This window comes from Diorhabda carinulata, chromosome 3 (genome assembly GCF_026250575.1).
Source record: "Diorhabda carinulata isolate Delta chromosome 3, icDioCari1.1, whole genome shotgun sequence".
In the NCBI taxonomy this organism is placed as follows: Eukaryota; Metazoa; Arthropoda; class Insecta; order Coleoptera; family Chrysomelidae; genus Diorhabda; species Diorhabda carinulata.
In genome coordinates this window covers 30017057-30305414 of record NC_079462.1, presented here as the reverse complement: position 1 = coordinate 30305414, position 288358 = coordinate 30017057, and the positions used below count along the sequence as shown (strand labels likewise).

The 288358-nt window shown below is 31.7% G+C and overlaps 8 protein-coding genes and 1 long non-coding RNA gene across 20 annotated transcripts in view; 4 read left to right on the top strand and 5 right to left on the bottom strand.

The window, feature by feature from the left end:
- Positions 1–42190, top strand: part of LOC130891734 (myelin transcription factor 1) — a 51159-nt gene extending 8969 nt beyond the window's left edge. The window contains exons 2-19 of one of the 2 annotated variants that reach the window (XM_057796642.1): positions 1541–2646; positions 15354–15426; positions 16923–16963; positions 19757–19957; positions 21839–22121; positions 22209–22370; positions 22896–23132; positions 23901–24110; positions 24405–24585; positions 25845–25996; positions 26076–26212; positions 27637–27874; positions 29378–29515; positions 29946–30140; positions 30256–30318; positions 32018–32286; positions 32568–32722; positions 36210–42190. In XM_057796642.1, coding sequence (XP_057652625.1) covers positions 1541–2646; positions 15354–15426; positions 16923–16963; positions 19757–19957; positions 21839–22121; positions 22209–22370; positions 22896–23132; positions 23901–24110; positions 24405–24585; positions 25845–25996; positions 26076–26212; positions 27637–27874; positions 29378–29515; positions 29946–30140; positions 30256–30318; positions 32018–32286; positions 32568–32722; positions 36210–36497 — 4129 coding nt within the window. In that variant the 3' untranslated portion in view covers positions 36498–42190. The remainder of the gene's footprint in view (positions 1–1540; positions 2647–15353; positions 15427–16922; positions 16964–19756; positions 19958–21838; positions 22122–22208; positions 22371–22895; positions 23133–23900; positions 24111–24404; positions 24586–25844; positions 25997–26075; positions 26213–27636; positions 27875–29377; positions 29516–29945; positions 30141–30255; positions 30319–32017; positions 32287–32567; positions 32723–36209) is intronic. The other variant, XM_057796643.1, reaches the window with a different exon arrangement.
- Positions 42191–42673: 483 nt separating this feature from the next.
- LOC130891742 (quinone oxidoreductase-like protein 2 homolog) lies at positions 42674–47103 on the top strand. 2 transcript variants are annotated; one of them, XM_057796660.1, is made up of 5 exons: positions 42683–43093; positions 43147–43350; positions 43432–43607; positions 44847–45164; positions 45714–46326. In XM_057796660.1, exons 1-4 carry the CDS (start codon positions 42725–42727, stop codon positions 45130–45132), a joined length of 1035 nt encoding a protein of 344 aa, XP_057652643.1. In that variant the 5' UTR covers positions 42683–42724; the 3' UTR covers positions 45133–45164; positions 45714–46326. The 2 variants fall into 2 exon arrangements, with proteins under 2 accessions (XP_057652644.1, XP_057652643.1); XM_057796661.1 differs by having other exon boundaries at positions 42674–43093; positions 44847–47103.
- LOC130891741 (pancreatic triacylglycerol lipase-like) lies at positions 46281–92097 on the bottom strand. 5 transcript variants are annotated; one of them, XM_057796657.1, is made up of 15 exons: positions 91587–91873; positions 87886–88308; positions 60192–60348; positions 57561–57730; positions 56866–57113; positions 55598–55752; positions 54576–54686; positions 50561–50713; positions 49983–50120; positions 49837–49924; positions 49672–49783; positions 49365–49465; positions 49101–49307; positions 48238–48568; positions 46281–47275 (listed from the first exon to the last, which is right to left on the bottom strand). In XM_057796657.1, exons 5-15 carry the CDS (start codon positions 56990–56992, stop codon positions 47149–47151), a joined length of 1650 nt encoding a protein of 549 aa, XP_057652640.1. In that variant the 5' UTR covers positions 56993–57113; positions 57561–57730; positions 60192–60348; positions 87886–88308; positions 91587–91873; the 3' UTR covers positions 46281–47148. The 5 variants fall into 5 exon arrangements, with proteins under 5 accessions (XP_057652640.1, XP_057652642.1, XP_057652639.1 ...); XM_057796659.1 differs by lacking the exons at positions 57561–57730; positions 87886–88308 and having other exon boundaries at positions 91587–92097; XM_057796656.1 differs by lacking the exons at positions 57561–57730; positions 87886–88308; positions 91587–91873 and adding an exon at positions 75695–77268.
- Positions 92098–92127: 30 nt separating this feature from the next.
- On the top strand, positions 92128–113050 carry LOC130891737 (uncharacterized). 2 transcript variants are annotated; one of them, XM_057796646.1, is made up of 12 exons: positions 92139–92860; positions 93646–94129; positions 94196–94397; positions 95370–95474; positions 96588–96676; positions 99278–99544; positions 106721–106926; positions 107089–107157; positions 107885–108104; positions 109879–110029; positions 110242–110526; positions 110659–113044. In XM_057796646.1, exons 1-12 carry the CDS (start codon positions 92328–92330, stop codon positions 110829–110831), a joined length of 2784 nt encoding a protein of 927 aa, XP_057652629.1. In that variant the 5' UTR covers positions 92139–92327; the 3' UTR covers positions 110832–113044. The 2 variants fall into 2 exon arrangements, with proteins under 2 accessions (XP_057652630.1, XP_057652629.1); XM_057796647.1 differs by lacking the exon at positions 107089–107157 and having other exon boundaries at positions 92128–92860; positions 110659–113050.
- Positions 99843–105743, bottom strand: LOC130891738 (DNA ligase 4). Of its 3 annotated transcripts, none has more exons than XM_057796649.1 (5): positions 105596–105742; positions 104839–105549; positions 103161–103606; positions 102010–102670; positions 99843–100493 (listed from the first exon to the last, which is right to left on the bottom strand). In XM_057796649.1, exons 2-5 carry the CDS (start codon positions 105497–105499, stop codon positions 99892–99894), a joined length of 2370 nt encoding a protein of 789 aa, XP_057652632.1. In that variant the 5' UTR covers positions 105500–105549; positions 105596–105742; the 3' UTR covers positions 99843–99891. The 3 variants fall into 3 exon arrangements, with proteins under 3 accessions (XP_057652632.1, XP_057652633.1, XP_057652631.1); XM_057796650.1 differs by having other exon boundaries at positions 105611–105742; XM_057796648.1 differs by having other exon boundaries at positions 104839–105743.
- Positions 113051–114888: 1838 nt separating the features above from the next.
- LOC130891739 (uncharacterized) lies at positions 114889–121253 on the bottom strand. 2 transcript variants are annotated; one of them, XM_057796651.1, is made up of 6 exons: positions 120921–121253; positions 119728–119928; positions 117433–117855; positions 116646–116879; positions 116169–116522; positions 114889–115514 (listed from the first exon to the last, which is right to left on the bottom strand). In XM_057796651.1, exons 1-6 carry the CDS (start codon positions 121030–121032, stop codon positions 114973–114975), a joined length of 1866 nt encoding a protein of 621 aa, XP_057652634.1. In that variant the 5' UTR covers positions 121033–121253; the 3' UTR covers positions 114889–114972. The 2 variants fall into 2 exon arrangements, with proteins under 2 accessions (XP_057652634.1, XP_057652636.1); XM_057796653.1 differs by having other exon boundaries at positions 119728–119919; positions 120921–121168.
- Positions 121254–121409: 156 nt separating this feature from the next.
- Positions 121410–123482, bottom strand: LOC130891745 (uncharacterized). The gene is made up of 2 exons (XR_009058947.1): positions 123410–123482; positions 121410–121628 (listed from the first exon to the last, which is right to left on the bottom strand). It is a non-coding gene; the product is annotated as an uncharacterized LOC130891745 (long non-coding RNA).
- Positions 123483–123569: 87 nt separating this feature from the next.
- LOC130891743 (protein sneaky) lies at positions 123570–130244 on the top strand. Its single transcript, XM_057796662.1, has 6 exons — positions 123570–123918; positions 124362–124682; positions 124797–125051; positions 126393–126983; positions 129415–129709; positions 129856–130244. The coding sequence occupies exons 1-6, from the start codon at positions 123570–123572 to the stop codon at positions 130190–130192; spliced, it is 2148 nt and encodes a 715-aa protein (XP_057652645.1). The 3' UTR covers positions 130193–130244.
- Positions 130245–131776: 1532 nt separating this feature from the next.
- On the bottom strand, positions 131777–287444 carry LOC130891736 (protein tincar). Of its 2 annotated transcripts, XM_057796644.1 has the most exons (13): positions 287189–287444; positions 234448–234738; positions 226806–226924; positions 219222–219435; positions 201494–201751; positions 199375–199565; positions 195878–196056; positions 189537–189831; positions 163939–164178; positions 163253–163383; positions 150719–150866; positions 148060–148200; positions 131777–147293 (listed from the first exon to the last, which is right to left on the bottom strand). In XM_057796644.1, the coding sequence occupies exons 2-13, from the start codon at positions 234695–234697 to the stop codon at positions 146607–146609; spliced, it is 2853 nt and encodes a 950-aa protein (XP_057652627.1). In that variant the 5' UTR covers positions 234698–234738; positions 287189–287444; the 3' UTR covers positions 131777–146606. The 2 variants fall into 2 exon arrangements, with proteins under 2 accessions (XP_057652627.1, XP_057652628.1); XM_057796645.1 differs by lacking the exon at positions 148060–148200 and having other exon boundaries at positions 287189–287414.
- Between the last annotated feature and the right edge of the window lie 914 nt (positions 287445–288358).

Genomic DNA, 288358 nt, shown 5'->3' with positions numbered 1-288358 from the left:
AGTTATATGAAGAAAAATATATATTATTCTGAAAATTGAGACGTAAAAAGATCATATTCTGTAAACTTGTGTCAGAATTTATTTTACTAGAAAATAGGATTGTTGTGAATACCTTTTCAATAAAGATTGTTAATTCAATCGCTTGAAATCAATAGAGTTCAATATGTAATTGGCGCAGCCGTAGTAGGATTCGTGCAGTCGCGAATTTTACGCATACAACACAGAAGCACGAATATCTACGTTTTCTTCAAGGGATAGGAACTTCAGATTGCTGAAGACTTAAGAAATTAGAAAATTCAAGAAAGGAGGATATGAATTTGAAGAAAGGAGGGGAGCTACAGAACAGGATCTGAGAAATTCCTTCGTTATTTTTCATTCTTAGGGATGGAGGAGTTGCATGAAGAAAAATCTAGATTATTCTAAAAATTAAAACGCAAAAAAGCATATTTTGTGAACATGTGTCAAATTAATAGAGTTCATTCATTTGTGAAATTGTAATTTGTGTTTTTGTGTTAATAAAGTTTTTAAAAATAAATTTTCGAAAGTTAAATATATAATTAAACTATCATTATATATGATTAAAATCAAAAGAATTTTCCGTATTTTTTACGTCTAGTGTCAATTTAAACTTTTTCTGATGATGGGAAGGATATTTCCCGAAAGCTTGAAATTATAATTTAATAGAGTTCTCATTTCCAAAACTCCATTTTTATGGTTTAAATCGTATTTTCATGAAATCTCTTAGGACTAATAACATTTCAAGTTAAATACTTGATTTGACATGTTCTATTCTTTGAAAATATCAAAATTATGTCGACGAACGTCTATGTTTTCGTTCTTTGCTACCCACCAGGCATACTCCTCACATCGTACGACGGGGTAGCTGGATTCGAATTTTTCTGTTCGGGTTCCGGCAGAGTTATAACAAACGGGGGTGAACATATTAGGGTTGCACAAAACAACGCACTCAGAAATCAGGAGGGAGAAATATTAATACTGTCTCTTAAAATATGCGGGGAATACGAAAATCCAATGAATATAATCGTGTTTTCCGAAAGGGTTGCCATACCTGAGAGCTTCGGATAAATAAAATTAAATCTAAATAAAAGAAGAGTGACTCGACACTTTTTTCGAATAGGGTTTTGGAAGTCCCTCGACCGGAAATGGAATTACTTTACACCCTAGAGACTTTTCAAAATTAAGTGCCAAGGAAATATTATTTTTAATTCAACATTATCAAAAAAAATATAAATTTGCGTTGAGATACGTTGAGTTATAGATTGATATAATCAATTTTATATTCTGTGATCGCGTACCAGAAGTTTTTTGCCACTGTTCTATTTGGATAGATAGATACGTTTCCCTTTGTAAAGTATTTTCATCTTTCTTTGAAAATATACGAATAATACAAAATCATATTTCAAATTTTCTTTTTTCTTATACGTATATAAAAATATCATTATTTCAATCGATTGGTCCTTCAAAACTGTACATTCTAAATTTGTAACTTGTTACAATGAATTTTTTCTTTTTATTTTAGGTCCAATCGTCCGTTCGGCTTACCACAACTGAAAAAAAGAAAAATTGAAACGTCCAGCATGGCGACAGTGGCAAAAAGCTTTACAAAAACTCTAGAATCTTTAGAAGATAAACGACGAAAAAAATGTGAAGATACAAAATCGCTAGTTCTTCCCCAGAAAAAACGTGTTTTACCCCCCACAAGCTCTCCAAATAGAGTGAAAAAGAGCCCTAAACTGGAAGAAGGTGCAGCAGAAGAAACTTTAATAAGAGAAACCGAAGCTGCTTTAAAAAATTTATCAGGTAGTTGGCCAGGACCTAGAGGCGGTTATCCCCAACAGGAAGATACACCAGCTTTCGAAAATCTTTTCGATGAGAAAAAAGCTAATGTGAAAATGTCTCCTGCTTCAACATCTAATAGCAGTAGCGATAATGCTTGCTCTTTAAAAGACGTGATAACATTGAGAGAACAACACGAACATGAAGATACTTCTGACGAAAAATCTTGCAGTACCAACGGCAAAAGTAGCTCAAAATCAAGTGATAGTAAATCGAAGGGAAGCGGCAAAATGAATTATTCCTCTCCAGATTTCAACGAACTAGTTGATGATTCTTCGAACGAGCTGGAAATAGATATGTCTGAAGCTGCGGCAGAAAAAAACGAATTTAATGAAAAAGATGATCAAACTAGGAAAAAAGAGCCATCTAAATATCCCTCCACTAGCTCATCTTTCCATACCTTTTCTCGTTCCTCGCCATTTTCTTCAACATCTGCCTTCAGACCACCTCAGTCAAAGAATCCTCCGCTCGGTCCATTTCCCGCCGAAGCTACATTCGTAGGTTATCCCGACGGTGCATCAACCGAAGGAAAAAAGAGCATTATCCCGTTGAAACCTACAGAAAGTCAAGCAGAACTACAGAAGAGTCCAGAAGGAGTTAATAAACAGTACACCATACTCCAACCTGCTGGAGTTGGATCAAGAGCGGCTACCACATTACAAGAAGTTGCCAGAGAAGGAGTTCATAATGTAGCAGTAGTTGGTGGAACAAGCAATAACGAAGTTGGAGGAAAGATATCAGCTACTACGGTTGCACCAGGTACATTGTCACCCAACAGTATCGGTAGAGGTGAGTATCAAGTGGAAGTTAAATTAATTTAAAGCAAGAATTTATTATGATCAATATAATTATTTGAATTAGATTTGATATGGAGAAATATAAGCGAAATTCTAAAAACTATCAGGTATTTAGTACTTGAATGTGAAGAACTGAATTTATATTCAAAAATAAGTGATTATTAAAATCAATCAGATGCTTATAATATTATCCGTTCACCAATAAATATTTCTAATGATTTAATATACACTGTTTTTCGTGCTTTTAGAACTTTTGTTTGTTTGGTCTTAGAAACTCAACTTTCCACGTACTTTATTAAAAATAAGGATTGAGAACTAGAGATCTCGGTGGCCATTCAGTAACACTTGTTAAATCTATTGATATGCTTGAAAATGCGGCCATAAGATTCCCACGAATAAGTCTTGCGCATCATCTTGTTGTAACAGGGCTAGGGAATAAATTAAATGATTACACCACCATTAATTGTTCCAATTCCAAATGTCGTACTCCATTTTGATTTGTCAATCTTGGTTCTATGAGTGATTTCCTAATCTAAATACAATTTTGGGATTCAGATCATCATTCAACATTAACATAATATTCTTTTTGTCTAGTTGATCCATAATGACAAACTGCAGTCTTGGATCAGAATTAGATATCAGAAAGAAAATTTCACGTTTTTAAAGATAGGATTTTTCAAACAGATAGTATTGCATTCATTTTGTTTTCTTCATTAAGGACATTTTATCGATGATTATTTGTTTTTTATGCGTACTGGATTCCATAAATCATTTTTTTATATATAAGTATGAAGACAAAACAATTTCCAGTTTTATTTTTCTTGAAATTGATTGGGAAAAACAAGCTCTTAATCTTTTTAATATATTCGAATTTACATATGAATTTACAAAATTTACACAGAGTGGCAATGGAAGATTTTTATTACGGATTGAATTCGACGTTTCTATCCCAATAATTTTCTAATTATTCCTTATTTTAACAATCATACCGTATAGGGTGGATTTGTTTTTAAATACGTAAATGCTAAGTATATAACACGGATATAAATTTGTACTCTGTTGTCTCTGAGTGTAAAACCACTTAAACCAAAAACCTACCGACTATTTCCCTCTTTGTAATTCAACAATTATCTTAAACAATTATTGTTTGTAAGTATCCCAGAACTAAAAATGGCAAGTATGAATTCAAAGGAAATCTTTGCTTCTTTGTAATAAATGTAATTGTTGTGGGGATAACTATGTATATTCTCTTTATTCATAAACAAATTTCCACCAGTCTTCTGTATTTCTAGCTTCTTTCATAGTTGATATTTTTTTCTCTTAAAAATTCCTTCCCGTTTCCTCTTTTCCATGTCCAAAGCATTGTTGTCTATTCTACCAATATGTCTTAATCATCTAAGCTATTTTCCAATTGTTTTGATTACAAGTCCTATATTCTTATAGTTTCGTATTCAATCCTCTATGGTGGCATCTCTGACCGCGTAAGCACTTCACTTCTGTTGCTTTAATTTTGCTTTTCAATGAGTTTGTAAGTACCCAGCTTCAAATACCATGTATAAAGACTGGTTCCTTCATATACATTCATTTTGCTTTACTTCTTACTTCTTTTCTCTCCAGAAAGATCCATTCACCTCTGCTTCTTGATTTCTTTCGCTCTATATATAAATATTTTGAAATCTTCGTTATTCCAGCTGCTTCCAATTACAAATTCATATAATTAGATCAATAGAAATGTGGAATTGTACCTCTTAGAAGATATGAATGTCAAATCAAATTAAAATAAATTCTAGTGATGTGCTACTGGTTGCATTATAATTTTCTAAATGTACATCAATAACATATTTTACATGTTCATTAATCAAATAAAACAAATAAATTATTGTTTTCACATTAAATGTCAATAATTTTACTATTTGTAGCAAGTGAATCACCGTACCACAAAACTTAACCCTTTCTCATCATATTTACTACACCTCGCTACTTCTTAACTCCCCAACAAACTTTCTAATTGCGGTCTGTAATCCACCTAGCACGTAGCTGTCACATGGCGCCATCTTAAAGACGTTTTCGGTATTATAGGTTTACTTGAAACAAGTTATAAGCCCCATTGACGTGACTAGCTTCTATACGATGTCCTTATTTCTATTCGTTTTCCACTTACCTCACCCTCACAACAACCCTTTTTTCTTTGTTAATGATTACCGCGCTCGATACATACATTCTTGAATTTTAATTATTTTGAGGGAAAATGTTTATTATTTCATTTATCTCTTTAAACTGAAATTAAAATTATTCATAGTTCACAATCAATGCCAGATGTACCAAAAAGAATGGTAGTAAATTATTTTTTACTTTAAATTGAATTAAAAGCCCGCCAAGACACATGCAGTGCATATCGAACAAATACATTTTCCATATTGAGTAAGCGGGGTTACCCTTTCTGTATCTCTAATCACCCCTAATATGTTCTTTGGCGAATGTTAATGTTTGCAAGGCAATATGTGAGGGTGGTTTAGGAATTTGGCAGGGGTTGTTACCGTGTATTTCTTCGTACGGAACCGCCGAGAGAAGCACTTGAGGAGCTGAAGAGGTGACACTTGAAGAGGAGTAAGCTGTAGAGCCGTTGACATGATAAATGAATTTATGAGCTATTTTATATTGAATTATTTGGAATTATGAATTATTATATAAATTACTTTTGGTATATATCTAATTATAAGCGTGGGACTGTATTAACAAAAAAATTTTTCTCACATTCTAGACATTGGTTTGAAACGTAAAGTAGAATTTGAATAGCAAAAATATGTTTATAATAATAATAGTAGTAACTGTTTACAAGTAGTATGGAGGATTCAAAAGTAGTGAATTGGGAACAAGGAACAATCAGGATATCAAAAAAAGTTCCAATGTTATTTCTGAGTTTCACAAAAGGATACTGGAGTATTATGTATACGAAGAAAGATACTTGAGAAATGGGTCAACAACAACATCCATCTTACTCACCAGATTTAGGATTGTATGACTTCTGGCTCTTCTTAAAAATTTTTTAACATTGGAAAGGCAACAATACAGTAAATGAAAATCATTGACGAACCTCAGTCAAGAGCAGTACTTTGAATTTGTTTCAGTTAGTTTTTAATAAAATTATCCTTATCAAACTCGTATTCTAATTGCAACGAAATGGCCGAAGTCTTTGGCTTAATATCTTTCAAATACCTCAACTTATCTTTAACATTTTTAATTTTCATTTTCTTTTTACATTATTTTCTTTGCTTCGTTGTTTCTTTGTTTGTACTCAAGTACCTCAAATCTTTTTTCAAACTTGGGTCTTTAACGAGAATTATTATGATATTATCTTTTGTTCTAAAAATATTTTTAATTGAATAATGATACACAAATATACCAGAAAGCCTTAAAACAATACATTTTTAAAAAGCTACAACATTTTATATAATTTTGGCCTCATATGTATGACATTTGTGTAGAAAATGAAAAATTTCATAAATTTTTGATTCCTAAAAATGCTTCACAGAAGTGAAAAAAACCACTTTAGTAACTATAATTAATTGAAGTCAACACTATAATTTCCATATAAAAATTAATATTTTTTGAACAAATAAATACTTTTGACAATTAATATACGTTATATAATTTTATTTAGACACCTTTTTTACGAAATTCAATATATTGTCTTTTGACTACGAAAAATGATATAGTAAAAAATAGTACTTAGTTAAATAAACCATCTCACAACTTTGTGAAAACTATTTATCAAGCAAAAAAATAATCAATTATATAACTTGGTTTCAATAATCTAACTAGTGTACTCGATGAATGTCAAACTATTAAGAACACAGTAATCGTGTACAAGCTACTTTAAATATTAAATCTTATCGTATACAAAAGCTTTAATTAATCAGAAAAATAGATATTTAAGGTCGTTTAAAGTCACATCAATATAAAATGAAAGTAAGTAATTTGATACGTCAACTATGAGGTTGGTTGCTATTAGGAGTGGTCAGTGTACAACTTGTTTTAAGTACTGAATCTCATCTTATACAATAGAATCTTTAAATTCTGGTAAACAATGGATATTCACGGTCTTTCACAGTCACATTAATATGAGATGAAACTTAGATAATCCAAGACGATAATGTAGGGTGAAATAAGGGACACTTTGTATCACTTAACTATATGATTAACAGATCTTAATGGCTCCTATCAGGAGTGGTAGGATAATTAGCTTATAATGAAGCTTTTTCATGTTTGTTCAATTGTCAAAAATTCTATCACGTTTTGATGTTAATTCGAATATTCTCGGGTCGTTATTAAGTTTGAATTTAGTTTATAGTGAACAACAATCTTTGCTACGCTCTAGCACAATCAACTTCAAGGGTACTGATACCTCCGAAGGAAGGATTTATTGGCTAGAAAAGTTGACAAGAATCAATAACGAACAATCCTATGAATTTTCCTATAGAATGCAAAATTTAATGATACAGAAACAAATTTTCTAACAATGTAAAAAGCGAATTCAATTCGTTTAATTGATTTGAGAAAAAAATTCTCAAAAATCTATTTTTTAGGGTATTATTCCGTTTTTCTCAAATATATGTACGACATTCTACTATATATACTCAATTTTATAGTACTATTTTGTTATAATTTGTTATAAAGCTCTGATGTAATTTTTATGTTATGGATTGCCTGGTTTTGCCTCCATATATTTCACGCAATTCCATAATTAACAGAAAATCTGAACTAAAAACTTTTTATACTTTGACATTAATTTGAGCACGGGACTTTCTGTCAACCGTCAAACTGGATCGGTAGAAGCATCCACATTAACAAGAAATTATAATAACGGACGGTATTCGGTCTATTTGCCTCGAATATCGGTAATAATGTTGATGTTTGCCAGAATTAATGTACGAAAAGGGAATTAACTAACGACGTTTATAGGCCAATACTTGAACAGAAGAACAGATAATAATAAAGTGATTTGTGATGAATCTGTAGGTTCAGTCAAATACAGGTGATTGTAATGACTAACTTTGAAACGTGTCTTTTCTGTTTTAAATTGTCATACCTTATAATTAATATCTACCTAACATTGTTTAGGATATAGAGATAGATTCATTATCTCGACTCTTTTTTCGTCTAAGTATTGTAGTGAGCTGTGAATCCATCCAAAATATTCGACTCAATTCGCTTAAACCGCAAGCATAAGACCTGGGGAGTATTCATTCGAATGCGCTTTTGGTCCAAAATGAGCAAATGCGGTACCCAATGCGCAAATGCGGTACCCAATGCGCAAATAGCTCACGTATACATATTTATTCAGTCAGTATATGGAAAATGATTCTTTTCTTTTGTATATATCGAAACTTGAATAGCTAGTTGTCCAGTACTATTTGGTGAACTTCTTCGATTAGAGTGCCTAATGTTTGCCCAACCAGAACGATCATTGTCAGTCAAGCTGATGTAACCACGTATGAATTCATATGCTCAAAATATACGGTCGAAAATCTCTTTCATTTGCCCAGGCAAATATTTGTAGTATGTTCGATACTCAATTTATTCCATTTTAGATATTTGATTAGCTCAAAATTGTGTCACAAGATATCGTACCCACTCTCAAAAAAACAACGAAGCCAAGAAGAAGGAGAAGAAAATAGTTTTAAATGTAAAATTAGAATATCGATATGAGATAAATGTATTATAATAAAACTGTATATTTATTTTAAATATCACATTAATTTAATACAACTTGAGGCTAAAGCTGATCAGACACAATATTTATAACCTTCGAATATCGCTCGACAGTTCTACGAAATGTTAACGCGCGACTTTCTCCCCTACGCCCTTTAATACGTTCGATATTATTATAGAAGACGATGATTAGTCATATCTGAGGGAGTGAAACCGTATGCCAACTCGCAACAATCCCGAAAAGGATAGTACCTTAATATGGATGTAAATATTTCCGTCTTGAATGGAATATTTATTTACTTTCGATATTCAGCTAATTGAAGGGATAATTGTTGACAAGAATAGCCACGCGCAGTGTATATTTGAAGAAAAATATGAATCAGTGAGGTTACTGTCGCCAATTTCAAGACAGTCCTCAGATCACGTCAAAAATCACCTCCACATGTCCCCATATGATCACTTATACACAACCTGCAGTGGTCGTAAAGCTGTTAAATTCTAATACTATTACGTTACATTCTTTTTATCATCTTGTACTAGTAACTCTGTATTTGATCATTAGAGAAGCCAGTGTGATGAAGCTACATCTTGTTGAAATCTTCCAATCCTTTAAAAATGCGGACATTTCAGCTTTTTATTTGAGGAAACCTTGAAGGTTTCCCTAACATTATAATCTGATCATCACCACGATCAATGGATGATTCTATCCTAAATTGGTATGAATGACTTAAGGGCTAAGAGTCCCATTCAGTAGAAGCCGCTTGAATTATAGTACAATTATTACAATTAACACTAAAATGTAAGATTTCACACTTTGCTCTGCTTTTACACTAAGCATTTAGATAACTAACTCAAACGACTTCTTCAATCTTCTCTCTAGGTTATGTTGTCTCGACTCTCACGTGTTTTGAGAACCGCCGCTGGTGATTCTTGTCAAATTTAGTGCTTACATACCTAACTTCATTCCAGCTTCATTAAGAAATAAGAAAACAAACCGGAAACAAAGGTCATTCTATAAACTTGAGCTTCGACACAGATCCTATTTTGAGGAGGGTCATTTTATTCATTTTTTGAGGAAAAATTTTTCATGAATAAATGAACAGTTGTACAAATTTAGATAAAAACTTTTGAGGGGGAAATATAACATTCCGTAACCTTGAGAGTTAACCTCAACTATCACAACATTTTGTTATTTGAGTGCAACTAGTATTGTTTGGAGTTAATTGTAATGAAGTCCTTGGTAAAAAATGGAATTGAACCTTGAACAAATAAATTTTGAAGCGATGAGAGAGCTTCTAGAGCAGGGTTCGGCAAACTGCGGCAATTTGGATGTGAAGCTACAGCTCTTCACTTCCATACTCAAATATTGATTTTACCATAAAAAAATTCAAGAATCGTTCTCAATCTATCAACGAGGATTGGGCATTGATTCTATCTATTCTATAACACGCGTCAAGAATTAATTTATACCTGCTTTTGAAAAACTATTTCGTGATTTCAGGAAACAAACCAGAAATCTTGAAAACGATCAAAGATTTGGCATCATTCGCTTAAACAGTACAATAAAGAATAACTAAAATACGAGTATCTTCAAATGTAGGATATTTGCAGGTGAAAGATATTCAAGTTTCTTCTGCATTATCACTTGCTAGATGAGTCATGCGACATAAAAGACAGGGCATAATTTGCTATGTTTGTCAGATATATGTCTTCCCAAGGTCCAAAAGCAGAAATTCTAAGATTGTTACCGCTCGGTGCAAAATGCCTTGAAGACAATGGGAATAATCGTTTCAATAGCAACTGATGGAGCTAGAAGTATGACAGCAAAAAATTAATGGGCAACAACGATTCTTCAGAGCAGAATAACCCACGAAATTCTAAAGTTTCACTGCACCAAGAAGCCTTTTCTTAAGGTTATGAGTTTGATAATCAAAATTGTTAATAGCATCTTGTCAAAGGCACTCTTCCATCACCAGATTAAAGAATTATTAAACGAAATGGAGACTTAGTATTTCGATCTCTTTCTTCATAACAAAGTACAAAGGCTTATCTCCAAAGGTACGGTGTTGAAACGTTTTGCTTTGTGCTTGAATGATATACATTCCTCAATTAATCAACCTGATTTAAAGAACAACAAATGGTTGCAAAAATTTGGATTTATCGTGGATATCACAGCGAAATTGAATGAACTAAATCTAAAATTGCTAGGGAAGGGAAACCCAGACGATGTTTTTTTTTTGCGAAAGATATTCACAACAGTGAATTACTTCATTTTCAATTTTTAAAGCAATATCGCAATAAAATCAGTGCAACTGTTGATACAAATTACTTCAGCACACAAAACTAAATATTAATTTGCTAATAGATTTTAGCAATTCAAAACCACTCTAGAATTCATACACAAATAGTAACTAAATCTACATTGAACCACTTGGAATTGAAACTGTATCTCTAGAAATACAATTGATCAATATCAAAAGTAAAGCTTTGTGGAGTAAAAATTTACAGAGCTGAAATGCAAGAGTATATACCAAACGCAACAAAAGTGGACAACTCTGAAAGAAATGTCGCGAGTTGAGGCTCTTATATTCAACCAGATTGCTAATTACAAACGCTTCGTATCTTATTTGAACAAACAAACCACGTTATATAGTGCTTTGTATAACAAAAACTTCATATAATAATAATACAATTAATTCAAACATGGTAATGTTCCGAGTTGAAGTTTCATAATGTATATAAGTAAAAACTAGTTTTGAGAAAATATATGTTGACGTAGGTGTATACATTCTCACGCTGTTTTCGCAATAACAATTCGAAATCAGCAATATTTTCACGAAATCGACCTGTTACCGTTCCATGTTCCAGTAAAAAACTCCTCCACCAACTCTATTTACATCATCCGTACATTTTTTCTCACACCTCCTACTTTCGCTCCTCCTTGGTATCGAATCTCCTCCAAAGTGGGAGTAATCCAAAGAACTCTCAAAAAGAAAAAAAATTACCTACTCGCGGCGCCTCCTGACCAAGTAAAAGCGTCGGCGTCGATTTGTAGAATATGCGATGCGACGCAGGTGCGGTGACCGACGCCGGGCTGCCACTCTCCGATGCGGCTACTTTTTTCCGAAAAAAGATTTTTCTTCTGAGTCTCCACCCGACGATACGGATAGGCTAATCGACCATTTGGGCGGAGTTTCAGAGTTGCGCAAAACTCTTTTTGAAAGTTGAAAGTTGTGGGTAGAGATGAAGAGAATACAAAAAAAAAGCAACTACTTTTTATGATGTGTCATGAGTATATGCCTGGTTTGGCGATTACTAATGAAGCTGAGGAATATGGGACGTGTGCCCGTACGTCATACATTTGTCACACAAGTTATTTGATATACTCGATGTTTTTGAATTTACAGCTCAGTCCTCTAGTTTATTAACACTAACAGAAGTAATATTTCATGCTCTTTATTTTTGTTTATATTGTGTATAAGGGTCCAATCTAGTAAAATAGAAAATTATCAATTTCATCATATGGAAGAGATAAAATTATATCATACATACTTTTTAATAAAAAATACTTTAAAGTACAAAACAGTTAGATAAAAGTCCAATACATAATCTGCTAATTAATGTTATTAACTCTAATAGATTTTTCTTATTAGAATTGCAATACATCTAAACCTACTACTACTGTAGCCACTCAAATCCAAGTTGATTTTTGCCCTCGCCAGCAAATTACCTCCATAATTTTCTATTCCCAACTATGTCTACTTCTCCACCAAGTCTCCTTACATCTTCACCCACTTGGTTATATCAACTTGCTCTTGATTTTCCCAGTGGGCACCTCACTTCTGGTCCTTCAGGTTGACCTCTTCACACTCTTCTTATTGTTGTCTCTTCATCCTTTCTTCTTACATGGCCTAGCCACCTAATTCTTCTACTTCTTATCACAGCTATAATATCTGGTCGTCTGTACCGATCTCCGAGTTCTCTACATCTCAACCTAAGCAAACCTAACTCTGTGGTAATACCAAATCATTAAGAGTTTCGTTGAATTTGAATTGAATCTTCAAAGTAAATTAGCAATAAACCTTCAATAATTCTCATGTCATATCAATGCATTATTATTCTTTATAACTTATTATCAATTTACATTTAATACGAGGGTAGTTTGAAAATTTTCTGTCGTAACAAAGAAACAAGACATTGCCGTCTTTCTTCCCAAAATATGCATTAATCTCTCTACTGCAAGTGGAAATTTGAGGTTATGAAACAGGAAAGGTTATCTGATGATTAGATCTGGTATTCTTTAGTTGTATTAACATTGACAATTCTGTAAGATTCCGCTGAAATTTCGCACAGCAAAGGTTTACTCAAAATTCTAGTTTCTGTATGAAAATTCGAGATCCAGATTATTTGTTAGTTGATACCCTATTGACGTTCACTTAGAATACTCAAATCTTCTTCTTTTTCGTGTACCATCTGTATGGTTGGCTTTCCTCATAGCTATTTTGACTTTGTCAGTTTGACCCTAAATTGATTGACGACTATTATCGCAGGTTCCTAAGTCAAGATATTCTTCTCCCAATAGATTTTTTTCCTACAATTTTTCTCTGAATTATGAGCTGTAGGATCATATATTTTAGACCTCTTACGATGTGGTCTTGCTCGAACTTAGATTTTTTCAGTTTTAAAAACTAATATTTCTAAAAATTAAATACCAGTAGTGGTAAGAAAGCGTGGACAATAACTCAGTTTTCTAAGTTATTGCATAATCAATTTTAAAATAATAAAACAATGCTGCAACACAAATTGGAAACTAAAATCTTATCAGATAACTTTTTCAAAAGATACTAGGCTCCTTAAACAAATTTTCTCAATAACAATTTTCGATATTATGAAAAATTGAAGTACTTTTGAGTGAGCCATTTTATTACATACCTCGTATCTGATTCAAATATTTTTAATGACTGCAATCATCATGTAAAACTTTTTGTGAAAAATAACTTTTTATCAAAATATTAATAATAGAAAAGTCATATGCCAGGTTCTTAAGTGTCATTGCACTGTAAACTACCACTACTTAAAAAAATAAATGTTTCTAGGGTATGAAAAACAATAATGTATTGATATGACATGAAATATATTGAAGGTTTATTGCTAATTTACTTGAAAGAATTAGTTCAAACGAACAGGCTCCATCTTTGCGGCCCCAGGACACTAATACATTTTTGTACCGCATTTTTTCCACTACTGCTATTTTATTTTTAGTAATATTAGATTTTAAAATTGAAAAAATCGAAGTTCGTGCTCGACCACATCCTGAGAGGTCCAAAATATATGATCCTACCGCTCATAATTCAGGGAAAAAATGTAGGAAAAAAATCTTTTCAGAGAAGAAAAATATCTTGGCTTAGGAACCTGCGATAATAGTCGTCAATCAATTTAGGGTCAAACTATCAAAGTTAAAACAGCTATGAGGATAACCAACCTCCAAAATAAAGATGTTACTCGAATAAGAAAATTTGAGCATTCTAAGTAAATAGAGTATAAACTAACAAAATAATCTGGATCTCGAATTTTCATCCAGAAACTAGAATTTTGAGTCAACCTTTGCTGAGCGATATTTCAGCGGAATCTCACAGAATTGTCAATGTGAATACAACAAAGAATACCAGATCTAGTTATCAGAGAAACTTTCCTGTTTCATAACCTAAAAGTTTTACTTACAGTACAGAGATTTTCATCAAACAATGATTAATGCCTATTTTGAGAAGAAAGACGGCAATATCTTGTTTCTTTGTTACGACAGAAAATTTTCTAAAATTATCTAAATGGTATCTAAGGTATAAATAACTTATCTTATTTTTGAATAAAGAAAATTCTGCTTACGAAAAGCATCTAATTTCCGAAGAATAACATAACGAAATTTATTTTGGAAACACCACTACATGGGTTAATATTGAACAACTTTTCTACCTCAACAAAACTTAAATTTTAGATGCTAAATCAGTCATATAATTTAACATTAATAAAGTGATGATTAATAATTAACAATCAAATCACAATTGTCTCAACCCATTTTTTCTTTCAATTCAACAAAATCATCAATTTTTCAAATATTATTTTGTTTATTTATTCTTTGATGTCTGTTATTGTTAATATATATCTTCAATTGTTTCTTATTGTCAATTAATCAGACCATTAGACAAGCATATAACTGATATTTCATTCGTTACAGTCAGAAATTTTGTTATTCAGATAATTGCTATAGAAACATTCATTTGTTGTAATCGATACTTATGTTAGTACTTCATTGTAACACCACAGTGTATTTGAAAGTGAGTACCAAACTTTAAAAAACTATTAAAATATTAAACTGGCACGAAAAGGTTTAGATTAAACAAATCTAGTGTTTTTGTGAGACTTAAACGGAGAATGTTGGTTTTGTTTATGAATCGTTTATATCACTAATTCATCAAGGAAGAGAACTTTGTCCGGGATTGACGGCACTTTGCTGTCTAACCTAATAAAACAACTGCGTATGTAAAGTAAAAAGGAAGATGTTGTTGAGTACCAGCTCCATCCAGGACACAGTAACAAAGTCTTGAATAGATTTGTACTTATCTACGTATCAATTTCTGTGCTTAAAAATTACATTTGAACATCGTAAATTTATTTAAATAAATTCTTCTCGATTACCTCCTTTTCTATCGATGTCTCCATTCCATCACAATAAAAAGAAACATTTAAAATCTTGAAGCACCTATCAATAAAATGAAATGCAAATAACTTTCATCCAATATATCCAATCCGACAAATTTTTCGAAATCCCCTCGTAAAGTTGATCCCAGAAAAACTGCTATATATCTCATTCTATTTCTATAGGTTACCGATTCTCTTTCTCCGTTTATCTCTTTCAGTCATGGACTAAACGATTTTGCAAAAGTTTTCGTTAACGTTCAAACTTTTTAACGATTTTCTCGCTTGTTTCAGAGGGAAGCAAATGCCCCACCCCGGGTTGTACAGGTCAAGGACACGTCACGGGATTGTATTCACATCACAGGAGGTAAGTGACACCACAAATGAAATTAAAAAAAAATCCTCATAGATTAAAACATATGATAATCCAGAATTACAATCCGAAGTAATAGAGCTTTACAATCAAAAAATTTTTTCAAAATATAAACGAAGCAGTCGATCCGTCTTTCGATAGTCAACTTATCTTCCTCAGAGACAGAAGGTACTATCGAGACACAAATCTGACAGTATCTTATTGCATTTTGTCTTTGAGCTTTGATTACGCGTTGGTCACGCATGATACAAACAGTGGTACAAAATCGTGGATGCAGAATGCCAGGACATAATGGGGCACAAAGTATTATCAAATAAGGCAAAAAAACTGGAAACCGTCAAGAAAAGTAAATAGTGCTTACCGATGACGTTCACAAAAGTTTGACGAAGACTTAGAGTTCGGTAGTAGTAAAGACAATTTGCCTCCAATCATCAGTAAAATAGGCTTGAGGTGCAAAATAAAAAATAACCCATTTAGCGACATAGAGTATTGAGGACAATATTTGTTGGGGAAAGTCGATCTACATGGACAAAACTAGCATCTATTCCTTTGACACTTATTAAAAAAACCAGGACTGATAACATGAAGATAAAAGTAGGTTCTCTCTTATTTTTAAATCGAAAAGATATTTATGACTGTATGAATTTTTCCACGACAAAAAATTGCTTCAGACCAGACTCAACCAAAATTTACCACCGAATATTGTTCCCGTTGCTGATATAGATTAAAAAATAAAAGAATGATTTCGATCCAAAATTATTTCATCTTCAGATGATATACATAAAGTAGATTTTTATTATATTTCTAAGATGTTCGAGGCTTCGAAGATGACAACATTTTAGAACAACATGTACATAATTCTTTTGTGAAGCTGGAAAACCTCACGACTGAAATTTGAGAAATGTGTGGATTGAACTTTCTAAGAAGATTTCCAATGATCAAAAATTCGGACTGCAATACCAGACTGTTAATAAGATTAAAAATGACTATTCCACTGGTCCAAGGCAAATACTTTGAAAGGGGTAATATTTTGTTTACAACAATTCATACAAAATTGTTGCCCATCAACCTCACAACTGAAGGGAGAATTTAAGAAACGTTGGAATGAACTTATTGAGAAGATTTCAAATGACTAAGTATCCCAACTCGGTTTTTTTGCTCTTTCTTTTTCTCGATACTATAATGTATCTTAGGACGACGAAATTTCAAGACTATAGAGAACATGCAAAAGACAACCATAGCAGACTGTTAATAAGATTGAGAATGACTACTCCACTGACCCAAGGGAGCTTCTTTAAAGGAATTAATATTTTTTTCTACAAAAATTGTCAATTATAGAATTAGCTTCAATAATATTCTCGCACTCATTGTTAACTAACAAAGCTATAGGCTAGTAGAATTGGACTTCATAACTTTGGCTTCGATAATTCTGGATTAACTCTGCAAATAATAACGACCGCTATTTATTAACATTACATTTTCGAATATAGTCTTTCTGGATGTCCAAGGAAGGACAAAGTTACACCAGAAAGTAAGTAAAATTATCGTGACAAAAGAAAGGTATAATTAATGTACTTCTAGAAACTTTGAACAGAGTTATTATTATCAAATAGGTTATAAATAAAAATTAGCATAAATTCAATTATTGCTAATGATGGTACAAAAGTATCCGTTGTGAAAAAAGTGAAGCTGCATGTTAATAGACGTTTTATTATAGTACTAAGAGAATAATTTTTACTCAATTAGTCGATATTCAGGAAATGAGTCGCTGCATCAACATTAAAATTGTATACTTAGTAATATCCCCAACATTCCTAGATTTAGACAAACTATATCATATTTCGTGATAGTGTAGTTTCTTTGTGGTTATATTATTATTATACTATTAGTATATAGAAGGACGAGTTCGTGAAATTTACGTAACAGCAACATGATCAAAATAATCACCACTTTCATCAAAGCATTCATAAGTCTGCATATCTCAAAATTTTGACACTAGTCATCTTTTGGAATGTTCTCAAAATTCACGAATTGCTTCATTTCTCTCGCTTTCCGTCGTTAAGCATCGATCACGTAAATATTTCTTCAGATCAAAGAATAACCAGAAATCACACGTAGCCAAATGAGGTGTATGCAGTGGACTGTTATATTATTTTCACGTGAAAATTCAACTGTCTATTATACAAAGTATTACTATTAATTTCCGTGATGCAACATCAACCTGCGGATATTAACTGTCTCTAGAACTTAAGGTAAAATTTTGTGATGTATCAGTTTGCTGTAACTATAATTGTTCAATTAATTTCCCTCATATAACTTTCTTAATACACCTTCGCTTTTGTCGCCATTGTATATATACATATCGGTTTACAACATTCTACGACGTCTTCTGATCTCTAACCGTCATCTGTCTTCATCCTGTCATAAGTCTTTTATTAGTTCTCTCTCCTGCATTTCCTTATCTATGCCTTCTCTCCAGATTCTTCGTGGTCTTCCTCTTCTTCTTTTCCCTTGTGATGTCCGCTTTAGGATCCATTTTCTTCGTACATTATCATACCAGATTAGTTTTTTAGTTTTGATATGTGTCTGACTCTTATTACCTCTCTTATTTTGTCATTTCTTATCCTGTTTTTACCTGGTGCTCTTCCCCAGAAGTTCATTGTTTCGTTGTTGTTGATGTTGGTAAACGACTCTAGTAGGAATACCACAAAATGGTTTGGATTTTCATCACCTGTTACTATTTTAGAAAGAATACTTTGCCTAACTTTATTACAGTCCAGTAATTGAGGACAGCACGTGTCTGATCACCAAGCGTTATCCGTCATTTTAAATTAAAGAACTTTCTTCACCAAATTACGTAGCGCCTGTTTAAAATGTGTGTGATTTGGTGTGAACATAATAGACAAAGCGTATGCTTCAGCTACTCTAGTTTAATAGCATTTCAAAATATACAAAATGGCTCTCATCCAATCATTCTGTTAATTGTACAGAAAATATATAATATATGCATAGTCTAAACCATAATGAAAATATGGAAGCTTTATTTAGTGAATACATTTAGTACTACTGAATATCCCAAATAAGTACTAATCCACTATATAGGTTAGCCAATCTTTAAAAACCCAAATTCACAAAATAATCATCATTTCATATTATTTAAAATCATGTGCAGTCTGTTGAGAAACGTTTGAAACAATTTTTATTCCAAATGGATACGTTCAAGTGACTTTTAGATATATATCGTAGAAGTTTTTAGTATTAAGGGCAGCTTGACATGGTACAAGGTACATGGTACAAGACAACGTGCAAGAAATTGCATGATATTTTTTCAAAGTCAAAATATTTCATAGAATGAAATGAAAGTGAAGTGAATTAGAAAAAAAGGGTCAGTGATTAACCGGCAATAATGATATCTGATGCTGCTTCGCTTTTGGACAGTAACTAGATTTTTTCCTAAGGCCGCTTGACATGATACAAGAAACGTGCAATGCAATGCAAGATGCAATATTTTTCTTATATAATATTCTCCTCAGGAGTTTCTTCATCCATTCTCACTACATTGTTTTATGTTTTCTCATTTAATTCTCCAGATAAACTGTTCATCAAACTACACAAGTAAGGTAGCATCAGTTATTGAATAAAGTTTGAGGTTAGATACTTTTACTTATGGAATTTTGATTAGTGGCAACCATAATGCAATGGCAAGCGACATGCAATATTTGCCTATGTAATATTTTGATCTTGCAAGGAATTGCATGTTGTCTTGAATCATGTCAATCTGCTTTTAGGGACAATATCATCCGCATTCAACTCCCTAGCTTACTAGAGTTATTAGTTTTTAGTTTTGCTTTTGCGGGGTAGAGAGCATTTATATTTTTGTTTCATCCATAGTTGCATCCATCCTTTTTCACATCTGCATTTTCAACCAATATTCAACATTCTTTTTGAATGACATCCTTCTCCCTTTTTCCATAGCACGCTTCAGAATCAGTTGATGTTGAGTATAATAATTTTCTCTGTGTGGAAAAGGACAATATATTTTATTTTTATTTTATTTAATCTCTCTACCCCTAATGTCTGTGCTGATTTTGATCTTTCCACACTATTATTATACTCAATTGATCATGATTGACCAAAATAGAGTTACAAAAGTCATCTCACAATATTTTTTTGGCCTAACGAATAATAAATGAGAAAATATTTAAAAAAAGTATTAATTTTGGTCAATCTATGTAGTCAAGCTTCATATTTTCAATCACCGGACACATAACGGTGATTCAAAATAAAAGCCTGACTAATATAAAATGATTCTGTTGTACTGCAGTCCTGGCTATGCACGAGACCATTCTCAAATGTCCAACACCTGGATGCAACGGTAGAGGTCACGTTAGTTCGAATAGAAATACTCATAGAAGTCTATCGGGTTGTCCAACAGCTGCGGCTAATAAGCAAGCTGCTAGGGAGCAAAAGTACCAAACGAATATGCAGAAAATTAAAAGTCCAATTGCCTCACCACAATTTAGCGGTAAGACAAAAAATATATTGACGTATTGCTTAGAATAAACAATATTTTTTTGATATTATGGGAAAGTGAAGCTTCATGTACATCGGTCAATTCATTAATATATTCTGGGGTGTTCAAAGTCGACGCGTCATACTTAGAAAACTTGAGTGTCGTGTAGCAATGAAATTTCTAGTTTTGGAAAAATCAGCATCAATACAAATTAGCGAAAGGTTGGTAAATTCGAACAATAGAAAGCTGAGGTGCTACATAGAGGTTAAGGATATCCAAAAAGTGCATGAAAACCAGAAAACATAGCAAAAAATACTTTATATCATGATGCTATAGATCATCGAATAAACGAAAAAGGTTAAATAGAAGCCCTTAGGGTCTCTTTAGTTGATGCGAGCAATATTTTGGCTGAAGTCTTAGGTTGAAGAGAGATCTGTCTGTTAACACACCAGATCAACAAGATTTCGAAATGATAAAATGGATTTTTGGCTTGTTTTGTAAGCATAGATGAGTTTTGGGTATACCGATATGAGGCGAACCGAAGAACAAGAACAAGAAGTTGAGGAATGGTGAAATCGGTTTCAAAGCGAGTTAAAGACCAGGAGTCGGTTGGTACCATCAATTTTCTGAAAAAACAAGAAAAATTACCTCCACACCGGGGAAATAATAGACGGAGAGCATTATTGTAATGATTAGATCAACCACCCCATTTGCGATACCCGCTTCGTATAATATTTGGCTGAGCTGGAAAAGATGATTTCAGAGGCGTTTCGACTGTCTTACATATTCTATATTGAATAAGAAAATCTCTCAGAAACTATAAAATGTAGTTTTTCTCTACTAATGACAAAATCTATTGCACAGCCTGGTAAATTTTGCAGCTGACGACGATAGTAATTTCCTCAGTACTCACTTTCTTGAACGTGAGATTCCTTCTTGTAATTTATTGAGAACTTGTTATATTGCCAATTCAATCCAACATTATAATCACTAATATATTTTAAAATAAGTTGAATATATGTGAAAAATATATCGTTGTGGTTCAAGTATGATATATGAGATAGGCTCTTTCTAGAAGGTGCAAGATGTATCTCAGTTGGCCCAATTTCCTTCGTTGGTATTCGAACGGATATCTGAATTGTGACCTGGAAAGTGGGATAGCAGCTTTCTTCATCATCCTGACAACGCAGTGTGCCAGAAAGAGCTTTGGCTGCAAAAAGACTTCTTAAAAATGAAAAATGTTCTAAAACGGAAACGTTTTCATACCATTTATGATATTGGGAAGAGATTTAACGTAGGGATAAGGACATTATTGCCCAAAAGTAGTACTTTGTTTTTAATACAATTTTCAATTAAGTCAGATTTTTGGATCATACCTCGTGTATAGCTCTACCCTGAATAGAAATAGTATGTTACTGAAAGGTTTTAGTAGAACTTTATGATGTGGAAGACTTTTCAAACCTTGTAACATGGGTCTAAGTGAGTAATCATGAGACAACATAAGAGCATAAGGACTCCCAAGTCAACCCAACCTCATGTAAAAAAGTAGCAAACTATTTTTTAAGTTTTTTATTGTAAAAATGTGTAAACCAGGACGAATAATGTTATAGTAATTCGCAAAAATATCAAATTTTTTAAGAATATTCTTCAAAAATACTAAGTAAGTTTCGTTTTGAGCTTCCATCTCCACAAAACCATCATTTTCATTTTCATTAGAGATATTTTCTTATTTGGGTTGATAATTTTCATAAGCGTTTTCACTCAAAATCCACTTTATTTCCTATATTGTCATATTATACGACATTTTCAAAAACTATAGAATATAAAGATGCCAAATATATATTATAAAATTGAAATAGGAGATTTTTGATATCCAAATATGTAATATTTAAGGTGGCTGTCAAACTGAATTTCCTCCTAACTTCGAAGGGAAAAGGACACCTACTTCGGAAGACGTTAAACCTAACTATTTAGTGAATTACGGGAATCATCCTCCTTCGACTACTACAGCGGAAGAAATCAAGACACCATACGACCAATATTACTCCAAACCAAATCTAGTCAAGCCCGATCCTATGAAAATACCGAAAACAGAAGTTACTACCAGTAGCTGTTGTAGTGTAAGCGGACAAGCAGAACTTCTAGTACCAAAAACTGAAATTCCAAGCTCTTGTAGGTACGTGAAAATAAATACTTCAATTTACATTTGACATAGTACGACTACTTACCTTATTAATAAATCATTAAATTTTTCTACTTCCAGATCACCTCCTTCAGGAATAAGATCAGGGTATGAACCATATATCAATCAAGATTCAAATTCTTCTTCTATGTCTAGTATGGATACTATGAACAATAGAAATCCTCATCAGATTCATCACGGTGCTCCTCACATGGGTCCTCATCATAATCCTCAACAACCAGGGTACGAAATTTTGATTTTTTAACGAATATTTAGATATACGTGCTCAAATTTTTAATTCCCTTATTTGTTTATGCATATTTGATAGATTAGATCTCAATTTTAGCTTCTTTAAAGTCCAGTAAATGTTATTTTGAAACTGTTAGATGTACAGCATCGTATCCAATCCCCTTCTCACTTAACTACAGTTGCATTTCAGCTTTATGACTGTCTGAAATGAAAATACTTTCACTCCGACGAATATGGAAGGAATCGATTTATTCATTCATCACAATTCCAAGTGATCAGCGCTGATATCCTCATGATAGCTGCCATTTTTTGATCGTGGTACTAGATCTTAAATTCGAATTTGTTTGTTATACTTCAACTCCAAGGTTACCCTAGGTACTTCTACTTCAAGACACTTACATCTCAGAAATATTGTCATTAATGAAATACACAATTTGTTCTTATTGAAGCCGGTCATTTGAAAATCTACAAAATTAGTATCATGCTATATTATCGTATTAAATTATTACTCAATCTTAGATATAATATGGAACACCAGATGCCTCATAGATCTCCATACCATCAGTCACCTATATCAGAAGAAATTTATCATAGGGAACGTTCCTACACTGAAATGAATGAACCCGTAGGAAGCAGTGCTATAGCCAGACCAATTGTAACTTATTCCAATGAACTAACCAATAGATCCTATGAATCAGGATTGATAAACTCTGCCGGTCATAGACCTTACGATCCTGGTACCACTAGCTTTGAAAGGTAACGTAATCAATTAACAAATATTAACATTAGATAAGCAATAAGAAACCTGATAATTAACAAATTTGTTTGTATTGTATCACTTTTATTCTTTATATCTCTCCTTGTTTTGTTTTCTCCATTTATTTTTTTGAAAAAGGTTTTTGGTTTTCCATTTTCTGGTTTTTTTTATTCTGCCCTCCATCCCCTCATTTCTTATCACTTTGTTGGAGGTATTTCTTATTTTTTCGTATTCTACTCTATCTTCTTAATTATTTGTGCTTATCAATTTTCTCCTAGAATTTCCTTTTACTATTTCTCAGGGCTTTCTATTAAACCATTTCCACAGAACCCCTACTTTTAGTTAAGCTTAGAAGAAATTTATTAATATTTATACTTTTTTAATTCCAAATCCTCTCCTCACATTCTAATAACATTTTTTCTACTTATTAGTCGTATTAGCTTATTGTAAATCGTTATAATAAATGCCTCAATAATTTTTTCAAATGCAAATAATATTTTGTTTAAAAGTCCTTTTAACGAAAATTTCCTCGCTTTCTGAATAGTCCTCGTATATCACAATGATCACAATCGCGTTTAAAGGTAGGATATCATATGAATAGTGCCCTTCTTATTAGTCAAGAATCAGAAATTAACTTAAGTCCTTATAGCAGGATAGCAACATTTGTAAAGATCTACAGAAAATAAAATTTATTATAGTTCAGTGCTTGGAAAAAGTAATCGATATATTTGAAATTATGTATAATTGATATTTTTTTATTAAAATAGGTATGATTCTAGCCAATGCGTTTCACTACAACAATCTTTGGGTCCACCAAGGGTTCCACCACAGGGTATGTACGAATATATAGACGAACAACAAGAACAAAGGTATCAACAAGAAGCTGCTGCCGCACAACAGCATCAAATAGCCGTCGCTAATGCTCAAAGTATGATGAAAACTGAAGAACCTGAACAAACTGGACCTTTATATCCAAGGTAAGAATTATTGTTGAAATTTATTGTTGAAGATTTTCAATTACTGAATTTTCTGTCAAAATACGACGAGATATATTATTGTATGGAAGTTCGTGAAATAATTTATTAGTTTTCCAATTCCTGCTATGATTTATAAGAACTTATTTCACTCTCTAGAATTGATTGTCTAAACACTGAATATTTATCTAGGTATACTAGAAAAAACAAAAGTAGTAATTTTTTTATTAAAATCTACACATTTAAAAAAGTTCCATTTTCTAGATTACACAATTTCGTTTAATTTTAATTTTCCAGACCAATGTATCAGTACGATGCCTCGAGCGGAGCTCCCCTTCCAGTTGGCTTTTCAGCAATTAACTTATCTGTGAAATGTGTGACAACGGCTCACGCTGCTCAAATGAAGGGTCCACACACGTCCCCAGGGGGCACCGTTATCGATTTGTCGACGTCCAGTGTCACCACTACCAGTCCGCAGGTAACTTTAACTACATAAACAGAGATAAACTGTTTTCATGAGGATATTCAACATTTCAGTGAACCCTAATGACATTAATTAGGTCGATATTTGATTGTTCAGTGATGTTGATCCCACTTCTGATTTGACCTTTATATCACAATTCTAGTTTTGATACATTCAGAAATAATGGAAATTAAAATAAAGTTTGATTTTTAAAATAAATTTTTTCTATATTATTTGGTGCGGTCCATAAGTTCTTAGCCTAACATAGAAAGAAAAGTCATAAATAAAAAAAAAAATTTCCCCACACACTTTTCATAAAGTCTGACTGAATATTCGGACGCCGCCTGTTTAATTTAATCGGCGGGTTTTAATCTTTTACCCCTTAACTTGGCCTTCAGCTTTGCGAAGAAAAAATAGTCGGACGGGGCCAGATCAGGGCTATATAAAGAGAAGTAGTTTGGACTGGACATGAAGCAAGCACACACATTGGCTGCTTTAGTAAGTCAGAGTGATATGCCGCGTTTATGGTTGTATTTATTCCTTTTAATTAATCAAAATGATACCCAGTCCCAAAGTATTTTCGTGACTTTTGCTTTTTTTGGCATGGGCTCTCCTTTCCATGAAATCTCTTTTGGATGTCGGTATCATGTAGGATCCTTAGAATTCGTGTTTTTGAAATGGCGGTCGTCTGTGTTGCAATTTCCTTTGTTTTTTAGCACTGGTCAAAACATCATAACTCAGCAATTTTTAATGGTGGAAAATGATGGACACAAGTCACCGTAAATATCCTCCATTTTGTTTTTGATTTGTGTTGGTGTTAGTCCTTTTCATTAAAAAATTTTTTAACAGCGCGATACTCAATTTGAGACATTTTTCAAAACAATTTGACTGAGTTGTCGTTCGAACTCTATTATAATAAAATCGAAGATCAAAGTTGAAACTTCGTGTAAAGCTTGTTGAGACTTGTCACTGACTCGTGCATTAAGATTTTTGCGAATGCACTATGAGTCCAAGAACTCGGGGACCGAACTACGCATATATATAATACTTGCTTATGCAATGCAGATTTTAAGTAAATAACTTTTGCAGTGCTTCTATGTTCCTAGTAATAAATGATCTCTAAGCGACTAATTAATGCGCATTCGGGTAAAATCGGATTAAGTAGTTCGGATATTGACAAGTTTATTGAAGCGAGTTAATCATCTCTTAATCTGATCGTTAATAACCTTTTGATATAGTTATTTGATATGAAATCGAACAATGTTTATTTACAGGTAGCCTATAGCTCGCCCCATTACGGAGGGGCGGGACAAAGGGTTGGAGGAAGTCCTCAAGCTGCGGCCAGCCCTCATCTTTCTGCAAGTCCACAAGTTCCAAGTCCGCAAGGTCAAACATTAGATCTTAGTATCAGTAGATTGTCTCATAGGTAGGTATTGGATTGAACAAAGTTAAAAATTTCGCATTGTATATAAAATTGGGATCTGAAGACTTTATTATTGTTGTAGTGGAGTCCGGCCGGTAGGCACTTTTCCTTCCACACCTGGAGGAGGTCCAGTATTAGTTCCTGGCGCAGGATACAGTCGAGAATCCACTCCTGATAGTGGAGGAAGTCATTACATGGATGCTTACAGGGATCCAGCAGGTACATAATTTATCACAATATCTTAGTGATCTATATTCCTTGATCTTTTTTTTATTTTTTAAATTTTATTTTGGATTTAGTAATAAGAAACAAATGAATCAATTCCAAATAATCAAATTTCCGATGGTATTGAAAGACTAGATATGAAACATAACCTTCAATTCAGCAAGAATAATTTATATTTTATAATCCTGTGCAGAAAATGCTTTCTTAAAAACTGACTGCGATGTCGGTTGCCTCAAACTATGAACTTGTAAGTTGATTTCGCCGAACTATACAGCATTCTTCATGCTTTCAAATGTATCTGTCATCCCCCACAAATATGTCGCAATGTGTAATGAGTCTCTTTCTTACATACAGTCAATTAGAAGGATTTTCACCGATCACTCTTTAGTCCAAGACATACATGACACATAACCTCTAACGGCACTCAGAAATTCTAATTCAGCATCAAGGATTCTTGACGCAATCTATGGAGCAACAATATGAAATCACTGTACAAGATCCATCTATCTAATTCTCACCTTCTGCTTCAACTAGATTTTCTGAGCAGGAGTAATTATACCAAACTTACTGACGGTTATTTGATGTCTTCTGAAAGTCGTATCCGTCAAGCACATTCTCACTGACCTCTCAGCAATTTAATATTAAACCTATCCTTAAGGAAACACTCCACTGCGTTGCAGAGATCAAGAAAGTTCCTCTAGGCTACCAAACTGTATCAGAAAATAAAACGGTACCCTCAACGGAAAAATCCGTTACTACAATTTCAACCATAGAGATACGGACATTTTTAAAGAAATGAGCCAAATGAAGCTTTATCCGTGTCTATAATTTCAGCCGTGAATGTTACAATAATAAGCTTTAACTCACGGATGAATACTGTCTACGAATGAACACTGTCCAAGGATAAATACCTTCCACCTACAGTTGAAATCCGAGATATATGCCATTTCTAATCCCAATAAATTTTTTTCATTAATTTAGAACGAATTATACATGATTAACAAATAATTTGATTGTAAGAATAACCTTAGTAATAATGAATTGTGCTATGTATATCTCGTAATTTATTCTCCGACTCTTATTCTAAGCTTGCTGATATTGCACAACGTTACACGAGTGACTAATATCCGTGACAATTGGATACGGATGATTAGGTTAGGTTAGATTAGTTTTAAAATTTCCGTATTTCTAAGATTAAAATTAACCACGTTTTTTTCCGTGGATGATGGTGATGAAAATAAAATCCAATATAATTTATGTATTTTATAAGTTTTCTAATAGTACTTTGAGTACTTTTTTTTTCAAGACAGGTTAAACTTAAATGAAATACGCCACATTTATTTTTTATATTCAAAATGACCCAATTCACTTTCAAGAACGAAACAATATCTGTAATATTTGATTTCTTAAATTTTTAGGTTATGGTCCAATGAGTCCACACCCTGGTTACGGGATGACAACAGTTGCTAGTGACTATGCGACGAATCCCTACTCACCTTACCCTCCAAGTGGTTATTCATGTGCAGGAGGATATCCAGGCCCCGTTACAACTGGTTATCCCGTACCTCCTGGAGGATACTCACCAAGCACTTGTTACTCTATGCCTCCACCCCAACACTCGTTATCTCAACATGATAAATCTCCGAATAAAGACAGGTAATATTCTATTCATTAGAATTTATAAAATACAAATTCTTCATAATTTTAAAGTTTTCTTTTCTTCCGATAAAGTCTTTATAAAAACATTTAATTTATGGCACTAGAACGATTTTTGTGGCACCACGATTCGAGTTTTCTAGCATGACCCAAATTTGAGCAAAAATTAAGAATAAAATATTTTGATATCACTTCGTTTTCGAAATATCTATACTTAAAGTTTATGTTTTTTGACTTTATAATAATAAATACTGAATAAATTATGTAATGAATAATAAATGATCCAATTATTTTATTTTAAATATTTTATTGTTAGTTTTGATTATTTTGACGATATAGTAGTGCCATCTGGACACCACTAAGAGCTCTTCAGATATAAGGAATTCGATTAGATTATTGATATGTATTTTTAAATTTGTTTATCTATAAAATAATCAAATTATTACTAATTATTTTTTAATTTACATAAAAAAAATGGCATGCGTACTGAAATTTTGAATTTTACTGTATCTACTTTTATTTTATAAAATTAACTTCATTTTAAATTCATTATTTTTCAATTTGTTTAATCTTATTCAAAAAAGTTTTTATTGATACCTAATACTATATATAATATCTATACCATTTTTTTTTTATTGAAACAACTTTTAAAAATACCCCTGTATTTTTTTTGAATATGTAGTTTTGGTTCCGTTACGATAATACCTATGAGTAAATGACGTTCTATATACATTTAATATTCATTTCCCATTTAACTGTAATGTTTATAGAGAATTCTCGCATGAAATGCAGTTCGTAATCAGGTGTGCTCGTGCTTATCGCGTATTCCGAGTCTAGTTTGTTATCAAGAAACTTTTCAAATGGTGATTTAATCAATTATTTCGTGAAATATTATTAGATTCAAATGGAGGAAAATTATCAAAACGGGTATGACTTTTCATTTTATTTTGACGTGAATCTAATTTTAATAAAAACCTAATTAATAAATTAATAATGATCTTTCAACGGCGGTATCTACCAACCTTTGGATTATCAATTAACGTATAATATTCTTAATGTTTTTCCATTCTCCCTAAAATAGTTTGGTTTACATATTATATTTCCAATTTCAAACATAACCATTTATATACTGATTACTAATGGACAATTTAACGTTATGAAAGTTTTTTCCATCTTTGTCTTGCGGAAATAGATTTGAGGTTACGTACAGTAATACCAGAGAAAGAGTAAATTTAAGTGTCAAATATTTCAGGACAGAAAAGCCCTATTTGTTTTACTTTAACTACAAAAATTAAAATCAATTACAGTAAAACGTAATTGGTACTCCAAAATTCATATTAATGTTCAAGTACAACATAACGCCCTCTCATTTAACAACTTTACTTTAAATTACGTTCAAGAATAAAACAATAAATTACTTTGAAGACGATTACTGTTACATATGTACAGCATTGTAGTGATTGCGAGAAACAATCACATTTAAATTTAAAATGCTTTTGGTAGCGTCGATTCTGTGGATCATTTCATTAAAGGAAACAATTCATCTCCACTTGTACGGGATGGTAAGGAGCCGATTCAGTGTCCAACTCTTACCTGTAACGGCATAGGACACATTACTGGTCATTACGCTACACATAGAAGGCAAGCAAATAGATGATATTCTTATACTAACCTTTTTTTCTAAAATTAATGTAATAGTTTTATTCTCAAAACCATGATTAAGAAGTATTTTTTTGAGGTAAAAGATTGATTTGATTCTTTGTAATGAAAATATAAAGTATATGTGTTAATATAAGCTTCTTGGCACCGTTTCCTTGCAATTTTTTAAACCCCTGTTGTTATTTAGTAATAGAATACTATTTGCTATATTGAAATTGTGAATCAAGTATTATTTCTCAAGCATGGTTTTAAGAAACTATATAATAATTAGCTGCTATTAATATTGTCCATGCCCATATACTAACAAATTGGTATTGGTAATTTGTCACTGAGTCAGGTCCTTACATGCTTAATAAATCTCAGATTTAATACTATTTTTAAGTATCTATGCTAACTTTTTCTTTATTTTCAGTCTGTCAGGATGTCCACGGGTAGATCGATCTCAAATACAACCTCATTCTCAAGAATTAAAATGCCCCACACCTGGTTGCGATGGATCAGGACACGTAACAGGCAATTATAGTTCTCACAGAAGTCTTTCAGGATGTCCTAGAGCCAATAAACCAAAAAGCAAACCTAGAGATGGTCAAGATTCAGAACCACTAAGGTAAATTATGAATTTAATATACAACAATTGTTATTTTTGTATAAATGTAGCTCATTTGTTTCTAAAATCGGTGATATCTGAAACTTAAGGTACCTGAATTTTTTCATGCGTTCAGATGCCCTATACCGGGTTGTGATGGATCTGGGCATGCGACTGGAAAGTTTTTGTCGCACAGAAGGTAAAAACCAAAATACTGACTGCTTTTTTTGTTCTGAAAAATGTCTTATTGGTTTAAATTGTCTTTTTTTTTAATTGTATAAAAATATTGTTTCATCTATAATATAAATCGAGTGAAAGCTGATATTATCATTGGAAGTTATTTAAATCAGATGAAAATACTGTAACTTCCATTTTCTCACTAGTAGGTTCCAAGATTGGCTTTAAAATAAATATGATTGTAATAATAACTTATATCACCATTGATTGTGGATATAGTATAACATTTTCAGAATATTCTTAAATAAAATATACCTATTATTGAAATGTAGTGAAAATATTGCTTTAATAATACTGGATTCATACTTGACTATTTTTTATTTATAACACCAAAAAAGATAAAAATAAAATTATATGTGATTATATTCACCATATAATAGATGAACAATAGTTTTTACTTGAAGAATTTTCCCTGAATTGAGATTTTTAAAATTTAATTTAATTTCAAAATACTTTATGCTAGTTTTTTTATTATTTACTCTCAAATAAAAACATTGAAAACCCTTAAAAATCAAAAGTTTTTAATGTAAGGTTTTTTCTACAAAAGACAAATAATGGGAAATAAATTATCAAAAAAGCTGACAAATTTTCAAGCAAAAATAAATTTTTTCCTGATGTTTTAATGGAAATTTTCTTCCATTTCTGTGTGGGCTGATTTTTCATCACTCAGTTTTTCTATATCACCTATATCGGGTTTTAAAAGTATGGGCTACAAAAGTCCATTTTCCACTCCTTCCTGTTGATAATCAATTTCCTTTTGCATATGTACTAATCCATAACTACGGAAACTTCTTGTACTTGATATTCTGAGCCATTTACTTGCTCTTCTATTGTAAGATTAATACCTTTAAAAGGATTCAAAATGTTACCTGCAAAATGAATAGGTATTAACGCCTTCTTTTTTTAAAATTCAGTACTTTTCTTAAAAGTGGTGTAGATGGTAGGAGTTTTAAAAAAAATTTCTGTATGAAAAATGTCTCATGCTAATTGTTTATTCGTCAAATAATTTCCTCCTGAAAAATTTTTCTTTCTGGTTGGAATGAAATTTAGCAAGTAGAACATATTAATTATCAATTTATTTAACAATATGAATGAAATTATTTTCCCATTCACTTGAAGATTTTGTTTTTTGCAAATCTCTGATTAGTGAATTTAATTTATGCGAAGCACAGCTGTAAGTTGAAATCTGTGGGTATTTTTTATAGATATCATTTATAGCTTTTATCATAGCTGTCAATGACAATAGTATAAAACTTTTTATGACAAATATCATCAAAAACTTCATTTATAACTTTTAATATATATTTTGCAGTATACCACAGGCTTAAGTTTAGTCACAATAAATTTAACTATTGATTCATTTTAAAGATATCTCCAAGCATCGCATTGAAGTCCCTGTAAAGTAGCATGTTCTATTCTAAATTCTACTCAATTATTAGTAATTGTCCAAGTGGTGTGTGTCTCTACTATTATCTTTATTGTTGGGCTCTAATTAATACATGCCATAGTAGTCTATCCAACAATATTTCCCATTCAATATATTGGTTTATAACAAAGCAACAAGCTTGAGAAATCATCTAGTTATGCGATTTAATTAGAATCCTATTTTTTTTATTGCTTTTTGAAAAAAAATATTACTTTCATTTATGATTATTCTGTAGCGCGTCTGGTTGTCCCATAGCCAACAGAAATAAAATGAGAGTATTAGAAAGTGGCGGTTCCGTCGAACAACACAAAGCGGCAGTAGCAGCTGCAACAGCAATGAAATTTGAAGGTGTTAATTGTCCAACACCAGGATGTGACGGAACGGGACATATAAATGGATCTTTTTTAACACATAGGTCGCTTAGTGGTTGTCCAGTAGCAGGGCAGACCGTTAAAAAATCTAAATATCCAGAAGATATGCCATTTTATTCTAAAGGATATACAGGTGAGGATATATTTATTTGTGTTCCGCATCTACATGATATTAACATGGGACACAATTTCCTACAACCATACAATTTTATCGATGATTTAAATATTTCAGATACTTTACAACAATTTTGGGAATAAACAAAATATGCAGATAAAAGTTAGTTAAGTATAGGTTAAAAACTGGTCTGTTTATAAGTTGTATCATGTAGATGCTACAAATACATTTTTGAACAATTTATTTTCTCAAAATCGCTTCCTCAGGACTAAAATTTATTTCTAGACGTTTTCTTACAGGTATAGAACAGGGAACTAATGGAGGCGAAGATCTTATGACCTTAGAGGCGGAGATCTCCGAATTACAAAGAGAAAATGCAAGGGTCGAGTCTCAGATGATAAAATTAAAATCGGATATAAACGCCATGGAAAACCATTTAGGGCATAGTGAAAAAGTAAGTTCAGGATTTGAATTTTGAATTGTTGTCTTATGATGGAAAACTGAGCTACTAAAAATTCACCAGTCATCTGTTTTTATTTTTAATGGAATCATTTTCAAATCAAGTTTCAAATTTGTCGAATAATATTTTTAATTTAAATTTTTTACAGTGTTAATTATTCTCATAATTAAGGCTGACAGTCAAATTATGTTGAAACTTAAATTGATTACTTCTCAATTGTAATTTTCTTCTTCATAGTTAGTTGTTGTGTTGGCTGTATTTATTATTTTTTTTTCTTCATTATTTTCTAGTCCTCATTTCAGTACTAATCTTTCTTTTACTATTTCATATCCTCACATCTTTTTAGTACACTCCTCGGCCATAATATAATCTACTGTTGTATTTTTGGGTTTCTTCTCATATTGTAGCCCCCCCCTCCAAGTTGACTTATTTGTTCTTATATATCTTTCTCTATTTGCTTATTTCTTGTTCTATTTTTTCTTTTTATTCAATTGTCATGTCTAGTTACTTTTATTTGATTTTTATCACCAATTTTCCTTATTTCTATTGCGTATATAATTTTTAATATTATCAAGGTTTTGTATATCTCTGTGTACACGCTTCCCTCTATTCTCGACTACATTAAGTACCCCTATTTTCTTTCTTCAGTCTCTTCTTTGTTATACTATGTTATTCTTTCTATCATCTCTATCGGTATTCTTCTAGGTAAATCCTACTTGATTGTGTTCTTCCTATATATATTTATTTTATGTTATATTCCATTGCAACTTTTTTTAGCATAAATGTGTCTTTTTCCATTGCATATGTCATCCTTGATATGATGAAGGTTTTGTGTATCTCTATGTACATTTTCTCTTCATTTTTAATGCATTCAGTACCCCTATTTTCTATGTACATTTCCCTCATACTATAATCTTGTTATCATCTTCGTTGGTTTTCGTATTTTTTCTCTTAACGTTTACTCGGTTGAATCTTTGTGTTCTCACATATCTTTCTATTTATGCTTGTTCATGTTCTATTTTTTCTTTTTCCATTGTCACTTCTGATTTATCTTTTTTTTAATTTTTCTCATTATTTTCATAGCAAATATGATTCTTCATATTATTAAGGTTCTGTATATCTCTGTGTACTTTTCTTCTTTTATTTTCTACTTCATTAAGTACCCTTATTTTCTGCCTATATTTCCTCTTCTTTTGTACCTCTTTTTGACTATACTATGTTCTTTTTATCAACTTTGTTGGTTTACTTCTTATTGTTTACTCATTTGACTTTATTTTCTTCCTATATATGCTTTTTCTTTATATTCTATTGTAACTTCCCAGAGAGTTTTATTTATTTTAGCACCAATTTCCTTATTCTTGATACTATCAAGGTTTTGTATATGTCTATGTACATTAATTTTTACTGCATTTAGTACCCATATTTTCTTTCTCTATTTCACTTTTTTTTCAACTTTTTTTGGTTATACTTTGTCTTTTTTATCATCTCCGTTGGTTTTCTTCTTATTGTTCACTCAGTTGACTATTTGCGTTCTTGTATATCTTCCTATTATTACATTCTTTTGCTCGTTCCATTTTTTTTTATTTTCTATTGTCATTTTTTCCTTTATATTTAGATCTATTGAAGTTCTATTTTTCTTTTTTTCTCTACTTTTTTATTTTCTATTCCATATTCAAATTAATGTTTAGTACCTCTGCCTTTTGTTTATTTTTACTGGAGTCCTGTATTTATTCCCATTCATTATTGAAATATTTTTATCCCCAAATTGAACTATTACCTCCATGATAAGACAGCAATGTCAACTGTAAATCAATTTTCTCTGCTTTTTTCCTAAATTAGCTTGATTAGATAAAAATGTAAAGCTGTTGTAATTAAAAAATGGATTGTTTTAACTGAAAAGATTATTCTATCATTAATTTATTTTATTCTCAAATGAATCTTAATAAAATAACAGCTCTAAATTTTTTAAAGCATTATATTTCTCCAAGCTGCCATATGATGATCAAAAATCACACAATAAACAACTATTAGTAAATATTATCATCATTTAAATCATTTTTTGAAAATGTAATAAATATTAAATGGCTATTTGTTGAAATATGACCTATGTCAATATTTTATACTAAATTTAGTACTGATCCTCGATTTTTTTTTTAGTTTTCGTAACTTCAGAATATGAAAATTGTTCTACTTACATTATATTACAGAACTTATCTATATAATGAAATATTGTTAAAACTGTTCATAACTATTATTAAATGAATATAAGAACTTGTTTGGAAATGTGGTTCAACTGCTATGTAAATGATAAAATAAAACGGGTCAAAGTCACTAGAGGTACCCAATACTTTGTAACACCACAGTCTTCCAAGAAAAATACTTGGAAAGATCTTTTCCACCCACAACTATAAATCACTTCCAAATTGAGCGTAAAAACAAATCTTGAAATAACAGCATTGCGATTAAATGAAATTTTCAAGTTTATGAGCAATCAAGTCGAGAATGCTCTAATAACACTCAACTAATTTCCCTTAAATTATTTACGGAATCATTATATTATTTTACCAAAACAAAGTTCTTCAATATGTTTAATTATTTCCTATTAAAATATTTTGTTTTGAGATAATCTAGTACTAGTTTTTTGATATTTTTTCAATTATTTAGTAGGGAAATACTCATCCATATTTGTACTTGTCTTAATAATACAAAATATAATATAATTTAAGACTGTTAATTGCACTACATTGAACAAGTACTGCAGCGGTATCATTTCTGGAAGTAGGGATTTAAGCATTGAAGCCAATTATTTTTTTATGCATATCAAACTATATTCTGTTTATAATTTTTCTTAACATTTGCTTCAAAATAAACATGAACATATCTATGTAAAATTGCCAAGTAACGTTATTCCAATCCACCAGTGTAAATTTCACTAAAATGTTTTGATAAATTATAATAAACTCAATTGCCCCACTAGATTTTTGAGTATCCTACTTTTCTTTCTTCCTCTATTATTTCCATTATGCTTCACAACATTTGCTTCAAAAAGGACCATGAACAAATCAATGTAAAGCTGGTTACTAATTAATTCCAATCCCTCCGGTGTAAATTTCAATGAAATATTGTGTTAAATTATAATAAACTCAATTATTCTACTAGAATTGTAAATTCAATAGCATCAATATTAAACGTAATCATTATAAGGGATGTGTACAAGAATGAGTATTTTCAAATTATGATTTCCACTTTTGAATGTGTAATACAATGTATTTTTTAAAATCTTCTGACCAAACACAAAGCTATATTTGTAGGTAGTACTTTGTTTTGTTTTATAAGTCAGTACTTAATTTAGTATCTTGTAATATTGACTGTGAAACTGCAAAAGGCAACCTAACGGATAGTTTCGTATGCCCACCACAGCAACACTGTCGTAAAAAAGCAATTGGACCACACTAACCTCCTCCATTCTCTCCTTGACCAGGAAACTCAAGCACTGGCGCAACGTTCTACAAATCTGAACGAATACTACGAGAGTTTGCGCAACAACGTAATCACACTTTTGGAACACGTCCGTTTACCTGCCGGTGCACCTGGTAGTACGTGTGGTAACGTACCCGAAAAAATCGGCCAGGAAAATTTCGATTCTTACCTGAGTAAATTGCAAACGTTATGTACGCCTGAAGGATATTGCAGTGACGAAAACAGACCTTTATATGAAACGGTGAAAAGCGCTTTACAAGATTTCACTGTGCTGCCGACCCCGATTTAAAAAATGTAAATCTTCTGAGACTTTAGACTCTTGTGAGTAAAATAGTTGTTTGGAATGTCCTTAATAGTGCTAAACGAGCGGTTTGCACAAAGTTCGAAGCAGACTGAAATATAAACCAAAGAAATAATATATAAATTATATTTTAATTTATTCCCAATATTTTTAATTTCAATATACAATTTTTCGTATAATAGTATATTAAAAGAACTTTTTGCATACCCACGTAGTCTTTTAGATATATAAATCTACAGGGAACTGCCTTTTTAGTATTTTGAGAAAGCTCCATCTACACGTGAAATCCTCAAATAACCAAACTGCTATTATGTATTTTGGCGATCTCTGCGTTTTGACATGGATTTGTAATAATAAAAACTCTACTACCATTGTTAGTCAAAAATTAGATATTATAATGATATATGAAAAAAAATTACCCCTTCTACAATAATGTAATAATAAAATCAAACTGTATTGAACACACTGTGTATTATCACTAAAGCAACACATGGAATTACTTTGTTTGACGTGTGTTTCGATAATCAATTTATCATCTTCAGAGACTTAATTTGATTAACAGAAATACCCTTAGTGTAATTGTGAGTATTGGTGTAGTGGTAGTATAAACAGTGTGTTCATCAGTGGTTCCAAATATTCCATCTTGAATTGATACTTTCCAAAAACTAATTGACCAAGGTTTTGTCGAAATACACTAATTTACTATTCAAATTTTTTGTGGATATTTTAAAAGTTGCAAAATTTGTATTTTTTTTTATTAAAAAAGAATTCAAGTAATACATTTTTTAAACTAATTAATCATATGCTTTTTTGATATGTAACAAAAATTGAACGGAAGTAAATTTTAGTTCATAGTTAGATCTTAATAAAATCAAAAACTTCTTATTGTAGCTATGATATTTACGATGAATTTCTCAATATTTTGCTTAATACCCCTACATCTATAGTTAAATTTCACTGTCAGACAGTTTAATTCTGAGGGTTGGTGTACTGCCCTCCTTATTGAAAACTTCCCAACTAACAAAATGTTGAAACTGAGATAATTGAGATTTTGTGAAATTTATTGTCATTAATGATTACAACTTTTTTTTATGAAATTTTTGCTATTAGACTTGACTAAAGAGTACTTATTATTGTCAGTTACGGTTTCTTCACTAAGCTGAGATAAATTTGGAATAAAGCACCGTAATAACATTTTAACTTGGTAACATATGACGATTGTTTCTTTCTATAGGAGATTCTTCAAACCGCTTCCGTTTTCTCATAATTCCTGTCTTTGTATACAATTGTTGATATGCTTTATTTATATTGTAACCTAATTTGTTTAAAACATCTGACAAAATCAACTCACAAAGTAAATAATTTTTGGAGACTCTCATTTTATCAGCAGCTGCATTTTGTTTATCCATGTCTGAAGTCTTAAAGATTTGTCCCCTGACACTTCACACTTTTTTGACCTTTTCGAACTTTTTAAAAAAACTACAAATTGAAATCGGAATAGTACAGAATTTTGTGTACACATGTATACATCTGATTTTTCATAAATTCCCATTGTTAAGAAAAAACGAAAATTAATATTGACATAATCAAAATATTTCAATAAACTAAATCTATTTTGAAATTGAATGGAATAAAGATTAAATGATGTTCTTACATTTTTCACATATACATTAAAATTTTTGTATATTCCACTGTAACTATTTTTACATTGACATTTTACATTAATTGCAACTAAAATTTTCACAAAAATCAAAAGAAATACTTTTATTCTATTACTAAAAAAATTTCTTTTTGGTACAATAGTAAAAGGTAATATCTTAAAAAGGGGTGTAAATTGAAAATTATTACTAATATATTCATGTCAAAACTCATAATGATTTCGATGTTTATCAATAATATCCTCACATGTACGTAAATTTATATTGTGATTTATGTAAATAGCTGAATATACAGTGCGACAAAATAAATTGTAGATATCTGCTATACCCGTGTCGCTATTAAAAAAAAATAATTTGTATAATATAAAAAAAATAATTGTACATAGATCGATATATTTCTGTTTGTAACTATATGTAAAAAGTTTATCGCAATCATTTTAGTTAATATATGTTTGAGGGATGGAAATCTGACAAAATTATAAATAATTTTATAAAGAAATATGCTATTGTTATATAAATCGTTATTATAACTAAATAATAACTTGATGTAATCACCTTCAAACATCAAGAATGGTGTTAAAATGATTTGTTTTTAGCACTATTTGAGAGGCCACATGGTGTTAAACCTGGGATATATACAAACTATTGCTTGCTAATTAAAAGCTCTTCATCTCATGATGACGAAGAAAGCTGTTGGCTCATTTTTTGGCCAATACCTTTTCACTTTTTATTATATTCGATGGCTGCTGCCCTGATTTACTAAAATCTTTGTAGTAGCAGACTTACAAACCGTCATTGGTTACTGCTTGCATTAAGACAAGAATGTATGAGATAGAAATATAATACGCACATCTATTCACTCCTTGTATCATTGGACAACTGTAGAAAGTTACAAAAAAAAAACTTATTTTTGATTGATTTATTTTCTAGTGCATATTTTCAGAAATTATTTTGAAGATTTTTCATAAAAAACAAATAAATTTTTGAGAAAAAATTACATTATCGAAAAGATAACATAGTGGATATTTCTTTAAAGGTATTATATTATTAAAGTTGTCATTTTTCCATCTACCGCACTTTGTTTTAGACCAATTCATCGTTTGTATTTATTTCTCGTTATGTTATTTATTATTAAACTTGTATAAAAGTTGATTAGGATTTTATCTTCTTTAGAGATCTATTTTACTAAAAGATCGGCGTTCGAAGAGATTCAAGCAAATTTACAAATCGTGTACAACTTTTAAGTAATCATTATACTTTTTTTAGACTCTGTGATTATGTATACCTAGTCTTTATAATAGGTAGAAGAAAAATGATAGTGTTATTTATAAGCTCGTTTTTCCTAAACCTGAATTTTCAAGTGTGCGGCCACATCTTTGATTGTAGGTCGTTTTTTAATAAAAGCATCATTTACTATCAAAAAAAATTCAACTGTAGATTCAAGATAATTATTTGAATTACATTACTCTTTGGTATTGATACTATCTCAAAGAAGAAGTCAGTAATTAAATAGAAATTTTTTTAATTTATACATGCAGTTGCAAGCTTTTTAAAACGATTCCAGAATATTTAGAACACCCCAGAATATTCGATAACTGCGTGGCAAATGCTAAGAAAAAAGAATACAATACATACATCAATATAAAACTAAGGAAAATTTGATCAAATGTAAACAAAATGTTCAAGGGGAGATTCATATAAAATTAAACAAATATTTGAATTAGAAAAGCTACCAATTAACCAGTAAACAACGTAAATTTAATTAGTAGTTTGATATTAGTACAACTTTACCGATAGACTTTTTCAGTTCATTATGAATTAATTTGTCTTTGTAACATTCAGAGCTACTGACTGAAGTAAACACGACCTGATTTGGAATTTTGACGCCCGCAGGTCCAATAATTTTTTTGCTCCTAGTTAATTTTCTAAAAAAATTTTATTAAAAAATTATATCTGGCTCATATGTTGATTGCTTCACGACAAAATGCAGTCTTGTAACTCTTATAAATTTTATGTATTAAATATAATTAAAATAAATATAAAATAACCCGTAGAGTATTTGCAGTGCCCCCCAGAGAACTAGCGCCCAAAGGACAGGGCCTATTGGGAAAGCTCTGCACTGATAAACTTGACTGTCCTAACTAAGAAAACATATAAAGATGATATTCAACATATAAAATGCGAAAATTAATGATTGATGATTAAAAAGACAGTACGTTAAATCACACATTGTTCAGTGTAATTGTAAGCCTTTGTAAAGAGGTAATGAATAGTGGAAGTATCACAAAGATTTCCAGAAATTCCAACTTAATATATGAAGTACTATTTAAAAGATGTTTCAAATTTCCTTGTAGATGAGGATAAGTCTATAACTTACAGTATGAAGAATTGTAATATCTCAAAATTCTTTTTCTTATTCATTTTTAAGATCTCATGACCTGTTAGTTTTGCAGGTTTCTCTGTATCAGTTCCTGGGAGGTGGACTGCCAGCTGTCCATCCATCTCTTAGGTGGTCGTCAAAATTCTCATTTCAATAGTATAAGGATTTTTATCTGAAAAATTTTGTCCTACCAATCTGTAAAACGTTTTTGCCCCTCTGGTATGCCAAACATGAAGTCACGTCATCAAAAAAATTGATAACCTCAGTGCTATTTTTTACAGATTACCCATTTTAAACATTAAATAAAGTAGTGTCTTCAATCCACAATATTTATGGGTTAGTTTGGTTGTTTGACGCCCTAAAACGAGATGGAAATCGCAAAAATTAGCTTAATTTTTTTAATGAGGTGTGTGATAGACCAAAACCCACAACATATTTGTAGTGCGAAATTTATTTCTAGTAAAAATTTGGAATAAGGTAAATAATAAATAATTTTTTCTTGAAATCAAATTGTTAACTTTAAAAGGATGCTGAAAAATCCCCTCACTGTCCAGATGTATAAAAAATTTGTTTGATACTATAGAAAAAATTTATTGCTCCAAAATTTTCATTTTAATAATAGATATATAGAATAAAATTCAAAATAAATGTCATACATCATATATGATGGTATGTCACCCTAACCAGGAAGTCTTATGATAAAATAATTTATTACTTCATGCTAAGTTTTCATAAAAACGCTATTTTAAACATTAAATAATATGACAAACTCCATGAAAGAGATGGCTCGATGGCACATAGTTCATCCAAAGTGAACTCAAAATTTTATGATATAAAGTGTTCACTTTGTTTAACATGTTTAAAGTCTCTGTATTTTACAAAAATTATGAGTTGTTTAAAAAATTGGACAAGCCATTACACTGCAATTTATTTATTATATGAAATTTATTAGTTTTGTAGATATGTGAAAATATTCTACTCTACAATATTGACTTTGAAAAGATGGTAAAAAAATATTCTTTCGTTTTAGAAGTTTGTTAGTCTCGGCAAAAACATAAACAATTATTTTTTAGAAGTCAGTACCTAGACTAATACAAACAATCGCTGAAAATGTATAAAAAGTTTAGTAAATTTCCTTAGGGTTCAGAAAAACATGATTTTCACTCAAATGTGAGTTTATTGTTTTGGGAATCAAACAAATGATTTATTATTTAGTTTTTTGTCAGCGCAATTTTCACAAAAATGGAACATGTTCTTAAATCAATCACTAAATATCTGATTAAATTGTTTTCAAAGTATGTTTTTGCATTGAATGATGTTTTTATTGTTCCATGCCAAAAATCCTTGTACTTGTAAAAATAAAAAAATATTGAAAGCACACGTTTATAAAATATCCTGTTTTGTTATTGTTTCTACAGGTTATTTTCTGTTTCCTATATATAGTTACCAGTAATCTTTATTTTTCCCTGAAAAAGGTGTTTTCGCTGTGCTGTTTATTCTCATTCCCAACAAATTGTTGTGTAATGTGTAAATATACCTATGAATTATATATTCGAATTCTCATTATATTCAATTATTTGTTCACACCAAATATATATGTTAATATACATGTGTTGTTATTAAATAAAGTATCTGAAAGGTAATATGAATTTCATTTTCCATTTACCCAATATAACCTCTACAGATGAAAAAGAAGAACATATAAATAACCGAAGCGAAATACGACAATGTTATTTTCAACTTATAACACAAACTTTAATGTAAAAAAATATTAATTTCAAGTTTAGTGAAGTTTTCCGACTTAATTGTAAAATTCAAATACGCCCAAAGTTGTCAAAATTATTCTAATTCCTTTGTCATAAAATACTATTTCATACTGAGTTGTAGTCACTATTTCTACCAACTCATAGAAAATATTTTTACTACAAAAACCTATTTTTTTACTCTGAGTAATTCAAATTACTGCAACACTAAATTTCGATTCCGTATATGAATTTGATTTAAGTTTTTTAAATTAAAAATTAACTTTCGGGTCATTATTTTATTCCAAGTAAATGCCTTTCCTATATTCACTATATACCGTTTTTTTTTATTGGTAAAAGGCCACTGCAGTAGAAATATATTCCAAACAGAAGAATACAAAAATTAGGTTATGGAAGTAAAGTTTAAAAATTAAAATGAACAAATTATTTACAAGGTTGATTTCTAAATCTTTAAACAAATTATCGAAAACTGATAAATTGGCAAGCACTTATAAGGCAGCTGTCATAACAGAAATAGGGAAACCTTTAGAAATACAAGAAAAAAAAGTACCGAAATTAAAACCAAATCAAGTTAGGGTACAAGTTGTTTATTGCAGTGTAAACTCGGTGGATTGCCATAAATTTAGAAACGACAGTGACCAATTACCGTTTATTCCTGGATATGAATTATCAGGGGAGATTTTAGAAAAAGGAACTGAGGTTAAAGATGAGGTTATTAGGATTGGAGAAAGAGTTGTTGGCTTAAATCTTTTACATTTCGGAGGCTTTGCCGAACAATGCGTGGTAAGGTATTTATTTATATCTTCCAATGTAACAGTTAATCAACTAATTTCTAGCTAGATATCAATGATGTATGGAGGATACCGGGGGATTTAGAAAGGAAAGATGCTGCAGTCATAGCTTATGGTCATTCCACTGCTCTTTATACGTTTTCAAAATTATCTACTATCAAAGAAAAAGAAAAAGTTATAATTTCAGCTGGTCCTGCTGGAATGGGCTTAGCAGCAGTGGATATTGCAGCAAATGTTTACAAGGCACAGGTAGATATATTATACTTATGTTTAAGGAACCTACAGTGACATCAGCTGTTAAAATTTCGTCAAATATATTTTCTTTCAAAGGTTATCGGATTGGTGGATACAGAAGAGAGAGGTGAATTAGTCAGACAAAGAGGGGCATTTGAGACTGTTAGTTTCTCAGAAAAATTACCCAAAACATGTATGGCAGTAACTGAAAATAAAGGAGCAAATGTAGTCTATGAAGCAGTAGGAGAACAAATGGAGCTTATTGGAAAATGGTAAGTTTTCTGTTGATAAGGGTGGTGTAAATCAAAATTCTTATCATTATATATTTTGCTCTATAAGGGAGTAGAGGTAGTGCTAAGTTAAAAATATTTTAGAAACTTATCAGCGATTATAAGGAATAGTGTCACCACAAATTTACTAAAATTCATTTTAAATTTAACCTTTGGTAGGCGTTGTAGATAGAGGACGTTTTAGAATCAACACAGAGATTTTATTGAACTTTTTGGAAGAAGTGGGAGGTCAACAACTGTAGTATTCTATAGAAATAATATTCAAATATCAAACACTATTTTAAATATTAATATACATTATTTGTTTATTACTACTTCTGGTACATGTATGTGCAGATAGTCATAGTAGCACATTGTAATTCATTGCTTCTTTGAAAGTGGAATGCTCTTAGTGAGGAGTTAATTTCTTCAAAAACATGAATGTGATAATGAAAAAGTAAACAACTAAATATGAAAAATATTTGAAGAGAAACATAACCGGGCGACTAGAATTTATTGTGTCAACTCTCAGAGCTATTTTTTCACATCTACAAGGTGCACTGATTCCTCCTCATAGAACCTGAACTTGTTAGTGTATATTAGATCCAATGGTATTAGGTGCTTCTTGAGGCTGTAGTGCATAGTAAGGAAACTAGTGAAAACGTACAGCTTGTCTCTATTTAGATCCAAATACTTTTTAGATCTATGGGTATCAAAGTGATAAATGAACTTTTTGAAATGATTTAGCCTTGATGCTACTTTCTTAGTTTCCTCTTCCTTTCAAAACTCTTTTTTTTATACCCCACACTAATGGAAGGTGATTTTTTTAACTGATCAGGTTCTGTTATTCCATCCTATTTCATTAAGTTGTCTTTAGTACTCTTATGTTAGCTCTGAGTTGATGATATGAGAGCTAAGTGCTTTTAAGCTGTTTGACTATAGAATGAATCACTATCTCTCATTTCTTCTTTCATCCTAATACTTTGAGAATGTTCATTTTTCTGGATTGTAAAGATTTAAAAAAAATGGAGATTAGTTTTATTGATTAGAATATGAAATGAACTCAGATTCTCTCATAAACTATTTCCTTTTTTCCAACCATTTCTTACTTTTTAATTAAAATGAAGTTATTAATTAAATATTTTTTCTCAATATAGTACACATATTTTCCACACCTGTAAATTTTTATTTAATTATAAATATTTTTTCTGTTTCCATTACTAATTTTTCATTTTTTTGCAGCGTTGCTGTTGGAGGAAAACTATTTCATGCAGCTCCATTCTTTTACAAGACAATCCCAGCTCCAAAGCCTCACACATTCGCTTCAATTGTTAGTCTCAAAGAACTGAAAAAGCAAAATAACAACCTGTATAGATCCATAGTCAATGATACTCTTGAAATGGCAAACGATGGGCTAATAAGTGCTCATATAAGTGCTAAATTTAATTTGACACAAGTGAATGAAGCAATAAAATTTATTGATGATAAAAAATGTACTGGTAAAGTACTTATATACATTGATAACTAAGTTTCGATTATTAAACAAGTATTATTTATTAGGTAATAACATAAATCGGTTCTGTTATTTTATTTTAAAACTTTTTAGTTATAGAATACTTTATTCTATTACCTTTTTGTATAATTTTTGTAAAAATGGTTGTTATAGTAAGTTTCCAAAGAAATTTGAGGATATAAAAAAGATTGAACATTCTAATAACACTTTATCAATATATTTGAACGAATTCTTTACTGAAATACTCTCTGGTGTGAAGGGTAGATTTTCAAAGTCCTTTGACAACCATCTGTGAATATAACTAGGTGTATCTACAAAAATAGGCCTCATCTCAATAGAGCTTTGACAATTTCGGGTTATTAACAGATAACTTTTACCTAAGTGAACCAGTTATAATTATTAAGTGTTTATTTCGGATCTTGTTGTATAGTCCTGTCTTGATTAAGCTACTAACTTTCTTGAAATAGTCTTTTTTGTCCATAATAACAATTTTGTTTCCTTTATCTATCTTTAAATAAAAACAGATAAAGGAACGGATAAAATTTTGACATTATTCAAATATTCTTTGCTAATTAATATATTTTTATTCTTAATAGACATGATTTTCGAGATCTCCTGCACGTCTTCCGGATGAAAGTCTTATCATCATTAGGGAGATACTGAATGGAACTTTCAATATATCTAAATCAAAATGTCTACGTCATTTCAGTCAAAAGTCCAGGAAGAAAGGCTCTCAACAATGTCGATAGACTCCAAAGAAATTATTTTTCTCACTTAAATTGTAAATAGAATAATCCCTCGACTCTTTAATTTCAGTTTTCTAATTATTTTAATGTACTTCTGATCTCAACCTTAATAATTTTTGTCATTGTATGGAGTGCTAAACTCACAGTTTGGAGTATTATTGTCCCTTGTTTTCAAGTTAACTATGTCTACATGTTTAGACGATAGAATGTATCACTTTATAAAATTGTTTTTATTTTATTTATTAATTAATATCTATTATTATATTTGGTAATATAAACTAGGTCGCTGTTAGTAGAACCTGTGTCAAGTGTTAATGAGGTGCTTAATATTCGATTATTGTTCAATTCGACAGATAATAAGGGGTAATAAGTTATTCCTCTCTTAATTTTATTTGGTATATTTGAAAGAAAAGCAAATTTTAACTCATGTCTTTATTTCATAATAAAAACAAATATCACAATATAATTATGTATGTTCTGTACTTCATAACATTTTTTTTATCAACCTCTGGTTCAATTAAAATCAGAATCATTTTTACTAACTTATAATTATTAAATAAAATTACACATTTAGCGAATAATTCATAAAATAAGAGATCAAATATTTCCAATATAGTTTCTAGAACATACATTTGCTCAAAAAAGGTTTATTTGTAAGCTGAAAATGTTCAATTAAAAGGATACATTGTTGATAAAATAAATAAAATATACAGCAAGTTATATTAAGTTTAAAAGGGAGTCACTAAATTAGCTCAAAAAAACGAGCAGTTGGTAAAAACTTCTCGACATTTGTACACTTTACACTGCACCCTTATGATCTACTTTATAGTAAATGAATATATAAAACAGGAAATCTTTAGAAATTCTAAGAAACAGTTCTGATTTCGATCGTTTTTTTAAATTTTGTTTTTTTATATAATCAAAAACAGAAACCTTTTGTAGCAGGGACATAATGATTTATATTGTCCATGATATTAATGAAGGAAAATAGTTACATCTCCTGTCCAATATTCTTTTTCCAAGTCTATTACAAAAAATTATTTTTTTCAACAGTAATTCAATGTGTTATGTGTATAAGTATGTGGGTTTCTGATATGAACTCTAACTCATTTGAACTAATTGAGCATGAAAATAAACATTAGTACAGTGAAATCTAGTTTCAATATAAATAAATGAGATAATAATATAATCTACAACAATCACTAGGAAGTAGTAGTCTTTAAGGATTTTATGCTAAATTAGCTTATTAAAACCATTTAAGTTCCCATAAAATAAAAAGTTTTTGCTAGCTTTTTGAAAATTTATCTGCTGAACATGAATCAACAAAAATACCCTTGCCTCTATTTGCAATATCTGCGTAGTCCCTTTTGCCTTTGGAGCATAGTTTACTTGAAAACTGAGCGTCTCGTTTCCTAAAAAAAAAGAAGAAAAAAACAGAATAAAATATGCATTTTTTGCTCCAAATATTTGGTGGTGTCTTCATAAATGTTAATTAATATTCATATTTGTATTAGTATTATGAATTTTTATATGAAACCCTGCTGCATTAACTGATTATGTTAATCCAGATAGGGCACTGTTATTAAATATGGGTTAAAAAAGGTATTTTTGTTTATCACTTTCTGGAAAATCCACTGCATTGGTACATAAACCAAACTATTCAAAAAATAACTACTCACATCTGGGTCTTAAAACTATTATTTATTCACAAAAACAACAAAAGAAACACCTCATAATCTATTGAATATTAGCAACATTCCACATATATAATAAGGGTTTACGTTTGTTTATACTAGATATTATAAAATAATAAATGATTGGTTCTGATAGTTCAAATTATTATTGTTGTCAACGGCGATGTGTTTCTAGTTTTGCAGTTTCATTACTTTCCACGAGAATATGAATAAAGAAAACTTCTGGTTCAAAATATTCTAGGATTAAGATAGACAGATAAATGCTATTAAAGAAATGAAATTTTCTCATCCCAATAACTGTAGTTCACTATTCCTTCTCAAATAGTTTGAAGAAAAATTTTGAAATATTCATGCAATCTCTCTATATGTCAATTCTAATTTATATAGAAATTAATTGAAAAAACTTTGAAATTATTTGAACAATTAGTAACGCAGACGTCTTGTTTTCATATTATTATTAATTAAATTGAAATTTCATGACATTTGTTGGTTCAATTATTACTTAAAAGAACATGAAAAACAAGTTTTTAAATAGGTGTAAATTATATTTGACACCTACTTCACAAATCTTTGAGAAAACTACATTTTTAAACTACAATTTCATATGTTTAATGTAGCGGAAGTAATGATCCGTTATATTTATACAGACGTTCATAAACGAATTAATAAATAATACTCACCCTCTGCCAGGCATCTCCATCTCCTCCACCAAAACATTTTTGACATACAAATGATCATTACACCAAAACAAACATAAAGTTCGTGGTTCTAAAACGTTCATATCATATTCCCAACTTAATTCAACCTTTCTAACATTCCCACCAAGATCTATGGGATGAGAAACCACAGTAGTATATGTAGCCCCATGTTCCAGTTTCATATCACCGGATGGGGTTAATTCTGCATGTAATACGCCAGAAGGACTATAGATAGATGCTTTTAGATGACCTTGTACCCAATTTTCTGCAAATGGTGGATGTGCTAACTCAGTAGTGATCCGATACATTCGATCTAAAACAAATTAATATAGATTATTAGTCTATTTTATAAAGGGGTCGCAAAAATATGCGCCGATGCCCTATTGTGATACAAAAGGCTTTTTTTCTCACAAACATTAGAAGCTTTGTATTATTGACAGTAGTGGGGTGTTTGATTTGTTCTTATCTGTGCCTACAAACAAAACATTTTTATATTATGTTGAAAAAAAAGCTGCCAAAATAATGTATTAAATTTTTGGGGTTACAATGCTTATCTAAATAAACATTGGAGGATATTCATACAATTCAAAAAGAGGAAGTTGATCTTAGGGGATCTTAATTCTTATCATATGTACCAAACTACCAAACTAAAGTCTCTAAATTTTTGATCAAATTGAATGGCATATAGAAATCTCAGATGATTAAACATACAAAGAGTTAATTAAATTAAGGTGGTGTTTCTAAGAACAATCTGAAAATACTAGATGCGATTTTTTTAAGCTTTCAAATTAATTTAGTAACATAACCTAAAATAACACTAGTAACCTGCTAAAAATTACACTTACGACAATAAGGATATTCTTTTCCTGTCGTTAAAAAATATTTAGTTCCTACAGTTTCCTGCAGCTTTGAGGATTGAGGTTGTACTTCATTATTTTCGAGAAGTCCAGGAGTTGTATCAGCATGGTACCCCATAATAGCACAATTTGAACCTGGTTTACATATGAAACATCTACCTTCTTTGAACTGTTCGAACGATTTACACTGATGTCCTGAAAATGTGAAATATAGGCATCGAATCGGTCCATCTGTGGTACTGAATATCTTACCAATATAAGGACACTTTGTAGATATACTGTCAATAAACAATTTAATGGCTCTAACATGGTTGCAAGCTACAAGCACTCTTGAAGCTTCCTCAAGTCCATCTCTATGAAGAAAGTTGTTTGTAAATATTTTCATCATATCAGAAAATTGTTAATTTTGGCAAACTATACATTCAAATTACAACAAACTTAGTTATAGCTAAAATCTCTTCTAAGTTTATAGAGATTTGATGATTTTATCGAAAAATATGTAAAAGACATAAACATTGTTTAGCATATACCCGGAGTACATTCTAATTGTAATAATTACCTTATAAGTGTTAAGGGAACGAGGGGTGTCTGCGTTATATCACAGCCTGGTTGCTCTTTACCATCATTAGGATAAAAATCTAAGTGTCCACATGGTTGGGACATACCATATCCTAATGAATAGGTATAAATCAGTTATAAAATAAAAAATTTCATATTTACGTACCTAAAAAGAAAATACCTTTACCGTCAGTGTGGATTACATCTACCAACTCAGCATCAGATGGATCAAGCCTTACATGTGGAGGCATTCCCTAGGAAAAAAAAATTAATGAGTAGATTTTTAACTACAGATCTTATTGTTTATAGTACTTGAAAATAAGGTTCTGCTGGATCTAATCCTGTTATTCTACCTAGACCAGGAACTAAGGCGCCTGCGTAGCCAGCAGTATGAGCTCCTAAAGAATGACCAATTATATGGATATCCCTTGGGTCCATTTCGTAGTTTTTCTGTAACATATTACTTAATATAGAAAGAAAAAAAGAATTGAAGTTGTTTTTATTATTAGTAATTAGTTTTTGACGTCATAATTAAGCTGTTCAAATCCTTAGATTATATTTGAACGCTTAGAAACTATACTCTGAATAGTACCTATTAGAAAAATGTTTATATATGTTTATAACGAAAGTTTTTATGTGTATGGTATGGCAGATATATACAAACAGAAATGTAAATCTCAACTAACAAATGTAAGACAAGAATTGAAGTAATATTAAGAAGAAAACCAAAGATTCTGGAATGTTATTTTGGGTTTTCTTCCTCCAAAAAAGTGTATCCATTTCCAAATAAACAATAAGTAAGTGCTTACTGATTATTTTCTATTAAAATTTCCTTCAATTGAGACCGAATATTACTTCCTGTAGTTTTAACCGCTACTATTCGAACTTACCACTATGAAATTGATTAAATTCGCAATTTCCATCCCTACTAATCTAGTATTAGCAGTTGCTTGTGTGTATAAAGGCAAACTACCACCTGCCCAATCAACAACGATCACATTAACATCCTGAGCTTTGAGGAGTTCATCTTTCATGTCCTGCACCTAAAAAGTGAGGTTACATATATAAAAATGTTATGTACAATGAAATGTTTCTAAAAAAAATCTTATTTTCTAAACATAATTTTTACAAATAATCTTTTTTTAATCAAACATCGAAAATAACGTAGATTCATGATAATTTATTATATATCTTTGCTGATTTAGCGTATTTTTTTATGTTGCGTTAACATTTTGTTGCAACTAATAATATAAATAGTAAAAAAGTTTGATTGCGTGATCACTATTTAATTTGAGTACAGAAAAACGTTTGTTTTACTATAACTCTGCTCGCTATAAACATTGTCCAAATTCCATATAAATTTTTGTTTACTATAACAATTTAAGAAGATATTAAGTAAATTATATTATTATGGACAATCTCAAATGCAAAATTTCACACCAAACCGCTTAAGTATTGCAGCCGTTAGATGGAAAAATAATATTAAAACGTAGTTTTAATTATTGCAGGCATTGAAAAAACCATGAAAGTGAAAAATATTTCTACCTTATACCGTTAGACGTACACAGGTCACGTATCTGTGGGAGATGTTTGCAAACTGTCATCAAAAAAGATTATGACGACTATTCAAAACGTTCTTTTTGAATTAAATCTTGAATAGTACCGTATGTATTCTTTAACAGAAAGTGAAAAAAAATTTGTTTAAACAACTAAATAATTTACATATTTCGTTATATCCTGAAGGATTTATGTTTACAAGAAATCTGACATCTATGGCATGGTTATGCATCGTATTTGAAACAAAAAATTTCACGCCAGTTCTTTTTTAACATTAAAACTTGATTCAACTCCTACTGAAATAGAAAATGTGAATGTAATCGTACTAGATCTATTTCAGGTAACAATTTGATATTCCTTTCATCGCTAAATCGTGTCGTGTACGAATCTTTCACTTCAAGACTATTTCTTAGATCCGATCTGATTTCGTCTTAACCTGTTTGTAAAATTATTTTCAGAATGAGAAATTTTCTCCATGCATCATACAATTAATTAAATCAATTCAAAATCGGACAAGAATACAGACAAATAAAATCTTCAAATGAATAAAAGAAATTAAATTTGTCATTTATATTAATTTTCTTGCACACTAATTCATAGAAATCAAAAATTTATACTGATTTTTTGATTTATGGAAAAATATTCATATTATACCAAAGAATGAATATTATCGTTTCTCTTCCAGGTCTGACCACATAACAATGCAATGATTAACTTCAATACAAAATTTCAAATGAATGACATATTTTCGCATTTCAAATATTCAAAGTTTTCAAAATAATCAGTTTCAAAAGTCCTTAATCATTTAATAATTAAACAACAGAGATCTTGATCAACGTATTGATTATTCTTATAAGTTATAAACAATTCAGATTAATATCTATAACCAAGGATTGAACCTGAAGCTACTCTTTGTGGATTTCAAGCAAGCAAGCGGAAAATTTTGGAACAAAAAGAGGCTTAAAGCAAGGAGAACAACTATGGATATTTGTCTACGTAGATGATGTGGTACTTTTAACTAGAACGAAAAAGGATCTAGAAAAAATGTTCGTACTTTTTGAAAAAAGCAAAAGAATATGATCTCGGCTGAAATGGAAAAAAATACCTAATTGAACTAATTGAGAGTGACGACAGAGTATAGATTTGATAAAATGAAGAAGGTGAAACCAAAGAAACCGACAAAAGACGGGCGAGATGGGATAGATATTTCAAGAGCTGCTAGGTTACGCATTTACAAGACTGTCATACAACCAACGATGCTATATGGCAGTGAGTGCTGGATTATGAACAAAGAAGAAGAAAACAAAACAAACATATGGGTGAGAAAGGTACTAAAGATGATTTTCGTTGGAGTTCAGAAGCAAAACGAGTGGAGGAGAAGAACGAACGCAGAGATCAAAGTACTGTATGGTCAAGCTGGTCAGAGAAACAGGATCCTTGTTAAGGAGAGAGAGAGTTAAAACTAAAAACGATCGTCCACGGAAAAAATGGATAAAAGCAAGTAGAAAAGATTTAGAACGAATATGAATGAATGGCGAGATGTTTATGTATAAATTGAAAACCTCGTTCAATGTTAAAATCTGGCTATGAGGATGAAGTAGCAACTTTGAATAGTGTTTAGAAATGTATGTATTAAGAACTAGTAATGATCGGGACGTATCACGAAATTGACAAAAAATAAAGAGAAAAGCTTTGAGACCACGAAAAATCAGATGAAAACTAATCCGAAAAAAGTCTTCTAGAAATGCTTCCAGTTACGGATTCAAAACTAAAATAAGTACTCTGTAGGAGATTAACTTAAATTTACCTCTTCCCTTGTTCTTAATAAAGTAGTTCGTCGTATTTTTTTATCGCACCTCGTACTAATGATTCTAGAGAGATAATGTTGTCAAAAACGAAAATGGAATGTACTAACAGAAAATTTTGTTTATTACCTTTCTGTGTATTGAATCAATCACGAATTCCTATTAATTATATCTTTGGAGTATCGCAATATATTTTGAGTTGATCTCGATAGAGAAAATGTTGTTAATAATTGTTTAGAAAGTTTAAACGTAATGTGGATATATCAGGTTTTTTATATGCTATTAAATACCATTCAAATAATGTATATGATTAATAAAGTAACTATTTCTCATATTTTTCAGCCAAAAATCTCGAAACATATCAAATTTTGCTAGTATTATATATTATTGTATCGTACTTAACACTTCTGTGATAAAATTTTTATACATGAAAGAAATAAGGAAATAATATACATAAATCGAAATTATTAATGTTTTTTCATAACTTTTAGTTGAATAATTAATAATTAAATATTGTTGTGAGCTAATTATTTAGAATTTCGATTCATAAACCAAAATTTCAGAGTTAGATTATGGAAGTGACAGTAAATAATTTTTTACCGATTAAATCGTCTACTAAATATAAAACTACATCTACCAAATTAAAACAATTATACTTATTACACATTTCTATCTAAATAACAACAGTACGATCCATAGAAACTGCAGGTTTTGGAAATACCGTATCTGTCTGGTTTAAAATTATAAAAAATTCTAATTTGGAATTTCGGATATCATAGATTCTAGTTACCAACTTTTTTTTTGGCATTTTGAACTGGATTTATGAATTACAACAAAACGACAGTTCTTCTTGATTATAAAACTTATATTTTCAAATCTTTTTCCTAAGTTATCGGCCCATTAACATAGCCTAACTAACCTAAACTAAGTTAAAGTCAACCTAACCTAACCAGAAAACAGATCCATTCCTCAGTCTGCTTACCATGAAGTTTCCAATTTGAATGTGGATAAAAGTTGAATAAATGAAACGTGAACACAATTATTTTGTCTTTTTTATTACTGTACGTCCTTTCCTTCTACAGTAAAGCCACCATCTCCTAAAAATAGGCCCCCCAAAATAAAACTTTTTATTTAATTCATAAATCCAGTTGAAAAAGCTGAACCGAATGTCAACCAATTCAATTATTGGTCAAATAGACATCTGGGACATTCGATAAATGGATTCGACGACATAAAAAACGCTAAACTAACTACACACAAAGTATAGCCCAGGTGTTTATTTTAGTTTTTGACCAATTTTGCCGCTGTCATCAGGTCAGGTTCCACTGATACAGTAAACAAATATTTCAATCTTTCCCAATTCTTAGTCATAGTTTCTTAACTGCAAACCAAGAACGAAAAAGTTCTATCACAAAATTCACTTACACTTTGGACCCATCAAAGTGTAAAATTCGAACGAATCTACCCAACCACCTAACTTCATTCATATAAACCTCCTACTGTACTTTAAATATATAAAACAATGGAAATATTCAGGACTTACCCAGTTTGATAACGGCGTGTCTATAAATCCATGTATAATAAATTTGGTTTTCTTTTTGACATCTAAATATGATCTTTCTATTGAATGATTGTTTGCCCTTATAATTTGACCCTAAGAAAAACATTATAATATATAAATCCAGTGACCATATTTGTTTTTCTCTTAAATTTGATTCAGTCTGATATTGGATGAGATATTGGAAGGTTAAGTGATTCTTCTATTTGCGTAAGAAATGGATACATTCATTTAACACCGTTTTTTAAGGGAAAAGATACTACGCGAGCAAACCAATATCTTGATATGCAATTGGGTGTCTCACTTGCTCTTTATTGATCAAAAACCAAAACCATGGACGATTGTAGTCAAGTGGAATAAATAGCACGATTTGTCATAATGGATAAAGCACTCTTGAATCAAAAAGATCGTTATATGAGTAGTCAGCAGCGGGCGAGAGCCGCCCAAAGCAATAACAAACTCAAACATCACGGTGCAAGGTTAAGGAATCTGTATTTTGAGACGTACATGGTATTTTGTTCATATTACAAAAAGCGATTATTATATAGCGGTTTAAGAACGATCGAGTATAAAAATAAAGAAGAAATGCCGTGATAATAGCGTTTTACTATCCAGCGTATAATCCAGACCTGGCTCCCTGTGATTTTTGGCTGTAATTGCAAACCTGAAAAGAATACTCCAAGGAAAGAAATTTGACTTTAATGAAGACTTTTTGTTTTATAGTAAAAACAGTTTGGATTCAATGAAAGATTTTGTTTTTATTATGAAAGCAACAACAAATCGTGCTGCTGAAGAGGTATTAGAAATAAATTTAGCCGATGACTATATTGATGAATGAAGTCGTATTTTGAAGAGAACTTATGTTGTTACTACCCAGCTCCAGGACTTATTGAAGGTACTTTACATTGACAAAAAGGGTGGCTCTAACGAAACCACACATTTGTTTTTATTAATATTCTGGAGGCTGTTTATTATAATAATCGTGCGAACTCGTTAAATCTACTTACCTCAGAAGGATTCAGTCTAGTGAATAAAATAAATCTTGTGTTAATCACAGATCTTGGTAGAGGAAATACATTGAATGGCCTATTTATCAAATGGTACCAAGTTCGGGTTATGTTGAGACACCCCAGTTCATCATAGCATCGTGTCTCATTCTCAACTGAAAAACATATCGAATTATCGATAGAAAAGTCCATTGATATTTTTTGTTTCATTTAATTTTTAAAATGCGTATCATTTATTTATTCAGTTGTAGAATATAAATATTTTCATATGAAAGTATTTCAATCCATGAAAGTTCTGTTGCGAAATGCGTTTTGCAATAATAATTACACTGAAAATACTTCGGTGTTTCAAATTATGCAACTATTGTGTGATTTTAATTGATAAGGAATGAAAAACATTGCATTCCATACATTGCACTCAATTTTAATATAACAATATTGTAAAAATTTTTACTTTTGAGCATTAAATTATGAATAAACGTATTATCAAAAGGTTTTCCATAGACAAAATGATTTGTGAGGTGTGGCTATGAAGTAACGAGACTAGTATTGCTACAGAAAAAGTACGCATGCGCCAAAGGTTAGCTGTTTAACCTGAAGCCTCTTTCGATTGCGATATTACCGTGTCTGTAGACAATCCATTATAGCCGTGGTCTTGGTTTGTATAGGGAGTTTTTTGTTTTACCATAAAAACTGAAACTTATAGTTTATTAAAAAAAGTGTATGGCAATGCATCTTTCTGTCGCATCCACGTGTTTTTGAGTGGTTTAAGCATTTTCAAGATGACCGAGAAGATATTCAAGATAACTCATGTTAGGATCGCCCTCCGACGTCAAAAACGGTTAAAAATATCGAAAAAGTCTTGTTCGATCTGACTGTCGGCTAAGTATTCGTACATACATACCATACACACTGTGCGTCCTTCTATTTCAAGAGAATATGTAACTGTGCAAAAAATTAGTCATTCAGCCAGGCTATTGACTTTTAGAAAGCTTATTTAGGAAAGAAATCCGTCAATGGTATTTATCTACATCATGACACTAAAGGCTTTTATTCTCGCGAGTTTTAAGCCGCTTAAAGTCTCCTCATCATTGTACACCAGATTTAGCACTAAGCAATTATTAGCTCTTTTCAAAAATAGAGATGTACTTAAAATGAAACGTTTTTGCAACCTTTCAGAAATGCTCTAGTATTTTTTGATCACACCTCGTATTGTAATTACTTCATCTTACACATTCCTATTGCAAGCGCTAAATATTATGACTTACATGGTAACCACGGCAAATTCACTTCGATTTTGTCTGATCTTGCCCAATTGAAATTGTCTAAAATGCCAGCACATGCTATTCCAGAGAAGAATAGAACGTTAGTTACTCGAGCTTTAGGCCCTATCATCCTTTTTCCAGGACAAAATTCCCCAAAATAGTCATGCACATATAGGATCAAGTAGAAATGCCAATTAAAGTTGTGTCACAGGTTCAAAGAAGATCTTGGACGTATTCAAATTTGTTTTAATCTGGAAAGTAAATGTAAATTACAAATTCAGCCAACTTTATAAACAGTATTTTGTTGATGTGAAATTGAATAATGTTTTAGTTCAAATGAATGTGGATTAGAACATTTAACCTCAAAAAAGTTATGTTCAATTGAATTAACTAATCAGGAGGGAAACTGGGAGGTCAAAATAGTTGAAGTAATCATTGTAGTCCATGGATATTTATATATTTAACTCAGAACCGCGAATGCTTGAAAGAAATCGCTAGGTATTATCCATATAACAGGCGTGAGTAGCAATGCTGATTGTTTTTTATACTATATTCATTGAATTGTATACTTCCATTGGGTTCCTGAAGGATAAACTATTACTAAAGATAAACCTTCTTGTTATACTTCGTGTTATAATAAAGATCAAATAAGGCAAACAAAATAAAAAAATGGATTGATTCTCCAAGACAATACGCACGCTCATTCCGCTGAGTGACTATAAAGAGGTTTTAGTTCAGCATTCCAGTGTTAGAAAAGAGGAAAATGTATCCTGATCTCTTCAGCAACTCTATTTAAAGCATGCGCAAGACATATTACAGTATTGAGTTTTTGAAATTTTCCAGGCTTTTCCATGCACTCTTCTGTTCACTGAAAAAGTATACACTTACATTTTCACTGTGTAAATCAAAGTTCCTACCTAATGTCACTGTCATAGTCACACACAAATAACTCAATAATTAATTTGAGTTCAGTTTAAGTAAAATTGTATTTAATGATTCCTCAGTTAACTGAAATTCAGAAAGTTGCCATTATTGCCAAATTGGAAGATGGTTGGACTCGAAGAGTTGATTATTATGGTATAATGAAATTTTTTTTCATACTGTACCGTTAAGTCGACTTTACAATATTAATTTGAGTCCGGAAAATGGAACTTCGCGGTATCTTTGTACTTTACAGTTCTCTCAAATAATAAATAATAAGAGAATAATCGAAAGAGCTATTTTTCAGTAAAACTGTCAAATATGACATTTCATATCGTGCTATTTCAATTAACAAAAGTGTACGGTGCTACATCAGACAAAATGAGCAAAAAATTATATCCAGGAACAGGCGCAAGGCAAAAAAAATTTACAATTTTGGCCACTGTCTAATTTTAGCACACTCTCTCCAACATATCGGCCGGTATTTCACGCATAAATGCTTCAATATTGGCTTCAAATGCATCAATAGTTGCTGGTTTATCCCTGTAGACAACATGGCCCCACAAGAAATAGTTCAAAGAAGTTAAATCACACGATCTATGCGGCCAATTGACAGGCCCCAAACGTGAGATGAACTGTTCACTTAAGGCGGTCGTCAATTTGGTCATTGTTTCGCGGCCCGTCTGGCATGTGGCAACGTCATAATGAAACCACATTTCATGCACGTACAATTTTTCCATTTTGGGCAAACAATATCGTCAATCATCACACAGTAGCGTTCGCCATTCACAACAACGTTCCGGCCCTCGTAGCTTTTGAAGAAGTACGGCCCGACGATGCAACTGGCCCATAATACAAACTAAGCAGTGACTTTTTCGAGCTGCATTAGTAGCTCTTGCAATGCTTCTGGTTGGTCTTCACTCTAGATGCGGCAATTTTTCTTATTCACGTATCCATTCAACCAGAAATGAGCTTCGATAAAAAAGTGCATCTCCCTCCAACTTTGCCAGCGCCTATTCACCAAATGTTAGACGTTGTGGGAGATCGTGTGGCTTCAATTCTTGCACCAGCCATAAATTATACTCCAAACTGAACAAGTTTGACTATGACACAAGACACGATTCACGCGTGATCTGTCAAAAACAGTGTTGCCAAAAAGATACCGGCAAAAAAATCATTCAACACATGTGGAAAAATATTTATTCCGAATTTTAGTTTAAGCTTCCTCCGAATATAAGGAACTAACGTCGTTTGAATATACAAACATTATACTTACTATCATGATCTCTTTAAAAGAACGATATAAATAAGAGCCTTCACATATTGGTTTACATTCTATACAGACCGACCAACAGAACTCGGGGTCAAGGGTTTGAAGCTACTTACAAGGTCTGGTTATTAAATAACGAGACTGCGTGCCTAGAGGGCGGGATAAAAAACGAGTAGTGCATTGGGTATCTAGATATCGGCGGGAAGAACGTATCAATCCTCAAATTTCTCATTAAATTGAGAAAAACTCCGACTGTGTGCTTGCAAGAGGCCTATGGGGACAATTCTCTATCTCGTGCGCGTGTTTTTCAGTGCTTTGGTGAGGGCCGAGAGAGCACTGAAGATGACCATTGCCTAGGTCGCCCAGTAACCAAAATCAACCAAATTTTGCGTGCATATCGTCGAATGAGCATCCGGATGATTGTCGAGGCTGTAAAAGCCGATAAAGAAACGGTTAGAAAAATTTTACACATGACAAAAGTCTTTGCGAAGCTGGTGCCAAAAAATCTGACTCTTGACCAAAAGCTCTTGCGTCAACGGGTCTGCTCGGATTTACTTGAGAGGTTAGAAATTTTAGAAATAGATCTGCTTTGAAAGGGACCCGATTTGAGTCGATGGAAGCGGTGAAGCAAAAAACGGCAGAGCTCCTAAAGGCACTCACCAAAGAAGACTTCCAGCACTGCTTCGATCAATAAAAAAAAGGTATGGAAAAGTGAATGGTGAGAGGAGGGAATTATATTGAAGGGGAGCATTTGAATGTAGAATAATTTTTATTATAAAACCCTTTTTTGTAATCAATCTCGTTATTTAATAGCCAGAATATTCTTAATCTCAGAAAGGGAATTCCCATACATTTTATTTGAACAGTTTGACTACCTGCTTTAAAGTTAGTCTCTATTGAATCAAAATAATTGATTCTGAATAGCAGATTTATAAAATTGTTTTTGTCTTGAAACGCCTACCAAAGCTCTGCATCTTTTAAAAATGTATACTACTTGATAAGGCTATATGCAAATATTTTAAAAAATACATATAATATGAAAAATATGCGTATTGTATATTTGGGTTTCCTTAGTCACAATTATTTTTGTATGGATTTCGAAATACCATTCCCAAATACCATTTAAAACATATCTTACCTCCGTTAGGAAGTTGATTGAAAAATAACCGAAGAAATATTCTTAGCTATTGCAATCAGGTAAGAATTTTAAAGGTACTTGAACAAATGTCCACTACTACTGAAGCTAATACGTTGAAAAAAATGTGGTTATCGATGTTTGGTGAGTATCTACCTATCTGGAAAAGGAAAGAATGCCATTATTAGTCTATTTTGGTCATGTAAGAGAGAAGGTAATTGTTTAACTATTAGGAATGCGTGACCTCGTATTAAATAATAATGTGAATTGATAAAATATTACAAATTAGAATTCGTGTAACACGCATTGTTGGCACAAAGGAATGATTCTTTTAATCTAATTAACAACATGTTTTATAGATTCTTATGATTGGACTTCATTTTAAATTACGTGTATTATATTTATTTTAACACTTATAACACTTAATTCACATGACTCTACGTTACGAGTGTTGTCTATAAACATTCCGGACTAACAAAAAAAAGACTAGTTTTCATAATCATTTTTATTCTTTAATATAGTCCCTTCACTTAGTCCAACGAAAAAATTGATTTACTCGCATGGAAATAAAAATGGTAAGATACGTACATGAGTGACCATGACCTGATTGGCTAAAATAAAGATTTTTGCTGTCTTGGAGGCACCTTGAATGAAGACTGTATTTTTGTTCTTGAGTACGAGAGCGGTTCAAATATCATTCAAACCAAGACAAATGTAAATGATGCTCTTGTATTGAAGGTCGATGCTTATGTGTTAGCTGGGTACCTTACTAACAGTTTGGCACAGTTTTCGTGGCGAACGCACTATTCACGCGCGAGTTACGAACATGAATGAGCGTCAAGTACCGATCGCCGTTGCGCAACTTATTGTCATTCGTTTTTTTATAGGAAAGACAGTAAAAACTCAGAAATTCTTCAGCATTTACAGAATTAATTCGGTAATGAATAGGTTTGCTGTGTTTTATTGAGACGAAACTTCCAAAGATGGCAGCGAAACCGTCGAGAATGATCCGCATGATCATCGACCGCGAACCATCTTGACACCAGACAACATTCGCCGCGTAGAATATTCATTTTGGAGGACCGGAAATGAATATACGAAAAATTTCGACTGAACTCAGCATTAGTATTAGTAGTGTAGAGTATCATACACCAACACCTTCAATATTGCAAAATAACGAGGCGACGCGTTCCCAAACTGTTGAACTTTAAGCAAAAATTCATGCATCTGGAAATTTTTCGTCGCTTGCTGATGAAATACTAGGCGAAGGGGATGGATTTCTTAACGTAAATCTTTACTACAGAGGAAATCTTCAGTACACTATTATATTCCCGAAAGTGCAAGTCCCATAAATACGCTCGATACAATACCAGAATATACTAGAACATCCTCTTTACAGCCCGGACTTATCACCCTGCGAATATCTAATAAATGTATCAGAGCATTTGTCTCGATCATATTTGAACAGCCTTCGTAAAATAGTGTACTCAATTTTTAATGCGAGTGAGCTTTTAATCAGCATACAACAATTAGCATCATCCGTGTTGTTATGTCTATTTTTGAAAACAAAACCACCCACAAATCATTCCATGGGACGAAGAACTTTCAGTATAATGTTCACATAACATTTCCTCGGTTTCCCACGTGAAAAATGATCTATAAGTCAGATTTATAGATAGCATCAGAAAAATGGCAAAAATTAACGAAGAATTATTGAAAAGTCACTCTTCACTCAAACCGCCATCGTGAGTATGATATTTAAATTTCAGATCATGACTTAAAACATAAAACTATTCAAAGTTGCGCACATGAATGTAGATTAATAAGCTCTTAAGCCTCATTTATGTATTATAATATTCTCAAAAAGTTACGAATTTATGGTGATATTATATAAAATTATATAAACGAGCACATACATGTATTTCAGTGAGTTTCGCCCACTGGAATTATTGTTATTGCTTTCATTCGCGTAATTTGCTTCAGCTGCTAAATGAATGGACTATAAGATCGCCAGATTTTATAACTGAATGAATATTGTAATACTGTTTGAAATACAAAAAACAATGGACTTTCTTATTAAAGCGTTTAACTAAAATCGAAACGACTTTGTAAAAGTGATACCACTATCGAGTAAAATTCTTGTTGAAGCAATTAGCTTTTAGAATGGACCTATTAATTGTCTAATAAAAGAATTGATATCTTATTAGAAAGTAGTTACATATTTTCAGTGTAAAAATACTTTGGCTGTTTAGTTATATATTGAAAAAACTAAAATTGCGAATCGATTTTTTTATAAAAATTGTTTTAAGAACACAAAAAACATTTTAATTATCTTTAACTACAGAAAAACCATATGTTTTTAGACAAATCGTTTAATATATTAAACAAACATTGTAATAGAAGTAATCACTGTTATCTCGAAGAAAATTCACAATATCATTGAAAACTATTCATTAATCTTACATAATAGACTCTGCAGTCTTATGTAAATTCATCAGGAAATAATTCACGCAAGAATTTATCTCAAGAATTCATTTTTTTGCCAAATATGGCAACGCACCGTTGCGCTCATACAGTTGATTCACTTCCTTTTATCACAGACTTTACGATGTACTGAGTGTTGAACAATATTACTGATGAAATCAGCCACTTTTTATTAATATTGATTGTTTTTATTGATATTGACAGTCAAAGTTAAAACCCTTATTCCTATATAATCAGTATGACACAATATTTTCAATAAAAATTGTGGAAAAATAAAATATTTTAGGAAAAAATGTACTTTCTCACCCTCAGCTGTTTAGAAAGTATAAGCAGGTTAATTAGGTGTACACCCAATATATTTATAACTTTAATAGAAATGTTATTTCATACGAAAATACTCTAGGTATAACTTCAATGGATTCATTCATAAAAATATTATAAGGCACAGTTTTTAGAATCATAAACATTCAAGTACGTCGCTTTTATCAAATCAAATACACTATATTTCTGTTTGAGTCTCGGTATGACTTATACTTCGTATAGTTTTTTCAATATCATTTGCAGAAGACAGTTATTCGAGGAACAATCAATATTTCATGAATACGCACGGCACTCATACCAAATAAAGAAATGAAAAATAATGTTTACTCCACGTATAAAATTCGGTAAACATCTAACAAACCGTCAGTCCACGTGGACTCATCATCTCCGTTGTTTATCAATGAAAACATCGAATTGTAACAAAAATGCATTTCTATTGGCCGGAGCCGTATGTACAAAATTTCTTGGAAATATTCCTGCTACAAAGTCTGCGATAAGGATTGGAAAAGGTAGCAGATTATCCAGAACACAATTAAACCAGTTTAGAAACATCGCGTCAAGTTCTATCAGCATGTGGTTTTAAACAAAAAAAACTGGATAAACGGATGGTAATAAGAAGGTTATTTGCGTCGGATAAAAGACTACCTAAGTTCTAATAGACACATAATTTATCTAGATGAAACAGTTACGATATAATAAATTTCGGTTGGTTTGACAATAGTAAAAATTGCTGTTTTAATGGGATACGTATTATAATAGTACACGCTGGAAGCAAAGACGGTTTGTTGCCTAATGCTTCATTGATATCTGCTAAAAAAATTAAAAACTGTGCATCAGATTATCATGAAGATGAATATTTGGAATATAATTCAATTAAATGATGACTCTAGTTCAGACGATTCTGACTACCATTATTATTTATAGATACTTTGAAATTGAAATGGTCTATTTTTGTTTTATTTCTAAAGAATTTATTTTCCTTTATGGTTTTTGCTTTGAAATTTCGTTTTCCAGAAAAAAAAAACAAATAGAGTACAAAAAGGGCTCAGTTCACATCTGGTACCCTGCTTAAACCAAACGCCCTTACAAGCAGATACAATTTACTCGTCTATTTACGTTTTATAATTTAATATTCAGTTGTAGCACGTTAACGAGGTAGAAAAATAATAAATTTATAAAATGAGGTATCTACGCCTATGGTAGATCAAACAAAATTATCGGCAAGGGCTTTTATAATCTGCAATTGACATTGGAAGAACTAAATATTCTTGCCGAAGTTGAATTTTGAAAAGTTTTTTGGCTTTACGAGCTATAAACGGAAAACCAAATACTATTTTTTGAATGTGTTTAATAGTTTAAAATTTTGAAATTTTCTATGGGTTAATTAACTTTTGAACAACAATGATCTAGACATCATTCCGTATCGAATAAGCTTATCTACATCATTTTGTCGGATTAAATCCGATTTTGTAGACTAAACTATAGGAATAGATTCACTTTATTAGATCATTTCGACATGTTTAAAAATTCCTTCACAATTCAATGTAAATTTTGGAAAGAATGTTAATATTTTGATTACTTGTTATGTCGGTTACGATTTGTAATATTTACAAACATTAACTATTGCACAATGAAAAAGAACTGCACGCCTTGACACTTTTAAATAAAGCTGGAGATAACTATATAAGAAGTTGTTACTCAATATTTCAATGAATTAATTTTGGTAATAAATTCTACATTAGATTAAGAGGGGATCACATCAAAATCAAGAATTGAAAACACGTGACAAATATATCGCAATTAATTAATAGAATATTCTACAGTCGTTTTGATGTAGATATTTCACAAGACTAACTATGAATGACTAATGTATCATTTGGTAATATGTCCAACACACAATTGTAGCAGAAATAATTTCCTCTATCTTCAAAAAAAAAACAAATTTCCCTACTTATTCTCCCAATATAATTACTGCAGTCTATTTGCTCTAAAATTATTATTTGAGGTACTTATTTGCAGTCGTTAGAAGAGTTCCGATAAATGGATAAGTACTTGATATTATTGAATGTGAAACAATATATTTGGATAAATAATATATTTTGTGTTTTGTTTCGATTTCCCATAATTTTTTGGCAAAACATACCGCTCTTAGGGTACACTACGTAGTAAAATCGAAATAGATAGAGCGACGCATTTTTCGCGTCGGGTACGACGTGTTATGTCACCCACTCCTCCATAGAGATTCATTAGGACAGTTTTCCCAAAGAGCGCAACACGTTCCACGCCGACGTGATGCGCTCAACGTATTAAACCGACTGTTTGGAGAGGAGTCTATTAGGTTTTACGCTGCGCAATAATCAGGTTTTGTTGTTGTAGTGTTTGTGATTTGAATGAAATGGGGGAAAAATTGGCAAATGTGCAAAATGTGCTTTTTTCGGCTGATGAAAATGAACTTCTGATAGAGTTTGTTCAATGCCATGGCATTTTATATGATTTAAAAGACTCAGAATTTGAAAACAACCTGAAGAAAGATCTGATCTGGAACGAAGCCGGAAAAGACCTCAATAGACACTGTCCGTTGTCCATTAGTAAGTCAACTGAACAGATAAACACGCTTTGCTAGGAAAACATTAAGCAGCCGCGTGATAAGTTTCACGCTCCTGTCAACGCAATTGGGACGAACTCGGTTCCTGCTGCGCAAAAAACACACGCCTCTCTTATGTACGCGTTTTTTTGTCGTTGGTCGCGGGGCGACAAGAAACGCGGCGTTATTTTATGAAACAATATCCAAACGTTTCTTATTGCGTGCCTCTTTCAAATTTGATCAATTTCAACTGTTGCAAGTGGACCATAGAACGACAGTAATTAAAAACGCCAGAGACGTTGGTATGTGCATCCAATTAATAGTGCAATGCGCATATTATACACTTCATGTAGAATTAAGTCTCGACAGGGAGAAATTTTTCAATTGTTACCGTATGTCGACAGGCTCATTTGATGAGCTATATGAAAAGCTAAAAAGCACTTTTATTACAAATGTGCAGTTGGTAAGGGATGGTGGTGCCTTTGAACCAGGAGAAATATTATCAAGTATGTTGAGATAAGTATAAAAAACATGTTTTTTTCTTTTATTGCGTCAATAAAAAATTCAACGTCCAGATTTTCCATGGTACTTCTTCACACATCAACACAACTCTACAAACTGACTGTTCAAAATGACAACGACAAATGATAATAAACGCGCTGCATAAAAGCACCAATTGAATTTAATGTACTTTTGAAAAGCCTGTCGCGACGTGTTTTGAAATTCCACGCGACAGGATTTCAGTACGCCGCGACACAGGCGGCGAGCGGCTGATTGTCGTCGATGCATAAAAGCGCACATTTAACAACGTGCTTTTAGAAAACGCCGCGTTTCTTGTCGCAGCGCCACCAGCGACAAAAAACGTGTGCATAAAAGAGGCCTAAGTATTAACCCAAGATCGGGTATGTGTACGTCAACTGCTTCGATTGTTTTTAAATCACAAAGAACTCTAGGAATTCACGGAGAAAAATCTTGTACCGATATAAATTTGTTTGGAAACAGCAATATTCGAAAAAAGTAAAGTTTGAATGAGAATTTTCAATAACTACGTTATAGAAAATGTCTACAGAGCTTAGAGGAAAGAAAAAAATAGAATATATAAAAAAAGTATTTTGAAAACTGTAAAAGGAAATGCTAGGATAAAAAAAAATACAATTAATTCAAAAGATATAGAAGAATATAAGAAAATAAGAAAAAATTGCAATTAAGTGGAAAAAAGCCAAAAATCAAATAAAACAAAACAAAAATATAAAGATGTATTAAACGAAATAAAGAAAAAAACTAAGAAAGGCTGCAAGAAAAAACTAAATGTAGAAAAATATGGAAAGAATATTTCAGGAACTGCTAATTGGGAAAGATTTAGATAAGAAAACAAAGAAGAAAATGTAAAACGGATACCAACAAGAAACGAAGTAATAGAAATTATTTAAGAAAGAAAGAAGAATGATTAAGCACCGGAAAAGGACGGAAAAAATTTGAAAATGATGAAGTACGGAGGAAATGATCGTCATAAGAAACTATATATTTTGATAAAGGAAATATGAAGAGAGTGCCTGAAAAATGGGGAGTTAGACCATGTGTCACAATATAACGAAAAAAGGATCAGGCTTAGAAGTTTTACCATCTTGAATATCAACATTTCATATTATAAAGTAAATACTGGAAAAAGTTGTAAGACAGGGTGTTGGCCTCTCTATACTTTTACTTTCCAATTTAACCTTGAAGAATGCTATGAGATATGAAAAACAAGAGAAAATCAACAACCAAGTACAGTAACTTATGTAAATAGTATTGGGCTTAAAATAATGAGAGGTGGAGGATAGAAGGATAAAAATAGAAATCTTGAATTCTAGGAAAAAGGAAAGTTCAATTAAATATATATATATATATATATATATATATATATATATATATTTCTTTAATTTCTTAGACCTTTTGATATATTAATGCCTTTAAATGTTCTTGATTTTAGATCTCTTCTGATTTAATAGTTAGAAAGATAAATTTTAACGTTTCGACTTTTCTTTAAGTTTTTATCAAAATTTGCTTATTTATATTGATCTATACATTACCTACATCATGAACATTAGAATAAAATCAAAACAGAAAATGTTCTAATAAGAATAATTAATTTTAACTTAGTCCTTATGTCTCAAATATGTAGCAGTACTTAATCAATCAAATTATTTGTAGTTTTATTAGAATTTACAAAATAGAGCTATAAATTTACTTTAAATTATTTAGGTCTTTTTTATCATTTATAGCTTTTTCGTTTTTATGAATATGTACCATTTCTAAAATTCTCTTTTTCGTGTATTAGATTCCGTTCCAAGAATTTTTGAATATTTATAATTGAATTTATTGACATTTCATGGTTCGTTAACGGAGTTTTATTTTTTTTATCTTATTGATGACCTTTTAGTCTATTTTCTAAATATTCAGAGGTCTGCCCTATGTAGCCAGAGTCATAATTAGTACAAGGTATGTACTTGATATATAATATTACTTCTTTTGTTTTTTGGTGTTTTAGAATTTAATTGAGTGAAATATTTCGATGATGTGTTATGTCCTTTATGACTTATACTAATATCATATTTATTAAAATAATTTGATAATTGTTAGGAAAGTCCTTGTACATATAGTAAGGAAAAATGTTTTGTTTTGTTGTTTCGTTTCTGTTCTGTTTTTTAATTGATTGTCGAAACGAAACATCAAAACATAAAACATTTTTCCTAACAAAACTAAAAATAATTAGAGTGCCACTAAAAGTTGACAACAATGAATATAGAGAAAGTGGAGAAAGATATAGATAAGATAAAAAAACTAGAAGAAAAATAATCAAGAAAATATTTAAGTGACAGGGATCGGTGCATCCCAAAAATTGGAATTAGAAGGCATTTATGGAACAAACAATGAAAATTTCAAAAGAAATTATTCTTGAAGTTCAATTAAATTCTGTTAATTTTGACAAGATTTGGTTCCAAACAGTGGGTTGATCTCAATAAATGTGAGGTTCAAAATTATTTGGAAAGGACTATTGTTAATCAAATTATTTCTTGGTATTTTACAATCAAGTGGCCTCATAATACACCAGATTTTTTGTCTTTGGATTAAATTAAACAAAATGACATGAGCATGACTGCCCTAAAAATTTTCATGAATTTTAGGGAAAAAATAAAACTGTAACTGTAGATTATTTGAGCCCTTATTACGTTCATTCTTCGCATTTCTTTTTTGTTTATTTTTTAGAATTTACACTTCCATTATGGCAAATAGGAATTTGCTTCAAGTTTCAGTTGGTTATCACCTTAATTCAATTCAACGTTCCACAATTAAGATTTTTGTGGATTGTTCTTGTTGTGGTACTGATCGAGTCTGATTATAATTAATAGTACTGGGTATCCAATAGAACAGTTAAGTTTGATTTACAAATTCACATGGTAGATTAGAAGAAAGTATTCATATTGAAATTCTTTGATTCTATCAAAAATTTTCCTCATTACTTTTAAGAAAGACTTATGGGATTTGTTTTGGAATTAAACGAAAAGTGAATGACTTCATTGAAATAGGAACAATATCTTTTATATGGTTCTAAATAAAATTAAAACAAAGAATGGGTGATTAACTGAACATAAATTGTTGGTAGAACCTTGCAGTGTTAAGTGTTATTGCGCTATATTTTTATAACACACACCATCGAAAGTTTTTGTTTTATATCATTAAACATAAAAGCAGTGAAAGTGGTATGCTGCATGACAAAAAGTACTGTTAATGACATCATTAATATGTAAAAATATGTACAACAAATTAAATAATTCATGGACACGCCTAAAAAAACTTGCATATATTTAATTCTTATCCAGTCGTAAAAAAAATATTCTTTGAAAAGAAGTCGAGGTATATATATCAATATCATTTGTTAAGGGCTCATTATATGTTTTGAAATTGTAAACAATCTCTCCTTAAAATAATTCTAAGAGAGATCAATGTTTACAATTAATTCCACAACAAACTATTGACTTTGAACTGAATCCTTTTATTTAATACACGTTCTATACTCTACTTTAGAGTTTGCTATAAGTATTTTGAAAATAATTGTTTCCAAAAATTGACTACCACTCGAGAATCATCTAACTCGTTTTTTTCTTGGACGAACAGAATTTGTTACCTTCATTTTTTTGTACTTATTTAACCATTATTATTCATAATTTTAAATGTTTTAGGTCAATGAATGCTGGAGTGATTAATTAAATAGATAACTACTCATTAACTAGTATTAATTCAAATACTAATAGTAGCACCCAATCACCAGTTTAATATGGATCATCCAGCACCAATAATCTATAAATGAGTAGCAAAGGCCTCAATCTAAAAATGAGTAGCAAAGGCCTCAGTTATTTATAGAACATGAGTCGAAAACGACTTGAACTGATCAGTAAAAGTTTCTATTCATTGATTAGATTAGTTCTGAGCATTGTGGCCATAATACGAGATCAAAATAGGACGAAAATTTTGCTGGAAATAACAAAGGAAGGATTAATGATAGTCCGCAAATATGTGAGCAGGTCAGAGCCGAGAGGCTCTGACCCTTTTAGCAAAAGCTAGTGCAACTATAACTGCCCTGAAGCGCCATGATGAATATAAGACTACTACAGTTGCTGAAAATTTTTAGAGGACAGCATATCTTAAAAAAAAAGGTTTTGACAGACGTATCATCTGAATTTCGCATTTTCTTACAGAAACTAGACATCTAGACAATGAGACATGGATAAACATTTGCTGCAAATACTGAAAGATCTTTAGAAAGTGCATTAGGTACTGAAAGCTATTGATTCCACGTTGAACTAGTGTTGGAGTGCAAACAAACTCTAAAAGCACTAGCTAACAAAAACAAAGTAACCCTTATGTGTTTACCAAGCCACCAGGGTGTACCAAGCAATGAGAAGCCTTGTAGAAATGAGTAACAAGCCCATACTTTGGATAAGAGCCCTACTGTGGCCTCAAAAGATGCCGCATTAATATAATGGACGGATAGCTACAGAAACTCTCTTAGCCTAAGACAGTCCAAAATATGCATAACCCTATGAGCTAATAAGTCTGAGAGAGCTCGGTCTTCTGACAGGTCATTGCCCCGTTAAATACCACCTTAAGACGATATGCATGGCAGAGGGTGACAACTGCAAATTCTGCGAGTAAGCCATGAAAACAGTACAGCAACTCCTTCATGACTATCGTGCCCAGTTAATTAGAAGGCTTGAATACCTCCAAGGAGTAGTATCTTGGGAAATGCTACAAAAAACTTTTAGAAAAATAGCTTCCGTTTGAAGAGGTCTACGTGGACAATGATATGTACAGTCTTGTATAAAAAATCTGCTAGGTATAGATGCAGAGTTGCTGGTAAACGACTCCCCAAACAATATAGAATAACCTACCACAGTTATTGAAGAATATTTAGAGCATATCATCTGGATTTCGCATTTTGCCTCTCACTACACAATATGTACTTCATGATAATATCAAAGGTAGGAAAGCACAAAAAATTATTGAGTATACCTAAAGTAAAGGTTGTGTGTTTCACAGTTTTAGATCTGAATTTTTTATGAGCAATAATCAAACATGAATCTCTTCTTAATATTAGAATAGTTACGCGATATTCAAACAATTCAGAGCAGACTATTCATTTACCGAAAAGTGAATGTCTTGTAGCTATCGGTTTTGCTTTCATTACACATGTAGTAAAATATTTATACTAAGTCGTTTTTTCTTACACTGTCCATACAATAAAAAAAAGCAAATGTTCCCATTTGTAGAATAGGAGAAAGGCGAGGTGTGTATTAGATTCCAAAATATAACAATTTCAATAATCCGACTATCTAATCCATCAATAAAATTATTATTATTAGATTAATTGATATCATTACATAATTTATGAATTCTTAGCTGCTAGACTTCCTATATGAAGTAGGATCATATTAGAGATGTAATATTTATTATGAACGAATCTACGCTAAACATCTGTTGTTGTTTTTTAAAAAATTGAAAAACACTTCTTTTAGATGAATATTCACCACTTTTATTGCGATTTTATCTCTGAAAAAATAATTTTATGATCAAATAAAAATAAATTTAGCTTTCTACTTACAATTTATATATATTTTTTGACATACTAAATGTAGCTTCTTTTTACCTCGCTATGTATGCAAATTGTTGAAAAAAATATCTTCAAACAAGAAGCAGTAAATAAAATTAATATAAAATGAATTCTCTATGATCGTATCTCTTTTTATTAGGATATTATACGAGTTAATCCACAATGATAAGCGACAGCGCTGCAATCGTAGTTCCGAGCATTTGCGGCCTCAATTGAAAATTCCGTAACTTGTGAAATTAGATCTGTGATTCCTTTTCTAAATGCAAAGAAAGTTAAAGTGAAAATCGACAAAGCTACAAGGTTTATGGACAAAATGCTATTCAAGATGAACCAGATAGTTTAAAGAAGGACGTAGTCAAGTGCACGATGAAAATGTGGACTCCCGTCTTTTCTTACTGAAGCTTGAGCAAAGCTATTAGTTCACAATTAGTGTTTTTGTTATGGAATTTCCGCAATACTCACGATCAGTGTTTCATGAAATTTCGAAAACTTTGCTTACTTTGAGTATCCAACCGAACAACGCAAAAAACATTGGATGGACACTGCAAAGTTTTTGGCACGCTACAATAAAGACGATGACGATGTTTCTTTCCGGATAGCAATGGGAGATGAAACTTGAGTATCTTACAATTCCCTAGAAACTAAACGGCAATCTATATAATCTTTCCTTGTCGGTCAATACTGACTCAACGATGACCACAAACTAGAAGAATTTGTTACATGGTTGGAAACACAGGCGGAAACCTTCTATGGAGGAGGATAGAAAAACTTGGGCTACGCTTAGTGCTATATAGAAAATTAGTTTGATACTTGTAGATTTTTGTAAAATAGATATTTTTTCAGTACCTGCACACGTTTTTTTATAACCAAACGGTAAGTACTTTTTGGATATACTTCATAGTCTTTAATATGGTTCAAAATAATATCCTTCCAATGATTTAATTAAAAAAAGAAAGTTACAAAAATACGAATTATTATCCTTCAAAGTACTTCCCTTGACTTGTAATGCTCTTATCCCAAAGCCAAATCCATGCAAACATGCAAGCCGTTCTGGAAGATTTCTTTAGAAACCGTTTTCATCTGCAAAGTCTTGACCTTCTTAAAGTCAGGAATAATAACATTTCCCTTCTAGAATATTTTTTATTCTAGAGAAGAGCCATGATAAATTTTGATCTTACTGGAAGACTGAATCAAAAGCATGATACAATGTCACGATGGAGAAGAAAACTTGAAGATAAACCAACATCGTAAGAACAAGGGTTCAGACAGTATGACGTTTAAACGCCATGTTTGTATGTTTTATTGATCTCACTAAAGCCTATGATAAAGTACCATTGAGGACGTATTGGAAATTCATAAGAAGAACAATATAGTTTATACAAATCAAAATCAGTATAGAAACGAACATCCGAAATATAAGGAGAATTAGAACCAGAACAAAAGTGTCAAAAAATTACAGATTATGATTGGAATAGAACAGGGAAACAACTCTAATCCTACACTATTCAATATTATCATCGAAAGAATAATAGAGCAGGCTACAGAATGGGAGGTCGATCATTAAAAGTTTTATGCCATTGGGATGATGAAGTATAGGTTGCAAATAATTAATTGCATGGCCCGCTCAACGGGATTTTTCTCAGTCTTTTCGTGCTTCTTGGTCTTAACTATTCTTCTTGTAGTGGATTGTGGGGAGTTTCCATTGTTTTATAATGATTGATGCTCTTCTCCTGGATAACTTCTTGTCCTTTGATCATTGTTTAAAGTGCAGCCCCACAACTTAATTCCATATGTACATAAAGGTTTACTGATTGATTTGTAGATCAGGGCTATGTTTTCTACTGAGGATTTTTTCCTTATTAGCCAATGGCTTGCTCTCAAGTCAAGTGAATTTTTTTTGTGATGTTTGTGAGTTTTTTGTCTAGGTAGATGTAGCGCTTCAACTAAGAGGACTCAATCAATGGTCATAACCAAAAATCGATTATATGTAAACTAGCTGTCGACAACAACATTACAAAGCAATGAAATTCAATTACAATGGAGAAAAGCCTTAAAAGAATCAAGGATCAGCAGACATTCGAATAAATGGAAAAACAATATGATGAGTACGAAAAGTAAGATGAGAATCTCCTATTATCACGTATGCTATGAAACTAAGTCAACCAAAATGAAGCGTCGTTGAGGGAATGAGCCGCAGAAATAGAATCAGGAGTCATAATATTACAGAAGAATTTAGGATGTGGTGAAGAAGGGTAGAGCACGTAGATGAGGTTGGAGATATCATGTAAAACGAATGACAAAATTGAGAGATGAAAAGAAGAAAAGATCATAACGCTCATAACGAGGCTAAATATTTGGAATTTAGTAGGACAAGCGCGTATTAAAAAAAGAAAATAATTCTCCATGGAACAACACAATATAGAAGGAAACAACCTTGATGGCGAGAGAAGTTATTGATGCTGTTGAGAACACTGGATTATAGTCTCAGGGTCAAAGCCATACTTTCATCTCTAGTAATAATTATGGCGATGAAATCCATTTGCATGAAGATGATCTTTTAATTCCAGCCAAATGCGATTTCCCTTTTGCAAATTTGGATCTAATGAAAGAGTAATCAAAACATTCAAATTTTTCGAATGAAATGATTTGGAAGCTTTCTAAGCAATAACCACTCAAACACCAAGTCTCGAGTTATAATTACCATCTTGTTTAGTATGCGAAAAAATTTTGGTTCATACTTTTGTCATAGGACTTACACTGTAAGAATTGATGCAAGTCGTTGAGCGAATACTTTGCCATACTTTGATAGTAGCATGGAAATAGATAAAATATAATAGAATGAGAGATTTATAACTATAGTGCACTTATAGCAGAATTGTCAATCTGTTTAATATTTTGTAGTTATTTCAATAATTTCAAATTATGTCATACTTTTCATTTTTCTATTTGTTTTTATTCTACCTATATTCAATTTTTGTTAAATTAAATTATAAACTATTAATAATCAATATCACGAATCAATTTACCAATTATTTTTATGATTATAGCTTCCTTTGAGCTTTATATTAACCATTCCCACAAATAAAATAGTTGAACGACAATATTAATGAAAACAAAATTTTTTAAAGACAATACTTACCGAAACAAAACTATTATACTTCATTCAACTATATAGTATCAAAAGTAGAAATAAAGAAAAAATTAAATATAAATCGTCCATAAAACTATTACTGACCTAGTCCACACTGCAACATCAGTACCACCAGCCACAAGAATAAACAAACCACTGTTCGCTCTTTCGCGTTGCGTGCACCACTTTCGTTTTATGTTATCAAGGATCTAACTCCAACAACGAACGAGAAACAACTGAATGACACCGTCACCGTGTCTACCACTACTTAGGTATCTGGTGAATTAATGGACATAATCGACAGCTTCGCGATACACACTAAGAAAGATGAAATGAGTTGTTGGTTCTGTTCAAGATAATATTGATGGTGGTAGTCGTCGCAAGGACGAAACTTTCTCCTATCGTTTCCGAGGATGAGAAGGTAATGTGAGTTGGGTGAATGTAGGAGATGATTTTGTACTTTAATGGGTAAAATAAATACGTCAAAGCGTACAAAGCTTGAAATAAAATTGTGGTTTTATTCATATTAATTTAAAATTTGTATTTGTTTTAATAATAATACGAATGCACAAACGAATCATTTAGTGTTTATGTCTACGTACGAAGTGTGATCAGATGTACATAAACGTCAAATCCTCGCATAATGAAATGATCCAGCAGGGGAATAGGGACTATCGCAACTGTGGGGTATCAAAAATCATCTTCAGAGGAATAAATAAAATAAAATGTAGCTTACACAAGCTTAGGATCTAGAAAATTGTATATCAAACACTAAATATGAAACTCAATGTTAGCAAAAAATATATTAAATTCATTTTCATTTTGGAGGTACTTACTATTTGACGCAACCTCATTTCACTTCAATGGAATCTAGGGGAACCTATGAAAAAACCATCCAAAAATTATAAACGCTATTAGCAGGTTACCATAAATGATTATACCTAGTTTTATATCGTATAATTCATAAAATTTGTGCTCGGAATAGTAAAGTGCACTAAAAAGAGAATTTGATGCACATCAAAAGTCTAAAACAGGGAACCTGCTATTTCACCACTAAATATAAAGATTATAAAAAGAAAAGCAAGGCTTGTAGCAAAAGGTTATCAGAAACAAACTTGAAGTCCAAGTCCAAGAATGGATTTAGCGTAGGAATCGTGCAATGGAGGGGTCGTGGCAGCACTTGTATGGTTCTTCATTTTAGTCACAATGAAAGTTGAGCTTAAAAAACAATCCTTCAAGTACACTAGGTGCAAAAATTGAAAAAAAATGATACAATTTTAAGAAAAATCGTCGAATCGACGTTTGAGAGTTTTGATAACTTCAATAACATTTTCTTCGCGGTAGAAGCTTACTTTTACTCAAATTACAGATTTTAGAGTGAAGACAAACCTTCACACTCTTCAATTGCGCAGCAATGTCTTCAAAGCAATAAATAGCCCGTACTTTCTTGAAAATGCATGTCGCTATTCAGCCTAAGATGGTGCTACCTGTCATATATTCAACAAGAATCTATCCGTGGTTGAAGAAGTAAATTGATTTTCGCAAAGGAGATATTCCATGGCCTCCTTGCAGCCAAGACCTATCTCCAGTTGATTTCAAGAATAATTCTCATATTAAAAAAAAGCAGTCGTTAAGAAATGGATAACGTACGTTATGGGTGGAAGAGTTTTTAAGGTCCAGATTTCAGGAATGCCAAAGGCGAGATGGCGACCAATTAGACGATATTATTTGTAACAATTTTCCATTTTATTTTGTTTAATCTGAATAAAAATTTGTTTGAATACACTTCTTTCTTGCGTAGTAATTTCAAAAGTGCAACCCCTCCGTATAAAACAATTTTTGTATTAAGTCTTACAAGAAAATTCCAACCATTAGACTTTTCTCAATGAAAATACTTATTTAAACATTCATATGAAGTCACCACAAGTGACACAAAAAAGAAAATAAGTTTCAAAAACTAAATAAGGCCACTATACTATCTAAAAGAATTCCTTCAATGATGAAATCAAACATATAAATTTCTACTGATCGAGGTCTCGGAAAATGAAAACAAGATAATCGTATATTTTATATGAAAGGTAATAGTTTATGCAGAGACCTAAATGAAAATCTGATCCAGAACATATAGTTAAGTACATACCTATATTAAATCTGCAATTAATAAATTTAACAACTGTAAACTATAAATTTACCAAGGAGGTGTTAAAATGTATTTTCTTCGAAAATGTGCTATAAAAGAAATATCTTGAAACCTGATATGGAGAAGACAATAAAGCAAATTATGGAAGAAGCATTCAAAAAATACTTATGGTCACCCGTTTTTAACAAAAGCTCTATTTGTACATCATCAATCAAATTATTTTCGATTTCACATTATGTCCACACTAACTGTCAAGCTTTAATTTAAACTAAAAGTTGGAAATTCAATTTTATCTATATTTCTGCATTCTTCACAGTTAATTAATATATTATCGCGGATATAATTAATAACAATGCAATAAACGTGTTTAACGGACGCCTCGCAATCATTCTAGCGAGTCGAGCAAACAAGCTCTTTCCATATCATGTACCAATTATTATCGGTATTGTAATATTCAAGGTGAATGAATAATATTTTTCCAATCAAGTCCAATACCGGAAAGCTAATTCAATTGAAAGTATTTAGACACGATATGTGCGCATCTTCGGTACAAAACAGGCATAAAAAGTTTCTAGAAATATGAGAAAGGACTCAATACAAGAGTTAAAATATACGTATCTTGATTAATTGCACAGTTTACATTGTTTTTAGGTATATTCAATAGCAGCACGCCACTCCACGCCACGTGTTTTCCTATTTAATTCAATTATCTATGTACACAGTTAGCCCACCACACGCCACCCTACGCCACGCCACGCCAGGTGTGGCAGGGGAAAACATATGCACATATATTCAACATATGGCGTGGGGTGGCGTGGCGTGCAGCTAGTGGGTTTCGGCCTTTAATCACCTATACTATATTTGATTGTCAATTTATCAATGTATTTCAACGTTAAAAATATGATTGGAAGCGTTTTTGGTTCTGGGAGGTCTTCTCTATCTCAATAATAACCAAAGAGGTGTTGGAGGTACTAAATCTGGTGGATTAGATGTGGCCTGAAAGGTTCTTTTTTCAAATTCGGAGTTTATAGGTAAATTTGATGTTCGATTCTGATTAAAGAGGGCGAGGTAAGTTACTAGTTATCAATTTCAGACCTGAAATTTTTTACGTTTTTTTTAGACAGTTTTTGTCACATTCTACATACTTTTACCACCTCTCCGGAAACTTTCGCATGGCTTTTTCGTAAAAATCTCTCGGCTTGTCACGTATCTACTCGTGAACAACGTTTTCTACCTCCGCAGTGCTTTCGAATCGCAGTCCACCAAGTGCCAAGTGTCAATGAAACAAATAAATAATAGTCGCATGGGAACAAATCGGGATTATAAGGAGAATTTCCTAACTCAATTCGTACAATGTTTTCAACGTAAGCCAAGCCGTATGCGGTCTGGAGTTGTTTTGCAGCAATATTGCACTAAGGATTGGAATATCGCGTCGTTTTGATCTGTAAACGTATTTTTTAGGAGGTTACTATAATTCGGTGCGTTCAAAACTCGTTGTTCAGTAAAAAATCAACTGCAATTACTTATCTCATGTCCAAAAACGCGGTACACAACACCTTCTTCGCTGATACCTTCGCTTTAATTGGCTCGCCTTCCACTCCAGGATTTTAATGGTATATCCAAGGCTCTCGTCTGTGATGAATATTCAATGTATAAAATTTTCTTCTTCAAATCGCTGCAGGATACGCGTTTTAAACTTCCAAGTGTGTGAATTTCTGCTCAAAATTCTAAATCTTGGTACAAATCTGGTTGAAATTTTGCGGGAATCGAGCCTTTCATGACTTTCTTGCTTAATACAAACTATGCTGTAGCTCAAGGTTTCAGCCGTATAGTGTACAGTATTTCGTCGGTTTCCAAAAATGATTTTTCCTATACATACTTTCTCATCTTTAATACTTTTTATGGGGCATGTGGTAATTTTGCTACTACTTCTCGGCCTTTCCGGAAAGCGGAACACCATTCAAACACTTGAGTCTTGGAAAGGCACTCATTTAAAACGAATAACGATGCGTTGCGCAATATGCACCGATACATCCTTTACTGTCTAAATAGCGAGGTTGCGCGGTTTGGGATGTTCTCGCGTTTATTCAAAAATGCCGGCTTAAATTTGAACCACCCTCGTAGATACACATTTTTTCATTCAATTCAATAAGAAGCGGGCTGAAAGTAGTCAAAACGTCAATATTGAATGCTTTTAAACTAAATTTAAATTGATAGAGACCTTAAATCAAGATAATGTATCAACAAAACCATATTGTATCTTCGATAAGCAATTCTTCTTTATTTTATTTATTAGAAATTAAATATTAACAAATGGATTTGATTCAGTCTACAATTATCATTCCATTTATTAACTGAACTGTGTAATTCTTCCTGAAACAGGTAGACTGTGATTTACATGTGAATAATGCTCACTACATTCAAGGAAGTACATGTCGAAGCTTCCGCAGTACGTCCTGTAATTTTTAATTTTCAATGCATTTGTATTTAATTGTAGAGCAACAATGATCAGTGTAGTGCACTCGAGTGAATAAAAGATGCATAGATATAATTTTAAATATTTTCATGAAATAATTCTAGGTTCTATAAATGTTAAATAACTATTAATATACGAGGTTTGTTTCAAAAGTGTAGAATATTTTTGCGTCAAGATTTCCGACCAATCTTGTTGATTGCTTATCACATTTTGTTATGATAAAGAAGTCCAGTAACCAATTTGTAACTTTAATTCTGAATCGTCATTGTTGTGTATTGTCCCTGCGGATATGCTCCGAGATGTGTACTAAAAAATACGCCCGAAATATTTAAAAATTATGCGCGACCTTATCCGAGGCAAACGACCATAACTAAGGACACGCGGTACTTTCCCACAACAATGAGTTATCGCATGACTTGAGCCTTCAGCAGCAATATTTAATGAAGCATCAACGTCTCCAAATACCGCTTAATGGGAACAGCTTTGATGATAATGAGTTTACAATTCCGAAAATCACTTCTAGAGCTTCTTCAACAATGGGAATATCACTGAGAACGTGTTGTTTAATGAGGACTACTTTTAAGGATGTAACTCACTGGAATATGAAAAATAATGCCAATGTGGAAATGTCTTTATTCAATTTTTTTATAAGATGCCAAGGAAAATGTACTTGCAACTACAACTCGAATTGATTAATAATACAAAAAATTTAATAATACCACTGAAAATACCTAATTGGATCGTTGAATCTGATATGATCGAAACTTTTCCGAACATAGTGAAGTAAACAGGATAGACGACAGTCAAATAAAGCTACAAACACATTTTATTGTTTATATTTAGTCTAGTCTATAATGCGGGGATGTTAAACTCAATTTTGCAGAGGGTCGTATATTAAATTTTAAATTCGTAGGTGGGCCAGGTTGAAAATAAAAAAGTGATAAAAGATGGTAGGTAATTATGTTGAGCTCGAGGATTCAGATACCTGACTTCTCTTGTTTTTGACCAGCTCATCGATGTCAGGTATCATATTCGTTGTAGTTATTTTAAGAATTGATGTTTGTTCTTATTTATTTTTATGACGGAAAACGTCTGCTCACCAAAATAGGTGCTACCAAAATACTGTTCGTTTGAAGATCTATCAACTGCATTTGCAAATGATTTGGTGCCTGTAAAGCTTCGAAATTGCATGGATTGTTGAAAATTGGGAATTCTTCAAAACGATTGTTGAATTCCGTAATCAAATTTTGCAGAAGTTAAGAATATTCATCCAATTTTTTTTGGTTCACTATGATTTGTCTTGAATATATGAATACATTTGAGTGACAATCAGATTTTTACCCTGTAACTTTATATTCAGATCAGTCAAATTTTTATTCATATCTACCAAAAAGGCACAATCAATCCACCAGTCATCGTCATAATCAATTGGTTTACCTTCTTCTAGCATTAAAGCTTAAATAGGGTCACGTAATGCAAAAAATCTTTCTAAAACTACTTCTCGTCTAGGCCAACGAACTTCGGTGAAATAAGGGACATTAGAAAATTTTTTGTCCAAATCTTGAAAAATTGCCTGAACTCTCGGTGATTTAGTCCTCTGCTCCTTATAAAATTTACAATTTTAATTCTAGGCTGCACGACATGGTCCATTTTTAAATGTTTGGATGCCAATGAGTCCTGATGGATGACAAAATTCCCTGATGTTTTCTGTATTAATTTAATTACAATGCCCGAATGTTTGCCAGCCATGGCAGGAACGCCATCCGTAGCTGTGCTGCTAAGTATATTCCAGTCGAGTTCATATTCTATCATCAAATGCTCAATTGCAGAATAAATATCATTTGCTGTTGTAGTACTTATCAATAGAACGCACTTAATAGTTCTTCAGTTATTTCAAAGTTACTGTTAAAGCCTCGTATAAAACCAGCAAGTTGAGCTGTATCAACAGTATCAGTACTCTCGTCAACAACCAGTGAAAAGTTTGTAAATTCTTTGATTTTCTTCTTCAGTTGAAGAACCAAATTTTGAGATAAATCATTTATTCTTGAAGCAACAGTGTTACAAATCAAACGCAGTGGTTTACCTTTCCATTCTATGAAAAAATATGCAATTTCCCATTTTAGACTGAAAAACTCTGCACTCACTATCAACTTTACGTTTTTGTGACATTATGCTAAAATCGTAACAATTATGGAACTCGACACAACAATTATGGATATCGCGCGCGCACGACGCAAACAAATGCATAATACCTTCACAATCGTACATGCACAAATCCTTCTCCAACCGTGTAATTTCGATTACTCGACTCAAATGACTCACGTCGCGCCGACGCACTCGTTTTATATGATTAAGGAAGGTTCTAGTATAGATTCGAAGCGCGTAGAAGATTCTATCGTTCTCGACAAAAATAATAGGATATTTCCGCTTGCTGCTAAGAGTTGGCGATACTGTCTTTCTCGCTCGCTTGTCTAGGCAGGCGCTGCCCTTGAATTACTTATATACATCCATAGACTTGAGAGTTCGAGTATTTAAAACATCCGTAGAAGAATTAAATGAAGTCTAAAAGCTTAAAAAAACATGATTCTTCTTCTGTGACACATTACGATCGCTGGCCGCTTCCGTCCCCTGGTTCGTTTCTTTGACATGACTGCTTTAATGTGTGACATTTTCATTCAATACAGCAAGCGAATGCACCATGCGAACATAATCGAAAAAAACATCAAAAGCAGTAAAAACATTCCTATATCTGGGCCCGTCTCAAAACAAAACTATATCCCATATCAAAAGTTCTTTATCTAAACCAAAAAATAAGCCGATAATAAATGGAGATCCTCTACATACTTCCATACAATCAGTTCAAAGCCCTGTTAGTTATGACATTAAAGTAGAGAAATTATGGTTCTGATTTTAATAATTTTCTTTGAAATAAGAATGGAATGATCGATATAGAAACTGATGTTCAAGTTAAGAAACAAGTTACATAATTCCTACATTTTTTGTATACACCACGTCTGTTTGGAACCGGAAATCACCTAGTAAGTTGTAAGGCGTAATAGTCTACATGCATATTTTACTATAACATGCGCTTCTGATGTTGATGTTGATTATAAAATGGGAAGGAAGTTATATAATTCCATTGTGTTTTACTTCTAGTCGTACGGAAGTATTGTGAACACTTTGTAATCATACTAAAATCTAATAACCTAATTTGATCATAATAGTTTTACTAATGTGAAGCAATAGAACGATTAAATTTACTTTCATCTTTTGTAACATTCGTTGCAGTCATACTTTCCGAGTAAAACATTCAAAGTCTGGTGTGAAACACTGTTATTCGATGTATTCGTTCACATTTTTCACAATCTTTCAAAATAATAGTAATTTGATATTAACAACACCTTTCGAAAACATCTATACAGATCCAAAGCACTCCCGAGACAATCAATTAAATTGACAATCGCGATTGACAATCATTCTTATTGAGAAATTGATTGAACGTGTCTGAAAGAATTGTTGATGATTGAAGAATATTTGCATATTGAGGGATCCGATTGATGCTAGCAATTGATTGTCTGATCAAGCAATTGACTTGATAGTTGAATTTAAGTCCGAAAACATTAGGCACCTCGAAGAAGCAGCTCTAACATCTTGGGAAGTGAGACGAAAGCTTTCAGAAAAATATCCTCCTTTGTGGCAGAACAATGAGATGCACAAAATATCTTTTATAAAATAATCATCATGGTTATGATGAGATCATCCAGTCGATAATTCAAAGCTTTTCAAGAGCTTCAAAGCTCAATACTGACGTATTCTTTCGATTTTACGACTACATAATCCCACAAAAAGACAACCCAACTTTTAGTTTCACTACTTTCAATTTTTTTGAATATTATTTTTCTTTTTCCAATTCTCGTTACAATTCGATCTGACTGATAATTATTATTGATTTGTCTTAGTCAATAAATGAAGAATAATGAAATCACCACTTGGCATCGCTATATTGATTAAATGATCATTATCTGAAGTAAGTGATTATATACACCATGTGATGTCTTTTTTGATTTAACCTTTCCTAATAAAAAAATTTCCAGCCCAAATAGTATAATATACTGTCCATAATTATAAATAAATGGTAATTATTGAACTTAAATACGTAATGAAATATTAAATATTAAGAAAAAACTTGTTTGGGTTTATACAAAACGAACAAATGTTTGTAGTAATTATGAATAGTTTTAAAAAAGCGAAGCAAAGATCAAGATTTATGATGTCTTAATATGAAGCCTAGTTTCAAATCCATTATTTCTAGATTTTTAACGATTTACACCGTGTGAAAGTCAAAAATGGAAGCAAACATAAGACTTCATTTCAAAATCAGTCATTTCCGATAGGGTGTTATTACTAATTGTAGTGTTAGATCAAAATCACCACAACTAATTTCATATATTGTGATTGTGACCGAAAATATATGGGACAGACTAAGAGATCCGTTCTTGTCCGGTTTAAAGAGCACATAGTTCATTTGAAATATACAATAAATAATGTAAAATTCCTTACAGCCCACTCTATAGTTTAGTAGTCAAGGAATAAATGTAAATATTCCGGCCAAGGAGCCATTTTTACTCTGGAATTAATTTTCGCGGGAGAAGTTTTATTGGTGGGAAAATTTAGTATAAAACAGGTAAGTCTAAACGCGCGTCATTCAGCGTAATTGTGAGTGTTGCTGTAGTGGTTGTGTAAACAGTGTATTCAATAAGATCTGATGATGATTTGGCATTTTTTGAAGATGTAGTCATAAATCCAAGAGTCACTACTGTTTAAGTCTTAGAATGCCGGATGATGTATATCATTTTCATAAAACATTTCATGTCGTTCCAAATAAAAACCCGCAGGACAATTTCATCCTAAGATATTGATGTTTTAAAAACCCATTTCCAGAAAAGAAAGGTGATTGGTAGTTATCGAAATTGAGGTGGCGACCGAGAATTGGCTCTAAAAAAGAAGCTGTAGCGAACTTTATAAAACAGTCAGAGCCTATAGAATCACTATACAGAAACTTTTCTACTTTCAAGCTCTATACAATACAAAATTTAATCTAGTATTTCGTACCTACACCAAGAAGAGATGTATGCTGGTAGCTAAAAGAAAAAATAGAAGTATCAACAAAGGACACAGATAAAATAAAATTGTAAATTGAAAATACATAGCCTGAAGGCAAAAGCTTTTTTTCTTTACCTAATAAAGTATGAAAAGGTATGAAGACATTTTCATTTGATTACCAAAAGAATCAGCAATTACAGAATTTTCCAGACCAACCAACATATTACTCTAGGCAACATTATGTCCACAGTTTCACCACAGTAATAGGATCACTCAAGTCAAAATTGGATAAAGAAAGTGTACCAAAGATGAATATCAAAAGCGTTAAAATGAAATAGCTTCTTATGTTTTCCATTGACTTATAGCTATACACCTAGAATAATTGGAATGTGAAACATGTAGATATCTTATTAAATGAAGTTATAATATCTATTGGTAAAGTTGGGATCGGAAATGTTGATGATATCTCAGGAGAAATGTACTACCACTCAGACTTACGAATAACAGGAAATTTTTGGCAAAAAAAGAAAGTTTGCAATTTTAGTTAAACTAGGAATTCAGCCGAAACATCTTAAGCTTAATGATGCCAATACGTTATTATGCAAAGTAATATTTTTTCAAAATCCATCGAAAGCTTATCATTTTACAAAAACTTTTTGGAGAAATGGTACGATCCAGAAAACCACGAGATAGAAAAGGATAATGATGGAAACTAAAACCCAAGAGTTTACCTTGAACCATATTAGGCGTGACAAAACCAGTAAGAGATTTTGTAAAATTGGGCAAAAAGGATTTTGAATGTAAAAGCTACTAATTATCTACACAATGAGAAAATAATTTTAAGATTTAAGTAGGTTAATGATTTTCTGACATATTTTAATACAGCTTATAAATAAATATGTGAATATTACTAAAATGTGACTTTGTATTAAAAGTTTGTTTCTGTCATAGAGAAACCGCAGCATCTAGAGTATTCCTTTTCTTTTTCACTTTTGACCTTGTTAATTTTCTAATAGGCTAATTACGTGTCGAGCTATACATGTCTCTTAAGGCATATCTCCGTTGAAGTAAATTTCTCTTTTCAACTAAGCAAGGCTATTTTCGTATCATAATATATGACTGACCCACTTTAATGTAATGCATTTAATCTTATAAATTTGAGTGAACAATTTTTATCAATCCAATTAAAAAAAAAAATAAAATTTCATAAACTAAAATTTCATAGTAAAAATCACATATTTCATGGACGGTTCATTCAGACGAATGAAGGTCAAATTAATCTTTTATTGTCAGCCCTAGATGGATCTGCTAGCATGAATAGAAATGACGGAAAACAATTTTATGTTGGTAGTGCATTGACGAATTTTGTTTTAATTTATGTAACCTGTAATTTTTACATAAATCTTTTCATAGTTTTATTTGTTTAATGAAGTTTTGTACCTGTTCGTAATGCGAGTCCCTTTATTTCCATTTATTTCGATATCCTAATAAAGATTTGAAACGTTACACTCGAAAACTGCTGGTCACAAACAATTCTAAATTAAGATCTTGATATTCTATGAAAATATTCAAACTTAATTTTCATTTGAAATTATAAATTTTTTAGATTTGAGTTTTATCAATATATAGTAACAAATCATTAATCTAATAGCTCTAATTGGTACTATAACATCAGCACCAACTGCTGGGGGCACTTACTACATATCAGTTTATGCTTGTACATCATTATTACCTCCAATGGATATGTTGTTATCCATTTTTAATGTTTCTAGTACTTCTTCAATTATTCTGTGTATTTATGGGACGTTTTTCTCAAGCTATGGTTTCTTATAAACGGCGTCGGCCGCGTACAGCATCACGCTGACGTTGTCGTATGAATGCCATTCAAACGCTTTACGCAGCGTCTCTAGTTATTTCGATAAAGAAAAAACGAATTATTGATTTAATCAATCCAATGTTATTGTGCATTATACAATAAATGTGACAAGCAACTTTTTCTTCAGGTGATATGGGCTTAGGATGACTTTTTGATGGCAGTTTTATTATATATTCTCGCACAAGTTCTACGATGTTTTTGAATTGTTCTTGATTGACACGAAAATATTTAGTGTTTCATTATCAGAATCTGAAAACATCCTTCTTTCTTCCTCTTCATTAATAATCAGTGCCTTGTGGCTCTTAGTTAGTTTTCTTTATATGGGGTCCTCTTTTGCCTCCTCTTCAAGTAACACAAGAGCCGCCAAGTGTCGAATTTATATCCATTTTATATTACAGGACTACACTCTAACACTATTTGACGTCTACTGTTGTGAACGAGACGTCGATCGTCGTTCGCATATGAGATGTATTGACCTTAATTATCTCGACACTCCTGATGGGAACCATTTAATATGTTAACTATAGATTAAGTTATACAATATGTCTCTAATTTCTGTATTGTATTAATGTGACTGTAATGAATCATAAATCTACCTATTTAACTTTCACTTTCTATCGTATTCCTTATTTATTGTAGACTAACCGTCCTCAACGTCTTACTTAAGCGGTTCCATCTGTCCCTTGGACACTTGAAATTCCATTAACTTGTCAAATTCTTACCCTTATTTTTGTATTGACGTGACGCGACGATCATAAATATAATTAACTATAGCTTTTGTATACAATAGAATTAGTATTTAAGAGAACATAAACATGCATAGTGTGTTCTAAATAGTCTTGACATCTAACGATAACAATAATCAGATTATTGATATATTTATTCATATTTTATGTTAATGAATAGTTTCTCAAAGTTGTGAATTGAGTTATTTAACTCCTTGGTATGTTCTGTGTATATTGACCGCTAACGCCTATCAATATTTTGGTTTATATCTTCTTCAAATGAATTTTTCTAACTAGTATTTCAAATAGTATTATTATTTTGAAACACCGGTATTTAAAAATAATGCAAATCGAACTAGGTAGATCAAAATTTATTTACATCTATCTTTTCATATATCAAATTAATTTAGTACGTTCTACATATCAATACTGGATTTCCAATTTGTTTTAATTGCATAAAAAATATTTAAAACATGTTGCATATTCAAGGAGAATCACGAAAATAGATTTTAACTAAGGTGATGTAAAGACCACTGAAATAAAAACAATGATTCAGCTTTTTACAAGAGCAATAAAACATTCACTCTTTTGCAGACGTTTGATATATCAATGGCGTAACGTCGCCAGCCACTGCGCAACGTGAAAGACAAAACAAAATCACACATTTTTCTTATATATTGTAAAAATAATGAACTGAAGATACTCACAATTGTTTATACTTTCTTACTTATTCCTAGCTCTACAGTTCATGAAAAACTGTGGTCTCCTTTATATCATACAGTTCCACTTCGCCCGATCCCTGGTCTTGTTTTACTAAACTTTCATTCTTTTCAGATCTTATTTCACCTCATCTAATTATCTTTTTGTGAGCCGTCCAATCCTCTTTTTTCTTTCTAATCGTCCTCCTCAGATTTTCTTTGCTGCTCTTTCTTCATTTATTTGTTCTAGATATCTGAGTTTCCGTATTCGTTTAGTTTGTCTTTTTCTTTGCAATGATACTTATCTTCATCTTTCATAAGTCATATATTTTTCTCACGATTTTTCTCACAAAAATAGTGGGCATTTTTAGTGATCTTGAGTGGTAGTTTAAGTGGTAAGAGGTCTAATCATTGTCTCACGTGATGATTTGTCTTGAAAAATATATAATAAGGGTTTAGAAGTAAAAAGTTAAAGAGAATTATTATTTTAGATAATGTTAGCTATAATTTTCTTGATAGTAGAGAGAAGTAACTTCATCATTTAAAAATAGCTTCAATGGCCAATGTAGTTTTTATCTCGAAATTCAATTCATTTTTTTCAATAATGATTGAGCTGAGATAATTGAATTTTATTGGAAGTCCTACAGTCCGTGCTTCTCATTCTAAATCCCTGCAGCTTTCAAATAGTCACTTTTATTTTATTGATATCAATTCTATATCATTAGCAAAGGCGAAAACTTTTGAAATTCTTGATAGCCTTCCCAGTATTTAATTTTTAACTTCTATGGCTGAGACTCGTATAACAAAATACAAATTAATGAAAATACAATCCGACCAAACAATAAAATCGCAAGGTCTTCAACTAATTTTCAACATTTCCACGTTTTAAATAGAATACCAAGCATCGTATAGTTAAAAGTGTAATGTCCTGTTATCGCTCGAAGCTAGAGAGCTACAATTTTGAGTGGAGCGTCTTCTTAAACTAATAATGCGTCAAAACTAATCGTGAATTCAACTTAAAACTGTAACACGTTCATTAATATTTAATAACTGACCATTTATATTCCATACACACTATATGTTTATAGGTTAACAGATTATTGACAGAGATGGTATATTTTAGTGTTACTTTTTCAGCGTTTTGAAACTAGACGCTCTTGTATTTGACGCTGCATCAATTTACGATGCGCTCCAGTCGAAATAATACCACGTGACCTCATTTAACACCATAGGATAGCTAGTGCCCGAAAAAAACCTTTTTTATCTCGGGAAAAAATATCTCGAAACATCAATCACATCGTTGAAGTTCACTTGAAGTTTATTCTACCCTGTTATTTGCTACAAGGTGCTCAATTTTCATGATAGTTGAGTGGTAAAACTGAACAAAGACGCTGTAACAATTTTTTATTTTGCATTCAGCAAAATATAAGCAACTTCAGTTTGCAGCAATTCAATATTAATACCTCAGTTATACCAAAAAGACCCGCGGAATAAATTTCTCGATAGATTTGTTATCCGTGACATATGAAATAATTTATGTACGCATATGCACGGATCACTTTCTTCAAAAGAACAGAATCCACTTTACTCTGATGATTGTTGCGTAATGTAAAAATAATCAAATGAAAGCCTCAGGTGCACAAGGCGCCAACATTCATTTAGACATCTGTTATCGGCCGGTAATTTAGATCTATCTTTTCATGATGGGATACAAATTGTTCCAATTGATACTGTTTCCTAGAAAGTGGTTTTTTCGACTACTCTATCTGCTGAATAATATGCAAACATGTCAAGTATAAAAGAATTATGTTTCTTTTGGATTGTAGATTATATTTATAAATTAGAAATGTTAATTATTTGATACAGCTCTATGCAAATGCAAAAAGTCTTGGATTGTCTTTTTACCTTAAGTTTCTTCATGCTTATTTGAATTTCAGAACCTGAAGTTGAAATAGTGAATATTATCAAACAGACAATCAGTTATTTTGCTACAAAAGTTATGTAATTATTATTTTTTGGTCCACTGAATCAGATACAATTATTTGGAAAATATTAGATGATGTTTTGACAATTTTTTTTAAATTATCATGGTACAGTTATTATGTAGGTTTACTTATGTATTGCATATAATATTATGATTAATATTAAAATGATATAATTGTCCATTGTTTCCATTCCAGCAAATGGAGCAACATCTTGTTTCTGTTTTGGTTTTTATCATGATTTGGTGTTGCATAATCATTTTCCTCCTATCATTGAAGCAATTTTTTATTTAAGTTAATGTACAAATAAATTAAGAAGTCTTACATTTTTTTTTATTTTGAAATTTTTGTAGTATTTTTATCCTATCAATCAAACCATTATTCTGATTGCTTATGAAACTATTTGATAATTAGTAGTATATCATTGGTTGACGTACTCTCATATATGTAATACTTATATATGGACAGTTTCTATAAGTGGAAGTTGTTCTGACTAAAGAAGACAAAATGGCAACGATTTCTCTATTCTCCGAGGTTCCAGCTCGGTTCTGCGCATTCTCAAGCATGCGCAGTATAGATAAAGTGTCTCGGACGAGAGAGAAAATGAATATTGTTGGCACCGTAACGTAGATACGATTTTTTTCCCTACCAACTGCCCATATATGAGTATTACATATATACGTACTCTATAATAAAAAAGAAAAGTCAATTTAAACTTTTAGATATCTCTGTCAAAACAATATAAATAGTTGTACATTCTCTTTCTAACGATGTTTGAGATCTTATCTTAAATTGGTTAATTTTCATTTTGCTCTTACTGATTATCAAAAATTAAATCAGCGTTTGAACAAAATAGTCACCTCTCGGCTGTTATTACTGTTATTATTAATCATTATAAATTTGTTAGTTTTAAAAAGGAAAAGTAGGTATCAAATTACTTTAATAGGATTTTTAGATTTTATCGAATCTATCATGAAAGGAGTACTGAGAATAAAAGTGTGACAACAAAATATAGCTTTTCTCTTATTAAAAACCTCTAATAGCTGCTAAAAATTATTTATTTTCAAAATTGAATCCAGTAGTAATGTTACTATGTCGAAAAAAGATCTCCAGAAGCAAGAATACTAAATGAACAATTGAAAAAAATTAAGCAAACAATTTAAAAATAATAACACAAATGAATAAAACTAAAAAATATGAAATGGTGACGAAAATAAAATCAAGTAGGTAAGAAGTACAGAAAGGATAAGAAAAAGTTCAGTAAAGGAGAATATATTATGAAGAAAAGAATAGAGAATCAAAGAATATGGGAAATAGCAACATGGAATAATCGAGGACTAGCAGGGAATTTGGAATTACAAAAATAAAAATGAAAGGTCAAGGGGAGATTGAGCTAGGATGTGTTTATTAATATTTAATGGGCTAAATACAAAAAGTAGAGCAAACTAATTGGATGTATAATAAGAAAAGAACATGAAAAATAAATTGGAGTGTGATTACAGAAAGAATACTCGAAATAGAATTGAATAAAGATTATAGTATATGATATAAATGGAGATGCAAGATCGAAATAACAAAGAAGAATTTTCGGACAAATTGAGTGAGACCATAGAAGATGCTGGAGATAAATTAATAATACAGTTGGGAAGAAAAACAAGCAAAGCAGTGACGTAATTGGTACATGACTATGAAAGTGTAGAATTGGAAGAAGAATAAAATAAAACTTACTAATTTTCGATTCACTTCATTTGCTTTCTAAAGTCTACTGGTACACATCCAAGATCGAACTGATTTGTTGTCTTTCATTTGCAATACATTCTCACAAAAATGATCAAATATGATACCCAAGTACCTAAACCATAATTCAAAATCGTTAATTTCCGAATACTCGGAATTTTGCTTGAGGAGTTTTGACGATTTTTTCAATTTCGCCTATGTGCGGTCTCTTTCCAAATTCTTATAATATTAGTTTCTTAAGTATTCAATCTAATTTTTCACTAGAATAATTTGCAGACAGTAATTATTGATTTTAGTTATCAATGATAGTAATTGTTTGTAAATTTTTGTTGACATTATTCACTACTTCCCCGGCAACCAGCATTACACGCTTTTTAATTTTCATGAGAATTCATTCTAATGAAAACCACTATAGAAATAAATGGGAAAATTTTAATCAAAACTAACAACCACCGAATTTCAAGCTTAAAAGCTTCTTCATTTAAAACGAAATCGCGATGTCAATAATACTTTGACATTGACAGGTTTTATTACTTTATTGCTATCTATATAAAGGAACATTTGTAAACAAGATGTGAGTGCTAATGAAACAATTAATCATCACGTATTTACTGATATGTAAACGTTATCATACATATAAGTAATCGAGGAAATGAAAAACCAATCAGTCCCATTAATTTCGGATATCTATTATATCTTGATATAATCGATCAATAAAACAAAAAATAAATAATGCCTGTTGTAACAGATGTATTGGATTGGAAAATTTTTCCTGTGGGCATCGGTTTTTTAATCTTAACTTTGATGATTAATAATGTAATTCCTTTATTACCTGTAAGTGGATTTGCGTTTTTAAGTTTTTCCCTATCGTTTTGGTTTATATCATTATGTATAACATTTTTTTACTTACATAAGTTATTGCAAAGAAAAGTACCCCTCAATTTAATAAAACCTATTAAACATTTTAAAAAACATAGAGGGGAAATAAAACCTAATCCTGAAAAACTGCAAGAATTCACTGAAGATATAGATAAATATTTTGTAAGTAAATGGTATGTGTTTATAAGTCTTGATACGAAATTTACTGAAGAAACTAGATTCTTTATTGAAGATGTAATTAAAAGAATAGCTGAGGTACAGTCTTGTGTAAATAATAAAGCTTTAGCACATGGAGTTTTTAATATATATTTGAAACATTTGAAAGAATACAGGAGAAGTTTGAAGAGGAAGGAAAAATATAATGGATCTATAGAAGAAATGTATAGGTATGTAAAAAACTAATTTATATTCATTTTTAGATCACTAGTACTTGTTTCTTGTGAAAATATACTATCGGTATAGATAATAAATGAGTGATTCCTTGAGACTAAGATATATTAAAATATAATAGTTGATTTAGGATCATTAGTAATAAATTAAAGTCTCATTTCATAAACTATATAAAATTTTTATTTAAAAAAATTCTTCCTCAATTTAGTTGTGGAAAACTTTTCAATAAGGTACTTGCATAGTTTGAGAAAAAAATAGTTTATATACAACTTTTACTATAATATTTTTTTCTAAATTATTTCATCAATATCTATAGAGAAGAAAATTATTGAAAATTCAAAAAATTTGTTAGGTAGTTTAAATATTTCACCATATATGAGTGAATATAGGTAACTGCTTGATTATTAGTGGTATGGGATATTATTAATACTTTTGAAGCACCACTAAATATTTAACTATCGCCGATATTTCTTTTTACTTCAATGTAAATTACTTAACAATTCCACTAAAAAATTCAATAACTTACAAATAATAACGTAACTTCTTGAGCTTTCGCTTTTTTTCTGTTTTGCCATTCCTTAATATTTATCTCAACGCTCAAAACGTTTTGAAATCCACTTTACGATTATAAGGCTCTGGACTAAGTGGAACGGGAAATATTGTGGTAATGAATGTGCGTGAGAGTTTGGTAGAATGCACCCACTGTAGAAACCTAATTTTAATGTCAATCTTTGGGATAAGTCAAACCTTGTTATGTATACAAATAATTATTTCATTTTAGGTATTCACACATTGTCAGTATGAACAATAAAGTAAAAACATATTTTATACATCAACTCACAAAGAATACAATGAAACATTTTATCAATTCAGAACTCTGGAATTCCCTCCCTTGTCATGTATTAGTATCAATTATAGCTAGAAAATTAGTATTATTTATATTAAACTTTATTTCTCAACCTGAAGTTTTAAATTATAATCTTTTCAATATTTTGGCAACTAAAGAAATAAAGGACGAGTATAATTTAAGTAATTATAATAGAATTTGTATCAATCAGTATTATAATGTAGTAGATTCTAAGACCCAGCATACAGATACTAAAGAGATAGAAATACCCCGTGAACAAAAAATTAAAAGAACAACAACTCCTACTGTACAAGTCGAAGAAACTATTAGAATTGAACGAAAACCCAATACAAATGAACAGGAAATTAAAAAACGAAAAAATAGTGTGTCTCAGTATAAGAAATCTAAAATAGTTAAGGTAAGTCTAAAAAATTGTACAAGTATTTAATAAATTATTTTAGTCACTATAACAATTCGGTTTTAGAAAATCGATAGTGCAGAAGAAGTTAAAGAAGAACAACAAATGAAATTAACAAAATCTACTGTTAACGCACCTGTGAAAATCCACGAACCTAAATTAACAAGAAGTACAAAAACTTATGCAGATACCAAAGACTTAGCATACGGCATATCATTAGGACAAGATCCTCTAGATGTATTACCCGTAAAAATAGAAAACGTCAGAAGTAAGTCTCTTTTAGACCTATTTACATATTTAAAAACGTCTTCAATCAATAATTACATATGGTATAATCTATCGTGTTATTATATCGTTATTCTGACTATTCACTACAGAAGAAAAGGTTAGACAAACAAGACATCAAGTTTATTAAAAATCTTTATTGGAAGCAACGGTTAGATATGGACAAACTACTTCAGAACTGATTGTGTATAGAAAAGGGGGTGCGACAAGGTTGTGTTTTGTCGCCAATACTGTTTAATATGAACTCTGAGCACATATTTAACCAAGCAATATAGTCCCAAGGCTGGCTACAAAAAACAGGGTCGTTAAGGTGCGCGCCAGCTTGTAAACTGGCGGCCCTAACTTAGTACATCACTAAATGCCACCTCTTCAGGTCAGCACAGGTCAGATATGAAAATTCCCGAACGGAAAACTCATCTGAAAAACCTCATAACGTGCGCGCTAAACTTTTTAATTAGGATTTCTGCGTCTCAACTAAAATCGGTGTGATAGCACAAGAAGTTTTCCAGGAAAACCTTCGTAAGAAGTAATTGAAAGAGCCGGAAAACTCATCTGCACTTTGCATTTTGATACGAGTCATTCCTGATATAATGGCGCTCCTCACTAGACACGAATGGGCAGAATCTTCAATATTCCCTAATTCCAAAAAAAAAGCCCAAAAACTCTGGGTTAACAATCACACGTGGCGGACATGCTTACGTGGCTGTAGCACAACGCCAACGGACGCCTGAATGTCAACAATGATAGAGTGTGTAGTGCGAGAGCTTCGCAGTCGCCTACAGCGCATGCCCGCTTTCTACTGCCCGCGAAGCGTCTGCACGGAGCGATCGGAGGTTGGAATAAAAGCGGTAATCGTACTTAGGATAATATATCAGAAAGTATTGTATTCAATTTTGATTTTATCGCAACATATCTTTGAAAATATGATCCTTTCAGTGTTTTTCTTTTGATTTAGGTAAAATAGAACATGTTGAAGATTCCGCCAACTTACTTTTAAGTGAAGTAAAACATACTACTCAATCTACAATGGAAGGTCTAAAAAGTTCTATAAAACCAATAAGTAAGTTGAATCAAAATGTGTTACACATTACTAATATTTTCAAAGTTAGTAGTATCGTTCTATGATGGGAAGTACCAAAAAAAGGTGGTCCTAGACAATGAAATTTCAAAATATATACTGAATAGTCAAATAAAGTTCAATTAGGCAATAATAAAATGATCAAATAACTTTAGAATCTGTTAATTCTTCATCTTCTTATAGGTCTTTTCAATTGACATATGTGCGTATAATAAATCATTTGCTCTAGACCTGTGTTTCATAACGTGGGGACCACGCCCTACAAAGGGGCAATTTGATTGTAAGAAGGGAGAACTCGACACGAGTTCAACCCTCTGCGTCATTTGAATGTAATGCCAGATTTCGGTGCCAAAATTGAAAGAAAAAAACAAATTCTTAAATAATTGCGGCGAATAAATATTTTTGGGATCGTCAAGCTAACCACCCTTTTAAAGTATCCACGTGGATTATTCATTGTGTCGTACCTTTCGCCAAATGTGACGTCAGTCCTACAACCAATGAACCAGGGTCTGATAGAAACATTTAAACGTTTCTACAGAAAGTAATTACTTTAAATGCTGGTTCTAGATATGAAGAAATGTGAAAAATCTCTTCTAAGCAGTTACAAGAAGATACTCCGACCACCATATTCACCGGACATGGCTTTATTTGACTATCGTTTTAAAAAATAGGCGACGTTAAAAGTATATTGATGAAAAAGCTGAAGGCTGCCTCCCATATCGAATTTGAGAAGTGTTTTAAAGATTGGAAGAGGAGCTGGCACACATGGATAAAATAGAAAAGGGACTATTTTGAAGGCGAATTATTATATACATACATACATACCTCTCTCATAAAATTAAATGGTTCAAGAGGCCAGCCAAATCTTTTGAATGCAGCAGTTTTTGGTTAAAGTGAAGTCTGTTTAAAAAGCTAACAAATATCTATAGTGCTGATTTTGTTGAAGCATCTACTTCACTATACCTCCTTGAAAGAATAATGAAGCTACGCTTTGCTTGCAAGCTATAAAAATACGTAATTAAATATATAAAAAATACCATTATTAACTGAGTTAAATAAAATCTGCCCCGTGTTTATATTATCCCCGTTTCGTAGGTGATGCGACTGTACATACACTTCATAACATCAAAGATTTACAGGAAACTACTATGAATAATGCATTACATAGAATTGGCGATTTTCAGGTAAACATTTATTAAAAGTATTTGTGAAGTTGTTATACTAAAAATGTTGTCTCTTTCCGAAACCGTCACACTCTTACACATCTCATAAACATCCTTCTTAATCAGCAAAAGGTATGATGTGCATGGACTTTTATTTTTATACTTTTTTCTATATCTACAATTTTTCTTTCATTTTTTTGCTTCTAAAGCTTATGGGTTATGCAGCCAAAATTAAAAATCACCATTAAACTAACAAATGAAATTATTAGTTGGAAAACACTGAAATGACACTTGTAGTTCATGCAGAAAATTAACAGTAAATTGAAATTTTTAGTTTAATTTCTCAATTATGTGAGGTTATGTTGTTCTCTGATTATAGAAATATTATTCGTGTTAAAGCACCGATTTCCGCCGTGGTGTTTTATTTTTAAAACCGATATAAAAAATAGGAAAATTATGTTCGAAAGTCAACAGTGTCCTTTGGACGATGGAATACTGATTGATAGTGTCAGAAGCTTTCCAAATTTGTATGACGAATTAATTTATAATTTAATAATGAACCGTTTTGACATATTTTTTTAATTATCCACTTGGTTCACTACATTCTGTACTAAAAAACTAATCAGCATTTGAATCATCCAGATCGTTCAAGTATCAAAATTAAAATATACAGAACTTCAAATCAAACACATTTTAATTTTTTTAAAACCAATTTCTCATGAAATTTTACTTTATATTTAAACACTATGAGTTTCTGATAATATATTTAATGCCCATAATAGAATTTTGTTAATTGGAATGCTCTCAGTCATTGTATCATGTTTTATATCAGATCTAGCAAATTTGAGAAAATGCTTAGCGTTATTTCTTGTCATGCATGTAATTTTTTTATTGAAAATGCAATTGTTCCATTTCCTCATTACACATTTTCCGATTTTCATTGCTATTTGCTTCAATGTCCTGGCACTGATATAATTGATAAGAGTATGTAAATTCCCATAGAATTAGTTGGGTTTAGTTGAACACTTTGTTAGCTTTTATTGGGATTCGTATTTTTTCAATGATTCTACAAATTTAGCTTTCTGATCATTAATTTTTTCAAAATTATGCTTCTCTGCAATATTTATTAGATTAATTTAACTGTAGTTTGTATTAGTAAATGCACCAAATTATATTTTAAAATCTAATTGGTATTGAGTATTAGGGTGTCCGTTATTTCCCAAATTAGATTTCGTTCTACAAACGTCCCTCAAATGTTTAGGTTATGACCTAAAAAAGAAAAAATCAGACACAAACCAGTCCTTAATATTCACATATCGTGACACATGAGATTTTTTCAGTTAATTTTTTTCCACTAAAACAATTGTAGTTAAAAATATTTGAACAGCTATTTATTGTAGGAAATTTAACACTCTACAAAAAAGATCTGAATGCTTTTTTAGAATTTACAATCAAATCAATAAATGTACAGTTTACCACAATTATACTCACAAATACACTATCCAGGTCTTCGAAATGGACAAAACTAGTGCCCTATGAACGGTTTGAAGAACCGGACAGTGTAATTGTTATTTTTTGTGTAGTAAAGTGTTAAAAATTGAAGCAATGCAATTTATTTATAGGTATCATATACAGAATGTATATAATTTGCTTAAACTGTTCAAACAGACTTTATATGGAATAAATAATGAGCAATTTCTAGTAATTTCAACTACAGATACAGTTCGCGATTTTTTTTATTGTAAAACTCACAATTCTCAAATAATAAAACTTGAATTTTTTTTACAATTCGAAAAATAAAGTTACTATTAATTAATTTTTAATTTCCATAACCATTAGTATCATAATTATACCATCTGGTCTTTCGAGCCGGATATGGAGCCGGATATTCAAATTAATCCTACAACTACATTCATAATTGTTTTTCACTCTTCTTTTTCACAAATTAAATTTGTGGTAATAAAATTATTTTTATTTTCCCATCATGACAAGTAGACATGAATAACGATTTTGACTTATTTTTCGCTTGGTTAGCAATGTATTAATCTGTTTTGATTCATAATATAATAGTAAAAACTGATGAATGTAGAGGGAAAAGCTACAGAAGAAAAAATCATATTAAGGATTCAAACCTGAGTCCCGTAGTATAGTCATTTGAATGAAAAATCTCTCAACATGGTTAAGTTAGAAGTATTAGAACCGTTTATGTTGATAAGGACATTACTAGAATAATTAAGTAATAGAAGTGGAGTAGAAAATCATTGGAGTAGTTGTATATACAGTATCTAATGTTTATTGGTAAACATTACTGTCTCTTTGTTAGGACAGAACAGTTATTACGCACAAGAATTTTTTAAAATATTGCATTAAGATCTTATTAGACTTGATTTCAAAAAATCTATATTGCTCAATTAATTCATTGTAATTTTGTAACAAAAAGACCAAAAAATCGAGTTATTATTGCATGTTTGTTTAATTTTTTACATTAAAAATGAAATACAAATTGAAATTTTTTTAAAACTTCAAAAATTTGTCGAAAAAAATTTCATTGGCTGCAATGTGCTTTATCTCTAATTATGTTTTGTATTTTTTAATAACCTGCTTCAGAAATATAAATTGTAGGATGAAGCAGCCGGTATGGTCGAAGGTATTTTAGACTTTGGTAGAGCTGGTTTAAGAAAAGGTCTTAGGCTAACTGGTCTACAAGATAACATTGAACAAGCTAAAGCGAGTTTAAATATTTCGCAATCTAATAAACAGGCATCAAAAATGAGAGCCAGTAAAATTGCAAAAACCGATTCTACTGAAAAATCAGTAGTTGAAGAAGAATCGGTTTGGATGAACCCCTTACAGATAGATTCTCCTAATTATGATGGTCAAATATTGTTGGTAAGTTCTTAAATAATTTGTTTATGTATAAATTCTAAAGACATGTGAGGCAGTCAGTTGTCACAATTAATCGTAAATTTTATTGTAGATAAAGTAAAGTGTAAAAGTAATAAATCTTTGGTGATTCATCTCACAACTTATTGAGTGATGTGTTAACTAGAAGTTTCTGGTTACCTGTAAAATAATGAATATTTATACATAAGAAGATAGATCGATAGGAGTTCTTTTTATTGAACTATTTTAAACTAATTTATTTCAACAGAATCAATATTTTAAAAAACTACATTGAAACTATCCCTTTTTTCTTTAAATTAATTTTATTATTAAATATATAACAATATCAAATTTCAATCATAAATAAATTGTTGATTACATATTTTGATATCACATCTGTTAATGCTGGATAAAAAATTTATTAAAAATTCTTTTCTCTCATTATCACCGTTAAAAATAATTATATTGACATAATCTGTAATTGTTTCACAAGTATTTCCATTATGGTATTTAAATTGCAGCTCATCTAGAAAACAATTGTAAATAATATCAGAGTCTTTATTCGAAGGAGTTAAATATTTGTCGAAGTAAGCTGTATATTGACCGAAATATTTTCGTCCTTCCATTAGAAATGCACTATTTGATGAAAAATTATCGTTCATATCGTTGATAACTCTAAATGTTTCTTTGAGTTTTTCAACGGTAGTTTCTTTAGTAAAATTATCTCCATATTTATCCAATTCATCAGCTAAACAATTTTTATAGTTCCATCCTATATAAAACACTTCATCTTGGGAGTATCCTAATAAGTTGCCATCTTTTATTATTCGTTCTAACCAAGTTAAGTTTATTATATCATACTTTGGTTTATTTTTAATTAAATTCTGTACAAATGCATTTCTACGTGGGGTTAAAATTATGTCCACTTTATCGTTCACTCTATATTTAACAGTACCTGGAAAATAATTTAAATTACGTACATAAAAAATCAAAAAATATTCGAAGTTTCTCAAAATGTCAAAATTGCATAGCTCAGGGGCATTGGAAACTAATAGTACCAATGCAAAACTTAATATACAACTTACACTACTGGCCAAAAGTTTTAGACCATATTAAAACAATTTAATTATATATCAATTGTAACGAGATAAAGAAATGTACATTTCTACATTTTAAAATGGGAAAAGCACGAGGTGAAGTGCGTTCTGCCATCATTGTTTTATTGAAGGCAAATCCTCGGCTCCCAAGCATACTCTAAGAATGCTCGAATCAATACAGAAGAGAGCAATTCGACTTATAGGTCATCCAGAGTTGACCGGAAACTTTGACAGCTTAGAGCATAGAAGAAAGGGCGCTGTCCTACTCTGTTTTACCGGTACTACCGAGCTGTCTTTTCAATTTATCGATATTCCTTTCTTTTGAGAACTGCAAGCCTGCGAAATCGGCTACCAAGGCACGTCTTTCTAGTACACTACAACCTACAGTTTAAGAACAATATCCACAGGCATCTTCACACAGCTTGCACCTCTCGAACTACTCAAATGTAAAAGGGGTTGTGCTTGCTTTTACATAAAAAAAATTCGAACGTGAGATTGCTCTACAATTGAAGTTATAGAAGACTTGTGTTAATGGCATAATAATTCGAGACAGGGAGACAAGTAGTTCTTAAGATCTTCACTGCTCGGAAAAGTCGAGAACTACCATTTAAAGTAAAGATAATTTCTTTCTTGTTATCAGCAAGCGAAGTAGACGCTAAACACCACCAGAAATTTGTGTTGAAGTTAACAAAACCCGAGTTAAACTTTAATCATTGACTACAATGAAACGGGTGACTGATTAGCAAAATTGTATAATCGTGTCTCCGTTCAAAAACTTTGCTAATGCCACAAAACAAGAAAAAACGGTTTCTTCGTATTTGCGATTAATTGGAGATGGATTCATTTTCCAACAGGATAATGATTCCAAGCATAGTTCCAAATTATGCAGAGGATATTTGGAAGAGAAAGAGACGCAAGGGGTATTAATGAACATGGTTTAGCCTTCTCATAGTTCGGATTTTGATTCAGTTGAACTTTTGTAGGATTGCCCGTATGTCTTAAATGGTGTTTCAATAACAGCCCACAATTTGAATTGCGCGCCATGTTTGACACTCATAATGTAAGTTGACAGTTGGGAGTTAAGTTGGAATTTCTGGAACCATTGGAGATATTCATACTGAACACAAACACTCACAGTTACACTGTTTGACGGCGCGTTTCGATAACCAAGCTGCTAAACAAATACTAAACAACATGGCGTCTCCAAACTGAAACATATGCTGTATAGATTCTGTACTTTCTAGTACAGTGGTATTTTTCAAGCAACAATAGCCATCTCTAGGTCAGGCCAGAAACTTCTGGGACCATCCTCGTAGTTCTAGATTATTTCCTTTATAGCTCAATTTTTTTTTCTATGTGCCTAACAATACTTACCCCCTGCTTTTTTTACCAAACTTTCGGCGTTTTCCTTCTCAAAGTTTTCTCTTCCATCAAGAACAAAAATCGTATAACCCTCCAACATATCGGATACTTTAGTAGTATCATAAAATTTTGGCATTATTATTTCCTTTCTCTTTACACGTTTAGGTTTAGATCTTATTATTTCATCTAATTCTATGTTTCTTTTGTTTAATTTAATAACTGCTTTATTATTTTCTGTTAATTCCAACAGTTCATTTATAGATAAACATTCGTCAACAGGTTTGTCATCTCGAATTTTCAAAATTCGAGGGAATCTAAAAGTGTAGTGGGTCTTGAAAGATTTACTACTATCTCTTGTCAATTCTGAAGCTCTTATTTGGAAAATGACCGCATTTTCAGGTTCCAAATAATAACGCGGTTTATCTTTTCCAAATAATAAATTCTCACAATCGAAATTATCGAAATGTTTCCCTACCGATTTGAATTTATTGTTAAGCATAGATTGTTCTTCGTAATTTAAACCTGAACTGACTTTACCGAAAGAAAGGTAGAGCGGTTTGCCATTTGGAGCATTTCCACAACGAATACCAACATAAAATGAATTTAGTTTGTCTGAAGTTGACATTGTATGATCGGCTCCCATTAAGATCAAGTCTAAATCATTCATTACATCCTAAAAGTATAAATAATGCAATTATTGTCACTAAAAAATATTTTCTTACACAAATCAATATAGTAACTTCCTAGGTAGTGCATTTTATTGTAATTTTAAAATACCCTAATTGGCTACTATTTATTTACTCATTTATATATATCTTAGAGGAACTATTATTCTTCAAAAATCGTTCCTGTTTAACAAGCTTGACTTCCAACAAAACCTGAGAATATAATCTTTAGCTAATTTAGTGGAATAGGGAAGTACTTTATCCGTTACTAAACCCAAGTTATTTTTTTAAAAATAAAAAATCATCATTTTAATAATTAAAATTTCAAAAAAATCAGGATTTGTCCAACCCTGAGAAGGAATTTAATGGTGATCTAAAAGTTTTGACGCGACATGACAATCTAATTTGAATTACTCAATATTTTTACTAATCTTGATGGACTATTTCATTGATTTGATTTCACTTATAACACCAAAACAAAAGTATTTTATTCCTTACTTGGAAAAATTCCAATTTCATCTTGAACCAGCCACTGTTTCTATCACTGTATTTATAGATACTATCAGGGTTCTTAATAATGATCCCTTCTTCCCCCTTTTCGACGGACCTGTTTAAAGCATCGACAATTTCTTGTCTCGAACTAACTTCTTCAACTTCACTTATTTCAATAGTTCCTTTTTTAACATTTGTAAAAACGGTTTGAAGAATTTTCAGCCTCTCTTTCAAAGGGACGTTTGTTAACACTTTGTCATTCAAGAGAATTATATCGTAAACACAAAAACAGGGTTGATAAGGGCCGTTTAAATTCAATTTTTTTACATCTAAATTCATCCCCTTCGAACCAAATTGTTTGGAATATTTATTGTATAACATTAATTCACCATCTAATATAACTGTTTTGACATGGTTTTGGAATAACCCCTCGAGTCTTGGTGTTAAAACGCCTAAAAATAATCCAACATCACATCTAATAAATTATGAGTTATAAATATATAAAACTTATAGATTTGTATATAAAAACATTAAGTTTTAGACGAGATCTATGCCAGCTTGTTATGTTCTTAACTTTGGTCCTACTTTAACACTAAAGTCTTCTATACCCTCATTTTAAACCAATTACTGACGCAAATCACTAAAGCCCCTTTAACATTATGCGGCATTTCATAAATTGAGGTATGCGTCTCCTTGCTGCATGCTACCCTCAATTGCATTTTTTGTCCTTCGAACCGGATACGGGAAGCTCCAATGACCAGACAGTATAATTGTGAGCGTTGGTGTAATATCTTCAGTTTAAATATCAGAAATTTCAACTTCTACCGCTACACTAACAATCACATTCCGGTCCTTCGAGCCGGATGTGCACTTATGGAAAGCTCCAAAGACCAGGTAGTGTAATTGTAAGAAAACAATATATTCGAGGATGGTCCCAGAAATACCTGGACCAACAAAGAAAACACATAAATTTTGGAAAAGATATATTTATTTTTTCCCAGTGATGTTCAATAAATTCGCTACCCTTTTTATAATAAGAATCGTCAAGCTCCTTAAAATAGCCATTGAGTGCCGACATCACCTCTTCATTATTGGAAAATATTTGACCACCGAGCAATTTTTTCTGGCAAATAAGGTGTATTAGATAGCAATTCAAACTCTAGTGCATTCATTTTGACCATTGTAATATTTGTGAGCTGGTGCATGGTTTTAATGAAACAACACTTTCTTCTTAGCCAAATGCGGCCGTTTTTGCTTGTTTCCTCGCTCAAATGTTGGAATAAGTTCGTATTATACTCGCCATTGATAGTTTTTTATTTTTCAAGATACGTCAATGAAAATTATCTCAGGCGCATCCCAAAAAACCGACGCCATGACCTTGCCTGTAGATGGGACATTCTTTGCCTTATTTGGAGGCTGGTTCTCCCTTTCCAGTCCATTATTTAAATATTTTACCAGAAAATGAGGACTTTGAATTTATACTATAATTAACTAGAACATATTTTCAAAAAGAGTACACTATTAAGATAGGTTCAGTATTAACTGCAACAATTCATGGGTAAACCATTTTTTACTGTATTTGGTAGATCCGGAACGGCTTTTTTGGTCTGAGTTAATTTCAGTTCATAAAAGTATTTCTAACCTAACTTAGTTTATGACATAATTAAATTATAAAAATACTAACCACAATCGTATGATTTGCCTAGATTATCTGTGTAGTCAAAACCATTCCTGGAAAAATACCGAAACTCCTCTCCTTTCAAGTGAATTTGAAACCTTTCTCCATCAAATTTATTTTCTACATAAAACAATTTATTTTCAGGAAAGCTTTTTGTGAAGTTTGCTACTTCTATTTTTTTAGATAACATCGGTCTAAAGGCTTCAAAAATTTCAATTTCCAACTCATGAAGTCTTACATTTTCATTTTTCAAAATTTCACAAACTTTTCGCAAGTTACTATTTGAATCATAAAATGCTGCCCCATCTTTATGATAACAATTAAGTATTGTATTTGATCCTAATCCAAGTTTTAGATCTTTCAAAATTATCCTAATAATCCATCGAATTGCATCCGGTGAAGCCTTTTTAAATAAATTTGTTAATATTGATTCAGCTTCCAATTCATTTTTTCTATTTGTTAAATTATCTAAACCTTCATTCAATTCTTTGATAGACAAAGTAGTTTTATGATTTGATAAATACTTTCTTATAACAGAGTAAACTACATCCCCAAAATCATTCGCTTGGGCCGCCATTAAATAAGATTTACTTAATACATTTTTATCATTTCCATTTGGTAAATCCAACATTTTTATTAAAATCCGTGCAACTTTAGCTTCTTTCATGTTGTAAGAGTCTCGCTCACGGTCCAAATTAGGGACAATTAGCCTGAAAACTTGAAAAAATTTAGATAAATCATTTAATTGCTCTCGTATTTTTACTAAATTCGTTTTCACCAATTTCTGTTTATCGCTAGGTCCGTTAGCTCGTTTTATTTCTTCAAAAAAAATACATAAATCTTTAAAATCCATGTTTGTATTCTGTTTCATTGTTTTACTTTTTTTATTGAGGTTAGACTGTCAATGTCAAATATATTATGCGCGCTTCACAAACACGAACGCTTTTGTTTGATACAAGGTTGTGCAGAATTATATATAGTATTTTTTACAATCTAAGAAAGTGCTTTTACTACTGAAACTGATTTGAAATTCGAAAGTTTTTATATTTGATTTGTATTGTAATACAGGGTATATTTGGTTTATAAAGTTGTATCATTGTTGGGTTTGAAATTTTAATAAGATGGGACTATCGAATTTTAGCTTCAAACCTACTAAATGATACACAATATATAAATACGTAAATACAAAGTCAATAAGTTTTTTACGAGTTCTAAACTATTTATAGTTGTGTACATATGTCTATATGAGTTCTCAATTTTTTTTTCACGTGTTGAATACAGTTTCTCCAGTTTTCAACGGTTACATTTTTAACTTCCGTCTTTATCAACTCGATCACACTATTATTTAAAGTGGGTGTAATATTATGAGCACGTACATTAGACTCAAATTAAATTATTAACAATTTTCCAAAATTCACTTTCAGGGATGCTCGTTAAAGCTGGAGTCCTCGCTTAACTAATAAGTAAATACTTTAACATTTTTGCCTATCGTACTTTATAATATACAATTTCCAAGGCTCGAAATGAACTGACACAGACCAAGACAGAAGATCTACCTTCAAAAGCTATACTGGTGAAGAATTATATGAAATCGAATATTCACTTATAATCCTCCAAAATATAAACTCTTGGATCGAAATCTCATTCAGTTAGATAAAAAAGTTTCTTTATTTTGGTATTTACTATTGGCTTGAAAAATATATAATTCCGGATCACCTTGTACAAGGCATTATGTAAAAAAATAATTTTTATTAAATATTGACTTCAATGGCTGAAATTACATTTCTAAATAATTCTTTGAAATTATTAACTCTACTTTTTATTATTATAATACATATAATTTATATTTTCGGGAAAGCTAATGGGTTGCAATAAATATTTTTTATAGGAAAAATCGTTAGAAAATCCAGACAGAGAAAAAAGAGACTTGGATATTCCTTCTATATCAATGGAAGAACCTTCTTCCGGAACAAATACTCCTGATATAGAATACGAAGAGACAGCAGACTTAGCGTCTAGTATAGCTAAGTTAAGATCTCTCTTACAGCAGAGATCTTCAGAATCTAGCATCTCTACTCCTGCTCTTAGTCCAATGTAAGATATTTGTTATAAACTCTTATATACGTTTCCACACTTTCTATAATATTTTATATGAAACAATTTTATATTGCTTAAAAGGTAGGGCATCTGTAAGCATTTTCCAAAATAGAAAAATTTTTCAGAAAATTTAATTTCATATTTTTTTTAAAATTACAGATGTGTACAGTCGAAATATAATGGTTTTAAATTTTGGGTTGCTGATAGGTTACAGTTTTTCCAATCTAGGTAGTAAAGTATAAGTAAAAAGAACTGAAGCAATAATAACATAATTTGAAACTAAACTTGTGGTTTGCCTTACTAACTATTGATACACTGCATGAGCTTTAATAACCTTGAATAAGCTTTTTCCCTAACCACGAATGAAAAGAAATGTAAATATTGAAAAATATATATTTAAAAGAGAGGAAATTAGACAAAAAGTTCTTGAGGTTTTTTGGAAAATGATCTAATTGGGCTTTAGTATTTTCTTTTTCAATTACAATAGACATAAAATCTCTTGTAAATGATTTTACCTATCACTTACATTTTTTAGAAAAGTTCCCAAAAGTATTGACTTTCTCTTCCAGGTACCAAATGCTCTTCAATTAGTAACATTTTGGAAAAATTGCCCCAATTTAACAAAATAATAACATTACATAGCAACTTGACATTGTTTTTTTTTCAGTTACAATAGACACAAAGTCTTGAAGGTTTCTTTTGCTTTCCCTCATATGTTGCCTTTTGGAAAAATATAAAAGTTTGAGAGTACTTTAATAATGAAAATTCATATAAAACTTAAAAACCACTTACCAGCACGTGTGTATGCTATTTATCACTTAAACCCAGTATCACTATAAAAATATTTTCAAGAAATAATGTGCAGTTTAATATAATAATAATAATATAACTTGGGTGGTATTTTCACCAAAATTGAAAATAGAAAAGAAAAATTCATTTCATCATATCATTTTAGGCCTCCGGATGATTTGACACAGAAACCGCTGGAAGGTGAAAGTACTGTCGAATCAGATGAAGTCGATGGTATGATTCCAAGTTTTTATAAATTTTGTGCTAAAACAGCAACTGGAGTTTTTGACAAAACTATCCATTCTATCAAGACTGCTCTACCGACTCATGTACCTGGATTGGAACACTCGGATAATGCTTGGATTTTTCTACAAACGGACCAAACGGTTAGTTTATATCTTGAATTTTTTTCTTCTTTAAAAAATTGAATCTTCAATGGAAATACATTTTATTCCCTATTATTCCCATCTTTCAACATTCTCTATTTTTTTATTGAAATGCTATACACCACCAACTATAATTCTTACTTATAATTTTTTGTTTTTTCCATTATATCCTTTTTTTATTTATCGATTATTTTTGAAAAAATTCAAGTTTTACAATGTGAGAAAAATGTTATTTGAGTTTTCTTTTCATGTACACCCCTCAAAAAAATTTATTCATGACTAATGTGACAACAAATTAATTTCTTCAAAAAGTGGAATGTTAGAATAAATAAATCAGAAGTGACTACTGTACCACAATACGTGAAAAAGGAATATTCAAAATGTTTGAAAAAAAACGTAACAAGACTAAAATAAATTCCCTTTTTAAGTCTGTAGAAACTTGTATAAACATATATATGTATAAGAGGCCGCCAGGTATCAAGCCAACTGTACACAATAGGCCCGGACTCAAACTGCCAACTCAGCACTCCGAACAGCTCCTTATTCTAATCACTTTACTACTATATTCTAGTCTTGTTAAGAAACCAATTTATGAAAAAAATCGATTTTTTGAACCCTTCATATGCAATGACCCCCTAAATTTTAAAATTTTAACTACCACAAAAAGTGTACAAAAACGAATATTAGAATTTGTGTCACAATTAAAGGTTCCTTTTAATAACGCCCCTTTCGTCCTTGAACTTGTCAGCTGATTATTATCTTATTTTGGTTAATAGTATTTCATATTTAAATGAGTCTAAGAGTTGGTCGTCCTGTAAATTGCATGGCAGACTTGTAAAATTTTATTGAATTGCGTCAAGTCTATTTGTTCGCTTTGATTTCGATCTCTTTAATGTAATTTTGAATATTCCTTGGAGTGATTATCATGTCACTGTGGTTCCATGCTACCTCATACAATTACTGATCAGCCACCATTGTGAAAACCATCGATTCATCAATTACACTTGAAGACTAGTGGTCTTTACAATTCTATGGGTGGGGATGATGAAGAAGTAGCATAATAATTAAAGCTCGATTACTTACTAATTTTACAATTATACCAAAAAATATTTATATATAAAACTAAGTCAGGAAGGGGGAACCAATACACAATGTAGAAGGTAGATGAATGTAGTTATATTGGTTGTTCCTAAAATGTTCACCAGGTATATCGGACAGGATGAAATTAATTGCATTGTATTAGTAAATTTAGAAGGTTATAAGCAAAAGGTAACTTGGAATTTCCAAAAGAAGACAACTTGGAATTCCTGGGGTCGAAGAATTATTATTTCAATGAGAAAGTTGTTGGGGGAAACGGTCGAAGGAAAAATGTCGTAGATTAATGTGTACCTGTCTTATGTATTATTAAATACGAGGACATGTGGCATGGTCGCCACAGTTCAAATGAACTCTAACAAACTTGTCATACTTTCTAAATCCTCTCCTCATATCATGGAGTTTTAGTGTCAATAATACTTCTCCAATCAATGCAATCGTTGCAATATACTCTTCAAAAGTAATATTATGATTTTTGCCAACGTTAGGGTTCATTTTTATTTTTTTTGTAGTTCTTTTACAAAATGGTGATACAGCAGAAAAAGTATTGATCAATCATGAAAATAACTTTTAGGTAAAATGGGAGCGGAGGGCAGTGTGTTTGATAACAGAAAATTATGTATATTTATCTCATCTCTTGATACCATTAGCAGGTTATTTAGTGATCTTTTTATTTTAGGAGGTTGATGTTTTAACAAGGATGAAAAAATTGTTAAATGAGAGAAAGGAGTATTGTACATTAGATTCAGAAATTGACACAGCTTACGAAGCTATAGACTCGTTAGATACATTCCAACAATCTTTATTTTCGTCAAGTTTAGAATTTGAAGGTAAGTGTTTTGATATAAATCAAAAACCTTATCATTGCTAATATTAAGTTACAAAAAAAATGAGTTTCAGAAATATTATAATTGATTTGTGAATTCCAATTTATTAAAGTTCTGTTATGGAATGTTATATTCTTCATTGTCGGGTTCAAAGCTAAGTTATGAATTAGAATATTTCTCACGAATAATTAAAGTTTTGCTTTTTCACTTTTCAGATGAATTAGATGAATTCGAAGCCAAATTGCCTATCACTAAATCTCTCATAGACATAGCTTGCGAACTCTTATCAGACACCGATTCACCTTTTATAACGGAACCCGTAATAAAAGCTATTCTACTCATAGCTGGAAACGCCATTGAAAATTCCTTGGTGGATAAAATGGATCAATTAATGGAGGACCTGTGTACAAATTTGTTAACTGTACCAGAAGTATCTAATAGTAACGAATTAAACTTGGAAATGGATATTTTTGTTCAGTTGATACTCGCAAGTATACCAGGTAAATTTGTTTTATTTATTTCAAATAAAACAAATTTTTGAGTAAAGTAAATGTCTGTTCAAAATATGATTATGTAGAAGAAAGTCATAATACAATGTTCGAACCAAAAATCAAAACCATTTTTATTTGCAGATTCCGTTAAAGTTGTTTTTGGAAAAGATGTTCTTCAAAAAGTCATCAGCCTATTAGTTTCTTCTATACAAATTCAGAAGATCAACCAAGATGTTATTTTACAAATTTTTGAGTTGGTTTCGTTGAAGCTTATAGAAGAGAGCAGTCGTCCATCTCCACCTGCTTCAGCTTAAATTTATATTTATACAGGGTCTTACCTAATTCTTATTGTTCTCATAGCATTTATTGATTTTAAAAATTAAATATTTGACTGTTACTGACCTGTTTTAGCTGTTCACTATTTTCATTCTGTATATAAATATGAAATAATATTGAATAGTCAGAAATATCTCCAGTAGAATCTTGATTTTGTATTTTCAATAATCTTTCCAATTATAATTTGATCTCAAAATGTACCTTCTAAACTGATTTTTTGATTTTGTTAACCAATAATTTTATTTTTTGTTGATTATATTTCTAGCAAAAATGTTCAAGAATTAATAGCTTAAACATTTGATATATTTTTGGAAATTTGTATCGAAAAGCTTGTTTTGGTTATAATGGAAATGGCTTTCTAATTTGGTTTTTATATGGAACAAATTTTCATCGCATTCTTAGAATCTACGAGTTTAATATAACTTTTTACTTCTTAGAACTTTTTATATGTTTTGTGACGTTTAAGTTTTGATTTTAACTATATTGGCCTCCTCGATATCCTTTATTTCTAAATATCAAAATATATACAGCATAGACAAATAACTTCATTTTCAAAATAACCAATATCCGACTGTAACATTGTACATTGCGACCTCAAGGTCTGTTGCTCCTTTTGCAATAGTTCTGCTGTTAACAAAAACGCTTCTCCGTTCCACATTCTTATGAAATGTAGTATCTGGACTAGTTTCAAGGAGGTCATATCCTCGATCCTAGAAATTTTTCGTCCAAAGCTGGCTAGTAATAGTGAGAATTTCTGTTTTGAATTGATATGTGGGAGCTCGTTGCTTTGATAGCATCCTGACGATTAGTATCGATTCTATTATTTTATCAATCAGTTGTATAGGTATTCAGTTTGGAAAAAATACAACAAGAACTGTATGCTAACCAGTGTTAGTGTTGGTGTGATAAGCACCAAAGGATCCAGAAATTCTAGCTTATAAATTTGTGGTTTAAAACAAATCTCGTTGTACATCATAAATAAATAACACAACATAACTTTACCAAACTTCATATATTTGAATATTTTAAGGATCAGACAACACTGTAAGTTCGTTAAGATATAAATTAAAGTAAAAACATTTTTCAATTCAATTGATTGTCAATTATTTAATGAAATAAAAGATATACAGTGAAATTTTATGATGTATGTCGAGAAATAAATCGGAGTTAATTTGGGTTAACTATCGATATTTATTTTTATATATTAATAATTTTGTTGATCTCTAAGTATACAGTAATGGGAACAATTTCATTATGTTGAATGTAGAGGTAAAGAGAATCGTCTTGAATGGGGGAAAAGCTGAAAAAGTGTGTATATGTAAACAGCAAATTATTGTTCGTACTCACCAAAATAGCGTTAGTGTAACAAATGGAAATTATGTTTGTTCTTGGTAGCGACACTGGCAGAACTAGTTCAGGAAGTGTACACTAAAGCGTTCTTTGTAGCAGAATCAGCGTTAGTGTCGCTGTTCTTACTAGCAGTGCAAGAGAATTAGTTCACCCAGTTCACTGTACTGCTTGCACTGGGTCTAGAGTCAATTCAGCCAGTCCAGTGCAATAAGTGTAATCTGGAAACGGTGGCATTACATCTTCGTCATCGAATGAATGTAAAATATCAAATCGTTTTCCATTATTGTAAATACTACAAGGCATGTATCTCATGAAATAACCTCAAATACAACAATCAAAAAATTTAACATATTTAAAAACACTAACACTTAACAATTATATTGTTGACTTTATTGTGGTTAATATAAATATGAAAAAATTTTGAATAATGTATCAGTGAAAAATTGTACAGCTGAACGAAAATTGAAAAGTAAAGGATTTTATGTCTCAACCTTTTCGACCAACAGTATGTATAACACTCGAAAAATACTTTATTACCATGCTTTAATAATTTCTTGCGCTGTTTCTAAAATCTTTCCACTTGCTACTAAAGCGCCACCTTAATTTGTTCCGTTTTAACAGACACTTTTTGATTCAATGAGATGGTTCTCCTTACCTCTACCGTACATAAATTTCATCATTAATCTTGTTTTGTCACTCATCTTCAACTTTTCTATTTAAATATACAAAATTGTTAATTTTCTACTTTCATGTGATATTAACTGTAGTTTTTATTTCAACTGCCTAAAATGTATAAATGTTATATTTTGACTTATTTATTGTTTTATATTAAAAATATTCTATTATATATTTGGGTTTTAGTCCCTGTCCTGTTATTTTTATAATCCCTAGGTCATTAGTCATTTCATAAGATAGTACTACAAGGAGTCAGACACCGACTGGGCACATACTACTGCTTGTCTTGGAGAGTATGTTACAACACAACAACAGCAATTCCTTCTTCTTCAATAGTTGCTATTGTCGACCTTTAAACACTCCAATGACATCACGTAATAGTTGCTGTTTATAGTTTTCCCTCTTTCAAGATAGCTATTAAATATTACACTATGCAAATCCTAAAATATTGATGCCATAACCTTACCAGCCGAGTTTTATGTCTTTCTACGCTTTGAAGTCGGTTCTCTACAAGCCGTTCATTTGGCTAAATGTCGATTGAACTCCGATGTGAAATGATAGACCTACGTTTCATCCATTGTTACATATCCATGCAAAAATTCGGGTTTATTACGATTGAATAGCTCAGAATAATCAATTTGTTTTTTTTTTGGTCGATTGCGATTTCGGGCGGCAACTACTTTGAACAGAGCTTTTGTAAATAGTATGACAGCTGTCAAATTTATACACGTGTTTTAAAAATTAGGGTTAACAGAAAATCTTAGGGATTTAATACTAATAGCTCCATCTATGTGTCAGCTGTCAACTTGAGATTGAGAATAAGGAAAAATTAGGTTATAACTACAAACTTGATTTATTGTGACAATCCATTTCAAATTATTTTTCATGATAATGATAAATCAGTGAAAAACGCAGGCCTCTTACAGAAAAAGCTTGAATTTCTTATTTTTCGCATTAATTCTCTTTTAAGCATAAACTCTCAATAGCTTCTTTTTCGGTAGGCTCAAGTCCTGAAAATACTGTTCGTTGCTAGCACTACACCAACACTGAAAATTACACTGTCTAAACGGCGGTTATATAACTAAATTATCATCTTCATGTTTTTTATACTTTATAGTTTTGATTTATTGCTCAAGTTTCCCATACCCAAATATTCATTCATGATATGTCCTTTGTTATCTTTAGGGTCTCCCAGCTATATCACGGTTACGGTTATCCGACATAAATTGTGCACTTTTGGGGCATCCACTGCATGCATCGTCCTCGGCGTTCATTTGGCCTCGTTTCGGCATGGCAAATAATTTCACAACGCTAAATTTTCTAATATGTAATTAAAAAAATAATTAAAAACCCCCACTTATATCGAAATGTGACTAAAATTAAATAAAAAATAAGAGTGGTGTTGACTCAAGCTTTTATACAAACTATCAAAACACTTTGAAACCTTCTAAACATTGAAAAATTTAAAATTCTATGAATTAATAACTATCTATGACTTAGAAACTTCGTTGTAGAATAACTCACCTTTATGACTTACGAAAAAAAATTATATCAAATTTATCATAAGGGATTGTCTGTTACATAAACAAAAACATTTTTATAGCAAATTTTATTTTTTCATTATAATAACATAATATACAAGTTATAAACATTATAAATCATACAGTGTGAAAAGAATGAATGGAATTAAGTTATTATTTCGGTCAATCTTAAAATAATTATAGAAAATCCTGAAACTTAAACATCATCGTAGGATGTATTATGTGTAGTCTATTAACATTAAACTTTCTTCTCAACACGTGTTTTTACCTTGTCTCTGTTCTGTTCCAAGGTGTACCGACTAAGTGAAACAAATAGTGTATCGTTCTCTCTTTCCTCCGGGCGCTTCTGTTAGTTCTGCGCATCATTTGCGCGTATGAAGCATGCGCAGTATCTCAAACGAGAGAGAAAATGAATACTGTCGGCACCATAACGTAGAGACGAATGAAAAGGAATCTTATAAAAACAACAAACAACTAAATATTTTTAATCTTTTCTCTAAAAAGCTATTTCTTATTATAACACTATTTTTACATCAATCAATGACTCATAAAATTATTTAATTTCATTTATCAGACACATATCTGATTCAGGACCTGGTACACTTAACGTTATAATACATAAACGGTAATGATACATAAAACTACTTGGGGCAGTTTCTGGTATAGTTCCGTTGAATGTATTTATGTCGAAATTAGGTGAATTGCTATTCAAAGTTACATTAGTAAAACAAGGCATTTCTATATTAACATATTTCTTATCTTCCTTCAATACCAATTCATCTTCGGTTTTATTTTGACATAAAAAGTCTTGCTCCACATCTGGTTGACATTCAATTAAACTTTTATAGCACGTAGTGTTGTATTCCTCGCAATTTGACGTATCCGTTAAAGGTTTTATACACATTATTTCTCCAAAACCTGTGCATATTGTTACCAGATTCGGGGCGCAAATTTTCGTTGCATTTTCTATGCACGGTATTAAAGCTACCAGAGGTAGTACCATATCTCCGGAAGGCGTTTGTGTTGGGTTGTCGTAATTGTAAGACTGATATTGTCTCATCATCTGATTAAATGTCAGGTTCCAAGTATACTCTCCTAAAAATCAAATTGATTTTACAAAAGAAAATTGTATTTTTTCATGAAAATAAATTTGATTAAAAAAGTATCCAGGAGTCAGGTACAAATTCATGAGTGGGGCTGGTAGTGGCAACATCCTCTGCATGTAGAGAGAAAGAGAGAGAGAGAGAGAGAGAGAGAGAGAGAGATTTGTTGAGTCTATTTTGATGGGATGAGGACATTTTTTATATAGAGGTTCATTAGAATTGGCCCTGATATAGGAGTTGCTCTTCTGCAGGGCTGGGGTTGTGGTGATAAGTTTGTGATTGCACTGTTTCAGGATAAAAAAAAGAAGAAGAAGAAAAAACCGGAATTCGAAGAAGAAGAAAAGAAAATTCAAGCCTAAATACAACGGTTTTTTGCAGTTTGGAGATATATTTTGTACTTTTTCCTATCGTCGGTCATTTGGCAGTGAACCGGTTCGGTATTGGTATGTCAACGTTGGCGTTGGCGCCCTCGTCCGCTTCCAACGGATTAAGAAGTATGATTTACAAACACAAATATCCGCTTAACTTGTTTGTCTGCTGTCACTTGAAAACATAAAGTTAATTGTCACAAATGTGACATTTTTTTACATTTGGTAACAATGAAATCCGCTTTGACATTTCATCAACAATAGTTGTTGAAACTAACCTGCTAAAATATTTCTATAATCGTGCGTTTTCAGAAGACTTTCCTTGGAACAATTTTTATACTCCGGACCTGCTACAGCCATAGTTGTAACACAATATTGATAATCATCGCCTTTTTTAGCAGCTTCAGGCTCGTTTAATAAATTTATATCGACGCTCAAATTTGTGTAACAAGGTAAATTGACGGTAGTCTCCGTTTGTTGGTTGGTATTATTTTGACATAGTGGATCGGAATTATCGGTACATGGTATAGTCGTGTTAACACACATAGCTTTCTCATCAGCACAAGGTGTTGCTTGAGACATTGTTACTACGCAGAGAACTGTATTGTTGGTGGTACAAATAGCAGTAGCACCTGAAAATATAAGTTAATGTCATATATGCCAACTTAAATTTTTTTGGCATGATAACTTTATTTGAAAAGAACCATAACTACAACACTACCAATAAATTTGTAATTTTATAAACTGCATTGTACCTGTACACACTGTTGTCAAATTTCCTTCACACATTGTTAACACATTGGACGGTAATTTAATTTCTTCGCGCGCTTCCGGTGGTTGATTATAATAATTATAGACGTTGTAAGGTCTTGTATGACCAACACCAAAAATACCTTTGGCTAAGCTCGATGTTACGTGGTAGATTGCCATACCCGTTAAAATATTTCCAAATGTACTACCACTGAAGAAACCGGACTTTCTTTGTACACCTGAAATGAAATATGATCAATATTTAAGATATTATACTCGTATAAGTTCGATACGTCTAAAACAATGCTTTACGAATATAATATTTATCAATGTGATTTCCCAGACTTCCCAGAACATTATTCAACAATCATCTTTCACAATTCATAAATGAGTTCACGCTTTTTGAAAGTTATTTACGTCTAGGTAGTCAAAGTAATCAAGAACAACGTGTGTAGATGAAGGAGATGTTTTCAAAATTTGTACTACAAACTGCTCACGTGACAACAGATAAATTAACAGAAGACTGCTAATTTTTCTGGTTTAGTTAATATTTTAGCCACTGGTAGCTGAATTACTTTCTACTTGTTGAGTTGTTGGCTTTCTTTATTACCGATCCACAGTAGATGCAGCTTAATATAATCGACATGCACATGTCGAATTTATTTATTTAGTAGTAGTTTACTAAGAATCGTAATTGAATTTCCAATTTTGTGGCACGTAATCAATTTAATTTGAAACAAAAACAAAAAATAAAGGAGTCCTTAAAAATTGATTATGATACTGATCACTTACCGTATGGTGAATATCCTCCGGAACCTCCTAATCCACCCATTCCCATACCTCCCATTCCCATACCGTAACCACCCATTCCCATACCATATCCTCCCATTCCTCCGCCATAACCACCTCTCTGTATTCCTCCAAAGGAGTTATAACCGCTACCGTACCCACCATAACCACCACCAAACCCAGAATATGCATGTTGATTCGGGTATCCACTGCCCCATCCACTATTTTGATGTCCTCCCCAACTTCCGTGCTGTTGTCCACCCCAACTGCTATGTTGTTGACCACCCCAGCCGTTATGTTGATTTCCATAACTGCCGTGTTGGTTTCCCCAGCTACCGTGCTGTTGGGGATTATGTCCGGCGGTATTTGACCAGGTACCATGTGGTTGATTACCTGTAGGGTAACTGTGTGTTTGTTGGTGTGTACCTGCGGCAAAACAACAAATGAAACATCGTGGCTTTTATACATATATAATAAAAAATCAAATGGGGTATCTAATCCAATCTTCAAATCAGATGCATCCAGGTATGTTTCATTGATAATAAACGTTAAAATGTGGAACTTATTGATAGATCGTATTATGAAATTCTTTGTTTTTGTCTTTGTCTTTGTCCAAAATGTCGTATCAATAGCAATGAAACAACATTTTAGTCTCATTATTTATTCCGTAATAGAAAGTTATCTTTTTGTGTATAGGTAGAATTATACTAAGAAATGGAAAGCAGCGTACTTACGCACAGAGATATACAAAAACGATTAAGTGGTACTGTTTACTCACAATTTACCATACAGCTTTGCATTTTGTGTACGGTCAATATACAATTTGTTTCAATCGGTGAATGTTTCTATCAATTTATCATTTCATCTTCAAGCAGTGAATATGACGTCTGTTAAGTGAATAGACTGATTTTTGATCGCGATTGTGGTAACTTTGGAATAACGAAACTAACGCATAATACTCTCTATCCATACATATTTTTTATAGCTACATGTCACAAAAATGGTGCAGCAAAATTTCGAGCAACAAATCGCGATCAAATTTTCAGTGAAATTGGGACTGATAGAGCGCGCAGCACCAAGATCGTCCGTTAACGGTTTTGAATGATATCCGGAAAATACATTTATATATTAACTGTGAAACGCTGAGAAAGCTTTGGACAAAAATGGTATAAAAAACCTTTCAGAAACTCAAAAAAGACATCAAATTTCAATCGCAGAAGACTGTTTGGCAGATTACATTATTATAGGCGATGAGTTGTTTTTTTAGAACGATCCCAAATCGAAGCAACAGAGCTAAAAGTAAGTATCAGCATATGATCCAAAATCAAAAAAACACTCGCAGGTGTAAGACGAAAATTACGACGCAACGATACGCATTTGCTTCTTAATATTCATAAGGATCTGATATATGTAAAAAAATATCAATAGAGTGCGACTAGATATTGCGAACAACTGGGTGCTGCATCACGATAATGCATTCTGCCACTGTGCGTTGAATGTGACGCAGTTTTCATATTCCAGAAACATTTCAGTGTTACCACCGCTACTTTATTTACCGAATCTATCGATCTATAAATTCTTTCACTTTTCCAAAATTGAAAACTTAGCAAAACAAAAGCCTTTTGAATTTATTGAGTATATTCAAACCACTGTGATGAGGATACCGTCGAAGGTTCGAGCCAAAGTCTTCCAGACTTCTATAGACGCATAGAAAAATCGGGTTATAGTTCAGGTTATTAGTACAGAATTGAAATATGTGATTTATGATGATTAATTCTCTTAGAATCAAATTTGTTATTAAATAGAGAGAGCTGCATCTAATGAGAGCGTATAATAAACATGATCCAATATAGTAGTTACTTACTTTGGGATATTTTCAAATTATTATAGTTATTTCTCAATTTGTCTTTATTATGATTAAGTACAAATTCAGTATTTAAAGATTATTTTGGCAGAATATTCTGTATATGACGACTATTATTTAGATTGGTTTGAAGTTTAACGACTTCATATAGAATCTGGAATTTGAAATCCTTGAGTAGACGTTCGTTTTTTGTATCTAGATCCTTGCAATGTCCAAATAGAATATGTGGAACTCTTGTAAGAAGATTTAAGATTTTTTGAATTCTTTGGAATTAATATCCTACCTACAAAAAAAAAACAATTTTCAAGGTGCGTTATTGATATTCTAGAAATATAAAATACCAATATTCATCCTTGTATTAAATATTGAAATACTACGCGAACTAAGCCGGTTGCATCAAACGAATCAATAGACCAACCAATTTTTGTATTTACCTTGTTTGTTTCCCGGTACATTCCATCCGATTGGCTTCTGTTGTGTATTAAAATTCGGATTACTTGCCGGCTGTTGTTGTAGGTGAGTGTTCTGTTTTTTAATCTCAGGTTGTGGTGCAGGTGCAGGGTGAACAGCACTCGATGATTTAGATGATGAAGAAGATTTTTTATTGCTACTTGACCACCACCAGCCTGATCCACCTCAAATAAAAACAATATTCCATAAATATTTCATTTTGTTTGGACTTTTAATAATAATATATGTAGTTACATAGAATTCTACTTTGGCTGAGAACGTGGCAAAGTATCTGAAAGAACTAACGTCACGACTTTATATTCCCTTGATTATTTAGAATGACTCCAGAAAAATCGAAAAACAATAAGAATAAGGGAATCGAGATAGAATATTAAATCCTAAGAAAGAATCCGAAAGTGATGTTTCTACTTTTCTCTTTTTCTTTTTATGTAATTCGAGTGGTACCTGCCATGTGGAGATGCCTGCGGATATTGATCTTGAACTTCTGTAGATTGGTTAAAGTTAGTCCTAATAAATGTTATACCACTCTATTTTTCTTTGCATAGAAGTTTGAAAAAATCTGATCCTTCTTTCTTTGATTATTGAGGCGAGATATGAGGTAAATTTCTAGTCTAGTCGGATAGAAAAGTACCTATTAATATATTCTTTTGTTTTTGCGGCAAGCGGCTTATTCTTTTTTATTACCTATTTACTCGTATTATCTTTTTTACGCCGCCCGATTCGCCCGAACGCTGAGGCACTATTTTGATATTGTTGTAATAAGAAGAAAACAATATTTCGGAGAAATGCCGCTATCAAAGGAAGACACTTTGCGCTTTGCGACTAAATATTTTTTGCCTTTTGCCGCCCCGTGTGTTAGTGCCGCCCGGGCGCCATGCACGCCCGGCACGGTTCGGCCCTGATCATGCTTTCATGGGACTTTATTAATTCCCTAATCAAATTAATCTACTATGGATTTACATGTCTCAGCATGTGGAAAAGATATATTTGTTTTTAAAAGTGTTAATAATATTATTTTGCGGAAATTACACTTGATAGGTCTTTTGAGATCCTCAAGTCGCCATTTGGAAATCCTCACTCTCTTAGGTAAAATCTAAAGCGTTTTTTTTATAAATAATTCTATAATTTCCAAGTAAGCAAACGTAAATATTTTTACCTGAACTTTTCCCTCTGGAACCTCCTCCTCTTGAACCACCTCCCCTTTTAGCTTCACCGTAGTTCAAATCAGTCAATAACAACAAAACACAACACAAAATCCCTACCTTCATTATCGCGAATCACACAATTTTCAATATTCAATTATCAAAAATTTAACAAGCAAAAGAAAACTTCACTTCAGTAAAGGAATACTGTGTTCTTTATTCTTAAGCTCCTACTAGTGAATAAAGTCGCAAAAAATTCCTTTGTGTGTATGAAATAAGTGGTTACTAACAAGTTATTTCCTCTTAGTTTAAACCCAGCAAGTCGCGGTTTGAAGATTAAAGCAAATAACTGTATCGTGTTTCTAAGTAATTTGAAAGATGCAAACATAAATAAAACAATTTTTCTATTTGATTGCTATAAGACTTTGGATTTGTTTTATACAATGTATTATTTGATGGGACGTCAATCCATTTTGAAAGAGTTATTTCAATAATAAGAATAATTTGATACTACTCGTATTTATTAAAGTCTACATAATTAATTAGAAAAGAAGTCTTACATTCGATAATTTGTGTCAAAAAATGTTACGCTCTTTCTACGGTACCTACAATTTTCACTCGCTTTTAAAAAATTTGAGGTTTTCAACTTCAATTAATTTACAATCTACTTTATACGAAAAGATTTGATTTAAAATATGTCCAAGTTACATCGGCGTGATAGTCTGAAACAAAATAACTATTATTCAAGATCTGAAGATCTTCTGAATTACTTCTGAACTGAATTTTTAGTTCATTTCCTACACCGAAATCGATATAGATATACTTTAACATAATCGACTTTCGAGATCTAGTTATAACATAAATGAAATACAAACTACAAAAAGGATGAATAAAAAAATGGAAGTATCCATAAGCAAGGAGGTACTTATCCTGAAATTAATGTGATATTTATGAATTTGCAAGGAACAAACAAGCAATGGTATATCCTTTACTTGAAAACATGAAATTGGAGAAACATCTAAATCCCTTGGGGAGTATCACTCAACCAATACAATCATCGTTACCATAATGTTTAACCATTGTATTTGCATTAAGACTTGACAGGTAAATTCTATTCTATATTAATTTCGAAGGAGTAAATTTTTTTCTCTTCAAATGAAAATATGCTTTAACTATGAGCAGAAATTGCATGTTTAAAAGAATGCTCTGCTTCTGATTGCGCAGCATCTACAAATCTATTGACAACTATATCAACAGTTTTACAACCAACATCACCGAGAACATATAAACTAGCATCTACTCTTTTTCGCTTTCATCCTCTAAACAAAGCGAAAATAGATCTCTGTCCTCAACTTCTTCTACGGTAAAACAACCTATCGACATGAAATTGCAGGAGCCCCTTAACGAAAAAATTGGAAACAATCTTCTTTGTTTGTAGGTTTAATACAATGTTTTCGTACTTTTAGACCTTTTAGCGCATTTTTCTACTATTAAATCACTGTTAAATAATATTTGTAGTAAAGACATTACTTACAATATATTTCTAGTGGTATTCTTCGTCAAAACCTAACCTAAACATATATGAACTGCATCTTCTAGCAATACGCTACGCCACGCCACCCCACGCCATTGCCGTCGGTTGTGTACACATTTGTAACACGCCACGTGACGACAGGATAATTTTATTCTATATAACAGAAAAATTTTCAGTAACTTTCAGTACGCTAGACCAATAGTAGTTCATCTAGTGACATGAAGTTTTTAGAAGAATCAACACGTCTTAACACGCGCCGGTTACATATTGGAATTTGGAATCGTCCCACGTGGCATGGCGTGGCGTGACGTGGGGTGGCGTATGGTGGACTCAGTGTGTACACAAACTTTCATCGAAGACGCGGTTCCGGAAGAAAAATGCGCACATTCAAGATGACCGCAATAAAAAAAGAAAATAGAGAAAAACAAGTAGAGCCAACGAATTTATTGTTTGATGTATGTGCATGGTTCACCTGATGCACTAAGCGTAGCCAAATTATATGTAGAAGATATTAACAACTTCATTGCCAATTACATAGAATGTATCTATAATCGACAAAAAATATTAATGTTCGGAAAAAAAAGTTTGGGAATTCTTAAATATATGAATTGGAGGACTAGAGAATAGCTGTTAGTCTGTATTATTAATACTATCGGCCAACTACACCCCTTAAATATTAGGACTACAAGAAATTCGTTTTTTTAATAAGACTTACATAAATGTATTTGCTATTATGAAAATTCTATAGATTCAGTACTAAAGTAACCTTGAAATAAATCAACGTGTACGTAACTATATCAAAAGCATGTTGGTAAAACATTTTCTTATGGAGATTCTATCAGCTAGAATGCATTGATCAATAAAAAATAACCTAAAATTTGTCTTAGAAGAACAGTCTAGTTGTTGTGCATTTCTTGAAATCAGTTGGTTGATATAATCTGAGTAATATTTAGAAATGTAAATTATTACCTCAAATTATGGAATTCCCTAATAACCCTTTGGAAAATGCAAAGAAACATTTTCGACTCATGACAGGTGATTCATAAAAATTGATAGCTTCAAATAAGTGTCAAGAAATATTTAGTAGATTTTGACATTTTTAAAATGTCAAAAACGTCAAAAACATATAATGGCAAGAGAAAAGTTTTGTAAAGCAACAGAGAAATTCTTGAAACGCATCCCCTTTTTCAGTAGTCTATTTTGTAGTGGAAAGTATGAACATGTCGCTGTTAAGAAACTGTTCGGATTTTTCTTCGGACTATTTTTAGGATTTTCGTTTTACAAATTCATTTTAGTGGATTTAGATTTTACAGAAGATGCGGCTATTATTGTAGGAAGTATTATATGTCTTATGATGGCTTTTGGATATGCGTTCTCATCTCAAATAAGATGCATAACATGTCTTACATTTCCAATTTTTGGAGGAAAAGTTGGAAGAGGAGTTTTGAAAGCTTTAGTCATAGCTTTCGTTTTATCAGGTTAGGATATAAAGCAAAATAACTTTTACCAACTAAATGATAAAAAAAAGTGTAAATAATTATAATACTATGAATATATACATTTTGTCACCGGATATGGGAAGGTACGAGATTAAGCAACAAAATTGTACTCTACCATAATTTGTTTTGAGTTAGTTCATTAAATTTTGTGTTTTATTGTTAATTAATTATCAATTGAAGTATTACTTATTATTTGGGGAGATTTTCCAAGCTATAAGTAGGATTTTTAACTAAAAAGTAAGTAATTTAATTTGATACTTGCGCTAGTTCATTAACTGCGTATCAGTTAAAGTCAATTTGAATTGAATTTCAGTCAATTCTCTTCTTATTATGACGAAAACTTTAGTAACGTATCATCAGTTATTTCTATGATCACATTCTCACTACTAACATTTTGTTCTAATTTCTTACTTATATCTTAGGTCCAGTAGAGAACGTTGCTAAAAATGGTAGAGAAGTAGTCCGCGTGTTCGCTTGTACGGCTGCATTAACTTACAATATGACAAAAACCCGGTTTGAATTGATGTTTAAGCCTTTCACACAAGCTATTTTTGGTATGAAGACCGATATGAACGAAGTAAAAGATACTTTGAGATCAATTAAAGACGTATCCGCTCCAATCACCGGAGAAATTGAAGATGAAAGAGAAATGAAAAAGATGAAGGAGGAAAACGATTATTTAGATTTGAAGATGGGGGATACAAAAAGATCACAGCTTGAAGAAGATAAATATAAAACTAAAGGTACCGATGATCTTTTTTCCCCAACACACACCATTAATTTTTGTCACTATTACCTAACGCAACTTCTCTAGTGTGTAATTTGTTATATTTTAAGTAGACCTAATTGATTCCTAGGGGAACAAATTGAGGCAGAGCGCTACGAAAAATTATATATGGAAAAAATTGAGGTACGATGTGAAAATCAATTTACGAAAGCTGCTAATAGATGTCGTAAAATGTTCGCTAATGGTTATAATGCTTGTTATGATACTGTCACATGGTTAGCGGCTTGGTTGTTATGTTGGCCTATGAAATTGGACTTTATTTGTAACATTGCTGAATCTTTAGGTGGAAATAAAAGATGCGATCCACAGAAAGACATGGACCCTGGTAAACGTTACACAATTACATACACTTTCAAAGTATTTATAAAAATTTTCTCAACTCTCAACTTTCTTGAATTTTGTCTTAAACATTTATTTCTACAACGATTCATTAAGGTAACTATTGTAAAGAAGGTAAAGATAACAAGATTCTTATTTAATGAACTATAGTAGATATTTGTTATATTGCACATGTGTTGGCATGTAATTGGTGATAAGAGGGTTGCTACTTGAGTTTTGAGATAGACAAATACAAATAAATATTCATAAATTAATGTTCTGATTTAGTGGAAATAAACACATGTTTTAATTTGAAAACAAAGAAACGACAATCAAAGTTTGTTTCGTCCAATCTTTCTCATATAAGAAATATTTCTTATTACCTCCATTAATCAATCTACATATCTTATCTCAATCAAAATGATAATGTTTAAAGCTAAAGAAATATTATTTTTTTATACGTTTATAATTGGATATGGCTTTATTATAATTCGAAATATTCTCCATTAAGTTTAATACAGTTCTGCATGCGTTTGAACCAATTATCGAAACATTTTCTCCATTCCGATTAAGGTACCTCCAAAACAAGTGATTTGAAAGCATTAACCGCTGCTTCAGGTGTAGAAAAATATTGACCTCGCAATTTATTTTGTATTTGCGGAAATTAGAAGAAATAATTGGGTGCCAAACAAGGACTAAACGGCGAATGACCCATCAATTTGAAGTTTTTGTTTGAACTGATATGTGACAGCTCGCATTTTCGTGTTGGAGAATGATTCGTCTTCTGCGAGTGGTTTCCCTAAGTGTTTCTAACACTTCTGACAAAAAAATGCTAGTGTACCATTCAGAATTGGCCGTTCTACGTTACTCTAATGGAATGATACCGACCTGTAAAGTTATTCCGAAAAAACAGGCGAATTGAGCATTTCTTTACACCAATCGACACGAGATTTTTTATGAGCTATTTTCAAATCTGTCCAGCTATAACCACGATGAGGTATGATTAATTTGTCAGACAAAAGGAATAGGTGGAGCTTGTTAGTAAACATATTCTGAAATAGAATCGTTTCTGGGTGGGACAGCTACGCTGACACTGGTGAGAATGAAAATGTAATCGATCTTTTCAACCATACTTTGTACCGTTAATACAAAATGGTTAATTATACCACTTCAATGCTCCTTCTATTGTTCCTGATCCTTTATGTCTTTACATTTACAATATACTATAAAAAATTGTGAGAATAATTCATGGAATGATCATGGAATATTTTTGAAAAGCTTATTGAAATGTAACAATGTTTTTTGTAATAAAGTGTTATGTTATGAGAATTACTTTTGTTACTTTTAGGCTTTGGAGAAGGATATTCGTATTTAAAACATTCGAGGTCGTTTCTATCAAAAAATTTCAAAGATGTAAAACTTCAGTATAAATTGAGCCCGGTTAAAGCTTTAACAGATATAAGAAATGCTCGAGATACTGCGAAATCAATTTGGCATGAAGTGAATAGGAAAAAAATGTTACTATTCCAAATTTTGACTATAATCAAAAGACTTCTAGCTTTCATATTTTTGAAAATTTTATTAGAATCACAAAATTATCACGATAAGTATTTACGAGATATAGAATTTGATAATTTCTACATAACTAGATACTTTAGAAAAATAGATGCTCGTAGAAAACAGCAGGAAAAGTATACTTTGCTACCTTTGAAGAAAATAGAAACCAAAAAATTAGTGGATCCTTCAACTTTTACTCCTTTGAAAAGTGAGAGAGCTCATATTAAGACTGAAGCCATTTTAATGTTGTTAGAAATGTTGACCATCACTATTTTGGTTTTACTGGATAGACTTTTTTACGAGGCTCTAGATATAATAAGAAGACATGCCAGAATAGATTATCTTCAAACTGGTCATCATGATCTCACGATAGACGTGAAAGGTAAATTGGAGCAACATTAATTCCTTTTATTTTTGTATTAATTATTATGAAGATATTATAATAAGAAACATAGAGTAACTAGGGATGAATCCTTTTAATTAATTAAGAGAAGTCGCAACGAGCTATTCAAATAAAAGGTTTGTTCCAACCTGCTGGTCGGGACCGTACTTGGAACGGTTATCGGAAGCGTAACAGTAGTTGCTGTCAACAAGTATCGAAAAGGGGGTCCCGGAACGGTTCACAAACGATACCTAAGTCGGTTGAAACGCAAAACAGAATCGTTCGTATAATAGTAACCGCCCGGTACGAGCTCGTAATATCTATTGCGCAGAATCGTCACCGTACCAAGAACGGTTTTTTGATGGGCTGGAACGAACCTAAAATCAACGAAATTTTCGACTTCTAACACAATACAATGACAAATATATGTATATTATTATCATCAGTTCAATTTCAAGATAAATTTAATATCATAAAAACTTTCATATTCAAGGTCCAGTGACAGAGGGATTTCAATCATTTATAAAATTTCAATATAACTCACAATATTGCTTATTTTGTTTTATACTTCATTAAAACGATTCAGTCTGCTTCTCTATTCATTATAGTTGCTACGAATATTTCAATAACTACATCCACGGGAAAATTTAATTCCTGTATTATCGCCAGCCCTTATTCACGTCATTGTAGTTGCATTTCAGCTTTTCGAATGCTTAAACTGGAAATATTCTTTGACAATAATAAAATAATCTTCGATACGTTGCAGGACGGACTCAAACCACAGTTTGATGTAATCTACTCTGTGATTTTTTCTTTAAATTTAATAATCTTTTCATCATGACGTATAATTCTTTGAATAGTGGAGGAAGAGGCTTCTGCTATAAGAACAACTATCTATTTAGGTATAGATAGTAAGTTTTATTTGATATTCATATTCTTTATTCACAACCTATCACAATCAGGCTGTTAATATGAATATTTACTCTTTCTTTTCCCATAGATTAAGTGAATGTACGATTGTTGTCCTTATTTTGTTGAATATTTCAACATAACGATTCTGTTATACTGAAAAAACACAAGCAAATATGAACCTATACGTCGGTGTTTCCTCATAGCTGGCTTTTAAATTAAGTTGTTGTTAGGTACCAATAATGTAGATGATTAATTTCATTTTCAATTTGTTAGACTCCATAAAGATGAAGTTTCCTCTCCTCCCAGTTTTATTCAATAGTTTTCTTGAACTAGATTTCGTTTGTTTCATGATGGCTAAATACCACGACGTATATTGAATTGAATTTCAGAAGGATGTAATAATGGACGACTTTTTAAATTTGGCTTGAACTGGCAGCAGTGTATATAGAAATTCTCATCTCTATACAAGGTCAACGTCAGTTAAATTCCACTTGTTAAGCTGATTGTCACACATACATAATATATTCAAGAGGTTACTCGATATAACTATCTATCATTATCATTTCATTAAGACAAGACTTTTGGGGCTCGGAAGATTTTACATGACATTGATTTCTTGGTTGTAATTAACTCTGAAAAACATATTATCCATTACTAACACTACATTAACACACACAGTTACATACTTGGGGTGTTTTTGAAGTGAGTATCGTTTTAAATTCTCCAAAAATAATTCATTTATTTGAAAGATTATATTTGGCATAATCACCATTAAGATTAAGGCACTTATGGTATAGTTGTATTCCATCGTCAACGAAGACTGCTTTCTAGCTAGATAACCATTAGGGTAGATTTAACTTCCTCATCATTGTATGTCGCTGCCACAGTTCAGAAACAAATAAAATAATAGTCGTTTAGCACTGGCTCTGGACTTTATTGGAGGAGAGAAGAATGTTAAGGGGTTTTGTGCTGCGATATGTGCTGCGAATTTACCGACGCAGTTTTTATAGTCTCATAGTAAGTTGCTGCATTGATCATGTTTCCCTTCACTGCATATGATTTTCTGAGAAATTTTTTGTTTGAATTTCACTTTTCTGGTGGACGATGAATGATGTTCGTAGCCTGTGATAATAAGGTTAAAACAATATTTCCCCTCGTTACTGTATCACTCGAGAAAACTCAACATTTTTGGTATCCAGCGTGAATAACGACCACTTCTTGAGACACTAGGAAATTATTCAAATAATGACAAAATTGTGTATTTTCTTTTACTTTACTATCCACTTTTTGAATCAAGTCATCGGTAATGACTTAATATCGTCCACTTGGTTCCATCTTATGAATGTTTGAACCATTCCAGCACTGCTAATGTTTTTACCATAAACTTCCGATCAATGTTAATTGCTACAGCTACAGATGATTTCGTAATACCGTCTGTAGCTTCCCAACAGACGCATCTAAAAAAATTTCAATTCACTCTAAAAACTTGGTGCTTAAATATTCATATATTTTGTTACAGGTACAGGAATGATAGCATCTCTACTGAGATCTTTAGTTAAAGGTTTCAATATCAAAAAACGTATACGAATCGAAAGAACAAACGAAAAATGTCTGCCTAGACCGAATCTACTTTTAAGTTATTATTTATATAAAATTTATGGCACTTATTTTGCTGTGCTTGTCGCGATGTTTTTACAAGCTTATTGCTTAAGATTTAGAAGAGTTATTTGTTCATATTTTTATAGAAAAAGGGAAAAGAAGAGAGTTCTATATTTATACAACGAAACTTTAAAAAGAAGAAAAGGGTTTTTCAGGTATGGGTATTGTTAATAACAACAATAATTTTTGTATAAGGACCAGACTTGGTTAACTTGTATAAGATATTCAAAATCGTATTTTAGATCAATTGGACATAACCTACATCTTCTTTGAACTTTTTGTAAGAATAATCTCATTCCAGATTCATGCGAAAAAAAGTAAGAAGAATGGTGCGTGAAAATAGGCTTAAAGAAGATTTTACCGGCATTCACATTCTAAGAATAAATCATCCAAAAGCCTGTGATTGGCTTAGAATATTTCCTTTTGCTAGAAGAAAGTGTTTGATATGTGAAGACCCTGAACCTAGGAGAGCGAATCAAGAAAACGATTTTATCGAATGTCCTAACGATTTTTGTCATTTTATTTATTGCCAGGAGTGCTGGTCTGATATGGGAAATGTCTGTTTAGCCTGTCAGACAGAGACCGAAGAAACTACTAGTGGTTTCGACGATGATTCTGAAGATGACACTGATTTTTAATATTTTTTTATGTATAAGTTCTTTCATAATAATAAGATGTATTGTTTATCCAGTACTATTTCATTATTGGGTTGTTATAGAACCATAAAATCATTGAACAGAGTTATAGTGATTTTATTCAAAATGATGAACGAAATCTTTCCATTCTAGATTTCTAGACAAGAAAGTGCTTCTGCATTGCATTTGCATTAAAATAGCTAATGAATAAGCAAAAGCATGTAGAGAAAAAAATAATAAAGGTAATTGGATACATATTTAACGTTTTCATTTACTTGATATAGAAACAAAATATACTGTATGGATTGAATTCGATAGAAAACGCGATTCTTCACAAACAGGTGTCCCATTCTAAAGATACGGAGTAATCATGAATTTTGTTTGTCATTTTCAAGGCTATTTATATACATTTGAAAGCTGTGACATTTAGTTAACTGTGGAATATAAAATATAAAGCATAATTAAACAACCTCATCATTGTCGATATCTATTTTATATAAATGTCAGTTCTCAATAATTTTCATGTAAATGAAGAACTAATTTATCTTCTACTGCTTTTGCTCCGTTTAAGGTTTTGTAGATCCTTTTTCCGAGGTGGATCAATCCCCATTGTTTGTTTATTCCACTGTGTCGCTAATTATTCTCCGTGTGGAGGAATCGCTTCATTTCTATATTATTAAGGTCCTCCTCTACTTCTTTTACGTCGATCTGGGCATTCCCCTTATATTCCCCCATTATAGCATTGACAAAGTTACTGTTATTCTCATATCATTTTTTGTAAAGATTCATTTTGCTCTATTTCTGTAGTATTTCGCTTTCCAACATCTTCTTATTTGCATCCTAATATTTTTTCTTTTACTTCTAATCTTTCCCTATTACTGTTTCTAGATATTTAAATTTTTGTATATCCTCAAACTCATAATATCCTATTCTTCTTGTTCTTTCTTTAAACTGCTTGTCATATCTCATAATTTTCGTTTTATTTTCATTTACTTTTAACCTTATTCTTTCGTCCGTTGTCAGTTTTTGTGACATTTTTCCCACTATGTTTCTTGTTTTTGTAACTAAAACTATGTTCCATGTTTGACATCCGCTGTTCTTCAATTTTCTTTATATTTCTTAGCATGTCCTTTAGCAACAGATTGAATTGTGACTCACGCTCTTACGTCTTACTCCTTTATCAATAGGGAATTCTTCAGTTCCTCATTTGCTCCTTGTTCTTTCATACTCGTTGTCATCTTGGTTTCGTTCATAGTTCTTGTTCTTTCAGAGCTCTAATCTTTTTTCTACTACTACTACTACTACTACTATTAGGCTTGCTTGAAATCTACAATAAGTGAGAAATGTGAACAAGTTCATTAAATATTTTGTGTTAAAAAAACTCTAAACATTCAATTATTTATATATAGTAAATTCATTACATTGCATTGTTTTTATTCTGGAGATCATTCTTTAAATTCTGGCTTCTTCTAATCCACTCACTATTTAGGACTGCACAAACTAGTTCCAAATGGTTTCAATAGTGAGGTAAATATGTTGATTGAATGAATGTTTGAGGGAATATTTAGGTTCACAAGTGAAACACTGTTTCAATAAATAATAATTTATTATAGTGATGCAACATAGAAACTATAAACACCATAGGAATATCACTTTTTTACATACTGATAAAGATTGGAAGTAGGTATATATTAATAGAGTTTGTATAAATTACAATAAATTTATTGTTTACGAATCAAAAAACGATATCCGTATTCATAATATTAGTTTGTTTGAAAATTTCTAAAGGTTAATCTGAAGCCTTCTACATACGCAGCTACTCATTTGGAAGCAATAACTGACACGAATCACTAACTACTTAGTCCTCGTTGAGTCATTACCAATGCTATTTAATGAAACATAACAGGCGGTGCTACTAGTTACTAAGGTTACTAACTAGAAGCGCCGTCTGCTAGGTTCTATTGAATAATATTGGTAGTGACTTAACGGTGACCAGTTAACGATTTGTGCCAGTAATTGATTTCAAATGAGTAGCAACGTGTGTAGAATAACTTGATCTAACCCCACAATTCATAATAGGATTCTAGTATATTAATCAATAGATATACTTGATACTACTAAACTATATTTGAGATAAGTTAGAAGGACGACAATTGAAATTATATGATTGCAAAGATAAAATCTAAATATATACTATCGTCATAAGAGAAATCAGGTTCCTCGTCTGAAGTTTTAATTTTCATTAATTCGAATTTCGTTTGGTTTTAGAGTAATGTCCTCAAAATTTAATTGTTCAGTACCGGAACAAGGATTGTTTGATTTTGCAGCTAAGAAACACTCTCTAAATCCACCATGAAAATTTTAGGCAATTGCAATTGCTATATATGCATATTCCAATGGAATTCTTGAGCATGAGAGTATTTCTATGTTTTATCTAGATCAGGGAAAAACATTACTATGATAAGATGAATATACATAATATTCACACCCTGGAAAATTATTTCAAACTAGCTTGCAATAATGGCACTACCCCAATATGTACAGTAAAGACATAGGTCCACCAATTGCAGCATTCCCGTTCTTTTATTTCGTCTCAGCTCTAGAATATTACGCAGTTTTTTTTTTCAGTTCATCAAACAAATTTATTGAGAACGTTTTAAACTAAAAATTCCATCGTTTTTTATTGTGTGATTATGAATAAGAATATCAGCTGTTCAATTCGTCGACGAATAGAATAAAATCTGACTAGATCTGTATTTCATTTAACAAAAATTAACAAGTGGAAATTAGGGCGCACGTTTTCAAAAAATTAACACTTTTAGTTACAAACCGAACCAAAATTTGTCGTATTCGCGTCAACGAAAAAGTAAAAGCGGAGGTGTACATTTATATGCGGGATTTAGCACAATTTTTGGTTCAGATGGTATCAATCTTACAAAAAATATATTCATACATTTCATAGGTCAACTGTAAGGTAACATACATCGTTTTATTCAGTTTAAGCAAAAATCATATTTACAGATTTGTCCAAACAGAATTCACAAAATTGTTATATTTTGTCCAAAATCACTTTTGTATTACCAAGGTTTTTGTTTGAAAATACAAACCTTTGTGCATTTATAATTTGCCAAATAACGAAAATAAACATTAGATAACAGCAAAAAACAGAGACTCCTTAAAATAAGATCGAAACAAAAGTTTGGTACATTCGACGACTGCCAGGTCTAAAACCTGAAGCTTATATGATATAGTCCGGCATATCGTGGATCAGATACAAAATTTTAAAATCAACTTTCGCTTATACCTTCACGTATTTCTGCCAATAGGTCTATGGTTTTATTGACAAGGATGAAGATAACGGGGACTATAAGGACTATAAGTTACACACACCCACTGTACAAGTCAGGTTTCTTAATTTACGAAAGTTTAGAGATATTCCATATAATTACTGAAGAGTGAGAAAAAACTATAAAAACTATACGCTGGTTGTGTCTCACAGAGGTGGCAGACAACCACAAAAGTAACCGAAGGGCTATAAGTTGGAGTATTCCATTTTTTAAAGTCATGAAAATAGATACTCACACATCCATCAAAGTTTAAACAAACCTCTAACGTTAGGACAAAACCAAAAAGTTATTTGTGGAGTTCTGGACAACAATTGATGCAGATTTCTATTGTGAAACTTTTGAACAGTAACTAAACATAAACTAGGAGGCATGCTGATTTTTAGCATTGTTTTGAACCACGAAAATGTTTGTAGTTAGAGACTTCCACCATAAAGTCTCGATCTAACGACTGTTTTGTCTCAATCGAAGCAGAAATGAGACCTAAGTTTCTAAATTGACAAGGACCTCAAAGAAACCGTATCAATTCACATCCAGGTATTGGCAGAAGCATTTTATGGAGAGAATATTGTTCACAGATATGACCAATGCTTCTATGTCCAAGGCAATTATGTAGACATAAGCTGCCTAGTATATTTCTTCTGATAATAAAGTTCTTTTAAAGATATTATACAGCCTTTTGAATGTCAGGGTTCCAATCAAAAGGAGCTTCGTTTAAAGTTAAGAGTTAAATTCTTTCAAGCTCTTGAATCTGAATCGAATGAAAATGAGTATTTCGAGATTAAATTATTTCAAGTTTATATGTTTTTGATATTATTACAAGTGTACTCGTATATAGTGTTGGTATTTTTCACTTTAAACTTGTATATTTGTTACTAAAATTAATTTTTGTTTGGAATTCATGTACTAACCTTTCCACGGGACACTAATGTGGACAAATAAAAATTTAAAATAATGCTTTAATGATTTAGCAAATAGTATTTTCAATAAAACCGTTTGGTAATACAGATTTATGGAACTTTCACTATACAATTGATGCTTATTTTCATAAGACTGTGATACTTTTTACACTAATTTATTAGCGAATGTTTCAAAAACACATATATTAAGATATCTTCTAATAAAGTGCGTTATCTAAAAAGATGTGTGCAAGATACTTACGCATAATATTTAAAAAGTAAGTGCCAAATATAGTTTACATGGAAAATGGTTTTTTTTAAATCACTGTTTTAAAAATGTGTTGTTAAAGTCTAAATAAATGGCGTTAGTATCATATTCTTTATCACTATTTTTTCACTGTTACTCAAAAATTTAATTTTCATCTTTTTAAAACAAAAAATTTGTCTTATGAAACTGATTTAAGGCTACTGAACTTATCTTAAATTTATTTAAATCCATTCTCCACATAAAAACTACAGGATTATTTCCCTAAATATATACTATTTATCATTTTCTACTAATTTTTATAAGAAAATTGTATCAAAAGTTTCAAAAATTTGTGTTTATTTATGCTAAAAAGGCGACAATTCTTAGTTCTTATATTATTGTCAATGTTATTTGTAAACTAATCCTGAGAGACCTCTATTAAAAATGAGAAAATATTCAAAGATATGTTGTAACATCACAAAAATTGTCCATTTATTCAAAAAGGGATCACTTACACAGCGCTATGAATATGTTTGATATCAATATACAACATAGAATGCGAGCTACAATATTTATCATATTATATCAACTTTCTGCATTTCTAGGATATTATTTATTAGTACTAAGATGGTATTATGAGGTGATATCGTTTCTAATTTTTGCTAATACACCCTGTTATTTCTCGTAGCTAGCATAATTTATTCAGTAAACAATGACAACAAAAAGTCAAACTATTATAGTAGCGAGCTAGGCTATGATAAAAATGAACCTTATAGAAAAGAAACATTATTACCATTTACGCGATCAACCTATTAGTATTAATGCCGTTTCACACTTAGCCGACTGTCGTATAAACGGCGCCGCATACATTACAAGAGACGAAGAGTATGCGAGAGTAAACACACTTGACCGACAAATATCGATACTTGATGTGCGAGGAAAAGACGGCACTTTCACTGGGAAAGAACGACCACCAATATGTCGGTTGAACGAACCAAACCGAAGAGATTACAGAACGATATATCGAAATTATCCTGAAATAGTTAAAGACTTATCCACATCGTTTCTCAAAGCTTTAATAAGTGAAAATAATGCGCAACCTCCTCTCTTCTAATATTGATTGGATGAAACGAGTTTTCTCCTCTTCTTTAAATGTATGTACAATATCATCAACGCTACAAGCTTATTGCGTTGCACCAATCAACGCAAACCTGTACTGAATGAAGGTCTGCTATTAGTTACTCGATATCCGTCATCCGGGTGAATGTAAAAAGATCCAACTTTCATGTCGGTGTTAACTACATATTAGAAATCGTTTAAACGACAGTCTGCTAAGTGTGAAAAGACCTTTAACTACCATTTTGTTGACCATAATTATTAAAAGTATCATATTGCGAAACGGTACTAAAAGATGATGTTTAAATTTTCGACGATACCACAAAATTAATAATCATTCAATAATTAGGACCCACAAAAATGGTTAGGTTACATTCTTCGTTGAGTTTAGATAGCACAGATGTATCTCTCCATTTTTAACTCCATTTACAAATGGTTTTGATTTTTTCTGGTCTCTTATACATTTCTGTTTTTATGTTGTCATCTCTTTTCGATATTTTAGTTTCGACTACTTGTTCCATCTCATCCGTAGGGGAGCGAGCTCATTATGTTTACTGTTTGTGTTTCATTTTAATCTGTTTCATATGGTCCTAGTAGTGTTTGAAAATGTACTTTCATCTTTGCTAGTATATCTTCGGTTTTTGTTATGATTTTTATTTCTCTTTTTTTAGGTTCTTGTACCGATGCTGATTATTTTTTATCTTCCATCTTTTTTAAGTCAAATAATTTTTGTTCTCCGATACTTTCTCATTCTTTAGCATTAGCTACTTAATATTTTTGTTGTAACTAAATTTCGTCGCAAATAGTTGAGTTTTTTTAACAATTATTCTAATTTCTTTACTCTGCTTCTCCTCTACTGGCTTTGCTGGCTGCTTTAGTAATGATTGTTTTAAAAAAATTCCTTTTTCTCTTCAAGTGTTTGTTTTTTTTCTTTATATTGCTAGCACATTCTTCTTTTTATCTCTCGTTGTGTTTGTATATATAGAGGGTGTGTCCCCTTTTCTTATTGTGGCACTAGAGGATGTTCAGTGTTTATAGCTGATGTATAAATCCCAATTCTTTTGAAAAACTCATAATATAGAATGGAAATATCTGCTAAAGTAAAGAATAATAAGAGTTCGCAATATCCCGACTAGACTCTTATTAATATTAATAGATTGTTTTTAGATCTGTTTTTGGTTAAAGGTAAAGACCGAGGTTCTGTAGATTGGTTTAGTAACGAACATTTTTCCTATCTAATCCTTTTTCTAATTGTAGGGTATCCTGTACAACAGAAGGGCTCAGGTTCTATAAAGGTTTTATCCATCCCTACTGCATCAATTCTGTCTTTCAGTTCCATCTATTCTATTATGTACTGGAACAAATCTAAATCTGGTTAGTTCAAACTTCTCGTATTTTGTATGTTTGGATCTTTTACTTTTATCTTTCATATTTTTTTTTTAAATTTTTATTACAATAGAAAAGTATCTGTAATAACACATGTTTCTTCTCTATCAGTTTGGCATCTAAATCAAATTCAATATTTAGATATGAGATTTCTATTATAGCTGTTACTTTAAATCGCTATTCATAATGACCAAATAAATCTCTGGATTATTTTCACAGAGGAATAGTTCTTTAAAAAGTTATTCTCTACATGAGACATTCGGTTATCTTCAAAGATTAAAAATTGTGATCTTACTTATTTCAGTCTTATCATTGTTTGTTATATTTTGTTCTCAGAAAAATATCTAAGAATTAATTAAAATTTTTCTGAAATTCTATTAAGAACTTTGATAATTCTGTTTGGACTTAATATTCGGAAAAAGGTACATTGACAAACTAAATCTAGCTTACGTATTAGTCACTAACCTAATCGAAGTTTGGTTGCTTAACAATTTAGAAATTTACATTCTTCAACTATTTTGACTATAATAAAAACGCATTTAATAATAATAAAGCGAGAAAAACATAATAGTAGGATGAAACCTATTGGAAAAGGAGGAGACTGTAATAATAATGAAAGGAATAATAATTTAAGGCCGATTTGAAGCCGGGAAGGGAAAGAGTTTTTAAGGGTAAATAACGGTTTATCTTGATTTCAGGCAAAACTACAAGTCCTATGGAAAAAAGTCTAATAACAAAGTTTTAGGTAATAAGAAGATCTACAACTTTTGTATTCTCATTTTTTTCACATAACCTCAAAATTTATGTGAAAAATTCAAAAAAACAAGAATCTAGAAATTTGATAAAAACTTATTTTCTTATGTACCAAATGTACTGTAATTTATTTAGATTAAAATATTTATTTGTTCAAATTATTTTGGTATAATATCGTAGAAGCACCCTAATTTTCGAACGAAAATTTTCCAGTCAAAATATCAGCTTGGTGAGATTTTTATTCGTTGAAATCTCTACTTTTTGATGGTGTAAAAACATATTACTATTCCCTTGATGAACTTTCTCAGAAAAGGCAAAAAAAAGAAAAAACATCGTATTAGAATATTTCATTATGTACAATTTTCATATATTTATTAAAATTTTACACTCCAATTACTTCTGTTTATCTCTATCTCTATGGAATCTCACGTTTTTCGTGTAATGAGAGTGAAAAAATTTAATGAATAACTGCAAATTGTACATAATGATTAAAGAAAAAATTCGGGTGCCAGATTTTTATTCTTGTTTTTTGCCTTCTCTGAGAAAGTTTATCAAGGGAATAGTAATATGTTTTTACACCATCAAAAAGTAGAGATTTCAACGAATAAAAATCCCACCGACTTTTTAAAAAAAGCAGATTTTTTGACGGGAGAATTTTCGTTCGAAATTTAGGGTGCTTTTTCGATATTATGTCAAAATAACGTGAAAAATACATATTTCAAATCAAATAAATTACCGTGTATATGGGACATAGAAAGGCAACTTTTCTCAAAATTTCATAGAAAAAAAGATAAAAAATCAAACTAAAAACGTTTTTTGAATTTTTCACATGAATTTTGAGGTTATGTGAAAAAAGTGTAAATAAACGTTATAGATCTCCTTATTACCTAAAAATTTGCTATTTCACTTCTTTCCATAAGACTTGTGTTTGACGGAAATCGAGATAAACTATTTTTTATCCTTTAAAAACTCACCTCTTATCGCTTCCCGACCTTAGATCGCCCGTAAATTATTTTTCCTTTCATTTTCATCATATTCTCCTCCGTTTCCAATGGGTTTCATGCTACAACTATTTTTTTTTGGTTCCAAAAATTATCGACTTTGGTCTACTAGGACAATGTATTGAAAATGTCACATGGATCAAGTCTCAAACGATATAGCAAATGTTACGAAAACATCAAACAACATCTGGTGTTCGTAAACATCCTCCTCTGTGAATTATTCAATCAATGAATTGATCTTAATAAAAGCTTACTTCCTGTTCACCCCCGTATATAATTAAGAAAGGCATGTGAACATTTATCATCTGAGAAATTGAAAAAAAGTTAAAATCGATTAAAGTGTTCAAGAGAGAATGAGTTACAAATTTGAAATTCTGTTCGTTGTTTCAATAAATTTGAAACATATTAGTAGAAAATTGAAAAATGTAAATTTCCAATATGTAACCAACAATAAATTTGATAGACATAGAGTGAGCATCACATTTATCTGTTTATAATAAATATTATAACTGTTACATTTTGAATAAATAATAAACTTTCATATAAAAGCTATTATTACGCCTACGCCTTATTGTTTATGATTTTATTTGAATGTTACTGTATTATACGAAAATGTTTATATTACTGTGAGTATTATTGTTGCTTGCCGGTGATATGAAAAGAGATATTTATAAGTTTTTATATGGTCGAAACGAGTGACATTAAACTTTATTGTAGCCTGCAAATCGACACGTCGAGCTGGTCTTAAACTATGGCAGTGTATAAATTCATTCCACCCTAGATTTGTTTTCGTTCAGAAAAAACAAGATGACATTCTTTGAGTTTGAAGACCTTCTGTGTTAAAATGTTTCAAACTTTCTTATACATAGAAAAATTAAAGATTCTATGAATTAATAACTCTCTATGACTTGGAAACTTGAAAATAGAAAATAAAATTAACAAAGTTTTGATAATTTAAAGTAGGAGGCATACAGTTACAAACCAGTGGAGGAAAAATATTTAAAGTAGTATGAGTATTTAATAAAAGCATTGACCTGAATGGAGCATGACTGGTGTTTTTAGAGCTAAATGCATAATTCATACATATTTCTAAAAAAATTACATATATATGTATATTCGAAAGAATTTGTGTCGAAATGATTCAATCTTTATCTCATTCTTCTTAATTCAAATTTGGTTGTCTTAATACGATTGAAGAAGATACCTGGGCACGCTCGTCAACCAGCAATGCGACCCAAAACTCTAAATCAGATCAAGAATTGAGCAAGCGTGGAAAATTCTGTTCTTCTGTACGGATGCGAAAGTTGGACCGACCATGGATGAGGTCACAGAGAAGAACATTGCTGCGTTTGAAATGTTCGCCTACAGGCAAATGCTGCGGATATCTTTGACATAACACAAACATAGAGGTCCTACAGCAATTGGGTAAACATAAAGAACTTTTCACGACAATCAAGGAGAGAAAATTGCAGTACATAGGACATATAATGATAGGCAAGCCATATAAGATTCTTCGCCTAATAGAAGGTAAGATCGAAGGAAAACGGTCGGTCGGACGTAGACAAAATTCATGACTAAAAAACTTGCGCAGATGGCTCGGAGAGACCTCTATAAGAATGTTCAGAGCTGCGGTTTCTCGTGCGACAATAGCCATTTGGATCACCAACCACCGTAGGGAGACGGCGTCGTAGCAAGCAGAATACGATTGATACATGTAGGGAAAGAACGACACAAGTCAAAATGCTGCAAGATGAACGATACGGAAGAAATCCAATTACGCTTAGAGGCGATTATTTGTGTAAATATACCCCTGATAATACTACAAAATTTGGTCTTCAAAAGTTTTTTGGAAAAATATTTCAAGAAGAGTGTTACCGATGAAACTACATCAAGGAAAAACTATATGCTTCATATTTACAGCGATACTCTAAAAGATATAAAGAATATAATATAAAATCAATAAATTTTATTGTGAGGGTTTTATTGTAAATTGATAATAGGACCCATGTAGGAAGAGAAACCTACTGAATCTTATTAAATACCATGCCGACAGTTCGAGAAAACATTGTCAAAGCTGGGCGATAACTGAAAATAATTTATCTCAATTTAGTTCACGTGATTTGTTTAGTTTATGGATGCATCACAGTAGCCGAAGAAATTTGATGTAAATTTTATGATGTAAATGTTATAATTAGTAGTGTACAAAAATTATTTGTCAAAAGTCCCTTTAATTATTGACTAGGTGGGGTTGGAATAGAAGTAGTAATGAAGAAACAGGTTTTAGAGTTTAATGCTGAAGACAGTAAATAATAATAAATATTGAACAAAAGTTTCATTGGAAACTCAACAAACAAGTTTTGTGGTAAAAACTACAATTTAGAAAAACAAAAAAACGGATACATTAAAAGTTTCATGTAAAATTGGTAATTCTGTAAATGAAAAACGTTCATTCGTTCCATAGAAAGTGTCTCATGTTTTGTGACAATTATATACAAATTCCATTCATAGGTATCCGCAGCTATTAAAATGTCAACGTTCGTTTTTGTGTTTATTTTGAGCATATTTCGACATTTTTAGTGCATATATGTGGGCATATTTTATCAAAATTTTTGGCATACAGTTATTATGTTATGTATACATGCTTGGAAAGCCTCCACAAGTGTCTAAAAACACAAGCGTTTAACGTAGTGTTTGGTTTGGCTTTTTTGAGCTTCAAACCGATCAAGGCAATCGTCGGTTTTTTAATGCAGATCAAACTGAGTAAGTAGTAACCGCTTGCAATGTATTAACATGTTGGCGACGATACTATTGCTTTACTCGAGGTATATTAAAGTGAATCGTGCGTAAGGAACCCGAAGATTATCCGCCATGTTTGTCTGCACACTAACTATCCATCTTTTGTAAAGCATTGGGACTTTACGTTTGCCAACCCTAGGCAAGCGTGTGAACGTAGCTTAACAGACTGCGTTAAAAACAATTCGATTCAAATCCTCTGAATGTGTTTCAGACACAAACGAAATTGTTATAATGGAAAAATTGTTTCACGAAACGCTTTGTTTGTTTTTGTTCTCTCCTTTCTGGTTCTATTTTCCCGTAATATGATACCTGCTTATAAGGAACGAAAGGATTAAATCAAAACTTAATTTACAAACTAATAGGATCAGTACTGCAAAAACCAGGCGGTTTACGAAGGTAATAGATTGTGAAACGTTTATTTTCACTTCGTAGGCTTCGCTATTAATATCGTCTTACATGAGGAAAGAACGGATTATATGGTGGTAAATCTTTTGAAAGCAAATTAAAACAAATTTCTTGTTATATTATTAATATTTGACTATTGGGTTTTTTTGGCAAAATAATTTAGAATAACAGGATTTAGAGTAGTATATTCGTGGATTAAAGAATGAATAGCAATAAATTTGAAATGTATTAGACTTTCAAATTTGAAAGTAGGAAAGAAGGAACTTAAAAATTGAGTATTGTATGTATGATTTGTCAATCAAATACATTTTAATTTTCGAAATACTATGTAATATATCACATAATTAGCAAATTTTCTATTAATATCCACACGTATAAGATAAATACACGTTTTGGTTTTTAAAATTGGGTAGTAGATGAATTGTCGATTTTGATTATACTGGTAAACACATTTCACAACTTTTTTGAATTAAAAACCAATTTGTGACGTGAGATCGCAATTGGGTTGCCAAATATATTCTAAATTATAGTACTTCCTATCATGTAAGTTCATTTTATACTATTTAATATATACCAAAAGAGTAAGTTAATATTTCTCATTAGATTTTATTACAAAAAGCGTAGATTCTGACGAATTTCTCAATAAAAAAACTTGTTAGTAATAAACTCTCTGCTATTTTAATGTAAAGTAGCGGGAAGAAAAGAACCAGGCTTCCCTGATATGAAAAGTGAGCTCCCGATTCATATAACTTTATAAATAGAATAGAAGTTTCGAACTTCGATCTTTACCAAAATTGACAATTTGTATAATTATATTGAAACATATCTTTTCATATTCATGTTTGTAGTGATCTATTGATTAATTTAATTATCTATATTCAAGATCTAAAATCAAGAGAATTTATTTAGAAACAGATTGTCCAGAGTCATATGACTGTTTTAAAAATAACTAAAAATTGTTGAGTACGGCGAAAAGGGTAAAAAATACTGTTTTAAGAATGAGAGAAGTATTTTTTCACAAGAATGTACTATTTAAGTACCCTCACTGAATCCACAAATACTTGATTTCTTTTACAATAAGTTTGCAGCAATTGGAAACTTCCATAATGATTTTCAATAAATACAGGCTACAACAATTCTAATGTCACATATTTTTATAATGATATTTGCCTAAAAACGATTTTACAAAATATAAAAATTTGTCTAAATAAATCTATAAAAGTATGACCTTTTGACTAGTGCGCGTATATGTATAAGACTTGACGTATATCTTCCAATATAATTAAATAAATTAGCTAGAGCTGAATGGAAAGTAATAATTATCATATCGGAATACCAGTTTTGAGCGTTATGAGAAAAAGTAAGTTGTTATCAGGAAATCGTTTTTATATAAATTGGTGCAACTGTCAGATTAGAACAGATAAAAACTTAATATAAAAGACTCCTGCTCAATTTTGATTTATACAAGGTGTTTCTAAATTCATAGGATTTAGGAGATGATTGCTCGTTCGAAATTAAGATGTGTCTTTCCTATAACAAAATTTTCCCAGTTTACCCTTTTCGGACATATCACCCTTAAAAGGTGGTAACTAGAATTAAGTTTTATTTTCTAAAAGTTCAGTGATGCTAGAAACTTGAAATTCTGTAATTTTCGGGACCTCACGGAAGACTAACTGCGAGTATTTTTTCAATACTCCTGTCACAACTTTTTTTTGAAGATGAAGTCTAATGCAGTGCCGGATTAAGCTAGGGGCTTGGGGGGGGCTATAGCACCGGGCCCCAGGTCCAAGAGGGCCCCATCATTTGGAAATCATTCTGTATTTTTTGATGTGTTGATACAACAAATCTAACGTATTGATATTATTTTGTGAATTTTTCCGGGTTTCCGAATTCCTTAAGGGGGCCCCGTCATTATCTTAGCCCCGGTCCTTATAAATCTTAATCCGGCCCTGGTCTAATTAAATTATAATTTAAAATTCTTGTCCTATTTGAAAATATTTTTTTATTCCTAATTTTTATTCCAAAACAGTTGTACAGAAAAAATGAACACCATAATTTATAATTGGAATGGAAAACAGTAAAGATGTAAAATGTAATACAATTCACCCCCGTATGATGTAAGAGAAATATTGAGAAAAATAATAAAAATTAAAATAAAAAATAACAATTTCAAGTTTCTATTATTACCTTTGAAGAAATTTTGTTATAGGAATGACCCATCTTAATTTTAGAGGAGAAATCACTTTTTGAATGTTGTCTCATGAATTTATAAACACTCTGTATTTTTTGATTTAATGAACGATTGTTAATAGTGAAACATAGTAGATTAACGAATTTATTGAAGATTTCGGAAACCAGAACCAATTTTCGAAACATTTATCTTATGAACGCTTGCTTGGTTGCGTCAAAAACAGTTTGTGTTCTTTGAATTTGTTTTTCTAGAATATCACAATTTAGGAAATATTAATCCCGAATTAGTGTTAATCCATGAAAAAGGTGACATAATATCACCATCTCACAACAGCTCGGACTTATTTAGAGTTTCATCTTTGATTGCAAGATAATAAGCAATAATCTTTCAAAATTCCTCAATTTAGTGTCGTAAAAGTTGTCTGAGCAGCCTAATGAAATTTGGTATTGAAGGTCCTACATTTTCAATGACCTATTGTAACTATTATAAAAAATATTGGAAATAAAATCTACAACGGTTTGTTTGAAATATTTTCCAATTCACTCTAAGTTTAAATTCATTATTAAATTAAATTAAAATCCATTATTCAACAATAAATACATAATACTTGATAATATTTATTATTTATATAATATGTATTTGTAGTATTAATTTTTTATTCCTGTAATTAAGAAATTATTGGATTGGGTAATTTAATTATATTTCATTACGTTCTTAATTATATTAATTGAATTTCAAGTTGAAAATAAAATAAAGAAAAATAATGTTCTAATGAGTTATTATTAATGAATTTCTAAATGAGCAATTTTTCATTATAACTTTTTGAATTGAAATTTCTGGCATTTCTTAAGAATGTTATCAAATATTTTACTTGGAAGTGGATGGAATTTTTTTCAACTGCACATCATAGACTTCTCATAATTACTGCTGCAGACAATTCGTAACCGGTCTTCAAAAATTTTTATATCGTTGTTTGAGTCTTGGTACATATTAGGATTATATATTTGAGCTGCTTTAATGTAAATTGCGAATCGTTCTCATTTTCTGTTTATTTATATAGCACACGGTATTTTACTTCAATAGAGATTAAGTCATATTCATAAAGTAAATGATATTTTATTAAGCTGTTTGACCACAAAATAAGCTTTGTAAAATCAACTAAATCGTGTTTGTTTCTACAGGGTTTGATCGGTATTTATGACTTTTATCTCAAAAAATGAAATTCGTTACTATTTTCAAGATAAATTAGAATGCAATTAGAAATAGATGTTTTAGTAATCATTGACTATAAATATCTTGAAAACGATACTTTATAGGATCTTTAAGATAACTTTCAACATTCCAAAAATAAAGGATTTTATAAATTTATACCTTTTTGTCTCATATTCTGACGTTGACCCTCTTTTTCAATCTAAATTACTCGAATTGGAATGGAATTTAACGTTCTGACATTGATTTTCCTGTCCTACTTACCCACTCTCTTCCCATATCTCCGAAATTTCCATTTCCTAATCTCTTAAAATTGTGATTTCCGATTCAGCTATAGCTACACAACCATTTTACGGCTAAGGAGAGCAAAGTTTATGGATCAGCCATTTTCATTGCACATCGTCTATGAATGACACAAATTCATTAATCATGATTTTGGTCATCAAAAAACTATAATAATAAACTATAATTTATAAAGATTAAGCTTCTGGGAACATTAGAAAATTGCGACATAGAACAAAATACGATCATTATAAATCAACTCTCATAATTTGGGAATCATTTATAATAGAGTTCCGAACATTCTTTTTAGTTTTTATATGCATGCGAAATTTTCGTAGCTTCATAACTCTTTTTTGGGCTGAATTGACCGTACTATAAATTCACAATTTGTAAATTGATCAAAATAAAAGAAAAATTACAACTTATTACCGCTTTGTTTGGATTAAATTTTAAAGCATAATATTTCAGAAAAAGATTTCAATTTAAAACAATTAGTCCAAGGCTAGGTTATAAAGTTTTAAAGTAAAGATTATAAAATTGGTATTTGAGGTCTGACATTCGATGAAGCTTTAATCTGTATAAAGTTGAATCGAGACGAATCAGTGTCAATAATTTGATTATTTCTCTATATTGACCATAACCATGTTAGATAGAATAGACTGTTCGTGTTTGGAATGATTCGACTGTTTACTTGATCTAGAAAATTTCTAATACATTCAGATCAAATTTTTGTAGTAATACTGTGCTGATACATTGACCAACCCTTTATAAACTGTACTATCCTTGTTTTACGAAGTATAGTGAAATAATTCACCGGATTTTCTATTAATAGCAGTATAAATTGGTTCATATTTAATCCCTTCTCCTACTTTGGGATGCAGTCTTTTAACATAAGGATTGTGGGGGCTCGAAATCAATTTGACGCCGTTATGATGTGTAGGTATAGTAGTGTGGTGTCTTGGATATACATTACAGCTATTTCCGTTCACCATGTTAGCTTGAACGTTAGAAGAATGTTGCGGTAGAGGCATCGTGGAACAATTCGGATAAATATTTTGAACCGGTTGTGTTGGATAATGAGGAAGTGTTGCTGAACATTGCGCATTATTTTTGTCTGTGAAAGAAGTCATACGCATATTGGTACATCTTCCGTAAGGATCCTCTTCAAGTATAGCTGGGGCTATTATGTCAGTTTTATTTGGTCTCATCGATTTTCGACGTATAACGACTGTACTTTCTTGACTGTCAGCTGGGTTTTCTGTGATATTGATGATGTTTTCAGTTTTCGGAGCCGGTTGTTCGCTATCATTCGAGTGGATACCACTGGAGGTTTCGCTGTGGTTACTTCCAGGTAGATCAGGAGGTGAATGGGAACTCTCTGTACTCACAGAGTCGGATCTTCCCGGAATTTCCTCGTGAGGTATAATTCCAGAATCGGCTCGACGGATACAGCGCGGTGCTGTACCAATTTGTGTCTGGAAATAAAGATATTTATGAATTGATACTATACATATTTTAATGAATTTTTATTTTATTCTCTTTATCAGTTAGTGATTTCTATCATTTCTGGAATCGTTATGGTAGCTAAAATCTTATTTAAACGGTGTATTATGAATTCTATTTTATTTATAGAATAAGAAAATGCAGGCGTTGTAATTTTAAAATTCATATTAGAAACCATAAAGTACCTACCAAAAATAGGAGGTAAAACTAGAATGGATAGAATATGAAATGAAATTATAAGAAACAACTTACAACAAGAAACAATACAAAAGGAAATAAATATAAGAATATTAAATTGGTTTGGACATTTAACAAGAGAGCAAGAACTATAGGAAGGAAAAGGGAAGGACCAAGAAAAACATATAACGAAAAAATAACCGACATAAGAAAACAAATGCAATAGACAACGAATCAAAAGATGATATTAGCACAGAACAGAAAATGGGTACAAGCATATTAAATTCATTTTTTACGACCTAGGGATGACAAAAGGAAGAATGATTGTTGATTGTAATCACTCAACTACGATTGATAGCTCAAAGTACACAATTACAATCTTCAAATATAATGAAAACTTTTGACAATAATCTAACAAAATTTGGCAAATATTTATCTACATTAGCGCTGATATCTCCACGTTGAGTATTGTTATCTTCACCTTGGAAACTTTCCACCTAAATATTATTAGATGTAATTCAGATTTACCCAATATAAATACTCTTTTCCAACCATACTAACCTGATTTTCATAGTTATTATGAACAATAACAGAAGATTCTTCGAGTAATGGGCTCCTTTCCTCAAAAGTTTCCGCAGGGGGGTCAAAATCTTGGTTGGTGCTAGCATATGTTATGTGTTCGTCGTGAACACAAGCCAAAAGCTGAAGCAAAGAAGCCAAAAGCAAGTTAAGTCAATTCAGTTAGACGTGCAAAAATTCCATAAAAAAGCACATTAAGAACACATTAAAAAATGAATACATGGAGTTTATTGTTAATGCAAATACAATTGAATGTAGATTGATACAAAGTTCAGATATTCGGCACGGGTCTCATGAGGACATTTCATTAATTGAAGTATAGATTATGGAGATCTATTTTTTGTGCAAAGCATATCTGTCCCCTTGATTTCGATGTTTTCTACCGCGTTTCCTTCACCTTACATCTTGGTATCGAGTACACTATAGTAAACCAGTGAACAGTATTCAACCCGATCATCAGCCGTAGCTATTTCTTCTTGGGTTAAATCAGACTACCTTCCAGTACCTTGGATAGCTCTCTGAACAGGAGAAATGATCAACAACATGAAAAATTATCTGTAGATTACTTAGATGTTGTACAATATCATGATCAACCTTATAATGAAGTGTGCTCATCCATTAAATATATTCGAAAAAAATAAGTCTTCTAGGTACTATATTTTATATATGATTTAAAAGAGTATTAAATTTTTTCACGGTGTTGAAAAACCAAACATTGACTGTAAAAACATTCCGAATCACGACTCCATTACTCTGCAAAGTATTAAGGAAAATATGTTGGAATGAATCTAATAGTGGAAGAACTAGCGAGCGGAAAATTTCACTGTGAATTTGAACAATTTGCCAGAAGTATTGGAAGCCGTAGAAAAAGTTTAGAGAACTTCTTATGTTTTGAAAGCAAAGTTCGAAGGAGATCATCTATTAAATTGCTGTATTGAACTTCAAACTTTCAAGTAAACATTGATATCCAAAAAAAGTGATATATATATATATATATATATATATATATATATATATATATATATATATATATATATATATATATATATATATATTGTGAGGACTTCTATAGTAATATGGAGTAATCTCTTCATTGATTTAAGGATATGAAAAAGGCTAACGGATTTCTTCGCTTGATTTGTAAGCTATATATTGTATACTACTATAGTTCATACTTTCTATCACATCCTCAAGGTGCAAACGAATTTTAACAAAAATATTTGCGATTATTTATCGGCTTAGGTATAGAAAACCTTTACAATTTTGTATTCAATAAGCTATTATTCTTTCAGAAGACTTTGTGCAGTTTTTTATGTGTAAATATAATGATGAATAATATCCTTTGAAATAGAATCTGACTGAGAATAAAAATACCAATTTATATTGTACAACTTCTAATAAATTCGTGTTTTTCAAAATAAATTTTAAAACCTAAAAGATAATTGGCGCAGTCAGTAGGACGGTAAAAGAGCCCTTACAATCGTTATTAAACGTTTGTTCACGAGTAGAATACAAGAATAGAACTCAAGTTAAAAAAATGGGGGAACAAAGGAACCAAGAACATTTCTGGAGACACTATTTGATGCTTATCATTCAGATTGCTTCACAAATCTTTCTGTCAATGACTTAAGATTAAAATTCACATTTTGTACTATACTTTAGCATTTTAATAAATTCATGTTTTTCAATAATAAATTTAGAAACCGAAAGCTTAATTGGCGCAGTCAGTAGGATGGCGAAAGAATCCGTGCAGTAGAAACTCTTCATTATTACACGTTTGTTCGCGATTAGAGCTTTCCATTTTGAAAAATATGAGAGAAAAGAAGAAATGAAAAACGTTTCTGGAGACACTATTTGATGCTCATCATTTAGATTGCTTCACAAATCTTTCTGTCAATGACTTAAGATTAAAATTCACATTTTGTACTATACTTTAGCATTTTAATAAATTCATGTTTTTCAAAAATAAATTTAGAAACCGAAAGCTTAATTGGCGCAGTCAGTAGGATGGCGAAAGAATCCGTGCAGTAGAAACTCTTCATTATTACACGTTTGTTCGCGATTAGAGCTTTCCATTTTGAAAAATATGAGAGAAAAGAAGAAATGAAAAACGTTTCTGGAGACACTATTTGATGCTCATCATTCAGATTGCTTCACAAATCTTTCTGTCAATGACTTAAGATTAAAATTCACATTTTGTACTATACTTTAGCATTTTAATAAATTCATGTTTTTCAAAAATAAATTTAGAAACAGAAAGCTTAATTGGCGCAGTCAGTAGGATGGCGAAAGAATCCGTGCAGTAGAAACTCTTCATTATTACACGTTTGTTCGCGATTAGAGCTTTCCATTTTGAAAAATATGAGAGAAAAGAAGAAATGAAAAACGTTTCTGGAGACACTATTTGATGCTTATCATTCAGATTGCTTCACAAATCTTTCTGTCAATGACTTATTTTTATCATTTTTCTGATTGTTCAACGCCGATTTATCACCAAAAAAGGTTTAATTGAACTAGGTAAAAATAAATAAGTCAATCATGCGATAAAAGACATAAAAAGATTGAATTCCACGTTTCCATGGCACGTCTATGCTCATAACCCCACTATCAAATTTCGATAAAACAAATTCCGGAAACTCACCTTTCCCTCTTCACTAGCGGTATCATCACTGTTGGATATTCTCGGAGAGAGATTAGTTGGCGGCAGGGGTAGTTCCCTAAGCGTGGCGTAATCGCCGTCGTCTTCGTCCATTCCAGGGATGGTGCTTCTTCTCACACTGCTCTTTGTGCTACAAAACAATAAAGTGATATGAGGCAATAAAACAGCCGTCTTTCTGTGAGGAAGTATGGCAGATAAAATAGGCAGGGACAAAACGGCAAGTTTGAATTTTTCGTACAAATTCATTCCGGATAAACAGGTTGATGTCATTATCGAAATGAGACACCTTGTTTTATGCACAAGTGCAAGAATTTTTTAGTTCTAATAAAATATGTATTTCGTGGTCACAGAACTAACTAATACCGACATTTTGATGTGGATATTGTTCTAGAAATATACTCACAATTAATCTGCGCGTGTTTCGTTAAACAAGTTACCGTCTTCAGAGACTCAACTGTAGTGGGGATGTGAACAGTGTGTTTAGTAGAAAAATTTGATTTCTGTCTATATCCAGACTTTTTCTGTAATAAATAATTACAGTAATTATGCTACATAAGAATCTACGAATTGGTAATTCCTAACGAAGGATCTCCCTAATTTGTTATCCAATGCAGTAGAATAGTATACGAAGTGGTTGCAATATAAATTTCTATCTAATGGTCGAATTTAGCAACTGTTATAAACCGGTAGCACCTACACCACAAACAAAAATTAAAACCGAGCCAGACCTGAAATTTGTTCTGTGATCAATTGTTAAGTTGGAATCTTCCTTAGTAGAAAAATGATAGAATTCGTTTATGAAGATGTGGAAAATGAATTCAAGTTGTAAGAATTATTTTCTATAATTTCGTTGAATTATAATATCTTTTTTTGTATAAATAATGCATTCACGTCGTAATTCTTTGAGAAGAAACTATAGAAAGTACCAACACATTTACTACTTTAGAATGTGACATTTGTTAAGTTTGAAAATGCAGCTCAAAAATAATTGATAGGAAATAAAGAAGTTTTGACAGCGAACGCTCCTTATATTCTCGATCGCTACCGGTTTCGTTTTTGCCTCATGCTCCACATTATTGCCATAAATTCACACGCGAATTCACTCAATCGCTCGCGAAATGGACCTAAAAGCTGCGGTGTTAACAGGGCTTCACGGCACTAATGCCAAGTCCCCATTATGGAGTTTAGAAAGAAGGAGTATATATACAAAAGTTGAAAGTTTCTCGCTGTATACGTATTGATCATAAGCAAATGAAGCTCAGCTTCTCGATTCAATTGAGATTTCGTAATTGGACTTGTCAGTTTGGTGCCTACAAGTTTTTATTCTATTTTTAATTTTGCATCATTGTTTGAGTTTACATCCCAATACAACTTTGATTGGAATTGTGAGGTACTTGAATACGTCACATCCTTTTCAAATTTGAAATGCTTACTAAAATTGATATTTTTTGTTCATAACATAAACAACTAAAATAAGCGCTTCAAATGCGAAAATGAATATTTCTAGCACCAATATATATTTTTGAGGTTTGATATTAAACATAAGCTCACATGTTTAGTTTTAATTTTACTTTGAGACAAATTTAATTCATTTAACTGACTTATTGAAAGGAAATAAAGTTAAAAAATTCATTTCTAGTTTAAAACCAACATACTATGAGTCAATTCATCTATCTTACTAGAGTACTTTTGTAAATAAACCTTTACGTCTTTTCTGGTAAATATAATCTAATGCTTTAACTTCACTTTTACTTTTAATAGTCTATGATCCCACCGCTTGATCTTGCAGGTATCTGTTTTTTTTTGAAGAAATTTATTTTAAAGTAAAGGATGTTTGGAATGGATTAAGGATAGGTTGCGTTGTAAAAATTAGCAGCAATTACCTGTAATTAATGTTGTTTCAGTCAATCGACCCTTAGCCGCATTTCCTTCTATGATATTATAAACTTCGAACAACCTCTAGATTGAAAACTGTTTACCTTGTCAGATGTTAGAAATTTTTTCTATAAAATGGTTGAAAATTTAACTGTTTTAGAAAAAATATTTTATTCTATAGGTTGGAAAAAAAACGGATCACATCCCGCCACTGCATTGAAGACAATGTGATATTTTGGGGATGCAGAGACTAGTGATTAAGGACAAATTGGAAATGTTTCTACTGCAGTAATATATTTGATAGGTAACGTAAGAGGGTGTGAGTCATACGTTTAACATGTGTATTTTATTGATGTTTTCATATCTGTCTTCAAAATAGTTCAAAGACTATAAGAACGGAAATACATATAGAATTTATTACTTTTGTTAAATAAATTGCATAATGTGAATTGATATTTAGAATTTAAGAGAATCATTTGCATTTTCATATAAAGATTACAATGATTACCTTGTGAAATATTTGAAAGATAGAAACATATTATAGTATACGTTCTCTTGAAACGAACAAATAATTTTCGATTTTCGATTTTGTTTGATTGGTCCGTCTAGAACGAGATGAAGCACTGGTTTACTATTGAAAAAATTATGGTACGGAGCATTGTCAACACAAAGAAGAAAGTCGGTGGTCCCTTCGACAGATTTTTTCCTTTAAACGTAGAATAGTAAACGTTACCTTGAAACGAACAAAGACTTTTCGATTTTGTTTGATTGGTCTATCTAGAACGAGATGAAGCACTGGTTTACTATTGAAAAAATTATAACCCGGAGGTTTGTCAACATAAAGAAGAAAGTCGTCGATCCCTTTGACAGATTTTCTCCTTCAAACGTATTATAGTAAACGTTCTCTTCAAACAAACACATAATTTTCGATTTTCGATTTTATTTGATTGGTATGTCTAGAACGAGATGAAGCACTGGTTTACCGTTAAAATCTTAAAATTTTTTATCTGAAGGTCATAGCCATAGACTCAACTATCATAATAATTTTCTCATTGAAATTTTACAAGAAAGACAATGCCTTGTTAGCAATTAAGTCTTGCATAATTCTAGAGAATTACTTGAGATAGGTTTCAATCGCTTACGGATTTGAACTGTTTACGAGAAAGGATTCCTTGGATTCCAAGTTTACGGAAGGGGATGATATTTTGAACTGGGAAGGAACTCGAATCTGTTGCGATGATTAATTACTGTCTTAGTGATTAAATAATCGATTTGGAACGTTTATTTAAGGATTTAATGAACTACTATATCTTAGATGATAAAAAAGAGAATAATTGAATTGTGAGTAAAATGAGAAATAGTAAATAACTGAGGATTTAGCTACTGGAACTGTTGGTTATATTTATACTAAATATACTATTGGTTATTACCTTCTACTAACACTCAATATTATACAATTATCTTCACTGACGAGAGTTTCGATAACCAAGCTATCGTTTTTGAAAATCGGACTCACTACATGTTTGGTCTCTGAAGACGATAATTTGGCTAACAAAACGTACATCAGATCATAGTGGCAAGCAGTTTGTAGAGTCAGAATAAATAAAACAAAATAATTGGAAGAAATTGTATTAAATAATGCATTTTACAAAGTTCGAAAAGAAATAACATAAATAGAAATTAAAATATAAACTTATGTTAGCATATAATTGAATTTATGTCAATATTTTTATCGAGGGACATTTTGTTACTATACATATCATGTTAGCCCTTTGGCATAATGCGTTCTGCCAATATATTATGGCAATGTTACTGAAGCATATCTAGAAACACTATCTGCGGTGACGTTTTAATTTCCTATTTCCCAGTTGATTGCTGACATAGGTATATATATATATATATATATATATATATATATATATATATATATATATATATATATATATATATATATATATATAACATGTGAAAATATAAAGCATATTATCAATATAGCGTTTGTAAAAAGTAAAATAATGAAGATATCAATTTCGCTCTGAAAATGAATCATAATCCATGAATATTTTATTTGGTATAGCGGTTAGCTTCAGAACATCATAAATTTGTCCAAGGATCGTTATTATAATCTCTCAAAAACAAAGCATACATTTAGTAAATCTAGAGAAAAATTAAAAATGAAAGTAACTTCTTCAAAATACCGTTGGAGTAGTTGAAGAAATCAACTCATCAAATCAGTATGAAAGGCTCCACTTATATAATAAGTGCATCAGATGTTGAATTAAACTTAATAACGAGTTAACAGTTAATAAAACTGAAATTCGATTTACTGTGGATCTTTTCAAATTACTGAAGTTTTAAATTTTTATTTAGTAGCTAGAAGAATGAACTGGTACACAACAATTTGAATTTTTTGATCAGTTTGAATCGTATAAGAGGGCTGCTGGTTAAGATGTGACAACACTAAAGTGAATATGCCAAATCTGACATGACATGAAGTTTGATGTGTGCCGATCAACTCGTTTCGACTTATGGTGATGAAGCACCATCTCCAGCCATCACGTTCCTCTGGTTTTCCGCATTCAGACTTTGTTACACTACAGGAGTAATTTCGTGAAGGTTACTCAAAATCGGTTGTTGTACCAGAAAAATTGAGTAAATTGATCATCGTCATGTTACATACCGTGACCAACTCGTAACAGAGGTTAAAACCATGCTAGAAAATCAGTACTTAGCCACCTTCATAGAACATTTTATCACTTGTGTTGAGGCATATGCTCATGAAATTGAGATGCAAACCAGATAAAAAGATTAAAACTAATTCCAACCATGAAATAATAGGAAGAAGATTATCAGGAGATAATTTACTGTTAATTCTTCTTTCACGATACTGAGGTATGATTGAAATTGTTGCTAGAAAGTGAAAAATAGATAAGTAATCTGCGAGCAATTCTTCCGAAATGGTCAGATTAGGAGATAAGACTCATGGTTTTGATATCTCGATGATTCAGTATTTTGTTAAGCAAAGTTTTGAGCAAATATTCAACGATTATCAATAAACTACAATCGTCCTTTTTCTTTGGATAAATTTTTTTCTAATAAAAAATACTCTGTTATTGGTTCAGTCCAATTCACAATTATGATAATCAACTTTGTATTGTATCGCGACAATTATAGCTTAGTAAGAGAAAAAAAAATCCTTTTTCATGTGTTTGATAAATTGTCATAAAAATACTATAAATGTGAGAAAACTCAATGTTGAAATAAGTATTAATGATTAAATTTCATTTTGATATTCATGTGGGCAGTGAGTTACTGATGGATACTTGTGATTAATGATAAAAACTTCCTTTCACAATGAAAATCACTATTATTGTCGCGCTGAGAAGATAGCTTGAAGCCTCTTCTTTCACCTCTTGGTCGGTTGTGAAATATGTCCCTCTCAAATACTTCTTTAATTCAAAAGAGATATGATAAACTGGGATCCAAGTTTCAGCTGGGATATGTGACAGTATTCCATCCAAATCTGTACGTTTGCTTTGAATTCTCTGTACCATTTTCACACATGCTGCAGATTTTTCCCCGTATATCTGGAAAAATGAATGTCCACAGGAGGAAAGTTTTTTGCACATAATAAATTTGCACCTGGTGCTGGAGTCAAATGGAAGCTCCACCCTTTCTGGATACCAAGACAAGAATAAATGTTGTTCGTAGCTCGCTGGAGAGAGAACTGGGAATCGAGCTACAGGTCTTTGGTATTTTGATAAGATTCAACATTAGGTAGAAACGTGGAAAATGATTTCTGAACTTATATTATTTATAAATGGAAAACTGACATTTATAAAACTATCTGTTTATGACATATTTCGGATACATTTCATAATAATGAACTCAACATGAGTATCATGCGCATATCTCACACACACACCCACACACGTGCGCGTAAGAAAACCCGTTTAAGCATCCATCCCTGGATAAATCCACGGATGGGTGTGAAGGAGGACATTCCACCAATCACCTGTCATTTAGACAGGTCCTCATCCTCATTCGCGTCGCAATTTTACGCGTAGACTTCTTCCTCTTCCCTGACTTCTATGGGAGATTTTGAGAAGACTTTTATTTTTGTTTGGCTTCTTTTTCTGGACGTCTTATTAAGCGTGGGTGTGTTTCTAACCTTTCCAACCTTCTTCGGCAAGAGAAGATCTAATCCGAGTGGTCCTACACCTTCTCTATAGTTGTCCCTGATGTATAACTCGGCACTTGTTCATGAAATGCGGAGTTACCGTATCCGGAGGTGTTCTCTTCAGGGCTGTATATCTTATCTATTGTAGACCGTAGTAAATACTTGATCTTTGCAATTTCAAATGCTATATTGTTTGTCAAGTAACTCTTTTTCTGTATGAAGACTAGGTTTATAGCCATTGAATGTAATTGGTTTGTTGTAATTTAGGAGTTGTTTTCAACTCTACTACAAATGAAGTATAATTGTACCCAATTACCTCTTTTCACGTAGATATTGTTACTTTGCAGTTTTCGACTGTTTATGAAGTGAATTCACTGTTACTTCCGATATTACTATGAAACGCTGTTATTTACTCGATATTACTGAATACACTGTTTACATCACTACTACACCAACGCTCACAATTACACTGTCTGACGCGTGTTTCGATAACCAAGTTATCGTCTTCAGGTACTGAAGGTAAACTGCTCCAGAAATTCCAACTTAGTTACTCGATATTACTTAAAAGTCTGTCGTTAAATCCTCTAGAATAACTTTCCTACTATTTGCTGTAGTTCTACCCACATTTTATCATCTGAATATCCAGCCTTTATACATTTTATCCAAAAAAAGGATTTTCTGTTAATTGGCAAAGCTGAAGCTAGGTTTGTATATATTTCATGACTCGGAAATTATGCAATTGTCTTTGATTGTATGAAGTTTTTTGTTTTCGTGAATATGTCCTTGATACTTGAATTTCGTTACAACGTTCGTTTTCAGGTACAATTTCTATAAACCAGGGACAGTGACTTGGTGCCTTCTCCTGTGAAAATATCTTTCTTAAATATTCATAAACGTTACAATATTATATTTTTTTTTGGGAAAACGTTTCATTCGTATAAATGGGTATGTGGTACCTGATGTTCCCACTAATATCTTTTTCAAATATTCATTAACGTGTTTGCGGCTACATTTATTTTTTTCATCCGTAAAATATAATTATTGTCCTCATTTATAGATACTTCTATTTCTTGTAGTTATCACAGAAAAATTTAGGAAAAAGTAAATTATATGAAAAAAATTGTTTTGTAGCAGATTCTTCGTGATTTTCATGCTGCTCGTTTCATATATGCACAAAATTAAACCCTCGACAAACCAGATTAAAAATGAACCATTTTAACAATAAAAACACACATTAACTGTGATAGTTTTGTTAATTTGTTAAAACATCTCTTAATCGCCAATGAAGTAAATGCGGGAAATACTACGGTTCTTCTGATATTAACCCTAATAGGTTTATTTGCGGTCCGTTACTTTTGCTGATCTGATAATTCCTATTAAATTCTGTTGAGCACGGAATTGTAGCTAAACTAATCCTAAATACGTTATATTTGCCAAATAGGTAAACACGAATTCAACGTAGCTAATTCATATTTAGTTACCGAAAGGATTTGTTTATAAAGGATCAGAAAAGCAAATCAAGTTTTCTGATACATACATTACAGAATTATTCTGTTGTAGTTGTTTAAAATAACTCCGTATTATATTCTGGTCGTTTCATTCTAAATATTTGATCATTTTGAATAAGTACACACAATATGTTTTTATTTATATAATGTCTATTACACATCTTTAGTATGTGGGAAAGATATAATGTTGGAAATTGAAATTCAACGTAAATAATCTTCCATCGTTGCCTTCGGCTTGAGTTTGGAGAACCAGAATTAGGGTGACAAGTTTTGTATATTAAATTTTCACCACACACATGCAACCCAAATGAAAAAAAAATATCATAAGCGCGTTAAACTCTGAAGCATCGTACAAATTAGGTTAGAAAGTTTACAACGAATTTCTGGGATTCGGGGGAATAATCAGACTCCCTTATTTGTCGTCAAATTGAATTTACAGGGTTGTACTTAGATATTTTAGTATATTATACATGTAATTTAAATAAGATAAAAACATACAAAAAACATCTGATAATATTTCTAGCCCCGTAAAGTAGATGAAGAATGATAGAAAAATTTTTTGTATCTTAGTAACAAATCAGTTAATTTCCAATTATCTAACCGCGTAGTACCTGTAGTACATTACCTTTCAACTAAGTGAAGGGGAAATTTTGTTATTTGAGGGTTAAAATATGACGAAGAAAAGGAAGCGTAGCAAAATTGCTATTATTAATATACATATTAAGGAGATCAATAGAAAGGAAAATAGAAGAAAGAGACGAATAGGTATAGGATAGAATGAGGAAAATTGGAATCATTAGAATAATAACAGAGATAACAAAGGAATATACGAAACTTCAAATAGACTGAAGAAGATCAACGAAGCTTAAGACGAAGATGGGAGTAAAACAAGGAGATAGTCTTAGCCATTTTCTATTTATACTTACCATGGATAGAATGATAAAAATAATGAACGAGAAGAGCTATGAACTGGAGACAATAATTGGTGACAGAATAAAAATATGTTTGAATTGGTACGGATGATTGAAAGAGGAACAACACAAAATCTAATAAGAAAAGAGAAAGGAAAATCTGTCTACTACAAGTAGTACAGGAAGGGGAAAGACGAAAGAAAACAATAGAGCAGATGAATGAAGTAGCAAAGGATCGGAAACAGTGAGAAACCAAAATTTCGCCCCGTATTTTCAATAAAATCTATTGTATTGTTTAATTTCATTTGCAAATAATACGATTATTATTATATTACTTGAAACATCCTATATATCTGTAAAATATAGTATTTAAATTCGTATTATACTGCATTTTAAACATTTCTTACTTCTTATTATAATGCCCGTTTTAGAATTTGTAATTTTTCAGATCACTAGTACTTGAAAACAAGTACGAAGACGCAATAATCACCCCCATTACCGAAACCAGCATAAACTGTTGAAAACAAAGATACATACTGTATCTTATTAATGCTGGTATTAAGTGGAAATAATCAGAACAAAGATAATCGAATATACTTGGAACGGTAACCAGTGAACGTCTGATTCATACCTGTGAAGATTTTTACAGCCATGTCTTAACTTGGTTTGTTTGCAGGGCCTACTAGAACCCATACTTCTTTGTCTGTCCAAGAAACGTCTTAACAATCATTTCTTCTGGAACTGTCGTCGTGATAGCTAAACGTTATGTTTTCTATGAACATTTTTAATTATTGCCCATACTTAAGAGGAATTCCACTGTGCGCAAATCACCTCTATATCGATTTAAAGTAGCAGCTCCGTCCTATGTATTCTGGTTAGAAATATCACTCAATTTGAATCGTGATATTATTTATTTTGTTGTTTCAATTGGCAACGTCAGTCTCCAACTCCCACTTCTGAGCTTCAACAAATCAACAATTGACTGTATTTTGTTTCATTCAAAAACAACTTCATACATATCACCACGCATCACTATTTGTAATGCACCGCAATTGTTTACTCCAAAATGAGAGGTTTAAAAGGTTTTACGTTCTATTTATTTCTTAAAACTTTTACTTTAATTCCCTCCTGTCGTGTTGCTTTTGAACTCAACTCGAAACACTCGAGTGACCTTTTAGGGCACTGCGGGATATTCGATAACTGCGTAATTATTTAAACAAAGCATAGTTACGGAAAAAAGTTGTATTAGATAATTTTTTCATTCACTAGTGTCAAAAACGTTAAGATTATTATTCAGAAAACAAATTTGAATATTTTATTAATAAAAATACTTCAGTCAGTGACGCAGAATAATGGTTAATTATTTAGTTTTTCAATAACACCATTATTCTAATAATCTACAGTCCAGATAGTGTCACAAACAAAAACATTGATTCAATGGAAGAAAAGCAAACATGCCAAAAGGAAAAAAATGTCTAATCTACAAATTATTCATACATAATAAGCAATTATAATAATACAATTAAACAAGAAATATTCTGTATAACTGTGGTTATAAAATTTGTTTAATAATATATAAGTGATGTTATTTTGTATATCATGAAAAATGTTGAAAAAAGCTTTTAAACAATGCACAAATTTCCCCGTACATTATATATTCATGAGTTAAAGCTATGCTATTGGAAAATATTTTGCAAAATATAGAAATATTGTTAAATCGTTAACCAACTTTGTTCTAGTCTACAATTACAACGTCGAGTCGTCAGAAATGATGATAACCTCAACTGTTGAACTAGATTTGTACTTTACTCTTTGAGTTATCTACTTTTTAGAATCGAAATCAATCGGTTTGGTAACAAGGTTAATTTCCTTCCTTGATTTCTCAAGATTTGTAGTACATTCAAAACCATGTCGATGAATATTTTGTTCCATATAAACCCGAAGAGCCAACCCACTTAATCTTATACGTTCTCTATTCTTTCTTAAAAGACAACTAAGATTTTTGCACTTTCACTGGATTATTTATTTTTAGTAACTTATACTTTAAAACTTATTTTTGAAAAGTCAACCTATTAGTTGTATTAAATAAAGTATTGAATTTGGTTCCATTCAAAATGATTGAGGCATTTTATAACGATTTTAATTTGTTTTCTGTATCTTTTCGGTTAACGGTTAACGATTTTTGTATCTAACTTTAGTGTGGTAATGGATTTTTGGTAACCATTTGAGTCAGACAACTTAATGTTGAATAGTGGAAACATTTATAGTACTAAAGTCAGTTGAGAGACATAAAAATTTATCTGTCCAATGTTGAACGTTTATTTTAAATATCTTTGAGTGCATAAATAAATCAACTACGGAGAGGACATAAGGATTAATCAGTAAATTTAAACAAAATGAAAATTATTAAATGGACTTCATTTACATATTGTATCATTTATAGGGTTGTACAAGTGGCGAATGTTACAGTTTATCCCCTGAAACGAAAGGAAGTTAACCGAAAAGTGATAAAAGTTGACGTTGTAACCAAATATGTTTGACGAATTTAATACCAGCATTATACATGATTCAGAACAAACTGCGTACAGATCCTGATTATGACTATAAATGTTTATAAATATTCAGTGTGGTGTTTTGAGAGAATGTGGTTTTAAACACAAAAAACTTGGCAATAGAGTATTTTGTATTTTGGTTTGAGATACAATCTTTGATCTCTTTATGATCAAAGAGAGTTGTGGTCACAAATTTTTTTTAATTACATTATATAATATAACTTGTCGAAAAGGAACCTCATATTTATTGAGAATAGGAGCACGGTCTTGTTGAAACCGTAGATCCGTAAATAATAGATTTTTTAAAGAGTTAGATTGGAATTTGAATAATAATTTCATTTGAAATTGTCCTTGGGTCATAGTTCTTGGGATGTTTGTCTTTTGGACTAACCTTAATCTATATTTTACCTATTGAATACATATTATATTCCAAAGTGGAAGCCATTGCAAGAAAGTAATTTACGTTGTTTGTCTAGAACGCTTTCAGGTCTCTATACTTTTTAATTTAAGGTTATGAAACACAAAAAAGTCGTTGAGAGCCAAATCTTGTGAATGCAATTCTGCAATTCGTGAATTTTAGCTACAGGGGTCACCAAAGTATAAGAAGGTGCGTTCTCCTAATGAAAAAGCATCTTTTCCCCAATTTTTTCGCAAATTCTCGTTTTACCCAATTATTCTTGATCAGTGTGGATTTTTCCCTTCCAATCCACCGTCTTAACCGTTTCAGGAGTGAAATGGTTGACCCAGATTGCTCAAACCGCATCAATAAGGCCTGGAAAATGTAGATTCGAATTCTCTTTTCGTTCAAAAACAAACGCGGTACCCAATGTATATGTTAATATATTCCAATAACCTCTTCTAAACCTCTAGCCTTAATCAGATGGTCGTCCAATAACATTTGGTGAAATTTTTTTAAAATATTGCTGGTTGTCGCAGCTTTTGGTAATCTCAAATACTCGTCCACAGGCAAGCTGATACGAGCCGTTTTGAATCCAGTTGTCTAAAATTTTAAGGTCGTAAATTATGGTGCATAGTCAGAAGCTGGGTTTCCAAAAACGATTCCAAATATTCTCAGCTTTCTAAGGTTGGGGTCGGGAACTTTTTAGACAACCTTCCTAATGTGTTCAAGCAAGAAGTTAGAAAACTTTGCTTTCACGAGACTTTGTGTATCTGATAAGTAGATTGAGACCGTCAAATAAAATATTAAAAACAATTTCAACTAACTACACTTTACTAATTCAATTTACTCAGTTCTTCACAGTTTTCTATAAAACATTTGAGTTCAATGATTTTGGTGAAGTAAATGTATCGTTATGCCTTAATTACCTTTCAACATCAAACATATTAAAGTTATAAAGTAAGTTTTAGAAAATTTAGTTATTTTCACTATTGTTATACGAAGAATATTTCTTGTGGCTCTTGTATGAAAAAAATTATATACAAGAAATAAACACACACACACACACAATAAATTAAAAAAACCTCGTTACCGATTTGCCGATGTACTGGTCGATTCATCAAAAGTGACTTTTTGTTTTGGCTTTTTTTTGAACCAGCAAAAATACTTTGAACCATCTGGAGAGTTTTGAGATGGCGCGATGGCTGGTCGAAGCCAATAAATCTGGAAAATAGATTATGTATATAAATATTATTGATGACACGATTCAAAGCAAAAGATTTGTTATTTGAAATAATTCCATAGCTAAAACCAACTTTAGTTTTGAAAAATCTTCAGACTCAAATAGTATTTCAAATCAAGATTGTTTACATAAAATAATAATGTATATTGGGTGGTTCAAATGAGAGATATGACGTCGATTGTTTTGTTTTGAACATTTACTACTCCCACGAAAAGTATACAAAAAATTGAAACCAGATTTCTAATTGAGACATTAGTATGTACTTGGGAAAAATTAGCCCAATGGCTATTTCCAATATCAGTTATCTGTTCAAATATCCACTTTTTCTGAGCATGAAAACATTGTCAATTGCTTCCCATTTAAAAATACGCACCACAGATTTTTCTAGTTCATTCACAAAGTTTTCAGTTTGTTATTTTGAAAGGATGCAATTTCATATAATATTCATTGCACGCAAGGCAGTTTTTTCATTGGTTTTCGTTATGCTTGTTCAGCCTGAATTAAACCACAACTTTACAAATCTAATTTTTACCTACCTGCTCCTCTGCATCGTCGTTGGTAGTTATGGACCCGTTACTTTTGGATTTCTTGATGAGAGCTGCTTTTTGGATAACTCCCATTATGGCTCTCTTTGGTGAAATATCGGACACACTGTATGTTCTTCCGTTACCAATAACTAGAAGAGGTTGTTGCGCAGCGTCTTCTCGGTGACTGCTCAAGTGAACATCGTGAACCAACCGAAGAGACCGCGACTCTTTAACTGTCGCTCTACCAATCTGAAACAAAAAAAATATTAATTCTATCATGTGTGTTTTCGAATTTTATCTGATATTTTTTATAATGTTTATGATCGATATTAACATAATTGGAAGTGCAGAAACTGAAATGATCTAAAGAAGAGGCTTGTAATATTTGTATTTGACAATCAATCTACATTAAAAACGAAGAAAATTTTTCACTTCGATTTGTTTGTACCTCTCTAATTTTCTTAAAAATTACACCCAACCATTTATTATCTAGTCCCCTCCTTCATCTTGTACCTTTTTACCCTTGTTCAATGATTCTTTTTGCAAATCTATTACCTGGCATCCTTCTAGTGTACCCTTTCTTTGAGGTTTCATGTATGTTGTTATTGATGGGTATTTATATAAATCCATAAGATCTTCGTTAGTTCTTCCTCTCCATAATCCTTCACTTGTTTTTAATTCCCAAACAATGTTTCCCAATACCTTTCTTTCCAATATAACCAGTATTGTTTCTTTAGCATTTGTTAAAACCCATGGGTCACTTCCCCAAGTAAATGTTGGTATATTCAATATTAGCTGCTCGAGATAACTCCTCCAATTTTATAAATTTACTTGGTGATCCAACGGTTTCACTTCCTTTCGCTATTCTTTTATTTATTTATGTCCTCTCTTCATTTTTATTTGACAATCACATTTTGTTTTAGTACCAAACACTTTGTTTTCTCTTGATTTATTCTTAATATATAATTTTTGCAACTTCTTCTCGTTCACAGAATGCGCTCTTTCCATTTCTTTTTTTGTTCTGGTTAATGAAGCTAAATCGTTTGCTTATTTGCTTTTGTGTCTTATTGTCTTGTGAGTTTTTTTCTAACACCAGATTAAAAACCACTGTCGATATTGGATCTCCTTGATTTAATCTCTTTTTAACCTTGTCTGATATAATTCCATCAGTAGTATCTAATGTGTGAGTTAACAAGACATAAAGTATTTGAAGTATTGTTATTTGAAGCTTGAAATTGATACAATAAACAAAATTACAACAAAAATGTCTGAATCTGCAAACTATTGAAATTCGAAACAATGCTGTTGATGCTATTTATAACTCGAACCTAATTAAATGGACAGCTTTACTACCAACTTAATTACTACTGAAATTTATAGTCCAATCAAATGAGGACCATACGAAAGGTAAGCATTTTCCATTTTAGTATATATTTAAAGAAATTGTGATTTAAATTGGGCGTAGATAGACCGAACACTAGGAGGTTATTTATATTGTTTATATATGAATACACAAACAGATTTGAGAATTAGTTATTTTCATATGAATGTACACGTTTTTAATTTTAATGTAATAAATATTTATTTATGAATGAGCTGTTAATGTTTGTGTTTAAATCAGTAGCGACTCGTGACATTAAATGAAGGTGGTGTCAAAAATCTAATAAGAATCAAAACGAATCTCCTTGTTTTTCTCATCTCTGGAAGATATCTAGTCTACAGGAATCAGATATGCACAATTGAAATGAATTATAGTTTTATAGAAACTAACTAAACACAAAATAATAAAATTACTGAAGAGAAGATTAATGTCATTATTATAAAAGCCTGAGGTGCTGTCTATTATATTTAGAAACTAATTTTATGTTCCGGAATGAAACTAGTAAGAAATTAAAACTAGTTACAATTGAAATATCACAATTTTCAGTGATTTTAGGTAAATAGGAAAATGGAGAATAAAGAAAGACCTACTTAGTGAGTAACTTTCGTTATTTTGGATAATTTGGATGACCCTGATTAGGAATCGAACATTGATTTATTGGTTACGCGCTAGAATCTAAACTAGTTAAGCTATCATAAAGACACAACCCGTTAAGCTTTAGATCATGAACCGTCGAATTGGATGTTAATATTTTCATGGCAATACTTTGTTATGCAAGCCTCGAGAGATTTTAATTCAGTAGGCTAGGTTGTTTGTAAGGTAGGTTAGATTTGGTTAGAACCATTGACCAAGCTGCTAGAAAGCAAGTGGGCATGGGTGTTAATACCTTGTTATGCAAGAGCAGAGAGGACGTAATTAATGAGGTTAGGCTGTCAGTAAGGTAGGTTAGGCTAGAAACGTTGAGTATGCAGCAAGCGCGCGAACTTTAGCTCCAACAGTTTACTCTAATGTGACTTATTTTCTTTTTGAAGACCTGGATCTAGTTCTAGTGGGATTGCAGGCACTAGCAGAACAGCAGGACTCAGAGAGTGATGAGGATGCACTATGAATTGATGGTCCATAATCTAAGTTTTATCGCATCATATTTCCGTCATCTATATAAGAGAGCCTTTTCGAGAATATTGAGAAAATGGGGGAAAAGGGGAATAATGGAAAGAGAAGTTCTACTCACAATCAGTGAATAATTTTCAGTAATCGAAAAAAAAATCGTTTCATGTTTAATTGGATTGCTAGAAACGTGCCTTTTAGTTTTCATAACTTATTTGTATTTCAAATGAACGGGTTAATAGTTGGTAATCCTCTCACTGCAGGATTCATTAGTATAATATTTAAGGTTCTAAGCATGATTCACATATTATATTCTCCAATATAACTTCCCTCTATAGATTCCAAAATTTTTATTTTTGTTTTTGGTTATATTGTGATTGTACCCAAAAATTTACAGATTCAATAATATTTATCATTATGAAAATAAATAAGCTTACGTTTATGTTATGGAACGAATGGACTATAACACCATTTTAATTATAATGAAAAGCCTTGTCAACTGACACGTTAATAAACAGTTATTATTCACAAATAATTATTCTAGCGTAATAAATTGTTAATCAATAAATTTCAATGCAGTGAAGTTTGTTTCAAATTTCCAAGGTAGGTAATATGCGCACTAATATATTCATAAATCAAAAAGCTTCTGAAGTACTGCGCATTAGAATTACTCGTGTCAATGAATACATAAAACAGGTAAGTCCTCAAGAACAGATTTGATTTCAGTGACTTTTGTTTAAATTTAGTGTTTTATACTTTTTAAACTAAGAAAACTTTTAGAGCGGGAACAAAATTACTTATATTACGATATTTAGGTAGGTTTTTTTTGGTTCATAATGTCCACTGAGGACTTTGAAATATATATTTATATGTTTGGTTGAAGTTTCGGAAATGGGAACCCACTGATTGGTTTCAAATATTCATCAGAAACTCCATCTCACCCTATAGACCAGGGTAGAAGCCTTTAAAAATGATAAAGAGTGAAAAAAATTATAGTAGGATAAAACTTATTGGAAAAGAAGGAGATTATAATGAAAATGGAAGGAATAATAATTTAAGGGCGATCTGAGGTCGGGAAGGGAAAGAGTTTTTAAGGTTAAAAAACGGTTTATCGGCAAAACTACAAGTTCTATGGAAAAAAGTCTAGTAGCAAAGTTGTAGGTAATAAGTAGATCTACAACTTTTGTATTTTCATTTGTTTCACATAACGTTAAAATTTATGTGAAAAATTCCAAAAACCAAAATTTTCGTTTTTAATTTTTATCTTTCACGAAATTTAATGAAAACTTATCTTTTTATATCCCAAATATACTGTAATTGATGTGAATTTTATTTATTTTTTCAAGTCATTGTGTAATGTGTAAATGTAAATATGTGTAAAAAATATTACCATCACCATGGTAAACTCTCAGAAAAGACCAGCAAACGAAAAAAATTCGTATCCGAAAATTCCATTATGTACAGTTTCTAAATATTTATTAAAATTTTACAATCCAATTACTTATTTTTATGAATGTAACATGGAATCTCACGTTTTCGTTGTAATGAGAATGAAAAAAATTAATGAATAACTAAAAATTGTACATAATGAATCAAAAAATCGGTTGCGAGTTTTTTGTCTTATTTGTTGCCTTTTCTAAGAAAATTTACCTTGGTGATGGTAATATTTTATTACACCATCAGCAAGTAGATATTTCAAAGACCAAAAATCCCACAGACTTTTTAAAAAAAGCAGATTTTTTGACAGGAGAATTTTTGGTCGAAATTTATCGTGCATTGTCGATATTCTATCAAAATAAAGTGAAAAAAATACATATTTCAAATCATTACCGTATATATGGGACATCAAAAGGTAACTTTTCATATAATTTCGTGCAAAAAAATGTTTTTTGTAAAAGATAAAAATTACAAACGAAAAAATTGTTTTTTCAACTTTTCACATAAATTTTGAGGTAATGAAGAAAAATTTGAGAATACGAAGAATATATCTTATTGCCTACAGCCTGGTTTTCTGACTATTTTGCATAAGACTTGTAATTTTGCCAGAAATCGAAAAACTCTTTTTCCCCCTTAAAAACCCACCCATTACCCATTTTCCTTCGCGACCTTTAATCGCCCGTGAATTATTTTTTGTTTTATTTTCATCATATTCTCCTCCTTTCCAATGGGTTTCATTCTGATATTATTTTTTTTGGTTTTAAAAATGATCGACCCTGGTCTTCTAGGTGATTGTAACTAAAAGCATTTTTGGCGTCTCGCTAAGAAAGGGGATGAAAAAATTTTTTCCCAACCTATTGATATTTTGTGCCTATATTTAGATTTCTTAATTTCCACAAAAAATCCCGCAAATTCCTTCATCCAGCACCGCCACATTTTTTCTATGCTTTTTGCAATATCCTTCCTTAGGTGAAAATCCTATTTCTTCAAACCAACGTGGAGTACTTTCACGATTTTTGAACTAATTTCCCAATGCAAATAAATTATATCCATTGTTCACCATTTTCTATTACACATAAATATTGAACTAAAAAAGTCAAGATGATTGAAATAATAAATAAGCGGTTCTTGTTTTTTTTTGTTACCTTCATGTACGTCTTTGTCAAAAATCAATGATTTTTTATTATGGTTCAATTGCAGCTATTACCAAAAATTTTTGATACAATGTACACAAATGAAATGTGTAATAGAGTATAATTTGTTAAAAATTTGAAGCCAATTGGTGGGTTCCCGTTTTCGGAAGTCTAGACTTATTTTTTTCTTGTATAATTCCATTGTGAGTAGTTTTAAATTATCGTTCATTATAATGATACAAATTATAAACAATTAAATACACAAATAAATGGAATTAATGAGAAATAAACGGTATGAAATTTATTATTTCATGTAGAAAATATGAGGGTTTAAATTTCAATCAAATTTTGTATTTCAATGACTTAAATTTTTCAAATGATAAGTGATCATTGCAGTCACTACTACTGCAAACTATGTAGGCTGCTGAGTATTGTGTATTTTCGTTTAATCTTCCATATTGACGTTGATACTTATTAAGAATGTTCATAATAAATATCAAATACTAGTGGTTTAGCAAATCACCAGAATAAAAAATATTTGGGATAATATTAGATCAGGCAACAAAGGGTTTTGTTGCTTGAAATCCATATTAACCGAGACCGTTAACCTTTTTTTTTTGTGAAATATTAATTATCTTCGCATAACTTCAACTCCATTATTTACCATGCTGTCAGGAAACGAAACCTTAATATATTATATTCCTTTTCCTGTCAAATAAAATAGAACCAAAGCAGTCAACAGGAAATGAAGGATAATCAAGATTAAATAACGATAATTGACTAACTCTTAAATCAAGTATATATTTATTACATCAGGAGTTTTCTATTACTTATTCGTCTTCATTATCTACGAGGACGATTTGACGGAAGGACTATTGAAATACTAAATTTTTGTTTCATAACATTTATAATCAACAAATACGAATTTGAACAATCTGAATATCAATAAAGAAATTAATTTTTAACCACTAACCAACTAATATTTTCTTTGGTTGTCAAATATTTAGAACCTTCAGTTAAATATGTTTCCCTATGTAAACAACGTCACAATCATTCCAATATTATATCTTTTGGTTTGCAGTATTTTGATATCTTCTCATCACTTGCTCTAATATCATAGGTATTTATCAAAATAATTTGATAGTTGTTGTCAAAGTCTTTGTACATATGATAAGAGAAAATGTTTTTAATTTTGATAATAACATTCTGTTTTGTGTCTTAATTCATTAAATATTTCGTATTTTCTCTTTTTTTCTCCAAAGTTTTTGTTTTATAACAGCTATCCAACTAAACTAAAATATGAAACACCCAAAAACCCTTTCGAGCATAAGAGTATTAACATTTTAGTTTAAATTTTTTATTTCTCCATTTTTCCACTTTTTCTGAGCCTGCTACTTCATTTATCTGCTGTATTGTTTTCCCTTGTCTTGTCCATTTCTGAGTTACTTGTTGTAGTCAAGTTTTTTTGGGGTTTCCCTTCTTTTCTTTTTGCTTCGGTGGCGGGAGAAATTTTTAATGTTTCCAAAATTATTGTTTTCGCGACTAATGAAAAAAGTCCTCTGCAATATTTGCAGCGATATGTAGTTTGAGTACAACTCAACCGATTTAAGTGTTCAAAAACTCAAAAGAAAGAAGGTGTTTCAGCGAGTGTTCCTAAACCAAAACGAACTATGTAGCTATATTAGAACCTGAGATATAGATCTTTCAATGTAGAAAAATTTCCAAAAACCTGCAAAAATCCATAACTCCACATTGAATGTCCGCGCCTAGCTCCTCTCCAACTCAACCGATTTAAGTGTTCAAAAACTCAAAAGAAAGAAGGTGTTCAGCGAGTGTTCTTAAACCAAAACGAACTATGTAGCTATATTAGAACCTGAGATATAGATCTTTGAATGTATAAAAATTGCCAAAAACCTGCAAAAATCCATAACTCCACATTGAATGTCCGCGCCTAGCTCCTCTCCAACTCAACCGATTTAAGTGTTCAAAAACTCAAAAGAAAGAAGGTGTTCAGCGAGTGTTCTTAAACCAAAAAGTCTCTATCTTGAATAGAACCTGAGATATTGAGGATAGAACGTGTGTATGTGAAAAACTCCCATAAGTAATGTACAGGGGGAAATCGCATTTGAGTATAACTTGAGAATGGTGAAAATTAGATGAAATCCGATGGTTGATGGCTGATCTGTGCATCAATACCTCTCATTGAAAAACAAATAAGCAAATCGGTTGGGTAGAACGCCTGAACGGACTCGGAATGGATATCATCAATTTTTTTTACATCTTTTTCCGATTCTTTCCGATTTTATGAATATTCAGATTCTTTTGTACATTGAAAATAAATGATTTCCATCTTTTTCTACGTTGACTTTTCTAATAATCTTGTAAATGATCATAGTTACAATACTCCGAACTGGAAAATTCAACGGAATTTTAAGAGAAAAATATAATTTAGAATACGCTACGTGACTAATTTGTTATGCTGAAACTGTACATTGTACGAACTATAAATTTTTCGATGACAATTTCGTTTGTCGCATATCCCAAAGGCAACATCTATCTTACGGAAACAGATAACGTTGAAACCGATGTATTTCGTTGAGGAGCTAACATACGTTTTTCAATGACAAGAAGGATTTTTTACAAGCTTTAAATTTAGAATCGAATTTATATTGTTTGAAAAAACTTTCTGTTTGTAAAATAATTTACAATCAACACATAATTGTTATAATATCTGGAAAATATATAAATTTTCTACAATAGTTTGGGGTGAAGAAGCTCTAATTCCTTTGAGTATAAAAGATTTACTTTTTAACTTTCAATCAAGCTGGATTTTCCGAATCTATTAGTGACATTCAATACCCAATACAATATACCACATCTTACTAAGTGAGATGCGTTTTGGTGAGTATTTCAGCAATTAGAGGGATAGAAATCGTTTATTATACCCATATTACAATAAATATGTGGTTTACTATAGAAGTGAAGTAAAAAAATCAAACTGATTGTAGAAAACTATCTATTAAGTGATATATTTTATGCCTCAACTTTTGGCGATTTAGAGCTTACAGAATTAATAAAGAAGAATTGTTAAGGAGAAGCAAATATAGGTGAGGAAATGGATAAATGAACCATCAACCGACAAGAGTCAGATGACACTACAGAGTACAAATTAGCTTTAGAAATGACACGGAATATATTAACGAATTGGTAACCTTAATATGTTACAAGATACATTTGTAAGAGATGTCCTATCAGCTAAAGTGAAAGTTGAAATAACGTTGATGTATTTGGCTACAGAAAATTGTTTCAATTCAATAGTTTCTTAAATAATTTATATCTAATATGATTTTAGGGGTATGATTTTAAATTTAAGAAACGTTGATATATAATTAACACTTCAATATTCATATCAGTACTCAGCAATACAGTAGACCGCATATTCTTGTTAAAGTAATTTCGTAATTTTAAATTCCATAAGCATCACACCTTTTAGATGGCATTTTCTTTAAGTTGGATACTTTTTACACCTTCAACTTCATCCAAACTCGTGGTCATAAATAACGCACCACCCTTTATTTCAATATCAAAACCTAAAATGTCAATCTTTTGGGTTTCTTTTTTTTTCTTTCTATCACAAGAAGTTGAAGTATCTTAAATGTTAGCGATAAAATGTAGCGAAATTTCTTATCAGCAAATAACTGTTTTTGTGGTTTGTTAAAATTTTAATTTTATGCATATTTTAATGTTTCTTTTATTCTATTGTTGTACCAACTTGTGGACAGCAGTAATTCAAGTCAATCAAGATGTGTTAAATTCGAGACTAGTTAAACAAAAAATGAATAGAGTTAGGCAGTTAAGTGAACGCAAAGCTGCAAGAATAGCCAAGTTAGTTGGACAGGGACAAAGTTATCGTGAAGTGCCAAATATGTTTGGCTTACACCACACAATCATTGGCAGATTGATGCAAAGATTTCGTGACGTCGGCTCACATTCTAGGAGGCCTGAACAAGGATATCCTTCAGTTTTAACTCCTCGAGATGACCGTTTATTGCAAATAAATTAATTAAGAAATCGGTCAATGACAAGTGTTGAGCTCAATAGCCTTTTACGAGAAGTCCGAAATGTAAATATCTCTGATAGGAGAGACGAGAATCAGACTTAGAGGTCAAGATGGACGTAATCAGATTTGAAGAGGGCGAGGAGAAAGATTTGAGCGGTCTTGTATCATTCCCAGGGAGCCTTTCCAAGAAGGGTCCATCATGTTTTGGGGAGGAATTTGTTTTGAATTAGTGTCTCTTCCTAGAATCGCCCTTAACGCAGCAAGATATATAACTGACATTTTTGAAAATCACGTCGTCACGTTTGGGCCATTTTTTTGGAGATGATTTTCGTTTAATGCATGATAGTAGTAGACCACACGTTGCGGCAGATGTTCTGAATTACCTAAACGAAGAAGGAATTTATACCCTGAACTGGACACCAAGAAGTCCATATATGAATCCTATCGAGCATGTCTGGGACATTTTAAAACGCCGCATTCTTCGTCGAAATCCATCTTCTCAAAATTTTAATGAGCTTGAGCAAGCGGCATTAGAGGAATGGGAGAACATAACTCAATAACTGATACAGCACCTAACTGAAAGCATGCCCAGGAGAATCCTAACATCCAGAAGTGGAAATACACGCTACTAACGTTTAAAAAAAAGGAATATTATTGTTTAGAATTCAAGTTTTATTTTTATAAAAATTTGGTTCTATTGCAATGTTTTTATCTTTATTTTTTTTTACTCATTAAAAATAACTCAAAATTACTACACATTTCTTATTATTGCGACAAAATGACGAAAAGAAGTTAAACAATAGCAATATTAATTAAAATTTATTCAACAAATAAATATTTTCAGAAATCGGGGTGGTGCGTAGTCTATTAAGCAAAATATTTGGAAATATCAATCAATAAATATTTTAAAAATCTATAGAAAATCAATTATTCAAATTCCACTATATTGTTGCTTACAAATATAAGAATATTACTCTAATTCGTAGAAGTTTCATTTCAAAGACATAAAATATACTAACAATGATATAAAACTTCCTGAATAAACTTCATCTTCCAATGTGCGCCGTATTATACTAAATATCTTTTGACCGCTGGGATCCCGAGTCCTACACGGAAATACAATCTCCTATTTCCCTTGCCCCTTTTACCTGGCGAACCCACAAAGTTTGTGATGTAATGTAATTATGTCACTGTTGCTTAACAACATGTGCCATGAAAGATAAGTGGAATTATTGGTTCACCATTATTGAAAATTGAATTTCTTGGGTTTTTAATGAGATAAATGATCAATTTCAATTTCTATTCACGCTTTCGGTATTTTTATTAAGTCATACTTTTGTCTAAATACCCAATTTCTATTTATTTTACACTGATAACAAATTAGTTTAACCATTTACGTCTGAATGCCACGCGGCTTAGTGAGTATATTTTTACATCGCAGCTTAGAGAAAAATACGTATATTGAAAAAATATTTAGACAATTTTAAAGATTATATGACATAAATACATATATTTAAAGATATCATACAATTTCTTCTTCGTAAAAATTTCCGTCATTTCGGCAACTGCTGCAAGTGATGGTGGCAGTGGAGTGATTTTTGTTTCTATGTTTGCCACAACCATAACATGGACCTCTCCTTGTTTGAAATGGGTCTTAAGACAACTCGGGTGACTCCTAATATTTAAAGAGGAAAACTTTCAATTCTAGTGGAAGATTATTTATTTTGGCTCGCTGTTTCAAGTGTTCAAGTGTTCTTCTAACGCACGCCAAGAGTGTCGACACTCTCTTTTATGTTATTGTAGTCTAAAATTATTTAAAGCATTTTAAGTTTCCAGGCATATATCATCATCTTAGTGCATGGTGGAAATTTATTTATTTTAGTCACGTAAGAGACAATTGTGCTGCATTGTTGGAAGCCAGATATTAAGGATGGAATGTATTGTAATTCCATTTTCAAGCAAAAACATCAATTATAGCTGGAGTAATACTTTTCAGTTGTAAGGTTGCGTTTCGTGTTCTTTATAGGCTCTAGTAGGCGTTTTACAATTTCGTCCGGTTTATTTGTTGTTAAGTAAGGACCTGGTGGTAGAATCCCACAATAAATTTCAAAATTGTAGATGTAAAATGAATTAGCGTCACACATGGAATACATTTTCAGGCCATACTTCGCAGGAAAATAAACAACAAACCCACGGCGTTCACGGAAGTTGTAAGGAATTTATGAATTACATATTTACATTACATTACACACATTCACATTACATTATATATTACATATTCTGATAAACTGTAATTTTCATGAAAGTTCTTATTTAATATCGAATATATTTCTCGTGTTGGTGCCAGTTTATACTATCTGTTCTTTTCGAGTTCTTATATCATCAAAACGGATAGCTTGTAGTAAAATCCGAATCTATTGAATCCAAATGTCGCCTTGCATATTGTTACTTCTGTTCCATTATTCTTTCACGCACTCCTAGTATCAGCCATGCACCTTTGGTTTATTCCTAATATTAATAAAACTCCAAATATTGCCTTTGTTTCAAATCGGTAAGTTTCTTTGCAATATCTTTCCCTGTTGGTGTATTTAACCATATTGCCTATTATCGGTGAGGATATAAATCGAAAAAAGGCATTAATCTCTGAATATGCATCCCTGGCATTTCGTATTTGTCCTGGTAAAACTTCAATCAAGTTTTTTGATGCTGTTTCAGTACTTGGTGCGACTTATAGTTTACTAAGCTAAAATGTATCGCTTTTTACCCTGTCTAAAAAATACATCAAAATCCAAGAGTCACTTTTGAACGGAGTAGGTTCAATTTCATCCCCAGACATCACTAGAATGATTATAGTTGATAATAGTCTTCTCCTCTCCGTCGGAATCATCACCAAAGTCAAACGCTGCCTCTTCTGCTAGAGGCATGTCTGGGAGCTGTAGTAATTATCTCCTCATCAGATAAGGATCTTCTTGATTAAGAGAAATATAAATATTAAACATGAATAAAATTAATAATAGTTACTTATTGGGAAAGTAACAAATGAAAATTTAAAAAGTGCTTACACGATTACTCAAAAGCGGCAAGGGATGCCAGAAAAGTCAAATCGTGTAGCGGTGCGCAATACTGTAAAAATGAAACTTTTCTCTTTGGTCTCCAATTGAACACTGAGTATATATCCCAGAGACGTGACATCCCCCTCCACTGATGATGCACATACTGAGGAGCTCGAGGAGTTGTTTTTAAAATAGACTTGGAAAATTAAAACTAACTCACATTGCAGCTCGGGGTGCTCGCTTATCGTGTGACAAAGTATTAATATGATCCAATAACTATTTTCTTTCACACCAATATTCTGAATTTATATATTACATTCTATACAGTATGTTAGAGCTAAATGGAATGAATTGATTAACACTTTTATTATGAAATGTTTTCACCAAGTTAATGCACAACTTGCTGCAACTCTTTTGACTTTAAATTGGATGTAAGGTAATGTTGTAATACATGAAACTATTTCTAATTAAAAGTTTTCATATTGTGCTTCGACTCATTTCAGTGTAATCGTTATCATCTCGACCGTCTTTTCTAAAGAAGTACGTGTGCAAGACTTTTCAAATGGTTTTCTATTTGAAATTTTGGATGTTGCAATACATTTTAAAGTTCCTTCACCTTTTTTTTCTTACTAAAAAGTAGTTGATTGAAGTTATTTCCTCCGTTGCCTCTAATCTAATTGCTTTATTAATCATCATAATACCACACTTATCAACTTTATTTCAATTATTTTTGAAAACTTCAATTCATATGAATTAGACAATTTCTCATAATCTTTCACTTGTTGCAACGGAATCAATTGCTTTATATTAGCTAAATTTCAAAATGTCTCTATAAATATCCATTATTTGGAAACAACACATGAGACAACGCGGCGGTTATTGAATTATGTGTAGGATCCCCGAACCGAAATAAATCTCTTTGACATAAAGCGCAAAATTTGGTACGAACAAAACCTTAAATCATCCAAATAACCATTAAAACTTGATTCATACTATGGGATAACCAACATTATAAGACGATTAACTGATAAGATTCGTTTTATTAACAAATGGTAAATTAAGTAACAATTTAACTAGATAAAGTTTCCAGTTTATTCTACTATCATTGCTTAGTTTAATGTGACTTTTCATTTCTTCTATAAGAACAAATTCTTAGTCTCAGCAAACAGAAAAGGACGTACTGTTTTATATATGTATATAAGCACTATTTAGAATGAGTTCTCAATTGATTAAGAAGTGGGTATAAAAATCCAATAGAATCATCCGAATGATTTTTATTAAAACTCCTATAAATGCCCTACAATACAATTGGTTACCAACAGCATTTAAACGAAATAAGATATTTTCGTTAAATCTCAATTACACGAACCAAGTTAACCAAGCTTACGAGTCCAGTTCACTGCAGAGAAAACACACACAAATATAAGATTGAGAAAATGAGACATTGCACTATCTCCTGTCTTTCCGACAGATCCTCATTGTATTTCGTGTCACGTTTTCGCGTCTTCCTCTCCCCCTAGTTCTGTAGAAATTTCCGACAGGTCTTCCTTTCTCCTGAAAGGTGGCTATACACGTTTGTTAGTGCTGTTAGTTTTTCGTCGTACAGTATGTGAATCGTTGCTTCGAGTAAAGCCTTTCTAACCCTCTTTGTTAAGGTAAGCTTCAACCCTAGGGGTCCTCCGGTTTCTCTAGTGTTGCGTTCTGATGGTGTTTTCCGTTTTTGGAATATCCGCTATGAAAATATAGAGAGTGGGTGATCATACTACTCCCTGCGATACTTTTGGTTGCTGTTCTTCGACGTCCGATTTCTTGTTTATTATTTCCTCCTGAAACTTCCTCTTCTTGAGATAATTATTCAGGAGTTTAATGAGAGGTTTGATATCTATTCTACCCGTTTCATCTTATAAAGCAAGTTTTTGTGTAACACTCGATCGAATGCTTTGCTTATGTCAAATAAATACACTACTGTGCATTAATTTTGGTTAAAACCTTGAGTTTTGTATCACCGAAGTTTCAATATTTGTTCCAGTTCCATTATTCATACATAATACATCGGCTTTCGAACGAAGTCAATTGTGAAACAGCCAAGTATATGTTCTTAAAGTAGATTCTACACAATGCCTGGAAGCTTGGATTTTTAAGAAATCAGAGGAGATAATTCTAGCGAGAGTCTACGATTTTTATGCTGTAGTCTTAATCTTTTATATTCTACAATCTAGGAAATTGTTTTGACAACAAGATCTAGGTTTGATACTGTAGAAAAACCATCAATATTTCAGCAAATTATCACAATAACCTAACTCAAATGAGCTCGCTACTTACCAAGAGGAAACTTGTGTGCTTATAGACATTTTAGCTTGTGAACTCACCCTGTGTAATCTTGATCCTTTATATGGAAAACATTTCTAATGATATCCAATCGCTATCAAAGAAATTCAATATATTTTTCTGTCAAACTCACTCTCACAGATATCACAGAGAAAATATGAAAGAAATAAAGACTTGTATTTACAAATTCTAAGCTCTTCGATATGCCGTGAGCAATTCGCCAGCTCTTAGACTATGACCTTGTAATAACCCCGAAGCTCTTTAATCTGGCTAAAATACCGACACCTTCATTGTCATCTCCAAACGAGAGATGCATTCAAAATTCCTTCATTTTCTGCGATTTTCCATTTAGCATCTATCGAGACGCGAAGAAGAGGCCTACTTAGACGGCAGCTTACTTTTTGCACAAACAATTGAACTTTACGAGTTCTTAGGCAGAGGTAATCGACGGTATTAATCGACAAACGGGATTATGGCTTAAAGGTGTCGGAAAATCGAATTAACTGAAATTACAATAATGGGGATGTTATCGTGAATTTATACAAGTGCATGCTTTGAATTAGTATAAATTGCAGTCGCGTTGAAGTAATATATTTTAATATTAGATTCCTTAAAGCACTCATAATTTCATTCTTATAAGATACACCAAATTTACTAGTCTACCTACTAAACAGGCTTCAAGAAAATTATATGTTGTAAAATATTATTATATTCAGATTTCTGCAGAAGATCATTTGTAAATTAACCACTAGAGGCAGCAAACTGTACGTACCATTGAAGTTTATTTTTTTTATTTTTATGAATAAGAGAATATTAAGATAATGAAACATTTGTAATCTACCGGTGTATCACTTCTTTTAGTACTACTACAAAATCGCTTCTTTCCATTAAAATAGACTTTCTTGATTACTTTTTCCAGCGAAAAACTATTTCTTATCAAAGTTTCCATAGTGTGCTTCGACTGTCATTTCTAAAGAATAACCTATGTACTTTCCCTCAAAGTCTTTCTTTCAAGTGATTTTCTATATGAAATTTTGATTTTCCTGCAGCTCTACATGATGTTTGAAACTCGACACATTCCATTTCTTCATAACTATGTAGTTTAGTCTATGGATAGTCTTGAAAATTAGTTTGAGACCCTTAAGACATAATTTATCTTTGAATAATAGTGAGTTGAATTCTTGTAGTATCGCCCTGTAATCTGTATGGTTATTGAGAAAATTTTTGTTGTTATTCACATCCACGTTTCTCCTTACTACATCTTGATTCTTCACCACAAATGAATTATTTCTTTAAAAGTTTATTTCAAACGGAGGATAATCATATTTTGTTTGAAGTTCTATAATTATTCTTTATTATTGAATATGTTGTTGGTTTTTCATTTACGATTATGCCTAAAGGCGGGTTCACACGGAGTCGTAAACTGTACTAGTGAAATAATCAAATTTACTATAATTTATTAATTAAATAAATTATTAAATTGCATTTATATATATGTAATAATTAATAACATTGTATACATTGTATACATAACATGTAAACATAATGTTTGTGGAAAATAAATTCTGAAGTGTACAAAGACAGAGATGGTGGAGTCGCCAATCTTATAATGATGTCTTATTTTTGAATCCCTACTTTTATTTTACTAAGCAAATATAAATGTAGAATTCTATCCATTCTAAAAAAGTTTCTGTAGCCTCTTTGATCTTCCAAAGATAGTTCTCGATATATATTATTAGTGTCACCAAAATTATTTATATTTTTTATCCAATCACAGACCCACACACGTTTCTTTTTTTAACATTTTTCAAACGTTGTAATTCATTAATTAAAAGTTCACGTACAATTTTTCCACTTTCCTGTTTAGCCATGATTAAACACAATAAAAACACAATTAAATAAAAAACGTACCATGAACAACTTTTCAGACACAGAACGAGTAGTATTCTCGTCCAGTTTACGACTCCGTGTGAACCCGCCTTAATCTTAGGTACTCACGTAAATGAACGTGACATACAGAGATGTCTAAACATTGTTCGCATTGTGATTCTTAACAGAATCTAAACAATCAATGTCAAAATTTTATATAATTGAATGAATATCTTTATAATATATTTATAATAGAATTGGTGAAATCAATAAAACTACCAAAACAGAAGAGAAATACGCCATTCTTCAAGCGGTTTTATACAGTGAAAGGCAAAGTCTAACTAAAACCTTGATTATTAGTGACTCTTGGAGCGCAGTCAACAGTCTACGATCGGTATATTTAGATAATCCAGTCAGTATAATTCTAGAAGAAAAAATACACAGACTAAGACAGGAGGACAGATTGCTAAAACTATTGTGGGTACCTTCACACATCGGAATACCGGGTAATGAAAGCGCTGACAAGATAGCTCGAGAGGCCCTCAGTAACCAAAATTCAGAAAAGTTCAGGAAAGTTCAACGACACATAAAGACTTGAAAGCTCACGTAAAGAAAGCAGTCCATGAAAATTGGCAAAATGTTTGGCGACGGAGCAGATCCAGTCGTTCCTTGGAAGAACAACCCGAAACAACGGAGGGACCAGGTGATCCTGTCACGTTTGCGAATGGGACATACCAAGGATACCCAAGAACACTTTTTGACAGGAAAGGAAAACAATGTTTTTGATATGTGTCGAGCTGAAGTGTTAGTGGAGTGTCCTAAGTTCGCAGAAAAAAGGCGGGAGCATGGTCTATGTCAGTCTTTGGAGCGAATGCTGGGGAACAACTATAACATTAAAAGTATTATTTCTTACCTAACAGAGATTGATATTATCAGCAAAATATAGCAAGAAATGAAATGTGAATTACATAATTGTACAATCACTCCGTTACGTTGCTTATAACCCTGCGTGGTTGATGCAACTATAATCTAGTCTGATTTCATTCTCAATTAATTTTGTAGCAAAAATGTGTTGGAATGTATGCTGCAAGACCAATACTTATTGTAGCTTATACAGGTACCTTCATATTGATTAAGATTGGAAGAGTTTTCAACATCATAGATAATTATAAATTGCGAAATCGAACACTATAGTTTGCGTGATTCACAACGAATATAAACAATACAATAAATTATGATTTAAAGAAAATATATAGATAAGAATATAGTAATAATAAATCTGTAATTGTTCCATAACTCTGATCCTGGTGGATCCATATTTTTTCACATTGTAGTCCACGGTACGTCGAGATTTTTTTAATTTAGTGACAATGGCACAGTTACTTTTGCCTAGACTACGAAGAATTTTGATTAATACACGAGTTTGAAATGACAATTCCTTGGTTTTAACCATTTTAAAACATGTCTGAATTCGTTGATGACCTTCACAAAACGATGTCTTCGTCCAAAAAGTATAAATCGCAGCACGTTCTTGTGTCTCATAGGTTTAACTGGGACTAAACTATAATCATAAACACTTAAGAAATAATTCACAGATCCTCGCTTGACAATAGAAATTTGTTAAAGTATATCATTTTGAAAATTATTGATTGGATTATGGAGTGGGCAAAAACTTTTGACCGATAGTATATATCGATAGCTTTGATTTAACTTCCAATTCAGAACATCGATCAAAATAAATGACTATTCGAATGAGAATGTTTGTATGAAATAATTATAATTCACAACTTAATATACCAATTATTCAAAACAAGTACAAGATAAATGAACTTTATTAAGTAGATATTAAGCATTTACTTTTGAATACCTCAATCACATTTTCTGTTGAGCTGCGAAATAATTGATCATCGGATTGAAAGAATCCCTATTTAGTAGCTTTTTGAAATAACAATCGAACATAATTACAGTTTCACTTTAATGTCAACATTTCTTGATTTGATTTCACTCATTTCTAATTTATCAATGTCAAAAACATAATCCTTTTTTTGACTTTGTTCACCAATACAAGCTCCAAATCCGTCACAAAACTCTTCCATTTCGTTTTTATTTTGTTTCGAGCCAATTTTTCATTCTATTCGTGGACATTTCCGCGAGTTTCCGGACAAAATAAAAACAATAGACGTATGTTTCACAAAAACATGAATTGGGAAGAAACCTACCTAACGAGACTTTTGTGTTTATGTTCTCCAAGCTTTTTACGTTTTGTATCCGTTAAATCGTTCTGCCTAAATGAGAGAATTCAGTGAAATATATAGAAATTACGCAGTCAGATAAAAAATTTCACAAGCTGAGTTTGAATTGTGGAGAGTTTTACAATCTAAAATATTGGAGTGAGAAATTACCAGACTCTTGAAACGCTGGGAAGACCTAATAATTACGATTATAGAAAAGTATGTATCGAACAACAACAAACAAAAATTTCGAGTATACAGTGTAACCAAAATCAGACTGTAATGTTTTTCTCATTTATTTGAACTATTTCTAAAGGAATTTATACATACTGTCTCTCAATTACTTAATTTATTTATACATTTATAGTATACACTATAATAATTAACTTATCACTACTTATATAATTAAAAATTTACTACTTTCTTAATTTTTTCAAATTGATCGAATCATTCCCTATGACTATAAATAATAAACCAACTCTCGCCGCGAAGCAAGCACGAATTTATGACAGAAAGAAATTGCTAGAATTCTAGTGAACAAACGACAAATAAATAAAAATTCCTAGAATTTGTTGAAAAAAACAATATAAACAAATCGCTGCTATAATAAAAAGACGTAAACAAAAAGAATATCAAAGATGCCGCATTTTGGGAACCGGCGTATTCGCCAAATTTTAGGCTTCCAGTATAACCGGGCAGGGCCGACTTTACGGTCCATTTCGTGGACAATTCTTTAAATTGTGTAATTATCGTACAAATTATTCTATATTTTATCACATTGCTTAGGTAACTCATGACAGCAAAGTTAATAAATTGAACCCGAATGCACTACATTATTTCTGCGTATAATGCAATCAAACGCACAAATTTGCATATGAGTTTCATGGTACCGTGGGTGATAAAAAGTGTGATTATTTTTGGATGACAGCATAAGGGTTAAAATATAAAAACTTATTCAATAAATTATTCCACACTTCTTTGAAAATTCTGAGCCACAGCGAAATGAAATGTTGGCGAAAGCTTAATTTTGTCGAAAGCGGTTAAATTTTCCTCGGAGAACTTCTTAAAACTTTTATTTTGTTCACCCGTAGGTTTATTTTAAGCTTGGAAAATCGCACAGTTTCAACTTTTCACAGCTCCAAAGCACACAGTTAAAGAATAATTTTAAACTTCAATTATGATTTAAGAATCCTGTGCCTTTAATTAATTGCAATACTTTCGACAGGACCGTAGTCAGCAACGCTAATAATTTTGTACTTCTTAACGAAATAACAAATTCGTTGAAGGTAATACTGTTCTGTAGCTTTAAGGTAGTTTAACTGGCATCTCATTAATTTCTGTGACGGAAGTTTCGCAAAGCGAAGGGAAATTTCTCTTAATTTATAGAGATAAAGCTTCCGTGCGAATTTATCATTATTACGGGAAATGAGTAAGAAATGGAAATTAATAATATGGCATTTGAGGAAGAAAGAAATTAGAAATAGAAAAGAGCGATTAAAGCAAGTCGCATAAAGTAATTATTCATAAAACAAGAAGAATCCTCCATTATTCTATGAGGAGTACTTAAGACCATAAAAGGGTCAATAATTTCACATATGGAGAAGATAATTTTGATACACCCAAAATTATTTATCAAAAAGTAATCACGTTATATATTTTTATTGAAATAAGGAACAGAATTGACTTTGTTTCGTTGGTCGAAGGGACGAAGGGAAGATCAGTAAGGCAACGAAGTTATAGTCTATTCTGTCTTTTTGTTATTTATATAACTTGAAAATGTTTTATTATAAGATGATACCAAAGAAAAAATTAGAAATTTGGTGAAATTGAGTTTTTTGTGTTATGTTATGGTTAAACTTACAGGTCCCAGTTATTAATCTATCACAATTTATGTATCTTTCGTGAAAAATCCTTCTGAAACATTGTTTATTATGATTTTTTTTTCACTTTTCAAGAAAATTGTATTCATTTGTATTTAATATACTTTGTTATTTTATCTATTATATGTTTATTTCTATATTGAACCTATTTTTATACTGACCCTAAGCAACTCAATGTTACAAATTTCGTAACGGTTTTTTCTACAAAAATAATTATATGAGATTCAGTCTAATGTGCTTTCAAATTGCATTCTGTAGATAGAATCCCATTGGGTACGCAATAAAAAACCTATTTCTCACTCTAAAACTATTATTTAAAATGTATTGAGAAGGAAAAAAATTTTTGTTACAAATGGTTTTTAAGAATATTTTATAGAATAGATTCTGATGACAAAAAAGTGGAAAAAGTATATTGTTAAGAACTAGGTAAAGAAATGAAAACAGAAGTTGGTAGAATAGTAACGATAAACTTAATGGTAACTGTGTTCAAGTTTAATTATTTTTTCAGGCACAACATTCATTTTTTAATAACTCTAACACTATCACACTGTACGTTGGTATCCACAATGAATTAATTTTAACTTTATTCAATAGCAGAATTTTTAGCTAATTATTCTTATATAACACTTTCTATTTTACAATTTTGTGCTAATATATTAACAAGATATTTTTTCTAATTTATCATCATCAGCATTTATTACTTAGATCATTGTTGAAGATTATTTGTACCAAGATTCACGACAAAAATTATATTTATAGGTAAATTTTAAAAAAATCTTCCACCTTCCATAATTCTACGTTTCATTTGTGGACAGAAAAATGTGAAGGGTATAGAAAATTCGATTTTTTTCATTCTATTTTGATAGAGAATGTCTTACACAAAATTTTTCACGTTTTGGTATGAAAAAGTTGCTCAAAACGCTATAAATCTACTATACTTTCATATCCCTATAGAAAATTGATTCATTTCACTCAAATATGTCATAATTCTTAATAGGTAATTAAAAAAACAGTTATTTTGAGACAAATTTGTTTCTATAAATCTTGTATATCATAGTTAACCACTTCAAACACCTGGTAGCAAAAATAAGGAAATAAGAAAACAAATAATGAAATCGTTTTGAATCTCCAGATGTACAAAATAAATTGTTTGGAAAAAGGACACATAAATACGAAAAGCCGAATCTGAAAATATCAAATGGCAATAAAACTCATACATGTGGCAGTATCAATACCACACACAAACAGTATTCCGAAAGATAATTGAAATAAACGAATTGAAAAGTGCGGAAAGCAAAATACGAAATGCTAACAATCTGGGATGCAAAAGTTAATTTTCCTCGGGTACATATAGGGGAAAAGTCTGGACGTAGAATTACTAAAAAAAAATAGTATAACTAATGGTCTAGAAACGGAAAATAAAAATTTGTAATTAATGTAGAAACGAAAATTTTCGTGATAAAAAAAGTAAATTTAATACCCAATCCAATCAGACAACGTTGATTCGATTAACGATTAAATATTTTAAACGAGAACTACTCGTATTGGAGATATAGAATATCAAGATGAATCATACTGTGTTCAGTTGTTGAAAAAATAAATCATGAAAATATTTGAAGACAGAATTTGCAGCACATACCATAAAGGGCAAATACTTTATTCTTCATTCTTCGGTAAATTGGTCTTTATCTTTATAACTACACAGCCAACGAATATTTTGGACTCACTAGGTTATTCTTTAGCTATAAAAGTGGTAAAAATTTTATTTTACACTATTGTTTGAGTGTTGTTAGGAATGGTTTGGAGGGTTGCTGATAGCCCCGAGCGTATAGGGGATGTGGGTTGAAAATTAAGTCACTCACGTGACCTGACAGTTGTGAGTAACTTACATTTTAGATACTTGGTAGTTCATAGCGATTTCGACCTCTTCATACATCTCTCAGCAACTTTGGATTTACCTTTACTGACAGATATCATGTGACTTGCGTGATGAAGTCAAAATAAGGAATAGTAGTTGCTGAATAAATTTGAAATAATCAAAATTTCAAGTAATTTAGCTGATGTATATTCCTTAATTATCAGAATAAATAATTGAGCCGCAGTTACAATAATTTTTAGATTTTTTTTTTTCATTTCAGTTGGCATTCATATTTTCATTCTATACCGATAATTAGATTGAGTTTTTTAAATTATAAATCAATTAACAGTAGAAAACATGAGGATTTTTGTTCATTTTTATATATATTTATACATGGAGCCTTAATGCCACTAAAAATCCAAATAATTAACCTCTTGTAATATAATTTTCTTTATAAAAATAAGTGAGAAAAAGTCTTTGACAGAAAAAATATTTTCTCTTATTTTTGATAAAATGATGTAGTGAAAGAAATATAATTATGAGTATGAATGTACTGGTTAAATCATCCGAAATCTTTCTCATATTTGACGATTGATGAGCATAAAGAAGATTTTTAGGAACCAGCCATCATGCTCAGTACCTTGAATCAATTGGTTAGTAGGTTGAAGCAATTAGAAGCGAATTATATAATCTCTGTCCTAGGAGGGTACGTAAATTGGTATTTGGTACACCAAAATAAAAAAATAGACTGTAAACACTGAAACAATCAAATATTTTTGATAATTAACCATTAACAAGGCTTTAATCGACCTATCTTCGCGAAGCTTTCTGGTAAATGTCCTCCGTCGAATTATTGATTCTTCATGTTTGGGTTGTTTAGATTAACACATTTTTCATCGCAAGTAATATTACGTTTAATACATCGATTATCTTTCGGCAGGGCAAGGAGCTGTTTACTGTCTATTCGACGTTTCACTTGAATATCGGTTAATTAGTCTGGCACTATTCGACAAATCATATAGATATTACCTATCGGAATTTCCAAATACGAAAACCTACATTACTTATGATACACACTCTATACATTTGATAAATTCAAACTATATCAGTATCATTTTCAACTAATACAACAGCTGAAATGAATTTGTTATAAGGTAAGAGGGGGGAATCGGTCACGTTAAAAGCTTAAATTTCCAATAATATTAAGCTATTGCTACTAATGTTGGGGCCAGGTCGTCGCCAGTTTATGACTAAGGGAGTGCAATGGGAAAATATTATTGAGGATAAAAAAATGAACGCCCGCTACAGTCAAGAGCATGAAGCGTTACACTTTGGAAGTCTTTGTCTCGATGACCATTGTAATAAGAACGGTTCTAATATCAATGTATAAAACTTCACAAGCCCTCGACAGCACATTAACTAAATCAAACTTTTAAACACAGTAATAATTATTTATTTTAACAAAAATAATATTTAATTGAAACATTTAATTAACCAAGGATTTTGCTTCAGTATAATACTACACATCCACGGTGAATTATTGTTTTAAGAACAGGTTATTACGATGAAAATTTTTAAATAGATCCCAATACTGAAGATTCGTCAAATATGCTCTGAAAGAAACAAAAATTGTAGCTTCTTAAATGCTAAACAAAATGTAGTAAATGGCTTAATAACGAATAGGCTCATTGTTCGAGGTATCTGGTCAACATATCTATTATTTGTAATGCTTCAAAATTCCTCACATTTTGTACAGAGAAGAAAATATTCAAAAAACGTATAAAAAACATGAAATATCCTCTAAACTAGGCAACTTGCGGTACCTCCTATTTCCCCCACCTCAACATATTGAGCTCATATATACGTTAAAATATCATATTTGACCTCTACTACTCGAATATCGTATTGAAAGTTCGATCCTGAAAAATGTATTCAGTCTAATGAAGAAAAACCGCAATTTTGACGTATTTTTCACAAAAATCGGAAAATTTCAAATTGAAAATTGGAGCACTCCTCGAGGTCGGATCTTGAAAGTAATGACATATTCATGTTCAGGAGGGTCAAAATATGTAAAATCGGCCCTAAGAACGGAAAATTGCTCACGCAACTTTCTCATGGAGGATGGAACTTGAAAATCGACCGCCTGCCCCTCCTATGGTGAATTTCGAGGGGCTACAGATCTCTAAAATTTTATTTTGGCATCACTGCCCAACGTACCAATTTTCATGCTTCTATAATCAATTGTCACTTTTTTGCAGTTTGCCACTTCACTAAACGTATTCCATGTGCTTATTGGATTTTGTTAAAGTTATTCACGTTTTTAGTGACAAACAAAACTGTTTTCATATGTTGTGGTTATGGACATAATTCTAAGAGGTCAATATCGGTCAATGGTCGGTATTACCAGGTATGGAATTATAAGAAATCTTATTATTAGTTTGTTTAGTTTGTTTGTAATATAATGTCCCATTACATAATTATTTTTATATTTACGTAGATGCGGCGATACAGGGAAGGAATCACAACGAAAGGAACATGGACAAAAAAGGAGTTAGAAGAAGCTGTTAGTACTGGAAATCAACCCTTCAGTACGCTACAAGATCGGATAAAGAGGAATGTGTTTGGTTAATTATAAAAAAGAGTTTATTTCGATTGAAATATAAAAGATAATTTCAATATATTTAGTTTATTGTATCAAAGGAGTTCATTTTGGTGAAAATGTAAAAAATATTTTGCATAATTATGATTTCATGATACAAAATGAAGATGATATAAATAAAACGTTGTTTTATTTTGTTTTAATATATGTTAGAAGCAAATCTAATTTTGAATGACCGGTAATACCCCAACAGTAGACCGCCATTACCTGCACCATAGCAGTTAATTAAAAATATGAAACCCGTGATAGATTGATAAATGTCTTTAGTCCACTGTATAGGCTCTCTAAATAAATTATTACCAATGCTATAAGTCACTAGAATAAATTGAAAAATGAATCAATGTTTACGTGACCGCCATTCCCCCATCTCAACCTATTCATCATATTAATTGAAACACTACTTAACAAATAGTAGTATTCTGTCTCAATAGTTACAAATCTGTATTTTTTATTCAGTACAGACTTCGATGAAATCATTCCCAACCCCATCCGTACACCCCTCCACAATCTCGAAACTCTCGAATTTAATTAAACTTGAAATCACACAAGGATAAAACTATATTGCAACGATAGAATTTATGCGTTGAATTTGAGATTTAATCTTCACTTACCGTAACTCTGATTTTAAACGTCCACTTCTGCTTTATTGTCAAGAACAGCCATATAACAATCCAGAAAAATAAGTGCATAATACCCCCGATGATGCAAATTAGGGTGACATCGTCCAAACTACCCCTGTAGACTACCGTGTAATCGTGAATGAGGGGAGCATTACAAATTCCTATAGAGAGGAGAACGCAAAGAGCGGCACAATGGGTGAAGTAACTCCACAAATTACCCCCGGTACCTTCTTCTTTGAGAGTGATTATTTTACTCTCGCGTTGCTGATTCAGAAAAGCGTTGAATCTGTAAAAAATAATGAGAAGATGAAAAGGGTCTCCAAGTACAAATTATATAATTAAGAGTTACATTATCAACATTAATCTACCAGTAGAAGTTTCATAAAGAGAATAAAAATTCATCGAAATACGACGGGGGGTTATTAATAACGTGTCTGACTAAATTATCATTCCATATTTGTTGTTATTTATCGCTACAACATTCCATTATTTGAAACAGTGCTGTTTTCTACTGTCAGCTTCTTTTTTCGTAACTTCAACGGACTCAATTAGTAAAAAACACAGTTTGTCATATCTAGTTATGATTTCCATTACGTTTGAATCGTTTTCAATCAATCCAGGTTAATTCAAATGGCAACAAAAGCATTATTGAAAAGGTTTTGTTCAAACGAGAGAATTTCAAACATCAAATTAGCTCACACTTTTCCATGTTACAATTATTGATAAATTCTTATAGTAACTAGTTTATAGTACAGTCAAATTGCGGTAGATTATTAATTTCTTTCTATATTTTCATCATTGAAAGAGCAATTCGGGAAATAATCATCAAGAAGATCTTCTTGCTTATCTTGAAAGCGCTTTAAGTACGCGACAATTGCTGTATCCATAAACATTCACGGCCACACACTTTTTCAAACAATTATAAGTGTCAATTACGCTTTTTTTAAGTTCTAAATTTGAAAATAATTTGCTGTTACTGTAGAAATTGTAATGGGAAAGGTTACAGCTATACTGATTTGTAAGTATCGACAAGAACTTGCTTTTCGAGTTCTCCATAATGTTCTTTTAAAAGCAATTGTAATGGGAAAGGATACGGCTATACTGATTTGTAAGTAGCGCCGAGCACTTTATTGAACTCTTTAAGATTTTTCTTATGAAGAAATTTTTTAAGAATTTTGTCTCAAGAAACAATAGGGAAAATCCAGAAAATTTAGTCCTCGTAAGGAACTCCTCAAAGTTATACTTTATAAAGAAAATTTCTAGGTTTCTTAAGAATTTTGAATAGCAGTAAAGGTGTGGCAGACTGTGACAATCATAAGCCTTGCAAGTTCCTTTGGAATTTTTGCCATCTTCTCATTCTCAGTTCAACATTTATGGTTGTTTCATGTTTGCAGAATTGTGAAAATTTGAATAGTTGAGTAGCTACTTGTTCTTTCATAACCACAATCAACATTTTTGAAACTGCTCAACCGCAATTTGGACAAGTTTAAAGTCGTTCCGAAGCCGTTTAGGAACGTGCGTCCATCAAAATACACCAATAATCAAACAGCATCGGAAAATATAGATTTTTTGGGGTCAATCAGCGCCAAGAGAATCAAGATGAGTTTATCTTTCAAAGACCGTTTTTGGTATAATCCATAATAACTTATTGAGTTAGTTGAATAAGGATTTGGAAAAACGATCTTATGTGTGTTTCCGCCCTAATCTTCTTATTCACTTTCGTGCGATTATTTCTTATTTCGTAATTTGAAAAATTGCACGATGAAATTATCTCATAAATATTTTCATGGCATCTTTTTATTAAAATTAAAATTCCCAAAGGATAATGGAAAGGTTGAAGACCTTCCAATAGTAACACGTGTATTGATAAAGAAATATCATTTTTCGTATAATGTCATTTCTGATTGACTGACAAGCGACTAGCTACGGCAAAAATGTCGATTGAGTTGCGGTTTTTTTCACTTGAATTGCTTTTCATCGATTAATAAGGTCAATAGGGGTTCTTTCATTATATTAACCTCATGCTTGTCGCTTGCTGTAAACCCCTGGATACTTGACGATATATTTACGCTAGAGTTGTGGAGAAAATGAAACCGAAACTATTAAATGTCAACAACATGACAAGTTATTAATTTTCTTCAAGAATATTGCGAATTATCGATTTAATGAGAAACTTTCCGGGTTATTATATAATTTAATAATACAAGTGATAGTTAATAACTACATGGCACAATGGCAATAATATTTCAGTTTTATTTATGATGCAAATCAACTATAACGAGAATGAAGATATGTCACTTGCCACAGATGTAACAAACACGGAAATAGAATCTAAATTCATCATTAATTTTACATAAATATTAAAAAAAATGAATAAAAACTGAGATGCACCCCTAAAATCCAATTTTCTCGATTTAAATACTAACAGCCCTTCATTTCCTTCATCACCGATCCTCCCTCTAATCTAAATGGGATTTTAGAGACTTTGCTCATTTCTCCTTTTTATCTCTTTTGTCTTATCTGCTGTCTTTAAACGGAGAGATTTGCACTTTTCTTGAAACTCGGTGATGCAAATGAAAATTTTGAAGTTACTACTTTTTGAATAAAACATGATAACATTATTGAATGTATGAATAGTAGCCATAAAAAATTTGAAACTGAAGATATTAAATGTAATTTTTATCCAAAATACTTTAATGAAAAATCGTAACATTCATATTGTAAGGGCGGGTTGAAAAGCTATAGTTGCGTTCGAGGGTGATACAACGATTAAAGTTTCGACAATAACCTTCGTTGGCGCGAAATTTCTATCCAGCTAGCAGCCTCTTGAGGTTTATAAACAGGAATAAGTCGTTGGGAGCCAGATCTAAAGTATACGGTGGAATCAGAATCAATTGGAAGCTCAATTCATCTAATTTTGATACCGTTTTCATTAATTTGCGACGCAGTGCATTGTCTTGATAAAACAGCCCTTTCCTCTTTTTCAAATGTGGCATTCTTTCACGATTTTGTCTTTAAATCACTCCAATAGCTACGTAACAATCACTGTTTAGGGTTTCTCTCTTTTAAGTCATTATACCTTACCCATCTCAAAATACAGGGTGGCGCAATAGAACGTGCATTTATTAAGTATACGCTTAAAAAATAACTACATTAGGTATTGTTGAAATAAAGATATGATTATTAGGTAATTAAATGCAGTTTATTTTTCAAAAATAACATTATCTGAATAACGATCCTGTCGAAGACGGCACTCCTCTAAACGCGAACGCAGATTTGTGAAACATCTTTCCAATAAATCTGGGGTGATTGCTGCCATTTACTGGCGGATATTTTTCTTTAGCTGACTGATGTCCCTCGGATTGTTCATGTAGACTTTATTTTTGAGGCAACCCACAAAAAAAATGAAGAGGCGTCAAGTCACGTCTAGGTGGGCGCCAAGGGATATCAGTCTTGCAGGAAGTTCTCGTATTCGCTATTCTGGATCTCGCAAGTTCTGGAGTCAAATATCCTTCTAACATCGCAACATAGCGGTCGATGTTAACGTGGACGTGGACGTGGACGTGAATGTTCGTGGACGACCTTTTGCTGGTGGTCTAAACGTGGAACCGGTCTCTTCAAAACGCTTAACCCATATTTTAATTAAATTTGCACTTGGAGCTTCATTAATGTGTCTTGATTCATATTCTGAACGATACAATCGTCTTGTCAAGACGTATGAACGACGTCGAAGTGACTCATGGCTACTAAAATTCTTCAACTATCCAACCACGCTAGGCTCCCCCCGCCACGCAGCGTTTACCTCGCGAAAAAATATGATGCAATATGAACGTTCTATTGCATCACCCTGTGAGTCGATTCATCACGTGTATTACACTCGGCTGACTGCCGATTGGACTACGGTGTGAAATGATGGAGCGATATTTCGTTCATTGTCACATATCGAAGGAAAAATTCTGGTTTATTTTGATTCAATAGCTCCGAACACTACTCAAAACCATCAACAGAGCTTTCGTAAATAGTATAACAGCTGTCAATTAAATACACGTGTCTTTTAAAAGCTAAGGCTAATTGACAATAATATAGATTTAATACTAGTAGCGCCATCTATGTGTCAGTTATCAACTTGAAACTAATAATAAGAAATTATTCATATTTAACTAGATCGTAACCGAAAATTTAAATCATAGTGACAATTTTTTTTTTTCAAATTAGTTTCAATGATAATGATGAATCAGTGCAAAACACTGGCTCTTTATCTTTCGCATTCGTTCTCTCTTAAGCGTTATCTCTGTACAGCTTCTTCTTTAGTTTTTTTTTCTTCTCATCTGTCTGATAATACTTTTTATTGCTAGCACTACACTAACAATTGTACTGTCTTGAAGGGGTTTCGATAAACAAGTTATCGTCTTCATGTTTTTTATGCTCTATCATAGCTTTGTCTCAAAAAATCCCGGGACTGAGCCTTACTTCTGTTTCTGTACAAGGTAAGTTTTGTATCTATCATAAGTGAGATCTAAGAAGCTCTCCATTGGATCTTGAAAATTGTAAATCTTAAGCCACAAATCATGTTAATCACAAGATTTACATTCGTTTGCACCAAGAAAAAAATAGATTTAACTTCAACAAAAGTAACAGTCATTTCCAAGTATAGGTTCTCTTCATAACATTGGTGAGTCAAATGGAAGGTTTACGTTATCTCCAGCTGACCATTTTAGTAAAACAATCTCACAGCTTTCACAAAACGCGTGAAGTACCAATTTTTTATCTTGGTTTCTATTCAGAAATCCAAAGTAATAAAGATGCAGTTTTAAAACAATCTCTTTTTTTTAAATATATAATTTTAATATTATAGGAAGAAAGGTAGTATGACACATATATAAATATGCTGTTTCGGAGTATATGAAAAAAGTCATGAGGAAGCTGTGTTCAAGATGGGTGCCGCGTTTACTCACAGCGTCGAGAAGATGTCTATCGAATGTTTGGCAATGTTTCACAGAAATAAAGCTAAATTTCTGCGCCTTTTCATAACTATGGAAGAAACGTGGATTCATCACTTCACCAGCTCACAAATCTGTTATTGCAATGGCCAAAATTAATGAATTTGAAGTTTGAAATTACTACCTCATGCACCCTGTTCGCTAGATTTTGACCCTCGAATTATTTTCTGTTCAGAAATGGCTATTTTCCAACAATGAAGTGGTGCTCTTGGTAAGTGATGGCTATTTTGAGGAGCTTGACGTCTCCTATCATAAAAAGGATATCAGACTTATTGAACATCGCTGGGAAAACTAAAAAGAGATTACTTTGAAATATAAATATATATTTTTCTAAAATTTTTGAGTTTTCTTTATTGGGCCAGGTATTTCTGGGATCCTTGTACATTCTACAAAACGAAGCACTAGGAATTTTTTATTTAACCTATCATAAATGTGCATCAATTCTCGAAGGATAATCATTAGAATTTTTTTAGTTCCTGTTCGTTGCGAGTTATTTAGAAATAGAATAAAATTTGGCTTCTGTAGAAAGCTTTCCTTTGGTATTATTAGCAGATTGATGTAGTAATGCACAAATATATGATGAAACTTACAAATTCATATTAATAAGATGTTGCATCTTACTTCCTTATTATCTCAAAATTTAATATATCTTTGGTATAATATAAAGAATTTAAAATATAAAAATTCACTATAAACTGTTTAATTGAATTTACTGAAATGTGCAATAAGTTCAATTTCTTTTTTATCAAACTGCCAGATCTGTTTGATAGCCAGATTAGATTTGCGTGGTAAATAAAAGGCAAAGTCACTTTACAACTCTTATTGGTCACTGCCTCCAGCTGACTATTGCATTTCCAAAATCAAATATTGTGGTTACTGCAAATATTGACAAAACAGTGCGGGCTGCAGTTTCGTAGGATGCCGTCCGTACATCAGTGATAAAATCTGCTTTGCGACTAGAAGAATTTATTTAACTTTTAATACCAACTGGAGAAACACAAAAGGAATATTGCTGCTTCGACGATATTCGTTTTTAGTGACAATGATTGTATTAATGTTAGTTTCCACTTTTCACAAACTATAATTTTGTTATGCTAGAATTACTTCTCTTAGAAAAATACCCATATGAAGTAGAATTCTTCTTTTTTTTTGTGAATCAATCATCTTTATTGTAAATGTTATTGAATTAAATAGTTAGGAATGACGAAGAATTACAAAAGATCTACTATATTTTATATTCATAAACAAACATTATGTCTTTTGAAACTTCGTTAACTACTCGCTAATAATTTTCATAATTGATAGGAACATTAAATAAATTGAAATATTTACCTGGTGTGTCCGTAGAAATAGAGAACGATGCTTGATGCTAGAACAAGTAATGTTGATAACGTGTAAAGAGCGAAAGTGACTTGTGAATTTAGCAAAAATGGGGTAGGGTTCCCAAAATTGTATACTTTTGCGTTGTGTTTCAAAAGAGGAAGTACTTTCCACACCCCAACAACATGAACCTGCAACATAAATATCATAGAAAATATTTATAATTGACTCAATACTTATGTGTTATTGACAATGCTAAAACTTTAATTTCACTCAACCTGATGTTGATGAAACATTACGAGAGGTAAAAAAGGCGTGATAATCTAATTAATTTCTATTAAGAATGTTAAATTCCTCATAAAATTTAGCTTAAGAAACTCAAGATGTATCGTTAGTTTCGCACTAACAAGAGTCGCAAACGTAAACAAAAATCGTTAGTTTCGCACTCACAAAAAAATTTAGGATTTTGGCTTTATTTTTCCGTGTTAATGCAAAAGTTTCTGATTGTTTGAAAACAACAACAACAGATTTTCCTACTGACAAAAGTATGCTGGCTAATTTTCATGTGCAGTAGAAATAATTAAAAATTTTAATTTCACTTTTTTCTTCTCTTTTTGAAATATAAATTTCATTTTTAGAGAGAAGGTAGAAAGTAATTTTAATTTATCCCACGATTCCTACTGATTGGAAGAAGGAATTAGGCCTACAAATGGATATTTTTTAAAACAAGTTGTACCACAGTAAAATAGAAAGGAACATTGTAGAATGGATGCATATTAAAAATTAATACCCAGATAACAGTTTAGGATCTATTTAAAATAAAGCAAAGCGAGGGGAAAAAGTCTAGAAGAGAAGAGCTTTGACGAATTTTTGTATAGAAAGTAAATTTTAATTTAACTTTTGACGTTTCATAGTTGTTAACTATTTACACATCTAGGGCGAAAATTAATGCACGGTATGATAATATTGTGTACTTCAATAATAGATAGTACAATGTAATTATGTTCCTTTGCAGTTATTTAAAATTGTACAATTGTCATAAATCCATATTACGAAAATATTATAACAACTGAAAATCTGTCAGTTATACTTCACAGGTTCAAAAAATGTAACAGGAGTCGTGGAATTTTTAGTGTAAGCAAGTTTTATCTAACATATACCACATATCGAGTTACAATTCCTTTTCTCCGCTTACCGTGAAACCTGACATATTGACTTTGTACATCGACACTATTTACTTATCACCCAACCATTCTCTTTCATCAATTTCGACAAGAGTCCCTTTGAAAAGAGAGCGTCGAATACAAAAGCGATTACTTTTGGTATATATATTTAAAGCGTAAAGAAATTATCACAGTGTCGGTCAGTTTAATCTAATTTTTTCTAAAAACAATGTGAATTTCCAGTGTTATTTTGGTTAATGGTTTTCACAAGCAAAATTTACTCAATAGAAGAAGCTTAATATTTTTTAGTTCTTAACTACAAAACGAGTGGATCAGTGAATGGTTTCCGTTCTAATTATAATAGTTGGACAACATGGTGTTTTTGATTGGTAATCCCCAACAAAAAAAATCGCAATTTAGTAAAGGTCTCGTATCTTCTCCGTTATATATATACCAATATTGAGTCTGCCTTATATTTTGTCTACTATTACAAATATGGCGACAACGTTGTGTCATCGGATTGAAAAATATCTAATGCAAATATATGTAGGTATGTATGGATTTGATGTCTTCTATACATTGCGACCCAAAGGATCTATTGAGTCTTGCTTCGATACTGGAGAACCCAGTGTTTACAGTTGATCCATAAATCCCACTCCTTTCAAAAAGTCTAGAATATGGGATGGCTTTAATTCCCTGAGATCTTCGTCTTCTATTTCAAGTGCTTCCAGGTGTACTGCTCTGGAGTTCCTTATTGTTTCTCACTTCGACAGAATGTGGATAGAGGTTTCGTCCTGTGTGTAACAAAATCTGCACGCCGCATTATCTGCTAGGCCTAACATCTTTAGGTGTTTGTTGAGCCGACAGTGCCCCTATAGAACTCCTGATAGTATTCGTAGATTGTTCTCACTTAGGTTCTCACTCAGTAGATCTACTCTAGTTATAGTTTCCCAAAAGAGTCTTTGTCTATCTTAGCCCCTATAGGTTGTACCAATAATTGGTTTCGCTCCTATCTATCTTCTTTTCCAGTGCTTTTACCATTGTTCTATAGCTGGTATCACAGAAGGGTTAGCGTCTCAAGAAGAGCTTGTCTGCCTCCGCTTTTCTCGGTGTGTCCCGGAATCCATTTTAGGGTAATTTTATTTTTCTTGCCTAGCTCATTCAATTTTTCTATGAAATCCTAAACGAGTTTGGATTTTATTATAGTTCCTCTCTAGATTGAACTGAATACATTTTTCAATTGCATATAATACAGATACACTTTTATTCACGACATTTTTCACCCTTCGACCGAATTCCCGAACAACCTCAACAACGACCCCTGACTGACCAATGCCTGACCCAGGGAATTCCACGTTGTCTTCTTTTCATAACCTTCTTACTGTCATAGTAGCCTCAATCTTCTCCGATATATCTGGTGGAACGTTTCAGGAGAAGCCAACATATTTACATCTCTCTACCTACCACAGGCGAGACTTTTTAGATCAAAAGGCTTCCTCAAGACAGCGGGGCGAGAAGATCTTGAACGTCTAGTTTCTTGTACATATACTTTACGCCCACAAAAAAATTTTTACTGTTCTCGCGTCCTTTACGTCGGCGTCACCAGTTATCGGCGTTAGTCTTATGGTCGTCAATGGCGAGAGGTGAGACAATAATCGATAGATATGTTGGTTTTCTCTATAACGTACTAACAGGTACATCGGAGAGTAATAACATGCTGCTAGGACACTAAGAAGATTATAAAAGAAATTCGCAAAAGAAGGCAACTTTCTGGATCAGGTATTGGTCAAACAGGGACTGAATTGAACTGATTATTGTTTTATTGAAGAAGTATTATGTGTATTTAAATGCGCGTTGGCACATGGCGTGATCATTGTTATTAATCATTTCAGACTGTAATTTCGCTGTTTAAATATCGTTATTTGTTTAGGCGATAAGTCATCGTCTCGCAGTTGCTCTTCCAGTTTGTTTTCTTAGTCAATACTATTAGAAGACACTATACATTTTCTTTATAAAAAAACAATCCACCTCATGCCCAGAAATTAATTCAAACATTACACGGTAAACCATACACAAATCATCGAAATTACTTTTCATCTGTCAAAACAACGCAATAAAAGCCAGTGCGGAACTGGGCGCTTATTTATGTGGCAGGGGCGAATCCACGTTAAGGACCTTTTTCAAAGAATCCTGAGCAATATTGCGGAATATCAATCAGCTTCATTCATTTGAAGGGGTAACTTACTGAACTATTTTCTTCGATTAGATCAGAATAGAATATAAATTGAGTGTGGATAGTGGTGTAAGTATAACGAAACAAAGATAAAATCCAATTTAACAACTTACCTTATATAGTACAGACATACCAGCGAATGACAACAAGATATGTAATCCATTTATGAGCAATTGGAAGGAAAATATTAAACCCAAACACTTGTTTGTAGCCCAAAAAAGTGCTGGATATCTAATGGAGTAGACTACCAATGCCAGAGCTAAGTTAGTGTATTCGATGTTAATAGAACTCATGAAGCCAGTTTCTGAAACAAAATAAAATAACAGTTGGATTTAAAACTCATATAAAAATAAATAGTATCAGTCCAAAGGTTTTGATATTGACCAATTGAATTCCATCGGAGTACGAGTAAGTCTTCGGATCACAATCCTATTTGGGAATCGAACTTGTTAAGTAGGCAATATCTTCACGTCTTTCTCTCATAACTAATCCTCACAACCATTTATACACCTTGAAACTTGCTTATGTTCAACTTTTTCTACCCCCTTCATTACTCAAAAAATTTAATCGTCCTCTTTCTACTCTCAATTCTCAATACGAGAAACAGCGTTATTCAATGTCTTTTTTTTAATTATTCATGTCTATTTGACACTCGATACAAAACTTGGTCTTCACGTTCTAGATTTTAGTATGGATCGACAGTTTAATTGAATTAAAATCAAATGAAAAACAAGAAAAAAGAAACAGAAAGTGATTTATAAAGAATAGGAATGCATGAAATAAAATCGATTTTTGAAAAACTGAATTCGCATTTTCAGAAAAGTGCTTAGAAAATAGTTAATCCTAATAGATTTTTCGCTACTCCCCTTTAGATGTGGTCTAAGCTTTATATTTTTTCAAGGTAATAAGAGAAAAGTACTTGTACCACATACATATATGACAAAAGTACTATTGCTTGTGATAAAAGTTAGTCACAATGAGATAAGATTTTTGTTTACTAAAATTGACTTGATTGATATTAAATCTTGAGCTATTGCCTATAATTCCAATTATTATGTTTCTAAACATTGTATATAATCAGAAATAAATCAATAATGTAATTATCAATTCTCCATTCAACACAATCTAATATTCAATTACGTGGTTATATCAATATCAAGTCATTCTCTTTTGTATCCCAAGAAAATTGAGAATAGAAATTACATCAGTCATAAAATTCAAATATGCTTCTTCATGAGAGTCTTCTTGAATAACTTCTTTCCTTTCTATTTATTAACAGTACCTCATGAATATATACTTTTTTAATTAAAGTTTGAACTGAAGTACGAAATACAGTGGTAAATAATGTTTTTTTCTTTATTTTTAATTTCGTGTATTCAAAGCTACAAGGTTTAATATTCGTTCCGAGTTGAGTTCCCACTTCATTAAATTTTAATAAAGCAGGATTTTGTTTGAAGTTAACAATACAGCGAAAGTTGAAACTTAGAGCCGATTTAATTGAGTTTCAATGATTCTGGATTAAAAAATGTATTGATACAATATTATATCCGATTGGAACTCTCAGAAATTTCAAACTGGATCGAACTTTATCTGAAAAATATAAAGAACATCGTATAAAAACACTGAACTAATTCGCACACAACAAATCTTTTTTTGCGATTGATTTAAGTCAAAATGTGAAGTCGGTATTCAAGAAAATTGTTTACAAAGTGTGAGAAGTAGACATCAAACTAAAATAAATGTCCATAGATAACGTAAGTTGTAGAAATATGAGGTACCGTCAATAACTCCAATACCACCATCCCTCAGAGTTTTTAAAACAAAGTGCTGCGTGCAATATTATGGAGTCCATCAAAGAAGCCATAAAACGTTTTAGTGTTAAATATAGTGAAAGAATGTCAGCGCATCCAAGTAAAGTGCGAATGTTGAAACGCCTGCTGCCATCAGATATGAATGATGAACAAAGATATCTCCAGATTAAGATTTGAAAGAGGTTACTCGCTGGAGTAATTCTCCACAAGCCCTCCATCCATTCATATGAAATGCTTATCACCTATTAGGCAGATCACAGTTACTCTGAATTTTAAAAAAGAAATCGAACAGGGAAGGTTGAACGCAATGTATTGGTCTAGTGAAATATGAAACATGAAGAATTTTAAATATTACATTTTTCATACCTAATGAATAGAAAAGTCTAGACAGACAAGCTGGAAAAATAATTTTTACACTCACCTAAATCCTTGTTCTCTAGTATTGTATGATTCTCATGGCCAATAATATCCTTCAAAGTTTTGATAACCGTGTGGGTTACAACTGGCGCACTAACAAAAGGCATGGCACTTGGTTTTGTAGCTACTGTTGTCGGTAGTGCTACTCCTTTTTGAATAGAAGGTGTTGTAAACAAAATGGTTGAATTCGACGTTTTGAAATTTAGAAAAACGCGTTCCCGATGCGTTACGATAAAGTCTAAATCTGTATGCCATACTTTATCTGAAAAATAAGGAATTAATTATATTCCCAGAAATTCCCAGTCAGTAAACGTGATGCTTTTGTTGGATCAAATTTTATTCCTAAAATCTAAAATGTTTAATAATATGTTCGAATATTAGAATAGAAAATTTGTTTTTATTTTGCTCGAAACAGCTTCTTCAAATAATACTGTTGCGTAAATAATTTTCTAAATATTCTTTTATTGCTTTGTATTTTGATTGAAACATTATCCTTGTTTCTCATATCTGAAGTATAAGATAAAAATTATAGAAGAAAATGTGAAAGAAGTAGCTATTAAAAGGGATGGAATGGGGAGAAATAGAAGATCAAACAAAAGATTGATAGATAAAGAGGAAGAAAGTATATTTCATAATCTCCAACAGCTATGAAACTCTGGACCTGGTAATCTGGCTTAAGATTGAATTGAAATAAAAGAACGGCAACTTCTTTTTATTCTATAGATAGACAATATGTTCCCATTATATTTCGTCTTATTCAAAAGAAAATTCAAATTGGATATAAAACGACAGTTTCCACCTTTAAATTAATCTTCATAGTGTGTATTTTTTGTACTCATCTATAGAAATTGATTTTTATTGATCTTTTCAATGCTATGCTAGCCAAAAACTATTGCTTTTATTGTAGGTAATAACCACGTCTAAATACCATAAAAAATGGATTGGTTTCAGGCTATTACTTCAAAGTACGACATGTTCAGAGCTCTAAGATAACCTACAACTCACTGATGTTTGAGTTGAGTTGTCAGTCGATGGTCAGTGAGCACAAGATCTCGAATTTCCATCGATGGAGAGAGTTGATAGGGTTCTTAGTGAGGTTTGTCATGTCTCTATTTTTAAACTGTACAAACCACTTGTAGACCCGAGATCTTTCCATATCGTAACTTTTGTTTTCAACATTAAAACAGTTTCAATAGCATTTTTTTGAGTAGAAAACAAAGTTTGACAACTACACGTTTTCAACATAAACTTGATTCCAAGGAAAAAAAACGAAACAAGATCATAGATAACTAAACTAGTAATGAGTTGCGCCGTCTTACATCTCACGGATGTGCTCTACAAAAGCTTCTTAATGCTCTTCCGGGTATTATTGGGTACCCTCAATATATCTTTACGTCTTCATCTAAAGTATTTAGCAAACTTTCAAGTATAATCACATCTGAATATTGTTACAAAATTATTTGTCGTCGATGGTATTTCTTTATTCACAAAAATATATCTAACTGTTGAAAAATCCGGACAAGTAGTTCAAAACTGTGGATATATAGGCAAAAAAATATGGCGTATATGTAAAAATTCATCATACGCGCTAACGTGATTTTTTTCATATAAAACAATGCTTCAAATATCGGAATATGAATTGTTCTTTCTCATTAGACAAAGTAATTGAGATTCAACCATTAAATGAAAAATTTTTTTGTGTTAGCAACTTGAGATTGAAATAAAGAATTTCCATTCGTCTAAATCGGCAAAGAACTTCTGTAAACTAAGTAGGTACCCCATTCGAACATATTGAAAAGTTAATATCCGATATTAGTTTGCTATTGGAGTTACCTTCACTATTTTTATGTTTGTTTTTTTGTCAGTAGAACTTCAATATTACATTGGAAGCTGAAAATATCCGATTTGAGAGATATTTTTTACTTTGATACGTAATTTATAAAAGTTTATGCTTTTGGCGTGCCAAAATGAGGTTTATAGGAAACTAATCTAATCATAGCAGTACAATGCTTCCACTTCGGTTAATTTTATCGGGGAAGGAAGTAAATCATATTTTTAGCCGGACCACTACGAATAAGGGGTATAAAAGAATAAGAAGATTAGTACATTTATTATTTGTTTTGTAAGATAATAAGATATTTTTTTCATATTTCATAATGAAATATTTATATTTACCATAATATATTCATATTAAAGAAATATGTACTGTTCTAAATCACCCCTCGAGAATTTACAGTAACACTTCTCGTATAGTCCAAGACATTTTTTTAATTTACACTATAAGTTATCCCTCGCTTACTATTGAACTACTTATTAATAATTTTACTTTGAATTTGGGGAAACAGTGAATTTTAGACAAAAGAATTTCATTGAAAGTTATAGTTCTTTTAAATTCAAACAAAAATTTTTACATTTAATCCATATCTTCATACCATAAGAAAGTTTTTCAAAAATTGGTGTGTGCTCCGTAGCTCATTCGTCAAAATGCGAGATCATTGCAAGTATTATAAATTTCTTTTTACTTTTCAAACCTTTTTATCCATTTAATAAATCTCTTTTTACAGGAGATTTATTCCAAAAAACAGGTACAAGGTAAATAAAAATCAGTCACTCATGTCATTATTACCAAATATATTCATATTTCATCCTACTTCAAAGTATAACTCACGATTACTAGGTGAACTAGATTAATAATCATTAGTAATAAAACATTTAAAATTATGACGAACGCGCTGGTTTTTCTATTACAAAATTAGGTGATTTTTTATAGTATTTTAGATGAATTATATGCAAAAAATATTTACAGTGCGTTTGAAGTTACCTATCGGATTTAATTCTAATATAAGATTTACAGATAACAGCGTAAGCAGTCTACGTAGGCCTATGGCTTCAGAGTGTTCGTCATAGTGTTGGCTTGATCCTCTTTACAAAATATCTCCATTTGATCCTGTCCTGCGCCTCTTCTATCCGTTTTATCTTTAGTCTTACTTTTCTTCTCCTTAGCCTGCTGTTAATAACTTTTTTTCATACTGTACTGTAAACACGACTTTACAGTACTAATTTGGATCCGGAAAATGGCACTTTACTGTATCATTTTCATCATCACTTTTTAATTTTCCCTACTGCTTCATCAATTTTCTCAGCAATTTCATTTGAATTATCAGTCATTCTTTCGGAAATAGTTATTTGTATGCCAAGGACTGAAAGTGCTACTTTGTTGGACGAATCTGAAAATTGCGAGCAACAGACGAGTCCAACAAAGTAGTATTTCAGCTGCGGCATACAATATTTTTTAGACGATGCATAAGAATGTAACAAGAATTCTATTATATTTTCTCTGGTTAAAGTTTTTGATTTTTTTGCAGTGTTCCCTTTGATTTTTTTCTTCAGGTAGTTGATGAGTTTTGGACATTTGTTAATGTTAACATCTTGTTTTATTGCGAGAGTACCTTTAATCATAGAAAATGTAGACCATAAAGTAGAACTTTTCCAGATTTTAGATTTTTCTGAAAAATAAGCGAGCACTACGTTTTCCGTTGGGTCTCCGAATTAAAGTTCAAGAAGTTATTATTACACGGTACACGATTAGATATTCTTGACTCGGCTCCTTCGTCGCCTCGTCCATAAACATCTATCTCGTACCGTACTAAATCAGTTCTCGGACTTAAATAATGTAAATAACCGTTTTGGTATTCTATTATTATTCATTCCGGGGGCATATTACATCCAACTAGCTCGTTGTGCCCTGAAAGATTGGTGGTTAGTCGTAAACAATCATTATTTCTTCATTTGTTCTTTTTCTTTAGATCCCTTTCTCTCAATATTTATCCTCCCTCCTTCACTTTCAATTTATTTGTAGCTTCTTTCAATAATATCCCTAGTTGGGAGCAGCAGAGCACTGTTGGACGTACAACTATTTTATAAATTCAAGATTCCGCTGATCTTGGTGATATTTTGAATGAATGAATGAATTCCTTCATTGATACTTGTTACTCCTGAATATTCGAATTGGACTACCTCTTCAAGAGCAGTTTTCTTTTCCACTGTACAGTTTTGTTGAAAAGTTGCCTGATTGTCTTTGAGAATTACCTTCCATTACTATACAGGGTGTCCCACGACGAGTTAAAACTATCTGTATATGGCAAAATACTTATGGTAAAATCATGAAAATTTCTATGTTCGGGTTTTCGGATACGATCTTTTCACCTAAAATATTTTCGAAGATGATCGACTTTCGGTTCTACCGCAAATCGACTGTTACTTTGTTATTTTAAATGTAATACCCTGTATATTAAGACATTTTTGAAATCTACGTGAAATTTTAGTATACGCGCAGATAGACCACGACCAAACTCGCATACGTAGTCTCTCTGGATATCTTACAGCAAATAAAGCCCATGTTCTTGTAACAACTTTGTAACCATGTAGTGAGAGCAAATTTGAGTATCAACGATTGACTAATGACAGTTAAATCAGTCTCATTTATTTCAAAGCCTACTAAAAGTATACATAAAAAATTAAAACTTGTTAAAATATACAAAAGTATACATGAATTTGCTTTATTTTTTACCCCTGAATGCATTAAAATAGGAAAAACCGGGTGGTTCTATTTAAAAGAATTGAGAAATTTCATATTTATGAAGTTAAACTTTGAATACCCTGTGAAAAATGAAAAATTTTTCAGCATAGATTCAAATACATATGACCTTGCCAAAAAAAAACCGAACAGAAACCATTTTCTTTACCTTAAAGGTATCCTCGTAAAAATACGGGTCTGCAACGGTCAATTTTTTTACAAAAAAATCAATAACTCAAAAAGTATACATTTTTCTAAGTTTTCATACAAAAGTATACTAAAATTTTATGTAGATTTCGAAAATATATTAATATACAGGGTGTTCTATTTAAAATAACCAAGTTACAGTCGACTTTCGGTAGAACCAGGAGTCGGCAATCTCATCATCAAATATTTTAGTTGAAAAGACCGTATCCGAAAACCTTTACTATTTTCCTATATACAGATAGTTTTAATTCGCCGTGGGACACCCTGTATATTTGTACTCATTTATGTATTGTCCATGTTGTCTCAGTCTTACTTCTAACTTAAACATTCCTGTGGTATTGTTAGGACATTTCCTTATAATGGTATTCACATTAAAAGCTTCTGATATATTTCATTGCTAAGTTGGAATTTTGGGAACCGTTGGTGATATTCATACTGAACACACTGTTTATACTACCACTACACCCACTACACGCACGACTTAAGATAAACTGTTTATCTGTTTATCAATGAAGAGCATATGCAGATGTATAATATACAAGTTCTCTTAAATCGGGAATAAAAGGAAAAGCATATTCAAGTAAATTTCCTAGTTTCGACTACCCCTTTGAAACATTTTTCGGACTATTGAATCTATTTTATCCACTGTTTAGGGAAAATTTTTCCGTATTTTATCGAAAATAAAAAAACTACCCCTTAAAAAGCTTTCAAAGACAGGCCAATCTCATCAATATCTCCTGAAATAACATTTTTCTTTATTTCAAAATACATCTACTTGTCACGTCATATCATATATTCAATAAACCTGTCGTTGGCATTGCTCGCTAGGATGAGAACACTAAATTTCTGCAGATAAGACATTCCCGGCGAATTCCAACTAGAATTTGAATAACCCTTTTCACGTAGAGAAACCACGTCTTATTTTAATTTAATATTCTCAGTATGTAATTCACTCAACATATAACTTTATTAATGTGGTTATTCTGTTGATTTTTATATCACTAAAGACTAAATTTGCTTAAGAGCTATGTCGATAAAAACACGGACCAATAGAAAAAGATATTTTCGAAAATTGTCAACAGCAAATCTTTTTATAGGTTTTTATTAACCGAATCGAAGTACAGTATGTTTCACTTTTCAGGTGAGTTTTGAATTATATTTCTTGTTTCATTAAAATTCCTTGTGCAGCTCATTTTTTGGCGTGTTTTTCGATAATGTTAATCGTTCTAGCAACCTTTTTTTATCACTTTAATGTTTCGATGGAAACGCTCACCTTGCTGATCACTAGCATCTCCAAATTGTTGGAGAAGAGCAGTGAACTTCTTTCACATTTTGACTGAATACGATTGAAAATTACTTTCTTTGAGCCAAGTGACCTGACGGTTCAGAAACCGGTAATATTTATAGTATGACTAGTCAAATGACAGAAACAATTCCTTGGAACTTTCTATATTATGTATCAGCAAATTGAAACTCTTATTTTTCAACTTTCTGACTATTTTTTCAAATTGTTATCACATACATAACACACAATGTACTGTACTCTAATTACTACGTTTTAAAGTATTTTAAACAAAGTCTGTAATTTTTTTAAGCATTTGTTGATCATAAACTTGTCACAGATCACAAAAATCGTTCTGTATCTTCAATAAAATGTTTCTTGGTGCTTGGATCACATGTAGAGAAAATATGAAAAGGAAGTACTTCTATTAAAATCAGTTTTTCAATTATCTCAACTACCTATACAGCTAATTTATTAAAAAACTCAATAAATCTAACAGTAAATATGGAAGAGTTGTGGATGAAGTAGTTAAAAACCTACACACCTACACTACCAAAGATAAGCTCGACATAGAAATACTGTTGTATCAAACTTAAGGTCATTATATATTCTATTTATTGAAGACACGCGTCTTATTTTATAATTGAAATAATTGAAAACATATATAAAGGGAACAAAATCACGTCATTAAATCACCAAACCAATACAGGTAGGAGTGAAATCAAACAATGAGTTCATCTAGATTCATTCAGTTTCAATATCCTCATAGACGAAATTTTGAAAAAAAGTACATGAGCTGTAAGGTTACAGAATGGATGATAGAGAGATCTTTTACTATACTGATGATCTGACCTCTATCGCAGAAATATAAAACGACCCGTGAGTCCCTTAAAAGCGTTTAATAAGTAGGACATTCACTCAATATGGTGATATCAATGACAAAATTATCGAATGAGTAGTAGAGTTCGAATATATGGGTGTAGAAGTCTCAGAATGAAGATATGTCGAACCCGAGGTTCCAGAACAAGATTTATGAAGCTTCTAAAATAGCAGCACTTTAACACTTTAACAATTCAATCAGAATCAACACAAACAAACAAAACCAAAGGTAGGGATTTATGAAGTAATAATAAGTCTAACGAAGACGTCCTGGTGAAACCAAGCCAAACAAGACAGAAACAAGAAGACTTCTGGAGACGGATTCTGGGGGAAATCAGTGGACATTGGAAGCGGATCGAGAAATACTGAACAGAAATCTTGACTTGTAGAAGCTGTTAGCCTGATTAATGATACACAAATAGTAGTGAAAGTTGCCCACGATAAATCACTTTTGGTCCGCAGTTCTATCAGACTTTTTATGTAAATTCGTTTAGCAGTTGTAGGCTTGTAAATTGTTCTTATTAGAAGGTATGTTCAGTATTCCTATATTCGTGTTATAAACACTGATTACTTAAACTCACATTTTCATTATAAGAATACAACAATAATAAAAAGTACAAAAATCAGGTAAATATTCATAGTTTTCTGTATCATATGCTAATATTTTATGAGTTAGTAAGAATCGTCATACTTCAGCATACAGTTTGGTCAAAATTTATCTGCACTAAACAATTCCTAAACTATTTAAGTGTCATGTTTGACGTTAAAAATGGGATGACTATCAATCCTATTTCCAACATTCCAACAACGATGAGAATAATTAGAAAATCTTAAATCTCAAATATTTTCGTAACTAATTTAAAATCTCCTGTGGACAACGATGTGATTCTAATAAAAAATTTCATCAGGAGCGCTACAATATATTCCCACTCAAATGTTTTTAATTTCAAACAAAGCAAGACATTACTGGGATGGTTAAAAATTCAAAAGTCAACAGGTGCTTTCCAGAGTCTTAGATTGAAATAAAGCTTCAATCACAGAGTCTCATGAAATCATAAAACTGTTTTGAGACGACATAATAGAGGTAGTTTTCCGAAAGAATAAGAGAATAGACATGGATCGAGAGAAGGATGATATAGATAGATCCCAAGATAGTTTGTTCTATTAGTGAAAAATTGTGCATTGTGTGAATAAGACACCAAAGAAATAGTTAAAGTTGTTGTTAAATTTATTTGCAAATGAGAAATCACTTCATTCATAAATATATTTTGTAGGTTAACGTTACTGATTATTTTCATTAAGGGCTACGTAATAAAAATTATAGTTTTGTTGATAAAGTATCTAAATTTAAGGTCTCTATCTATATTAAAGTATATAATATTCCACATTATTATTCATAATATTTCTACTTTCATTTTTAATCAAAATATCATTTAACACTGACAATTTACATGTTACATGAATCAATAGATACATCAAGAATATCAAAATAAAAATAAATTCAAAATAGAAATCTGTTTTAACAAGAAAATTTTTTCTTAGTTTTTAAATTCCAAAAATATGTTGCCATCCTGTTGTATTGAAATATAAAAATGGAACTATAAATTTTACTTAAATTATTTAGGTCTTTCTTATCATTTATAGCTTTTTCTTTTTATGTATATGAACTATTAATTTTTTTAATATTTCGTGGTTTGTTAATGCAGTTTTATTTTTTTTCATCGTATTGATGACCTTTTAGTCTATTTTCTAAACACTGTGATGTTTGCCTTATACAAACAGCGTCACAATCATTATAAGGTACTTGATATATAATATTTCTTCTTCTTTTTGGGTGTTTTAGATTTTAGTTTAGTGAAATATTTTGAATAATGTATGTCCTTTATGACTTATGACAGTTGTTGGGAAAGTTCTTGTACATATGGTGAAGAAAAATGTTTTTTGTTTTGATGTTTAGTTTCTGTTTTGTTTCTTAAGGATTATAGAATATGTTTATTTCTTTCTTGAATATGTTGTGGGTGTTATGGATTGAGGTTCAAAATATGCTGAACATCAAGATTATATACCATTCTATTCTTATGTTATTGCTAATTTTATATATAGTAACATAAAGAGAATGAATTTTATATATTCCACTATAGAAGATATACATTCTTTTTTTATTTGAAACATAGGCCTGTAAGCCTCATTGTTGCCGTGTCGATAAAGGCCGTGGCCACCCTTTACGAGGTCTGGCTATTAAATAACGAGACTGATACGAAAAATCACTTTATTATAAATATTATTCTACATTCGAATGCTCTCCTTCAATATACTCCCCTTTCCTTGCCACACATCTTTCCATACTTTTTTCCATTGATCGAAGCAGTGCTGGAAGTCTTCTTTGGTGAGGGCCCTTAGGAGCTCTGTCGTTTTTTGCTTTACCGCTTCCATCGACTCAAATCGAGTCCCTTTCAAAGCAGATTTTCATCTAACTATTCTAACCCTTCAAGGAAGTCTAAGTAGACGTTGACGCAAGAGCTTTTGGTCCGGAGTCAGATTTTTTGGCAACAATTTCGCACAGACTTCGCAGTCTCGTTATTTAATAGCCAGACCTCGTAAAATTGAATATTATGTACTATACGTAGACTATATGTAGTAGTGTGTGAGACGTGAGAGATTATTTCCGCAGAGGTTCAATAGTTTCTAGGACCGATAAAAATAAACTACTATTTATATTGAAAAATAAATCAATGCCATTAAATACATTTCTCCAAGAAGAATTTCAACTGGAAATTAATATAAATCTAATATAATGAACTACAGGTTATGGATTAATGATAAATTCGATATTTCACATCTCCCAGTCATCCCGTGAAAGCTCACATCATTTTTTTCAAAAGTGGAGTCATTAAATGAAATTTTCCACGAGAAACTATGCGTACAACTATCGGTTATATATTTGAATTGGTGAAGACGCAAGTACGAAGGACCCAAATTATATAATGGTTATTTATTCGATAAAAAATAAACGTTAAACGTTTCTAAATGTACTTTTTTAGTTTACAGTTACCAAATTCTAAAACTCGGTCATTTAATAGAGCATAATTCCGAAACCGTAACTAAAAATTGATGGGGTATTATTTCACAAGTTTATGTTATTTTATAGATCAAACATATTAAATCTACAATATGATTGATGTAAACATCCTGTAAATCTACATTTTATTCTAAATCGAATGGAAGCAATTTGAACAATAATGATTGTAATGCATGGAAAGCAATTTTCTTGAGAAACCACTAAGAAGCCACCCTGCAAACGGCTGTAAACATTTCAAGTTTCATTATGTTGGCGTTTTAGCGATTACTCGCTATTAAGCGTACCCGGAGTGATGGTTGGCTACCGCAGAAACGTCCGAAACGAGAAGGAAGATTGAGAGAGCACTCTTAACGTGCCCCATACCTCTAACATAAAATCAATAATATCTCCATTGCCTGCTGGATTTGCACACATGCATACTAACGTTATGTCTATAGAACAACCATGTACGGACGTTCTATTTAATACAAGTTTACGTAAAGGTATTAGTAATGATAGCATTTCCTAGGGGAACTTGTAAAATTAACGTATGCCAAATGAAATTACGATTTAACATCAAATATATCAATTTGTTTATTATTCACCCATATTTTGACATATAATAACGTAGCTTTGTCTTTGAATTTAAATGAATATAAAGGATGATAGAAAAAGAAACACGTATAATTTATTTATTCTTACTTGAATGACAATGAAAAGTATCCGAGAGTTCCAGCAGCAAAGCTGGTATACCGTGGCGAGTTTTAAAGAATTGCTTATAATACTTTAATTCTTTTTCTAGCCCTCACCATCTCATATTCCTATTTCAGGTGAACAAAATCCTCACAAAACATTAGCTCTATAGATCAACTTGAAACGGTCGCTTTTGTATTTCAGTTTCTCATTTAATCACCAAAGAAATTTTTGATTTTGATGTTGAGCTCGAGGATCCAGATACGTAACTTCTCTTGTTTTTGACAAGCTCATTGATGTCAGGTATCATATTGATTGTAGTTTTCTTAAGAATTGATTGGAGATGTTCATTCGTAAGTCTTTTGAGATGTCTATTCTTATTATTTTCATAACGGGAAAAATCTGCTCACATAAATAGGTGCTACCAAACATGCACATTTTTCTTTCGACATACTGTCCGATTGAAGATCTATCCTAACTCCATTAGAAAATCAACTGGTGCCTGTGAAGCTTCAAAATTAAATGGAATGTTGAAAATTAGAAATTCCCTTTCATTCATGTTGAGAAAGTCTTCAAAACGATTGTTGAATTTCATAATCAAATTTTGCAGAAGTTGAGAATATTCATAAAATTGTTTTTTTGGTACACTGTGCCAAATGATTTTAAATGAGGGATATGGTCTAAAGTTTGATTTTTTAACTGATTTTCCCACAGCCTCAACTTTGTTTCAAAGGATTGAATATATGAATACATTTGAGTGACAAGCAGATTTTTACCCCGTAACTTTATATTCAGATCAGTCGAGTGTTTATTCATATCTTCCAAAAAGGCACAATCAATCCACCAGTCATCGTCATAATCAATTGGTTTACCTTTTTCTAACATGAAAGCTTAAATAGGGTCACGTAATGCAAAAAATCTTTCTGATCCAACGAACTTCGGTGAGTAAAGGGACATCAGAAAACTTTTTGTCCAAATATAGTAAAAAGTGCCTGAACAATCGGTGATTCAGTCCTCTGATCCATATAAAATTTACAATTGTAATTATAGGCTGCACGACATGGTCCATTTTTAAATATTTGGATGCCAATGATTCCTGATGAATTATACAGTGGAATCCCACAGAGTTGAGTTCGTATTCTGCTATAAAATGCTCAATTACAAAATAAATAACATTTGCTGTTGTAGTACCTGTCAATAGAATGCTTGACTAGGCACGCGCGGCCCTTGAAATTACTTACAAACATTCGTAACCTTGAGAGTACGAGTATTTAAAACATCCGTAGAGGAATCAAATGAAAACTAAAAGTTTTAAATTCTTTAGATTTTTCTTTCTGTGACACATTGCGATCGCGGGCCTTATTGATACGGCCCATGGGCCGGAAGCGGCCCGCGGGCCGTATCTTTGACGTGACTGCATTACACCAACACTCACAATTACACTGTCTGACGAAAACCAAGTTAAGTCTTCAGAGATTGAAGGTATACTAAAAAAATTCCTGATTTTTCAAATTTGGAGAAATAGTTGGTAATAACTTTTTTGCATAATTTGCGTAAAAGTGTTTGACAGTACCTAGTGCAGGTGTGCGTTCATAAAAATAATAATATAAATTGATAATACTTATCATTACAAGTAATCATATATTATTTTATTTTTACGAATTTATATGGTTTTTCATCAAGAATTGCGCTAATTAAGTGTAAACTCAATTTTAATTAAGTTAATTGAATGGAAAGCTTAAATAATAAAACGACCCCTTAGAGTTGAGGTAAAGAACTCATTTTTGTAAGGATTTTTTTTACATAAAATAGGAATATTCGAAAGAATGAGAGGTAAAGGAAACATTTATTGAGGTACCCTCAGAACGATTTGTGTGCAGGTCAATGGATTAATTATTATAGTGTTCGCCAAAAAGTATTTTTCAAATCGCAAATTATTTCACGTGTGGAGTAGAAAAATAAAGAAATACACAGAGAACTTTCAATTGATCAAATCGGCGACTGCTAGCTGGCAAGTTTTTATTATATATATGAAAGAAACGTTGGTTAACAATTTGAAATAAAACAGAGACTCCCGTCAATGGTTGATAATAGTTCATCATTGGACATTGTTTTCAAATCACTGAATATACGAATACGAGACTAGGCTACGAGTATTCATTCATTCGTATATGCTCTTTTGTTGTAGATAACAATTATAGAATTTGAAGTACCTATCTCTCTATGAAATGGAATATTTTCAAAGGTAAATGAAAAAATAATTCATTTGAATGTTCTTTCTATACTATACTACACTAGAATCACATTTAGGTTATCCAATTAGTAGTTATTTATCAAGGAATCAAAAAATATATATAAACATTGAGTTTATTGGGCCCTCTAGTAAAACTATCCATCATCTGTAGCTTGTCTTACAGTTACAGAATTCTAACAAAGTCTGCTGCTTGTGCTGGGTTCAAGAAGTTTTATATACAGCAGTCTACTGGTAACGGAAAGGTATTCTAGATCTAGATGAATTGGGATTTCTTCTTTTTGCCTCACATAATCTACCGTCGCTAGTTTTTGCTGGACTTAACCTCAACAGGTGCTTCATGACGCAGTACTGATACAAATTTAATTTGGTTAACCTCAAATTCTCTTCCGGTTACGTCCCCTTCTTGTAAAACTCTTTCTAATATCTGAATTTTCATACTACAGCCAATAAAATTCGTTCATACTACTTACGAATCCATTGCCTTTATGTGATCAGATTGTATTTATTTAATTACTTCACGTTCTCTTTAACATCACCATATAAGTTGTGAGAAGATGACAATTTAATGATGTGCCGCATTTCTTGTCATTTTTAATTAGTAAGTATATCTGTCAGACAGAAACCTTGCAATCATAAGTGTTAATTTAGTACCATCGCACGCTTTTGTGATGGTTATGAATTCATCTGTGTAACATTTAATGATATTATTATGGATGTAAGGTGGTTTATTGTTTTACCAATCTACCTCCATACTCAGCAGCTTAATACAGTTTTTCTCGATGCTTAGTTTCAGTCTAAATTCGTTGTTGAGATGTACTTAGTGAAGCTAATCTGCGTATCACCAGATGAAGAGATGTAAGATATGTGATCCTTTATTACTACAGTTATGTTCACTTGAGCAACTCTTTGAACATTGGCTTATTTCCGTCCTGTTTAGCATATAAAACGGGATTATTGATCTCTGAGACACGTTACATCCGTCCTGGATCCAATAAACTTTTTAATTCGTGAAATAATGTACATGTGACTATATCGATAAACTTGTGATGTGACAAGTTTATCCATATTTGTTATTTTTCTGAATCATAATTTAGACATAATTTTATCATATATAATATCACTAAATCTCCATAATGGATGCTTATAAAAGATATTAATCATTTAATTTTAGATTAAATATATGATTTGTATCTAATAATGAGCATAAAGAAATATACTACAGTTTAATGGAACAGTTCATTGCGTGAATCTTTTTTTTCATATCTGCTCCAGTGATTTTTGTTTCGGTCTTTAATCTTGTATCGATGTCATGACAAGTTATTCAACCTATTGATTCTTCTTACATTATCTTATGTGTTTTCTCCTTTAGTTTTATCATCATCGTCTTGGTTTTATTTAATTTATTTTCATATTCTTTATCTGTAGACTATAATTGTACATTTTCAAAATTTTCCTCATCTGTCATTATTATTATGTTATATCCGAAATTTTAATGTCTTCCTTTTTCTAGAGTCCGACTTTATACTGTTTTATTTGTCGTTTTGGTTTTTATTCCTTAATGTAGTATTACGGGAATCAATGGATTAAGTATACATCATTTCTTTATTCCTTTTTTTTTTTTCGATGCATCTTAACTCTGCTTCTGTTTAAATAAAATTCTTAATCCGTTTATTGGTTTTCCTTATATATCCTCTGTTTTCGGAGTAATTTTTATTGAGTCGATCGAATATTTTTTCAAGATTTATAAAAACCGGTGTATCTCTCCGTATTCTATTATTGCTTCTTCAGCTTTTTTTATTTTTAAAGTTCACATCTATTGTTCATCTGTTTAGTCTGAATCTTCTAGGGGTTTGTCTAGTTCGTCTCTTAGTGTGTTTATTCTCGTATTTGGTTGTTTCAAAACGTTCACATGCGAGTTATAATCACTGCATTAAGCGAAAAAAATCGATTAAAAATCACCAAACAATCACATCATGTCTATAACGCATAGATTAATCGCAAATTAACAATAAGGTTTAGCCAATCAAAGCTTGTGGAACGTTTAAGCTCCTCCCTATCGAGCGGTCGCCATAAAAGTATTTAGCTGAACTTTGTGTTATAGACATGTGATTGTTTGGTGATTTTTAATCGATTTTTTTCGCTTAATGCAGTGATATAACTCGTATGCGAATGCTTTGAAAGACCCCGTATATTTAGCTGACTGCACTCAGTAATTTGGTTGCAATTTCTTCCCCTTTTTTATTACATTAGTTTCATTATCGCACTTGTCAATCTTCTGGTGCGTCTACTAATTTTTTTGTTATGATTTTCACTGTTTCTGTTATTTCCTGTTCTGCCTTCCTTGGTTTTAGTTTTCTGTATTGCCTCTTGTTTTCTTTTTACATATTCAGTAGTAGGTTTATGTAACTAATTAGAATATAACTCTCAAACTCATTCCACATTTTTAGGTTGGTACAACCAAATTTATGTTTCTAAATGTTCTTGATTTTAGGCCTGATAATTTTTAAAATATAGATAAAATTTGACGTTTCGACTTTGTCAGTGTCAGTATCATATTTTGATCAGTGTCAATATCATATTTTGATCAGTGTCAATATCATATTTTGATCAGTGTCAATATCATATTTTGATCAGTGTCAATATCATATTTTAGTAGAGACGAATTTTGGAACGGAAGATACCTAAAATCAAGAACATTTAGAAACAATAACATATCAAAAGGTCTCAGAAATAAGAAATTAAAGAAATTAACCAAATTTACTTACTTTATTGTTAAACTTTGGTACATTTAGATTTAGAATTTGCTTTTTAGAAACTACTAGTATTACTAGTATTATCAGTACAAATTAACTTGAAGCATGTTCATCGAAGTCACATCGATTAATTTGTGTTTTTTTGGTGTTGACTGAAAGGGATTTCCAATTAAGTCGACCGAAAAGGGCGGATGGGTGGTATCGGATCTTTTTGTTTGGTTAGTTAACTCAAAGCAAAACCGCAAGTACGGTTACTACAATGTTTCTGCTAACGAGCAACAAATAAAAAAGAGACTAAAGTCAAAACAAGAGAAGCTTTTGTGAAAAATTATTTTATTATAATGAATCATCTTAATAATATATATAATAGTGAATGTACAAAGCAATTCAATAATGAAATTATATAATCATATATGAAATACGGAAATTAATTGAATGGAAAGGGAATATTTGTATAGATAGCATATCAACTAAGGTTTCACTTCATTTGAGTATAGCTTGAAGAAGTCCATACGAATTACGAATTTATTTTGACAGTAATGGATAATTATAAAAATCAGTAAGAATGAAGTATTGATTGAAAGATTTATTTTAAAGTTAAATCGATGGACCTTGTACTAAATGGACTGTAAAAATTCATTAATGGGTAAATAAAAATTTGAATCCAAGAAATGACAAACATGAAAACGATGAATTTGGAAAAACGAGTATCGAATCAAATATGAAGTTTTGCAACTTTAGTTGATTGAAACGAAAAATTCCAATTCAACCCAAGTGGGAAATGTAGAAGGGTCGTTTACGGAAGAACAGCTTTTTAGTTAATAACACCTTTGCTATGTTTCTTCTTCTTCTTCTTCTTCTTACGTTAGGACTAGGTCCTGTATTTTCATCAAGGGTTTGCCAGGAGTAGTTGGGATGCTGAGGACCAGCTTTCATACTATAGGTGGTCGTCCAGGAGGTCGATTTGTGTCTGGTTTCTTTTCCTTTCCAATTTTTGCTAACCGTTCATTTGGCATTTTGTCAACATGGTCTCTCCATTCTCTTCTGCGGCTCCTTGCCCATCTAACTATATCCTAAATATCACACATGTCCCTTATTTCTTCATTTCTCTTCCGATCGAGTAACATATGTCCTGTTATTGCTTCAGAGTTCGCATTTCTGTTGTTCTTAGGAGCCGTTTAGTGGTTGTGTTCTCCGCTCTAGTTTCTATTGCATATATCATGACCGGCCTTACGCAAGTTTTATATATTCTATGTTTCTGATATAATATATCAAAACTTAATGTTTGTCTATGACCATCAACTGTGTCTTTCAAATTGTTATCCCACAACATTGGAGAGTCAATTCAAATGTGGTGTTGGCTGAACAAAATTTATATATATTCAACTTATCTTTGGAAGCATAGCTACAGGACATACATCTACCTTGGTTAAAATAATATGTATCATTTCGTTTATTGTGCTTGTGATACGAGGTCTGGCTATTAAATAACAAGACTGGCGAGACTTGTTACTAAAAAGGGTTTTATTATAAAAATTATTCTGCATTCGAATGCTTCCCTTGAATATATTCCCCTCTCCTCACCACACACCTTTCCATACGTTTTTTCCATTGATCGAAGTAGTGCTGGAAGTCCTCTTTGGTGAGCGCCTTTAGGAGCTCTGCCGTTTTTTACTTTACCGCTTCCATTGACTCAAATCGGGTCCCTTTCAAAGCAGATTTTATCTTCGGAAACAAAAAAGTCGCACGGTGCCAAATCTGGTGAGTACGGCGGGTGTTCGCCGTTTTTACGAGCTTTTTATCGCAGTGTTGCCAAAACTGACTGTCTGGTTGACACTAAAGCGCTTACACCACTCAAAAACACGCGCATGAGATAAATAATTGTCCCCATAGGCCTCATGCAACAATATCTAGCACTCAGTCGGAGTTTTTCAAATTTAACGAGAAATTTGAGGTTTTCGGCACGAGAAAAAACCACGTTCGTTTCAAACCCCTACTGCAAAATACTATATATATACACAATCACCAACCTTGGGATAAAAATCCGGCTTCGATGAGTTTAGCTTCCATGAGCAAATTTGGAATGAGCAGACAAAATGATATGGCGATATGAATGAACGGTGCGGTTGGACCACCGTACCTAAATAATCCGCAACTACCATTTTTCAACAAATCGGGCGGTTCTTTGCTACAAGTTCCATCTTGTTTACCCAGTTTATACCCATCGTTAGCCAAATTACCAATCTGAAACAAAAAATAATATTCAATAGGTAAGAAATACTTTATTGGAATTTTGGGTAAAAGAAATTTCACTGGCTTTTGGAACGTTTCATATTTTAGAATAAGCTAAACTCTAAATGAATAAAAGACTATAGTTTAGGAAAAAGGTCCGTACATATTTCTATGTAAATTAACGGTCTTAAGCATCTAACAAATTATAAGATAGAGCCGCATCTTTACCAATCTATTATCAGCTATTTGGTTTGTCGAGTCATTTTGTTACCCTTATTATTTCAGTTGGTACCACACTACCCTTCTATAATTCAGCTCTTTTGAAGAAATTTTTCCTACATCAAGGTCATTTCGTGAAACATCATGCATAGAAATGTCGCCATTCGTCACTAAAAGAAACAGAAGAGTCTCTCTCCCTGCCATAAGCTTAACACTTTGAGCCCCAGTGCGGTCCATAGGCCCGCAACTGAACTTTCCCTAGTGCCCAGATCTGTCCTAAGGAGTGCACGACTTATTTTATTACAAACTTGCTCCTTGGCCCAAGGGACTGTATTTAAATGTGCTTTACAGTTTGGTTGGACTGTCCTGGGCTCTTGAAAAATTTGGTCCATTTGATTTTTTTGCATGATCTTCAACTCCATTGTAAAACAATTACTCTTCATGCTGTTTTCTTCAACATAATTCGAATAATATTTGACTAAAATTTTCCATCTGTGTCACCTTCACGTTACCTTGATCTCATATAATATTTTTTAAAACACATCGTACATTTTGTGCACTTTACATTAAAGCATAAATCATAGTTCAAAGGATAAAAAAGCAAATTTTGTTTCTCAATATTACAAATAGGGTGAAACTTCAAAAAACTATGATGAAAATATTTGGAATGAAAAGTGCAAAATATTATGTTTTTTGTATACGCTCCGGGCCTTGGGGAAAGTTTTGTGGTAAACTTTTTATTTCATTTTTCTTTACATCCACACCCCTTATAGATTGTGAGAACACAAAAAAATTTTTTGGGCCTATGGGAAAATTTATCAAGTTTGGTTGGGTCTCAACGTGTTAAAAGGAACGTTGGAAACGTGTTATAAACTATTTCAAAACTTTATTGTTACCATTTGTTCGCTTTATAGCTCCTTTTTTACATATTTAACAACTTTTCAGAAAAAATCTTTGATGAATTTATTTTGTTTTGATATGTCAACATAGATATGCCCGAATAAACATGACCTTCAATGGGAATGAGTATTTGTGAAGTTAGAGTAACTCCATTTGACTCACATTTCCCTGTAAAAAACAACCTCCTAGTTAATTGTCAATCCCCACTATTCTTTTCGACTTGCAACTTAACACATAGATTGTAATAGAACATGATCAGAGTACATAAAATTGGAAATAAACCATATCCATATTTAACTGCAAAGCAAAAGCTCTACTTGTATATGAAGCGACTTCTAAGTATAAGTTTCGTCCAGTTATTTTATCCGCATTGTTTGTCTGTTGAAACTTAGCCGCAAATTTAATTTCATGAATCCTAACGACGCATCCGTTTTCGTTATCGAGATTTACACACATACTATGCAAGTACGGTGTATAACGCGAATGTTCTGTATACGAAATGACGCTTTCAATATGCATACTCAATATATGTCTGTTTGCACATATACCAGCTATCTATTCGATTATGGACGCAACAGCGACTGGCTTCATGGAGATTTCTATTGAACGCAAAATGAGGCTAACAGGGTTGTACTGATTTACGAACGTATTTAAAAAGCCCGAAACGGAAAAATTGCTATTTAATCTTAACTTAAAATACTGTCTTCACCAGATTGAAAGTTAAAGAAAAAATGTGCCTCATTAACATTGTAAGTTTCTATGACACCATCTTAAAGTTGTTTCAGTTAATCAATTACTGAATGGTATTCATTTGGCTTCGAATAGTCAGAACTAAAGAATATCCACTGGCAACTCAACAAAAATTTTTAACTAAGACTCGAAAATAAATTGCTCATATACAAAACTATATTCATACCAAACTGGTCGTATGGAATAGAGCTATGGGTCTACAATAAACCTTCAAATAGGAAGATTCTCTAAACCTTCCAATCCAAAACACTCCATACATTGAATAGAGATCCTTGGTAATCAAACAATTCATAACGTGGGATGAAGAACTATTCCACAAGCAAAGAGGAGATTGAAGAGAATATGACCAGAAGATTTCCCACAATAAATATTCTGATATGACTGTCTATTAATAGTTTCTGACTCACTTTAGAGCACTTCTTGAAATCATCTTGTAGCTTGTTAACCAGTAGTCATAGAGTTTATCTGTAATCAATTCCGAAATTCTTTATTAATGCTTAAGCATATTTAACGAACAAGGTACGAATAATATCCTCATATTGAGATGGTAACTAAGCCATATTGAAATAGAAGAAAATGAGAAGTGATAAACTAACAAAGAAAGTCGCCAAAATAAACTTTTGGAAATGAGAGCGTTTTTGTGAAATTAGCACTGATATAATATTGGAAACAGTAGATAATAAGAAAGGATAAAATATTGGAATACAACTACGCACTACTCTAAAGTTTCTAATAGAGGTTCTAACAGAATATTATCACCAGAATGAACGCATCCAGAAACTCAAACTATTGAAAAAAGACGACTACAGATTCTGTGGATCAGAGAAGTAACGTGGAAGATACTGGATGAACCGTATCCAAATCAATAACAGGCGAAGGACCTGAAATTTATTGAAGGATCTCAGCATTTATATATACTTTTAGATGGTTAAATTTGGTTTAAATAGAGAATATATCCCCTAAGCTAATGTTGGTAGAAACTCTTGATAATAAACAATGTAAGAGGTTTGCTTGAATCAATATTAGTATCTTTCAATAGACAGAGAAAAGTTTATAGTTTTTTAGAAATGTTATGAGGTTTGTGCTTATATAAAGATCTACTTTTTTATTGTCACATAATATTTCTTAACCGCAAACTGATATACTTATTCGATTATATCGCAGCATTTTCAAATCCAGTTTATATTTAAATTAGATTGATGGAATGGTATCTAAAAAAATGAGGTTACAGGCTACAAATGGAGTTATTTTGAATATTCAGAGTGTTTGCATAATGTTCAAAGCACAAATTAGTAATTCTGTAGTCGAATTAACTCCGACTTCAGTTCCCGCAACATAAATAACATACCAGTGATATGCGGAATAAAATTCCACAGGAAAACGACTTAATTTGTGAAATTATGGAAATTTGGAAAATATCTGAAGAAATGAACTCATATAGAGGTTATAGTTGATACTTTTTCTTCGATATTAGTCGATTTTGTTATTTCTGCTGATAACAATTATTAATATTTTCCAAATTTCTGAATTTTTTTATAAATCACTTATTTCTCTCTAATTAAATGTAACAGTTGTACCACCTTCTCAAAAAAATTAGGCGTTAGCTATGGAAGTCGAAGCATGCTTAATTGAACGATATAGATTGATGCTCTGATACTACCAATATTTTGCAACATGCCCTCGACATTGAACTCTACTAATGTTTGGATATTTATAATATAATAATTCTATTCAAAATACTATCAATAGCAAATACGCTTTGATGCATTCTAATGCTACTAAATCTAAACGTTCTATCATTGTAACAATTACATCAATCTGCACTAATACTAAGCTTCTCAAGTCCAATAATTCTTTTTTTAAGTCACTGAATGAGGCCTAACGATATATTAACTGCATCTCTACATAAACCGTCTACGTTTAAAAGGTTTTTCTAATATCTAGTAACTAAAATTTACTACAGGATACCCAAGGAAAACTAACACCTTGTTTCCTGTCAGAAATAAAATAAAATGAGATTAATTAAAGTGCCGGCTTGGGTATGCTTCATAAATTTTTTTATGGGATTTAACACTTTTATCGAAGTACTAGCTTTGTTATTTCACTGACTATATTTTATCGTTTATTCTGTCATAATGTTAAGTGTAAGTTAAGTTTTAACTCTGACATTTTGTTAGCTACATTTTTAACGATTTCTACAGTTTTATCAAATATTTCAAACATTTTATCACATATTTGTTTGAAATTAAATATCATTTAAGGGCTTGTAATGGAATCCGGTCCTTAATTTGAAGATATTCCATACAATACGACACGAGCACGGAATGGTATAGAATGATATAAAGCCGGAATATAAGGACATCTTTACACGCCACGTACATCAAATGCTTCAAGAATTCTGAATAGAGCGAAATGGTTGATTTACTGTTCAATGAGTGCTTCATATCTATTGAGTACATATCTCTACACAAACGTGTAAAACACAAATTAAAAAGCATCGCATTTCTATTAAGAAGTCAATAACTCATTTATTGAATATCGTAACTACTTATTTCAAAGATGATTATTCAAGTAGAAAATGGCTTAGAATATAAACTGAATTATTTATATAAAAAACTGTCGTGGTTGCGCTATTGTAATTGAAACAGCTTAGTGTATATTACTTTATTTACAGACAATTTTGAAGACTTGATAAAGTACCGGAATAAACAATCTGAATACTGATATATAATATATATTTACAGTACAACTTTTGAGAAACATTTTGCTGAAGGTTCATTACCAAGATTCCTCAGCTCCTGGTTATTTCCTAAGCTCTCCATTTGATTTTTTCCTCAAATATTTTTCTCTGCACTTCTTCATTTGATTAAACCCATCTTCCAAATATGACTGCTAGTTGTTTCACTTTTCCTTCAGCTATTTTTTCATTTACTTCATTTTATTATTATTATTATTTGACAGTGCTGCTTCCGAACTTTTTCTATATTTTATTTTCTGTTTTCTTTCGCTTCAATTTCTATATATTCTTTTGTATCCAAATTTCTTCATTTGTTATTATTCCCTCAAAGATATTCCTTCCACTTTACTTCCTTCTGCGCCATTGTTAAAACCCAGGTTTCATTTTCTTATGTTACTGTTGGGCTTATTATTGTTAGGTGTATTCTTATTTTGAATTCTCTGGATAAGTAAAATAAGATATCCCACGGCTTTACTTCCTTCCGCTGTTCTTTCATTCCAGTCCGTTCTTCCTTTTATTTTATCAGTATTGCTTCCAACTTCTTCTGTCTTTTATTTTCTGCTTTCTTCCACTTCAATTTCTATGTTTGCTTAGCACCAAATACTTTCTTTTCTCCTGGTTTATTCTCAATTTATTGCGGAATGCTCTTCACTTTTCCTTTCATGTTCTGGTTATTAATGTTAAATCATCTACATCTGCAGGGTACCGATAGAAAGAAGAAATGGAATGATTTCATATTTTGCATTAGAACAAACCTTATCAGTTCGATATAGGTTGTTCTAATGCATCAATAAATTTTCATGCCATCGGTTGGCCTTGGCCAGCAAAGAAATTTATCTTCTCGTTGACTTCACATAAACTTTACCTACCAAGTATTGACTTTTTTTATTTTCAAAGAATGTTACTTGATAACTTGTCTTGACAATGTAAACAAACATGTAACGTGTAAGAGGTTTGGACGCTTTTTGCACATGTGAAAAGTCTAATGTAAAACTTTGTGTTTGGTGCGTTGTTAAAAAAAAATAAATTTAATAATGACCAATGAACTTTGGAAAGTGATAAATTTTAATATCTAGTTCGATGCCGTTGTCATCGGCGTGTTGTGTATATCGACCCTAACATTCTATTACTGCTTCGGGGCCAAGGTGTGGAGTCAAAAGTTCACCAGAGGTCAATATCGATTTGAAATGTTAAGTAAATCAATGTCTTTGCAGATTTTTACCTTCTAGTCTTCCAACCTAAGTTTTTATTCAGTTTCTGTTTGAAGTATAAGAAATATTGACAATAATTTTTACTACTCCTAGATACGAATATCGATGATTAGTCGTTTTACCGAAAGTTGTTTGCCAAGGAGAAAGTCTGTTGATGAACGTACGCTCAAAAGGAGAAAGAAAAAATTTTCCTTTTGAAAAGTTAGCGACAGAATTGTAAACAACTCTTTGTGTACTTTGAATATTTCACGGTGTGTGTGAAAAACCGTGATCAGATTTTGTACATTTCGCGTTCGCATGTGCTGATGTTCGCATGGGTATTTCAAAACGCAGATCCGATTAACAGAAAAGCGTGACAAATAAGGAAATTTATAATGCATGACCAACCTAATACTATTGTATATTTCAGATATAAAATGGATTAAACATCAATTCAAAAGAGTTATTTTTCTATATTTACATGGTTTTATAATGAAATTTACTTGTTTATGGTAGCAGAATCCTGAACTGACAAAAAATAGTTATTCTAATTTCAATAATAATTTTTGGTAGATATATTATTGTTTCTTTCTTACAGAAAAAGTCCCCGATGCACGCCAATACGCTGATAATATCTTCTAAAGAAGCTATATATTCAACAGCTTACAACTAATCATCTCTCAGACACATTGTACTGGATTGGGTGATTGGGGTAGTCAGAGTTTGATCGATATGGCAGCCATAGAGGTTATAAATTCTCTGATAACATGTCAGCCTTACAAGAAAATGAGGTCTTGTATGCTGTGATATGAAATGATACTTCTCCACTACTACTTTGATGTAGCGCCAGAGTAGATGTTACCTCTAATGGAAAGAAATGATGATATTTTAACATATTATTTACTATAACGCCTACAGTGTAGTGCATCTCTAAACAAAGTGGAGTTCGTGATTTTTTCTCTCTTTACATCAAATTTTACGACTGTTCAACTGTAAGTAACGGTAGAAAAAAGATCGAAGCATCCTACTCGTACGCATACCAATCATCTTTTCTTGTTTTTCAAATTACTGATTTGCGATTGACTGGATTTTGTTTTCCTGTGGTTAGGCTACAACGTTCATAGAGTCTGGATTTATGATTCTGGTTTTCTAAAGCAGATCAGTTAGTCCTATTGACTGAAGCACTAAAAGTCACTTTACGGGCTCATCGCTTTATTCGAAAAGAGTTTAAAGCTTTGACTTGAAATCTGAAGGATACTATTCATCAGCTAACCTAGGCAGTTACATCGATCTTCAGGAGCCAAAAGCTTTAAGCAACGATTTTGTTCTCCTGTTGTTACGCTGTGTACAGATCAGTTAGTCCTATTGACTGAAGCACTGAAAGTTACTTCACGCGCTCACTGTTTCATTCGAAAAGAGCTTGGAGCTTTAAATTCTCGAAATCGGAAGGCTACTATTCATCAAACTACTCATGCAGTTAGAACTTAATATATATTACAGTTATAAAATGTATACTACAAATATCTAAATATGAAATTGATCAGGTATCATAATTGATAGAAACAAAGCATCAAAAATTTACTTACCTTGAGAATTGCAACACTTATGAAAATTGGCAGTAGAAGACATGCAGCTCCTGTTAATCCTAAGCTACAGTTCAGTTCCATGTAAGGCAATCCTTCTGGCCAATTTAATAAAGAATAGCCTGAAACAAAAAGAAGATGACTTTATACATCAGGTCGGTTTTTTTTGAGTCAGGGTAACTAGATAATAGTCAAAATATATCGTAAATTGAGTATTGTAGCGCAGTGGTTACTTCAGTTTCGCAGCCACTAATTTCAGTACCGAGTTCTAAGCGTTATTTTTTTGAACATAACCGAGATAACAACTAAAATTGTGGTGATATTATTTTTAATACTCGCTTCAAGTTTTAGGTAATGAAAAAAAGAAAAAACATCAACGTCTATATCAGTACCAACTGTTATAATTCCAATAATGACAGTAGCTCGGCCAACCTAAATCATAGCTAAGGGCTTGCAAGCTCAGATTATTTCAATGTTTCACCCCTATCATATATAAGTCTAGAGTTGTTTGTACTTTGTGCTTTCTTGAATTGAATATGCTGTTAATATAGATTCTTATCTTTTTTCATGAAATATATTATTGATACCATTGTTTTATTGTTTCTAGTCATTTATATTGATGTGAAAAATCGTGTTTGTAGATAGTTTTATTTGAGTTAAGAACCGTTAGTTATTTTTATTTTTTCTTGCTTTTTCACCCTTTTATCTATTTGTGTGTTTCGTTTCTTTGCGAAACTAGTGGCATTCAATTAATTGATCACTTCATCCGAGAACATTCCGAGAAAGTTTCCAGATTTTAAAGCTAGATCAGCATATACGATCAATTATATGAACAGTTTCAATAGATGTTTGCTCTCAGATTTTCATAGGAAAACTATTCTAAACAAAATGTTTTGTGGAATATAACCAATCAATTTTCTTATGTATTATATATAGATTGGTTTTATAAACGAAATTTCTCGCAGCTATCAAGAGAGGGGTGGTTTGTCGTTCATTGGTAAGAAGTGATCCAATTCCGTGATCTCAATCTCTAAATGCTTCGGCTTTTCATTTCATTGGTGAAATTCCAATTAGTAGGAATATGAGGTCTTGTAATTTACCAAAAACAAGGGATGAATCGTTGCGCGGATTATGCAGGTTGAAAAAATGTCATAAAAGAAAATGTTTTGAAATCATTATCGTGTACGAGTCATATTTTACTATTGACGGCAGTCAAACGGCGAATAATAAGTCTTATTATTGATAGAAAAACGAGGAAATAAATTTATTTCCTCGGGTATTTCAGAAGACACAGAAAGTTCAACTCGAGTTAGTATTGTTGGCGTTTTTTGGTGATCGTCCTTCAATATACATTTGTCCTTCTGGAAATTCTGTAACCGCCCAAATATATGACAAAGAGTGTGTTAGATCTAGATTTATGCAGAAAATTTCGTTTATTGAGATTGTTCCTAATGTGCCTCAACTGAGGCAATTGAACGTTTTTGACGAAATTTGAAACGAAACGAATTTTTTTAAAGATGGGAAGCAACTATACATGAAGAATTAAATAAGAGAAGCTTGAGTAAATTCCGGCAAACGTCAAATTCAATATTTTATAATTTATTGCAATATTTGAAAACAAAAATTAGGAAAGCGCGCCGACTCGGTGCTAATTCAGTTTGTAATTTGTGTGATTACAGTATGGTAACCAATATTTTATACATTAAAACAAACAATTTGTGCGGATTTTTTTCCCCACACCCATACAACTATTTTGATATTATGAAAAATATGTATAAAAGTAGCCATTGCTATTTAAAATTATTTCAACGATCTATAAGAAAATAGAACAAACATCTGAATAAACAATTCCCATCGCCAATGACTGGAATCAAATTTTTTTGCCCATTCATCCTCATGTATCATTAAATAATTATGAATTACCAAAAGAAAACTTTTAATAAATACGAAAACGCTAGAACTTGATTCACAAAATTTGTTTTTAATAACAACTCATTAAGAATACTGAGAATTTAATAATTAATTAAAAGTACTTTTAGTTTCAATAATCTGACTGGCATACTCGACGAATATCAAACTATTAAGAACACGGTATCCGTGTGCCTTAAATACTAAATCTTATCGTATACATAAATGAAGATGAAAAGTTAATGGGGTTACAGTTGACATTCTATAAAACTAACATGAACATAAAATATGAACAATTTAATGTGATAATAAATTTAATGAGGTTAAAATTGGTAGTAATAAACAAGTAATTGATAATTGTGCGACACTATGATAAAGTCCACTCGAATCACTCAACTCTAGTTACAAAAACTTTAATGGTAGTTAGAAAGCAGTTCAACTGATTTGATAGTTCTACGAATCATGCCAAAACTCCTAGAATGTCCCATGAAATAAAACTTACAGAACTTTTTCCAATTGAAATAAGAACAAATGAGAATATAATTTCTCAATTTACCTAAAACTCAAACAAACAAAACATTTTTCATTGACATAAGAGCAAATAAAAACATATATATTTCGTCTTGGTAGCCTATAGCGTGTTTAACAAACATTCAAACAAACAAAAAATGTAATTTTGTCGTAATTTAATTCAATAACTACCTTTTCGTATTACATAAAAGGATTGAAGTATCGCCATCCAAATATGATAAATGTTATAAGGGTTATGTTAATGTTATAGGTTAATAGTATAACAGAAAAAATAGTATTTCAATTTAGATCAAAATTAGAAAAAAATAAAAATGACCCTGCGTGTTAAAATTCCACTTAATGATTACATAAAATAGGTGTGTATTCTTTAATTAGAATCTCTCAAGAATTTTACTTATGAACGCCAAGAATTTAATTATAGGTCAAACACCCCAAGCACCAAAATTTCATAATGCTGTGCCAGCTGTGAATAATTTATCGATAATGTTATTGTATTATGTTCAATCAAATTAAATCCACTCTCGGAAATCTGTATTTTTTTGTATAATTGAAATTTCAAGAAGTAAATGATAGAAACAATATTGAACAAAATCTTATTATTTCACCAATCAATATCGAAAATATACAGAGTGTTTTTCAGTATTTCAACTGTTGTTCTTTCAAATGAAAAATAATTTGGAGTGAATCTGATATTTTGTTACTTCAATTGATGACACCACGTAAAGATATCTCTCCAATTATCATATGATATAGTGAGAATTAGTCGGAACAGCAAGCAACTTTTGAAGATGCCAAGATAGTCAGATAGTAATAATTATTATCGGAGACTATCTAATAGTCCCCGAAACATTCAAGCAAAAGAAGTAATAGAATTGCGAGAGTAATTTGCTTTTGTAAAAGTTTGCAATATTTATTTTCTCTTATACTACAACTACAGAATTCTCTCATGATTTAGTCCCAAGAAATTCTCGTTCCTACGAAAAATTTTTGGTGATATTAAGTCCCTGCAGCAATGCTAAGCTATTTACTTCCTGGATATCCTTCGATGGATTTCGTTAACGTCGTCAATAAAGTAGAGTCATGCATAAGACAATTGTTGGTTCCATGAATTTGGAAGAAAATTTTCTGAAATTCATAAAATAATGAAAAAAATCTGGTGCTTTGTTAGTTCACGTTAAGAAATCTCTTCAAATTTAATAAAAAGTGATAGAACCAGAAAAAGTCATAACAGAAAACAATTTATGAGGATGCCTAAAAAACAATCAAGCAAAGGAAGTGACAAAATTCTAGAAATAATTTGCTTTTAGCAGGTTTCAAATATTTATTTTCTGTTATGTTACCACGCATTCAGAATTGTCTCATAAAGCCAGGTGAATAGTTTAAAAGAAGCATTACGTGAATTTGAAAAAGCTGTTGAGTTCATAGAGTAATGTCATAGAAACTCTCCAGTTGTTATTCTATCCCAAATAGAAATCTCAACAGTTAATAGGACGCAATAATATTCAGAAAGCAGTTTCCTAGGAAACCATGAGTTGACAAAAGGTCAGATAATTATTTTCAAAGACGGCCTAATAGCCCCAGGAACAATGGAAAAAATTCAACGAAAAATAAGAAGCAGAGGCCATAGAAATGTCTACAGGTACATATGATAGAAATAGGAAAGTACCTGAAGGAATAATAAAAAAAATAGTCTATTCGAAGTAGCTCAGAGTTTGGAGCAACTATTTTTTGGAGATTTGGAGAAAATCTTCTAACATCAGGACGAAGCGCCCACGAATAAAGCTCTAGAAATTCATGAATATTCAAGTTAGCAATTGATATTTGGATTCATTATATTGCATCTCTCCCATGGACATCAAATAGACGAATTAGTCCCATATTTGTAGCGGTTTGGGAAGCTTAAGAATAATGAAAGTGATGAGATTACAATAAAATTGAAATATTAATTTATGAATTAAGTCAAAACTATAAGAAAGATAATTAGGCAAAGCTACCTATCTGTTAGCTATGCCGTTGGTTGTAATTAGCTTGAATTGAAGTACCGGCGTCTAAAGATAGTTTCGCCCTATCAGAGGAGGTGTTTGACTATTTTCTTTGGTTCCTTGAAGAAACGACAAGAGCTATCGGAAGTTCTTCTATGCTCTTTAGCTTCATCAAGCAGTGTCCAGTGAGCTTATTAATAACTAATAGCATTGTTAAAGATCTTTTTGTGACCAGTTGGTATAATAAAAAGAAATCTCTCCGATTTTGTCGGACCTGGGGTCTTACTCTGTATTTCTGATTTCTTCTCGTTTTTCTAGTTTTTTGAGACCATAACTTGATGGCTTTTAGGAAAATGTTTCTGAGTATGTAACAAATTCGATCATAAGTGATCCATCGTGTCTTTCTTTTCCATTCGCTATCAGCAGATCAACTGATAATCTTAATGTTATATCGAATCCAGATCATCATCTTAAATGGCTTTTACATGGAATCGATCATTAAGGCACCCTCTCACGCACGAGATGTAGATTTAAATTTATTAATTAAGTTCCTAATTGAATCAACTGATTACAAAAGATATAATAGAAAATACGTAATCTACTGTATTCCACTGAAATTAGTTACTAAATGGAATTTAGTCGTAAGAGGTAAACAGACTGTTTTGTAGTATACAAGTTTCGCTAAACGTGATATAACTATTCTAACATTGTCTTCATAACTAACATATTGTGTATTGCATTTACGAGATAAAATATTTCGTAGAAATTCGAATTTGTAAACTTCATTGAATATAGAAACAATGACATACATTTGGACGTTTTCTGGCGTAATCTACTATAGCTAGTCAGGGATGGGTTTAAAAACCCTGATGAACCGATATAAACAATTCATATTGTGAAGAGTTTTTTCACATCTTCCTATTTCTTCTTCCAATTTAAGAATTGAAATTCTTTAAGGTAATAGCTTCATGAAAGATAGCATTCAGCTAATTTGTGACTTTCTCAATATGAAAAATGGATCGAAACGTATCAGGCTTAGCAATTTTTTTTCTATTTTAAAGGAGAACCAAAAGTGGTTGATCTAGTTTGTGAGAAGAAAGCCAATTCCTCTTTTTTTTGCACATATTTTCCAAAATTATAAAATTTGGTGATTGCGACTGAGTCGGTTGAAATGAAAATTTTAAAAAAATTGTTATATTATATCACGAATGAGTTAGTGACCGTTTTTTCTTAAGAAAGTTTTCATAGGGTCATGGCACTAGAACCAGCTTTGTTCTGCACTAACAGTGCTTCGTAATCTTAATCTAAATGAACCTCTTTTATTGAGAAGGCTTGAAAAAGTGCTGTAGACCAATTCATAACTAAAGATATATAAGACGGAGAAGTATCTAATTCCAATCAATATACACTGATTTTGAACAAAATTATACCTTCCCTGTATTATCTTTAAGATAATGAAACCTAGGAAAGCTTTAAAAGTTGAGATATGAAGGCTCTTATGAAGGATACACAAAAATAAAAGGTATATTCTTAAGGTCATCCTATAAGTAAAACCATTCTGAAAATTTTAGAATAATAAAAGATTAAATTCAAGAAATGCCTTTGTTTTACAAATATCAATGAAATTGGATTTTTTTTATTATCTTTATGATCTAAATGATTTCGTTATAAACAATAAAAATAATATTTTCCATTTTTCTGACAAAACACACGTTAAACTATTGATGATTAGAAATGATAAAAGTACCTCCTTTATTGTTACTTGGTCAATATCAACACAAAAATACTATAAACGAGACAGATCAATACACATAATTGTATATATAGTTAGGAAAAAGGTAATTCGAACTTTTATTGTTTGTTGGTGAAACAATAAAGTCAACTTTCTGGGAAATGTGTAGTTTTCCGAGGAAAGTCACGTTTATTAGAGTGGTTCTATTCAAACAGTTGAAAATTGCAAATATCAAGTGTTTTATCGATAGTATTTCAGAAGTTCATCCTATTTTTTATGAACTCCGAGAATGCAATAGTTTCTAAATTGTTGGATTGTTTTCATATATGACATGTAGTAGATATTCGTTTTATATTAAATCTCGTTTTATTAAATTTAAAATAATTCAGCCTACTCCAAAAAAAATCACAGATATAATTCAGAATTGTAAAAAATATAAGTTGAAAAAGTTGAGTACACATTTAAGACAAGATAAGTCCTATCTAATTTGGGATATCATAGAAAGTTGGATTATTTAGTTGAGAAATAACGAAACTACAATCAAATTACCTCGTAATAATCTAGATGTTTCTTTGAAACTATTTACTAGACGATGTGGGCAGCTGGGATCGTTAGACGCATGCTTAGGCATGGTTTTAAGTATGTATCGTTTGATCCAGAGTCTTCATCTTTGCTGCCGACTTTCCACGCATACCCACGATTTATTATTTATTCTCTTCATGCTAAATGTCTAAAAGCTACCAAATTTCGTGGTAGAACTTGTGCAGTATACAAAAATTATTAATGATAGAACGGTTCGAAAGAAGGTTAGAAAACTTGAAAAAGTGCATGATGAGGAACGCAGTGAACGCCCTTCTATAGTTATTGATGGTTCGATGAAAAAACTTAACCAAAAATCCAAGAAACAAAGAGCTTCTCGCACAGGTTTCATAAAGCAACCATTAAATTATCGAAAGTTGCCAAAAGTGCTGGCAAAGGTAAATAAAAACAACCTTTGGGCAATGCTTTCACTTTCTTTTGGGGTACGATGAAGAAGGCGATGATTTTTGATGAATTACAGACGATAAAAAAAACTGGTCTACTTTATACTAGAATCAGAAAAAAATGTATGAAATTGCAACATCCGAAATCGTCTAAAACTAACAAAAATTTTCACCCATTATGACAGAGAGAGACTGTTGCTGGTGGATTACCTCGTACGGATAAAATAAATTCAACAACGTATTGTGAGAAAAATCCGCTGTACGAAATACGTGACTTGCTGAGTGAAGGCAACATAAGGCCCATCCACATTCAGTTAATGGAATCCAAGAATCAGTACATTTTGTTAGAAACATGGAAACAACTTCATCATTCCCCCTACAATCCTGATCTATTGCTCAGTTACTACCGCACATATCCACTTTATAGATATAACAGATATTCCGATTACTTTTTTGATATACCCAAAAATTGTCAATTGTTAAACCTGAAAAGCTGAACGTTCAGTTACCTAATATCCTTTTTAAACATTTGTAGGCCACGTAAGATTGAAGTCCAGTGAAGAATATCCCATACCATATCGACCAAAGATTATTGAGGTGTATGCCAGTCTTCTTTTTTGATTTTTTCGGGATCTGTAGCGATTCTGTTGATTTTATTGCTTGATAGCTTCCCTTACTGGAATCGCTCATTTTTTCGATTGATTTTTTGATATCATTGTTATTATCAAACGTTGAAGGTGTGCTAATTGAAGATTGCATCACTTAAAACCCTTCGAAAGGGATGGACCTCGCGAGGAGTGCTGAAACAATAAAAAAGCTTATTTAATAATTACTAAAATCTAATTTCAAAACAATAATGAAAAAAATTATTTTATTGTTATTACCAGAATTTTTGTACTAGATACTCCATAAAATATCATTTCGATAATTACCACATATACATTGTAGATATTACTGGTCATAACTCAAATAAAAGGAAGATAAATTTAGTTCTACTCCAACAAAAGTATAATGTTCAGTTGGAGTAAGGTGATTACTTATCATAGGAAACGCTGATCGTAAATTATTTGCTCATTGAGCTAAAGGGTTTCGTGAGATATGTGAAAAACGAAAACCTGAATTGCTTGACTTTAAATTAAAAAAAAGTTTGTTGGTAGATAGAGCATTTATATATTCAGGAAAAGGATACAATAATTTTGATGATGATCTATTAAGATCATCTAAGATGTTTTAATCGTGTGTTTGGCAATGTTTCACAGAAATAAAACTGAATTTTTGCGCCGTTTTATAACTATGGAAGAAACGTTGATTCATAACTTCGTACCAGAAAAAAAAACAATGAAAATAAAGAAAAAGACAGTTCCATTTGCAGGCACGGTCATGGAGTCGGTTTTTTGGAACGCGCGTGAGATAATTTTCATTGAATATCTCGAAAAAGGAAAAACTATCAACGGTTCAACGGCGAGTATTATGCGAACTTATTGCAGCGTTTGAGGGAGGAAATCAAGCAAAAACGGCCGCGTTTGGCTAAGAAGAAAGAGTTGTATCATCAAGACAATGCACCAGTACACACATCCGTTATTGCATTGGCCAAAATTAATAAATTAAACTTTGAATTGCTACCTTATGCACCATATTCGTCAGATTTAGCCCCGTCGAATTATTTTCTATTCCCAGACCTGAAGAAATGGCTCGGTGGTCAAAGATTTTCCAACAATAGAGAGGTGATGTCTTTGAACAGCTTGGTATCGAAGTTATTGAACATCGCTGGGGAAAGTGTATGGAGCTAAAAGATTACATAGAGAAATAAACCTGGTACTTCTGGGACCAGCCTCGTAAAAGTTCACAAGGACTTAAACGGATGAGAAATAAAAGAGAACCAAAGATTATATTGATTTCCAAATAACTAACTTGTGAACAAATATTGATAGAAGACAAAATTTGACAAATAATTAGTTAGTGAACTATTGTTGAACATCCTGATCCCTTTTTATGAAGAAGAAATAGCATTGATCTCAAATATGGTGTATACTTCACTCTTATAAATTTTTTTGAGTATTGATTATTTCGAAAAATATTATTTCAGGAGAAAGAAATGACGAAAAAATAGTTCATTTTTAAATTTATTTAAAAACAAAAATTTGCTTAAAAATTTTTTAATAACTGGAATTAAATATTGCTTCCGTATTGCCGTGAATTCTAAATCTAACTAAATAAAAAATCAAATATATCTTTCACGACAACATCAATATTTCTGATAAATTTACAAATGTGCTCTCTTATTCTAAACTTCGTTTCCATACAACCCTCCTAACAACAACCACTTTCAAAATTTATAACAAGCTATCAAGTTAAAAAACCACTTGTCGAATATTTTCCATACTAACATCGCTCTTCAATAATAAAAGAGAGTGAAAAACTGAATAAATGCAGAAAAGTGCTCCGCGACTCATAGCTCGAGGTTGTGTGTCATGAAAGAGCATCTAAGAGCATAGATGGAATGTTTCCACTTGAAAGTTTTTGTTTCAAGGATAATGTTAGTGAAGAGGAAAACCCGGAGTGAAAATTGATAAATTATGGAAAATGTTCTATATTTCTTACCAACTTCAAATCATTTATTTCAAAAGGAAGAACGTCGAGAAAACTCTTGTATAAAGTTCAGAACTTGAAGCATTTGAAGCATTCATATATTACTTGTTAAGTAGACAATTAGCGACGTTTATACTAATTTTAGCGAACATGAATTTTGTTCATTTTTACTTGAATAAGTAAATACGTTACAGAATATACAGGGTCTATGACGCCTCGCCACTCCATTTTATAAGTATCGTAGTCAATGATATACAAGGTGTCGTTTTGTTTCATAATCAACCTGAATCCTGAATAAAAAGGTTTAGAAAGAATAAAAGCATCGAAAATACTTATAAGATTGAGAAAGATACTATTAGAAGAGTCGAAAGCTACAATATAATTACATTGACAGATGATATAGATTTGCTCAATAGCAGCCATAAAAATGTACAAATAATGCAATGCTAGATGGTAGAGCAAAAGAAAAAGGACTGAGATTAAATGAACAGGAAACTTGGGAATGGTCATTCATATATTTCAAAAGAAATATATATAGCAAGTGAATAAATGAAACAGAAACAAGACCACTATTGAACCACAAAATTAGCCAAAGTATAAATGCAAAGAGAGAAACCATAATTTAGATAAAAAGGAAAAGTGGAACATGATAAGATGGTGGCAAATTGTAGAGAAGAAAAGTATGTATCATCACGAGAACCAAACTAAACGAGATATAAAGCAGCTACACTTTCTTGCTTCTTCAGTATTTTTGAACTTAAACAATGAATAGTTCGACATATTAAAACGTGAGGTTTTTCTGTCGATAACATAGAAAAATCTAATAATGAAGTTTTTATTTATTAAATTTTACTCAGGAAAACCTTTATTTAGGGCAAAAATGAAATTATCTTTAAAGCCATGCTTTTCAAATTGTATTCTGAAAATTTGAGACACACGTCGTTTCACCGACCCTCATTCTCTCATTCTTAACACGTTTGCCCTTGGGCCCTCTTTAATGTTTCTGTCCCTTCACTTCTCGCCACTTTTATATTGTTGAAGATACCTTTGTTATGATAATGCGGAGGTTTACGTAAACAATTTTTAATGACTTTCCTTAGCTATACGATTGTGTGTGTACAAATAATATTCGTTGAGTATTTTATGAGTGAATATATTGGGTAAACAAGATCTTTCATGTAGCTTGTGTAAAGGTTTGTAAATATTTCGATTGTTACAACGTTGGTTTTAAGTTGAATATGCAATCGTTAGTCAATAGTTTGTTCAAGTAAAGAAACGGACCATAAATTCTTCATATTCTCTAAAGATTTCAAAAAAATTCTCCATTTTGATTATTCATTTGAACTTTTCGAGCCTATATGGAGTATTGATGCAACATTTTTCAATTTATTTGTCAAACCAAAATTTCGATTTCTATGATGACGCTCCATTACTATTGGTAGCAACAGTAAAAATACTTTTACTTAGGGCATCAGTAAAACAATGTAATCTCAGTTTAATAGTTCGACCATTAACTGCCGACATAACCTCTTCATAGGGTACATGAGGTAGCAATTCAAACTTTAATTAATTAATTTTGGCCTTTGAAATAACGGATGTATGAGCTAGTGCATTGTCATAGTCAATGAAAATTATCTCATGCGCATCCCAAAAGCCGAAGCCATGACCTTGCCTGCAGATGGAACGGTATTTGTCTTCTTTGGTGCCGGTTCTCCCTTTTCAGTCCATTGTTTTGATTATTCTTATGTTTCGGGTGTGAAGTGATAGAACCACGTTTGATCTCTTGTTATGAAACGACGCAAAAATATCTGTTCAACATTGCCAAACCCTCGATAGAAACATGACGCTGCTTCTTTTCCATTTCTCATATCCAAATTTTCGGTTAATATGCGATGTACCGCACTTTTTGAAATGCCTGCTAGCTTACGCACTTTCAGTCGAAGATCATCCAGTACTGCTTTATGGATTTTCTTCCAACATTTCTGGAGTTGTCACCTCATTTGGTCGACAACTGCGATTCTGGTCTTCGCAGGTCGTACGGCTCTTTTAAACTCTACTACCCAATATTATATCGTATCACATAACGAATTTTTTCTGTTTACAAATTCACTAAAAACGTTCACTATTGATGGCTGCCAAACGAATACTAAACGACGTGGCGTCTTCAAATTTGAACCATATGCTGCATAGACTGTGTATTTTCTTATACTGTGGTATTTTTCAAGCAACTACCGCCATCTCTAAGTCAGACCAGGTACTTCTGGGACTATCCTCGTATGATGAAATATTCTTCGTCAGTATATTTTTTGTGTTTTCAATTCAACACTATTATTATCTTATTATCTGCATGTTCTGTTAGTTCAACTACCTAATAATCTTCAATTTTAGTTTATAAATGGAATGTATCTCTTAATCAATGTTGTATTCAATTTGAGCGTGAAAGAAAACAGACACTTCATATGAAATATTGAGCTCATAAAGTGAGTATCCCGGAAAAACCGACACATAACTGTTAGCTCAAATATAAGATAAATATAGGAAAGCTTTCTCTTTTTCGTGAATCATATTTATAAGTTATATGGAAGAGCAAATATTGGGGAGTGATACCAACCCGGAAATTTGTCATTGTTTATTGCCTTGCGGCATTGTCAGGTTTCCTATCGGGATAAAAACACAAAAAGAATTTACCCTGATGATTTAGTATTGTATATTATAAAAAAGTTTTTTCAAAAACATCGATAAAATTCATTCTACTTAAAAATAATATAGTGACTCAAAATATTTTTGTCACAACATATGTTCATTTAACAAACAAAATCATCTTAAACTCAATTATTAATAATAATATCATTGAATTACAAAGGCATAAACAAATACTATTGACATATTCTACATTCAACTGTATTAACACTTCAAATACTGTTGAGAGATCTCTACTAGAATAACCAAGTCTACTAGTACAAGAGCTGGCCGCTGAAAAAGGCTCCTCATCGGTTAAAGGACATATATTATTGAAAAAGGTAGTACTCAAATAGACGAAAACAATGATATGGAAGTTATAGTCCTCACTCAGTCACTTGACTAGACAACCATTTTTAGATTTTTTAAATTTTGGTATAGTTGCTAGCTTATTAGTTAAAGCACGATTTTGATACAAAATAAAAGCTTGAACTTTTTATGTCATCTGACCAATAGAATTTTTGAATCTATAAGGTGATGCTGCATGTTCACGAACGAATACATATGAAAACCAAATACATAGAAAAGACAGGTATGAGGTATAAGAGACGAGCAATAGTTGGCAAAAAGGAAGTTTCAGACCCTTCTTACCTTTATGAACAAAAATAGTTGTTAGAATATACCTGAAGCATTATTCTAGAGCATACAAATCCAGGTGACTTTACCCACCTTCTGACTAGGATGCATTTACCTTTATTCGAAGAAAAAAAAGTGAAAGCTTATAATTTACTCTAGTTATTTTAAACATATATTTTTCTCCAATCCATTTCCTCTGTTTTATTCATATTTTCCATGTTTAAAACAATATTTTGATTAAAAATATATTTAAAACAGAAATATTAAAAAAATTAACAAACATAAAAATTTTAAAAAATATTTGTCTCTGATTAATCCCCTATGTTTTAATTATATTTTGTCTACGTTGTAGTTACATACGTGCTAATTAAAAACAAATTAATTGAGAAAACAATTACATTATTTATTTCTTAAATATTTTAGATATAAAAAATAAGTTAAAGATATAGATAAGATAAAATTTAATGGGAAATACATTGATTAAGGTTCTTATGGAGTATCTTTTAGCGTACACTCGGGGTGCCCGTCTTCAAAGTGGGCTGTCGAAATTTCTAACAGTCAAAGGCTAGGCAACCATTTTTAAAGTTCAAGCTTTCATTCGATACCAAAATCATGCTTTAACTAATAAGCTAAGCAGCTATACCAAAATTTAAAAAATCAAAAAATGGTTGCCTAGTCAAGTGACCGACTGGGGCCGGCTTTATGCACTTGGCCACACTTAAATGTTTTTTTTATTTTAGTATTAAAAATGTCTCTATCAACTGTTTTTGATTCCCTAATTACAAATCTGTGTCCTGGTGATTCTTGGATAATTTGTGTACCTCTCGAGACGTACTATCCTGGTCGTATCCTACGACCAAGTCGGAGTATGGCCGTAGACGAAACGAACGATTGAATTCTAAACATCGATGTACAGGGTATGAATTACACCCAGAGTATCAAATTGATCGACTACAGATTATTATTTACATTCTTGAATATTCATAAGAATGGTTTTAATGAGTTGGCTTGTTACTAACTTAAATTATTACAGGAAAATAATTTCCAGCTCAGTATCGTAAAATTGCGTTTTTCTTCTAAATACTAAATCGAGTTCTTGCCGTCAAGTTGTACCAAAAATTCTATGAGAATCATGATAATAATCTATCTGAAAAATATTTGAAAAGGTTTTTTCAATATACTATATTAGTTATTTTTATTTCCCATTTCAAGATTACATCTTTAGTTGCTGGCCTCTCACGTCGTGTACTGTCAAAGCCTATTTCTATTGAAAGTAACTTTTATTTCCTTTGAAAGTGACCAAAATGTTGTTAGTTATGTCGAATGTGTTTCGATGTTTCTCTCTCTTCGAATCTATCATTGACGTGTCTCAATGAATGAAATGAAAAATATATCTCAATAAATGAAAAATAGTCTCTATTATATTAGTATTTTTGGATAATTAGCGGAAATACATTTCACATCTTTATATTCAAATTTGCTCAAATAACATTGAACTTCTTGAATACATGTAGCATTTCAACATAATTCAATATCAGAATCTTACTTCCAAATATCTTCTCTAGGTTCATTATTTGGTTTGTTTTTATTGGGAATCAAACCATATGTCTTATTTATGTTCCTAGTGGTATACTCGCTCTTTATCTTGTTTTTTGTAGAAATCAAACCACAATCGTTCTTTTGAAACTTTATTTCCGATTTTCGAATAATCTAAAATTGATTATTTTAGATTAATCGATTATTTCCGATTTATTGATTATTTTGGAATGATCGATTATTTTCTATAGATCGATTAATCGAAAATAATTGATTATTTCATATAATCGATAATAGATTATATTTTTGGATAATTGTCCAGCCCTAGTCTTCATCAATATCTAATAATGTCTTAATAATACACGAATTTCATATTTATCTAGCTCCTTACTATTTCTTATTAAAAAGTACTGCGTTGTCGATAAACAAAAAGATAATGATTATAATAAAGTAATAAAGCATTTGTACTCTCCACGGAATCAAAGAATAGTCTTAACAAGTTACGATATTTTCATATTGAGGCGAAGGAATTATCACATATGAAAACCGACCTCACAAATAACACCTCCGCTCATATAACGTCATAACTCGAAAAATTATAAAATATTTTCTATTGTAGTATTGGTGCTAGAAAACTTTAAAATCCGTTTCTCTATTTTTCCAAAAAAAATAAACAAAGAAAACTGTTACACTGTTTTGTCTACAGACATGATACACATCGCTTTCGAAACAGTAGGCTTCTTTTGAAGCTTTTGAAAACTGAATCTTTTGGTAGAAGATCAAAGAAATGAGGAAAAGTAATGCATAAGAAAAGAAATACGTGACGTAAGGCTTTCCAGATCCTTTTAGGGTAGATCAATCCCCATTGTCCACTTTGTTGGTAATTATTCTCACCGTCCTGTCTTTAGTATTCTCCTTCTACTATTTGATTCTCATTGTACTCATATCTTCATTTACTTCTTTCAACCACTTTGATCTGGATCTGTTCCTTCTTCTTCTACTTCCTGGATTCCCTGCTCTCTATAGATACACTAGCCATCTAATTCTTCGTGTTTTTATTCCTTTAACCATATCTTCCATTTCAATTTCTTCCTTTATTTCCTAATTCATACGTTATTTGTATTCATTTTCATCTTGATTGGTCCTAATATTGCCCATATTACCTTTCTTCTTAATTATTGTCAACTCTTCTTTTTCTTTTTTTGTTGTCTGTGTTGTAAACTTTCATTGTTTTCTTATTTAGTATCTTGTTTTCCTATATCTTCTCATCTACATGATATATTCTATTAGTTGCTGATATTTTTGATTTCTGATCTTCTTACTTCTTCTCTATACGTACAAAATTTGAAATACCTAAGAATAAGAATAATTAACATATAAGTTCATAATGTCTTCCTCTTTATGAATTGCGAACCGTACCTCATAATTTTGTTCGTTTCCCTCTCTTGACAGTTTGGTTAACATAATTTGACCTCCACTGTTTCCAAAATATTTTCAGTTCGTTCTGTAACGATAGATTGGTCACTCCTTTATTTGATAATTTTTCAGGTGTCCATTTACTAATCAGTACACTTGATTTTTTATAACAATGTATATAATAACTTAACAAATGATTCACAATTCAAAATCACTTTTTTATGTAACGTAAATTGATATTGACCATCAAATATTTCCAATCACAATACGTTGCGCTTTTAGATTGAAATTTAATGGTAAAATCCTGCGAATGCAAACATTTTTGTTTTCACAATTAAGCTGGTTGAATGCCGATATGAATAATATTTGATAACAACTATTCAAACGTATGAATTTATGTACGGGTGTTTTGTCCTCCGACAAATATTCATTGCAAGTGAAGGGAGATTATTTTAATCTTTAGCAAACAGGAAAATTATATTCAACAAATTTTGTAAAGGACAAAAGAGTGGAATTGTAGACCGTCCTAAAAATTAAATAGTTGTGACCTAGTTGCAAGGTTCCCAAATTAGACATCAGGCTTAAATTACAATAGAACAAAAAAATATATTTTCAATGTCATTGCAACGGGCTCCTTATAACACTAATGCTTAAATATGAAGTTGCAACAGCTGGTGCGTACAAGACTCAATCTGGAAAACTAATTCTGACAAACTTGTCGCAGTGTATGCGGCCGGATTTTGCCAATAACTCTTCGATTCCCAGGTGTCGAATTGTTTCTGATCCATCGATATCGATATCCAACGAATGACTTCACGTAAACCCAAGGAGAATACTCCAATGGGGTTGAATCACACCATGTCGATAGTCCATTAACTGAATTATTACGAAAATTATTCTTTCATCTAAAGTTAGTTTGGGTAAATTAATTGTAGTGTGTCTTTTGTGTCTATGTCTATGTCCCTATAACTTTTATCATTAACAGCAACATTCTGATCATAAACACATGAACACATGTCCACCATATTGTTATTTTTAGTGGATCGATAAAAGGTTGTGGATTATCCACACTTAAAATACGACAATTCTGTTTATTTACGTGGTTTTCACAGAAAATTGGCTTCATTTGCGGTCAATAAATATAAAATTTTTGTTTCGGTCCATTCGTCGAATTTGTGGCGCACATCATGCCTTTAATTGTTGCAGACGTTAAGTTTTTAGGACAAGATATTCCATTAACATATTTCATAAAGAGGAAGGACAAAGCCCCAGTGGCTAGGAATGGCAACGACTTGATTGATTTGGGTCTTCTTCAATGCTTCCATGAGGCTACAGCTGCTTCAGTGGGTACTGTTCGGCAATTCATTCAGATGTACATTATCAGAGAGTAAATGTAGTTCAAAAACGATCCACCATCGTCGAATTAGACGCAATAAAATGAACTAAGTTCACGATAAGTTTGACTAACATAATAATTATTTTCATTAAACCAATTTGCAAGCTTTGGTATAAATCTATGTGTGATGGAATGGCAATCCAAACTAAAGAAAAATCAACTTTTAGCTGTAGAATATGTTACTAATTAAAGCAGTTTTGCTGTAAAATATATGTTATATTTCTTTCTGGATGGTTTTGGAAATCTATAACCTCGCTGGAAATATTTATCACAGTAAAATAACTTTTTTATAGAAAATTCAGTTACGTCAAACTGCCCGTGTATATAAAAACAGCCACAGATCACTACAGCAACCTCCTTTTTAATATGGTTTCCTGGAAAATATATAAATCAAAGCGCTGCCTCGCTTAAAAAATCTTTACTATGCTGACTGTATGAATTATTATATTGAACGTTGAGATAATTTTACGGTGATGATTTGTAGGATCTTCTGCAATATTCTTCTTGCTATTTTTACCAAATATATTATTTTAGAAAACTGAAATGTAACTCTTGACATCACTATGAGAAATTTTTATCGTATATAATTATATAAAAGATGACATTCCATTCTAAATTTAGTAGCTGCTAGAGGAAAATGAAATAAATTTTGACAAAAGAAATGAAAGGAATACAGAAATCAGTGAAAACATATTTTTATAATTCATTCCTTTAGAGTTGAAGCAATTTTTCATGAGTGAAAGCAATAAAAATGAGACTATTTCTCATACCTCTTTTCTCGAAAACCATATGGTTAATACCTACTTAATTTGGTAGAAAAATACTTCATTTACTAGTTAAGACAACACCCTTCCGTTATATAATGGAGAAATGTAATAAACATGACGTCGACTTCTACATCCTACAAAAAATTCAACAGCAGACCTGAAACTACCTAGAAAGTTGAGAAACCTGATAATGATGTCTATGGAAGATTCAAAACTATAAATAGATAACCAACTAAGCTACTCATTTAAGATCAATGAAGAGATGAGGCAATATGATGGACTATAAGCAACACTGCTTATAATTACTCTCCACTCTGTTATGAACATGTCATGAACTAAAATGGTGGTATTGTTAGAACGTTAGAGTGATTGGACTCTATATAAATGAAAGTAAAACGCAGTATATAATCACTCCAGCCGATAAAACTTCCAATGCAGTATATATACCTTGAAGACATTTGATAGACAACAATGCAAACTACTCAAACTCCAACAAGCGCTTGATTCAGAATCTATTGTGCAAATCTGAGTCTACTGAAAAACTTTTAAATAGCATAGCTGAAATGCAAATCCATAAAACTCTTATTCCTATAGTCTCGTACGGTGACGGAACATGAACGCTGAAAGTACATTGAAGAAAGATTGAGAGAATTCGACAGAAAATCATCAGGAAAGAAAGTGAGAAATTAACGAAGAATCAGATTTAACTCTGAGATAAGCGACATCCCACGAAAACTAAACATTGATCGTTTCACCAAAGCTAGGAGAAGTCAATAGTTTGAACATATTCAGACACCTGAATGACAAAAAAAGTTCTAAATGTTCAAGTGTGGAATACGAGGAAAAAAGGAGTTCCAAAAATGGGATAGCTGCACAATGTCACGGATGATCTACGAACTATAAGTCAAGGGACAGAATTCTAAGGAGGTCGGTCCATTATTGAGGAGGTTAATCCGCACACAGGGTTATAGTGTGGCGTGGTAAGGTAGGGAACTAATAAACTTTATTTTTATCTGTGAGCTCCTGGGTGAACAGTGAATCACTGAAAGTGTATCATAGACAATTTTTATCAATTATATTGATTATCATGTAAAACTACCAGTTGATATTGAAATTTCCTAACATCATCAACATCAATAGATTATTCAAGTTCAAGCATCATTCATATTTTATGTTTATATTGGTAAGGTGACCAAAAAATTATAAATTTATGAATATACAAAATGCTTAAGCATAAACACCATAAATATTGTCACATGAGTAGAAAAAAGGCCTTTGCACAAGAATTGCATACAATATTTTTTTCATTAACGAAAATTTTATCGAAATACAGAAGTTCAATGGTAATTTTCCTTATAAAACATATTAATATTTTAAACATTTTAATCAATATTAGAACAAATCAAAAAAAAAACAACAGACGAATTTTTGTTATTAAATTTCTCCACTCTTCTCTTCGGCATGTATTAATGCCACCTAAATATAATTCTAACTACAAATAGAAAAATTAAAAATGAAATCAGTGCGATTTGAACCTGGACTTCTCGCATGTGAATCTCGTACCCTACCCACTACACTACGGAGACCTTAATAATACATGTTTTCACGCACTAATGCTTAAAGTATGTTCTACTCAGTCGAAAGTGCGTACTTTACGTATGGTAATAGAAAAAATAATTGTTTCAACTGTGTAGGAACCAGAATTATGTAGGATAGAGTTATTTGTCTCGTCCACTATTTTCTCTTTTCTCTAATCTAACTTTCAACATGTTCCGAATGTTTTTAAATACACAGCTTTACTCATACGTAATACTTTTGATGAATGTATTCCTTCGAAAACAAAATTGAAGACAGTTTGTTTTTTTAATTCTTTGTAAAAACCATAAACTTGAGACGATTTTGTGATAAGAGGCATTGGATGAAATCAAATCAAAATAAAATTAGCCACAATAACGGCTATATATGAAAAATGAGAAACCAAGTAGTTTAGGCTAACTAAAGAATTATAGGAAAAATATATCTTCATTGTGCTCCGTTTGACCCTACCGAGGATTTCGTCCGGTAGCTCTATAAATCAAATTTTAATGGTACACGTCCTCGCGTTCTCTTCCAGGATGGATTTTTATGTTTTTTTATCCTGAATCATTATACGGAAATTTATTTCAGCATAAAATTTGCATTAAAATCGGTTTTTTCGTAACGATGCAATTTCAAGTGAACTAGCAGCTTGTCGTTCTCAAGCAAACCAGAACAGAATTATGTTTTTCTAGTCATTCTCTATAAAACAAACAATGAAAATTGTGTTCCGGCTGTTCGTGTCGACGTAATGGGAAGTATCATGCACGTTTTCTTATTGAAAAATTTAAAAAGGTTAAAGAAGGAAAAGTCGCTCTCGATTATCTCCAGTTTTTGTAAAATTGTTCGTTTTTTTTAAAAGCACACCGCTCTTGACTTGACGATGTATGTTCCAAGTAATTCCGTACATTCTCCACAAATATCCCACTTCTTGTTAGAATCCTTGCAAAATGTAAATAATTATCCAATTACTTTTCATGATATTTTTACTACGTGTGCACTTGAAATAAAAACTATGTACCCAGCGCTACAAATCGCCTCATTTTTTATTTATTTTGTACAATTAATCAGCAAATAATACTTATACAAAACCATTGCAGCTCGCGGTGTTTGACACCATATTATCTCACAAATACTTGGCACTGATTAGTGATGAATCACTTTATATGTAACGTCAAGTCCAAAGCCGGAAATTTGTAGATTCTGAAATCTTATTCAATGAATGTTACTATTCCTACATGTTCTTTAGAGCTTCACTAATTGTTTTAGTTAAAGATGTTAATAAAACAGTATGGATTATATTGAAAGTTATATGAAACAATGAGATTGAATACAGAAATAAACAACATCAAAACACAAATATTTAGGAACAACGAGGTTCCATATCGATAGTAATTTGAATTTGCATATCTTCTCAAGCCAAGGCTCGTTAACATTAGTCCTAATGGTTGTTTTGCCACTTTCCTTTTACTTGAGAGAATAGAAGTAGTACACGAAATAACTGCTTAGACTATGTGTGTACATTGCTTAACAACCCTTGCCATTTGAATTTTTTCAAGAGATGTTCTTAGAGCTAGAGATATGAAAAAGTTTTCATTACAAGTCGAAGCTGAAGATGTCATTATGTTCGCATTTTATTTAAAAGATCTGGCGTTCGTTTTGGCAAATATTACGCTTGTTGAATAATACCGCTGTTTTCATAACTAGTTACGTAAATAACTATGTTTGTACCATCACATGGTATAAAAGGATATGAGGAAGTAGATCAGCTACATCCATCAGCCAAAAACAACCAAAACTCTATCCAAATATATTTTCAATTTTTCTAGATCTTCGTACAGAATAAATCCACAGGGATTAAATCAGGTGCCTTTGGTAGCCACCTTCCTCTAAACTGGTTATCTAGAAACCTGTCGCAATTAAGTGGAAACACTGGCATAATAAGAAGCCCCAAATATCACTCAGCTGTTAAATTCCAGTCAAAGAAATAAGGAACGATAAACCTTCCCTTGACGAATTTTACCAAAACTAATGTTTTGGTTTATCGAATTACTGGGTGTGTTTTGTCTGAATTCAATATAGATTTTCCTGAGCCCAGCAGCGACAATTGTGTGTTGAGAAAATTTGGATTTTCATCAAAATGTCACATGAAGATTTGACACAATTTTACTACTTCATGACAAACAACTGACTTTATGTTGTTTTTTGTATTTCTGTTTTAGTTCCATGAATCCTGCATGGTTGCTTATTTCTGATTTTTCAGATTTTGGAGCATTCTTTATGCTTTATTAAAGTTCGCAACAATTCTCTTATACATAAAGACGTAATGTCGTAATATCTGTATACCATGCGTTTCATTAATTGGATAACGATCTAAATAAATTTCCAAGTTGATGTTCAGTATGATTAGCTGTCGACTAGAATAAAACTCAAATGTAACAATTCAGTATTTGTCGTTCTCTATCGCTTTAATACTCTCAATCTATTATTCCGTAAAACTACCAAAGGAGTTCTGTATATTGATTAATCCATTCATAATCGTAGGCGTTCATCTAAAGAAATAAATAATTAGTCCTTACACGGCTTCGTAAGTGCCTATAAGGGCGTAATCCAATAAAAATTATTTCACATCCTCTTTGGTGTAAATTATCGTCATCAAGTGCTCCCGGAGGCCGAATAGCATGCGGGTGTTCATTAAATCATTCTTTGGTTCAATGAGTAGCACGAAATCGATTCCAGAATTACCATTTAAACCTCTTTTTCGCTTTAAGGCACTTTTACATGCTTAACCTGTCTGTGTACATCGTAAATATTTGTATTTACAAACAAACATCACAGGATAATTTCAAGTTCTGGAGGTGATTAGCGAAACAGAATAAATAAGCGTTTACCAGAGGTCTAATGATTGCGGTGCTATAGTTACATTCTTTGTAATATTTCAGCTTTTTATGGTATTAAAACTGCTACTTGAAAAGTTTCATGACTAGAAAATGTGAAGATTCATGTCCATGAAAACGACTATCGTAAATATTGATCTTTCCAGTAACGTGAAATGTAATAAACGTAAAAGTTTATTGCAGCAATATTATCTTTTAGAAATGGTTGCATAATCTTCAATATAGTTCTTCCATTTACAATGGAAGTTTTGAAGCGGTATCCATTAAGCAGCATAGAATTTATTAAAATATTTTTGAGTAGTGTAGGAAATGTATATAAACGTATAACGTCGAATAAATCAAGATCATAATTGATATGGCTCGAAAGGCATTTGTCAAGTACTCCTCAATGTTTGCAAACATAAATCTAAACCTATCCCTCAACATAGGATTCATGGAATGTCATGTATGGTCAGTACTGCTGTACGGAGTGGAAACCTGGGCCTTGAAGGCCTAAATGATTAAAAAACTTGAGCCATTTGAGATGTGGCTCTATAGATGCATCCTGAAGATATCTTGAACTGAAAGAATCACCAACAATGAAGTACTAAGAAGGATCAGTCGCAAAAGAAATTTGTTGACAATTATTGAGATGAGGAAAACATCTTACATCTTACGTAACGACAAATACTTACTGCTACAGAAGATAATGCAGGGTAGAGTAGAAGGGAAGGAAGGCACCGACAGGAAGAAGAAATCCTGCCTCCGTGACATAAGAGAATAGAGTAATCTCACCGTCGGAATTGTTTCATGTTGTGAAGGACAGAAACGCATTTAAAAACGTGGCCCCCAATCTTCAATGAGAAGACGGCATGAGAAGAAGAAGAAGATAACGTAGATTTTTGCAAAAACATGTTGCATACGACTCATAGAATAAATGAATTTGATTTTCAATTCAGATTATTAAAATAAATGTTTGTCAGTGTCAGTTTTACAATGAGCGTCATACCAATTATATTATCATAGTTCCTTCAACTGAAAGAGAAAGAATGGAAATTCTAATGATGGTAGGTCACAGCGATACACTTCGAAGTTATGAAGAATTATATGCTTTATTTAACGTATGTATATATCAAACTTCTTCATGTACCTACCGGATTTCCATCGATGAAATCAGAATTATTTTCGCTTTCAGTTTCAAAATGAACTGTTAGTAAGTTAATCAAATCCTATTCTGCCTACTTCATATAGGTAATTTATAAAATAAATTGGGTATATAAAATGTAATTTATCCAATGTAAAGATTAGACGAGGAAAAGAAACGAGTAGCTCAGTCTTCCTAGTTTTCACTTTGACAGATAGATCAATTATTCAATTGAGTTTCAATTTGAGAATTTATAAAATCTAACATAATTAACCTTAACGTAATTCACTGAGATTGAGATTGATCACTATAGTTAAGAGGGCTGACAATTAAGTTTTGAGAGATGGCAACACTGAAAAGACTATGTAAAATATGACATTACCATCATAAAGTTTGACATTTTCAAAGGTGAACGTAAAAAATTAAGTTGTTCAGCAATAGATGGCGCAGAGATAGATGTGTCGTATTCTGTCAATTTTTCGTGTAAAAACATGGTAAGCCGCATTATATTGGCGTCGATTTCCAATAGACGCTTTTGCTTGAAAGTACGATATTTTTCGAAAGTAAAGTGAATAACAAAAGTAGTCTAAAGGACTTTTCCGAAACTATGATCGGGTTAATCGGGTCGCAGTCATGTGTTATGATCCTTTGTACCCTTGTAGACCGATGGGTGAATGCGATTAGCTGAGGGGTTGATTCATTTGTATATGGTATTTTGAATTTTCAAACTGAAGTTTGTAATTTTTATAATTTTCAAGCTTATAGGTATCAAATTTTAGTGCAAAATCCGCTGAAAAATTTCCACCAAAAATGAATGGTAAATTCTGAAACTGTGATCTAAATCTCGTTTTGGGTTACGATCCGCAATCAACTGATAGGTGATCTATCTGAACCCGGGTTATATTTTTCGAAAGGTCCTAACGCTACCATTACTTCGCATTCGTACTTCACAGAATATACTTTTTTCATTAACATCAATGTTTTATCAGGAAAATATTTTTTTCTTAGTAGCTACCAATCAATATCTATGGATAAACTTTAGGTAATTCAATACTAACCTTAAGTATGGATAAGAGCACTAACATAAGTATGAATTGGTCGAATTAATAGCCTTTTTGAGATACCATAAACAAATTTTTTTAATATTAGTACCAAAATATTTTATCCTATAAGCGCCGCGTATTTTTCAAGCCTCAAATTTTAGACAAAACAACACAAAAAATTCAGAAAAAAGTTATTAACATTTGTAAATACGACCTTGAAGATCAACGGATAGGTTCCTTTTAAGGTGGGTCCCCAATTGAGAAAACAATAATCATAATTGAAGTTTTTTTAGTTTAGAATTTTCGAATAAAGTTTTCCTACAAATTATTAGTTAGAAGATACTTTCGCTACACGTACAAAGGCATGGATTTTATTTATTCTAGGTAGAGTAGCTATGAACGTTCAGAAAGAGCCATCTCAAATCATTCAAACTTTTTCTTCTAATGCTATAAACGTTATATAAATTTTGATACTCTATAAAGAATATTTTTTAAAATCTCATTATTCCAAAACTTATATTTATTCATAGCGAAAACACTGAACAGAAATCGGAAACGCAAACGCGTTTGTTTTCTCACATTTATTTCAAGCATCTGTAAAGATGTTTAAAACACTTTTTAGAATTTATTAGTGTTTACTTACGTGGAATTAGGAAAGTTAATTCGATCGACAGAAATTCTATTTCCAGAACCGATGTGTTGAGCATTCGCTTGAATATAAATAGATGATCAAGTGGCTATTAATGTTGATGTAGAATATGAATAACCTACTTCCTAACTCATTTGAAATTTGAAAAACATAGAAATCTTATTGATTAATTATTATCTGATACCAAATATTCAACAAACTTTCATTATAACTCGAATTTTTACTGAGACCAATATCACCAGCTTCACAAAATTATTTGTCCTTGAACTTAAGTCCGAATCCCTTTAATTTTCCTAATAAAAAAATTATAAATAATAAATATGTATAAAATGTTTGCCTTAATTCCGAAAAAAATTTCTCAAATTATGAATAGTGAAGGGAAACAAGAATCTTTTAAAATAATCAATTGAATAATAATCAACGTACTTCCAGTGAGTTTAAACAACATAACGAATAGTCACCACAGAGTAGTTGCAATATGGGGTTCTGCGTTTATGTTATGGTAAACAGACTAAGATGATATTTTTTATTCCGCATTCTTTGTATACAGAAACTAAATACATATATCACAGTCAGTTAACAATGCTTCTAGACAAATCAAATCTCTTCCGAACAATTTTCAGAAGTTTAGTCTATTATAAATATTTAATTACAAAGCTTATCGGATAAAACGAAAACTCGGAAAGTTCTTGTTTACAAAATAATCATAAAAGTTGTAAGTGAACTTGCACCTTGGGAAAACTTGTAAATTATTCAAATTGTAGCATGTACATATCCACGCAATATTAAACACGATATGTCCTTTTATCTGAATAACAGTTATAGTATTGATAATTTGACTTTGGTAGCGTAACCGTCCAAACGTGAAGTTGTAGGAATTTCATTTATTTAATATTTTCAGTTGATAATTCTAATCTAATAGATATTAGATTTCCTGATACAAATCACATAACGAGTCTAACAAGAAATATTTCTGAAAAATGTATATATACTAGATTCCCTTTTGTTACAAAACAATCCAATGTTATCTAACTCTTCTATCTCCAGATTGTACTTAATTTTATGCAAGCCGTCCAACTGGATACAGAATATATCAACAAAACATGTATGAATTTTGAGTTAGCTGATTAAACTTCTATTGGATATAGTTTTTTTTTAGTTTCTTCCTTGCTTCTTCAAAATTTTGGCAATAGTATTATCATTATCTGTTGTTGTTTCTGGATCTCCATATACATTTCTCTATTTCATTAAGTTTCCAAAATATTACCCTTCATGTATATTGGACTGATTTCTTGAGCATGCCTAATGCGGTGTATGCTTCTCTTAATTTTCACAGATTTCTCTTTTCATATTTTTTCATATATACATACATTATTTCGCCTTTTGTTTAAATTCTTGTTTGATTAATTTTTTTTTCCAATTTTTCATTCAAATTTTATCTTTTTCATATATTATTTCTAGATGTATACGTTAAAATATTCCTTAAACGAAAATATTCAATCACCTGATCAATATTCATCCTGTTTTACGCATCCATGCTAAAATAACATTCAGGTAACCAATAAACTACCCGATCCCCTTATACCCTCAGTTTTGATTTCGTTAGGCAACACGTTTCGAATTCAGTGAATTCTAAAAGTCATTCGAGTGTATATTTTATCATGTCTCAGGAACTTTTCGGAAATATCTACAACTTAATTTCTCTTTTTCTGATTTTAATGAGTTTCTTCATTATTTTCAGTCCGTTTTCTCCGATAATGATAATATAATAGAAATCAATTGATCATTCGCCATTTTCTTAATTTATTTATCACATTCTTTTCTTTGCTTCGTTGCTTGTTTATTTGTAAGTTAAACAATTTTGATTTGGATTGTGAGGTACTTAAATACTTCAAATTTTATTTTTATTTATTTATTCAGTGAATTTAATCAATTCTTCATCCACTACAAAGAATATATCACAATAAAGAACAATAACATGAATGAAGATTTTTTATATCTGACTGTCAAAAATTCTGGCAATTCAAATAATCTCGAATCGATATTAAGTTTAGTTTCTAGGAATCAACTATCGAAATGTTCGGTTTTGTTTTCCAAATATAGATTTAAAAAACTAAAAAACACGCTTTTTTCAAACTATATTCATTTTTAACTTTTTAGTTTCATATGCTAGCGAATTTTTTAGTTTTCTTAAACTATATATCTTTCACTTTTTACTTCGTTTTATTCTCACAAAAATATTTTCTTTCAAGTTCTAATCATTAGTATTGTAAAACTCCAACAGAGGGTGCATGGCTGTGAAATTCTTCTCGAACACCAAGTGTTCACTCCTAAAGTAATACTGATGCAGGTAGCATAGTAAATCCCCAGCAGAGGGCAGGAAAATTTGTCTCGATGTAAAAAAAATTGGAACGGTAATTTCTAAAAAACGAATTGCTGAAAAAAACAAATTTTTTTTACAGCGTGAACTGCATTTGAACCCACAACCGGCATATCCGGAGGTTGACGCCTTAGCCCACTCGGATAACGAACGCAATTAAAGTGATGGGATATACTAACAGTAATAAGCCAAAAAGGAGAGTTACAAACAACAAACCTACATAGAAGTGAAGCTAATATAAGCCTTCTAAAACTTGATTAATTACGTTCAAAGATAAAGGTAAAGTCAGATGATTCAACTGTATAGTTTATATTATAAGTAGAGGTAAATACAAGTATATATTAGTGACAATTAATGAAAATTTTTGAAATTCTGATAATTCCAAACCATTAATTATCTGTCTAACAATATAAAGGGGAATTTAATTTATCTAACAGACATATTCCTACGCCCTTTTAAAACTAGTTTATGTTACTTTGAAGAGTACAATTGCTTCACTTTCTTTTAATCAATTTTTGTTTATTGACGGCGCAATACGCAGCCGTGACACCAAGAAAAATATACGTAATTTGAGGAAAAGACGCAGTTAATCAGGTTAGACAATATGGACAAAATGGACATTGGAAACTGATAATATTCACGAGATACTCTTTATATATACTCACTATAAATAAAAATAATCAAATCGTTATAACAACTGTTATATAATGAATGTTACAAGTCAAAATATTGTATTGTATATATACATATGTTATAAATTTGAGACGGAAGTATTACATCACAAAATCACACCACATTAATTTGAAATGAATTAATTAATTTACCAATACTGTCTGCTAGGTTAAAAATAGCTAAATGTGAAAAAACCACAGACAAATAACTATCAACGTGTGTTATATATATTTTTGGAACCGATACCCTCTAATTATATAAGTGAGTAGGTGGAAACGAAACATGTTTCTTCCGTTATCTATGAGTGAAATACAGTTATTTCATCGAGTTGTTTATTAGTGAATAATTTTAAATATGCATGCATTATACACACAATCCATAAGAAGAAAGCTACTATTCTTTTATAAATAGAATCCCGAAACACACTGTATAGTTCGAAGAGTTATTCATCATAATAGCATACTGTTAAATAATAACTATTACTATAATTACGAACATTATAATCGTATTACTCATCTCTTTGATAGAATATGTTCTCGTTCTCGTTGGACTTGTACAACAAAAGTTTCTATTCAACATACATACAACCCTCATTCTTCAAAGTTTCTAGGGTCGCATTCATAGATGTTACTTCTCTCAATGGGATAATAATTATGACCTAGATATGTATGTTTGAATAAAACGTGAAACAATTAGAAATGTGAAAATAAAATAGGCGTTTGTGCTACAGTTGCTGCACTCTTTTGTTCGTTTATGTGGTCTAGTGACAATGCGCTCATATTCTATATATAAGTTCAGATAATGCAGGAAAACTTTTTAGGAATATGATTCTATTTACGATCAAAGAACAGACGCTTTCATAATTTGAATGTTTGTAGCCATTCATATCAAAATTGATAGATTGCTTCATCTATCTATCTGACCCTTCATCATGAAACGTCGAATTTCATTATTTTCACGAAAAAAATTCAATTAAGTGCAAGATTAAGACCCTCCGCACACGGATCTACTCATTTGCAATTTGAGTTTGCAACTTGACTGCGCAATACGCAACCAGATTCGTGTAATCGGAGTTGTGCAGCCTGTATGCAACAGGAGGGCCATGAATGCAACTTCAGTCCGCAGCTCTCGGCTGATAGTCAGTTTCAGTTGGCACCAGAGCTCGGACGAGTGAAATTATATTACTTTAAGTTTACTTTATGTAGTACTAGTTTTTGAAAATGCATTCTAGCAGTAGTGAGTGTGAGGAAGAAACACTTCACGATTCTCCACCTCTTCAACAAAAGAAATATTAATTGATTGAGATTGATCACTCATTTCAAATAAAATAAGGCCCTCCGCACCCGTGATCTTCTATTGTACGGCACACAATTACGCGACTGAGATTGCAGACGACCGGGAGTTGGGCGCAATTCCCGTCGATAAATCGAATTTCAAATGAGTCGACCCGTGTGCGGAGGGCCTAACTCGCAGATATTGACTGCCTCAAGAGCTACAGATAAACATTTTGTATGTACTAGTTTGCTGTAAGTATACGTTGATATTCTAGCTTAAATGCTTATCCTGTATTAGTAAAGAGACTACTAATTTAGACTAGTTTCAAACATACAAAGTAGAGTCGTTTAGATATTTCAACTGTGATTTATTCATCATCGTCATCAAGCCTTTCTATCCTTTGGATTATGGCTATCGCTTATAGCGTTTTAAAATCCTCTTTGAGGTGGATTACTTCCAGTTTTCTATCTTTTGTTTTCTTTACAGTTTATCCTTCGTCTTGCCTTCTTTTATTGTTATTTTCCATTCCTTTCGGTTCCGGAGTTTTGCTCTCCAGTTCTCTATATTAAGTGCTCTTATATTTTCTTCTATTTTGTTTCTCCAAGTCTTTCTCGGCCTGGCACCTTGGCCACAATGAGGCGAAATTGACATGCTGCTATAACATTTTGGATACAATGAACCTAATTTTTCGGATAATGCAACTCAAAATTTCATTGAGAAACAATTTGTACTAAAAATAAGACGAAATGCACGGAACTTAATCGTTCAACTGACTATAGTCTAACAAACTAAAAATGAAATTAGTCACTGACATTATCGCTACATCCAAACAATCTGATGCAATTACCTCATTAAAACGATTTGGGACCAATATGAATAACGACTGATACAATAACTTTATCCCCGTAAAAATATTATTCCCATGCTCAGTTTTTCCCTTTTCGTAATTAGTTGTATTTGTAACGAAGAGAAAAAACTATTCTCGTATAGGGGTTAGTTTCTCATAAAGTACATGACTTGTGAAACATAATATTGCTTCACGGAAATTATTATCGGATTAACCCAATCATGATCTGATTATTCGGGAAGTAATCCGGATCACTGTCGTTCGGAAATTGAATGAAGTAATCATAGCCATATGATAGGATCCTTTCTACTGATACTTATTAATTCATAAGAGCAGCTAAACTGATAAGTTACTGAAGCTTGCAGTTTCTCTACTTCAAAAAATTAAATGAAATCACTATAACTGTTCAATTATTAAACCTAGAATATATCATACAACTGAATAAAGGTCTATAACACAAAAAATTCATACATAAAATAAATAGAAACAGCACATGAAACTAGAAGAATAAAAATAAAAGACTTCTCTAGGGTAAGTATTAAATATGGAAGCTCCACATAAAATCGAGCGCAACGATCAAAAAAAGTGATAAAAGCTAAAAGGTTTTTGAAAAGTTCCAATATTAAAAAAATAGAATGAAAGTGAAACTACACCGAAAATGAATGGCTCATTGTTCTTGTATCCGACTAAAGTATCAATTCTCGGCTTTACACCAGTTGCAACAGAACAGACACAAGATAAAGAAAACTCAAATATACCATTACATTTTTCACCCACAATTCATATGTACTCTTTGATTATTGCTCGAATTCTAGACTTTAATTTCGTTTCTTCAACTATCCTCGAGTTTTCATTTCCTGTTTCAATTAACAGATTGATTTTTGATTCACAAAACTTCTTATGGCAGTTAGTACTACTATAAAGTCATAAAAAAACATTTTGGTATTACGAAATTATGTATTAAAAAAAAACATTGCATCATTGTTACCGTGAAGGCTTAGATTGAGTTCAATTATCAAAGAGAGTTTGTGTGATAGATACGAAAGCCATTTCTTGTTAGAAGCCTGTCTGCTTAATGATTTTCTGTCTTGATTTAAGCAGCTGCATCTCGCTTAAAAATCCCGAAATTTGCATAACATCTGGTGATAAGAAACTTCTGACGAAGTTTACACTCCCAGTTGGTGTTTTTCAGTTGTGGGGACAATTTCACTGCTTCTAAATGTACACGATGAATATACAGTGAGTGAAAGTTAATAGTTTTTAATATTTATCTAAGTATAAATAGTAATAATTTTCATTATATTCTTTTGTTCCTTTCAAAATAACAGTATATTCCTTTTTTATAGTGGCCGTACCAGTGCGAAAATTAGCTTTCCCGCAGCTGTGATTGGTAACAAAACGGCCAAAGATCATTAAATAAAACACCACAAAAAAGATTTGACATGAATTACTATCATATTTTCTTGTTGGTGTGAGTTGGCAGCGCTTTGACTTTAAACAGACATCTCACTCTCATAAAATCCACCGATCTTTTACTTATAATAAGCAGTATTGAACCGAGCTTAATAATTTTGTTTTTGAATGAATATTTATTAATTACTGAACTGTTGCTCGAGGTATGTTTGGTAGTTTCTCTCTAGCAATTTATAATTTTTGTTCTACAAGAATTTTTGGGCCTTATCAGATCGCTAGTGCCACTTGAAACTCTTCACTATTATCCAGGATTGTGACCGTATCTGAGGTCACTGATCTGGATCTAGAATAATCCATTCAGTACCCTCATAACTCGCGTCCACCGGTCTGTTGGCAGGCAAGCTGATTTTCATCATCCCAATTGTTTCTAAGTAACCGTCGATGAGAACACAAGACTTATCGCAAACACTTTTGAATATTTATCGCCATATCTCCGCGAATTTATTGAATTTCTGTTTGAAAAAATAATTTAAGGTTATGCAAAATCATCGAAGAGAAACTGTCAACTGTCAACATTGAAGTGGCTAGAGTCATATTTAAGGAAGTTAAAGTTGTCCACTCCAGAGCGTTCCGAAAGTGTTTTGCAGTACGGAACTGTCACTTTTATTACATGGAACACTCAAAACGCAACTTTCGGTATGTAAATGAATACAGAACGAACAACTTTCAGATGGCGTCGTCTCAAAAATAAGTATATCAACATTTAATTAAAAGTTTAGAAAAACATTTCAAAAATTAATTAAAACTTCGCCAACATAAGATAGATCAGTTTTTAGGTAATATTTTGTAAATCTGACACCCCCATTAAACTTACTTACAAACCAAGCATAATAAATAAAACTGTAATGTAAACTGTCCAGAAAAGAATAAATTACCTGGCTTAGTGCCCAATGATATCAATACCATAAAAATCTCCCACAGAGGATATAAATTTCAGAACGCAAAAATAATTACTAACTCATTTGTTTAGATAAACAAATATGAAATAAACCAAAGATCGCCAATATTAGGCAGGTAGGCAAATACTTTATTCAGAAATTTATACATAAATTCCTGGTTTTATATTTTTTTCACATGTAAAATTCCCAAAAAAAATATACACGAGATGTGTAAACTTCAAGCTACCTTAATGCATTAAGAGGTAAATTTAAACCCGCTTGTCAGTCTGCTACTATATTCACTAGTGAGATCTTCCTGGCATTATTTGACGTGAAATATGGATCTTGAACAACGCATTGTTTTCTTTCAAATAAGGAATTTTTGGATGCTGTCTATGGTGATAATATAGTTCAAAAGTTGTATGAGCGATTTAAAAATGAAAATGAGTGAGTAAAAAGCTTGAGACTCCAGTTCTATTGGTTCAACCTTGGGAAGCGTGCGTTGTTAGCGGAAGATAGTGCTTTGAATGAGATTGATGCAATACATACATCGAATATTATACCACTTCGAAGAGTATAAAGATAGTTCTGAGCGTTAACTTGTCCCTTGCAAACATCTTCCACAGGTGATTGTCAATTTAAGTCCTACAAACAACAATTATTGTCGTTTGATCATTATTCTTGACTCGTTGCCTATAATTAGAATCCCTGTACAATTATTTAATGAGTTTAGACTCTTATTCAGAGTTACTTATCCGCAAAAATTACAAATTGAGCGACACCTGTTAATTTTTTTTAAACTTCAATAGAGGTGAACAACAAAGTCAGAATACGAACTAATTTTGTTGTTTAAAGTGTCTTTCTGAGTAAAAACAACCACACATCCATAAGGTGAACTTTGAAAACAATAAAAACGTGGAAAAAGTTGTAGTGTTACTAATGTTTTTTCGTGTAGATATTCAAGTCTGTTTCTCCCGTATTTACATGAACAAATACATTACCAATCTTTAACTTAACCTAACCTAGCTTAACGTAACTTGACTGCATCATTCAGATTAATTGTTATATCATAAGGCTGGGAAGTAAGACCTGACTTCTGTAGACACAAACTTTTGATTGTTTTTAAATTTGCTCCTTCGCCAAATAAAAACATATGTCCCGCTTTAAAAACCACATCACCTTCTTTTAGTGGTCTGCTCCTGACTCCAATATATTCTATGATGTTAAAAAGGGTTACTTCAATTTTCTTCATTTTTAGTCCGATTCTTGAACACAACTTTTTGTTCTAACCACACAAATACGTTTAGGAAATTTAAAAAAATAAAGAAAATTCTACCAAAATCACTAAAAACATAAAAAAAAATAATCAGCATCAAACACACAGATTGTATTGCTGTTCACCGCTATAGAAAACAAATTCAGCGCCATCTAGTGACACGTGGTTTTCGCCAATACAAAGTGTAACATTCTGATAAATAATTCAAAAGATTTCTTCATTTTGTATTGAAAAATATTTATGATTTCAAGTGAATAACGAAATACAAAATAAAAATATAATTATGAACTGAAGTTCGCTTCAATAAACTAAAAATCCATACTTCTTGTTTCGATAATAACATACTGAAACAAAATTAAGATTTTTTTTCTTTGTATCAATGATTATGGTAATGTCAGTCTCATTTGAAACGCCTTTCTGTTACATAATTATAATTCCATGCCAGCTGTCAGTCGTTTTAATATCTTTAATTGCCATCCGAAAACATGCATAATAAAACAGAAATGTGCAGAATAGCAGTTGATTTGTTATAGAGATAACAAACAACCAAAGATCAAAGTTGATATGAGAGATTGAATATATGTACAGGTATCTAGGACTGAGATTTTATTGTATAATTGACATATTTCGTGATTTTCCATAAACAGACTTGATTTAATTAGAAACGAAATGTCAAAACATAAAAGATTTTTTCCTACCATATGTACAAGAGCTTTTCCAACAACCGTCGAATTATTTCAATAAATATAATGTTAGTATAAGTCATAGAGGACATTATACAAATATAAACTAAAATCCATAACACCCAAAAACAAAAAGCGTAACATTAGTTATCAAATGGCTTGTACCAATTGTGACGCTATTTACTTAGGGCAGACATCTTAGTATTTAGAAAATAGACTAAGAGGTCATCAATACGTTCAAAAAAGCTGCATCAACGAACCATGAAATATCAAAAACACTTAAATTCAATTATGAGGATTCAAAAATTCTTGGAACGCAATCTAATACATGAAAAACTGGTCCACATTCATAAGAACGGAAAAGCTATAAATGATGAAAAAGACCTAAATAATGCAAGTAAAATGTATAGCTCTGTTTTATAAATTCTATTGATTACTGATACATATTTGAGATGTAAGGACGAAAGAAGAATTAATTTATTAATTAATTAATAAATCGAAACGTCATTTTTTATCTGTCTTTCAAAAATTATTAAAAAAAAATAATTTTAAAACAGAAAAGACCAAAGATCAAGAACATTTAGAAGCATCAACATATCAAAAGGTCTAAGAAATTGAAGAAATTTAGTGTTAAATTTAAACAAATATGATAATACAACCGTTATTTCACAATGAGAATCAGCTCTTTCCATGTAATTCCATAAAAAATGCAAAGTATTAGTATCTGATGTTCTTTATGATATTCAGTAACCAAAAAATTTGTTTTCGTATTTTTAGCATAGATCAAACCTAACGAAACTTTCTTTTTATTCTAATCAGAGATTCTTCATTTCTCTAAAGTTCATCCTAGGATTGTGTGCGGCCAAATACCGTTGAGCACATAGGCCTTCTGATAGATGTTACATGCCCCACTATATATAATAAAAAGCTAATCAGGCACTTTGTCTTGATGTCTTGAGGCAAACTTGAGTCTTGCCCAAATGTTTGATCCTCCTTTGTGTGGATTCTGGGCATTCCTAGATAGCGTAGTTCACAGTTTTTCCTCTTCCTTGCACCAGCGCCACTCGTCCGTGATAGTATTGAGTCTTCGTATCCAGTTAAATGTCCAGTTACAAGTCGAGTTTCGCACCTGTTCAAGTGGAGCAGTTGTTTGGTAAGAGAGGAAAAAAGTCCTATAAAAATTTGTCGTAGTTTTTCTCATGCCTGGTGTCTCTAATCATATCCGCAGAGAGCCTGCATTGCGAGAAGACTGTTGAGACACTTTTGGCTACACATAGAATGGCTACTGAGTCCATTGGTAGATTCTTTGATCCCAATCTGGTGAGCTGGAGCTTGCAGCCATCACTCATCAGTTCTTGTAGGACTTTTTCACACTCCAGCACAAGCCTAGATCACTAATGTTTCCTTATCAGTCGTTTAGTAATTTTTTCCAAATTTTATATCTTGAGAAATTTCCTATCTATTATTATTAGCTATTATTTATGTTTTTACTTTTTGCTTGATGTTCCCATTTCTTATAGTATTAATTCCTAGATATTTGTAAATCAAGGACTCTATTTATAGTTTCCACATGCCCATTTTGTAGTAGTTTTTGTAGATTTCATCCAGATATTGCAAACATATCATCAGATTCTATACCTTTCCCTTGAACTTTATACTTCTTTTATTACCTTGTCTACAAAGAAGTTAAAAACGATATCGGTATTTTCACTGGAAAAATCATTGCTTAACTTCACGTAGTATTGTTTTTGCTATTAATGTCACTAATAATATCAATTATTCTTCTGTCTATTTCCCGTTCCTTCAGGAGCTTGAGCTCAATGTAATCTCAGCTCATCCAATGCTTGCATCAGATCTAAAAGCCATACAAAAAAACTTCTCAGACATGATGGTTATTTGATGAATATTTTCTTTGAACCATTGTTATTCCTAAGAAAGACCTTTTTGCACCTTTTTTTGTTTTTCTAGTGTATAGTTAAGTTAATTGTTTAACGAATTTCCTTAAATCCTTATTATTTCCCAATGAAATCTCCAAGTAAGATCTTGGAGACGGTTATAGTTGAGCTGGTGGTAGATAAAAAATTCCTTGAACTAAATGTAACTTTTTTCCTATTAGATTTCACTGAAGTATAAAAGATATTTAAATGCACTGCAACCTGATTATTTGCTAATAAGCTCTTCCTTTTTGTCTAAATATATGTTGTTGCCACTAAGAAAAACCTTTTTGCCTATAATTATAATTAATAGTTATGATTTTTTCTTATTTATCTCATCGTATGTAAGTCTAATAAAATTTTAACTAGTTTCTTGAACTGCATCTGATTGTTTTGTTTGATTATTATAAATTTAATATCGCCCCACTTCTACAATCTCTCCGATAAATTTACATAATCCATTACTTACTTTGTGTACACTAAATTCTGTTATCTACCCGACGTTTTAATGTATATAAAAAGTTGTAAAGCAAATTTTATCAGCTCCAAACACCTGAGATCCTCCCTCGACGTGCGGGGTATTAAAATTTGAAATTATTACCTCACTCGATGCTCGGAGAAAAAGTGTATAAAAAAAAGTTTATTGTGTACGTTTATGCCTAATATTTCATGTTAATGAAGTTGGGTAGTGAATTAAAATGTATTTTAATGCAAAAATCGATTCTAAAGCTTTCAAGCTAACTGAAACGAGTTGGAAGGGGTGAAATTGATAACTTTGCTAATGTTACATTGTAATAGGAGATTACAGGCGAGTTTTCAACCAAAATTTGAGGACCGTATCAAAATTAACGTTAGCTGCATAACTTTTCCATTAGAGTGTGAAAGCCACATTACATTGAATGGTGCTGAATCAAATTTCTATTTTTTTAAACAGAAATTTACAACTACAAACGAATATTAATAACATTATTGAAAACATTAGTGAAAAATGGTTTTGGGTAATTGAAGAAATAGGTAAATTGGAATTTTTACGATTACCTTTGATCTCTAAAGACGTGTAATTAGTTATCGACATATTAATGTAATGGTAGATATGAAAAACAGGGTTTAATTTACATGGAATATCTAAGCAATGAATATTTTAACATTATTTGAAAGCAATTAGTTTTCGTAATTTATTTAGAAAAGCGAAACTCGGCGTTGGTTGAAATACATCGTGTGTTTAATGGTATAGAAAATATATAAGGATACATTTTGTGACTGAATTTTGGGTTTATATACCATCAGACATCAAAGTTTCCAGTAAATCACTTCGGTTTGGTTCTTTTAATTAATAATAACGCTTGTACACATTTTGGAACTGTTCACATCAATCTTAAAGTTCCCAGAGCATTGTATATTGCTTATAATAAATTTCTTTCTCGAGCATTCTGAATCTATTATAATAAGTTGCACTCATTTTGGAACTTTCCAGATCATTCGAGAAATTTCTAGTAATTTATCAAACATATTAAATCGATCATAATGAATTGCACTCATTTTGGAACTTTCCAGATCATTCAAGAAATTTCTAGAACTTTCTCGAACATATTAAATCGATCGTAATTAGTTGCACTCGTTTTGGAACTCTCCAGATCATCCCGGAAATTTCTAGAGCTTTATCAAATATTTTAAATCGATCATAATGAGTTACACTGGCTTTGGAACTCTCCAGATCATTCGGGAAATTTCTAGAGCTTTCTCGACATTTTAAATCGATCATAATGAGTTGCACTCGCTTTGGAACTTTCCAGATCATTCGGAAAATTTCTAGAACTCTTTCGAACATTTTAAATGGATCATAATGAGTTGCACTCGTTTTGGAACTTTCCAGATCATTCGGGAAATTTCTCGAACATTCTAAATCGATCATAATGATTGTACTCATTGGGGAAATTTCTAGGCATGTACGACGATTGTGGTGGTACCAAAATGTAAAATTCATCCTTGCACATACCATATTTTACACCCAGGTCGCTAATATATAACTTTCATTTTGTTATTTCATAGTGGCGCATTATTTTGATAATGTTCTATATCCTCTATGAATTCTAATTTGATATTCATTATTAATCTTTGTACATTTAGTGAGAATATTTTACTGTTTACTATTTTTACTGTTTTGTTTATTAGAAACATTTTGTTCTTCATATTGTTTCCTTGGTTATTTGTTTTAATTTGAATTATGAGATACTTAAACACCTTAAAACCGTTTCAAATTTGTTCTCGTTCATGACATGACACGCGAAGCCGACCCTGTCCAATGTTAATGGAATCTACAATTTGGTGGGCGCGCCGGGTACAAATTTCCGAGAGCGGCGAATCTTGTTTTTATTTATTTACAATATGCTATGGCTATTTTTCAAAATCAATTCTATTAAGGCCTTTTTGTTTACTTACATACCAGAATCGAATTATCTAGAAATCCTTTTTGCTATAAATAAGCGCTTATTTATTAACGAGTAAGTTTGATCGTAATGAACGGATCGGAATAGTAAAAAAGAAACGAAGATTTAAATTATTCAACTTACTGAATAGTTAGATTTGAGTGGATAATTTTGGTGTAAAGCTAGTAGTTGAATCTTCAGTGCATAGTTTAGTCTATCTAGTTAAACCCACCGTTTAAAACAGTATAAATAAATAAAAGAATCATTACCATAGTTTATATGTTTGATATTAAGCTTTTTACATCTGACACTTAATATAATTTTACTCAGATACATTTCGTTTCCACTACATAAATCTAATTTTCTTTTGAGTACGACAGAAATATTGCAGAATAAATGATAATAGTGGACAATTAAGCTTTTCATGTCTGTCAAAAGTGCTGGTAAATTTTGCTACCAATTCAAGTATACACAGGTCGTTATTATTGAATTTGACTTGAGTTTTTAGTAAGTTTTGCTCACTAAAAACTCAATAAAAGCATTTTTTTGTATTGAATGTGCATATGCGGTAAGCTTGAACAATCAAAATTGAAGTTACTTTGGTTAGACGCTTCGGTGCGCATCAATAACGAAGTAGACTGATAATTTTTACTTTTTTACAGACTTATTAACCTGATATTTTGGTTTTAATATGAGATTAATTCCGTGAACAGTAATTTTTCTAGGATTATTCTGTTTAATAATCTACATCTACAGTTTTTTGTGCGCGAAATCGAACTAGAATTATTCTGTTTAATAATACAGAATTTTAAATTTAACTTATTTATTCAAAATACATTTTTATGTAGTTTTATTAATTCTTAATAATATTTCTAAATAATTAGTAATCCTTTCGGAATAGTTATTCTCTTTTAGTTCATTTTTGCTTTGTTGTGCGTGAAATTGAAAAGGTGGCTTTTTAATGCATTCTTCAATCATTGATTTCAACTTAGCCAGGTCTGCAGTTTAAAATGACTTATAAGGTGATCTGTATAACCTTTTGATGAACAAAGTACATGCAATCTAAGATCTATCTCAACATAATTGTCAATCCTCCTTAACGGAAGGTTAAGCATCGCACTCTGCGGTGGTTTTTTGTGTAGAAGGTATATTTTCACTTAATAAAAAAATTTCCTAGCTAGGTAATTGCGTACAATTGAATAATGAATAAGTAACCCCGATTCAATCAACTCCACGAAATAAGATTTCCATACAATATAGGTTCTCAAGAATTTGTTAGAATATATTTTCCCGTTGAGTGCATACATTATATCACAGGTAAATAAAAGCCGCTACTATCAAAAATTCAAAAACATAATATTTCACAGTCACTTCAACTTATTGTATTGTGAAGATACCCCAAGTTGATAAATGTTTTCCGCGTTTTCGTTTTGGAAAGATGTCTCCCGACACACCCAAATCATTTCGAATGTACTATTTTCACTCCAGCATTTATACAATAGTCGAGTTCAAAAACATCCTCAGTTCTATTTAGGTAAGACGTGGTATATAAATCACAATAGAATTCATTAACAAAACGTTGTTGAACTGTGGAGTAAATTAGAACGTTATTGAAATTGTGGGAATTTGAAAAAGTGAAAATTAATAAACCAATTTACCATAACTACGATTTATTTAACTAAATACATTACAACTTTAACTGTTTATAGTTAATTCAATATCAATTGCAGATTACAAAAACCCTTGCCGACAATTTTGTTTGATTTACCATAGGCGTAGATACCTGCTTGTAAGGAAGTTTAGTTTAAACAAGGTACCAGACGTGACCTGAGCCCTTTTTGTACCTCATTCTTCGATTAGAGCTTCGGTAGTCAAACGATTCTTGCCATCCGTTTATTCAGTTTTTTGAGTTTCAAACCACACGCTGACAATACTTGACACGATGTTTCTAAACTGGTATAATTGTATTCTGGATAATTTTCTACCTTTTGCTGTATTACTTTTAATGTGGCAACCCTGTGCTCCTTATATAAACTATAAATTGTTCTATGTATAAAATCTTGAGTAGCTTTATCAACTGATTTCGGTTTTTCTTCACATGTTTTTCGATTCTGTGAATGATCCACAGCAACCCCTTTCGTGACTACTTGATAAATGGAAAATTTATCTACTCTAGTTAATTCAGCAATTCTTATTACGATTGCTTTATCATATTGCGGATATTTTCCTCTTTTAAACATTCGAATATATTTAAAATAACTTGCTGCGTTTGTATATCTACATCTTTGTTATTAAATTCATACCGTTTTTTTTTCTCACTACACTGTGCAATTTCATTGTCTTCATTCGCCCTTGGTGTAAAGCTTATGAATTAAATAAATCTCACCAAGCCACGCCACTGCTTTTCGTAGACTATCTAGTAGGAATATTTTAAAGAAATAGTGTACATACACCTTCTGACGGCTTTGGCCATTTATATTTTTTATTCGATGTTTTCATTGGTAAACAGTGGAGATGATGAGTTCACGTGGACTGACGGTTTGTTAGATGTTTTATACAGGGAGTGAACATTATTTTTCATTTCTTAATATGTGTGTGGTGCGTATTTATGGAATATTGAGATTGTTCCTCACATAACTGTCTTCTGCAGTTGATATTGGAAGAAGTATACGATACGATATACACATAAAATCTTAATTATTCTCATTATATTCTTAAAAGAATCTTCCCACATATTTAATGTCATTTGACGATTTCTTCTTAACTGCAACTTAAGTACATCAACACAACATCTTAACTAACCACAATAATAAGACTATAATAGAGATATTAATTAAAGCCTTGTCAATGGAAGATTTTGAGCCCATATACACCTGCTCCTAATTATCTATTTTTGAAATATCTCGCAACTCCGCTCAAATGTTATCATAAGTAAAAAAAAACGAGTAACAAACTTAATTTTTCACTTTTCGGCTGCTAACTCAAAAACAAAGTTACCGCAAAATTCTCTTGATATTATTTGAGATAAGTTTTCTAGCACCTACACTAGAGTAAAAATAATTTTTTAGTTTTCTGAGTTATGACTCTATTTGAGCGACTGTGTATAATACCAAAGAGCCTCGTTGGAAATTTCTGTATTTGTGCATAACTTGATATCGTAACTTTATTATTTATGATAAAGCATAATTTGGTAGGGATCAGTAACCTTATCAATGAGTACCTCACCCTCTTTTAGAATGATTAGATGTTAAGTTCACGAGCTCCATGTTTCCATTTTCCCCTTTATGAATTCACTTTCTATGAAGGCATTCAAATAAAGTACATCTAAAATGACTGGAAGATGAATTGTGACGCGCCTGTTAGTTCAGGCAAGAGCCCTTTGTAACTTATCGAAGGTTGCTTTCCCAATTTTGGTTTTTGTACTTGGGGGTACCATATTGAAGCATCAATATGGTACTCAAAACATTCTACAACAGGTGCGGACTCGAGATATTCAAACTCTAGCTTAAAGGGTGGTTCAACTCCATACATTCTTAGGGTCTTCGGAAAAATACTCTTTCCTCCTAGGGAATAGAGCAAAGTGGTCTTTGAGGGTTTCATACTCGACTTTCATTAACACATCTCTGGCCGATATCTAATTTAAAGAGCAGCGACCAAACCACAGTTTGAAGTATCCATTCGATATTCAACTACTAATGAAAAACGTAACTATGAAATTATTTTCAATTATGAAAATTATGTAGGATGAACTTCATCTTGATCAGTCCTGTTTTCCGTAGCATGCATGCAATGACCCTATACGGAATTCCACTTTATACACCATCCTTGCACAGAATATAACTCCGAAATTAAGGAACAAAAATTGTTGAAATAATGATAGATCATAAAACTTCTCGTAAAATTTAACGATTATGGCGAGAAACACACCAAGACATTCTTAGTGTATATCATAATTAATGGTTATAAGAGAAAGCAATTAAGATAAATGGACGGACGTCTAATAAACAGACTACTAATACAGATGATTTATCGATGTTAGGAACTCTGGATGATAAAATGCTTCAGTGGTAGTTCAAAGTAAATGAAAAGTCTTCCAAGAACACAAAATTTATTCTGATAGTTTTAGTTTAACTGAAATTAAAAATGGAAAGCATTTATTCATTGAAATCTAAAGACAATAAGGTATCTTTTCTCCAAAAAAATAATACACTGTTTTATAATATGACAATTTTTTAAATGAAATATAAATTTTATTTTATTTACGCCATAAACTGTTAGAACAATCAATATATCAAGAGATACACTCATAGATAATAGGGATAAAAAGTAATATAGTTTATATTTTGTGTAATTTGGATTGAAAAAGATTTTTTTATATCTACCGCCAATATAAAGCAATTACATAATTATAAATCTGTTAAAATCATTCTGTTTTCTAACAATTGCTGATGAGTTTTTCTAATTTTGAATATTTAGACTTCTAAGCCCTAAGTTTCTAACCTAACCTAAATCAATTTTAATTAGTATAGAAGATTAATAGATCGCAAAATATAAAACATTGAAAGCTCAAGGGAAGTAAATCAATATTTGTAATCGAATCCTATAGAACGATACAAAATTCATGTTATATAATGGGTTTTCCAATAGGGACTTGACAATTTTGAATTTAGTTTGTACTTAATATCTTAATATCGAACTGTCACTGTAAGTTGATTCAGAAGAAATAACCTTTTCATCATGGTAAAGTACACGAACGAACAACGTCTGCAAATTTGAAAAATTTACTACTGAAATTTGGAGTCGGTGCCCACTACTTTAAGAGCGTGAACTCCAATTTTCCGTCATGATTCTCGACCTAGTAGAAAGGCAGTAACAAGTTTAGGGAAAAAGTTTGAGTCTACATATTCGTTGTGTGATGTTGCCGTGCCAGTAAGACTACGGGTTGGTCGAAGTGTCGAAAATATCCCTGCCGTTGAAACGTCCGTAGCAAATGATCGAAATCAGTCAATTCCACGCTGTTTTCAAGAGCTGGGCATCGCCAAGACCACTTTATGGTGAATTTTGCGTAAGGATCTTACTTTACACCCATACAAGATCAAGCTCACTCAAGAATTGAAGTCGATGGACCATTCGAAGCGACGAACGTTATCCGATTGGGCTCTGGAAAAGATGCGCCAAGATGACCAATTTCATCGCAAAATCATCTTCTGACTCAATGGGTTTGTCAATAAACAAAATATGCGATGAAAATCCACATATGCTTAACGAAAAACCACTTCATCCACAAAAGATAACTGTTTGGTGCGGTTTGCATGCCATCGGCGTTATAGTGTCATATTTTTTCGTCAACGATAGTGGTCGCCACGTCACTGTGAATGGTGATCGTTATCACGCCATGATTATCGATTATTTTTGGCCCGAATTGGAATACATGGACTTGAACAGCATGTGGTTTGAACAAGACGACGCCACAAGCCACACAGCACACGTTACAATCGATTTAATGAAGAACAAGTTTGATAAGCGTGTTATCTCAAGAAATGAACCAGTCGATTGGCGATTTAACGCCTCTAAATTTTTTCCTTTGGGGCTACGTCAAGTCATTGTTCTATGCTAATAAGCTGACGACGTTGAAGAGCTCAAAACCAACACTAAATAGCAGAAGTTTCGACCGAAATGTGTGGCCGAGTAATGCAAAATTGGGTCCAACGAATCAACCGCTGCAAACGTGCCCGCGGTGTCCATATGAGCTAAGTCGAGTTCCGTTCATAAATGTTTTGAATGTACCTACTCCAACCCGATAATGAAGGTTTTGAAATATCTCAAATGATTTTCATTTTATTTTGAAAAAAAGTTGTCAAGTCCTTATTGGAAAACCCTTATATACTCAATAAGCCGAAAACATCAAAGCTTGGAATAATATAACCTCAAAATATTTTGATTCTACATAAATTTATAATCATAAGCTTTCCAGAGAGTCTGTTTTGTAAGATTCCCGCACATAGTTTTGAATAGCCTTTGAAACGATGTAACCACAAGAGATCCATTCGCCTTCATTAATTCAAATTTAAATGAAGTTTAGTTTGGAACTCGGACATTAACCAGCGTCACACTATGTCGACCAACATAAGGACCAGCTTTATAGTTTTATTCTGAGAGAAATTTGCTCTAGTTCCATTGCTATTTATATTTCTACTTGTTTGGGAAACAAACCGAATAGAATAGAACAAATTTCTATTTGGATATATTCAGAAGATATAAATACACTCTTTACAAGTGTTAAAATAAACTCCTTTTTACTGATATGTGTTCTATTTCCTCGTTCCATCCTTGGTTAATCCCCTACGTATTCCTGTTTTTTATTTTATTATTAACTATAGCTGCTAGGTCACTACAGCAAATCTCCGCTAGATTTCCACCTACTTCAGACAAGTTCAACGATCTTTCTTAAGTGTTAAGATTTATTGTTTTCACTATATAACTATTTTGTGTTCATTTTGTTTCTTAGAATGCACGAACTTTTGTTTTGTTTCACCATAAATATATTATAACCGAGATTTCTTGCTTTAATTTCATTGTTCATTTTTATCCAAGAGTCCTGGACTGAAACTGTCTACAGATACCATTATTTAAAAATGGAAAGAGTCTTTACATAGAATAAAACGTCTTAAAACATTTGTTAATTCAATCTCGGACACAATAGACAATTTGATTCACTATCAAACAAGAACAAAAGACTGAAATTTCCAATGCTAAAAGAAAAACGAAAAAAAAACAGACAAACCGGCGTAAAAGAGTTGATTCTCTAGAGCTCAGTTTTGCCCGAACTCCTCTCATCAAATAAAGTATATGAGATTATTTTTCAATTTAAAATCAATTTCTCGGTTCGACTTAAACAAATCCTAAAAGCTGCTCTCGGAGTGGCCTAAGGTCTTGATCGCAGTTCAGATAAAGGGAAATTTTTTCGATAAAAACCAAATGCACCAAATAAAATTTATGGAAATAATAGCGAGCAATATGAAATTTAATAACGAAACTATTTCGATCATTGACTTTTATTATTCAACGATGATAAGTCGCTAAAAATAAGTCGATATTAGGATTTATATCTGATTGAACAACATGTACTAAAATAAGGTGCCCAAAGAGCTACAGTCTCGAGGGAAGGATCTAGACTAAATCCTAACAGTGCCGCGGGTCGCTTCGCAGACCTCAGAGATAGATTGATCATCACTGGCGCCAAGTGCAAGGTTCCAGCTGCTTTCTCCACGCAAGGAAGTTACCACACTTGGTGATAGAGTGATGTTCGTTCAGCACGTCCGCAACTAGCGCAGGACTGTTGCTGAGGGTCGTTCACGATGAAGAACGGGGTGGAAGACCATAAAATATCCTTAAGAGATTCAGAGAAACATATTAGCCTTAAAAACAATCAACCATTACTATTGATAATAATTGCGGATATTCATTTATTTGGACTGCAAGAGAAGAAATAAGAAGATCGGAATCCATCCAAATCGTATAAACTTTTGATGAAATCACACAAGAATAACGTAAAATAGGATTTGACACTTGACATTTGATTTCCAGAAAATCTAGTTCTAAGAATGAGCGAAGCGTATAAACTTTTGATCTAATCACACAAGAATAACGTAAAATAGGATTTGACACTTGACATTTGATTTACAGAAAATCTAGTTCTGAGAATGAGCGAAGCGTATAAACTTTTGATGAAATCACACAAGAATAACGTAAAATAGGATTTGACACTTGACATTTGATTTACAGAAAATCTAGTTCTGAGAATGAGCGAAGCGTATAAACTTTTGATGAAATCACACAAGAATAACGTAAAATAGGATTTGACACTTGACATTTGATTTACAGAAAATCTAGTTCTGAGAATGAGCGAAGCGTATAAACTTTTGATCTAATCACACAAGAATAACGTAAAATAGGATTTGACACTTGACATTTGATTTCCAGAAAATCTAGTTCTAAGAATGAGCGAAGCGTATAAACTTTTGATGAAATCACACAAGAATAACGTAAAATAGGATTTGACACTTGACATTTGATTTACAGAAAATCTAGTTCTGAGAATGAGCGAAGCGTATAAACTTTTGATGAAATCACACAAGAATAACGTAAAATAGGATTTGACACTTGACATTTGATTTACAGAAAATCTAGTTCTGAGAATGAGCGAAGCGTATAAACTTTTGATGAAATCACACAAGAATAACGTAAAATAGGATTTGACACTTGACATTTGATTTACAGAAAATCTAGTTCTGAGAATAAGCGAAGCGTATAAACTTTTGATGAAATCACACAAGAATAACGTAAAATAGGATTTTTTACACTTGACATTTGATTTCCAGAAAATCTAGTTATGAGAATAAGCGAAGTGTATAAACTTTTGATGAAATCACACAAGAATAACGTAAAATAAGATTTGACACTTGACATTTGATTTTATTCTGTTTAAGCTCGCTCGGGCTCAAGCTTATCACCACAAAAACCACCTGGATCATTTTACTAAAACATCAATCCATTATTTGAGAGCTTATCATCCATATTTAAACCATATCTCTAACTTAATATGATATAAATATCGGATCCCCATCGGTAAGACTGCAGGAAATAAGCAAGCATCTCTTCTGATGCACATGGAATATTGATCTAGAGTCTCTAGAGTCTATGGTAAATTATAGAATTCAACCACAGAATAATAAGATCTTTCAAGCAGGTATAATCAAGTATATGTCCAACTTTTTTCTTCTATTAGGGTAGGTATGAAGTGGGGAGTATAGTTTATCTACTGCTAATACCCATGCTCAATATTTTGAAAAATGTTTCTAGTGAAATGGAATGGTAGACGGTACTTAATAGATAGAAGATTTACTGATTCAAGAAATATCTCTATTACTGAATCACCTCTATTTATAAATCTGTAAAAAGGGTTTGTTAATAAATATATCGCACGCTGCGTTAACTTGTGGTTTCTAAATCCGAATTGAGAGCTAGAGGGTGAATATTTTTTTCCGCGGAAATTGTTCACAAACTTTTCCAACATTTTAGCCAGGTATAATTGATAATTTTCAACAATTTATCTTTGGATCATTCGAGTTCAAGAGCCTTATACTCATCAAGCCTTGTGCTCTTCAAATAAGAGTGGAGATTTGACCTTTGAAAATCGTTTACGCTCACAGGTGTGGGATATTGAACAAAAGAATGAGTAGAAAACTAACCTAGTAACAGAACTCGCTGATTCTTGGACTCCCTTGGACCTTCTAAAGATACCATACTTCGAGGTATGTTATCCGAACAGAACCCTGCCGAATAATAATCGTTTTATTACACGTATTGTTACATGCGATGAAAAATGGATCTATCCTCACAACTCGAATATTGAAAATCAGTGGTTAGACAAAAGACAATTACCAGAATCCTTGTAGAAAAGAGGAAAAGTCTTGTTGTGTGTCTGGTGGAACTTTGCAGGTTAATCGGAGAAATATCCAGGTTTAGTTAACCAAAAGCGGGTTTTTTCACAAGAAGGCAGTACTGAACCTGGTGGTGTTGAACTTCAGTATTCGTTCCTATTCTTGAGTAGAAAAAATTTCTCATCTAAAAGAGATGCAAGAAATGCAGTGCAATTATAAGGTCTCAGAAGAGCTTGCTAAACATTAGGTTAAAACTAGATTACGCTATTTTTCAAATTTTAAAGCTTCTTTTCTTTGTATGAAATGAAAATTGAAAACTGACTTATTCATGAGATAATCTCTCTCACTATCCAATTTATGAATGTATGGTTCTTCTTATTTGTTATCTAGTATATTTTTTTCATTTATTTGGTTTGAATATATTCATCATTGATTTTTTATTTAGTAAATTTCAAGTCAAACAATCAAATTTTTCTCTGAAAAAACATTTTGTTCACGAATCTACGATTAGCATGACTCTCAATATACCATTTCGTTCTGGACGAGGCCAGATGTTTATTTTTTATTTCGGTCTAAAGGATTATATTGATATTGGGTTTCAATTATGATTGATATTTTTCAAGTTTTATAACCAATATTTATATTCGTATCAAGTGACACATAAACTATTGTAAAAGCATAATAACAGTTATTATATCCAAGGTAATATAACTCAACCTCACGTTTTACGTTCCTTCAAATCACATTTTATATCTTATTCTTGCTGCTTGTAATGAATGCGTTCAATATTTCATCTTCCATAAAAGCATACGAATTCTTGAGCGACCTTTTCCTCATTTTACCGGGAAATGAAACGTTCGGATTCAGATATAAGAGAGGAAACCGGAATATTCCGTGACCACAATCTCCTATGGGCATTGCAAACTTCCAACTTGACAGAAAATTTGCGGTTTTGATCCTTTTACAGTGTGCAATCACTTGTCACCGCAATTGAACCGAAAGAAACTAGCTTTTAAACTATTTTTTAGTCAACCTCAGTCCAGTATTATATAAGAATAGGTTATTTTTACATTTTTCATTTAGAAACATGTATCGCAAATCAAATTAAATGAAAGTTGTTATAATCGTCTGGTAAATCACACCCCGTTAAGATACTTATAAAAATGTTTAACTACACTCTGAAGGTGATAGGGATGTAGAGGCTAATCTTGTTTAACTCTATGGACTACAATTTCCCATTTCACGATAATACACAATGTTTGAATTTCCCGAGCAAATTTCTCAATTCTTGTAAATGTTTTATGAATCAACACAGGGCGATTAAAAACCTTTCTTGATACACTTTAATACTTCTTCAACATTTTTTTTTACAAAATACGATGACCAGAAACATATCAGTTTGTTCATCTTGAGAATATGTTATGACCGACATTTTTCTTTTGGAAACTCACCAAACTACTCTTAAGAGCCACAGAACATAATGCCAAAAATTGTCTTTTTGTTCCTTGTACTTTTTCAAGTCTTTAGTGTTCAGCCATTTTTGATATATCTTTTTTTAGCTAACCAATTCTTTCGTTTCATTTCTTTCGACCAGAATTTTTAATTTTTAGATACGTTTCTAATACCTAACGCTTCTTTTGTAGATTTTTCCATGCTGTATTTTATGTTTTCATACAGTGCATCCTCTATTAGATTCTGCGGTTTTTGAAGGTAGGACTCTGATTTTCTTTGGTACAAATATCGTGTACTCTTATTCAGAAAACTATTCATTATATTGAATTATATTTCTCTTCTCTATTTTCTATTAGCTGTTGTTGTGCTTCCTGATTTTTTGACAAGTTTTGACGTATTGGGAAGAATATTGTAGTTTTGAGAATGTGATGGTCAGAAACGTCGCAAACACCTCTGTACGCACTAGCATCTACGACTTTTTCATTTACTATGTCTTCTCGGTATGGTCCAATAATGGTTTTTTTCTTAATTTTCCCCATTCATAGTCGAATAAATCCCCAAATATAATTATTTCTCTTTTTCATTTACATTGACATCATTGGATATTCCATAAGCTGCTATTATAGTGATTTTGTGATGCAAAATATTCAGGTTACCTTTAATTAAGTTCTTACTAATTACTTTCCAGTCTGTTATTCTCTTTTTTAGGTCTTCATGGATTAGTATAGATACTCCTCTACGTATATGTTGATCTGATGGCAAGTCACTTTACAAATATAAACAGTTTTGAGGCATTTCTGCGCGATTCCCCTTTTTCTTTGTTTCTGTCAGTATAAAAAGTTTGTAGTTATGTTCATTCAAATCATGGATAATCTCTGTCAATTTACCTTTGCAACCGTGTACATTTGAAGTTCCAAAATTCTTTGTCCTTTTTCTTTGCCCTCCAGATTCATTTCCGAAGCTAGCATTAGGTTTTTATGTATTTCTTTTTGTTTCTATGAGATGATAGTTACATCTTTCCATTCCAGGAATCTATAGGTGAGCCATGTCACCAAGCTTTTAGAGACATCCTTTATAAATGCGACATTTGACAGATAATAGACCCTACAGTAACCGCAATGTATAAAAGAATCCACTTTCATATTACTTAGTTACCATTAATCAAGAAAACTCAACAGTTAATTCAAGTTCAAGTTTAATGATTACTCCATTGAAATAGAATTTCCAGATTGCCTCTATTATATTGAAAACCCTCGAAACATTTTATAAACAGAAAATTCAGATCTAAGAGAAAGTCTCAGATATTCGTTATTTTCAACTACCGTCTTAAAATAATATCTGAAATGGAATATATAACAAAAGAAGTCAATTTATCCAAATCTACGAGAGGTGATTATGAAATTCGAAGAATATTGACGTGAAATAATTCTGTGAATGTTATCATAGTAATAATTCTTTACCTGAAACGTAAAAGCAACGATATCACCTATTATTTTTCAACTTGAAAATGTAATTCTTTTTCGATTATAACCAGAAAAATAGCCCCTCAATGTAACATATAGTTCTTCCTCGAGATTACTATTTATAAGGGTTATATTCTCCCCCGAAACTCAATGAATCGTAGCCAAGGCGACCCCACCTTTCACACAGCTAAGGAAAGGGAAGCGCTTACATCAATAAAAGAGATGGTACCACGTCAAAAAGCGTCTTTCCACCGTCCTCATCGAGCAAAAAGCCAACCAAGAGATACCGTTGTAAGTACAAATATTTTTCCCAACCGGAATCCTCGCAGATCCAGAGGATCGGTAGAAATGAAACACCGGTAGCCATTTTAATATTTGGTAGAGAAAAAGAACTTCTCGAAGAACCACCACAAAGTCTACAACGAAGACAAGACCCAGAACAGATTTTAAATAAAGGAAATTGTAATCGATCGTTGTTTCGCTTTCTTATACTACTCTGTACAGCTTCGTAAAGGACACTAGCAGCAAATATCCAGGCTACCAATCCAGAACCATATTGACCTCTGTAGTATTTATTTTTTTCACTGAGGCTGCACGGAGAAAGTGGATCTGGCGTCAAACCGTCACGTAACTACGAAAGAGCGTTACAGTACAAAAAATTATCTTCCAAGGAACCTCCAAATATCCCTGTTTGGATTATAATCGAAGCTATATCATCCTCGCAACCATTCATGCATATATGCCCCATTGAAACTTTCAATTATGCATGCTTAAAATCATCTTGAAATTATTTAGAACTTCTATTACATAAATGAACAGAAGTTGATTAATTCAATTCTTGATGAATCTCAATATTTTTACGTCTTCATACATATTAGGGTTATATAGAGATCCAGGGCGACTATAATAAGTTCTAACCTTCGATAAGAATTCCACGATTTGACCAATCCACGAAACACCCACTAACCCAAAAGCTGCATCAAGTCATCATAATAGCTCAACAAGTTTTTAGATCGGGGACTTCAATCTGGTACTTTTTAATCTTCAGAATAACGCTTCCCTCTTTCTTTTTTTTCGCCTTTCCATTTCTCGGTTCCACTTTCCAATTAGGAAGCTCTATTTGTCTTCATTTACTTTGATCTACCCAGTGGCAGACTAAGCCCGTCAGAGGCTCGGGGCGGCAGAGCTAAATGATACCCCCAGCATTAAAAAATGTAATTTTACAAGCTTTTTATTCAGTTCACATTTGTATGTATAAATAAGTGTTTATATTCATTCCGTTAAAATCTGGAAGTGAAATTTAAATTCGACTTAAATTATTTAGACTAAATAAACATATATACCTACAAAATGGAATGGATATGTGTGAAGAAAAGAAAATACGAATCGATCGACAAAAAAAATTAGTTAAAATAAATCAAAAATAGTTTTTTAAATTTTTTTGTAACGTGTGATATGTGTTTTCGTGCCTTCAATTTACTGAACTCATCAATAAATTCTGTGAAATCGATTTCTTTTGAAATTTTTCTTTCTATTGAAAGCACGACTAGATTAGCTACTCGTTCTTGACCCATTGTAGATCGAAGATAATTTTTAATCAGTTCAAGCTTCAAAAAACTCCTCTCGCACGATGCAACCGAGATGCAAATGGTTAAAAAGTATTGAAGTATAAGCGATATACAGGGTAACGATTCACTGAAGTCCCATTTTATTATAAATTGAAGGATTTCTTGTGCTCTCCGTTTGGCAGCAACGTCAATACTCGTATCGGTTCTTGTAAAACTTGGTCCTTGTCAAATTCACCATAAATTTATATCACATTGTCAACTGCTACAACCAGAGCGTCATCTGAAGCTTCTAGCATAAACTTTGTTTCAATAATTCGAAAATTATTATTGATTTGTTTCACGGTCCTGTATCGTGACGACAATTCTTGTATAAATCGGTCCATGCATTCATACATTGACCGACATATTTGTTCTTAAATTGATAATCCATTATCATGAGCTGATTCACCCGGCATCGTTTTTTTTATCTTCCTCGTTTCTCGGTATTGTTGTCATGATATGTGGTTCGTTCGGTCACTAAATACTCATTCAAGGCATTTGGTTAGGTGATTCCTGTATCCAGAGGCATTTTTGGAGACTGCAAATATTGTTGAACTAAATTTACTACCTCCAGTATAGGAAGCCAGAATTGTATATAAGTTAGAAAGGTAAAATCACAAACAGCCGGCAGGAGCAGGCTTGCTTCTGATCTTGTATCTAAATTTGCTTTTGTTGGATCTTGAAAATGTTTCAAACTACTCACAATCGTCTCTATTTTTTATTTTACAACTTTTACTGACTCGTAATGAGCACTCCAGCGAGTATCCGATAAACGTTTTGAGTTTTTTCCAGTTTTCTTTTTCAGTAATTGCCATCTCTCTGTAGATGACGAAAAGAACGAATATAATTTCTCTAGAGATTTAACAACTAATATGTCAGGGTTATGAGCACAGTGCATTGCCGCGCAGAATTTTTATATTCTGGGTGGCAATTAACTATTATGGACAAGCTTGACACTTACCATAAGGCGAGCCATTTATTCGTCTCGTCATCTATTCTCATCTTTGTTGTGTTTTTACTCAAAGGGAAACCACACGAAGGCATAATTTTGGTTTCTTTTTATTGCATTGCCACTGAAGTTCATCTTACGTCCTGAGAAGGAGTGAGAGGTGATGAGACATTATAACTCATTTGATCGTCTTCAGAAGTGCGCTTCTTGTGGGCCCTTCCATTTATTTTCAAACTTCGATTGTACTAAGCACAAGTCTTGTTTAAGATTTGATCAGAGGAACGCGGAAGCATTTGGGGCCCTTCCGCCCTCTTGTTAGGCCGCCACTGGATCTACCCTTCACGTCTGTTTGTGTATAGTACCTTATATCTTTGATTTATTCATTGGTTTTCCTCTTACTTCTTTCTTCTGAGTTGGTAAAAAGTATTTTTGTAAGAAAATATATGAATATTTTGAATAACTACAGATTTTGATATATTTTTTATTGTTCAACCTTCCTACAAACGATCTAAATTATTAAAACAAATACTTCTTATAAATAATGTAGTTTTTCTGGTCATTCTCATCTCATCACTATTCTACACTTCCACAATATCTAAATTAAACCTGTTTTATTGTTGGGTTCATTATTTACAAAACATATAACTCGTTTTTTCACCAAAAAGTCCTTTGTTTACATCCTAATGGTCAATAGTAGACTTGTTAGTCAAATAGTAACCGAAGCATTCCGTGAGCAAGACAAATTACAGATTTTAGAAAGGAGTTAGAGATAAGAAGTTTCTCTTTTAGCGTTTCTTTTGTAGCAGCGTTTCTTTTGTTCTGTAAAAAGTAATGAGCGTTTTTTTTTTCTATAGCAAACAAACGAACAATGACCTGCTAATGTCGATTACTGAACGAACGACATATACAAGGCGATCCAATTAAGATAAGTAGTATTTATGTCAAATTACTCTAAATTCTACTAGAAATAGATAAGTATATTGAAAGGAAACTCTTTTAAGTCAATTAAATTGGCTTAAATAAATAAAAATATTCCAGTAAAGGATTTTCCAAATTGATAATAATTGACAGAAACAACGCAAAAATATCAACAATAATATATTTGTAACAAAAATAATGAACTTTGCACTAACTATGTATTCAAAATTCAAGCTGTGCAACCCATCATAAGCTATGCAGCTTTCATATGGTGGCCAAGAACAAAACACTACAAGTCATCTTAGACTTGCCCTAAAATGAAGTCCAGCGACCTGAGGTTATATTAGCATGTCTTTCAAACTATTCTTAAGCAAAAATAATGAAATTATTGAAAAACCAACTTCCCAGGCACAATGAAGAGAAAACATCTGTCACCAAATGGCAGCCATGACGGTGAGCCGGCAGCCCAACGGTTTACCTTTGAACAATGTTATTTTTTTTTGGGACACCTTGTAGTTCGAATAAATGACATTTCCTTTAGATGGATGAGGTAACTAATTGAAGCTACAAATGGAGAATTTTACATATAATTGTTTTACATGAATGTAAATATGTAATTTGTGTTATCATTATTTCCTGCACTCAGATAACGCTATCCCAATAACTATGCATAAATAAATGATACTCTAAATTAAATCACGCAAATCAATACGAACGCTCGTTGTGAAGAAACATTCCATCATAAAAATAACCACAAAATGGAGGTGTGAATATAATGAATCAATACACAAAACATTCATACTTCGTAAGAATGTGTACTAACGATACAGAAATTCTACAAGAAGACAGTATCAAAAACCTAGTAATCCATTTGATAATGCAAACTACATATTAGAAAAAAGAGAGAGCAACTTTATATTAAAACAAACTGCACTAGATTGTAGGGAAAAGAATAAAAAGTCTTTAACCTATATAGTTCTATGCAATCCAAAATACTACGACAAATAATAGATGTCCCATGGTATGTATTAAGCCACATTTCTACAAGTAGATTTCGTTGTACCAACAATCCAAGAAGTTATTGAAGATAAAATAAAAAAGATTACAAAAACTCATCCAAATTCACTATCAGAACTTTTGCGTGACAAGGCACAACAAACGACTAAAGAAAGCGTGGTCAACAGACCTAACAAGGAGTATTAGAGGGTAATTCGCTGGATGTAAACCACGCAAAGACCTTACAGTTGCTAGAGTGGCCAATAATGATTTTAAGAGTAGCCCGCAAAGTTTAAATTATACAATTTTCATACACCTAAATTGTTTGTTTGAATATGTACTTGAAACCCTGAGCTAGACTTCACTGTTTGGGGCGGATATGTGCTGAAAATTTTTCTAAGCTGATAAATGTTTTCACACTATCGATCGTCTCGTTGAATTTTATACAATTTGGCATTCTTCGTGAATTTTCGACAGACCTCCCGGAATTTTCCATGCAAATTGAATGTCTATATTTTATTTGCAGAGCAAGAGTAAGTACAATAATTTTTCCACACGCAATACGAACCAGGAGACTGTTACAATTGCCGCATTAAAGTTGCTGATAGTTGAATTAAACATAATTATTTCAGTATAGATGTATAAAAAAAGTTAAGTTAGAGAAGTGTTATTTCAAAATTTCAAAAATAAATCGGAAATATTGGCATCCTTAAATCCTTAGAATAGAATAATTTATCCAACATGTTGATATTTGTGGACAAGTACTAGAACGCATGCTCAAGATACCGTGGACAGCTATGCAAACAAACGATGCAGTCCTTAACAGAGCAAATGCGGTTCGTGAGTTGGTGGATAACTTTAAATACAGGAAAATTGCTTATTTGGGACACATAATGCGTGGTAGTCGGTTTAATATCCTCCATTTGATTATGATGGTTAAAGTTGAAGGTCGTAGAGCAATTGGAAGGAAGCAAGCCTCTTGGTTGAAGAATATTAGAGAATGGACTGGGATAAGAGAAGCAGAACAGTAACTAGCTCAAGATAGAAAGAGTTTTGCCAGTGTCAAGGGGACTTGATACAGCACACCAAGAAGAAGACTGGAACTCAATAATGTTATGAATGCTGCATTTAAAATATCCATAAGATCTTAAAGTTTGTCACGTCGTTAGTTTCGCGCTTATACAGACGTAAGACATTTAAGTTGGGCTGCATACAAGATTTAAAAAACTACAACCAACAATATGCTCAAATTTGAAAACTAAATATGTTTCACATCCTTTAATAACAGATTTAGGCCGGACGCAAGCTGAGACGCAGTGAACACGTGCAGGGCAGCACAGAGCAAGGGAAGAAAGGGAGAAAACTGTGTGCAGTTGCCTCCGCATATTGAGACCGAGTTTCATACTTACCGTTCTTTAAATTAAGTTCGTATGCAATTGTTGTCCAAATATCTTGTTTGAATTTAATTTTCATATAGTTCGGGTGACTTGTATTATATAACACTGGGTGGTTTCGCACTAGTTCAATAAATTGTTCTTCACAAGATTCCATTTTCCCTAAACGCCTTTAGGCAACTGTGCGAGTGTGATGCAGTTTCTGTGGGACATTCACGAATGCCACATTAGCCACGTCCGGAGCAGTACTGCTCTGCCTCTCAATTCGTGCGGTCCCATTAGACAACAAGAGTTAAAGAAATTGTGCTGCCCTGCACGTGTTGGCTGCGTCTCAACTTGTGCCCGGCCTAAGAAAGGTTTCTTGATCTTACTTACCAATACGATTAGAGGAGAGCAATAATTTGAAGCCAATTAAAGATAAACTAATGCTTGTTATGCTCATAATAGTTATTCATGCAACAAGTGAGTAAAGTACTACTTACGGCAATTCCTAGTTACATACAAAATTTTTCTACGTCCGTAATTCTTATTTTGTAATAGTGATATCAAAAGTACAACTGTGAGCATTATTAATTTGAAGTGAAGAAGAAGTTGGTACTTGAATCGGCAGCATTTAACGAGTAAAGAAATAACACCGTCTATAGTTGTATTAGTACTTATTGGATTGTAGGTAGGATCGTGAACATTTACAATGTTGCTTAGAGTCAAACTAGTTGTTCTCTTTTCACTGCTGAATTCATTTTGTTTTTTATTAAGTCGTTTACGTAACCCTCCGCAACTGTGTTGGATTTCCACCCACCGTGCTTATTTAGTTTAATTATATCACCACCGGAATCCACTAATAGAGGCGCCGAGGAGCGTCGAAATGTATGCCCAGTGTAGTTTTTTTGGATTCGGTAAATTCAAATAGATATTGATACCTATAACTTAGGTTTTACATTTTCCATTTCTATACTGCAAAAAGAATGATCTGTTTTGATATTTATGTTTGATATTAAAATTTTTTGCTTCCATCCCTTATGCATGAGATAATGATTGTCTGGAGCTTGCAACAGCAATTTATTAATTTCTTCACGGGCAAATTTTTTAAATTTTTTGAGTCTATAGCCAACCAATTTTTCTAATATGCAATGAGTTTCGAGTATTTACTGATGTCTACGACGTTATTTACCATTAGGGTGCCTTTCAGTTTTGAATTAGTCGACCAAAGTGTAGAATACTTCCACATTTTGGATTTAGTTTCAAAGTAAGTTACTAAACTCTTTCTGTGAAGCTGTTTATGCCTTTTTTAGTACGCCACGCCATAAAAGAATAATATTCCTTCAAATTCTCCCTGGAGTTATCAGGGAGAAGATTCATAGTCGCTGCAGTTGCCGATTTTCTGGTGTGCAGTTTAAACTCTCTTCACTATTACTCTTCATAACTAATAATAATACTACACTTAAATAAGACACAAAACGGATTTTCTGAACGAATATCAAGAAATAAAAGTGAAACAGTTTATCAGAAAAACGTTCACAGCCCACTATTTTGATAAAACAATTTTATAATTGCGTTGAAAAATGACAAGTTACGGCACTTTTTTTAACGCAAAAGCGTGAAAAAATGAACCACTACGGTACTTTTTTTCACGCTCTCTGACCGATTCAGAAATTACATTCTTTATGAATGCAAATGAATGAAAAAAAAAAACGTGAATATTATAACGGACGTAGAAAAAAATTATTATCAAAATTTGTGAATCTCAAAAAAAATCGTATAACAAATATTCCGATATCATTACATTGCTTCTCTAGAGAAGCTTCTTTAGAGAAGATTGAGTGAACTAGAAGACTTCTCTATTGCCGATTTAATAAGAAACTAAACAATTTTCTTGTTACTACAAATTTAGGAGACTCTGAAGAATAGATAATAAAAATAAAAGTGAACAAATTCCAAGTCTCTGGTTTCAGATTTCAATTTTTGTAAACTGACAAGAATAGATAAATATATAACAATTGTTACACGTTGCAATGCCTTTTTCGAATCAATATATTCACGTAAATCCACATTTTCATTTTTATAGATATGATCAAAACGAAACATCGATAGTAAATAATAGATCAACATCATATTTGTGACTTGCTTCAAGTTTATGAGAGCCAAATTTTGAATAACTTGGTGTACTTAATTACCTGTAAACTATATTTTACCGGAGAAGTCGCCTCTACAAAATAAAAGTTTCACCACACCTCGTATACATTAACGTCGAATCCTATAAACACGTCTATTTCTAAATTTTTTAACCTTAAAGAACTTCTTCATAAAGATGTCTATAAAAATAATACCAAAGCTATTAGATATATTTAAAGCGCTGCTTTCAAAACCAAGATTGAGAGAAAGATAAATGGATTGATGGAGTAGATTTACAATGGGAAAGATAAACCGAGTAATGACAATTGGAACTGCAGAAAATCTACGAAAGCTGCCTTGAAAACGTTTATTTAAAAACCTGATTCTGTTAATCAATGATTGAAATACAAATGATAGATACATAACGTTGAATAATATCTACCACTACCGTTACTTAATACCATAATAAAGCACAACCTGTACATTATAGATGGCAAAATGTCGTGAGTTACTTTTTAAATTGAATGAATGAATAAAAAAGTCGTTTTAAAGTTACTCAATTTATAATTGAAAAGAATAAAACACTTGAAATCTATGAAATTAACTATACATCAGGGAATAGTGATTTTTTTGCATTAATTTTATTTTAAATTATACGTCCTACTCCCAAAATTAATTTTGTTTGTATTGTACTAATTATCCAATCTTAATTTTCTCACTAGTAATAATTTTATTTAGTTTCGTTTCATTATAAAAATAAACTTACCCTAAAGAGGTCAAGATCCATGCTTAATTCAATTTCTACATCACTTCTTAAAAAAAGTTCGAAATTTTCAAGAAAAATAAAACAAGTCAAAACACCAAAACGAATTACCCGGGCCCGGCGTTTTTTTTTACCTTAACGACAAAATACCGATACTTCTCGACGCACGGCGATTCCTTCAATGCATCTCTGAATGCTCTTCCGCGTTTTCCTGGAATATTACCCTACGTCGACGTCGTAATGGAGCGTCTCTGGAAAGTAGTTTTGATAAGCGAAAGCAGAAGGGTGATATGGAACGTGCGCAATGTGGGAGTATCGATTTTGCATCTGGAGTAGAGGTGTGGAAGCAGCAGATACCGAGGTAACCGTGAATTATTAATAAACGACAACATAGAATGGGTACATTGCGTGAATAGTGTGGATGGTTTCTATTATTAGATTGGGAACTAATCTAATGTAAAATCGAATGTGATTCCACTGATCCTGACAAAATTTTTCAATGGTAAAAGAATATTTTAAATATTATCATCATTATCAGTGGAGCAAGGGCATCTGTCGATGTTTCAGTTGCAGTGGTAAAAGTCGTTTCTACCCGATCTAACTCTTGACTGTTTATCGTTAGGCGCACTGGAGGATGTTGATTTTTGCTTATGGTCCAAATTCTTCATTTGCTGCTTATATTCTTTGCATAATATTTTGTAGCTCTTCATTTTTATTTGCTATAATTACTATATCATCGGCATATCTAATGTTGTTGATTGCTTCTCCGTTGTTTTTGATATCATCTGATAGATCTGCCCGAGATTTTGTAAATATTTCTTCGAAGTAAATGTTGAATAGAAGAGGGGACAGAATTGAACCCTATCGCACTTCCATCTTGACAGCAATTTCTCTACTTAGCGAATTACCTACTTACTTTTACTTTTGCAGATTAACTCCAATACATATTAGCTATAATACGAATATCTTTTTCGTCAATGACAGTGTTTCTAAAAACCTCGATAAGTTCTTTGCGTTTGACGTTATCTAAAGCTTTGGAGAAATCGATAAAGCACAGGTGTACCTCTTTGTTCATATCGCTGAATCTCTGGATGAGAACCTGTAGGCTAAAGATATTTGTTTCACATTTTGAGTGCGAAGATGTGATGATATCTAGTTAGCCTAGACCAGTTC

Excerpts from the sequence above, each read along its gene's own strand:
- LOC130891736 (XM_057796644.1), bottom strand. The coding sequence starts at position 234,697 with ATGCAATCTTCAATTAGCACACCTTCAACGTTTGATAATAACAATGAT. Across the intron at positions 199,566-201,493 it reads ACTAGAGAACAAGGATTTAG|AAACTGGCTTCATGAGTTCT; the intron begins GTGAGTGTAAAA and ends ATTTTGTTTCAG. Across the intron at positions 148,201-150,718 it reads CCGCTAGTGAAGAGGGAAAG|CTTTTGGCTTGTGTTCACGA; the intron begins GTGAGTTTCCGG and ends TCTTTGCTTCAG.
- LOC130891739 (XM_057796651.1), bottom strand. The coding sequence starts at position 121,032 with ATGAAGGTAGGGATTTTGTGTTGTGTTTTGTTGTTATTGACTGATTTG. Across the intron at positions 119,929-120,920 it reads TTCCAGAGGGAAAAGTTCAG|GTGGATCAGGCTGGTGGTGG; the intron begins GTAAAAATATTT and ends TTTTTATTTGAG. Across the intron at positions 116,523-116,645 it reads TTTGACAACAGTGTGTACAG|GTGCTACTGCTATTTGTACC; the intron begins GTACAATGCAGT and ends TTATATTTTCAG.
- LOC130891743 (XM_057796662.1), top strand. The coding sequence starts at position 123,570 with ATGGCAAGAGAAAAGTTTTGTAAAGCAACAGAGAAATTCTTGAAACGC. Across the intron at positions 123,919-124,361 it reads CATAGCTTTCGTTTTATCAG|GTCCAGTAGAGAACGTTGCT; the intron begins GTTAGGATATAA and ends CTTATATCTTAG. Across the intron at positions 125,052-126,392 it reads ACAGAAAGACATGGACCCTG|GCTTTGGAGAAGGATATTCG; the intron begins GTAAACGTTACA and ends TGTTACTTTTAG.
- LOC130891738 (XM_057796648.1), bottom strand. The coding sequence starts at position 105,703 with ATGAAACAGAATACAAACATGGATTTTAAAGATTTATGTATTTTTTTT. Across the intron at positions 103,607-104,838 it reads AGGCAAATCATACGATTGTG|GCGTTTTAACACCAAGACTC; the intron begins GTTAGTATTTTT and ends GATTATTTTTAG. Across the intron at positions 102,671-103,160 it reads TGAAATTGGAATTTTTCCAA|GATGTAATGAATGATTTAGA; the intron begins GTAAGGAATAAA and ends TTATACTTTTAG.
- LOC130891737 (XM_057796646.1), top strand. The coding sequence starts at position 92,328 with ATGCCTGTTGTAACAGATGTATTGGATTGGAAAATTTTTCCTGTGGGC. Across the intron at positions 95,475-96,587 it reads AAGTTCTATAAAACCAATAA|GTGATGCGACTGTACATACA; the intron begins GTAAGTTGAATC and ends CCCGTTTCGTAG. Across the intron at positions 110,527-110,658 it reads GATACTCGCAAGTATACCAG|ATTCCGTTAAAGTTGTTTTT; the intron begins GTAAATTTGTTT and ends TTTTATTTGCAG.
- LOC130891741 (XM_057796659.1), bottom strand. The coding sequence starts at position 56,992 with ATGATAGGGCCTAAAGCTCGAGTAACTAACGTTCTATTCTTCTCTGGA. Across the intron at positions 49,308-49,364 it reads TACAAAGTGTCCTTATATTG|GACATCAGTGTAAATCGTTC; the intron begins GTAAGATATTCA and ends TCACATTTTCAG. Across the intron at positions 48,569-49,100 it reads AAAAGAATATCCTTATTGTC|ATCGAATGTATCGGATCACT; the intron begins GTAAGTGTAATT and ends AATTTGTTTTAG.
- LOC130891742 (XM_057796661.1), top strand. The coding sequence starts at position 42,725 with ATGAACAAATTATTTACAAGGTTGATTTCTAAATCTTTAAACAAATTA. Across the intron at positions 43,351-43,431 it reads CAAATGTTTACAAGGCACAG|GTTATCGGATTGGTGGATAC; the intron begins GTAGATATATTA and ends TTTCTTTCAAAG. Across the intron at positions 43,608-44,846 it reads ATGGAGCTTATTGGAAAATG|CGTTGCTGTTGGAGGAAAAC; the intron begins GTAAGTTTTCTG and ends ATTTTTTTGCAG.